The sequence below is a fragment of the Calonectris borealis genome, chromosome 1 (genome assembly GCF_964195595.1).
Source record: "Calonectris borealis chromosome 1, bCalBor7.hap1.2, whole genome shotgun sequence".
In the NCBI taxonomy this organism is placed as follows: Eukaryota; Metazoa; Chordata; class Aves; order Procellariiformes; family Procellariidae; genus Calonectris; species Calonectris borealis.
In genome coordinates, this window is record NC_134312.1 from 1,845,706 (window position 1) to 2,106,191 (window position 260,486).

Consider the following 260,486-nt stretch of genomic DNA (forward strand, 5'->3'; position numbering starts at 1 on the left):
CTTTTCCTGGAGTGGTGGGAGGAAATGACACATTATATTTAAGTTGGAAAACAGGGGACTACATCATCTGAATTTCAGGCTGGCTTTGCTCTATCAGACTAAGTCACTGAAGGATTAACAAAAGGGAAAAGCTTCATAAAAACAAGAATGGGAGAAAAACCTGCAGCTGGAAAGAGCAGAGGCCTCCAATGCCACACCTTAAACTCATCTGATATTTCTGACACGAAGGAAGAGATCTGTTTCATGAGCCTGTCTACACTGCTCTCACTCCCTGTCTTCAGCAGGGTGGTGATGGCGAGGGTAGCGATACTGCGGTTGGAGTCAGTGATGAGGTTTTCCAGGTCCAGGTTGCAGGCAGTGACTGCAGATGGATGTTTCATGGCCACCTGTAAAGAATGAAATTCCAAATGATATAGGAGCAATAACATCCTACAATTCAAAGCATTCGATGGGGCAAGGATTAAAGCCCATATTTTTTTCAAGCACTGCTCTGTTCCACACGGATTGCAACTAAACCTACATCATATCACTGCTGGCAGGATGCAATCAAAGCTCAGATTCTTTTGTTTCAGTGTTTCAAATGAACTCCTCTAACTCTAAGTTATAGCTCATGGCTTTGACAGTCACAAACTGCTTCTGTTACGGTGTGCAGCTTTGAAATCAGAATGTTACTTCCTTCACACACATTCTATTCACACTTTTTGCGGTATTAAATATCTGGGACTCTGCTTCCGTACAGCTGAAAGCTCACAAGCTATCCAACTACAGCTTGTTATACCCCTGCGGTCCAGAAATGAGCAAACATAGCTTGAGTGCAGAAAAGATTTCTGTCACACCAGGAGATTTGGCCAATGGAAAAGCCAATTCTCCAACACGGAGCATTTCCAAATACAGTAATCACAAGAGCAGGTGCTCTACTTTAGGTAACACACCATTAGGCACTGAAGTCTGGTTTCCTCTGATGCTCAGAGATTTATGCTTGTTTAGAAGTTTTGGAAGTACTCACTTTATTAAGGGTCCGTACCGCTGCATATCTCAAGACAGGTTTGGGAGAACTACAGAAGAGCTGCAGCACTGGAAAAAAAAAATCAAGAGAAGTAACTCACAATAAAATGTTACAGCGTAGAGAGTATTTAACAAAAAACAGCTCCCAGTACTGCAACTCTAGGCCCAATAATGCCTGAGGAGCAGAAAGCGAAAGCCCTCATGACCACACCAGACGAGGAAAGGGAAATTGCCTTGTGCCAGCACTTTGATATTGAGAGATGCAAATAGTTTAGTCAGAATTGATCACAGCAGAAAATCAGATATAGTCTCTTTCAAAGAAAGAGAGAGGAAAGTCTATATATATACACTATATAATCTATATATATACACACACACATATATATACACATACAAGAAGGACATTGAGGTGCTGGAGAGTGTCCAGAGAAGGGCAACGAAGCTGGTGAAGGGCCTGGAGCACAAGTCTGATGGGGAGCGGCTGAGGGAACTGGGGGTGTTTAGTCTGGAGAAGAGAAGGCTGAGGGGAGACCTCATCGCGCTCTACAACTACCTGAAAGGAGATTGTAGTGAGGTGGGGGTTGGTCTCTTCTCCCAAGTAACAAGCGACAGGACGAGAGGAAATGGCCTCAAGTTGCGCCAAGGGAGGTTTAGATTGGATATTAGGGAAAATTTCTTTACTGAAGGAGTGGTCAGGCCTTGGAACAGGCTGCCCAGAGAAGTGGTTGAGTCCCCATTCCTGGAAGTATTTAAAAGACGTGTAGATGAGGCGCTTAGGGACATGGTGTAGTGGGCATGGTGTGTTGGGTTGACGGTTGGACTCGATGATCTTAGAGGTCTTTTCCAACCTTAATGATTCTACAGTTCTAACGTATCTGCATTCAGCTACATGCTGCTAAATGTTCATGCAGCTCTATTCCTAATTTATCACTAGCTTCAGAAGGAAGTTAAAAATAACCTCCTGTTTTTCATATCAATAATAGGTGGTTTGTGTAGTCGTCTGTGGCACATCTGTGCCATCAAGTTCTCCTCTACCTTCCCTCCCACCCCAACTTCCTGCAGCTGGAAAAAGGCAAGCATCGCACTGTGCCACCTCTAGTGCCCATTCTCTAAAGCTTTGGATGAAATGGGAAAAAGGGATCAGCCTGTTTCTCATCCAAAAGCCCTCTAACTTGGGGACAATCAGAAAATTCAGGTTTTAAGCCCAGTATTTTAGTTATGCTGTACTGTCTCTGACATGCTTTACCACTCTTTCTTTCAGCTGCATCAGTGGTACGAAGGACTCTATGACCAACCTGAAACAGCAGGTGCCAGCTCCCTGGCTGTGCAGTTTGGGAGATGGATGATTGCAGAAGCAGCTTCGTAAATAACCATTTCATGCTTATTCCGCAGGCAGCTCTCAATGAAGTCAAACAGCGGACTTTCATGGCTACAAACAAGAAGACGTTTCATAGCGTGATGCTGAATTACGTACAAACCACTAATACCACATTTCTGGGTACCTGACAGAAAGCACAGCTAATGCACTGGCTTTCATGTTGCTTACACCGCCATATTGCTCAACTCATACTTGAGCTCTAAACTTTCTGTTTACTGTTATTCTATTCATCCTTACATTATCTTCTTCAAGCTAGAAATGCTGCACTCCAGAAATACATACTTTATTATTAATCACGTATCACATACCACTAATAAAAACTTCCACTGATAAAAGAATTTCATCAGGAGGTGAATTTCTCAGGTAACTCCTCCTCTGCTAGTGGGAGATCAGAATAAGAGAGATCCTTTTATCTATATCCCCACAACATAGTCAGATCCTTATTGCATTTGAAACGCATCTAACTAGACAAAGTACAAAACCTCTCCAAAGATTATTCTGCAGTTTTAATCCTACTCTCAGCTAAGTTTTGGTGGTACGATGCCAAAACAAAAATCCAAACCCCACCACACAATTGCCACACATACCACCTCTCAATTCAGTCTAGCATTCTGCGTCTACCTGCATTCTATCTTTAACACTACAGTTCTCGCTGTCTGTGTGTAGATTTCCACAAACTTTAAAAAATGCAAACTTCCTAGCTACTGTTTACATCAAACTATAATTAGTTTTGTAATTCACACGCTGCCTCTTACTCACCCCTCTTCAGATTCCTTCAAGAGTTTGCTTGCAATTCGGATCAGCATGCAGTATGCAAACTGGGATTTCAGCCCAGATTTAGTGAACTTATTCAACATCTTGGAAACCGCAAGACGATCATTTTTTCTAAGGTGATAGAGCAGCCCCAAAGCATGGTACTAGGAAATCAGAAACAGAGATGTGCAAGTATTGAATACATGCTGCGGTTGGAAAAGCCAGACTGTAAGACATAAAAGAGGGCTAATAATTGCTGTTTCCTAGCAGAAATAGCCTCAAATGATCCAAGTTTCCTGACAAGTTGCAAAGATCTGCAGTATTTCCTTCCCCTTCCTGTCCACCATAAGACACATACTTCTGAAGATCACAAGAGCCATGAAGCTAGTTTACTCCCTTTTCTCCCCATTAAACGTCAGAACTTCAAAGGCTTCAGCTTACTAAATTATGCTACACAATAACACTTGCATTTCTAGTACACTCAACATCCAAGATATCCCAAGGCCTTTAAATGACAGCTGACCTTACAAAAATCCTTGAGGCATTTATGGTGAAAGTACAAAGGAACATGTCTAGTTGCTTTTCAAGTTGTTTTGGGTTTTTTTGCCATAAGATTGATTCACAGTAAGGCTTAAGGAAGCTGCTAACTGGGCAAGAACAGAGCTGATTTTACAGATTTGTTTCTGATCATTAATCCGTAACACTGACTGAACATACAGAATACTTTCGTTTCCACAGCTGTCTGGAATATTTGTGCAAAGATTTTGCTCATATGGATATCTTACTGATATTCGGGCTAATCTCTGTGGTCTTGTAGCAACTGGCAAATTTTCTGAAGGCCGAGAGAAGAGATGTTGGTGTTCTGGGAGGTAATGAGATAATTTCTTGAGCTTTTTGAAAACTCAGATTCAAAGCCCTTCTGCAACAACTACTGTGAAACAGTCAGTGGCATCCCAGCTATCAGAAGGTTAGCAGGGAAAGGGCAGAGGACTGCACTAAAGAGCCAACTCTTAATTAAGAATCTTGCACTGGGATCATGGAGAAACTCATGATTTTTTGAAGCAATCAAGTCACAATTCTTGTTTTTAAAAGAATAAGAAAAAAAGGAAAACCAGTTACTTTTTCTAAGGTTATCTTAAGAACTCACCGAATACCATTAAAACCCTGTAGTGTATTTAGAGCTTCCTGGGGCAACCACCCTCAAACATACCTGCACCATGACGTTGTCACTAGAAGCTGCTTCTTGAGCTTCGTTGATCCACCGTTTGACTACATCGTAACTGATCTTCATCATATGCTGGAAGAAGCCACAAATTGAGACTGCAGACAAACTAACATTAGAAGCACAGTGAAGTACCATGAGCCTTGTTTTCAGTTTTTAAGTTTAAAGACTTCGAGACAATTTAGGGCTTTTTTGCGTACTATAGGTAACAAAGAGTAACTCCCAAATACATAGATTGTATGGATACACTTGTTTCAATAAAGAGAAAAGTAACTTGGAGAGTTTTTGTTTATGTTCAAACAGGACAGAAGACAATATTAGGACAATTCACCTGCCTACGGTTAGTCCAGCAGGAAGACTTCAGTTGTCAGTATTAATACAGCTTTGTTTGCACCCTCAGGGTCCTAACACAGGCTCTACTCCACCTCATCAGCTGGACCTCTTACCTCCTGCTCTGCCTTCTTGATTTACCAGTGCAGCCAGTCTCTTTATCCTATGCACCTATAAACCATTGTTTTTCTTACATCTCAGACTCAGACTACCATGCTTTCACTTGTATTCTCCTCTTTAATAAAAATATTAACCTAGCGAGATCTTTTCCAGCCTTTTCTCCTAAACAAGGGAGAGAAAAACAGAGTGAACTTCTACATCCAGCCCTCCTACTACATATTAGCAAAAATAATCCTGATTTGCAGTCTTATCAGGGCAGCAATTTCATGGATTTGGTTTTTGCAGAGCACAAAGCAGGCTGCTTTTAGTTCCTGTTACAGAACTCATAAGCTCTTTCAGAGTCATCAGCGTTAGCTCTTCCATGGCACAGAACAGGTTGTTTCTACTCACTCTCACCAAACTGATAAGGTCATCAGCATGCTTGACTTTTCAACACAGACAAGGCCCCTCCCCAAAGAAATTAATGTTCTACACTAACTGCACAGAGAGATGACTGAGCAATTTGCACTTAAAGTTATTACAATTGAGGTACTCTAAAGCAACAGAACATTAAGGAAGGAGTTTGAGAAGACAGAGTCTGCTTGAGACAAAGGAAACTCCATTGCTACTGTTTTTTGTTTCTTTTCCAGTGAGGAAATGAAGAAGAGTCATCTCAAAGGAAAAGGAGATGAAGAAAGAACGAAACAAAGGCCAGGCAGAGCTACGCATGCAGCAGACTAGCCTTCCCAGACACAACGCAATGCACAGATTTACAATAATCCACTGCTTTACTTACTAAGGAAGACACCAGTGCAGAACTAGACACACTGGGGACTTTGTCCACAATGGCTTGCTTCATGTATCTCTCAATGGCTTGTAACATCGTACCCTAAGAAAGGGAAAAAGAAAAGTGTTGATACTTTGGATGCAGAGTATAAAAGCAGTATAAGGCAAAAATACGTGCACACCATAAAAGCTCCTGCCTTCTAACTCCACCTTTACAGTGCTACAGCTCCACAGAGTTCCTCACATCTGCAGAGGGCTTCGGAGCAGTCCTCCCTAAAGCAGCAGTTCCATTACTACTATAAGAATACACCCTGTGAGAGAGTAGTTTTTCTATTTTAAATACACTCATCATCTCCCGCACAACAGTGATGTGATTTGTACTTACATCAGTGATCCTGCAGAGCGCTCTGATGGCCGGCCCTCGGTAAACATCTTCCTTTCCTGTCATGTCTTTGGTCAAACTAAAATAATCAAAGACACCCCGTTAACATTTCCTCAATATCTCCATGTCTTGGTCCTTTTGTGACATTCACCTCATCTCATTTAGCTGTTCTTCCAGCTGTTACCACATAACTGCTAAGCTCTAGTATTGGCTAGAAACAATTTCTTAATAATTAGCTATTTGAAAATTATTAACATCAGATTCTGTGGAAATACAGAACGTTAAAAAATGCATAGTCCGTAACATTTCTTTGCCATAGGCCTGGTTTATTTAGCTCAGCCATTCTCCTTCTTGGTGGTGTTCTTCGTTCTACCACATGAAATTTTGGTTTAGATAATAGCAAAGTTTAGTTTGCTGAACAGTTTTAAAAAGATATAAAATAAAACAATCGCTTAGCACATGCCACAGATCCAATTTTTTGTCTTGCAACAACTGTAATGTCTATTCTGTAGTCAAAAAAATTGACAGTTGAGCTGGCGGACTGAACTGAGCTTTGCTCTGCCTTTCCCTAACTGCTCTGACAGTGAAGCGAAACAGAAGTAACAGCCTAGGTTTTGACAAAACCATCAAGCACCAACAATTAAAAAAAAAAACCCAACAAGAAAACAAAGTAGCAACCGATCGATAAACTGTAGGCAAGCCTCTTGCTTTTTTAGAAAAGCCTAATAACACAGTAGGAAGAAGTTAACATTTCATATGGTGACACATACTCTGTATCATGGAACACCTTGTTTTCCCTTGCTGTATCCTTTATAAAGAGTAATTACATAAAACCATAGCAGCTAAAACAAACATATTAAGACGCAGCTGCTGGTTTCAGAACTCTCATACTGGTTTTCTGTAGGTTCTACTACCTGCTTGTGACAATGATGACGTCCTCAGAAATATTGGCCATCTCTTTGATAGTAAGGTAACACATTCTTCTAAGGGTTTGCTGTGAAAGTGTAGTGCAGAAAACCATTAAACTCAATGGGAATTATGAATAAACACTTCCTAGAAGTTTTAAAAGTTAAATAAACTTAAATATTTAATTTTAAAAGTTAAATAAACTTATAAATAGAACACCCTCTTCCCTGCTTCTATACAAAGTTATAAGCACACAAGTAAAATTATGTTTGATAACTGGATAACAGCCTTACTCCCTGTTATCAAACAAACCAGGAGAAGCATAAGAGATATATATCTTGTAAAATTGTAAGACTGAAATAAAAAATCCACATGTTAATTATGAAGGAAGCGATACATTACATCTGTATGCAGAAGCCTCACAATTATCAGTTAAAATCTTTAAAAACAACTTCCTCTGATCTATTTGTTATTGTAAAAGAAAAATAGAAATATGCAAAGAGCACTGACACTTTAATTCTTTGGAAGCAAATGACATGTTTACATTTTAAAAAACCCTACTTTCTAAAATGTGGATATGAGAAAGGTCTCAAACACTCTGTACGTCCAAAATTTTCATTCCATCTTTAAACAGCTACACGTGCAACCTTCCCCAGCCAAATCTCTAAAAAACCTGAAGTGCCAGTTCATTTTAAACAAAAATTAATGAGACCCATCACATGAAGCATACTGCTCCGAGTTCTTACACTCTCTGCAACAGAGATCAGAGAGGAATTTACATTGGGCGAAGTTCAAAGTTTAATCCAGCATTTCTAGGATGTTCTCATCCCTTGACTCCATGCTGACTCACGAATAGAGCAAGTTGCTCTAGGGAATAGCAGTATTTGATCTGCAGGCAACTTTTAAATTCTATTTTGAGTTAAGCAGATGGGAATTATTTGCAAGTGTAAGAAAGAGTCATAAAATTACACTGATTTGTATATTAAGGCTTTCTGTCATTATTCTTCACAACACTGATTCAACTCAGAAAAAAACCCCACACCAAAACCAACCTGCAGAAGTAACTGTATGTTATTATTCAGTCATTTGTTTCCAAACCATGAATTGCCTTCAGCAAGTACTTTGCGGGCAGAGCTTGTTCTCTGAAGTACTTGCCTCACCCTCCTCCCACATCCCAATATGCCAGTGTTTTGCAATTACTGCAAATCCAGACAAAACCAGGAAGACAGCAAGCAGTAAACACTAGGTACTTACATCATTAGATTGAAATAACCTGGTCATTGCAAAAAAAGCTTCTGTGGCTTCAGTGGTTCCAAAGTGTTCACCCTTAAAATAGCATACAAGAAGCGAGAGAAAAAACACTGTCATTATTCATCTGCCTCCACCTTTTAGCCCCCACTTATAATACCTACCCACACACCAAGAATCTTTTCTTTGAGAAGATCTTTTCTTACTTAAAGATGACTCGTGCCAATTAAGACTGAACAGCAAAGGTCCCTCCTAACTGATTGTAACTGTATGTTAAATACTGCCTGACATGCAGGAAACCTGATCTATGCGGATACCTAATGAAAATCTCCTTCCTCATCACGCTTCCAATTTCTCCCCAAACAAAAAGACACCTTCCACTTCATCACTTCCTGGCCTACGTTCTTACCTCACCTCAGTTATTCCTACTTTAGCTGGGCAAACACAAGTGGCTTTTTAATCGCACAGTGCTGCGATGATCACAGACCAACGAGCAGCTCTCACTTGGCACTCAGAAAAAGTCTTAAAAGCTTCAGTGACACATATCTCACTCACCTTAGTCACAAAGTCAGAGGGAAGAACATAATACTACAGCATAAACACTCCATTTCTTATCTCCTTAAAAGCTACCTCCCTAATCTGACAGGAAGAGGTATAAAACTTCTTTCACAATGAAAGTTATCAGAAATTAGCCTCAGAAATATTCATCCTGTCTGGGAAGAAATTATAACAGTTACCTGGTTCAGCAAGTAAAGGATCTTGGTAAGGATATGCAGGCATCTTCGTGGATTTATAGGGGTCTCATTAAAGATACGTGCCTACAAACAGAGCATAAATACTGTATTACAGTGTAACCCAATAATAATTTCTCTTTCACCATAAAAAGTAAAGCAGTTTGTTTTCAACCAAGTAGCTTATAACTTTCTACATTCTAAAAATGTGTCCCAGCAAGCATATTCCTGTCACTCAGCTAATACATGTTTAGTTTGCTGGATGGGCAGCACTCTGAACAAAGCTCAACAACTTGCTTTACCATCTGGGACTAGCAAAAATACTTTAAAATAAAAGCAATAACAACCCGATTCCTTCCACAGCATGAAATTATTAAGTTCTGACTTAGAGCTCTTTGTACCCTTCAAAATTCCCCATTGTTTAACCACACGTTCACCTCACCACTTGCAATTGTACTTGGAGTATACAAAGAGAAGCAGGAAGACTCGTTACACAGTACATTGAACGAGCACAGGAAAACGGGCAGATCACCTTTTCAGAAAGAGCACGCTGACATCCTGCATGTCCGCATGGAAGGCAGAAGCCACATGTAATCTAATTACCATACATAAACCCCTCATAGAGTAACTTCATGTGCACTTAATTTACATACCCTGTGATTTTAAATTAACTATGAATTTAGCCATTCACATTTCCCACGAGTTGCACTGTAAAACTTCCTTAAGCTGCTAACACTTCCTGAAGGAAAAAACAAACAAACAAAAAAGAGTTAAACAGTATTATACTATGATTATTCATACCTCCTGAAGCACAGCACTCTTCTCCAAATGCTGGAAAGGATTAGAGCCACTGCCTGAGGAACAAAAGAGACCTCTCAGTTAAGGAAATGCATTCTTCACAAGAAACAACAGAACTGAACATGCAGGAACAGCCCCTAAACTTTACAAAAACACCTCAGTGCTACAGTGACATTCCTCTTGGAATAACTGATGTTCTCCATCAACAGCTTTGAATCCACTTTCTTAAATTGTATATTCAGAGTTACAGAAAAAAAAAGGGGGGGGCACTTTCAACAGAGCTGGAAGGTGAGAAAGAACAAAGGTGTTTACTAGTAAATTTGCCTTAATACTCCCTTGATGGTTGGACTCGATGATCTTAGAGGTCTTTTCCAACCTTAATGATTCTATGATTCTATTCTATGATTTTACATAAAACTATTTACTCTTTTTTTTTTTTCCTAGTCCCCCTATTTTTGTTCCTTCAGGCACAAAAAGCACCGAAGGCATCAGGACAGAGCTGCTGATCAGGACCTGAAATAGAAATATATCGATCAATGCACCACTAAAATGGGCTACTCAGCAAACTCCAAAAACAGTCTGGCTGCTGCACATCACAAAATCCTTAACACTAGGCTATCTCCATCTCAGCCTTTTAACAGCCCAGATCCAGCTGTTGAGAGTAATTAATTTCTTGGAGATGACACTTCTCTGTCAGCAGCATACAGAGACCAGCCTTCCAATCCACACTGACAGTGAAACCAGCTCTCGGAGCCACTGTTACAAACATGTAAATCCCTCCAAATCCTCGCTACTGCTTCTGATCCTTTTCCTCCAGCAGTAATTTTTCACTTTCAGTTCATTCCTTCTTCAGTTCTCACATCCCAAGCAGAAGAAAACTGAGAATGAAATGAAACTCAACCCAGCTGGGCACATCTTGCGGCTCAGAAGACCTCTGAGCAGCAGCAACAGAAAATTCAAGACGGCATCAGTTACTATAGGCAACCTAAACTTAATTTCCAGACGATTTTGTGGAGCGAAAACGTGCAGGTGATGGCTTGACTCACCACATCTATGCCTAATGTGATGGTTTTTTTCCCGCCCGCCGGGTACCTGAACATAGCCGCTCCTAACACGGTCCAAACCACAAGATCTGCGTGTGGGGACCAGGCTGAGACGCAGACCCGGATCAAGCCCTGCAAGCACCCTCCTCCTCACCACGGTAAGGGTGGGAAGAGACCGCCGGCTGCAGCTCGCAGGGTTGCAGGGAAACCGGTCCCCTCCGAGCGCGGCCTCAGGGGCCCGGGGCGGGCCCTGCAGCCCGCGGACCATCCTCAAGGGCCGGGGGAGGCTCCGAGGGAAGCCGGGGTACCGGAAAGCAGGCGGAGCCTCCTTCCTCAGCGGCCGTTACCCCCCCTCACCTCAGCGGCCGTTACTCCCTCCCTCACCTCAGCGGCCGTTACAGGCCGCGGCGCGCGCGCTGGGCGCCTAACGATCGCTCCCCTGAGGGCCGTGCCGCTATGCCCGCCCCTGAGCCCGCCCCCAAGCTCCCACCCCGCCGCCGCCAGCCCCGTACCGGACTCCTCGTCCTTCTTGTCAAACTTCTTAATCATGTCGCCGCCGGTCGCCCCCCTCACTTCGAGCTGCAGCGCCCGGGGAGCTCCCGCCGGAAGGCCCGCCTCCCCGCTTCACACTCTGCCATCTGATTAGGCCGCGGCGCTGTCACTCAACTGCCTAAGCTCCCAGGGCCGCTAGGCGCTTTCCGTCTCTCCAAGCCACGCCCACTCTCCCTCTGCTGAGGGGGCGGGGCTGAGCCAGGCGGGGTGAGGGCGTGTCTTAAAGGAGCCGCGCCGCCATTTTGTGAGGGGGTGCTTAGCCTGGGCTGACAGACCGACCGACCGACCGACCGACCAACCATCTGAGCCCCTTGGCAAAAAAATAAACGCACATTTCAGCCACCAGCTCCCCTCAGAAGGGGGAGGTGAGGCGCCTTTGCCCAACCACTGAGGTATTTCGGCAGCAATGGCACCACCTCCCTGCTGCACCCTGAGGACACCACTGCTTCCCTTCTCCCTGCCCCTTCTAAAAATAATAAAGCTAAAAAGGAGCTGTCATAAGTTATTAAAACCTCAACTAGGTCTTTCTGAAAGATGGGGCACAAACAGCCTCCTTCAGGGTGAAAAACCCCAGAGATGATATGGATCCCCCATTGCGGCACCATTCCCCACAGCAATGGCTGACCCGTGAGGCACCAGAGGGGTTATTGGGTGGCGGGTGCCGCCGAGCCACTCAGCAGCCGCCGTCCGTGCTGCAAGCCGTCGCTGCCGGGCACGGGGATGACGCGGTAGGTCTGGAGAAGGACGGAGGGGGACAAGGTCACCATTTCACCTCATGGCTGGGCTGGCACCGGGTCTGTAAGGAAGCACAAGTGGTTCCTCAGGGAGGTGGCCCCGGCATGGCCAATTTTCACATCAGGGCAGTCTTGGGCATGTTATTTGGGCACGTTTAGGGGCCAGCTGCAAAACCGGCTCCTGCCTACCTGAAGTGCCCACTGTGTGAAGTGGCTGAGGGCTCCCCTGGCTTTAGTCTGCCCCTTCTCACACTTACTGTGTTGCTTTGCAGGTGGAAGATTGGTGGGGTGAGAGATGGAGATACAGAGCACTCGGCAGGTCTTATTAGTGAGTATTATCACAGGTACTTTTCGGAGTATTTCAGACTCTGAAATCTGGAGGGGAGTGAGCAAACCTAGGTCCTTGCTGCCGTGCAGGTAATTGGAGGGGGGAATTTCAGGTGCATCTCAGATTAGCACCATCTGCAAGCCAAATGTTTTCCTCTCCCTCCAAAATCCTTGTGGCTGCAGCTGAAGCCTTGGAAGGACTGATCCTGGCAGCATGCTGCTGGCAGTATACGGCAGTGCCCAGCACCTGTTGCGTGTTTTGAGCGGCTGGCTTTTTCTGTGTCTTCTGCCAAGAGGAAAGGGCCATCCCTAGCGCCTGCTCGCTGCGCCTCTTCCCTCAGACTGGGAGGCAAAGAGATGCTTTCCTTTAGGAGGATCTCATCAATAAGGCTTTTCTTTTCTTTGTGCTCAGTCTGATACCCTGAGGACAGCCTCGTTAACTTTCTACATTCAGATGGAAGAAGCTGTCATGTCCCTTGATTATGCTTCTGAGTACTTAACAGCAGTAAATCATGCTAATAACAAAATGAGTTGCCCTTTTCATGGGTCAGGGAGAATAAGGCCAATGGGTATTGCATGACCTTGGGCCCAGCATGTCCTGTTCCTCAACGGGCCGGGGCTAAAGCAGACTTCCTGGTGTCTCTGGCAACTCCAACTGCTGAATTAGCTCCATGACTGTTGATTTAGGGTGAAGTAGAGCCCCTTAAGTGCCCTTCTCCAGCTGTTAAGTGCCCTAGTCCAGCTATTACCCTGCTGCTTCCAGAGAGGGAGATTTATTCTTGGGTTCAAGTACCTGTGCTGTGCGGGGGGTGACCCATGACAGCCCACCTGAGCATCATTTTAAAACCAGGAATAGCAGGCATGGTGGCCCAGGAGAATGGACAGCACGGGGGGGAGGAGAAGCCATAGAAATACAGGGGCTAAAACATCTGTGCAGGATTGTTCTTTCTTATCAATCAAAACTATTTGAGGATCTTAATCGCTACTGAAAAACACTCAAATAGCTTCCTTTTCTCCTTGCATTTAGAAGGGGCAAATCATAGCTTTGCTACCTGCTCCAGGTCCCTTTCTTAGTCTCAGATCAAAGTTACAGCTCAAGATTGATGTTAGTGCTCTGGCAAGGATTATGTAGGAAAGGAAAGGGTTTCAACGGCACCTGAACATAAAATGTTTCCCAGCCATTTCCCCAGGAAAACTTGTCCTTTGCTCTGTCAGCTCCTTCTGTTGTGTCTTCAGCAAGGAAAAGTGAATCTGACTCTTGGGAGCAATCCTCTGGAAGAGAATGGGTAATGAAACCAAATTAGATATATTGAGGCAGGTTGAAAACATCAACCTTAACACAAGAGGGAAGCTCCTGGCAGTTGTTCAAGATACTATAAAAAGGTTTTGTATCAGGAATGAGGAAGTGTGGTTGAGCAGGATGTTTCTGTGGGAAAGTAAAAGTAAATGGAGTAACTGCTAAAGGAGGGAAGCAAACGAGGCCGAAGAGGCTAAGCTGTAGGGCAGGCAATAACGCAGCCGTCCTAATGCATGCCAGTATGTTTTCCAAAACTGTCATAGAATCATAGAATCATTAAGGTTGGAAAAGACCTCTAAGATCATCGAGTCCAACCGTCAACCCAACACTACCGTGCCCACTAAACCATGTCCCTAAGCGCCTCATCTACACGTCTTTTAAATATTTCCAGGGATGGAGACTCAACCACTTCCCTGGGCAGCCTGTTCCAAGGCCTGACCACTCTTTCAGTAAAGAAATTTCTCCTCATGTCCAATCTAAACCTCCCTTGGCGCAACTTGAGGCCATTTCCTCTCGTCCTATCGCTGTTACTTGGGAGAAGAGACCAACCCCCACCTCGCTACAACCTCCTTTCAGGTAGTTGTGGAGCACGATGAGGTCTCCCCTCAGCCTCCTCTTCTCCAGACTAAACACCTCCAGTTCCCTCAGCCGCTCCCCATCAGATTTGTGCTCCAGGCCCTTCACCAGCTTCGTTGCCCTCCTCTGGAGACACGCTCCAGCACCTCCATGTCCTTCTTGTAGTGAGGGACCCAAAACTGAACCCAGGATTCGAGGTGCGGCCTCACCAGTGCCCAGTACAGGGGCACGATCACCTCCCTGCTCCTGCTGGCCACACCAGTTCTGATACAGGCCAGGATGCCGTTGGCCTTCTTGGCCACCTGGGCACACTGCTGGCTCATGTTCAGCCGGCTGTCATGTGAAGCCAGCTGAGATGTGTAAGTAAATAACACATTTTTAGTTGTTCTTTGTTGTTTTCTGATTTGCTGTGCGAGTTCTGTAGTTTCTATTTGCTGGCACAGAGACCAAAACTCAGTTTTAAAGAAAAACTAAGGTGTTTGTGTAATTCCACAACACTGAGGCTGGAATTCATCTCACCTAAGTTCATCTGTCTAAAACTTAGGCATCTAGTCTGAGCTGGTCATCCAGATTTCTTCTGTATTGAGTAGAAGGTGAGAGAGGGAGATGTTGCACACGGACAGAGCGTTTGGAGATGAGGACACAGCCACAGGATGCCTCTTCCCAGACCTCTAAGCTTCCTCCATAGTCTAGTTTAAAATGAAAGCCTTAAGTCTGAGGTGGCCATAGTTACACTAGATGACTCCTTCACTTAGACATGAGAGACTGAAGACAGCTTTTGCCAAACCCTGCCCGTGTTTCACTGTAGCCCCTGGTGCTCTTCTGATACGGCCTTCACTCACAGGGCTGATTCTCTCCCCCCAGACCATGCAGTCCCCCTGAAATGTGTTTGCAAGCCCCAGCTAGCCACGGCATGCTGTCCCCTTCCATTGGCCACGTCACATGCTTTTGTCACTCTCCCTGCCCGAGAGACTTTATGCAAACAAGCAGACCCAGAAGACACAAGTGAAACCCCAGGCTCAGCACTGCTCCGAGCAGTGACGCCCAGGTCCGTTTAGACTCTTGTTATCTCCATTTTGCAGTCAAGAAATGGAAGAACATGATAGCATGATGTGCTGCCAGTCCTGCAGGAGATGGAGGCATAGGCTCTGTTGTGACCATAACCCCTTAAGTAACAGGACGAGTTTTGTTGTTTTATTTTTTTACCCTGGATGTGTTTTTTCCACGTTATCTGCATATGGCTGGTAACAGGCAGCTGAGCTTCCCAGCCAAGGCGATGATGCAAAAGTGAAGGCAAACAGCAAAAATGGGGCAAGAATGGCTTGTCCTGGCAGCACCACTGAAGTCTCTCAGACTTTGACCCTACAGCCAGCCAGAACTTAACCCACAGTCCGTGGTTATGATTTCTTGTTATGTTTAATACAGTTTCAGTGTGGAACGCCCTGAAACCCATGTCCTCTTCCCACTCCTAACTACATGCTTTAGTTGACTCCAGGGCTAAAGGATCGGCTCATTGATCGTGGGAAGTGGGCCCAGTGGATATGATTTGATTTCCGTTAAATTGTTGACATGGTCTGCTGCACTGAAAACCACACGGTCATTGACCCGAAGTTCAAAATCAACATCCCCGGGCAATGAACGTTACTGCCTTCCTTAGAGCTGTGACTCTCCAGCCTTCAACAGACCTTCTTGATAGCTTAAAAATTAAGTTCGTTCCTTGTGATTAGCTGTGGAGTATTTTAGCATTCCAGGTTGCTTTTTGGTGTAAAATGCCATGTGGTTACAATTCAGCTCATGGAAAGATTGTTTGTTATGATCAGTGTTGTCTTACCTTGATTGAACAGTGAATATCTGACCATAACAGCCGTGCATCTTCTGCAGCTATTGAGATGTTTCTGAAACGCACCCCTCTTGAACGGTGTAAAGTCTCTCTCCTGTACTGGGACAACTGGGAGGGCTGAATTAGAAGAACCAGCTCCATATATCCATTTTACAATTACAGAAGTAGGAGAACTGCCCTCCTGCACCAACCTTGAGTTGCCTGGGCCCACTTTTTGCCGAGGGGATAACCTGGAGAGAGCCCTGTCTCCAGCAGAAGCACACAGAATATAAGAAGAATCACCCTCACTCCAGCACTCCAGTGGTCACCAGGTTTAGTGATTTCCACAGCTGGACGACTCTTGTGTTTATAGGTATTAATGTCTCTCTTGTGGAGTTGTCTAGATCATGTTTGAACCAGCTTATATTCATCTGTGACCGCAGTTCTTCAGAGGATGCCACATAAGGGCGTAGGTATTGTGTCTGCTCCAACCTGCCTGCTGGAGTAAGTAATATTTTATCTTGAAGGAGCATGCATTGGACCCTCCATTATGCTGGTGAAACGACCTCCCGCGGGTGGCAGATCAGTGAGGTTTGATCCTAGGACTTCCAGACATCAGTATAGGTGTCACCTGAGCCAGAGAAAAAATGCCCCAAGGACTGCTCTGCCAGTCCATTTGTGTTTGAAGGATCTAATCCCAGGGCATTTTTTTAAGTTTTTAGTGGTATTTTTCTTCTTCTGCAGACTTGATGGCAACAGTAACTTTAATGGGAAGGAGTAACGTGAAAATATAACCCACCCCTCGCTCGGTCACACTGGGGAAGGACCATGCCCTGAAACAGGCAGTCTTTCGTCCACATAAAAGATCTGTAAAATGAAAGTTCAGTGCTTGGTATGTGTCAGCCCTGTAGCTGCCTGGGACTGGACAAATTGCCCCTGCACTGAGTGCTGTGTCCTAAAAAGTGACAAATTAGTATCAACAGTGACATTTAAGATGCTGCTGCTTCCAAGCGAAACAGCAGTAATAGCTTCGCAGAGCTGGTGTGTTAATCCACCGGTGTGGATGTTTGCTAGCAGAGGAGACAGTGCTGCCTTCACTTACCAGGTTGGGAATGTTGGCATGCTCTTTCTCATGCCGTAAGGGAGATCTTTTCATGCTTGCCACTTGGGATAAAATGAAAACAAGGCAATTCATTAGCAAACATGGAAATCAAAGCCTGTATCCTGCTAAATACAGCAGCACTGATCTCTGCAGCCACTTTAGGTGATAGAGGAGGCTGAGATGGTACAACATTAGGTCATGATTCCATTTATAAGAAACTTTCTTTTCAAAGTTGGACTTTTCTTAGTATTTTAGTAAGGCAGTCCTGAAAGAGATCTTAATTTCATCACAGTTTCCCGACTTCTCCTGCTTATAGTGCTGTCTCCTTACCTTTACACGGGATTTTTCACAATCAAGGACATTATAAAGACTCTTGTATGGTAATGTGCAAGTATTTATACTTAACCATGGTTCTTTCATGGGCCACTGAAGTTGAGCCAGGAGGTTTAATGGTACAGACAGTAATTTTGGGCAGGACACAAAGAGCAGAATGGCCATTTCTGGAATGTCCTACTCAACTGCTCAAATGGGAACAGGGCCAACTTCTGACGTTATTACTTGTTCCTGAAGAGTTCTCAGATAATAAGTTAAGATAAAGATAGTTGCTTTCCAATTAAAAAAGACAAATAGACTGGAGTGATGGATGAATTAATTCAGTGTCTTTTTCTCTAGAATTGTGAAATGCATGAGAAGAAAACAATCTAAAAAAATGTCATGAATGTCACAGAGTTACTTCAAGTATCTGTTTTTCCTTTCCCATACTTTGTCTTTAGTATTTTTGTCTGTCCTAGACCTCTCCAGTCCAGAGAACTGTCTCACGTTACATTTGTAAATTGTGAAAAATGATTGACAGTGCTGTGGAGTAAACAGTACGGCTAAGAATCTCAAACGCCATTTTATATAACTGCTTGAGTGATTTAGAAACTTCTTTCCCACCGAGAGCTGCAGTACACTTTACGCTTTACACTTGTTTTGCCAAATGGGAGATGTTTGCTGCGTTCAAAAACTCTGTGGTTTTTAAGGATTTAAACCCCTTAGGCTGTTTAGCAGTTTATGAAACCTCACTAAACAGCAAGCATCTTCAAACATTGGACTTGTACAAGGAATGTGGAGCTGGCGTTTCACTAAGCTCTTTTTCTTCCACATTGCAGGTGTTCTCCAGGTCGGCACAAGTTCAAGGCAAGATCCAGCTGAGAAAGCCGGGGATGCGTTACCTTTCTGGGAAAATCACGGCTGCGGGTAAGCCGTGCCGGAGGCACCACTACCATGGTCGTGAGGCCGCCAGCATTCCCTTCCTCACCTGTCTCTGTGACATCCGCACATTCAGTGCCAGGACGTCCACTCACAACATTAATTAAAATTAGCAAAGGCCGAGTGTTATTACTAACGTGATACTGTTTGAAGTGTATGTAAGTGCAGGCAGAGGTCAAAAGATGTGGATGGCTGCTAATTGTACTCTGTTTGGCAGCAGGGAAGAATTAATCTTCCCGAATGCTGGATGTCTCAGAGTTAGGCATCCTGTTTGGGCTTCATTTTCAATGGGAAGAAGAATGTCGTGTCAGAGGCTAATTTAGCTGAGACAATTGTTTTGGGACAGGTTCGCTCAGAAAATCCCAGGTTGTTTGCTGACTGGGTCTGAGATGTCTGCAAAGGGCTTAAAGGCTGCTGTGCACCCCCTGCTCTGAAAAATTCAGGTAACAAAGTACCCCGTGACAGAAAGTAAAAAATTATCTGTAACAGGACCAGGGGAAACAAGCATTTATGTATGCATGCTAAATGAAGGATTGTAAGTGTTGTGCAGAACCTTGAATTGAATTAGATGCAGCTGCAGCAAAAGAAGAAATCAGTCTGAGGAATAGTCCTATTTAATAGCTTTTATTTAAAATAAATTCACAGTATTTCAAATCCTAGCCAAAATATTCTCAATATTTTATTTTTTTTATTTTCCTTACGCTGTGATTCAGCAATTAGTAACACTGGAGCCGTTCACTGCTCCATTATCAGCAACACAAACATAATTTGAATTAAGTCTAAACTAGTATTTCTTTAGCTAACACTAGTGTTATGCTCTTATTCCCTTTGCTGGCTGGGAAGAGCAAACAATATTTGATCTGGCATAGGGCCAGCTGATACATGAGGAATCCATCATCATTTTTTGAACCAACTTCAATCAACAGACGGAATTTATATTGGGTCAGTGCTTTGCGACATATAGTTGTAGTAGGGTTTCATTCAGTTCAGAAGTTTGGAAGCTAGATTTTCTTATCATTAAACCGTGGTCTTAGAAACTGCATGTTTCTTTGTCTGTGAAAGGGTATTAGAGCTGCTCAGAACAAATTATTGAAGGTTAGGATACAGGTGACCCTGCAAAGTGATTCTGGGTAGTATTTTCTGTGTTGGCCTTAAAAAACATCTTCAGACAGTTCAGTGCTTTAGAAATCTGTCCCTAGAGACCTCATGTCCTGGGAATTTAGCATTTGTTGTTAATATGATCAACTATTACTCCTTGAATCATATTCTGATTGTTTCACGCAAAAATATGCCATCCAGCATCTTGCTTTCCCTCATCCTGGTTCCCAAATCCTCTCCCTGTCCCTTCATCATCACCACCAACAAACAATATTGTATCTGTCATGAGAAGGCCTCAGTCTCCACCCAACCTCACCCCACATTCTGCATTCAGATCTTGCTGCTTCTGACCTCTCTCTATAACTGACATTGCTCTTTTTCTTTCCAACCCCATGGCTAAATTCTGTTTTAGTCCCTTACCCTCTTCTGCTTAGACTGCTGTACCATCACAGCCTTCCAGGAGTACGCATTGAAAATACCACTAGAAAAGCCATCTCCCTTGTCTTCCAGTGTACTCAAGTCAAGGTCCCCTTCCACCACCTTCACTGTCTTCCTACATGCTCTTACATCAAAAATGCATTTCTCATCGCCACTGCATTTGTGTTTTGTAATGCTGCATATTATCCATCAGCCCCCTCAGCTTTATTTTCCCATTTATAAGTGTCTTACCAATCGCCCTGATGCCTTTTTCATGTGGTCCCTGTGTGCTGTAAGACACTTGCCAAACTCACCTGCTAGGCTGTCTGCTTAACATGAGTTTTCTTGATTTGTTCTTAAAAATAAATAAATGCAATTTTGCTAGTTCTCTTTTCCCAAGAATGGCTATCTAGAAACCATCTAGCAGGCAGCACTTACATTACCAGTAAAGCTAAGTTTACTATCAAAACCTTCCGGCACAGCAAAACACTCCTGATGAGCTTGATTTACACAATAAAACACACCCTTTCCCCTCAAATACTGATTTAAAAATGCAACTTAAGTTGTCAGTAGGCTTGCTGTTTGTGGCTTCCTGCTTTCTAGAGTGCTGCTCCTCGGTACAGAATAAAAAAGGGAGTTTCTGGACCCCTCCAGGAGGTTTCAGATGGAAGGCCAAGACGCATTCTTCTTGTGTCCTTTCCAGCAGAGCAGTAGAAAGTGTCCTTTCCAGGACAGCGCTATGAGGGTGTCACGGAAGTGGTGGCAAGAGGAGCCAGCTGGGAGGCAGCCAGAGGAGCCGAGCCTAATGCGCCACAGCTGCCCTGGCTTCGCTTACACAGCAGGACCAAAGAGCTTAATTTCGTAATCCAATGAACAAATTAGCAGAGTGGAGGAAGAACAACCATGAATCTGTTTGAAAGCCCCAGTGGTAGCTGGTTTGCCATCAGCCGGGCAACTAGGACTATCAGAGCTGCATCGTGGTGGCAGGTATCCCAGGAAATGTCAGATGGATCAGCCTCAAAGTGTCCCATCTGCTGTCAGGTCCCTGGTAGTGGCCATAAGGAAGAAGATGAGCCCTGTAAAAGGTCATTGTGGACAATCTGTTCCAAGAGCAACCCTCATTTTGGTCTCTGGAAAATTAGAGAGTGGTTTAAACCTTTAGAGTAGTTCTACTGTTTTGGATGAAATGTTTCTCTTTAATTCTATCCACAGGCAATACGATAAAGTGACCAGCTGCTTTTGTGGGTAGATTTTTTCTGTAAGGACTTCTGCTGTCTAACAGTGTGTTGTGTTATGTGGCTTTCCCTTTCTGAGCTTCTGGGTTTACTACTTTCTCCTTTCAGTTTGGCGTGCCACGAGACCTCTGTGAAATATACGCTTTCTCACAGTCCTCTCCAACATCTTCAGAGAGTTTTTCCATATCTCTGAGCATTCAAAATTGCTGTTCTCTGTGTTTCCTTGAGTTCACGTTGTCTGCAAAATGGGATGACCAGCACTGTCTGTTATTTCACAGGGAACAGGCTTGTTTTTCAATCCCGTAATTAATGCAGAGGGATTACACTTAATATTTCTGATTCTGCTTTTCCTTACGATCCAGCAAAGACAAATTCAGAACAAGCTGCATTCTTTCAGTTGAAAGTTTGAATTACTATTCAAGTATGATTAATTTGCCCAAATACCCTGATACCGTGCTTGTTTTCATGTAATTGTGTATAGTCTTCTGTAGGCAAAAATTCAAGTGATGTCTGCTTGGACCAGAGCGTTGCAAGAAAAGTTGTTTGTTTTACTCTTCTGAGCAGCATAAACACGAACAACAAACAGGGCTCCTTGGTCTCTGAAACAAGAGTGGGTAGAGGACATCTTTATTTCCATACTGTCATCGTGGGATGTGCTGCTGGCTGGAGCTAAGAGGTGGTGTTACCCCATAAATAGTATATTATGGGAGGGAGGGAAAGAAGAAAGTGCTTGCAGTCTACCTAGGTGTTTATAGTCTTAATATTTGAGAGAAAACAGATTCAGGATCTTCCACGAACCGAGAGCACATGACGTGATGTATATGCTCTCCCGTTTACAGGGAAACATCAAGTATATCGGGTCATAGTGTGTCTTGATTCTTGTTCTAAAATCCCACTCTTGCAAAGTGTGGTGATATTGGCTTTTTTCTGGAGGCCACTGTAGCTCCAGCAGCAAAATCCCTTTTTATTAGATTTTGCCAATGATGTTAATTCACTGAACGCTTAAATGTATCTCTTAAAACGTAAAATACTCAATTTTGTGAAGAGATGGGCAACCTTCCTTCTGCAAGATGGGAGGTTGTAGATACTTACCATTAGCGTCTGCAGTTCTCCCCATAATGAAAGAGAAATTGAGGACTCTTTTCCCTAACAATTACATCCAATGGCTTAAGAAAACAGTATTCGAAGGGGCAGTTGCAGGCCAGCCCAAGCTTTGTAGATCTAAATCTCAACATCAGCAGAATACCAGGCAGCTGGCAGGTCAGCGCAGAGGGCTTCTTGCAATATTTCAAAGCAAGTCTCTCTGAAATGGTAGCTGCAAATAGTTAAATACCCCTTCCTTTTTGTCTCCTTACAAAATATCCTGTTATCCACAAGAAGCGAGAGAGGTAGTTGGTATTTTTTGCAAAACTATGTCTTGTCTTTCTGCGCATGCTAAAGCTCTACTAGTTTAGACATATGAAATCCTTTGAAATCTTTGCAAATATTTTCTAGTCCTGACCAGGACCTCTAATGGAAACCAGCTAAATCATATCCAGAAAGTGCAGTTTTTTCCTGCAGACTTGAAGGGAGTTGAAGGCAACGGGGTTGAGTGGGATTATCTATATTACTGGTGTGTAAAGCTGGGTGAGATGTGTCCTCCTCTGCTAGTAGATTTTCAAAGTCATTGACTTCTTGAGCTATTAACAGGCACAGCACTGTGTTTGGCGAGTATTGGCACCTACTCAGACTTCTTCAGCAACCAATTCCTCACATGAGAGCCTGCGGGTAAGAGAGGAAATCTGTGTGTAAGACTGGTGTAGAGCAACTCTCTGAGCTGGAAGGATGTGGTTTTAACCCTCGGTTCAGGTAATGTAGGAAAAGAACTTGAAAATTATAGCTATCAACAAACAAAGACGAGGTGCTCCAAAATGTAATATTTTAGTTTATTTTTTGTGTCTAGTAAAATATGATATATATCACATCCATGATATATGTGCATGAGCATTCATCTTTTGAAAACAACCCCATGTCCTTGCATCTTATTGAAAGCTACAAAAAATTTAAGAATATGGATAGTTTGCAAGACTGAGTTCTTCACCATGACAAATGACTTGTTCCTACCATATAAACTGTTCCAATATCATTTTTCTAGAGTGATTACTCCACGGCTCAGATTTTAATCCATCTTGCCTACTTACACTATAATCACATCTGCATGGAATTAACCCAGAAGAAATGCCTACTCTTTTAAAAATTGTATTTATTTATAATGAATGTTAGCATTTTCATTTTTATCCATGCATTGTAAGTGGCCCTTAGCTTCAAAGAAGACATTCCAGAAAGTACAGATTCATGAAAAATAAGTCCAGTCTGGGGCTTTTCCCAGACTACTCTTCTTTTCTGCTACTGTTTTCAGAAATGCATGTCATTCCTTGTCCGAAACACAGTGCTCTGCACTAGCTCATAGCTTCATCTCTGAATTTAATTCATTAATGTGACTTTGATACTTCAAGCCAAGGTCCTAACTCTGAATACTTCATTATTGGGGGTGTGGAAGGTCTTAATGTCATCGTCTGTGGCTAACTCTAGTGGCAGCTGTCCTCAGCTGTCATGCAGATGTTAAAGCCCCACAGATGTGTTTGAGATGCTGTGCAAGCCCTTCCCTTGCTGTGTTCACTGTCTCCCCACCTCTCTCGAGCTCTCCTGCTCTTGGATCCTTTGGCCCATCCCAAAATCACAGTGGCAGCCACAAGGAGACTTTTCTCCTGAGGGAGGGACACACTTCTCAATTGCACGTTTTCCTTTATGCAAAGAAAGTGGGGTTTTTTGTACCTCGACAACACTAAAGGTATTAATAAGAAAAGGGGGAAGCTGTAAACAAGATATACAGAGACAGAAACCCAGCAGGCAAACATAATGGGGCTAAAGATGATAAACAAACCTTGTGAATTATGCTATTTGATGGGCTGTCAAGATACTGCAGGTGATCCGGGACTTTGTGACTGATGTGGATGCAAACCCTCAGGTCCTGGATATGGGGGGAGTTGGTGAAACTGCAAACCGGTGAAGGAGCGTGCAGGGGAAGAGGATCAGGGAGGAAAGAAGGAGGAATAGCCAGAAAATGGTATACAAGGGGCCAGTTGGGTGTAAAACAGGGCTGGTCACTGTGCTTGTGTGTCCCAGCCCTGCGCCTGGTCTCCACAGTCTGTCTGTCTTCTTATCAAACCCTTTCTTAACTAGCTCTCCATGTAATCTCACATCTCAGGGATGAAACGTGTCTAACCAGGAACAAGTTTGCTCTTTCTGAAGAAATTCCTTGCTTTAACCCCTCCAGCTTTATGCTTTCTTTTGCTGCTGACTCTGGTGGCAACTTTTTATCTCATACTTGCTTCTCCGGATCTATGCAGAAGTCCGTGACTCTGCCTGGCTGCTCAGGTTTAGATCCTGGAAACCCACTTCACCACTGCTTTATATCCTTGTTGCCATACATATACGTTATTGAAGTTGTTATGCGCTGAATGCAAGTCTGATGAGGTTGTGGTTACACCTCTGATGACCTTCAGGAGCAGCAGCATCTGCTTAATCCTCTTCTGAACCATGAGATGGAGAAAGGATAAGAATATATTGTACGAGAACTTTTAATAACCATCTGAGGTAACGAGTCAGCTCGTTGTCTACTCTATCCTCCTTACTTGCACACCACTATATCTCCAAAAACATGGTTTAGAGAACACCATCTAGAGAGAACCAAGCTTGGAGCCTTACCTGGTTTCTTCTCAGCATCTTTGCAACCCCCAGGAGGCCTTTGGAAAAGGCACTCCTTCAGGTAGGCAATGCACCCAGTCCATTAGCATAGGACTTCGTCGCAAGTATTTATTTTTCTCAGGATGAAGAGAGGAAAGCAACCATCCTCCCAGCAAGGACAAGCTGTGGGTGCTTCCCCAGGAGTGGCGGCCGCCTTCCTCCAGCCCCCAGCAAGAGCGGGGCGTTGCTGCCGTGCTCCCCACACTGGGCTTTTCCCCCAAACTCGACGTTAAGCCAAGCCAAAGTTTTCACAGTCTTGACAACCTGCAGACAGGAGAAGATTTGCAAATGAAAACCAACCGGCTCACAAACATGGTTTTTCCCCCAGCTTTTAGTCCACTATAACAAGTTATTTCCTTCAACTGCTTGTAAAGGTCAGTGGGAATTTCCCTAAATTCATTACAAGGGGGGAAATGTGGTTTCTTTCAAGCTTTTCCAGGGATACAGCACCATTTGCTCTGCCCAAGGCCTTTAAAGTCAAGATTTCCAACTTACCATAATTTACAGCTTTCGATAGCAAACAGAGGCAAGCTTAATTTTACAAATATCAGCTTTAAAGATGAATGTACAGAAAGGATTTTCCCCACAGTGTGACACAGCCTGCCTATAATTTGTTACACTGTCTAGCAGCAGACAAATGACATTATGCACATTTTTTTTTACCCTGGGGAAAGGAAAAAGGAAACAAGCCCCATGTGACAGACATTTAAGTGCTCCTAGAAAGTGACAGTAGAAAGAGCCATACAAATCTTTCACCCTCCTTTTCATTATCAGAGAATAAAAAAATGTGAGCAGAATTAATTTTGCTTTAAGAGACATCCTCTGGGGATGTTACTTGCAGGCAAAAGGGGTTGTGTCCAAGCCTCCAGCTGGAAATTTTACAGCCTTGTGTTTCGTCAGTGGCTGCGACTGGGGTTATTTGTTCCAGTATAAGTATCTCTTGCCTCCTAGGATCTGATTTAATAGCATAAAATAAAGGCTTGTGACAAAAATCTACAGTTCTCTTTGAGAAAAGGCTGCAATGTTTCTCACCAATGACCTTACAAACTGAGAACTGAAATTCCCAAAAGTCAAGAAACCCAGAAGTTAAGACTCAAAGCAACCCCAAGGCAGAAAACCCCTTTTGTGGTTTCATCAGTGCTTCCCCCTCCACCCCTATCACTCCAAATGGAAAAGGAGCTGAATTTCCCAAAAAATCCCAGCGGAGATCCCCTGTGAGCCCCTGAGCTGTGCACACCCCACCCTGCCCCTCGCCTGGCTCCAGCTGGATTCCTCAGCAGTGAAGTCACACTTCCAGAAACTCCAACATGGAGCAATTTCTTTCGTCAAGCTCAGGAGTAGCTTTTGGAAAGGCAGGATCGTCTCTCCAGTCAGATGCCGCAAACGCAACAGGGGCTCATACCCTTCATTGGGGTATTCCTCTGGGCAGCAAAACCACCCCGTTTCCACCAATTCTACCAACTTGCATGCAAAATATGAAGTTTTAAATGTGCATCAATGTGTAAAAGCTATAGCAAGTGTAAGTGCAGTGTATGTTAGCTTTTACCAGAAAATGGCCTTGCCTACAATGCGAAGCACTGGATATTCCTCTTCTTCTTCTTCTCCTCCTCTTCTTCTTCTTCTTCATCTTAATCTTCTTCGTGTTCGTCTTCTTCCTCTTTGTCTTCATCTTTGTCATCTTGTTTTCGTCTTCTTCATCATTGTCTTTGTCTTCTTTATCTTCATACTGCTATTATTACTATTACTATTACTATTACTATTACTATTACTATTACTATTACTATTATAATATTACTATTCAACGTGTTTAGCCTTTAAAATTAATCTGTAACACCCGTAGGATAGGGTCTTTTGTATTTATAGTCTCCTGGGTGGGAAGCAGTGTCGGGTCAACGTCATTTAGTCCCTGCAGGTGCAGGTCACGCTTACTTTTGCCTCTCAAAGCCCTGCCCCTGCGTTGAGCATTTGCACTGTACTCGCAGCAGGGATAATTATTATCACAGCACCAGAAAACCGGCTGCTCCTTTCATTAGAGAGACTCAATATTTCTGTAGCTCCCATGAGATAAAATGTTAGCACTGTAATTTCTTCCTGGATAAGGAAAAACCTCCATCTCTTTTTTTTTCAGGGCTGTATTTTGATTTTTCCAGGTGCCTTTAAGCACAGTGGGCAGCACCACTTTGGGATAGAGTCTGGGGCAGCGACTGCTTCTTGCCTGGACTGATTAATAGGAGGTAAGATAAAATTGGAGCAGGGATGCTAACTTGATGGGAAATCATTCCAGTTTGCAAACCTGAGCTTTACAAATGGTTTGTAGCAACCTTTTGTACTTAGCATATGCAATTAGCAGGGATGAACCATACTCCCATTTATTCCTGTGAGATAAGAACATTTTATGATGAACTCACATCCTGAGTGGGTTATATGTGCTCGGTGCAGGAACACATATGTCAGAGCTGATAAGAAATGAAATTGTTCCTGACTAAATCCCCAAAGAAAAACAAAAACAGATGCATTGTTGTGTCTTGTACTATTTTGCTGTATAAGGCATCGTTTCAGTTGCTCTTAGCTGGAAAGTGAGTCCAAAGGAACATTTTTGCCCAGGCAGGCGAGAGCTCCTCATCCCTGGTGCCAGCATCTTGAAAAAAGCAGTTTGTCTCTCTTCGAAGACACTGGACTGTTCTCTAGTTCTGGCCTAGAATCCAGCTTTTCTTACCCAAAAATCTGCAGTTAAAGGGTCATAGTCAATAACGCAACCCTTCCACACACTACATCCAAGAAGAAACAAGCAGAACTCCTCAGTCACTTCTGCCCAACCTTCCCAAAAGCAATACAAGGCAAGATGGTGGGGGATAGCTCAGCCCAAAAATTGTTTCTCAGATGTTCGAAGCAATTGAAAACAGACAACTCTTAAATTGTTAGCTTGGACGCAGGATGGCGAAGACCTTTGAAGATGCGTTCCATGTCCCGCCGTGAAGGATGCTTTAGGGTCTCATCCTTGTCTTGGTGCATGGGACAGGGACAAGGTGGGAAGGATCCTTTGATCCTGTGTGTTGGGGGACAGGGCACAAAGGAATCCGGAGACAGGGATCAGGCAGGGCTCAGTGAGGCAATGCTAGAAATCAGCAGCCACACTCATTCAATAGCTCTGATTTTTTGTAGAAAGGCTTCCTATTGAAAATGTTCTGTTCTCAGGCATTGCAGTTCTCCACGTAGTTTTACTTATCGCACATAGTTTTGCTTATCTTGAAAAGTAGTGGCTACAGAGCTTGTTTTCACAAGGATTGCAAAAATCCCCACCCAGAAACAGTTATGTCACAGTTGGGTTTTCTATGGCTTTTGAAGGAATGCTTGGAGAAGAAGGGAAAAGTCTTCGCAGACTGTATTTTCTTTACCAAATGCCAGTATTATTACCCTCAGCTATTTCCTGCATAAGCAATCAGCTTAGTGATCAGATTAGTGATTAGAATCAGTGAACTCTAACCTGCTGATTGCTTTTCATAACGCTCATCATGTGAAATCCCAACCTGTCCAGAGTACATAGGTCAAAGAGTGTGCTTAATCAACAGCAATTTAAACATCGAGCCCTGGGAATCTGGGTTATCACTTAACTGGTATATAACTGGTGCAGCATTTTCATCTGTGTGGCCTGGAGTGTTTCTAGTAATGATCCTCAGGCGTATACGCTTTGTTCTCAAGGTTTGCAGTCTCGTATATTGCTCTTTCTAAAATACACTTGGTGGGGTCGAGTGGTTTGTCAATTGGTTGGACCACCATCAGCAACTTTCTTCTGCATCCGGGGAGGTGAACGGCGGTTAATGCTCTCTCCTTGATGGGCAGAGGGAGAATTTACCCGCTTCTCATAAAGAATTGCTGATTGGCCATGAAATGTTATCCTCCAAATAGCCCTTTCCCTTCCCTTTCATAGTTATTGTGAAGCTATTTTCCGATACTCATTGCCAAGACAAAATGACTTGCAGTCAAGAGAAGAGGAAACGGTCAGAAAAAGCCAGGAGGCCACAAGCAAGGAGCCATAGGGCGGTTTTTGGAGGATTTGTTGTAAGCAGGACCTGTGGGAGCTGTGCCGTCCCAGCCGTGCTGCAGGGTGGAGTCCAACTGCAGGAGCTCTGCAGATCTTCCAGGGCCTTGAATCATAGCTTGAGTTCCAGTTTTGAGGTTTGCCTGAGGACCAGCAAGCTGCAGCTCCAGTAATGTGATATCTGCATCCCCCCATCCAGGGCATCGCACCCAGCCAGATCCCCCCAGGCACTGGAGGGGGGGAATTGCATCCCCCCAGGACACTGCTTTTCCCCTGGGTACTGCATCCCCCTGGGCAATGCATCCCCATGCCGAGTATTGCATCATCTCCTGCCGGGAATTGCATCCCTCCCCAAGATACTGCATCCTGCTGGTACCACATCTCCCGGGTACCACATCCTCGCAGGTATTGCACCCCCCCAACCGAGTACTGCAGCAACTCCCGGGTATTGCATCACCCCAGGTACTGCTTTCTCTAGGGGCATCGCATCCCCCCACCCTGGGCATCACATCCCCTCTCCCCCACCCCCTGGTATTGCATCCCCCTGGGTAATGCACCCCCCCGCTTCCAGATATTTCACCCCCCCTCGCAGGTACGTCACACCCCCTGGGTATTGTATCCCCTCTCTGAGTATTGCATCTCCCCCCACACCGGCTATCGCACCCTCCCTTGGGTACCAAATCCTCCCCCAGGCACTGTATCCCCCTGGGTATTGCATCCCCTCCCTGGGTATTGCCCCCCCCCCATGCTATTGCATCCCACAGGTGTTGGACACCCCCTGGCTAATGCACGCCCCCCCGACCCCCGGGGTATTGCATCCCCCCAAGTATTGCATCTCCCCCAGGTATCTCATCCCCCTCTGCGGCAATGAATCGCCCCTGCCCCTGGTATTGCATCCCCCCCGGTATTGCATCCCCCTGGGTAACTCACCCTGCCAGTATTGCATCCACCCCTGGTATTGCATCCCCCCCAGGTATCTCCCCCCTCATATTCCCCTGGTATTGCAACCCCCTCAGGTATTGCATCCCCCCCAGGTATGTCCCCCCTACATTCCCCTGGTATTGCAATCCCCCTCCAGGTATTGCATCCCCCCCAAGGTATCTTGTCCCCACCTCAGGCAATGAATCCCCCCCACCCCCCGGTATTGCATCCCCCCCCCCGGTATTGCATCCCCCCCAGGTATCTGTGGTGGTGCATTTCCCACCCCACCCCCTTTTTGATCTCAGAAATTCCCGAGAAACCTCGGCCTTGGTGCCCTGAGTTTGGTGGCTGACACTCCTTGACCGTATCAGAAACTGCACGGCTGAGCTGGGAAGGTACCCCTGCTGCCTGGCCCAGGCGTCCAGTGGAACAACATGGAAGCCTTGAGAATTTTTAGTAATTACTGCCTGGGACTGTGGCCAGGATGGAAATTTATGGATGACTGAAGCCAATCATCTTGCGAACCTATGAACGGTGGCCCTGAGTGAGACCCTTTGTGCTCTCCTGGACCGCAGCGGGCTGCGCCCAGCATCTCCCTCAGAGCGGGACGCTTCTCGGAGCTCGCAGCCTCTCGAGTGCGATATTCGGAGACGACGGGATATCCTGACGACGGGATCTGGGCTGAACCCCTTCGCTCCTCGAAGCTCAACCCTTCGCCTGTTGAGAAAGAAATGCCTAGACGTGAGTATTTCTTCACTGAAATCGAGGGGAATTTTTAACAGGTATACCTTCTGTACATATATATATGTGTGGACTAATAGTAAGCATAATCTGTAATTAAGTCGTGATTACAGTAGACTCTACTAACACTTATTTCATAAATATTAAATTAGTTAATGTTAAGTACTACTAAAGTTTGTTAGTTGGTGATTAAGTGTTGCTAAAACTGTAAATGAACCCTAGACTGCTGCTAAACACATATAATCCCTAAGATATAAACCCTTAGACATAACATGATTTTTCTTTATATGTTTCATCCATGTAGTAAGTAATAGAGCGGACCTTGCCGTCGAACTCTGTTAAGTCACATTTTTATAGCTCTCTATTAACATCACTTTTTGCCAATACCTTTGATGGTGATTCCTTAAGCGACCTCTAAACCACTCCTTCGCGACAGTATCTCACCCCCCCTTCCTCTGGTATTACATCCCCCCTCCAGGTATTGCACCCCCCCCTCAGGTATCTCCCCCCCCATTTCCCAGGTATTGCATCCCACCCCAGGTATCTCCCCCTCCATTTCCCAGGTATTGCATCCCTCCCCCCGGGCAACGAATCCAACCCCTTCCCCCGGTATTGCATCCCCCCCCAAGTATTGCACCCCCTCCAGGTATCTCCCCCCCCTCCCCCGGTATTGCAACCCCTCCAGGTATTGCACCCCCTCCAGGTATCTCCCCCCCCTCCCCCGGTATTGCAACCCCTCCAGGTATTGCACCCCCTCCAGGTATCTCCCCCCCCTCCCCCGGTATTGCAACCCCTCCAGGTATTGCACCCCCCCAGGTATCTCCCCCCTCTCCCCCGGTATTGCAACCCCTCCAGGTATTGCATCCCCCCCACGTATCTCATACCCCCGCGGGCAACGCATCTCCTCCCGCCCCGGTATTGCGCACCCCCCCACCCCCCCAGGTATTGCATCCCCCCCGGTATTGCACCCCCTCGGGTACCGAATCCCCCCCGGGCACTGCATCCCCGCCCCGGGCTCCCCATCCCGGCAGGGCGGTGCGTCCCTCCCGATCGCCCCGGGACGAAAGCGAAAGCGAAAGGGGAAGGCAGGTCGGGCCACGCCGGGCATGTGCGGCAGCGGCGGCGGGCGGCGGGGCATCGCCGCGGAGCCCCCGCGGGAGCCCTGAGGCCCCCAGCGCGGCCCGGCCCGGCCCGGCCCCGGTGCCGCCGTCCCATGGCGCGGCCGCTGCTCCCGTTTCTCTGCGGTACCGTCATCCTCCTGCTGCCCTGGGCCGCCGCCGACACCGGTAAGCGGGGCTCCCCCGGGCTCCCCGGCATACCCACGCCCTCCCCGGGGTGCCCGCGCCGTCCCCGGGATGCTCGCTCACCTTCCCGGGGTGCCTACGCTACCCCTCGGGGTGCCCGGTCTCCCCTTCCCGGGGTGCCCCTGCATGACCACACCTCTCTCTAGGTGCCCCGTGCACCCCCGTGGCGTACCCACGCTGCACCCCGGGGTGCCCACTCTCCCCCCCGGGGTGCCCACTCTCCCCCCCGGGGTGCCCAGGCTCCCCCCGGGGCATCCACGCTGCTCCCCTGCGTGCCCAGGCTGCACCCCCCGCGTTCCCCTTGCACCCCCCTGGGTGCCCACCTCCCTCCCCAGGTGCCCACGCCACCTCCCCACCAGTGTCCAGGGATGCTGGGGGTGATTTTTAGGTCACGTGAGATGATGTCCCGTGAGATGATGTCCCGTGAGATGGATCCACGGGAGCTGCATCACCGCAGGATTTCACCCTGGGTGGGGTCTGTGGGTTTTCCATGGGACGGTGACTTGTCCACGGCCGAGCATTGCTGCCGGACCGGGAACGCCACATCATGTCTCCTCTCTCCAAAAGCAACTTCGGGAAAAAACCACAGTCACGGCTCAGCATGGGCGGCGGAGGAGCCGGTGATGCTGACAGCGGGCGGTGGCAGCAAGACAATTAGGAAATACTTAATTAACTGAAAATGTGGAATTGTGAAGGATTTGCGTGGACGCGCAGGAAATAAGGCTGGAAAGGACTGCAAAGCTTTAGTGCTCTCCCTTCTCCAGGTTCCCGTCTGCCGATGAAGCTGCAATGCCCTAGAAAATGAATTTATTCCTATTTCTAAGCAGCCGGCGGGAGCAGCGAGGGCTGTAAAATGACTCCAGCGGCAAAAATAAGGCAGAAGAGCTGCGGGCGCGGCCAGATGCATCTCAGGAACAGACTAAAAATAGCTTTCCCTGAAGGCAATACCCGCCGACGGCTCTGTCCCGGACCTGCAGACAATGTTCCTGGCAGTGGTGTTGCAATCAGGACCGTCGTTTGGGGCAGAAAATGTGGTTATCTGGGGTGTCAGAGAACAGGAATAATATTTATTGCTTTTAATTCAGCTGCTGGATAATTTGGAAGGTGCCGCAGCCTCTCTGGCACTGGCCGTGCTGATGCATCCCGTGATGCTTGTGCTGAGCATCACATCCTCTCCTGCTTTCCATCCCTTTCCATCCAGCTGATCGATTGTAAATGTTTTTCAGTTAAAAACGTGAAAAAATTTTATTTATTTCTCTGATTTTGGCGTTTCTTGTGAATTCTCCGGTCTTGGGCACAGACTTCTGAAATTTCTCTGTTCTCACTTTTTTTGGCTTATGGTTTTTAAACCGTTAGCAGAAAATGAGCGCCGCTCTGGTCCTTTGGCTGATAATTTTCTAAGAAAAATAGTCAAGTTTTGCCAGTGTGGATTCTCTGGTGTCTAGTTGTGGTTGTGCATCCCCCTGCAGCCCTGAAAAGCCGGAGGGGGACATGTGGGACGACAGCACACGGCAACATCTCCATCCCTGGGACTCATCCCGGCTGTGTGCCCGGCACTTGCGTGGTTTGCTTCCCGACGTGCCGGGACGAGCTCACCCTCACCGGCATCATTTGAGATCGCTGGTGAAGAAAGCCTAAAAAGCAAAGCGAAAACATTAATTAATCATGCAAATACAAAAAAACCCGAATATTGTGCACGTGTTTCAACCTGGAAATGTAATAGCAGCGGGATGCAGGGAATTCGGATGGAAATAAGGCAGCCAGAGGTATTTTCCCAAGAAGGCTGGTACCTGGCATCGCGGCTCGTTTCGGAGGTCGGCTAACGATGTGATGAGTCTTTGGGCACTTGGGCTGACGCATCGGTGGATCCAACCTGCAAAGCTCAGAGGGAGCGGAGACCAGCGGAGGGATGCTTTTGGCCATGCCAGGAGAGTCTTGTGAGCTTTTCCTTGAATTAAACAGGAAAATAGAACAGATGTTGGTTTTTTTCTGTGTGCAAGTCCCTGGCGGTGCCCAGATCCAGGGAATTTTATCAATCTGCTTCAATAAAAGAGCAAATTAGAGAGGCAGAGGCTTGTAGTTACTGCAGATCTTGCTTGGAAGCAAGAGCTTTATCATGGTCACGGCTTTCCCCATCCACCTGCGTTTTACACCATTTTCAATTCACTCCTGAGGTACAAAAGAAAGCCTAAATCTTGGCCACGCATCTCCAGGGCTGTAGCATCGCTGGAAACCTGAATCCCTGAAGATTTCCTCCCCTTTTCCCCCTTGGCATGTGTTTCATTTCATCAAATGAACTGAAATCTGTGCAGCGATGGCGTGAGAGGCTGGGGTCGTGATCCTGGAGAGCAGAAATGCTGGGGTCTTGCTATCGAAGGACTTGGGCATTTTGTAGAAGAGGAGATTATTTTACAGTCAAATCAACCAGGAAAAAAGTGCTTCGGTGGGATTAGGATGTCGAGATCAGGTTTAAAAGCTGAAAGGCATAAGCAAGACATGCAGGTCCCTTTTTTTCCTGGATGTTTCTGATGCTTCTGGCTGGATTTCGCGCTGCGCTCCCTTCGCAGACGTGGCTGCGGGTTGTCTTGGCACTGGAAGGGCTTTTCATTCATGTTATAGCACGGCTTCAGGTCTGGTGACATGCAAGGGCGTTGCGAAACAGCCCATGGCGTTTCCTCGAAACGCTCCCAGAAATTTCGCTGCCGCTTTGAGAAGAGGCTGAAAACCGACGTGCTCAGCACATGCGTCGCTGCCGCATCCCTCATGCCCTCCGGGCACGGCGGCTGCAGCTCTCCCCCCCCCGATGCCAGGGGACATGGCACGGACCCACGTGAGCACCAAAATGGAGCAGACCCCCCCTGGAACGTTCTGGGGATACGTAACAAATCGGGACAGGAGATTTTTAAGATTAAGGAGATGTTTATCTCAGGGTGTTTTGGATGCCTGGGGGAGCACGTCGTGCTCCTGTCCCCATCCCTGTTGTGCTCCCACCTCCACTGCCATCACACTCCTGTCCCCGTCGGGCTCCTGTCCCCATCACCGGCGCATTCCCATCCCTATTGTGCTCCCGTCCCCGCCATCACCATCCCACTCCCGATCCCGGCCCAATCATGCATCCTTCCATACCAAATGCGCATCATCCCGGCTGGGCATCGCTCCATCCCGACGGGGCGTTGCTTCGTCCCAGCTGGGCATTGCTTCACCCGTGTCGGGCATCCATTCATCCTTGCTGTGCATCACATCCCGGCTGTGCATCGCTCCATCCCGGCCATGCATTACTCCATCCACGCCATGCATTGCTGCATCCTGGCCATGCATCACATCCCGTCTGTGCGTTGCTTCATCCTGACCATATATCTCTCCATCCTGGCCGTGCATGACATCTCGTCCATGCATTGCTCCATCCCATCTGTACATCACATCCCGGCCGTGCGTGGCTGCATCCCATCCGTACATCCCATCCAGGCCATGCATTGCTCCATCCCATCCATACATCCCATCCAGGCCGTGCATCGCTCCATCCCATCCGTACATCCCATCCAGGCCATGTATCGCTCCATCCCATCCATACATCCCATCCAGGCCGTGCATCGCTCCATCCCATCCGTACATCCCATCCAGGCCGTGCATCGCTCCATCCCATCCGTACATCACATCCCGGCCATGCATCGCTCCATCCCATCCGTACATCACATCCCGGCCATGCATCGCTCCATCCCATCCGTACATCACATCCCGGCCATGCATCGCTCCATCCCATCCGTACATCACATCCCGGCCATGCATCGCTCCATCCCATCCGTACATCACATCCCGGCCATGCATCGCTCCATCTCATCCGTACATCACATCCCGGCCATGCATCGCTCCATCCCATCCGTACATCACATCCCGGCCATGCATCCCTCCATCCCACCCGTGCATCACATCCCGGCTGTGCGTTGCTCCATCCCAGCTGTGGACCGCTCCGGCCTGGCTGTATATTGCTTTATCCCTGCTCTGCGTCGCTCCATCCCGGCGCTGGAGCATCACCCCTCCGCAACGGCTTGCATGGCGGGACAGGAGCTGGCGGCGGGGGTCACGGGTGAGCCGTTCCCACGCTGCAGCAGGGGTCTAGGGGCTTGGTCTCGGGGCAACCAAGAAACTTTCTCCATTGCACCAGAAAAAGAAGTGAAATTGTAACACCCTCTTGTGAAACCAACCTCAAATCAGGGCCAAAGGGGAAGCACGAGCCCTTCTGGGGATAAGAAAAGCCGTAACTCATAGCTCATCACCGCCCGGCCACGTGATGCTCAGATTTCAGCTGCCTCTGGGGCCATGAGCTGCAGAGAAAAAATCCTGGGAAGTGGCTGGAGGACTCACGCAGCGCTTGGAATTTTTCATCTCCAGCTCCAGAGAAAAAAGGGGGTGGCGAGCGCAGCCGAAATGCAGCAGCTGGTGGCAGCCGGGGCTGTCGGCCCAGGACGGTCACTGCAGGGGGACGAAATTCTGCAAAAAGGCTTCGTCGACCGGAGGAGCTGCTACAAGTGAACACAAACGTGCGAGAAACGGAGCTTTCCCCTCCATCCCCCGTGCACAGGCACAGCCACCTCACCGCCGTATTTTTGCAGGCTGGATGAGGCTCTCCCAGGCCCGGGGCAGCACCGATACCCCGTTCCCACCCCTTGGCAGGATTTGACCCCCTTGGGTGCAGTTCAGCACAGCGAGCCGGGGCCAGAGGGTGCCTAATCTCCCTGTTGTGATCTTTATCTCTCTTTTTTTTTTGCTCCCCCGCCCAGCGCCAGCACGATGCAACCGCCCCAAGGACGTGGCCAACGCGCACATCGATGTGGGCAACAACACGCTGCTCAACACCCGCCTGCGCTACACCTGCAACCCGGGCTACAAGCGCAAAGCCGGTACCTCCAGCCTCATCCAGTGCATCCTCCACAACGGCTCCACCGAGCCCGACTGGACCCACACCACGCTGCAATGCATCCGTAAGCCCTCGCCCGGCAGCCGGGACACGATGGGGACCGGGGAGGGGGGACACCTCCATCACCGGGGTGGCGGAGGAGGATGCAGGGTGACGTGGGCGCTGCTGTTGATGGTGTTTCCGCGTTGTGTCTTTCCGAAGGGGATCCGGCTCTACCTCCACTAACCCCCAGCCCTGAGCTCCCAACCGCGCCGTGCACCGAGAGGACGACCCAGAGGGGTGAGGAAGGGGCAAACGCAGCCCACGGGGGTTGGTTTGGGGCCACCATGGCCGTGGTCACGGCAAAATCACAACCACCGTGGTGTGGGAAGCAAAATATTTCAATTGTGTGATCGAATTAATTCAATTGCCTGAAATTACGTCATTTTGTAGCCACCGGATGGGCTGTATGGTCCCCGCCGTGACCTGCCCGAAGCGGGCATGAGGCCGAGCACTGAAATAACGGTGCTACCTGGAGCGTGCCTTTTAATTTTTAAAATTAAAAGGTTTTACACCATTTTCCCCAGCAGGAACCACCAACGCCAGCCCAACCTCCAGCCCCTCTCCAGCAGCAATGCCCGGGCTGCCAGGAGCTGCCGGCTGGTCACCTGTGCTCCGGCCATCACCGGAGACATCCACGCCGCCGGAGATGCCCCCACCACTGGAGACATCCACGCTGGGAGGGGGAACGGCCCCAGGGACATCTCTGGGGACAACCCCGCTGCCCACCGCCTCCATGGACCATGCCGCAGGTCAGGCCACCTCTCCGGGGGAGATAACAACGGGGCTGCGTTTCAACCAGCAAAGGCTCTTTTACTTTTTCAATGCATTTTTCCTTTCTCGCCAACCCCCTTTTTAGTGAGGGTCCCCCCAGCGTCCCCCCCCTTTCCTGGATTTGCAGCTAAAAAATCTCCATTTCTCTCCTCTTTTCCAGTTTCCATCCAGACCCTGGCCTCTTCCATTGGTAAGCCGGGCAAAAAGCTTATTTTGACAAGCAGGGGCTTATTTTCTTTTATTTTTTAGCTTAAAAGCCCTCTTTGGGGCTGTGGGAGGTTTATGCTGTGGTCGAGGGCAATGCCTCCGAGGGGAGAAGGATGCAGCACCCAAATTTCTTCCTGGGGTGGGGAGGGCACCTCATGAACATGCACAAAGTGTTTGTCGGCTCTTTGCGGAGCTGTTTTGTTTGAGCCGGGCTGCACCCTCGGCCGCGCGTTGGAAGATGCTCATCGGCCGCCGCGTCTCTCCCGCAGGGCTCCCGGTGCTGGTGGTCGCCGGCGTCGTGGCCTGCTGCTGCTGGAGGATGAAAATGTAAGTGCCGAGCCCCGCAAGGTCTTTCCACCCCAGTGATGAGTTGTCCTCGGCCTCTGCGCTTTCCTGAAAGCTGGGGCAAGGCCTTGGGGTGCCAGTGACGCTCCTCTCCCCTCCGCAGGCGTGCGGGGCAGGACTACGCGGTGGCGGCGACAGCCATCCCCATGGTGGCTCCTGCTGCTGAGAACGAGGAGATGTTGCCGCCCGGCGTCTTCCCCATGGGCTGAGCACCCATTGCCGGGCACCCGCCCGCCCGGAGGATGCTCGGGGCTCAGATGGAAAGCCGGACGCTTCCCCGAGTGGCGGCGGCGCGTGGCAGAGTGCATCCTGGTCCCTAGCCGCTCTCCGCACGGAGCATCCTCGCCCCAGGGACACGCGGCCGCTCTTCCCAGCCCGAACAAGTGACTCTCGTGGACGAGACCGCTTCAGCACCCAAAGGTGCGCGGGTGTCCCATCGTGCAGCTGGATGGGAGGGGGTGAGCCCCGCGAGCACCCTGGGGTGGCGTGGAGGCGGTGGGCGTCCTGAGTCGGGAGCCAAAATTTGGAGGAGGTGGCCCTGCGGGTGCTGGTGGTCGGCAGGGAGCGGGCTGGGGGCTGCCTGCCCCAGCGGAGGGAGTTTGGGGTGCAGGGGATGGAGTTTGGTTGCTGGGGGTGAAGCTGGGCTGCCCTGCACCAAGTAGCACCCATCCCCTGGCCAGGAGCAAGGCGAGTTGGGGCAGTTGGACACCAGCCCCTTCCCTAGAGCCGCTTTGCCCCAAAATTGCCCCAAAAACCAGAAAGCAGCGCTGCTCGCGGCAGACGAAGAGAGAGGGACCCGGCTGAGCATCCTTCCGCCGCGTCCTCACCCCCTTCCTGCTCTCTTTCAGCCATTTGCTGGTGAACCCGCAACCGCGGCGAAGGGTGCCGGCGCTGTCCCGCTGCGGTCGCAGGGGTCGGCCCTAGTACGCAGCTCAGGGATCCTTCAGAGGCACTTTCGGCGCCGACCCCAGGTGCCCGCCGGCTCCGGCCGCTCGCAGGGGACCACAAGCAGGAGCGATTTCACTATAGACACTACCAAAGACTGAAGGCAGTTACACGACCTAGGAAATATTTTCCTTTGCATGTTTTCCCTTCATCCATCATTTGTTATCCACTCGTTTCCCCCTTGCTACAGAACAGGCAGCTTTGTATTGATGCTGTTTTATATATAAATGTGTATATATATTGTATATAAAATAATGCACACAGAGCAGTTGATTTCTTTGTCTGGTCGGGCACCTCGGCAGCTGCGATGGTGGGGAGGCCAGCGGGGACAGACGGGAGCTGGGCTGGGGTGAAGTCCATCTCCGCAGCAGCCAGGGCTCGCCGGCCACCGGCAGTGCCATCCTCTAGAGGCAAAGGGTGACGGCAAGGTGGCAGCTGCCATTGCTCATTTGGCTCAGCTGGATGGCAAAAGGGTTTTCAGCAGTCAGCTGAAAACCAGTAGGTATCTAACAACTTAATTTCCACGTCCTTTCCTCGCTGCTGTCCTTTATCCTCCTGTTTGTGCCACTGCTCTGGACCGTCGGACCTGGAGGAAGCGGCGCTTTGGATGTGTGACGGACCAAACCCTCCTGCAGCGGCACTGCCTCTCCCCAACGTACCACGGGGCGGTCGGAAAACGGGTGAGGCTGGAAGGGATCGCTGGAGGCGCCTGGTCCAACGTCCGCGCCGAGCTTTGCGGTTACATCCAACGTCCAAGTCTTGGGTGAACTTCTGCCCTCGCTTAGGTGAGCAAAGCTTTTCTGGAGTCGGTGCTTCGAAAGCGAAAGGAAAGCCAGCGAAGCAGCTCCCATTCAATGAAGAACCATGGAAATGAACAGGATGCACGAGCTTCCTCCCGCAGGCATGGCTCACAGCTCTGGGCCTATGTCCAAGAGCAGATCTCTTCTGAAATCAGTTTCGGTTTCGGTCTCTGCATGACACGGGCTTTGGTCCAATGAGCCACGGTGTCTTCAAACGGAGAAGACGCTGTCTGATTTAAAGACTGATTTATAACCATGCTGCTTGCACCATTGCTACTGTGATGGCTGGTAAATAAATGCAACTCAGGGTGACTTCTTAAGTCGAAGAGAAAAAGGAAAGCATTAAGGCTTCTTTTTTTTAATAACAAATTTAATTTCATCATTAAAAACGCTCTCCAGTTTGCCTCTGAGTTAGACTGAAACCAAACCAAAGCAGTTCTTCAGACGCTGCCTCTCTTCTTCCCTTATGGTTTGCTGCAGGGAGAAGGGACACAATCTGGGAAACCAGTAAGGAAAATTAATTCAGCTGGGAGAGATTAACAACTTCCTCTGAGAGCTGATAGTGGAATTTTCCCCATTAAAACAGGCTCCAGGAAAAAGTCCATTTTCTAGGAATAAAGCGTTTCTTTGGATACTTTTCAGCACCATGTTTCCTCTTCTTCTGGTGGATCAGAGAGATTTCACCGAGACATGACGGAATAGGCAAGGAAATCCTGGCAGTTTGGTCACTGGAGGTGTTTTCCTGGTGACAGAGGTAACGGAGGAGTAATGCTCAAAATAAAAAAAGTGTCCAGCCCCATACAGTTTATACAGTGCATATTCTTCTGTGCAGCGATGCAGGCCGTGCCGACCAGCTCCTGGAGGGCAAGGCAGGGCTTGAGAACAGGTCTCACACCTCCTTGCAGAGAGCCTGGAGAGTTCCTCTCAGAGCTGGTCTGAAATCCTGCTCCAATATTCATCTGATTTTGGAGCTGGGATGTGACAACAGGCTTTGTCCTGCACCCAGGATGGTTCTGGGGCGCAGCCAGGGCTCTGGGGAGCTGGAGGGCTTTGTTAGAGCTGGACGGGCCGTTCCTGAAGCGCTGGGAAAAAGGTGAGCGGTGTCAGAGAGCCAAAGCGCTGCTGCGTGCAAGCGTGGCAAAGGTAGCCGCCTGCATCCCTGCTGCCATTGCTCTGCGGGAGAAAAAGAGGAGATGTGAGAGAAGAGAAAGGCTGGAGGAAGGCTTCCAACCTTGGAGGCAACCCTCTCACATCCAGGGAAGAGAGCAACGATGCACCCAAAGCATCTCCCGCCACCTCCCTTGCAAGGAAATCCCTTACGGGACAGCTTGTTTAATAGCTGCAACAACCCAAATGTCCCTGTGCAGGTCTTCGCTGGTGAAGGACGAGGCTTTGCCCGTCTCAGTGCTCGTGTCCCCTGCTGACGGCTCAGAGCCATCTGCTATCTCTTGTTGTGGACATGGAGCTCCACCAGATTTACCGCGTGCTTGCAGATCCCAGTGCTAGGGCAACTTGGCCTTCACCGCACCATCTGGGCAAGGATCAACCCCCAAGCCAGAAGGTGGGACCAAAGCCAAAACTGGACCTGAAAGTCAGATTGTCATTTCCAGGTGGCTGGCAAGAGCGAGGGGTGCTCTGCCAACCCCAGATGGATGTTTGATGGCCTCGGCAGAGGCTCTAAGGGTCAAAAATGAGATCTGACACAACAAAACCCCAAAACCAGCCCCGCCTGAGACCACAATTAGTCTCAGAAGAGAGGTGAAGGCTTGAGTGGATCTGCACCACCACCCTGAATCACGCGTTCGGGAAGTCACCCCCTGTTATGAGCCGGGGTCGCGAGCAGAAGCAAAGGGCTGGGGAGCTGTGGGCGTGAGATCCAGCTATGGGATGTTCCCTGCTCACTTCCACTGAAGCTTAGCACTGAGGTTGTCCCTCCCCGGTGCGATAGCTCGGAACAGTCACAGAGCACAGCCACGCCCCAAGTGACGAGCGGCTCGTGAAGGCTCCCGATGCAGAAACGCGATCTCAGAGGCCCAGGGAGGGGACATACGTAAGTCAAAGGGAGCTTCTTCACCACCAGCCAGGAGCCGGATCGCAGTGTTTCCGTACAGTGTGGCACAGAACAAGCGACGGTGGCCCCGTTCTTCGCAGCCTCGCTCATCAGCTCCACCCGAAGGAAACGCTCCTAAGAAACAAGAAAAAAAGGAACAACAACACTCAGAGGGAGCTGAGATACTGGAACAGGTTGTTTCGTATTTTTTTTAACCCCCTGGGAAGTGACTTGCAACATGATGTTTTTTTAAAAAAATAACAAAAAAAACCCCAAATCCCTGGTGACAACAAAAATTAAGCAGAAGCCAGCAGCAGCTCGCAAGGAAGGAAGTAAAGTAAGAGCTGGTAACCACTGCAGACAAAGAAAAGGGAACCTACACACTCCCACTGAGATAAAAGTCAGGATCTGTGGAAGACAACACCCAAATGCAAGGACTGTGGAAAAAATCCGCTGCAACCTTGTGTCTTGCTACCGAAATTACGGTGCAGAGCAGTGTGAACTGAGGAAAAAATGTGACCTCAGCTATTCTGGTCTAGGCCAGCACAAGCCAGGGCATAATCCAGGCTCAGCATGAATCTTACGACAATCTTCTTTTATGCTTTTCTACCACACAGACCCCCTCCAAACATAATAATCAGAGATGAGTAGATTTTACAAGTAGTGGGTGCTGCCCCTCTCGGTGCCTTTTTAAATTGGCCGCTGCCCATCCTGCCCGAGATGTCATCGCTTGCAGAGCTGCCTCGAGACTCCAAATCCTAACGAGACAGCAGGGTGTCTGGGAGTTTGCCCTCCCCGGCTGTCTGCTCTGCCTCTGGAGCGCTCACACATCAGCTGAGGAACTGCTGCAGCTCACAGGCAGGGCTGCTCAGCCAGATCGCACGTGACGATGCCTTGCTTTGGTGCAGCGTGCTACGAAGTGCAGGTATCAGGGCCCTAAATTGCCTCGCTTGAGGATTTGCTTGGAAAGATTTCACTTACCCCAGCCAATGCTAAAAGGTCTTTCACGGACTGCGACATTAGCAAATGCTTCTTCGCGCGCGTCACTGCTACGTAGAGCAGGTTCCATTCATCCTCAGGATACCTGCCTAGGTTGGAGGAAAGATCATCAATAGCTTTAGAAAAGAAGAATGAACAGCTCTGCCATTCTTCTAATGCTTCAGCTAGTACTTCTGGAAGGACACTCGGTGCTTCTCTGAGAGAGCATGAACTTGCAGAGCAGCACGGCACAGCTGTGCAGCACTCTCCTGCAGTTCTGACTCCACCGATAACTCCTGCCTTGTTCCACATTCTCCCTTCCAGGCAAAGGCAGCACTCTACATGCCCAGAGAAGCAGCTCACTGCTATGTGTTTTCCCACCTCACGGGCACAGACTTGGCACTGGAGGAGTTTCTCAGTCTCTAGATTCTCTCTGCAGGTTCCTCTCTGCTCACTGGGAAGAGACCAGCTCTTCCAAAGCATGAACTGTGGCACCTAAGGAAAGCAGTGTCTTTCCCAAGTGTGGAGTTGGTCTTTCTCTGTTGCTAGATGGCCACAACCTCGACTGCAGGAATAGTCCGCTGCCCCTATCTCGCTGTGAAGGAAACTATGACAAGATCAATGATCGCTAGGACAGCCGGTGGCACTTGACGCCACCAAGAAGCACGGGCTTGCAGGACAAGCGGCGGCAGCACGCTTTGCTTTCCCACTTCGGATCAGGATGGATACCACACACAGCTGTTCCCTTACCGATATTGAAGTTAGTTCTCTGCTCATTGCCACTGAGAGATGTTACTTCCACAAAGTCATCTGCAACTAGCACCGTGTCAAACTCCAGGCCTTTGGCTTGGTGGACAGTACCTATCAGGTAATCTGTAACCAGTGCACATGGGGAACAAGAAGGAAAAAGGATCAGTCATCGCAGCAATAATGGTATTTTTAATTTCACAAGGCACCGAGTCAAATGAAATTATTTCATTCTGCATTCGCTTCACTTCTCCCGAAATATAAATCAGAAGCAAAGCACCTCTATCGGGAATCTAGACCGCTGAAGACAACTTCCCTGCCAAGGAAAATGCCCGGTTGTCAGCAGCCCGAGCCCCGGCCCCAACTCCCGAACAGGAATGCTCTTTATTTGGTGAATTTTTGACTTGATTGCTTTGCCCCCTCCCCAAATTCTAGTCAGCAAGTTGCAAGGGCAACTACAACAGGAATCCCAAAAAGCAAGATAAAGTCCTAGGGCTTTCCAGCTGCAGGAAATATTGTGTCCAAAGCCGTATTTGCCTCTAGCAAAGTCACATTGAGCAATCCTTTGGTGGCACTGAACTCCACCTGGAGTCCCAGATGTACCCCAAAAGCTGCTGTTCAACTTCCTTTCTCCCTAAAAGACCGTCTTGATCCAAATGTAGCTTTTTTGCAGAACGAGGTGGATTCAGCACTGAAGCTGGATTGAAAAAAGACCTGAATTTCATCCTCTATCAAAGACACAGTTTGGCTTTACCTGCCATGGCTTCTTGCAACACGTGGCTGCTCTCAATCTTCTGCACCAGCTCAGGGATCCGCTCTTTGTATTTCTCCACTATCGTAATCCTCATTTCCAGGTCTTTGTCATCGATGCGGTCTGCATATTCCTTTAAACCGAGGAAGCCCTGAGTTTCTTCCCATTTTTTGATAAAGGAGTCATTTATAACAAGGTTTGCTGAAAAGAAAGTAGCAGATGACATGAGTTTATTTGACAGACACATATAATGGCATTTTTTAATTCTAATCCAATTTCAGAGGAAGTATTAGGGAGGCAGGTGTGGGGCAGCGGACGGACCGCTGCTGTGGGATGCAAGGGATGTACTCCTTGCTTTGTGATGGGTGGTTTTTGCTCAGGATTTTCTGTTTACTGAGGCAAAACACCGTCAAAGCTCGATGCTCTCATCAGAGCAGGTAGTTTCACAAAACAGCATCACTTTGCGATCCAGAGCTGGTGTACTATGAAGGGTACGGAAGTTTACAGAGCTCAGGAGAGAGCAGCTGGCAAACATTCACTGAACTCACTCATTTCTACACCGTGTGTCCCCGAAAGTCTGCACGACCTTTGTCCCCAGAGATATTTGGGAATTGAAGGGAAAAGACTCCGAGCAGTCTGAAAAGACTCTAACGTGACTTCAGAGCGGCTGGAGCAGGGGCTCAGGGCAGAAACAGCCCCAGGGCCCTTCCAACCTGCATTATTCCCTCTTTTTACCCAGATGGCAAGGAGTTTTCCTGGTGGCTCACCTTCCAAAGAACCAGGAACAACAGCCATATAATCAATCACTCGTGGCAGTTCTTTGTTTGTCTCTGGGCTTCATATATAACAATACTTGCCTACTGTTGCCAAGGCAGGGGATGATTTGAAATGAATGATTTATTTCCTAAATGATACCCACCAGTGAAAAGAAAGCATGTGATAGAAGATGCCACGGAACAGGTTTAAAAATAAACCAAAACAAAACAGGAAAAGCCTAAGACAAATGAAAAATGAAGTTAAATCAGAAAACATAGGGAAAATATCCCAATCTGTGAGTTTACTGGGCTCTTGCACTCAAGACAAGGCATTGCAGAGGAAAGCTGGGGAGGGCTGCATGACACAGACCCCACAATTTCGGCATTTCTGGTATTAACACCAGCCACTGAAGCGGCTGAAATAGCACAGCCCATGACACTACCATTGAGAAGCCAGTTTTCAACAGGTAACTGCATGAGGAAATATAAAATAAAACACCAAGATGCGTGTTGCTTTCCATCATCGTAGCAAAAACGAAAACATGTCTGCCGCTGTAGGGAGGATCACACACAGAGAGAAGGGTGAGGATGTACTCACCTTTTTTCCGTTCATCTGCGGGTTGACTGAGTTTCCAAATATCATAAATTCTGCTCAGGCCAAAACGGGCAAGCCCCTAAAATAAACAACAATTTATCTTAATATGCAGGTGTAAAGGTGCTGTCTAGAGTTTCTAGATAAACCAGCAGGGCCCAGTGGTTATTGTTGTTAAGAAGGAGGGAAAAAGGGAAATGTGCTGAAGATGCAGAAGGAAGCTGGTTTCCCGAAATCCCCGGGGCTATAGTACAATCAAAGGCCGCTGAAAAAGCAATGATCCAGCCCGCTCTGTGGACGGACAGACAGAGAGCAAGAAGAGAACAGGACACTGTCTAATTGCCATCATAACAGAGCTACGGCAGAATTTTATATTCAAAGTCTTTTCAAAGACAAAAAAATATTTCTATAATGTTTTCCCACTCACTAACAAGGAAAGTTTGGGGTTTTGGTCATTTTAGCTTCCAATAGCTGCATATGCTTTATGAAAACGAACTTTAAAAGTCTGTTGTGCCATAAATGCTGCTGGCCTACTGACTCCATGCTGTTTCGCGGGAAAGCCAGCTCCGGGCATGACTGCATCCTCTTTCCTAAAGCGATGGGCCACCACAATGAAGATAAACTTGCTAAACTGACTATAAATGTTTCAATTTCAATGTAAACTAAAACAAAAGGCTTTGCTTTGACAAGTTTTACTTTCAGAAAGTATTTTCCCCCACCCCTTGTTTCCAAATTCAGTTTGTTTTATTCCATCAAAAGAAGCGTCAGTCTGAATTTAGACTTATTCCAAACTGAAAAGGCAGATGAGGATTTTGGTACTGGGTAGGCAGTTCAAACATTCATTCCTTTGTAATATGCAGTTTCCCAGTGCAAAAAAGAAATTAAAATATCAGCCTAAAATTCAAAAGACGAGGCTCTTCCTCAAACACATTCAGCACTAGAATAACTGTGCTTCTACGTTTCTGGGTGCAGAATGAGATCTCAAATTAAATCATAGGTATTGATGATTCAGAGTTTGAAGACTAATGATTCCTGTGAGGCTTTTGGAATGTGGAGCCTTATTAAAACGCGAATTTCTGCAGATGTGCACACACACACACACACCTCTCCTTCTTCAGATACATGGGTGCTTTTTGCAGATGAAAATTCAGTGCAAACCTCAGAACTGTTGCTCCTTCAAGGAGTTAACATTCAGCATTGCTGAAAATCCCAATTTCCCTCACCAACAATGCTGGTGAACCAACTTTCCCTGGCTTTCCTGGGTGGATTGAGATGGGGAACAGACCATCACAGGACTGGAAATTAGGAATGAGCACAGCACAGCCCTCTGTGGCATCTACAAACCCAAAGGTCACCTTCAGGTTCAACCATTGTCTTCGTCTCTCAAGAGAGCTTGAAAAATGTTTATTCTCTCAGGGCACAGCCAACTGTGCTTCATTGCTTTTACACTCAGCCTGCAATTACAGCTGATTTTTATTTCCCTAAGGGAGGAACGCTGTGCCACTGCCAGCGGCCAAAGGCAGCCAGCAGCGCTCCGTCTAATGCAAATACTTGCAGCGACTTGTTACAGCCGTATATCACTCTGCCCCTGCCCCAGCCCCATCCAGCAGACTGGAGCTGCTGCCGTCTCATCTGAGCCTGATGAAAAAAGGCACAGATGAGCCTAAAAAGGGAGCCTCGCCTGCACAGATCTGAGGAACAGCTGCTCCAGATAACCCTTCCCCAGCCACAACAGATTGCTGCTTTCTCCTTGAATATTAAGTTTTAAACCTGGGTGCTACAGACGACAGCAGATCAGCCACGCCTATTTCAGGACACTCGTAGGTGTCGCTGCTACAAGTGCCAACAGGCTTGGGGACTTGAGGTTGGGACGTGAAAGACACATTGGCAATTTCCCCTTACCCCAATCACGTGTATTTTAATCGGTCTCCCTCTTCCAGTAAGTTTCACAGCGTCCTCAAACACGTTAAAATTGCTTCGTGATAAGATTGTTATCTTCCCTTCCACGCTACCTCTCACATCACCTGCATGAAGAAATTCCCAGTTAGACAGGGCAGTTAGAAAGCAGGTATCTAAAAACCAAAGATATTGATAAATCAGGATTAATCCTGAGACACTTTGTTTATTATGCAGTAGCTCTGTGACCCCAGTCACTGAACAGAGCAGACCGAGCCGAGTGGTGCACCGACACGACTTACCCTTTTGGTTTCCACCCACTAACGTCTTATTCCTGATCTTCTTGCAGACATCCAGAATGGTTGCTCCAACGTAAGCTATTTCAGGACCAAATCTGAAACTCTACATGGAAAAATGAAGCAAACAGCAGGAAAAGAAGAGGAACTTGTTAGAACCTACAAAAGTATTACTATATATGGAACTACACAATTCCCACCAACCTTCTGGACAACGTTTCTCTTAGAAAAAGCACCCAAATCGCCGCAAACTATTCCTAGAAACCCCGGTCACTCTTACACCCAAGGCAAGAGGAACTGTGCTGTGAGATGGGACTATCAAACAGGGCAAAACGTGGTTTCCAGCTTCTCCACTCCAACAGCTGCCACTGCCAAGACTCTTCCCCAGTAAGTTAATGCGACATGGCACATCTGTCCTGCAGCAGGGCAGGGGCCAGAAGTGGTGGGAAAGCAGCCAGGTCCCTCTCCTGGCTGGGCTGCTGGAGCCCAGGGCAGCAGAACAGGGCTGGGGGTTGCTCCTTACCGTTTCCTAACCTGTAGATTTGGGGCCAACAGTCAAAGCATCGCGAGGTCAAAGCCCTAATCAAGTTTCACTAACACCACGATGAAAAAACACCAGTGCCTGGCTGAGCACAACACCTCCACCAGCAAAGAGAAGTGGAAAACCTTGTTACCCAAAAAACTCCAAGAGCGAGGTGATGCAAGGCTGGTCCCAAGGCTGTCACAAGATGTGCCACTGCAAATAAATGCAGTCCCCGTTCCTATGTGCCTGTCCCTGGCTCCTGCCCCTTGGCAAGGCTGCCATGGTGCGAGGTGAAAAGGCAGCTCAGGTAGATGGGTGTTTTGGTGGCTGTTCTGGCTTAGGAGCTGGTTGCCTTGCAGCTTGTATTGCTGGTTTAAGCTGATTCATTCTGCAAGGATTCCCAAAGGGATAGTTCCTCCCTTATATTAGCTGTGAGCATTGTGTAGCCACGTGGCTAATCAGGCCAAAAAACTAATCAGGGTGAGCTTTCAGTTGGCATAATAGCAGGTTAAGTAATGCAGCCTGGAGACACAAGCATCACTTATGCTGAAAGAAGGTGGGAGCCCTCTTCCAGGGCAAACTCAGATCAGCTGAAGCTGCTCATGAAAACTAGGCCCTTGGCAGACAAACAGGGCAGGAGATATCACGGACAAAGGGGCACTGGTGAGGCAGAGGTGGCAATGCCAGAGTTTGTACAGAACCAGAAAAAAAGATTGTGTGTACAGCCAGCAAATATGTCCTCCTTAATCAATGTGGTTTTATTTCAAGGAAGTCAATGCCAGAAGAAAATTCATCTCCTTGCTCCTAAATCCTTCATCTCTGTGCGTGAGACCCACTGTTGTAACTGACTGGCAATACGAGGAAGGAGGATATCTGCCCCTGCCCACGCAGCTGGAGCTGAGAACTAACCCAGAAAAGAGGGGTTCTCCTTGAAATAAGCCATATACTAAGGTCTCTACCCCAGTACCCATTGTTCAAGCCACATGGCTTTCCTAGTGATGGGATCACTCCACTAAGAGGCACAAAGGAGCTCTGCAGAGCGTGAACAGCAAAACATGTCACTAATCCAGGCAATGCAAACACTCCATGGTGACAAACTCAAGAAGTTTGGCAGTTAGATGCCTTCTGAAGAAGGATGTGAAACATCTTCCACTGCATTAGGTATCTCTCCAGGGAAGGACAGCAGCAGACCCTCGTCTTACCTGGGTGAGGTAGTAGACATGGGTGTGAGGCACTGAATAGAGAGTATTGACAGCGCCTCGGAAGGTATAGATCTGCTGGTGAGGGTCTCCTACGAGGATTATGCCGCATGTCTGTGATAGCACAATATCTACGATGGCTGCAAGAAAACATCGGAGCATTAAGGAGCCTGCTTATAAACCAAGAGTGAGCTGTACAATATCTCTTGCCTGTACAGAGGCAAGATCTCTTGCCTGATGACTCACAGCATTTAAGAAGGGGTTAACACAGCTGCAGGAGACAAGTTGGGGAGAAGCAAAGGGAAGCACGCAGCTGACTAGGAGCTCTACAAACATCCTCCCACTATTTTAGTCTGATGTTATTTTTTCCTGGACTGCAGCTGCTCAGCATCGTAATCCCACACATGAGCCCAGCACAAATCCACCACCCACCCCCAGTGACCCGGACGCGCTGTACGTGTGCACGCTGGCTCAGAAAGCCCTTCGGTCCACTTTGACCAAGCCTGCCCAAGGCTCAGTCGTGCTGGCAGAGCAACCGCTTGCATCCCACGCAGCTGCGAAAGCACAGCCAAACCCCTGCCAGACCAGGTCTCCAGTGAGTACAGGTGGGAGACGGTCTGATGAAGCCTTTGAGCTGATTTAGTATCTGCTGAAAAGACAGGCCTTCTTCCGCACCCCTTTTTTTGCTCCTCAGCACACAGTTCGGTCCACTTAGGTCCCTTTGCAGAACCAATTCATCTTGCTTTGCAACAGAGAGCTACTTCCCATATTCCCGGCAAAGAAAGCCAGCAGCTTTCCGCTACACGACTCAGAAATCCCTGGGATGGTGCAAGGAACGGGCAAGACTTGCACCCAGTGCCGGAGTGGGACGCAGCATCTTTGCTCTTCTGATAACTGAACCATTTAATGTCTCACCACTCTTGTAATAAACTATGTCCTCGGCTATGCTGGTATTCTATTTTTCCCTGTCAGCAGCAAAGCAATAGCAAAAGGGTCTGGACGGCACGTCTGGATGCCCAAAGCAACTGAAAGCAACCCCTCAAGCTGATGCACATGTACTCTTGCAGCCTGCTTACAAGCTGCATTACTGAATTTGCAAGGATCTGGGACCAAGCAATGGGTCAGTTATAATGTTACAGTTGAGGGGCAGAATTTTTTTTAATTGTGCTACTTCTCACACACGCCCAAGCACGCAAACATCCTCTCTGTAAAGTGCTTAGGAAGGCTGCAGATCTGTCTCCTGTCACCGCTCACCTGGAGTGCAGTCCTGTGCTTCATCGACAAAAATGGCATCGTATCCTGAGAGCTGAGGCTTGCTGAGCTGCCAAAGTTTCAAATACCCTGAGAGAAAGAACAAGGCATGTCAGTGAGAAGGTAATTTTCTCATCATAAAACACCATGATCTTTAAAACAAGTCCACTGAAAAAAAAAAAAAAGTTTCTGGCCCTACTTCTTGCTTGGAATTTGCACGACATTTGGAGGGGTTGCAAAAAGCTCTATTGCTCCCAGATGTTGCTCTGTCTCCCTTGGCTGAATGAAGGATGAAAAAAACCCAAAACAACTTGACTGCACTGGAGGAAGGCAGCTACACTGATGACTCCAAAGCTCTTAATGCACAAAGAAAATGACAAGGAAGAAGGTTTTCCCCAGTACGAACCACCTCTGGCACTATCTGCACACATGCTAAGAAGCAATAGGAAAGGACATGCCGGCAGCAGCAAGGAACAAACATCAGCACTCGTCCGCCCACTGTCTCACCCATTATTTCTATGATTTTGCTGCCAATCACACACAGCTCAATAGTTCCACCATCTTCTGAGGCCAAACAGCAAAAATGAATAACCTTCCAGCCTTTGGGCCTGTTTTGAGCTCCTGGTGAGCTAGTGGCAGGAGAACAGGAATTTTTTATTTTTTGATGCTCATTCCTGGTGCACAGCCAGAAGTAAGAAGTATGAATCCGTTCAGTTTTCTACTACAGCTTTTTATCTGAAGGCTATTTCACATCTGTACTGTCTTACCATCACAAGTTATCTTGTATTTCTTCTCTACATCTCCATCCAGCTTCTTCATGTTGTGCCATATCTCTTTCGCCTCTTCCACGTTGATCTAGAAGGAGAAAACAGAAGGGTCTGGATAGATCGCTTTGAGCAGAAAAACAAAGGCTTCTCTGAAGCCTTTCTCCTCCTACTTCTCTTCTGTGTCACCACCAGTTAATTACTTCTCCTCAACATAGTCTTTTCCAAATGCAGCCCCCTGAAAAGGACATTTCTTTGGCCCAGCTATTACGACAGTATAATACAAGACCTTCTAACTTCTGCACATTAACACGTTGTGTTTATTTTGGCTTCTCTGAACAGCTCGCAAGGTGCTTAAAGCTATTTAATATTTTGAGGCTGTCAGTTCATTCCCTGCCATAAATAACGACTGCAAATTGGATTTCTGCTAGCTGGGCTGGATCTGATCGGATGTGGTCACTGCGGAGCAGAAAGGCTAATTTTTCTCCACAACTCCAGCTCATGTTGTTTGCAATGTCAGTGCTACCCTTTAAGTGTTGCTAAGATGTCTGTACTCTAAATGAGAATTTTTGGGTTTGGCTCTGCGTATCAAAACGACTACAAAAATGTTTATTGTCTTTACATGTAATATCACAACGCTGTTCAGGCACTGATGTAAATACATGCAATCTCTTCTCTCTTTTCCTTGCAGGGAAGAAACATCTGCACTGAGCAGAGACAGTGATAATCTCCTCTCTAGAAATCAGCTGTGCAAACAGGGAGAACAAACAGGCCCCAGCTCCTTTGGATTTGTCACCAGAGGAAAAAAAATATTTTGTCAGTTCTTTCAGCTGAAGCACAAATACCTGTGAACTATGAGAAATGTGGGACAACTACAGCCCCTTCCAAACCTTGCAGCCCAAGTCTTGCTTCATCTCAGATACTCACTTCCTTTTCTGCTCGACTGACAAGTTTTCTCTCGCCACGAGTATTTTTGAACCAAATAGGAGTATGCTCTTCACAGATCTCTTTATCTGAAGAGGCAAAAAAGTTTTCAAGGGTCTGCGAGACTGTCTTCCCTCTTATGAACAGAGATTGTCCCTCGCGGTTCCGGATAAGGGAACTCACGGAGTAAACTGACATCTTGGAGAAGTTCAGCTTGCCCTTTTCTTTATAGCTGTGCCACAGATAAAAAAAAATGAGAGAGACATGTTGAAACACACATGAAAAGACCACTGGAAAAGCAAGCTCACTCTTGCTTCTGTTACACACTGACACTTGCAGAAGCTCTGTTTTACACACCCACTTTGACCTAGTAATGGAGTATCTTTAAAATCTGCACATATTTATCCTCACTATATTCCTGGTGGAAGCACAAACTTGTTCATTTTACAGATTTTATAGATGAAAAGTCGAGCCAGAGAGATATTCCCACTATTCCCATCATTCACCCCTGCAATTAGAGATTTTCAGAGCCAGGTAAGAGGATTCCCCTCTTCTTTCATGTTGTATCTCATTTTTCCTTCTGTCTGCAGTTTAGATGTGCCAACATAATTGGTGAATAGAATAGAATACGATAGACTATTTCAGCTGGAAGGGACCTACAACGATCATCTAGTCCAATTGCCTGACCAATTCAGGGCTGACCAAAAGTTAAAGCATGTTATTAAGGGCATTGTCCAAATGCCTCTTAAACACTGACAGGCTTGGGGCATCGATCACCTCTCTGGGAAGCCTGTTCCAGTGTTTGACCACCCTCTCGGTAAAGAAATACTTCCTAATGTCCAGTCTAAACCTCCCCCGGCACAGCTTTGATCCATTCCCATGCGTCCTATCACTGGATCCCAGGGAGAAGAGACCAGCACCTCCCTCTCCGCTTCCCCTCCTCAGGAAGCTGGAGAGAGCCATGAGGCCGCCCCTCAGCCTCCTTTTCTCCAAACCAGACAAACCCAGTGTCCTCAGCCGCTCCTCATGGGACATTCCTTCCAGCCCCTCCACCAGCTTTGTTGCCTTCCTCTGGACGCATTCAAGGACTTTCACATCCTTCTTAAATTAAACAATGGGGCCCAGAACTGCACGCAGTACTCAGGGTGAGGCCGCACCAGCGCCGAATACAGCGGGATAATCTCCTCTTCTGACCAGATGCTTGTGCTGTGTTTGAGGCACCCCCGATGCGGTTTGCCCTCTTGGCTGCCAGGGCACGCTGCCGGCTCCTACTGAGCCTGCTGCCGCCCAGCACCCCCAGATCCCTTTCTGCAGGGCTGCTCTTCAGCCACTCATCTCCCAATTTATACCTGTGCCTGGCATTACTCCGTCCTAGGTGCAGGATCTGGCATTTGAACTTGTTAAATTTCATGCCATTAATCATTGCCCAATGTTCCAATCTATCTAGATCCCTCAAGAGAGTCAACAGCACTCTGGTGGTGATGCCAGAAACTGTATCATTAGAACAACTCAGATTAAGAAAACTTCTCCTCTGCTAAAGAAAAGCAGCATTTAGAGTGGTTGTACCACTGAAATGTAAATGTGAAATGGGAAAAAGCCATTCTCAGTGGCTTTCTATCTCCCTGTGAAGCGCTCCTCGGCTACAAACACAGGCAGGATGAACAGCCCCCAAAACTGCAAAGGGGCTTATGTCAGCACAGTCTATGCCAGAGCAGGACAATGAGTCTGCTTCCCCAGGCTCACACGGATGCTAAAATCACTGGCCCATCCAACCTGAAAGAATTTGGAAATTGTAAATCTGGCTTGAAGCAAGTGAAAGAAATAATTTCTCTCATTATTTTTGCTTCCTCAAGTCCTGGAGGCTTACTTCAAAACCAGACCTTCCTTTCCTGACATATCTTTTTCCTGCTCCACTGGCCTTCAATGAAGGAATCTAAAAACCCCACTCACTGTTTGCCGACACTTCCAAATGCTAACGAATGGAAAGTCTTGCATGTAACGTTTCTGGGGAAGACGCTTTTTCCCTTCTCTGCAACAGCTTTGTTAAATGTCACGTAAAGGAAATTCATATCAGCAAACTTCTCTGCATACTTGACCAAGGTTGAGGTCTTTCCTGTACCTGAAGAACAGAAGAAAGTAAACAAAAAGCATCCAGAGTCAGGTATGAATGAATCCGCACACCTCTCATCAGCTTCACCTTCCCCCTCCTGCTGTCCTAACTGCACAGCAGGACTATTTGTAGCTAATGGGAATTTATTCACTGATTCAACTGAAATCAGCAGAAGCTGTGGAGCAAAGTAGCTTTGAAAAATCAGTCTGCAGCCAAAAAGCCTTTAAAAAAATATCTTTTTATCACCCAATATTCTCGAAGTCTGAGCATAGTGAAGGTACCAGTTCTCTTGAAAGACGGCTTGGTAAATAAAATGTTAAAATTGCTCTTTTGAATGATTCATGAGCTCATTTCCTTGTAAGATCTCCCACTAATGCCACTCTCCTTTACTCCAGTTTGCTACAGGACAGCACTATCCACATCTCACGGCAAAGTTGCTTCACTCACGGAATACCAATCACAACAGAAACGTGAGACAAGAAGGGCTCTGCACATTTCCTTCTTTGCCCCTTTTCATATCCTCAATGATGACACAGCGTCAGCGAACTTTGTCACCTTGCTGCTCACACTCCTCCCAGATGACTCGTGAATGTTGGGCAAAGCAGGTCCCAGCACAGGTCTCTGCAGGACTCCAGTGGTTACCACCCTCCGTGCGGAAAACTGACCATCTGCTCCTACTTTTGCTTCCTAGCTTTTAACCAGTTATTCATCCACGAGGACCATCTTTTACCATTTTGTCTGGTACAGATATCGGTCTTGCTGGTAGATTGCCCCCACGTCTCCCTGTGTAACTCCACCGCCACGGCAGCTTTCACACTCAGCTACCGGTTCCGTCACTTCACCCTTGAGTTCCTTTACATCTTCTGTGTGATGCAGTCCAGATCACGAAACGAACGGTACCAATGCATATTTCATCTGCAACCCTTCCCATGTGAATGTGAGACTGACCCTCTGGTGGACCCCCTACAGAGAACGATCCTGAGGCTGGTCCTTTCCAAGACCTTCTACATGGAACACAGATGCAGAAACACGTTTGTGTTTCTGTGGCAGCTTTTCTGCCACTGCATCGTTCACCCTAAGCACCCTTTACACTGCAGTTAGCTAACAGATGCTTTGGCAAGCATCCTCATCCACATGTTTGAAGAAGGATTACGAGTCTTTTAAGCTTTTTGCCAGTGGTTCCTCAAGCTCTTTTCCTGCCCTGCCTTGTTGGAGTTACACGTAACCTGTCAAGAGTTCATGAACGTTCCTGTTTTTGCCACTTGGACACAGTGACTTTGTACAGACATAACAAACCACCATTCTGTACCGTGGTGATTCGCTGTACCTGTCCTTTTGCAAGCCTTTTGGGCAGAGAGCATGCATTAGCTCTGAGCCCCCAGTGCGGTGTCTTTAAAGGAAACTCTCTGCAGGTGGAGGGAGATGATTTACTTTTCCTTTTCTTTTTAAATAGGCTCCCTCAATTTTATGCAATTCCCCTTTTCAAAATAGTGGACAAGTGCAGAAGATTTCTTGGCTTGTGTTGCTCTTACAGAGATGCTAAATCTAAACAAGTACGAGCGACTCCGTCTAGTGGCCTGTGGACAATAACACTGTGAAACAGGCTCAGCACGTGACTAAGCAACACACGGAGAGTTGCTTCTCCTCTCCTGGGTTCCCTGACAAGCTGCTCTGGGCAGTCATCGACAGTGCCCACTTGGTTTCAGTATCGTGTCCAAATATGACATTTACCCAGTTTGCATGGGAGTAACCACCACCACGCTTCCCATTTCTATTTCTCTGCAAAAGCTTGCTCTGATTTTTTGTATTGATTAAATGTAAGGTTGATCCCCCTGGCATCCACACAGCTCCTTGGACAGAAGCAGGGAGGGAAGGAGCAGAATTAGAAGTTATGCATTTATTCTTACAACATAATTTTTGGCTCTTACCTGCAAATGCCATAATTTTCACTCTTTGACCACGCTCAATTTTGTGATTCAAAATCCTTTGCTGTTCATGGGTCAGCTTTACTTCAGGCCAGCTACTAAAACCAGAAAAAAACAGAGCAAAAGGAATTAAGAAAATAAATCCTCCCGCATAAAACAAACAAATCGACTAACAGCAGAAGGAAACCAATGAAGGATTTATCCCATCCCACAATCAGGAAGGTGGCACTGGAGCAACTTGGTTATTATGCAAATGAGAAAAGCAGGGAATAAGAAAAGATTGGAGGTAGCAAAAATAAAAATTAAACCTTGGGGAAGGTTACATAGGAAAAGATCTTCTCAAGGGCCCTAAGCCATACTTTAAAAATGAATTTGGCACACCGGTTCCTTAGGCTTATTGAAAACAAACAGTGACTTAGGTTTGGGGTGTTTTGTTGCTTTTGAGAGCACGTACCTTAAATTGCTCTCCGATTTCTCAGCATGTAGGACATATCAATTATCCCTGCCTCTCAGGGGAGCTGGGAGTTTTGATTAACATTAAGAAAGGCATTCAGGGCTTCCGGCTGGAGTGCAATTGTTTTATTCATAAAGGTCTGAAACCTGTAATCAGCCAACAGTGGGAGCCATCTCTTTGCACAGGGTCCTCCCCGATAGCGTGCGTAAGGGCGGAAAGCCTTATTTAAGTATCCTTGACATTTCACAGCTGGCAGTTAGATGGCTGCCCCCAGGACGCATCTTTTACTGAACAAGCAAAATCTGCTCAGAAAAAGACTTCAAATGGAGGGGTAGAATGAAAGGGCTGGGAAACCAAGAAGCAGCGAACCCAACATCTGTTCTTTGATTTATTTTTTTTTGTTACGACCTCTCTCACTGTTGTACCTTGGATCATAAAATGGTGATTTTATTGGATTTATATTTGCTAAACCTCTGTGACGGATGAAAGCACAACTGTTCCCCTTCTGTAGGTAAGGACAAGAAAGCTAAATGACTCAACCCAGGATAACTGCAGCAAAAGGGGAACCAAGCCTGGATCTCCACAGGCCAGGAAAGCGTTTTACTCCTTACTGTCCCTCCTTTCTAGGCAGCAAGCTACCAACCAGTACTAATTTATAACAGTTATATATGCATAAAACAGTTAGTATGTAACAGTTATCCAACATCCAGAAAAGAGGAGCCAAATCAATATCCTGCAGCTGGTATCTCGTTCCTCCCGTGCACAGAAAACAGTGTTTATAAATGAACGGCCACATTATCTGCGCTACAGTAACATCACCAGCAAGCCAGCCCCCATTCTGGCTGACTGCAGCTTGCAGTGTTCTAGAGGAACGCACTGTTAAAATTAAAGCAGGCACTCTCCCCTCCTTCCAGAGCTTCTTATCCATAGGGAGATTGGTGATTTGGAAAGGTATTTTGGGGTGATTTGGGTTCTGCGAAATTTCAGTGGCCGTCACAGTGGAGCACACCGAACTGTGTTGCACTGATACATAGACCCATCGGTGAATAATGACTTTTAAATTCAGTCAGTGCTTGGTAATTCAATTTTTACAGGTTTAAGGCCTGATTCTGGTTTTCCGCTGAGAATTCAGGGAGAAGATGGCAAAGAGTAGAATAAGGTTTTTGTACTAATCTTTATGAATCTCAGAGTCTTGTCAATGAGCCCCTGCCATGAAACATTTGCTCCAAGGTTCAGCACTCCACCAGGGCCCTGCGTACTTAGGTGCATTGCTTGGATCACCTAAAATAGCATTACCTGGACCATAAGTCTTGTCTGCAGCGTGAAGCCAGTGTTTCCTCTTCTATTGTCTGCATAGTTACAGAAGAATTTTCCATCAGATACAAGCAGTAGAAAATATTGTAATGGATCCTGGTAGAAAGGACAAAAGAGAATCTATCATTGAGAAATCATCAATAACAAATTAAACATCTGCAGCCACCTCACAGACCGCCAACATCTTGAATACTTCCAAGAGAACAATGCATAAAGCCCCAAGCACTCAGGGAGTTGCAGGAGACAATATTAATATTTTAAAGCGCAGTTAGTTACACCTTGAAAAGTAACTGCAAAGGCACCACGGGGACAGCTCTGTTTCTGGCCTCTCCCCCACTCCTGCTAGGTTTGTGTTTCAGGGTCTGCCATGCAAACATGACCTGGGATCAGAATCCACAGGATCCTTTTGCTTTTCTGAACCGCTACCAGCAAGAGTCTGGGGGAGCCCAAGAGAGAATTTGGGCTAGCTTAGGCCTCTAAAATGAACCAGTTTCATCAACTGTCTTATTTTATACAAGCGTGTTAGCCCCGACAATACTTCATGGTGCTTTATTACTGCAAAGAGAGGAGCACAGCGACTCTGCGACTCTAATTACGCCGGCAACAGCTGGTTTAAAATTAACCTCCGTCGTACATCAGGGTTGACACCACTGGTGGTTTTACCTCTTTTAGTGCAGCTTTGTTCCTGTGACCAAACAGCTGCCACCTCAGGCCACGTTCCAGGACAGACTTAGTGTCTCAGATTAGGTGACCTGCACGCTCAGACTCACTAGTTGCTCTATGAGCTGCAAATAGGTACCAGACAGTTCCTTGAGGACACGTTTCCTCCTTACACCCTAAAATCACAAACCTCGTGTGGTTTGAAGAGATAATGGCAGAAGAGACACGGTCATTCCTATTTCTTCTAGTCTAGATTGTTCGAGGAGATGGAGATGGGACGTGGGTGATTTTGACCATGAGCTCTCATTGCTTGTGAGCAACACTCTCTCCTTCCACATCTTCAGCAGGCGTTTACTCAAGTTGATGACCTCAGCCAGCAATTATCAATCACTAACAGGCCAAACAAGCATCCTGATTTCCCTGGTTGGTAGCCTGAGCACACGGCCCATGGTTGAGTAAGCAGAGAATAAACACTTCTCTTGTGTCTAACACAGGCTGAACTACAACTTGCAGAGGGCAGCCTTCAGAACCGTGTTCTTTCTGGCTACAGATTCCTTTTCCAGTGCAGTTCCTTTCCAGTCTTCTCAGAAGAAGAATTTACACGTGTCCTTAATCCTCATCTCATTCTCATTGCAATTCTGAAGCAACCTGTGGGCTCTTACCTGCATTACCAGGCACCTCTGTGAACAAAAGGCACAGGACGGATCGCTACGCACATGCAGTGGGTGCCCATGGGACTTGTAGTGTGATTTAAGAGGAGCGAAGTGAGTAACTGGTCTCAGGAAGGTAATAACTGCATTAAATTGTTGCAGCTGATGTGTATCTATTTCTAATCAGAAAGTTTCCACAGTTGCTTTAAAACCTGCTTTTGTTTCTGAAAAAAATTATTTTTCTTGAACATTACTACCCAAAAAACAAGCAGACTATGAAACAGTCTAGGAATTAAAGCAAATCTAAAGGCAACATTCCTGAATGTTCCTGCAAAAAGCTAGGGATATGCACACTGTTCCTGACAAACTGCATGCACCGAGGTACTCAAGAACCGTAACCAAGAGGAACGTAATTGCTCATGAGCATATAACCACTGTATATAGAATCATAGAAACATTTAGGTTGGAAAAGACCTCTAAGATCATCGAGTCCAACCACTAATCTAGCACTGCCAAGTCCAGCCTAAACCATGTCCTTAGCGCCACATCTACATGTCTTCTAAATACCTCCAGGGATGGGGACTCAACCGCTTCCCTGGGCAGCCTGTTCCAATGCTTGACAACCCTTTCGGTGAAGAAATTTTTCCTAATATCCAATCTAAACCTCCCGTGGCACAACTTGAGCCCATTTCCTCTCATCCTGTCGCTTGTTACTTGGGAGAAGAGACTGACCCCCACCTCGCTACAATCTCCTTTCAGGTAGTTGTAGAGCGATGAGGTCTCCCCTCAGCCTCCTCTTCTCCAGACTAAACAACCCCAGTTCCCTCAGCCGCTCCTCATCAGACTTGTGCTCCAGGCCCTTCACCAGCTTCGTTGCCCTCCTCTGGACACGCTCCAGCACCTCCATGTCCTTCTTGTCGTGAGGGGCCTAAAATATATGTTACATATTGCCATGCCTAGAAAGAGGCAGGCAGGCAGGAAGCATCTCCTCACTCCTTACCTGTTGGTGATGGCCATGTTCCTGTCTCTCATCGCGTACAGCAGTGTGGCTATGCAGTAAAGCGTCTCGGTCACTTCCACAACAGAGAGGGTAGAGGAGGGTCTCCACAGACATGCCATCAGCTTTTGGATGTCACTGACGCCATCGGAGAAAAGCACCATGACTGCAATTATGGCCCACATGTTCTCAGGCTGGTATAGGCAACAAGAAGAAAGAGTGAGCAAAAAGCTTTGAGCCTTTAGGAGCAGGGAAACCCTGCTTCAACACTGAAAAAACACTTATGCCACGATGAATAGTTAAATCCTCTTCAGTCATCCTGAATAGTACCAAATAACACTCCAAAGGGAAACACTTTAGAAGCAGGAGGGCAGATATGACCTTAAAGCACCAGCAGTTGTTAAACCTTTTAAATAAACCCATTAATAACTGTTAAACCTACCCCCGTCCTGCTCTGCAAATGTGGTAGTTTGTTGGCGACGCAGACTTCAGCCTTTGAGAAGAGGTGATGACTCTTCAAACACCGGAGAACCGCACTGGGATCTACGCTCCGTCTGGTGTGTATGGCAGACACGCACCTGCGCAGAACGGGAACGGCAGCATTTGCAAAGAAGCCTTATCAAGTGAGTTTGTTCTAAAAGTACATAAAGCCTTCTCCAAAGTACCATCAGTCAGGCTGCAGTTAAGCGTAACTCCACCTTGCTGTGTGCCCCACAGATTTGACTAGATGCATTCAACGGTGAGGCTGCAAGGTGCTGAATTTGGATTTCCAACCCTAGTTCTTGTGCCTAGAGCCATTTAGACAAGTAATTCCCAGTTCTATTACACAGATGTGCTTAAATACTTTGCTGCATCAAGCCCTTAGTCTGCAAGTTCACCCTGGCTGTCTCGAAGTCTCCTTCCAGAAGACGGATCTACCTTGCTCTTAACCCAATTTGACTCTTCTATTTGCACCATTTAACTGCCATATAGAATTGCCCTCTAGACTACAGAGATCTGAACAGAGCGCTTGCTTTTATCAGGGACCCATCTTGGGCTTGGGCTCGCTGCTGCGCTGTGACTGATAAGTCAGTGCGGGTCCAAGAAAGCAGCCTTTCAGGAAAGGAAAAGAAGAAAATACATTGGAGATAAGAGGGACCGGGAAGAAGAGCTCACACCCTCTACAAGAAATTTGTGTTTTAGCTAAATCCAGGAGATGCTGAGTCACTCCTGGCTGATCCGGAGATGGAAAAGCAGTGCTGACATGACTGATCCTGAAACGTAAAGCGATGCTAAAAGGGACGCTTAAACTGAGTCTCACTCTCTCCAGCATAGTCACCCTGCAGGAAGCAACCATATAACATCTTCTCCCAAACTTGTTGTCGGGTGCCAGAAGGCAGCAAGCAACAGGACAACCCAGCCTTTTTTGATTTTGTCATCTGACGCTTGTCTTGGAGTTCCTGGCAGCTTCTCTCAATTGCTGTATCCAACCTCGCTGTGCTGTGACAAACAAAACTTCCCTTTGAGCCTCCAAATCCAGCCTGTGGAAAGCTTGCAGCTACTTGCTGACACCCTCTTGCTCAGGCTCTCCTCACCTCTTTCCTCCTTCAGTGCAACAACCATCTCCCCGCCCTCCAAGAGGCAACACCATCCAAGCCAAAAAGGCCACCACCAAGACTGTTCTTCTGCCCCCTCTTCCCAGTCCACGTTCAGCTTCTCCATCTCCTCAAACGTTAGCACAAGGCTATCCCTGCCCCAGGCTTTGCAGCCTCTCCCTCACTTATCCATCACTTCTCACTTGCTATCAAGATCAGGGAAACTGCAGAAGAGACTTTGGAAGCTATGTGCTTAAAGCAGGGATGACTTCAAAGTTTGGTCGTTTGCCCAGTTGAGGTCTGAGCATCTCCAAGGATGGAGATTCCCCACCTCTCTGGGCCAGCATTTGGCCACTCTCCTAATATCTAACTGGATTTCCTATGCTGTAACTTGTGGCCATTGCCTCTTGTCTTCTCACGGTGCACCTGCAAAAAGAGTTTGGCATCATGCCCTCTACAGCCCCTCATTAGGCAGGGGAAGACAGAAATTAGATCCCTTTCCACCTTCTCTTCTCCAGATTTCATCCTCTACTTGTACACCATGTGCTCCTGACACGACAAAGAAGAGGAAAGGGAAGGGTTTTTTACCTATTTCTAGAACCCTATTAGTGATTTCTACTGTTCCTTCCTCATCTTCCTGTACGTATCCCACCTGTTTAGAAGGCAAACCCACTTCTCTCCTGGCAATTCACAGGATAAAATGGAAGAAGACCCAAAGCAAGGAAGGTCTGAGGATCTAGAGGTACAAAGTCAAGTGCTGAAGTGGACTCACCTGATCAGCCCCAACACACATTCTTCCTGCTCCTTTGTTATGGCGAAATTCTGCAAGACCTGTTCAACTCTGTGCAGGGCCGTGTCCTCCTTCATCAGGTACCGATAGTACAGCTTTTTCCAAGGAATGAACTAGAATGTGAAGCACATACACCATCTTTGATCTCACAGCACTGGAAAATAGGTTTCTTCTGGCAATAAGCTAATCAATGTGACTTGCAAAGAGGACCTGGAGTTCAAAAAGTCCCTGTAGCTTGATGGAAACAGGTACCTAGCATGACATGGGGAAGGAAAGAGGAAACAGAGGAAAGAGAGAGAGACTTGTTCCTCATAGCCTGCAAACATCTATAAAAGGCTGTCTTTTCTAGAATGATGGGAACAAGGTGATGCTGGTTCAGTTTCAAACGTCAAAGCATTAAAGGAATGGGGATATTTTCAGCACTATTGCACAGATCTGCTCTGAGCGGGATCTGAGTGCTAAAAATCCCTGTGTCCATGAAGCCCTACCCTCCCACAGCCTGCTGTTTGGACTTCTTCGGTAAAAACAGACAGGGCGCTGCCTTTTAGGCTGTGTTACGGAGTAAAGAACAGACTTGGGAGAGGACTTGAGCACACTGAGCATTCAATGCATGCATTTTCTATGCATCTCCCTAGCTCTTCAGGCTCAAAGCATGCACACTGTGCTGATAAAGCACTGAGCGCAGGACACCTCCTACATTGTGTCCAGCCTTACCCATTCAAATTTATCAGAAGAGCATGAACAAGAACTTGGACCTCCACAAAAATTTGGGCTGTGATCAGTCCCCCACCACTCTGAGACAGCCTCTTTGTACAAGCTGAGGATTTCCAGCGTGAGTGGTGAGCAAGTCTAGTGCCAGCTATCTCCAAGCCACCTTTAACTGACACGCAGAGATCCTCTCTGCGGCCAAAACAACTGCCAGTGTGTTCACGACTGTTTGTGCTGTGAGGGCCTTGACTGCAGATGAACCAAGCTCCATAAAAACAGAGTTAAAGGCCTTTCCTCTAAACCTGTTTGACTACAAGAGACACCACACATACACAGGCTAGGGGACAGTGACGTACGCCGGCCACGAGAGGACACTGCCCAGTCTGGTAGCCAGAATTTCCTGCATGATCCCTGTCAGAAAAAAAGGCAAGGAAAACAGTGAAGGGGGATTTTGTGGAGTCTTACAGGATGCTCTCTTTCCATGTACGGGCAGAATGCAGCAAGGGAAGTTACCCCAGTATTGATCTTCTAATACAGGTTGGCATCTGAAGATGCCATTGTAGGCTTGAAGACCAAAAAAATGACAAAAGACCTCATAAGAAAGGATGTGGGCATTAGGGAACAATAAAGGGATTTAAAGGAACAAAGAGAGGCAGACACAGCGTGGATGCTCCTACAGCAACACATGCAACCACAAGACTAAGACAGAACCGAGCAGTAGGAGAAGGGACAGGCTCAAATCAGTACCACAGCAGTCCTTACCAGTGGATCACTGACTATCTCCCTCCAGCAGCGACACACCAGGCTCAGGTTCTGATACAGATCAGTCACTGGTAGGAAAGCGAAGATGTGCCTCAGGACTTCAACAGGCAGCTTGTCAATAGTTCCCTGGGGCACTTCCCAGTTCCGAGTCCCCAAGAGTCCATAGTGTGCATCAGGGACTGGTTCGATTTCCATATCATCAAGTTCCTGCTTGATCTGGCTGTGTTCTGGATGAACCACCATCGGCTTCTTCTCAAGCTCACCCCACAAATCATGCTCTGGCTTGTGAACGCCTGCAGCTGCAGTGGTCAGAGGCCGTTTTCTGGAGCTTTCCCTGGGAGCTGGTACAAGGTCCTCATCCTCCAGAAAAGAATAGGAATCACCGCTGATCCCCATCACAGTGGAGACATTGCTGAAGGAATCACCAGGTTCAGTGAAGATGGGATCCAGTAGCTCTTCTTTGATTCTACTGTTCTTCGTCCCACTGGCACCTACTTGTTGTGTCTGAGAGATCCTGAAGTAATCGGTGATGTTCTTCTGCCGACCTTGGCCTGCAGAAAGAGGAAGAGCATGAGTGAAGTCAACAGAAACAAGCGCAAAGCGCACTGCTCCTAACTGAGCTAACAAGGAGACCAGAGGCTGTGTGAGGTGGTAGTTAGTTCCACAGGGTTCCTCACAGACATGTGAGCTTACTACAGGTGGACTGTCCTGCTTCATGTTGCTTCTCTGGCAACCTACGGAAGTCAACAGAACAACATTCATCTCTTTGCACTGTCCACATAATCTGGGCACTCTCAAGGTATATCTGACACTTCCACTAGCTTCTAGAAAAAAATATGGTCTGCATAACAATCTCTCAGATCAACAATCCTTAGCTACATAACACAGCAGACGTGTGTTAAACAGAAACACAGCTGCAGAATGAATTTCATGGGAGATATTTCCACTAGCCAAAGAAACAGAAATAGGAAGGAAACAAAATGCAAGACTTGAGTTGTTGTTGTGTGCCTCAGACTGAGGTTGCGCTCCCAGTGGTTATTTATTGTTCTTAACCTGGTGAACGAGAAGTTCACTAAGATTTTAGAAAAGCTTCAGGGTTTAACTACTGCTCTGCACCATGAGAATGTCACAGTACCAAGCCTCCAGCAGGCTGCTCCTACCACAGTATAAGAGAGACCAACGCCTTTAAGAGGATAAACAGCCATTTCTTGCCAGATATTTCCTGGCTGCAATGTCATAAAGCACTGGAGACCATAAAGGAAACCGAAACTTGGCAAGAGATTGCTCTCAGCAGCGTCTTCTTTCTCTGACAGCCGCACAGTCCATGTAGCACACAGACTAAACTTACCAGCACTGATAGTATTCATTCTGTCCAGCTCCTAGTCTGCAACATATCCTGATGCTTAGCTAAGAGGCAACTCGAGAGGAACAAAATCACAAGCAGCTAATTGCTGATTTTAACGCATTTTATTTCTGGATGCTCATGAAGGCATAGCTTAAAAAGGTCTGATTTGCAAGACACTTGCTGCTTAAAAAGAACAGCTCCCCTGCTAATGTCCGAGTCCAATACTGTAAAACCTGGAGCATCTAAGATTACTGGATTTTTAAAAGTGAGCTAGCCAAAGATACCACCGATATGAAAATGGAAAAGAAAAGTACGTCTACGAGCACAGAGTCTAGGACTCTGGTGTCTTGTCCTGGCTCAACAGCAGACGTTCTCTGTGAAGTGAGTCAGCTCACACCAAGGTACAGAGAAATTCCCAAGACTCCCAGGGAAACACTGAAATGCTCCTAAGCCTAACCTTCCACTCAGGAGCTCAGGAATAACTCAGGATGTTTTTTCTTTGTTTTCTACCTGTCTCCTCGCCCACACATGTGTGTAGCGTCTCTTGTCGTTACACAGGTTTTGAGGCTGGGCCTTTAACCCTGCACCACGAGCTATCTGAAAACAGCTCTTTCACTTTCAGTTCAAACTCTGAGCCCTGTCATGTGCAGATTAGCTCGAAGTCTTATCAATCCTCAAAAGCCTTCTAAGGCTTTGGCACTTTTGAGACCCGTGTCTACGAGTTGTGTATCACAATGTTTCCCAGTCCCAGGAAAGTCAAAGATCATTAATATCTGTTAAGTGCTCAACAACACTTTTGCAGTCCTATATAACTAGACAGCTCATTATTATTTAATAAGTATCCTAAAAAGCACCTAGAAGCAGGAGTCGCATCATTAATAGCGCTTAATTGCAGAGGCTGTAGTGTTCGTCAGGGAGAGCTGCTCTTCTCTCCACGTAGTCTCCGACAGCTCAATGATAGAGACATGGAGGCATTTCTGGTGTGAGGAGAGACTAAACACACGTGCGAAGGCAAGCTCGCTCCCCCATAGAGGGAAATATTCACAGGTATCTCTTTTTCTTGCCACTTGACTTTGCAGAGGCAGAGATTAAGCCCAATTTTACCACACGCCACTCAAACCCGACCGATTTCTTCCATTTGCACTCACCTCGCCTGGCATTACTATTCTATCTGCACAAGTTCGACGATGGATACACAACACCTTTTTGTTCCACACCATATTAGCATTTTTCTCTCCCAAATCCCTCAGCCTTCAAAGTATTCGCAATCAGTGTACCTCCTTGATGTCTCCTTGTCTGGTGGGTGGGATGGAGGCCCCTGTTTACATCTCCTCTACCTTGTCTTTGACTCAACGGCTGCCTCAGGGAGGATGAACCTTCTGCGCTCCGTGCGAGAGCTTCGCAGTCATCAGCCGTGAGGTGCGTTTTTTTGAATCGCTTCACTGCGTTGCCAACATGCGAAAAAACAGACCCCAAAACCAAACTGTTAGCAAACAACAATATACAGTCCGTGCCTTTAACAGAGGCATAAGTACACAGTTTCTTTTCAGAAATTTTATAGGACAGTCCCAGTATTTCAGCCAGGAGTTTCTTTGAATAAATCATAGCAGAAGCTTGTACAATGCTCTGGCGAGCTGCTAAGGAGGGCAAAGCATCGTGTCAATGCAGTCACTGCAACAGCGACTTCAGCCCAGGTCCCCACTCCTGCGTTGTACGAGGCTTTGGAACAAAAGAGAATGACGTAAAATCAGAATCCATGCAAGCCTTGCGGCTTTCTCTATAATAACGTAACACGGAGGAAACAGATTTGTGTAAATGCAAAGTATCATTAGGAGGATGACGAGGATGACGGGGAAGCCTGCGGAGGCTGAACTGCACAACCCCCCCGCGAGAGATAAAGTGACTCACCTGGGGAAGGTCAGAGCCTCTCGCAAACAGACCCGAGCTGGGATCCTCCATTAAGGAGGAAACAAAACCCACTCGCAGCACAGCTCTTCCCCACGAGAAGGACGGTTAAGAAGCAGCACAAAACTATCTGAAGTTATTTTAAGAAAACCTTACTTGAAATCTGCACGAGCTCCTCTCTTCCGTAGGCAGGACGGCCAGCAGAAAAAGTACAAACAACACAATTTGCTTCTACCGAAAATGCTCACGAGAAACCCGAAATCACAGCACAGGATGGGCTTCCTTCCAGAATTATCAGCAAAACACTGCTCGTGCGGTTTCACTTACTCCGCACTGTGCTGCAGAGGACAAACTCCTCTAATATGTTTACGGCAGCCACGAAAGTAACCAGCTGATCTCGTACAGTAGGATCCAAGGGTCAGTTTTTTTCATTACGCTGCTTCCTCCTTTTCATCCACGTCAGCTCAACAGAGCGGCATTAAAAGCACCCGCTGAGCTCCCTGGGGAGGCTGTTTTCTAACATCCCACGTTCCTCAAAACACGGCAAACAAGGCAAGCAGAAGAAAAAAAGCAATGCAAGACAGTCCCGTGGCACTTAGGGACATGGTTTAGTGGTGGACTTGGCAGTGTTAGGTTTATGGTTGGACTCAATCTTAAGGGTCTTTTCCAACCTAAATGATTCTATGATTCTATTCTAGGATTCTGCTTAAAAAAGGTATTTCTCACTTGAAATTGAAAAGTTTTTCGGATTAAACAGCACGAATGATTGAAGCACCCCAGTTCTCTTAAGCACACAGTCCCAGCAAATGTCAGAGCCAAGGTACCGGCTCTATGCCCATTCCCGGAGCTGTCGGACACTGAAAGGTCTCATGTGAGATTGGATGTAGGATTGGGGGCAAAACCTCTGCTCTCCAAGACTGCAAAACCCCCAATGCGCCAGGACCACGGCACAGGGTTCAAGTCCAAAAACCCAACAGAAGAAGATGACCCGCTCAGGCTTCACCTGCATTCATCTTTTCTCCCTTTTCCCAAGATTTTCCATTGGCGACAGCAGCAGAGACACAAGTGCTGAGCAAAGGTTGTGTCGCGCGTCACGGTTTATGGCTTCGATCACATAAGGAACGTGATGGGGAGCGGAGCTCATCAGTCACAAGACACTCCAGCTGTGAAGCGAAAGGATCAGCCATGAGCAGCAGCCGCAGAGAATCCGTGGGGACAATAAATATTTGGGAGAAGAAGGTTGGAGCTGCTCCTGTCCCCCCCCGGCATGTTGTTTCCAAACCCCTTCCCCACACGGATGCACTGGCCTTGAGCCCCCCAGCATGGTGCCCACCTGGAGAGACCCCCGGCAGCCCAGGCCTCCCCCGGGGCAGCCCCACACTGGCCTAGAAGAGCCCCCCCATTGCCAGCCCCTGCCCCAGGCCTGCCGCCTCGATATCCAAGGGCTCTCCTCCTTTGCGGCCCCCATTGCCAAAGCCCCCCATTGCCAAGCACCACCCCTATGCCAAGCCCTCCCTAGTGCCAAGGAGTCCACCCGTTACCAAGGCCCCCCCATTGCCAAGGAGTCCACCTATTACCAAGGCCCCCCCCATTGCCAAGGATCCCCCCCTTAATGCCAAGGGTCTCCCCCCACTTGCCAAAGACCCCTCCCATTGCCAAGTCCCCCTCATTGCCAAGAGCGCCCCCCCCATTGCCAAGGAGCCCGCCCATTACCGAGCCCCTCCCCATTGGCAAGGGTCCCCCCCTCAATGCCAAGGGTCTCCCCCCAATTGCCAAAGACCCCCCTCATTGCCAAGGGTCCCCCCCCATTGCCAAGGAGCCCGCCCATTACCAAGCCCCCCCCATTACCAAGGATCCCCCCCTTAATGCCAAGGGTCTCCTCTCCATTGCCAAAGCCCCCCCCCATCGCCAAGCGTCCCCCCCCATTGCCAAGGAGCCCGCCCATTACCAAGCCCCCCCCCCATTGCAAAGGGCCCCCCCCAATGCCAAGGAGCTCACCCATTACCAAGGCCCCCCCATTGCCAAGGATTCCCCCCCTTAATGCCAACGGTCTCCTCCCAATTGCCAAAGCCCCCCCCATTGCCAAGGGCCCCCCCATTGCCAAGGGCTCCCCCCCAATGCCAAGGCCCCCCCCATTGCCAACGGCCCCCCCCCAATGCCAACGAGCCCCCCCCCAATGCCAACGAGCCCGCGCATTACCAAGCCTCCCCCCATTGCCAAGGATTCCCCCCTCAATGCCAAGGGTCTCCCCCCAGTTGCCAAAGACTCCCCCCATTGCCACGGCCCCCCCCCATTGCCAAGGCTCCCCCCCATTGCCAAGGCCCCCCCATTGCCAAGGGTCCCCCCATTGCCAAGGGCCCCCCCCCAATGCCAAGGAGCTCACCCATTACCAAGGAACCCCCCCCCTCAATGCCAAGGGTCTCCCCCCAATTGCCAAAGACTCCCCCCATTGCCACGGCCCCCCCCGTTGCCAAGGCTCCCCCCATTGCCAAGGAGCTCACCCATTACCAAGGGCCCCCCCCAATGCCAAGGAGCTCACCCATTGCCAAGGCCCCTCTCATTGCCAAGGAACCCCCCCCCTCAATGCCAAGGATCTCCCCCCAATTGCCAAAGGCCCCTCCCATTGCCAAGGGCCCCCCCCAATGCCAAGGAGCTCACCCATTACCAAGCCCCCCCCATTGCCAAGGATCCCTCCCTCAATGCCAAGGGTCCCCCCCCCATTGCCAAGGAGCCCGCCCATTACCAAGCCCCCCCCCATTGCCAAGGGTTCCCCCCTTAATGCCAAGGGTCTCCCCCCAATTGCCAAAGGCCCCTCCCTTTGCCAAGGCCCTCCCCATTGCCAAGGAGCCCGCCCATTACCAAGGCCCCCCCCATTACCAAGGCCCCCCAATGCAAAGGGGGTCCCTTCTCTAACCCCTTCTCAGCCAAGGGCCCCCCTGCTCGCTCCCCCCCGTTGCCAAGGGACCCCCGTTGCTATGGCCCGCCCCCCCCCCGCGGTGCTCACTCCGCTCCTGACGCGCTCGGACCCGCCTCTACGCTCCGCGCCCGATTCCCCCAGTCCCGCCTCACCCCGCCGACCAATCAGAGAACGCTTAGAGACCCGGCGCTGCCCAATGGCGAAGCTCTTCCGGGTTCGGACGAGCCCGAGGGGGTGGGGATAACGCTGTTGGGGCCGAGAGAAATGTTCCCGGAGTTTGTTTACCGTCACCCCCTCTACCCCGGGAGTGACATCACGCCGCCGCGTATTGCCGCGCGTGACGTCACGCAACCCCAGCAGAGCGCGGGTGGGTTCTGACCGCCGGGGAATGCCCTGCGCGGGGACCCGGCGCGACGTGGGCTGAGGGGAGGGAAATGTGGCGGGTCCCCAGCCTGAGGGAAGGGCTGGTTCCTGGTATTCCTGAGGGAAAAGGAAACTTCCCATTTTCTGGAGGGAAGAGGAAATTACTGGTTTTCTTGAGGGAGAGGCTGGTTTCTGGTTTTCCTGAGGGAAATGGAAATTTCAGGTTTTCCAGAGAGAAAAGGAAATGTCAGGTTTTCTGGAGAAATTTCTGGATTTCCTGAGGGAACGGCTGCTTTCTGGTTTTCCGAAGAGGAAAAGGCAATTTGTGTTTTTCCTGAGGGAGAGGCTGGTTTCTAGTTTTCCTGAGGGAAAATGAAATTTCTGTTTTTCGTGAGGGAAAGACCGATTCCTGGTTTTCCAAACAGAGAAGGAAAATTCTGTTTTTCCTGAAGGAGCGGCCAGTTTCTGGTTTTCCTGAGGGGAAAGGAAATTTCTGATTTTCCTGAAGGAGGGCCTGGTTTCTCACAATTCCTGAGGGGAAAAGGAAATTGCTGGTTTTCTGGAGGAAGAGGCAGGTTCCTGGTTTTCCTGAGTGAAAACGGATTGTGTATTTTTCCTGAGGGAAAAGGGAATTTCTGGTTTTCCTGAGCAAAAAGGGAGTTTCTGGTTTTCTAGAGGGAGAGTTGGGTTTCTGGTTTTCCTGACAGAAAAGGAAATTTATGGTTTTCCTGAGGGAGAGGCCCCTTCCTGGTTTTCTTAAGGGAGAAGAACTTTCTTTTCCCTCGGAAATGTCAGGTTTTCCAGAGGGAGAGGCTGATTTCTATTTTTCCCATGGGAAAAGGAAATTTCTTTTTTTGTGGCGGGAAAAGAATTTTCCGTTCTGTGGGAAAAGAAATTTCTGTTTTTCCTAAGGGAAAAGGAAGTTTTTGGTTTTCCTGAGGGGAAAGAGATTTTCTCTTTTTCCTGAGGGAGCGGCCAGTTTCTGGTATTCCTGAGGGTAAAGGAAATTTCCGGTTTTACTGAAGGAGAAATAATTTTCTGCATTTCCTAAGGGAAAAGGAAATTTCTGTGAGAGGCTAATTTCTAGTTTTCCTGAGTGAAAAGAAAATTTCTGGTTTTCCAGAGGGGAAGGAGAATTTCTGTTTTTCTGGAAGCAGAAGCCCGTTCCTGGGTTTCCTGAGGGAAAAGGAAATTTCTGGTTTTTCTAAGGAATAAGGGAGTTTCTATTTTTCCTAAAGGATAGACCAGTTTCTGGTTTTCCTGAGGGAGAGGCTGGTTTCTGGTTTTCCTGAGGGAAAAGGAAATTTCTGGTTTTCCGGAGGGAGCGTCTGGTTCCTGGATTTCCCAAGGGAAAAGGAGATTTCTTGTTTTCCTAAGGGGAAAGCGAATTTCCTGTTTTCTGGAGGGAGAGACCAGTTCCTAATTTTCCCAAGGGAAAAGGAAATTTCTGGTTTTACTGAGGGAGAGGCTGGTTCCTGGCTTTCCTGAGGGAAAAGGAAATTTATTTTTCCTGAGAAGAGGCTGGTTCCTGGCTTTCCTAAGGGGAGAGGAAATTTCTGTTTTTTTCTGAAGGGGAGGCCAATTTCTGGTTTTCTGGAGGGAGAAGGAAATCTCTGGTTATCCTGAGGGAGAGGCCGGTTTGTGGATTTGCTGAGGGAAAAGGAAATGTCTGTTTTTCTGGAGGGAGGGGCCGGGTCCTGATTTTTCTGAGGGAAAAGGTAATTTCTGTTTATCCCGACCCAGGAAGCAGCCATTGTATTCACGCAGTTTGAAACCATAATCCTGATTTTTGCCTCTTCCTTCCAGATTTAACCATGGCGGAAGGGGAGAGGCCGAGGCCGCTCCTCCGGCTGGTGCAGGAGGGACGACTGGACCTCCTTCGGGACGAGCTGCGGCCGGGTGACGCGCTGGGCCCAGCAGTGCGGAGCCAGCGCTACGGGCGCTTGGGGGACACGCTGCTGCACCACGCTGCCCGCTACGGGCACCGGGACGTCCTCGCCTACCTGGTAGAAGCACTGGGGATGGATGTTGAGGTGTTCAATAGTGACTACAAAAGACCCCTCCACGAAGCGGCCTCCATGGGCCACAGGGAATGTGTTTCCTACCTCCTGGAGAGAGGCGCAAGTGTAGACTGCTTGAAAAAGGCAGACTGGTAGGTCACTGGTTTGCTTTGTCACGGGTCAGAGCGATATCTGAAAGAGGTTTGGATGCAGAAGGTGGGAATGCGACTGCAGGAGCCGTCATTTAGAATCACAGAATGGTTTGGGTGAGAAGGGACCTTTAAAGGCCATCTAGTCCAACCCCCTGCCGTGGGCAGGGACATCTTCCACTAGATCAGGTTGCTCAGAGCCCCGTCCAATCTGACCTGGAATGTTCCCAGGGATGGGGCATCTACCACCTCTCTGGGCAACCTGTGCCAGGGTTTCACCACCCTCATTGTAAAAAATTTCTTCCTTATACCTAGTCTGAATCTCTCCTCTTTTAGTTTCAAACCATTCCCCCTTGTCCTGTCGCAACAGGCCCTGCTAAAAAGTCTGTCCGCATCTTTCTTACAAGCCCCTTTAAGTACTGAAAGGCTGCAATAAGGTCTCCCTGAAGCCTTCTCCTCTCCAGACTGAACAACCCCAACTTTCAGCCTTTCCTCACAGCAGAGCTGTTCCATGCCCCTGATCATCTTCGTGGCCTCCTCTGGACCCACTCCCACAGGTCCATGTCTGTCCTGTGCTGAGGACCCCCGAGCTGGACGCAGCGCTGCAGGGGGGTCTCACCAGAGCAGAGCAGAGGGGCAGAATCCTCTCCCTGGACCTGCTGGCCATGCTGCTGGTGATGCAGCCCAGGATACCGTTGGCTTTCTAAGCTAAATTCCATCCCTATCACTGATTTCCCCCTGTTTATCGTAGAAGCTGTAAATTACTGCTTCATTAGCACATCCAATTTAAAAACTTTCATCCGCACCTATTCATTCTTCCCCATTCCCCCGTTTGATGGGAATCAGTGATATTGATTCACATTTTTGTGTCCTGGTCCTCAGAAACTGAAATAAGAAGATAAAAAGTAAGTTTTACTCCTGTTTCCCCCTAGCAAACGGAGCCTCTCAGGTCAGGTTTGCTACTGATGTAATAGCAACAGCTTCAGCAATCCCAGAAACAACTGGTTTCTTCAGGGCTTTTGTTTGCCTGCCACGTGGGTAACGTGTAAGCAAATGATGAGGGAATGAGAATTGGGAATAAAAAATAAAGCCTAATCCACAGACAAGTAGTAGGCCTGATTAATGTCAAATTCTCCTCTTGGGAAGGGAGATTTCTGTATACCACCTTGTAAAAGAAAGCAAAGAGTCTCCCCAGCCCACAAATTAAAGCCCGGGGAGGTTGTTTTGAAGCTGAACTAACACAAATACAAAGGCAGCATCCCAGTCCTCATAATTCTAGGCTGTGCCAGCGTCATGCTGACATCAGGGGGAGCAGAGGGAGGCAGAGATCTCATGAGCTGCGTGCAGACGCGTGTGCGAGCCTGGTTTTCTTTGATAGGCCCGCAGTACCCTTCTATCCATGGATTAAAAACGGGGAGCTATGTGCTTGCTAGCGCATGTCCCAGTCTTCGGACAAAATCTCATTTACATTGAAAATATACACTGATCTGAGGCCCTGTATAGAAATGGAGCTGCAGGAAACACGGAGCTCCAGGCTCAGCTCTACCCTGTCATTCCCAGCAGACGCGTGTCTAATCTCTTCTTAAAAATCTCCATTGCTGGAGATTTTATCTCCTTTCTCAGCACTCTCTTCCTGTCCTTATCTGTCCTGACAACTGGAGCATTTGTCCTAATGTCTAAGCCAAATCTCTATCCCTGCAGTTTAGACCCAGGAGTCCTTATTCCTTGTGCAGTGGGAAGTTTTTGTGCAGCTTTTCCTGAATGAGGAATGGAGGGTTTTTTTGTCTCCCAGCTGACGTATGAGATGAAGAGGAGATAAGCCCTCTTCGTGCTGAAGAAATGTTCATCTTTTCCGGGAAAGCTCAGAGGTTTCTGTCCGATATGTGCGCGCACCCAGTGTTCGATGATCGAGTGAAGTTTATAAACAGATAAAATGGAGAATGCAGCTCCCACTTGCAGCAGTTAAGCTATTATTGTTATATAATGTGGTAATTAAGGAAAATAGAGGTTGGTGCTGGTGAGGTAGTGAAATTAGTCACTTAAGTAAAGCCAAATACGGGAGATGCCTGTGGGTTCACCACCTCGAGCTACCCATGCTTTGCCTTGCGAGTAAACCCTCAGCTAACGCCCACCTCCTGATGGCTCCGGGCTTGCTCCTCCAAAGGAAGCTGCAGATCCAGCAACCATACTGGTCCTCGGTGGGGAAGGGTGGGCAAGGAGGTAACGAGTCACCAGGGAGGAGAAACGCAGTGGTGAACGTGCTCTGCTGCCAAGCAGGAGCTGGGGTGGTTGTTAATCTGCAGCGCATGGGTTATAGGTGTGAAAACGTGGTCATTGCTGGATACGGGGTTGAAAGCAGGGCGAGATGGGCTGTTTGCTCTATTTATTTGTCAGATGTATCCACTGGCTTTCCAGGAGCACACACAATCTGTGCAAGGCACAGCTCGGAAATTGTGGGATGGAGAAGATGCTGTTCCCCTGGGAAGCTTGTAAAAAATGTTTTTAAATATCAAAGGTTGTTCCCAGGCATGTGAAACAGGACAAAACTCTGAAAACCTTCACTCTCAGGCCAGCTGCTCTCCATCAGAAATGTTTCCAGAGTGGCATTTGCTGGTACACTCGTGCCCTGCTGCCAGGAGATATGGAGTTGTCTGTGGTTTGCTGCCTGCAGCCACAGCTGCCTGTCTGGGTGACTGGCTGCGGTAAGAAACACTGATGTTAACAGCCCTGTCTCAACAGTCCTCAAAAGTCCAGACCCCGTATTACCTGCATGAAAAAGCAGTGCTGTAAAATCTCACGGGTCCGTATGCAGCGCGTGGTGAGCCTCAGTCAAAGCATCCGAACGCAGTTGAGACGATAAATTTAGCCTCGGGCTTGGAGAAGGTCTTTGCCTTTAGCCAGCAAAGTTTCCTACTACCTCAGAGTGGTTTTAGCGCATCAATTTTCCCTCTGGCTAGCTCACCACAGCTGGCACTGAGCTACTGTGTTTTGTTAGACAGGGTAGTTGGTGCTACAGACAACTTTAAATCATGCTTCAAGCTCAGACGTTAGAACAAAAGCCCTCGGGCTCGTATAGCACTGTCTCTCTGGTTATTATGTTTGCCTCATCTTCCTTTTAGGACTCCCCTAATGATGGCTTGCACCAGGCAAAACCTGGAGGTGATCAAAGCTCTCGTGGAGCATGGAGCCAACCCATTGCTGAAGAATAAGGATGGCTGGAATTGCTTCCACATCGCAAGCCGGGAGGGCCATCCCCAGGTCCTCCGGTACCTGCTGGACGTGTCCCCGGGCAGCTGGGACACGGAGAGCACGATAAAGAGAACGCCTCTGCACACAGCAGGTAAAAGAGGGTCCCGTTGCCACCAGATGTGTTGGAAGAGAAGAGCGAGCTGTGGCGGCAGCAGAAAACAGAAAGGGGCCGTTGTTTCAGTTCACGTTTAGTTTGGAGAAGCAAAATGTGATCTGTCTTGGTACAAAACCACAGGGAAACAGTTAAATATTAAGTTATTGAAATTAAATGAAAAGAGGCTAGTGGTGGGCACTAGTGGGAGCTCACCTTTCTTAACTTGGGTCTGCTAACAGTTTGCAGGGTTTCACCTCAGGACAGGCACTTATTTTAGTTGCTTTCAGATAAACCAAGAGCAAGAATTAGGCTTAATATTTCTTAATGAAGTGCCAAAGACTGAGCTTGTGAGGTTGGAGGGCCCTCAGTTCCCATTTCACTGGATTTTGCTGTGCTCAAAGCATGTTTTTGTGGTGCATAACAGTTACGTTCTCTTGGGAGTGGTGGATCCATCCCAGGATCCCACTTGCAATCACCCACTGACTTTGGCCTCCTTGGACCAGGGTGTTCGTTTCCATCTCTGCCTCCCTGTGACAGATATGTCCAGGCTCCCACACCTCAGAACACATTGCAATACACTTTTCCTTGCTGGCGTATAAAGCTGCGAATTGTGCTTGGAAAATCTGCAAGGCTCCAAGCATATCCTGGCATTTTAAGAGTCCTAAAAGCGACAGAGCTGCTGAGAGGCACCTTTTGGGATCTGCCTGTTGATGGACATTTTTACCAGTTTGGTTTATAGTCTCCTCGTCAGTTTTTGTAAGAGGAGTATCTCTCGAAATGATCCATTTTTGTCCGAATGCTTGGTGGGTTAGGTCATTACGGCAAATCTGAAGAGCTGTGGGGTCTCTAGGCATAACCTCCAGAAGAAGCATCACAGATTTTGGTATTCTCACATTGCTCTTAAGAAGGTAGTATCTGGTGGTGAGAAATCCGGAGTGCCTTTCTGCAAAGGGGATGCATCGTCTCTACTGCGAATACGAAGAGGCTGTTGTTAGGGTTGGAGCCCACAGTGTCTGATTCCCCTTCTCTGCCCCTTCCATTGGTTTAAAAGGACATATATAAAGGGAACGAACTGGTTTGGAGAACCACAGGCATCATCAGGTGTGGTGGGGAGCAGAAGGGCACAGTTAGCTGAACAGTGACCCAGAGGCAGTTTGGATTTGGTTTCTGGCTTTCTGACTCTTTCATCCTTGAGATGGAGTGATTCATCTTAATTTATGAATGATGCAGAAGGTGTGCCGCAATTAAGTTCTGAGTCTTAATATGTTGAATGGCCCAAAAACGTGTTAATGCAGAATTAAGTTTGTCCCGCTGTGTTTCATTGCAGAGTATCAGGTCTGGTTACCCACAGACCCGTGCTAGCTAGGCAGTGCAGATAAAGCATGTGTCTTCCCAGAGCTTAAATCCCCTTAATTCTGCCCTCCAGAGATGCAGTGGGAGTGGATGATGAAGGGAGCGAGTGAGTGAACTGCGAAACCAAGTTGGGGTGATGTTGTGGGGCAGGCTCGGTGCTGGAGCGTGGTGGCTGACCTGAATCTGAAACATGCCCCATCCCTGAGCAGGGATTAGGCTGTGTGTCCCAGACCTCGGCAGTGTCTCTGCCGGAGAGGTGAGCATGGGGAGCCACCGCTCAAAGCTGTGGCTACCTAAACTCATTTCCCAAAGAATTTGATAGGGATCGACTCTCTGGAAAGACCCGAGGTATCGTGAGGAGACCCCTGCTGTGCTGTAATTAATTGGTTGGGTATGTTGCTCCTTGGCTGTCGTTCCCATTACTTCTCCGGCCCTCAGTAGCCGCCCGTCCACCGCACTGTGCTCATCAGCAGTGACAGTCCCAGCCCAGGGGCATCGGCTGCGCCTTAGTCCTTGTGCTTGACCTGGGAATGAAAAATAGCTGATGAGTTGTTTGATGTTTCAGGCGGGGCGGCGAGGAGCAGGTTGCCTGAATGAGAAATGGCTAATCCTCATTTATTTGCACGTTCTCCTGTCCCTGCTTAATCCCAGGTCTTGTGTTTCTGTGTCTGGGCTGGCAGGCTGGGCTCGCAGCCCCCTCTCAGCCCTCTCCCTGCAGAGAGGTGGACGTTGGGTTGGGATCTGGGGGTTGAGGATCTGGGAACAGGGTCAGGAGCCGGGTGAGGACTGTCCTGAGGAAAAGGGTGCTTTTGAGTTTGAGCTTAAAGTCTCCTCCCTGCCTCGTAGCGCTTGGGATATGGGGGTACAGACAGGGACAGTGGGATCCAATCCCCAGTTCTCACTGCTTCCTAGAGGTGTCTCCACCTCTGTGTTGCCTCCTGTGTTTGACTTTCACTGTGGCAAAGCCATCAACCCATGATTTGGGTTGATTTCTGGTCATTTTACTGATCCAGGTTAGACCCTGGACCACATTGGCGGAGCAGCAGCCGGTGCGGGAGCAACTGTGCAGCGCAAGGGCTGGAGCTGCTTAAACCACCTTTGCCCCCAGCATAATTTTAACCCAGGATGATGCTGGGGGCTGCTGCTCGGGGGGTGCTGGTGCCAGCATCCCCACTCACACCACTACGAACCCCAGTTAGACAGACACAGCTCCTGAGGTGGGTGCACGGGCAAGGGGCTGGAGATGATACTGGAGCTGCCGGGGGAAATCATGTCAAGATGAACCGCTGTCTCAATGAGTTTACATCCCAAGGGTGTGGATATGAACACATTAACCCGTGACCAGTCCAGCTGGCTTCCTGGCACAGTTATCCCTGGATAGATGATGGCTAATTTTCTCCCCCGTCCAATTTTTTTTCGGGTTGATGCCTCAAGCTTTGCTGCTTCATATATCCGTAGCCTGAGGCAAGAAAGCAGGGGAGATGTAATTAGAGGAAGTGGAGTGCAACAGTGGATGGGAGCGCTGCAGCTTTCTTGTGTTTCTGTTGCTGTTAAAGGATGTAATCGTGTTGCTTGGGGTGTTTTTTCTTCACATAGCTTGGATTTTTTGAAGCCTCCATTTCGAAAATCCTTTTCACAGTGTGGCTCGGCCTGTATTTACATCAGCTCAGGTGAAGGGGTGATAAACGGGCTGGGAACAGGAGCAAGTGGCCAAGATCTGGGAGAATGGGAACCCCTCGTTGGGCTTTCAAAGAGCATCTATTGTGCAGCTGTGTCTGAAGGTTATTGCTGGTAACCCATTTTTGCCAGGGGCCCTTCTTCCATCGCAGGGAGTAAATAGCCTGATGTAGCAGCTCCGGGCTTGGTTTGATTTTCTTTTTTCTTTAATGATTTAATTTGTTTTGCAAAATGACCTGCAGAAAAAAAGCCAGGTCAAGGCTGTCCTTGCATTGCTGTAATATAATGTGTTTTTAAAAAAAAAAAAAAGAGAGAGAGAATAATTCAGTGCATGATGTTCAAATCCTCCCCCATTGTTGTTGTTTTTCCTCTGAGATGCTGTCTGGGTGAGGATGCTTCATTAGGGTGATGAGATGGGAGTGATGAGTAGTCTGTGTGGCTGAGAAGGGGTGGAAATGCCATCCAGCTATTCACCAACTCCCTGCTTTGTGTTCGTTTTGCTTCTCACAGATTTCATTTCATGGATTAACAAATACTTGCAAGAAAAGATCTTTGTGTCAGCTTAATAGCATGTACTCATGCATGCACTTTGCAGGTAGAGGCAAATGGTGCCTATATGCATGCCTTTTCCCTGTTTTATCTGGTGTTTTCCTATAGGATCAGGGGAAGGGAAGGCTTGAGATCTGGAGACAATGTTTTAATTACAAAAAAAAAAAAAAAGCTTTGAATTTAAAGGCTCGTGGAACCCCTTCCTGCATTACGAGTAAGCCAAAAGAGTCAGAAACCTGATTATGTTTCACGTAGGCAGACGGTGGCATGAAAACATAAATTAACCCTGCACTTCTCTCACTCTCTCTCACAGCAATGCATGGCTGTTTTGACGTTGTGGAGCTGCTCCTGGAGCGGTAAGCAGGCTTCCTCCCGGCACTGCCTCTGCCTCCTCGCTCTCCCCCGCCTCCCATCCACCGCCAGGCTCGCTCCAGCCGCCCGGACACAAAGGGCGTTTATGCCGTTCGGGAAGCCCGGTTGCACAGCTGCCCTGCATGCGATCCCGAGACTGCCTCCGTTTCCTCCGGGTTTTTCACAGCTGGTTAGGGGCCTTTGAGACAAGGATGCGCTCCGGATGGGCTCCCGTGGACTCTGACTTCTCTATGACATAGACTCCGGTTATATAACTCGGCTCTTTTTCTGTGCTGATTCATTCCCGTTGCCTCCGATGTGTCTGAGGCCATACGATAACAACACAACAGTTTTTTGGAAGCTTGGTTCTGGGTGCAGTTCCTCCAGGCTGGACTCAGCCTCTAGGCTTTATTTTCAGGCTCCGGTTCCCAGGAGACTGCTGTGAAGTGGCTTTAAATCAGCTGGTGCCCAGTCATCCTGACCCTGTTACCTTCCTAACCAGCACTGCCCGCTGCCAGAGCTGGAGCAGCTTTCCCCAAGCATCACAGCTGCTGTTAGCTCCTGTTAGTTGACTCATCCCAGCCTTGTTAATTCCTGTCCACGCTTGGCCCGGTGTAAACATAGCCCTGTGATTCGAGCCAGACTTTCAATTTTAATTCAGTCTTCTCTCGTTTCAATGGAGCTTTAACCTGAGCGAGACCCGTGGGCTTTGATTTTGTATGTGGTGGTGTTACATGAGGGTATGGTTTTCCCCTCTTCCAGTTCACACCTTACCCCTGCTAGAGATCCTCTTCAGGGGGCAAGGGAAATATGAATGACCTGTAGAGCCCTGGCTTTCCTGCAGCCCAGGCAAGCCGCATGGGCTGAGTACCAGATCTCTGACCCAAAAAACCCCAGCAGACCGTACCCCAGGCCATAAAGCATTGAGACAGGTTTATGCACGATCTATGGGCAGGCTTTATATCTGCCATTTCTGATCCCATCTGCTGATAGTCTCCTGCCCCACCAATGCAAAGCAACTGGTGCAGTAAGGATTTTAGAGCCGCCAACAACTCTGTCCTGGCTTTTGTCTTCTCTCCCAGGTGCCAGTACAAACCTGACAGCAGAGACAAATGTGGAGTCACTGCCTTTATGGATGCTATCCAGAACGGGCATGTCAACATTGCCCGGCTGCTCCTGGAAAAACACCAGGTAGGTGCCAAAAACCTCACCTCCCTCCTCCAGGACCTGACCTAGAACTGCCTGGGACAGGCAATCCACGCGTTCACCGTAACCATGTTGTAAAGAAGCAAATTCCCAAATTGTAAAGAAGTGAATTTCAAAAGAAGGCAAATTCCCCCTGGAGATGAACAAGATTTTGCCAAGTAAGGCCACCAGGACTCAGCTCATGGTGAAGATCTCGCCTTGGGGCAGGGATATGTCCCCGTAGCTGGTGAAGGAGGATGGAGAGACAAGGCAGGAGGGGACAGGACTTGCCCAGCGCTGCAGGGGCAGCTGTGTCTAAGCCAAGACCAGCACTCGGGAGCGCCAGGGCTCAGCGTGGAGGCTCTTGTGGCAGCGCTGAGGGTGGATAATACGGAGGCGTCTGGCTGCGCCGGCAGCAGCTCATCTCTGGCCTCCCTCTCTCGTGGCAGCTGCTGCTCCTGTATTGTCTCCCAGTAATCTCCGACTTCCTCCAACATACAAGGCGTAACAGGGATGTTATTAGAGCCAATTGTGCGTAGCAGGAACCAGACCACTGCATTATTTATTGATTGCTGAGCTGATGTGAGATGGTTGGAGCCCACTTAATGGCTGATTCTCACGGAGGGGGGGTTGTGCCTCCCTTCTCACCTACTTTGCCCTCACTTTGCCTCTCCCCTGCACCAGCTTTGGTGTTCATCGGACACCGTACCGAACCAGTGCACCTCACTGGCCTGGCAGAAAGCTAGCATGGCAAAACCAGTGAATCGGTTTGTGCCACACTGGCAGGTTGAATTGGCCAGCTGAGCCCCCAGCATGGCATGGAGTGGGCCAGGGAGGGTGGTGCCACACTTTTCAAGATCACAGGCTTTGGACTTACTCAGCTGTAACACGTAGCCTCACCCAGCAGAGATGGTTTGATGCCCAAGTTGCGTTCGAGTGTGTAGATACTTGTTGACTTCAGGAGACGTTCATGTGCTTGTCTTCGCTCATCTGGCCCTTATAGGATAAAACATTTGTGAAGTTTGCTTTTGTTTTTAGTCTCACATTTCAGGCAATGAAGATGGAATAGTTGGTTTAATTTCCTCGTTGCGGTGCCCTGGCTTACTGCCACGAAGCAGCACTGGAAACGCTAATGGCAGTGTTGCTACCTTCTAGGTTTTACAAAACCATGAGTCAGGCCCACTAGACTTCAAGAGGCTGGATTATAATCCTTTAAGATGAGTGCACTGTATATTACTTCGGTTACCCATCTTGATTTTATGTCTTCGCGGTTCACGTTCAGAGACTCACAGAAGAGACCTCATGAGGTCATCCACCCATCTCCTTCCCTCTACCTGTGTCCATGTTCTTCTCCACCAGCAGAAAGGTTGGACATGGGTTGCTTCTTGCTGCTTTAAAGAGTTGAAACCCATCATATACGTTCCAACTAGAGAGAGAGGGGGCTTGGTGGTTCTTTTTTGGCACTGGTTTTGCTTATCACTTAACAAGCTCAGCAGAGAGCTGGCTCTGGTCTGCAAATCATGGTGCTACCAACTGCACCCGTCCTGCTGTGACATCCCACGTGTTCATTGCCATCACCATGGCCGTGGCAGGCAGACATGATTCTGCTTGGGCTGGTGATTGTCCTTGAAGGTTTGGCCAGGCTGTTCATTGCTTTCCCTTTCCTTCCTCCCCCATTCCAGGCCTGTCCTACAGCCGTGGACGCCCTAGGCGCTCAGCCTCTGCACCGGGCAGCCGTCACGGCCCAGGATGAAGCCATCCAGTTCCTCGTCTCCGAACTGGGTGTCGATGTCAACGAAAGAGCGACGGCCCTCCAACTCACAGCACTGCACTACGCAGCCAAGGTTTGTTCCTGTTCCCAGGCTTCCTCTACAAAGTCTTTGCCAGTTGATGTGCTACAGGCAGGCATCTAAAACAGGCTGGTTTAGATGTTCGCCACTGATGGAGGATTTACATTGCTAGCACATCCACTGTCACTATCTATCTGCTCCTGACCAGTCTGATACCCTGTTTAATGGTTTTTAGATCCTCATTAAGTATGTCCAGCTGTCTGCAGAGTGGCGGTGGGTATCTGAGTTGCTCTGTTCACCGCTTTCCTGCCCACGCTGCTGACTGCGCTGTGGCTTAGTAAACCCTCCTGCCTGGCGTGTGGCTGAGTGGAATCGTGCAGGAGCAGAGGCGGGTGGCGATAGGGCACAGCTCCTTTGCCATCCAGTTGGCCATGCTGTGGATAGGGCTTGACCCACACCTCTGGTGAGCGTTACTCTTCCAGTCTGCTGCCTTTGGACCAAAGTGCAATACCTGAAAAGAGTCCACCCTGCTAGTTATTGGGAGCTGTAGGTATCAACAGTTCATGAGCTGTGACAGTTCTTGACCAGCGTCTTCTCACTCGCTTGGCAGAGGAGATGTGGATGAAGTGCTGCTCAGATTTCTTTCTCTGTTTGTCTTCAGCCCTGGCAGTTTGGGTCACGGCGGGTCAGTGCCCCAGCTTGCTGGACAGAAGATGGCTGATGCGCTGTGAAACAGCAACTGTTTGTCCCAGTAGGCCGAATTCTGGCCTGCCCATGGTCAGACGTGAGAAAGGAGAGGTGGAAAGGCAGAGGGAGCTCCCAGGTGCTTATCTGTGTCCTTCGCACGGGACCTGTTTTGAATTCCAGGCAGTGAGAGCCGTTTGAGCTTTCTTCTCCTCCCATCTCACGCCTGTGCGGGAAGTGGGGCTGGGTGAGCTGTGGGTCCTGCAACGCTCCCTGGGAGCACGGAGCAGGTCCCAAAAGCCTCACCGCTGACCAGGATCCCTCCTGGGACCCTGCTGCTTCCCTTCTGCTTGGTGCTGTCCTACCACAGCGTGCAGCATGCTGGCAGCTGGCAGCAAGGGAAGGTCCTTGCTCAGATCCCTGCGTGTTAAACCTTATGAGCTTTAACATGCAGCACTCAGCGCCTGGTCTAGACTTGTAGTGGGAACGAAGCAGCATCCCAGCGTCCCATTCCTACAAAAGCATCAATGACACTTACTGGGAGTGCTGGCAACAGTATTCTCCTCCAGCAGGACCCAGCCGTGGCATTTGCTGGCTCCCACAAAGGAGGCCTTTCTCCCAGCTTCCCTTCCTCATGCTCTGAGAAACCATGTTGAAAGCCCTTTTGGTTGCCAAGGGTACGTTTAACAGCAAGGCTATTGGGGAATATAATGTGCCTTGGAGAAGATCCCAGCTCTGTCTTGGCGAGTGGCTGATTGGGGAGCAATTTGATGGGTTTCTCTTCCTTCCCGAGGCTCAGTGTCACTTTATATTTACAGCATCATTTGTTTGGCTGGTGGGTTTTTTCCTTCTTTTCGTATTACTTTGCATTTATAAAGACATGAAAATCAAATTACGCTTTCAACTTAATTTGCTGCCAAGGCTGTGGCAGCTAAAGCGGTTTCTGACTTGCCATCTTTGCCACTGGGAAGGGGTGTGCATGCAGAGGGGAAGATGCTACTGAGTCGTACGATAACAGGGGAAGAGAAAGGGTGGTGGGGATAAAAAAGGGCCTTCCATTCTCATGCCGCACAACAAAGACTAATTCATTGCATTGAAGAAGTATTACAAAATCAGGCGTGTTATTTAGGGACAGAGGATTTATTTACAGAGAAGCATGTGCAGAGGGGAGGGGTGTCGGGGCTGTATTGCATTTTCCCCTGCAGCCTTTAAAATTGGCTACTGGCGGAGGAAAGATAGAGGACACTGTGGGTCGTGATAGCGTGTAAGCGTGGCGTTGGGTGTCTTCTCACAGGGCATTACAAATACTGGAGTAATCCTTTAGGAAATGCCAGTGCCCGAGGGTACCGCAGGCAGATGCACAACAGTCCACATCAGCAACGGGTTCTGCTCTCTGAGCTGAAATACAACTCTAGAACCCTGTGGTACTTGAAGTGGATTTACAGTGTAGGAAAACACACAGCTGACGTTTAGTCCTTTTAACAGCCAGCTGCCAATTATGAAAGGTAAGTCAGGGATCCTACAGCTCTGTGGCCATTTGAAGTTAAAAGCAATTTAATTGAGTTACTTGATTGGAGGCAAGGACTGGAGAGGCAAAGGCAAGATCGGTTGACAAATTAGTGCACTAATTTGCTATTAAGAAACATCTTTAGGTTGTGTCACCCAGTTGTCAGAGGTTGTTTGTGCATTAACTCCTCCACAGCCGCCGGCAAAGGCAAAGCCACACTGGCAGACAATCCTCCAAATTCCTCACACCTCAAGGTCCTGGCTATGCAAGGTGGATCTATTGACCACGATCAGGAAGAACATATGGGATCTATAGTTGTCTAAAAGCAGATCCACCTGCCTGGATCTGGACTTGGTTGTGTGTCTATCACACCTGCCCTGCCAAGGCACTGCTCTCAGTCTTAGGCTGTACCACCACCACCAGAGACAGCTCCGCACTGTAGCGTGATTTTAAGCCCTATTGATCTTAATTGATCACTTCTGATTTTAAAAAACTGTATTAAATATTCGCAGAGAGAATTATGCTCCTGGGATGCTTCTTGCTGCTGCTTTTTCAGTCTCTGGGTCAAAATTGCTGCCAGGGGCACGCGAGGCATACAGACACGCTGACTGAGGGCCAAGCTCTCGCTCCTCTCACAGGCTGCCAGCGGCAGGGCTGGAGAAGGTGCCTGGTGGCATCTCTGTGACCAATTCCTGTAGGGTAACAGCAGCGTATCTGCTGTGCCTGGGCAATCCCTGGCTCATGGACCTGATCTGCACTGCCACAGGCAGCTGACCCTGATTTCCAGCCGCTGTAAGGTCCTCTGGAGCAGTTCCTGGTAGCCCCGGATTTGACCGTGACAGAGTGGATCTGCGTCTGTGCCCTTCCAGGTGCCGTTTGTGGTTAGGGACAGATCACTTGCAACCTCCTTTCTTTTCAGGCCTGTGTTATTTCTGCTAAATGCAAAGGTGAGAAATTGTGGAGAGCTGGTTCTGAATAAATAATCCACGTGCCTGTGCTCACCACTGCAGGAAGGACACGCGCACACCATCCAGACGCTGCTGTCCCTTGGTGCTGATGTCCACGCAAAGGATGGGAAGAGCCGTTCTGGTAAGGCTACCGAGCTATTTGTTCACCTCTGTATGACAGCAAGAGTGCGCTTTAGTAACAGGAGCCCAGCCTCCAAAGCAGCCCGTGCTGCGTCTGCTCGGTGGAGCGTGCAAGGGGATGCCAGATGCACGTATGCAAATGGCTCTTGGAGCAGCGCAACGTGTGGGGTTTTTTTTTGCAGCTTTCATTCACTGGCTCTCTTCCTGCTGGACTTTCTGATGTCTAATGGTGTGGTTGAGCCTGCACTGGGGCCTTTCCCTTGGGCCAGTTAGCATTAGAGATGCTAATTAGTGTTTCTCTTTACCCAGCTGCTTATTTTGCATGAAACTTTTGGGAACTTAGTATCTTTGATACCGCTACCTCGCCATAAATTTGGTTGAAATTAGCCAATTCAAAACGGTTAGGGTGAGCAGAGAAATACAAGAATCGCACAAGCTCTTAAGCCTCAATTCCTTAGCAAACTCCCTAGGAATGGCTTATGAGCAAATAACAGAGAGCTTGAACGTAAATATAGTTGCTATAGTAATGCCAGTGAGTTGGCATTCCCAGCGTGAGAGTATGAGACATCTTTTGCATCAGCATCTCTCTCTCAAAAAAAGTATACATAAATGGTTTCAGCCATTGCCAAAATTGGCAACTTACCCAGTCTTCAGGTTTGCTTAATAACACGCTTCAGCGGTGAGCATGAACAGTCTTGTATCTCTCAATCTCTCCCTCCACCCCCTCAGTGAGTAAATTCAAGCTCTGCTGAACTCACTCAACCCAGGGACGTTTGTGGTAGCTCCTCATGCCCGTCGACTGCCCCGTTCCCCGGCACCTTTGCTGTGTTACTCTCACTGCGTCCTGGGGAGCTTCTCACCCAGACTCCGCTCCTCGAAACTGTCCTGCATGGATTATCTGTGGGGATCACGATGCCTTATGGTCAACATCAGCCTGCAGCAGGAGCTAATGACCCTCAGCGTAAAAGATACTCACTCCTGTGCAGGATTAAGCCAGGAGAAGGCGGCTGGCTCACCCTGCTGCACAAGCCAAGTGCAACAGGACTGCCTAAGTGTGCTGGAGCCACGCTGGATCAGCGTACCGGCTGTCGGAGGGGTCTGCGGGATGAGCTGGGGCTTGGGCTGAGGTATTTCATCCCTCCTGTGGGATGCTCTTTGCTGCAGGCAGTGCATGGAAACCTTTCTGATTTATTCCCTGACCCTGGAGTGAGCTGGCAGGGAGCCTCAGCCCACAGAGGACCCCGGTCACTTCCAGAGTAGTTTCAAGCCCCTCTCTTGCACGTCACTATTAAATCCACCCCGAACACAGAGCAATAAGAAAACCAGAGGCCTTCTGCTCTGTCCCACAGCCTCCCCCTCCTGCCGTGGGCACCCTCTGCCCATGACGCGGTCAAAATGAACCAAGTTGGCTTAAATACTCCTGATATGTTTGCAAACCTGGTTAGCTTTGACTCAGCCAGGTTAGTACTGCTCGATGGATTGGAGAGACTAGTAACCTGTGAGGGAAAGACCAGGGTAATAGCTAGGGTAAGCCGGGCTGATCGTTCTTCTACCCAGCATGGCTGGGTGTGGAAGAGGACGTGTCCCCTGCTTGGGCAGGTTTAGTCATCCCATCGCTGCTGTAGATACGCACAGCCGCAGCAGCTGAGCCCTGCTGCACCATCACACAGCTGCTCAGCTGGGTGTTGCAACTGGGAAAAGTAATTTTTCACCATTGATGCGTTCCCTCTGCTGACTCCGTTTCCTTCCCTGGGAATCCGATGTTTGCATCTGAAGCGGGCTGAGGCCGAAATCACCAGGCAATCTCAGCTCTTGTCTTGACATCTTGTCTCCTCCACAGCCCTGCACGCAGCGTGCGCTGGGCAGCAGGCAGCCGCCGCACGGATCCTGCTCTGCGCTGGGCTGCAGGACACCCCGGATGGCACGGGCACGCTGGCACGGCAGCTCGCGAGGAAGCCGGATGTCATCCAGGTTTTCCAGGAAACAAATGTCAGCGCATGAGACGTAATGGGAAAAAGAGAAACACATTTAATTTCAGCGTGGTATGTTAGTTATCACTAATAACTATTCAGATTTAGGCAAACACCTGTTTAAAATGATGGAATTTTTGCCCAAGGATTTAGCAGAGAAACCAAGCTTGACACTTGGGAAATATGTTTAGAAGAAAACATATTTTAAATAGGATTATCTCAAAAAGATAATGGACATAATGGGTCTGGGCTGTCACATTCCTGTACTGATCCCATCCTTGTAAATACATGGCTGCTCTTCTTCCACTTCCAAATTTCAGGGCTGAACTTCACCTCTTGTGCAGCACCCAGCACATCCAGACAGCTGAGGCTGCGGCTCCCTGAAGTATAACTATCCAAGGAAGATGCCCCATGGGCCGCTGCTAGATGACCTCTGGGGACCTGCATGGCTTGAACCCCCTGGAGCCTGCCTAGCTCTTGCTGGAATGTTTCCATGCAGTGTTCATCCTGAAGGAGGAGATACACCTGGATTGTTGATTTTTATAGCCTTCAATGGACCTGCTCTCCACTAACCTCTTAAGTTGCTTTAAGTGGCCACCTCTTTCGATAGCCCCTGAGAGAGGCCGAGTGCGGTGCAGAGTAAGCGAGCCCTTGGTGACCTTTCCTTCATCAGATTTGAGCTGCAGAGGACAAGTGCAGGGAGTCTTCAAGCTGCATCAACCTCTTCCGTCCTTTTTGTGGCCCAAGGTGGTCCCAAAGCCTGCTGAAATCGGTAGAAAGACCTCAACCTTGCGATGACATCAAGGGTCTTTTGGATCAGACTAAGAACGAGGTGTTTGTTATTCCAGACAGTCTTGCTTGGCACTTCTCGCCACTTTAAAAAAAAAAAAATCTGCTCTTTGAAGTGTATAGGGAAATGGCTTAATATTTAATGTAGCCAGTAAGTCTCTAACAGCCTGGAATACACATAAAGGTAAGAGCTACTGTAGCTGTTCAGTTTATTTGTATCCATCTGGAATTATAAATTTGGTTTTGCATAAAAACATGTCATGGCCCTGTCTATATGTAACGTCAAGACGTAAAAAACAATGGGATTCTGTGGTTTTGGTGATGGCAGATGCTAAAAATCAGACAGGACTCTGATATATATAACTGAGCAAGCGAGGTAGGTTTTGCTCTGCCCAAGCCATGGTGCTCACGTCATGGCTTGATGCGCGACCCACGTGCTCCCGGGTGGGTTTAAGACGATGCCGAGCTCTGTTTGAGTGAGAAATTCCCACCCTGCGGTCCCTGGAGCAGAATTTGCTGTGACGATCCTAAGCCAGAGCGACAACAGCTCCTCTCGAGTTAAGCATTCTTTACAGCAGGGTTAGGGCCTCCTCCCCTCCGCCGGCTCACGTTGCAGGAGAGGCGACACGCTCACAAAAATAATTTGTGGGGGCTACGAGAGGGGGCTGATAGCTTGCAAGACAGGGAGAAGCAGGGCTTGGTAGCATCTTAAGACTCTTCCAAACATGCCTGCAAAGACCTGCTTTTTGCCAGTCTTCCCTTGTTTTGTTTCTCCATCTGTGAAGGAGATTCTTCTTTGCCAGGGAGGAAAAACAAATTAATGCTGGAAGGTGCTAAGGGTGCAGAGTGATGGGAGCTGTATCAGCCCGTGGGCAGGCGAGGAAGTGGGTTTATTCCTCTAAAGATCCTGAATGCTTCTATAAGTCTGGCCCTGGCCTCCATACAGCAATACTGGTAAATGCAAGGGGCTGCTTCATTCCCACTTTTCATGATTTTAGCAAACCATGAAATAGGTAATATCCCTGCTGACGAGCTCAGGTTGCTTGTGAGTCTAAGCTTTTACGAGAAAGCAAGTGAGAATGTTTTCAAATGTCTGTCTCTAGCTTTCCTGGCCATGGCAAACATCTTGAAAACACAAAAGGGAATTTGTATTATTTTCATAGAATCATAGAATCATAGAATCATACAGGTTGGAAAAGACCTCTAAGATCATTGTGTCCAACCGTCAACCCAACACACCATGTCCACTAAACCATGTCCCTAAGGGCCTCATCTACACGTCTTTTAAATACTTCCAGGGATGGTGACTCCACCACTTCCCTGGGCAGCCTATTCCAAGGCCTGACCACTCTTTCAGTAAAGAAATTTCTCCTAATGTCCAGTCTAAACCTCCCTTGGCGCAACTTGAGGCCATTTCCTCTCGTCCTATCGCTGTTTCTTGGGAGAAGAGACCAACCCCCACCTCGCTACAACCTCCTTTCAGGTAGTTGTAGAGCGCGATGAGGTCTCCCCTCAGCCTCCTCTTCTCCAGGCTAAACAACCCCAGTTCCCTCAGCCGCTCCTCATATAAGGCTTGTGCTCCAGGCCCTTCACCAGCTTCGTTGCCCTCCTCTGGACACGCTCCAGCACCTCCATGTCCTTCTTGTGGTGAGGGGCCCAAAACTGAACACAGGATTCGAGGTGCGGCCTCACCAGTGCCCAGTACAGGGGCACCATCACCTCCCTGCTCCTGCTGGCCACACCAGTTCTGATACAGGCCAGGATGCCGTTGGCTGCCTTGGCCACCTGGGCACACGGCCGGCTCATGTTCAGCCGGCTGTCGACCAGCACCCCCAGGTCCTTTTCCTCTGGGCAGCTTTCCAGCCACTCTTCCCCAAGCCTGTGGCGTTGCCTGGGGTTGTTGTGGCCGAAGTGCAGGACCCGGCACTTGGCCTTGTTGAACCTCATACATTGGCCTTGGCCCATCGATCCAGCCTGTCCAGGTCCCTCTGCAGAGCCTTCCTACCCTCCAGCAGATCAACACTCCCACCCAGCTTGGTGTCGTCTGCAAACTGACTGAGGGAGCACTCGATCTCCTCGTCCAGATCGTTGATAAAGATATTGAACAGGACCGGCCCCAGTACTGAGCCCTGGGGAACACCGCTCGTGACCGGCCGCCAACTGGATTTAACTCTGTTCACCACAACTCTCTGGGCCCGGCCGTCCACCAGTTTTTTACCCAGCGAAGAGTGTACCTGTCTAGGCCGTGAGCCGCCAGCTTCTCTAGGAGAATGCTGTGGGAGACAGTGTCAAAGGCTTTACTGAAGTCCAGGTAGACCACATCCACAGCCTTTCCCTCATCCACTAGGTGGGTCACCTGGTCATAGAAGGAGATCAGGTTGGTCAAGCAGGACCTGCCTTCCATGAACCCGTGCTGGCTGGGCCTGATCCCCTGGTTGTCCCAGACATGGCTCGTGAGCACCCTCAAAACCAACTGCTCCATGATCTTCCCTGGCACCGAGGTCAGGCTGACCGGCCTGTAGTTCCCCGGATCCTCCTTCCGGCCCTTCTTATAGATCGGCGTCACATTGGCGAGCCTCCAGTCGTCCGGGACCTCCCCAGTTAACCAGGACTGCTGATAAATGATGGAGAGCGGCTTGGCAAGCTCCTCCGCCAGCTCCCTCAGTACCCTCGGGTGGATCCCATCCGGCCCCATAGACTTGTGAGCGTCCAGGTGGCGTAGCAGGTCATTAACTTCTTCCTCTTGAATTATGGGGGGTTTATCCTGCTCGTCGTCCTTGTCTTCCAGCGCAGGGGGCTGAGTACCCTGAGGATAACCACTCTGACTACTAAAGACTGAGGCAAAGAAGGCGTTGAGTACCTCAGCCTTCTCCTCATCCTTGGTGGCAACGTACCCCCCCGCATCCAATAGAGGATGGAGATTCTCCTTGACTCTCCTTTTGTCATTAACATACTTATAAAAGCATTTTTTGTTGTCTCTCACGACAGTGGCCAGGTTGAGTTCTAGCCGGGCTTTTGCCTTTCTAATTTCCTCTCTGCACGACCTAACAAGATCCCTGTACTCTTCCTGAGTTGCCTGCCCCTTCTTCCACAAGTGATAAACTCTCCTTTTTTCCCTGAGTCCCAGCCAGAGCTCCCCGTTCAGCCCGGCCGGTCGCCTTCCCCGCCCGTTCTTCTTGCGGCACATGGGGACAGCCCGCTCCTGCGCCTTTAAGACTTCCTTCTTGAAGAACGTCCAGCCTTCCTGGACCCCTTTGCCCTTCAGGACTGCCTCCCAAGGGACCCTCTCAACCAGTGTCCTGAGCAGGCCAAAGTCCGCCCTCTGGAAGTCCATGGTAGCGGTTTTGCTGGCCCCCCTCCTTACTTCACCAAGTATCGAGAATTCTACCATTTCATGGTCGCTAAGCCCAAGCCGGCCTCCGACCACCACATCTCCCACCAGCCCTTCTCTGTTCGTGAACAGCAGGTCAAGCGAGGCATCTCCCCTGGTGGGCTCACTTACCAGCTGCGTCAGGAAGTTATCCTCCACACACTCCAGGAACCTCCTCGACTGTTTCCTCTCTGCCGTGTGGTATTTCCAGCAGACGTCCGGAAAGTTGAAGTCCCCCACGAGAACAAGGGCTAGCGACTGGGAGACTTCTGCCAGCCTCTTGTAGAATATTTCGTCTGCCTCCTCATCCTGGTTAGGTGGTCTATAACAGACCCCCAGCAGGATATCTGCCTTGTTGGCCTTCCCCCTCATCCTCACCCACAAGCACTCGACCTTGTCATCACTACCATCGAGCTCTAGACAGTCGAAGCACTCCCTAACATACAGGGCTACTCCACTGCCTCTCCTTCCTCGCCTGTCCCTTCTGAAGAGCTTATAGCCATCCATTGCAGCACTCCAATCGTGAATTTTGAAGGTGCTTTATGATTTCTGAAGGCTTCTGGACAGCAGCAGAGGACCTGTCCGCCTGGCACAGGGAGCTCAGGCGCTGTGCTCCAGTACAAAAGTGAGACGTAATGGCACATCTCCAGCACTGTCTTTTATTTACCCTTCTTTTAAATCTGCCCTTCAGGCAATAAAAAGATGTACGGAAACAAACTGGCTGTTGTTGTCACAGATGATCCGGTACAAAAGGACTTTAGAAAAGGAATGTGGATTCAGCTTTACGACTGCAAAATTAGCCCGGGGAAGAGCCCTTGCTGTCTGTCTTGCTGTTTTTGCTGTTCCTTACTTGCTGCAAGGTGGGAGCAAGGGGTCAGGACACCTTTGTGTCCACAGGAGCGTGCTGCAAAATGCTGAGGAGAGCTCAGCAGCGCTAGACTGTGTGTGTGTGCGAACCCCCGTCGCGTTCCCGGCAGACGTCTCACATGGAGAGATGGTGAGGGCGCCTGGTCCCCGGGGAGGAAGCCCAGGAGCCGGGCTCCGTGCCACGCCGGTGCTGAAGGCAGCTTGGAGCAGAGCCCGGCAGCCGGCACACGGCTTCAGCGCTATCCTGTTACGCCACTTCTTCCACCCTTGGCACCAGCGCTTGCCGGGGGCCCTGCAAACATTCCTGGTCCTGCAGCCACGGAGGAGAAGACCTAGTGCCTTCGTCTTGTAGGATGTGGCTGAGATACAGTCAGGGTAAGTAGAAGCATTTGGATGGGTAGGAAATCAAGCCTCAAGTTGCGCCAGGGGAGGTTTAGATTGGACATTAGGAAAAATGTCTTCACTGAAAGGGTTGTCAAGCACTGCAAGAGGCTGCCCAGGGAAGTGGTAGAGTCACCATCCCTGGAGGTATTTAAAAGACGTGTAGACGTAGTGCTTAGGGACACGGGTTAGTGGTGGACTTGGCAGTGTTAGTTTAGCGGTTGGACTTGATGATCTTAAAGGTCTTCTGCAACCTAAATGGAGTCTATGAAATAGACTGTCAGAGACCTTACCGAAAGGGAAGGCATTTTGATTTTAAATAAAATTGACGTTGCTCTGGTGGTTGCACCATCACACACCCCCCAAACTCACAAGCACCAAGATACGCATGCCTGGCTGGTCTAGCTGGGTTTCCTTGCAATGACGATGAGGACGAGGGACTGCAGCTATTGCATCCTCATCATGTCTCCTGGGCTTTTCTTAGGTTGGTGACCATGTATCAGTTTTGGATGTGCCCTTTTGTCCCTCTTAGGAGCTGGCGGTGTTTCTCACTCTATCCTGTCCCCCTTCTCTGTGACTTCACTCTCTGGCTGTTATCCCTCAACCCTGGTGTCCCAATTAGCTGATAGTAGACAACGAGCCAAGAGCTTGAGGACCTGCTGACCATGGTGCATCACCACCAACTGTTTTGCCGTCTCTTCTCCTGCCTTCTGCTGCTTCCACAGCCAGACCTTCCTGCTCATCCTCCATCTCGGCCAGTCTCAACATTTCACTGCAGGTACAGACATTGCTCGAGTCCTCCAAGCCAACCTGCAGCTGCCAACAAACCCATCTATCCCATCCCAAGCTGCTTGTGTGTTGCTGACTTGTCCGACGGGGATTCGTGGTGGTGGCTAATGCAGATCGATGGTTGTCCGATGGTCATGGATGTAGAAAACTTGCGCCTGCTGCTTGAGCACCAGAAAGAGGCATCCCTGAAGGACCCAACGCTGCCACCCACTCGTGGGTGTTTCTATGCATCGCTTGGCACAGAAGGAGGTTTGTCCCGGTTCCTGGACAGATAATGTCACCGCCTCGCTGCCTGTCTCGCTGCCGGCGTTGCTTCCTCCTTGTGTGCTCTCCCACTGAGCGCTCCGCACCACCGAGCCTTCACCAACACCCTGGAAAGATTTTACTTTTTTTCTTACCTGGGTGTGACCGAGCTTGGTGCAAGAGGCAGAGCCCAGCCCGTACGGAGCAGGGAATATACGGTCCGTCCATGAGCAGCTTCACCTGTGGCGCCTCGAGGCTGACAGGTCCGATCGCCCCCGGGGCCGCGCAGCCACCTTCATTTCTCTGTGCTTTGCTCCTCCAAATATTAAAACCGTTTAAAAGGAGCCACTCTGCTCCCCATCCGAGCCACCACGGCGAGGTTTCAGCTGCGTGGTGGAGCTTCACCCCGTTCTCCATCGGCGCCGGCGCGCTGCCCTCCGCGTTGTGCATCCTGGTAGACATGGGGGATGCAGCCGTATGATCAAATTAAGATGTCTTAAGCCTTGCAGGTGTCTAATCCACGCCGGCGCCCACGGGTTGCACCGCAGCCTGGCCCCGAGGCGCGTAAGCAGCTTTGCTGTGGCTGCTGCGTACGTGCTCCCTCCCCGGCTCGTTCCTTTTCCGCGGGATGCAGATCTGCGGGGCGTTAAAACCAGCGCACAGCCGGGAAATTCCTGCCTCGCTTCAAGGAAGCAGTGGGCGGTGGAGACTGGGTAGCGGCGAGGATTTAAAAAAATTTCTTAAATGCAAAAAAACCCCCAAATCTTCTTGAAAACGCGCTGTCTCCTTTGCGTCGGTGCTGTGCCGTGGACGGGGACGGATTTGCCGCACCAAGCGTGATCCTGAATGAGAGCAAAAACTCCTTTTCACGTGTTTTGGGGTGAAAACGGGGAAATGTGAGAGGTGACGTGTGCGAGAAGTGAAACCTGTGTTTGGGAAGTAGAAATACGCCGTAATTATCATCATTCGTTGCGATAATTAGCGGCTGCCATTAAAAGTGCTTTCCTGTGGTCCCTGGAATGCGGTGGAAAAGCACCGGCTCCGTCGGGTGGGTACCAAGCAGGGCACCCATGGGTGCTCTGCCCTGCACCCGCTGATGCCCGGGGTGCCCTGGGGGTGCTGACGGTGTCCGAGCCACCCTGGCCACGTGAGGAGCAGCCAGCAGGGCCACGCGCCAGCATGTGCGTGCCCCTTGCACACGCGTGCACACTCCCCTCGCGCACGTGCACAGGTAGCGCACGCATGTGCCCATTGCACGCATGCAGATAGATGTTGCACAGGCGTGGACATATATGTTGCACGCAAGCACGTGCTTGTTGCATGCACACACCCATTGCATGGCTACGTACATGCCTGTTGCACCGACACATGTGTGCACCCATTGCATATGCAGGCACCCGTTGCACACCCATGGCTGTGCGCGTGTCCTGGTCGCATGTGCGTGCATGTCCCTGTTGCACACGCGTGCTGACCCACCCATTGCACACTTGCACGTGCTCGTTGCACAACCCTTGCACACACGCGTGCACACACCCATCGGGCGCCCACGCGCCCTTTGCACGCGCAGCACGTGCACACGTGTGCTCCCCCCCCCCCCCCCCGAGGACACCCCAGCGGTGCTCGGCGCTGCACAAACCCGGAGGGGCGGGGGGGGAAGGAGGGAGGGAGCCCTGCGCAGCGCCGCGCATGCGCGCCGCGCCCCCACCACGGTGGCAGCGCCGTCGGCACGGCGCAGCGCCCGCCCCCTAGCGACGGCGCGGCGAGCCAATGGCGAGCGGTGCGGGGCGGTGAGTGGCAGGCGCGCGGGCGGGGCGGGGGCGGTGCGGCTCCGCCCCCTCCCGGCGCGGTCTCTTCACGGCGGCGGCGGCGGCTCCATTTTCTCCCGCTCCCGCGGCCCCGCAGCGCCCGGCTCGCCTCAGCCCCGGCCGGCGGAGAGAGACCCGAGAGACGCCCCCCCGCATCCCGTTCTTCCCTCCCCCGCACCACCATGAATGAGGAGTACGACGTGATCGTGCTGGGCACCGGCCTCACGGTGAGGAGGAGCCGCCGCCCGCCCGCCCGCCTGGGCCTCGGGCCTGCCGCGGGCGGCCGCCGCCCTGCCGGGCCCCGCCACCCCCCCCCCTCCCCACCCCGGCGCTTGGGTCCTGCCTGCCTCCGGCCCCCTTCCCCATCGCTCACACGGGTGCTGATCCCCGCTCCCCCCGGTGTCGTTTTGCCCATCTATCACCTGATTATCCCCCCGTCCTAGCCCCGGGCTGGGGCGCCTGGGGTCTGCGGCCCCCCCTCCCCCGCCTCAGGTACCCGAGTGCTGGTTCCCGCCTGGTCCCCTGGATGCCGGGGTCCCTTCCCCAATCTCTCACCTGATATCATCCCCCCACATCCCGCTCGGACCTTGTGGTCCTACATCTGTCACCTTACCACCGTAGCCACCCCCAGCCCCGGCTGGGGTGCTTGGGTTCCTGCTTTCCCCCCCTAAATATTACTCTGGGGTGCCTGGTTCTGGTTGTCGCCCCCCCCCGGGACACCTGGCTCCTTTCCCCCATCTCTCATCTAATTATCAGAGCACCCCCATCACTAACCCCCACCCCGGCTTGAATCCCTTCCCCACCGCCCGCTCGGCCACCTGGGTCCTTTTCCCCCATTCCTAACTAGACCCCCCCCGGGCTGGGTTTTGTTATTTATATGATTATAAGAGACCCCCACCCATGTTTGGATGTCCTCATCCCCGGCAGCGTGGCTTCCCCCCACCGCCCCGTGGGGCCGGGCCCAGGCTCCCGGGAGGCCCCCGGTCCGCGTCGCTGCCTGCGGGAGGCCCCAGGAAATGCAGTTGTTTAGCGGAGGGAGGGCGGGGGACGACGGACAATAAAACGCTAACGGGGATTTATTGCCTGATTTTAATTTTTTTTTTTAATTATTATTTTATTTTTCCCTTCACACCCCCCCCAAACCGAGGTGGCTGCAGGTCCATCGAGCCATGCCCTCCCTAGAGCCGAGCCCGGCTTAGGGTGGAGGCAGACCTGGTTATCCCCCCCTCCCTTTCTCTTTCCCCGCTCCGCCTTTGCAGCCTTCGGCTCTCCATCCAGCCCTGACTGCAGCAGGAGGGGGATGGGGAGGCGGGCGAGCCCTGCACGCCTGTCAAATTTGTCTGATTTTCCCCCCCCTTCAAAAAAAAAAAAAAAAAAATCCTCTTCTGCATTGTCGCTTCCTCTCGGTCATCCCTGAGGAAAGCTGACAGCTGATGGCACTTGGGGGTGCGGCGGGAGGGAGGGGAATGAGCCATGGTGGGGCTTTGTCCTATTGTGGAGGATGCAGCCCGTGCTGCAGGCTGCCTGCTGAGGGGGAAAAAAAAAAAAAAAAAAAAGAAAAAATGGCAATGCCGCTGCCCGTGAGGTTTGCTGGTGGGGATTTCTTTCTTCAAACCGGGGAGATGCCTGGGGCCACCACCACTGGCTGATCCGCTGCGGGTTTAGTACGGGCTGAAGGGTGCATTGCAGGTTACAAATAAAAGGCATTGTTTGAAGAAGGGGGGAAGAAAATCCAATATGGTGGAGAGGAGGTTTTCCTTGCTGTTAAATAGCCTTTCCTGCTTTTGTTTCCCCCTGTTAACGGGGAGAGGTGGCTAGACAAAGAGATATCTTTGGGGTTGACCGTGAGGGATTTCCCCCACTTCCCCTGTTGATGGTAATTGTAAATAGAAATACATGCGCTTCCTACTGTGGCTTTGGTGCTGTGATTGACAGGGGCTGCCACAGCGGCGAAGGCATCGCGTCTGCTGACACAGGACCGGGGCATGGCCGCTTAAAGCAGATCTGGTTTCTCATCCCCCTGTTTCGAGTATGGGAATAATGGTAACAAAACCAGGATGTGGCACAAAGAAAATGTGCAAAGTGTGGGAGCGTCTTCCCAGCTGCTGCCGTAGGGTAAACCCAACTTTCCTGGTTGCTTTCATTCCTTTCTCTAAAGGCTCTTCCTTTGAGGTAGCAGGAATGACTTATGAGGCAAAAGCTTTGATAGGGAAAGCTGCAGTCTGTCCTAAAACCTGTCTCTGGCTCACGAAAGCAGAGAAATAGACTTTTGGGGGGGTTGAAATATAATGAGCTTCTAGTGAAGGGGCCTTCAATAGATCTGAGCTCCATTAAAATGTTAATTTATGCTTTAGAGTGAGCTGTGGTATCAAGTTGGTAAGCGCCGTGCTTAATCTCAAACTGACAAATGCCAATGTAAATTTGACAAAAGGCCTCTTGTGAAATCACTTTTAAGACAAGCTAATGCTAATGATCAGCAGTTGAGTTAAAAGGAATAAATTACGGCCGTATTTTAAGGTGTGCGGACCAAACTCCAGAGCCTGAGAGCGTGCAGGAACACTTATTTTGCTTCTGATGTGCAGGCTTTACCTCTGAAATACCAATTAGAACAGGATGGACTTCATCTCAACTTGAGCAGCTCATGCGGAAAAGCAGGTGAATGGAAACCAGAGGTCCTGGTGCAGCCAGGATGTTCCCGATCCTAAAATGCACCGTGTTGGCTCAACCACTTTGGCCGGCAAGTAATGTCGGAGCAGAGCCTGGTGCAGGCTGGGCTACAGGACTTCCAGCAGTCAGATGAGGCATCAAACTGGAAGCATGAAGGTTGCTCCTCCGACTTTGGTCTGGTACCAGTGCTGGCAGAGTCAGGCTTCCTGAGGAAAAGGAACTGGAAAATGCTCTGCATAAACACGTTCTGTTGTTTCTTTCCTTTTCCAAGAGCCTTGAACTGTCATGAAACTTCAGCTGATGTTTTCAACCACCCTTTCCTTAAAGCTGGCCCTTGCAGAACTCTTGTAGCTGAGTGAGTTTGTGTCTCCTCTGCTGAAAAGCCTGACTTGCACCTCAAGTACCAATCTTGATGCTGCCTGAAGAAAAGGAGGTTAACTGGGGGTCCTGTTTGCTAGATACCTGAGCGCTGCACCCCTCTGCCAGGCTATCTGTTGGGCTCTGCCCATCTTACGTCTTGTCCCGTGAGAGTTACCGGTTGACTTGTACAAGTCCTAGTGATGGACACTGGGACAAGGGCCGTAAAATAGCTGTAATCCAGACCATCTGGGAGAGGCAGCGAGCGGCTGCTGATCTGGAGGGTTTTTTCTTTCTCTTTTCAAAGTCAAAGTTCGTTGTTGGTTTAAAGAGAAAAAATAAATTGTCAGAGCCAATTTGTAAAAGAGCCAGAAATACGTCCGTCGCAGTGGTCATTCTGGTTGGGTCTGCAGGGCCACCGCTATGTCAGCACACAAGAGCACTTGTACAGATACCACTTTTGATTGAGCTGAAAGCGGAACGTGAATATTTCAGGTGCTAATCTCTTCTTCAGCCAGTAATGAGGAGCTCAGGCAGCTTTAGGACTGTGATTACTGGCACTAAAATATTTTAACTTTTCCCCTTATGTATGCAAATGGGAGACCCTATTGCAGTGCCAAGCTTGTAAAGATATGTCTTAGCAGTATGGGGAAAAATAATTCCAGAGCATCTTTAATCCTGAATTACTGCTGATATGACAGCCTCAAACTTACACGAGATATAATTAACTTCACGGTGCTCAGACGAGAGCGCTGCGGTTCCTCCCGATCCCTCCGTGCATTGAGCGGTGGTGAAGTGTCAGGCCCTGTGTGCTAACTACAGGGCAGGTGTTGGCAAAGCGCTAATGGGTCTGGCTGCCCTAGCATGAGAGCTGGTAGGTCTTCCGGCTGCTGCATCCTGGAGGTGCTGGTGGGAATGGCTTCTCCAAGTTGCTCAAGTCTTAACAGCTTTAAGGTCCTTGGCTTAGGCTTGCTAGGTGCGTCGTGCATTGCAGATTAGGCAGCATCTTTCTCCAGACCTACTGCACAAACCCGTTTTTAATCTGGTGCGGTAATCGGCAGGCTGGAGAACACCTAGTGTTTTTATTTTCAGACTTGTCTTTTCAGTTCACCTTCATTTACACCTCTGTGGTCTCGGTACTCGCTCACTGGGACGTTCGGGAGTGGGATGTTGTGCCTTCTGACACGCGTTCGTTATCTGCTTTCTGTGCTCCAGACGACTTGGGTTATTTGACGTGAATGTTGGGCGTAATTAAACTATCCTGTTTAGCCCCAGTGGATGAACACCATGTTCCTGCTGGGTTTCCACTCGTTGCAGGTACCAGTGTGTTGAACTAAGCTTCTTACCTGCCAACTGCCTCACCGCGTTAAAGCTATACAAATCCATCGCAAAGATAGATTCACTTTCTGTAGGAGCAGAGTAGCCCAACTTTTTGGTTCAAGATATATTTAATCATACAGGCCCAGGCCTCATTGCTTAAAGAGCCTAAATAAAGAACATGAAAGTGACCGCGAGGACCAAGTGGAGTGTCACTGTCCCTTGCATCATCCCCTGGTAGCTGAGGGGATTGCTCAAGTGCAGTGAGTAATTGCTTTTGCAGTTTGTATGGTTAAGCAGAGCTTTGAGTCTTGCTTGCTGGAGTCCGGCACGGTAGACGTAGCCAGCGTATGTTAGAGGTGGAATAGCCTGGGCGATGGTAACGAGCTGTGTGTAATTTCTTGCTCACCACGGCACAGCCCTGTCTTTCTAAGAAAGAGCTCTTGCTGTGCCAGAACCCGTTCTCCAAGGTGAAGGGATTTTGCTAAATGTTTTGCGCAGAATCCTCCCCTCGGCGCTGTTAGATGGACCAATCCTGGCTCAAGTTTCCATCGGTCTGTCTAAGCCTTCCATAGGTCTGCCGCCCTACTTGGAGAAAATCCATGTAAACCTACTTGCTTCCCTTGATTCCTGAAGGCTTCTGCGTGCGGAAGGTCTATTCGTGACCAGTTTGTGCAAGTGAGGCAAGAGCTGATGGTCTTAAGCAAGCATGGAGACACCAGTGCCTCCGAGTTACCCCTTAGTCCTGTTTTTTTTCATGGATTTGTATTGAATGTGCTGTCTCTATGTTTCTGATGCACATTGCTCTCTGGTTCTGTGCTCTCCTGCCATTTGAAGCGGCCCAGCGGTGCTGCAGACATCGATCGCTGTAAGACTTGCTCCGTCATTCATTCGGCAACGCAATGCGAGCTCTCGGGAGCCGGGAGTCCATTGTAACCTGAACTGGCTGAAGCAGCGGATTATAGTAGCACAGCGTGACTGTAATTTGCCCGAAGATTTTGTTCGACCCCGGCTGGATATCTGGAGCTTTCCCTGCTGTGTCTTGGTGCCCTTTCTGCTGTCAGCTCAGTTTTACCTGTTTGCACAGGGCTGACGTTTATAATACGGCCAGAAAGCCACAGATTTGAACTCTGATGCTTCCCCTTTTTTATTTGCAGTCTAAACTGTTTCTAGCCCTTCCCTTATCGGTACAGGCTGTTTGTTTTCCTCGCTCCCTGACCCAAACAACACAGTGACATATCAAGCGGTTCCTAGACGCAGACTAGCGCACCCGTGGATGGGTATAGCCAGCGGTCAGCCAGCGCAGCCGTCGAAAGGAATTGCTGAGCTGGGAGGATAAATCTATTGTGCGTCTCGTGTGTTTTATGACCGTGCCATTGCCTCATCGGCTGCGAAGGGAAGCGACGGTGAAAGGCCTGTGCGGGATTTCAATGCTTCAGGGCTCTGCAGGAGCCTGAGTGATATAACAAACCTGTTAAATGAGCCTTAGATAAAATAGTATCGTAATACCTCCACCTCTATCCCCATATCGGTGTTTAATGGCTATGAAATAAGATTGAGAAGGCACTTAAGACCTCTTATATCTTCCGCTGGCACCCAAATTCACTCTAGGGGGATGCTGGCAATTTGGGCAGGCAACCTGTTGAAAGGATACAAGCTCCCTGGGAAGTGATGGGTGAGCTATTCTGAGAAGATAGACCAAGAAATGCTTTGACGTTTTCTTAAATGGAGGAAGGAAATCAGCTGAAATCTGGACTGAAGAATATAGCTTCTGCAGTTCTTACTGTAACTTCATTCCTCCAGTTGATACTTATTTTGTTTTGAAATCCTGGTTGGCTTCCTTGTGGCTCAGCTCCAGCGTGGACGTTGGCAGTCCTGTACCACCATCTGGTAGAGCTGGTGAGCCAGGGTTTTGGAAGATGTTACGGGGGGTATAAAACCACAGAGCAAAGAGTCAAACAAGAGCCCTCACGCAGAGCTCTGTGAAATTTGGTTTAACTGAGGAGATCGTGCTGGCTAGTGGTGATGCACTTGGTGTGATAGTCCCACGTTGCCTGTGGTAAATCATTAACATTTGAACTGACACTATAAAAGCCACCTGTACCTTCACTCGTGCAGTTCCTCACCCTTGTAGGGCTCATGCTGCTCTTGAGTAGTGTCTTAACACAGGGTTTGGTGTAGCCATGTCTGCTGTAAGGGTGTCTGCTTCCTTCAGCCTGTCTGGAAAAAAAGGAGGGACCTTGTAGGACATGAGGGATCTGGAGTCTGTGGAGGATGGTATGGTGCTGGAAGGAGCAGCCGATGGATCATGGAGAGGTTTTGTGGGAAGTACTGCGGCTAACTCTGTCCAGGATCTTGTGTGGTGACCATGAAGCCTTGTGGGCACCGTGTTTGGAATCACCCACAACTTCAGGGATTAAACTCGAGTGGCCCATTCTTGCCGTGCAGCAGGCAGGTAGCTCTAGCTTTGCTCTTCGGGGCCTTGGCTGAATTATCGTGTCATGCTGGTGGGTAACGGGCTGGCTAGCAGTGCCGTGCTCTCCCGGCAGAGAAGACTTGCCCGATGCCACCTGGAAGCACAACAACAGCAAGTCCTCACGCCAGCGATCCCTGCCAACCATCCATGCACCTATAGATGTTGAGACGCTTCAGAACAAAATAACCCCTCCTGAACGCTGCCTTTACCGTGAGTTGGTCTTTGGCTGGTGAAATTGAAGACGATTTTAAAAGCTTCCTTTACACCGAGGATTTACCGGAGTTAGGATTTGCAAGTCATGTAAACAATATACGGTGGCAGACCTTTTGCATTATAACTGTGGTGCGCTAACCGGTACTGGCATTGGCCAGCATTGCCATAACATAGTTTGAAATAAGCCTCCTGCATGCCGCAGCAGGGGTGAAGTGACACATGAGGAGAGTCCTGAGCACTCCACGGGGCGAGATGCGTGTGGAGTAAACACAAAGGATCTCATGGAGACGCGGATCTCTGCCAGGAGGGCCAAACTGCTGGTTCTCTTGAATGAACAGCTCCTCTGCTCCTGAGTGTGCAGATGTGCACCGGTGGCATCTCTCAGCAGCTGGATGTGGGGTTTTACAGGCCGAATGAAAGATAACGTGAGATGTGGCCAGTACCTACAAATCAGATAATGTTGACGGTGAACAAGAACTCAATTGCAGATGTAATTCTGCCTTTGGAGAGAGTTGAGGCAGAGCGGGAAAGATCAGTAAAACCTCCACGATGAGCAGTCCTAAGCATGCAAGTTTTTGTTAAGCTCTTTGGCTTGTGAATGCCAGAGCCGGTGACCGGGGTTAGCTGCAAAGTTGTGTCTTAATGGGGATTTAGCTGTGCAAGTCCTTAGCTTGCTCTGCAGGCTATAACTTGTGTCCCTCTGCGATTAGTCTCAGCCTCTTGGTTTTGCGTTCAGACATAGCAGCTGATCTGCTGCTCAAAGTAATCTCGGTGTTTTTAATCTCAGTGGGTACATAGCAAGGATAGCAAAGTGTCTACTGAGATGATAAAGCTCCCAAATGGCTTAATTTATTCTTTATGCTACCTCTATCCTCTAAGAGTAGCTGCTGACTCTCTTGTGTGTCCCAGTGTGGCAGATACCGGAGACTGAGGTTTTGAGGAGACTACCTGGAGTCCTTTAAGGCAAGGTTTTATGTTCCCGGTGTCACCCGTAAATGAGGGTGCTGCCTCTCTGTGAATATCCTTAATTTGATAGCTGGTGGTTTAGGAGTATAGATTTTCCTAATCTAGCCCAAATGCATGAACTTCCCAGAAATATCCCCAGGTGAGCCCTGGTAGGTGGTGGTTGTGTAGTTAAAACATCTTGGTTGGCTTGTCCTGAGCAGACAGCAAACCTAGTAAGGGGTTAATCTGTCTCAAATAGAAGTCTTTCACATGCATGTCTTAATTCTGGAGTGAGGCAACTGCTGTGTTTGTTTTCAAAGGACTGTGCAGGTACCTTCAAATCTAGGCATGCAACAGGCTGTCTGAACATGCTCTTTTGAGAGAGCATCGTTAGGAAAAATGGAAGGAGACTCAAATGCAGCTAACATGTCCCTTGCATCCTTTGTTTCCTCTCTCCGTAGGAATGCATCCTCTCCGGGATCATGTCAGTGAATGGAAAGAAAGTCCTTCACATGGATCGTAACTCTTACTATGGAGGGGAAAGCGCATCCATTACACCCCTGGAGGATGTAAGTAGGAGGCTGACACCCGCCTATTGTGTCCTCCCCAGGCACATAAAGGGGGCTTTATTTCGAGCTATTCTAGGGGTGGATTCGAAGTAATTACTCTTAAGGGTTTCCTTTGAATACGAATGTTTTATGGCACTTCCACACCAAATACTACTGGGGGAGAAACCAGTGTGTATGTTTATACTTGGCAGATAGCACTTGTTTTCTGTAGTTCCCAGCCGAGATGCAAGCACGCAGCACTTGAGCGAGGTATAATGCCCGACAGCTAGATGTTAAAACTCTTCGGCTAAATTGTTACTGCTGCGCTTGCCGGCAGATGTTGGCCTAACACATGCTGTGTGCGCTCTGTGCCTTGACGTTACACTTGGTGCTTGGTCTGCGAGCACTTCCAGCTAGATAGGCGCCATCTCATTTGGTAACTGCTTGCACCCTGTGATTGTGTACCCCTAAAGCTGTTGGTGTGGCTGATTAATCAGATGTCAGGAAATCACTGCTCTCCTTGCTGCTTAATTGGGTTAAATATTTATTTTGAAGAATCTGATCTAAGTACATGGAGGAGCCTGCCCTCTCCTGAAGTAGGCATTTTGATCAGATTACCTTTAGCTATGTTAAACAGTATTTCGGTTCAGCAGGTCATAAATTCCCAAGCTTTAAGCCTTGGAGGAAGGAAGACTGGATGAGCAGAATAATGCTGCCTGATTCTTATTGTAAGAACTTACTGGATGTGCTTTGTGTATTGCATCAAAAGTCAAATTCGAGCTCAAATGCTGGCCAGAAGCTTGCTGTGAAGAGCTTATGTTCAGCTGGGGAGATGTGGGCGTGGAAAGTGTGTAGATGTGTGGGAGAAATTATACCCGTAGATACTTCCTCTGCTATAATAAGTTCTGTTTTCTCCCCGAAGCTCTACAAAAGGTTTAATCTACCAGGAACTCCACCAGAATCTATGGGGCGAGGAAGAGACTGGAACGTGGACCTAATTCCAAAATTCCTTATGGCTAACGGTAAGCAATACCGAGCTCCCAAATCTGCCTTGTAAGCTTAGCCTGGGTTAGTGTTCAGTGCTGTAATCGAATAAATAGCCCTTCAGCTAGCTCTTCGTGAACTTGTTGAAGCATTAATCAAAGAGCTGCAGAAAGCTCACTTGAGCTGATCTGCAGGCGCTTGTGCCAGAAGCACCACAGCTTCTGCTCTGTGACTCGTTTTGGCTGTGGACCTCTCAAAGTCGGAAGATGTCTCCAGCTTGGAGCGTGCAGCAATGGCATGTCTGGAAAGTTTGAAGGTCCAATTTCCAAGATCCTATCTTAAAGTGTTTGCATTTCTAGCCAGAGTTAATGCCATGAATTTGTGCATTGTTATTCTTCCATGGCTTAGGAAGGAACGGTTGATTCCATGGTGACTGTTAATCCCCTTTGTTCCTATTTTATGGCTTGCAGACTCTGTCATCCCTTATTGATGCTACAAATCCTCATTCTTTAATCTATGTGTTCCAGTACTGGGACAGGTCTTCTGGACCAAATCCACTATCGGTGAAGTGGTTATCAATGCAAACAAGTTTGGGGCAACTAATTTTGCCAAATACCAACCACTTGCTACTGGAATCTCTTGTCCCTGAAGCACGAGGGGATAGATGCATTGTGTAGTGCCAGTCTTGCTCAAGGTTAGTGCAGTGGAAGACTTGATAGATTCCAGTCAAGGTTTGGTTACTCTAGTCTCAGCTTACTTTCAGCTTGCATAGGCATTGTGGTGCATTTCTAAGGGACAGCATCCCTCTGGGGATGTGACAGCGGGGACAGGTAAGGGGGAAACATGCTGCAGGATGGCCTTTACTCAGAGGACTGATGGAAGCCGCAGGAGTGACGAGGAAGCTGTTAATTGCCTGTAAGAAAGCCTTAAAACTGCCTAATAATTGCACTAGTGAGTATCTGCCACACCCTGTCTGTTACACAAAGGCATAAGAGCTGTGTGGGTTGAAGGTGGTGCTGCTGTCGAAGGGTTTGCTGTGTTGGAAGAACTGCCTGCCTTGTGAGAAGCACTGTCTTCCTCTTGGCTTCTGGCTACAGACCAGCTGGTTGACTTGTGCCAAACCTCCTTTCCAGGTCAGTTGGTAAAGATGCTGCTCTACACAGAAGTCACTCGCTACTTAGACTTCAAGGTGATCGAGGGAAGCTTCGTCTACAAGGGAGGAAAGATCTACAAAGTTCCTTCCACTGAGGCAGAAGCTTTGGCATCCAGTGAGTAGTTGCACCTTGCTTTGTTTCCTCCTGAGGCTAAACAAAAGCAAGGCAGGTCTCTGCCACCCACATCTCGGGATATTCTGTGCTCGTGTAGAAAAGAAATCTTGATGCGCCTCACGTCGTGCTGTGTGTAGACTCCATCTCAGTAACAAGCTGTGCTTAGCATAGGAGTCTTCTGCATCTCACTTGACTTCAAACACCTCAGGGAGTCTTGGGCTTCCTGAGCCTTGTGTTACCATTTTTTTGGAGCTTTCAGATGGAGCCGGTCAAGCTGCCTGTTCTGTGGCTCATCTGGTGAGAATTTGGCAGTATTTTACTTCCTCAAGAGGTTACATTTGGGGCTTATGCTCCCAGCTCTGCCATAAATATTTAATATTGTTGGATGGAATCGTGTGTGTGAAAAATGTTGTTGCATTTGTCATCAGGCAAATTGGAATGACTAATTCCAACATGTGGCACCTGGCTCAATCTTAATTGTTGTCTACTTAAATTTCAGATAAAACTACTGATCATTCATAATAGCGTAGTGAAATACATTAGGAGCTGGCAGAGGGCAGTCCATTAGCTTCAGATGCGGGATGTATTTAGTAGCATCTCCGAAAAGTCTCATGATAAAGTGACTCCTGCAAATAAGGCTCCTGATATGTGGCTTGTCTGTGCGTTGGAGCCTTCCTTATGGCAGATGTTCCTGTTTGCTGTGAAGTAATTGGTCATTCCTTCCATTTGGCCACATTGCTGTCTCGTATTAAGAGACTCATACTGGCAGAAGGAGGAGATGCTGTCTCTGCCTTCGTGTTTCAGCAAGTCCAGTCTTGCTCCTCCAATTTGTAGAAAATTAAAGCGCATAAATGGTGCCTTGTCCAATCTCGTGTTAGAAATGTTGACCCCGGCAGCACTTGCTAGTTCCTTGGCGAGGCTGCAGGAGAACCCAGCACTGCTTGCTCTGATGGAGCTTTGATCACCACACTTTGATGATGCTGAGTCTGGTAGATACCAAACACAGGTCTCTGCTTAGGGAAGCTCAGGTCGGGCTTTACACTGGGCCAAGTGGAAACTGCTCTCCAAGCTTTTCCCCCAGCTGGAAGTAGTGTGGAAGCTCTGCCTCCAGCCAAGCCTTGAGAAAAGTTGGCTGTACCCTCTCTTGGGGTCTGGTACACCAGGACAGTTGCTGGTGAGGACCAGCTTGGCAGACGTTTGTCTCTCCTGCTCGAATGGAGAGCCTTGGTTAGCACTCAAGGCCAAACTCCACATTACTGAGTGATGTTTGAAACACTTGTCAGTTCTTACCCGCTTATGATACTCTGTGGTAATGGAAAAGCCATTTAGTAGCTGTAAGTTCTGACAAAATATCTTGGTTTTAGGCTTAATGGGCTTGTTTGAGAAACGCCGGTTCAGGAAATTCCTAGTGTACGTTGCCAACTTTGATGAGAACGACCCCCGAACTTTCGAAGGCGTTGATCCCAAGAAGACCACCATGCGCGACGTGTATAAGAAGTTTGACCTGGGGCAAGACGTTATAGACTTCACGGGCCACGCCCTCGCGCTCTACAGGACTGACGAGTAAGTGTGGGTTCAGTTGCTCCCCCAAATCGGCTGGGGTGCTGGGCGCTTACAGCACAGGCCTTGCAAAGTGTTTCTGTCCCTGAGTGCTGCATGAATCTTAAAATACTGGGTCCTCTGCTGATGGGGTATTGAAAGTTTGTGGGTTCCTGGGGTTAATGAAGTACCTCCTTCCTGAATAACACCCCCTGTGACACTAAGTGCCTCTAAAAGGGAACTTCCAAGGAAATACCTTCCAGGAGCAGCCGGAAGGTGGGGAAGGAAACTTCCCGTGACGTTAATGTTTTGCTCTCTGAGTGTATTCTGCTGTAATCTTGGTTTGTGAAACGTTGCAAATCATGTAACTGCCCTCTCCAGCTATCTAGATCAACCCTGCCAAGAAACAATCAACAGGATTAAGCTCTACAGTGAGTCGCTGGCTAGATACGGTAAAAGCCCGTACCTTTATCCCCTCTATGGCCTTGGAGAGCTGCCCCAGGGATTTGCAAGGTGAGAACTTGGTTTTGGATTCCAGTGTTTTCTCAACCCCGCTGTGGTACCTGGTGGGGGATCAGATGTGTGGAGTCAGCGCTCAGGCTTCCAGAACGTGACGCCGCATAAAAATACTGCGGTCATTAATGGTTCTCTCGCTGTCTTCACCAAGCAGCGATTCCTTCATGTGAGATTGCTTCTTTCTGTGCTTGTTTACCACGGTTCCTGTTAAGGGTGGTAGTTCTGGGTTTGCTCAGAGATACTGTACGCAGCATTAGTCTGTCCAAGAAGTCGGATTTGCCTACGTGGTGTAGCCTGCAGCTCTTACGCTGTAGGACTCTCTGGGTTGCACCAAGCAGATTCTTTCTAGCTGGATGTAATTGCACCTATAATTTGCTCCAAATACCAGCTGATGCCTTGCAGAAAGAACAGCACGCAGCATCTGCTGCCTAGATGTTTAAGCAGTGTATTTTAAAGAGGTTTAAGTCTAATGTGTGGTTTGTCCAAGTGGAATAGAAACAAGGGGCTGGAAGGGCTGTTAAAAACCAAACGCACGCTTGTGGAACGTGCTGAAGTGGCTTTACTCTTGCAGGCTAAGTGCTATATATGGAGGCACCTACATGCTGAACAAGCCCATCGAAGAGATTGTGATAGAAAATGGCAAAGTGATTGGTGTGAAGTCTGAAGGGGAGGTACGGTACCTTCCAATTCTTTCCTTACTCCCCGCCCCACATCTTCCCTCTCAATTTTGAGGCTGTTGGTCATCCATCTGAACAAATGCAGTAGAAAAATCCTCATCAAAGCCCTAGGACCAAAACTGCTTGGCCGATGCTGTTTTGTCCTGTGCCAACTCGCTTAAGACATGTTCATGTTTTCATGGTGAGGAGTACAGTACAGCAGTCCTGCTCCAGGATTTGGAATGAAATCTCCGTGGGCTGGCAAGGTTCTCTTCCGAATAAATCGGGCTGACTAAACTAGAAAGGAGCTGCTTGCTCGTGTCTAACCTGGGTATGGAACCAGCTCTGCCCTTGACATTAAGTATTAGCTGCTCAGACAGTTGGCACGCAGCCTTTCTGCAGCTTCTTCTTAACCTGGCAATATAAAACTAGCCCCAGTGCTGCGAGCTGCGTGGAAGCTATAAATGTGCTCCCAACCGGAGCAGGAGCTTCGCAGGACAGTTCAGCACTTGCTGGTAGGGTAACGCGTCCCTTCTGGGTAGGGCATGACGTGTCCTGGCTAGCAGCGGAGGTGATAATCCATGCTATAGACTGATGTGCCCAAGTGCAGGCTGCCTGGAGACTTCAGATTGGTCAAATACTAAATTATTACTGTAAAAATAAATTCTAATGCGAACTGGTCAATTCTTATCTGTTTGGTTCAGCCTTGACCGCAGCGAGTTATGGCCCTAGACTGGAAGGACTGGACTCTGTAGTGGTTAGAGCTCAACTGCGTACTGAATGAAGGGGAAGATGTGATTGATCACGCAGCTCTCTGTGGTCTTTTAAGAGTAATGCACTGAGATTTAGATTGTCCAAGCTGAAGCGTGCTGCTGGCAGTGAAATAAGAACCTGATGTAGGAACAGCTGCCTCAAACCGCTCTTGGTTTTCCTCAAAATCAGCCGGTTCCTCGCCCCTGGCTGTCTGTGTACACACCTCCGCGCGGTGGTCACTCAAGGTCCGTCTGTTTCTGTAGGTTGCTCGCTGCAAACAGCTCATCTGCGACCCCAGCTACGTCTCGGACCGCGTAACGAAGGTCGGCCAAGTGATTCGGGTAATCTGCATCTTGAGCCACCCGATCAAGAATACAAACGATGCCAACTCGTGCCAGATCATTATTCCACAGAATCAGGTCAACCGAAAATCAGGTGCGTGGAGAGCGGGGACTGCCAGGGCGTGCGCAGGTCTCGTCGCGCTTGGGTTGAGGCAGAGCGGTCATTAAACGGCCTCGCGCCAAACACGTGCTCCGATGGTCCGGTGAGATGCGAATCAAAGAGGAAAATGTGCTTACTGCCGCTCCTGTGGCAGACTTCATGTCCTTGTCCAGAAATCCTTCAGGCCCCCGCGAGGCTGTGCTTTAGTTTAGAGCCGCGGTGGGAGAAGCCGGGGTGCCTGTGGTCAGAAAGCCGTGTGAGGAACCCGCCGAAGGAAGTGGCCCGACCTGGGAGAAGTGGGTGAGGAGCACGGGGGTGCTCTGGGAGGAGGGCGAGGGCTGAGCACAAGGGTTCTCGCCCTTGAACAGAGGGGTGGGCTGGCTGCTGGGGACCCCGCTGGCTTTCAGGAGCTGTCGTAGCCACAGGAAACTGAATTTTGGAGATCTCGCAGGGCTTCTCAGGCCCCTCAGCCAAGAGTCTGAGAGCACGTAGGACTGCAGGGCAAGGACAGAACTCATTCGAGCATGGTCTTAAACAAGACAGGAGGTACGAAGTGTCAGGGGAGCAGGAAGAGGTGCACGAGCGTGCAAGTTAGAGGAGGCTTTTGGGATGAGGCGGGCCTGACCCGGGCTGCTGGCTTGCCTGGCGCATACCGACCTGCCGCTGTGATGTGCTTCCCCAGATATCTACGTCTGCATGATCTCCTCTGCGCACAACGTGGCGGCGCAGGGGAAGTACATCGCCATTGCCAGCACTACTGTGGAAACCGCGGACCCAGAGAAGGAAATCAAGCCGGCCTTGGACCTCTTGGAGCCCATTGAGCAGAAGTAAGCCCTCCACGAGCCCCCTCTCCCCCTTCTCGCCTCGCTGCTCTCTGCTGCGAGCGCTCAGGCCTGAGGCCTGAAGGCAGAGGGGACCTGAAGGCCATTTGGCTGTGAAGAGGCATTGAAACTCTGAATTTCCTTTGCACCTTGACTGCTTACGTGCTGGGCAGAGCAATGCTCTTTAATTCAGCCGTTCTTGCACCCGTACTGATGCTCAGCGATGCTTTAAAACCATTCTGAACCTCTTTTTCTCCTCCTTCCAGGTTCGTTAGCATCAGTGACCTGTTCGCACCGACCGACTTGGGAACCGAAAGCCAGGTTAGTAAGCGCCAAGCTCGTGTTTGAGGGGGTGAGGAGAGAGGCTCGATGCTAAACTGCTGCTTCTCTTTCCAGATCTTCATTTCTCGCACTTATGACGCCACCACTCACTTTGAGACGACGTGCGATGACATCAAAGATATTTATAAGAGGATGATGGGATCAGAGTTTGACTTCGAAGAGATGAAACGCAAGAAAAATGATATCTATGGGGAGGAGGAGCAGCAGTAATGAGAATCTCTAATTAGGAGAAATTTAAATCGGCTAATATGAATATATAAGGAACTTAATGAACACTGTATGAAATTCAATATTGTAAGGCCTGCTTTTGTAATCCCATCTCTGAGAGATTGAAGAGTACTGCACTGGTAATGTTCCCCTTTTGGATATCATGTGTTAATTATTTCATTCTAGTAGGGCTGCTGTCCAGAATCTGGCAAATTACTGACTGATTTAATGACTAACCTCGTAAGCAAAAGGCAGACTGAACTTTATTTTTTTTTTTTTTGCAGACGTAGTCGTTGGTGCAGATTTGAAATAACTCATTGACAGCTGTGTCTTACCTTGTATTTTTAATCATTTGTAAACATCCTTCACAATTATGTGCTTCTGGTGAGCTAGTAGATGTGACGGTTGTCACTCAAACCTGATATCAAGGAAAATAGAAACTGAGCACTCCATTATTGTGGACAGCATCCCTAGAGTCTCTTCCCATCAATCTAACTCTGTGGCAAGTTGTATTATGGACAAAGCCCACATCTATTGTAGCAGCAAATGTTGGCTTAGTTCTGGGCACAGAACTTAACCTCCACTTAAGCTTCTAAAACTGTTTACATCGGTTGGGACACAGCTGTGCCTAAGGCTCCTTTGTGTTTTAATCTTAATAAAATTGAGAGAACAAATTACAGAGCAGGCAAGATGTGGAAGTATTTTCTGTACCCTGGTGGCTTCTCGGATGGACCAAACGGCACTGCGGTATCGATATGACAGAGCCTGTGCTTCTCGTGTCTCCTGAAGGCTCCAAATGATTTCTGTACTGCGAAGTAAAGCCAAATTCTGGAAACCAGTCCTGTGCTCTGGTCTGATTCACTTCAGTTGTACGAGCAGCATCTCCTTTCCGAGATCCCTTGGATCTCTGCCCGCCAGGGTTGAAGCGTGAGTGGCGCAGCGCATCTCCTACTGTAAAACAGGCTCAGACTCCCTTGGTTGGCCTTCCCAGCCCCTGCTGCTCCAGCTGCTCTCGGGGCTGCTTCTGGCAGGGGAGAAGATGCCGCAGCACAAGGCCTCTCGCTGTGTCTAAAGCTGTGGGTAGGCGCAAGCCTGCTCGCTCCCTGCAGCCACCCCCTGGCGCCTACATCCAGAAATAGCACCTGCTTGAAGCAGTAGTAAATAATTCTTGCTCTTGTGGCTCCTCTACAGGGCATTGATCTCTCTGAATAAGAGATGCTCCTCTTCGGAGTGAGCCTTAACCATCCCCTGGCTCGGATCTTGCAGCCTGAAGCAATCCTGCTGTTGGGTGGCAGGTGTATGGTGAGGAGCAGGGCTCGTGTTTTACACAGCGATGCCAAAGACTAGGAAAAATGAGAAAATGCCTTGGAACGGCTTTCTCCTGCTCTCGGCTGCCGTGCTTGCCCAGGTAGTGTCGCTGGTAAAGGCTTCAACCTTCCCTTCAGCCGCAGCTGCGCCTCATGCTGCTGCTGAAGAGGAACTGGGTCTTTGACCACATCTCGTTCACAAAGCGATGCTGCGCTAAACCTGGCTGCAGCTGCCCCTTTCCCTCCTCCCTCCCTGGGCTTAGGGGCTTTCGGCACTTCCCCTTCCCGGCCGCCGGTTCCAGGAACCACCTTTCCATTTTAAGCTACCGGGGCCTGCTGGCAGCCTGGTGCCCGTATTGCGGGAGCGAGGCGCGTAGCGGTGGGTGGGGACGTTCTTCCTTGCCTTGTGCTTCCTCTCTTCAGCTGCTTCAGTGCTCAACATCACCAAGCTGAGCCTTTTCAAAGGCAAGACAGACCCAATGCGTGTGGAAAGTGAGCGCCTTCCCCTAAATGCTTCTGTTACCCCTCTCTGCTGTCACCCGGCTACTCCTCTGCCTCGGTACAGCTCATCCTGCAGCCCTGAGTCTCCGTGAGCCCACCACTGCTTCAGCCAAGCAGTCTTGCTCCCTCTTTCCTTCCTGCGTGGGCTTCAAAGTTGGGGGTAATGCGGAACAAAGCTGATTTCTGATCTAGGTGTGAGCTGGGAAAGCTGCTGTCTCCTGCCTCTGCTGATGGAGAGGCTGGGTGCTGAGCGGGAAACCCCTCGCCAGAGAGCAGTGGTGTGTGAAACTTAAGTTTTTAGGTTTTATTAATCAAACTCTATACAAGGTCATCCTGTACATAATGTCTGGCTTCCTTTTATTAAAATAAAAAAAGAGGACAACCCTGTCCTTCACATCCGTAGGTAGGGTATCTTACAAAGATCTTTAATGCGGCATTTTCTTCCCGGCGCGTGTTTGAGCTACCATAAATAAAAGCTTTTTGTTCCTGTATCCTGCCTGGCTATTTACAAGACTTCCACGTGCTGGAATGCGCTCCAGTCCCAGCGGTGAAATGGTACTGAGAGGCAACACGGGCAACTTGCAACGTAGTGTAGAGCGGACTGCCGCAGGTTCACCGACACTCGGGCGATGGTGGCTAACACCCATTTAAAATGTACACCCACCCCAGCGGCTAACGCATGCGTCTTGTGTACAGTATGTACAGCAACAGCCGTGTGGAAAATGCATTTATTACTGTGGACTCGTACCGTTCCTAACGTTCAAGTAAACGGCTTTTTTTTTAAATTTATTTTCCTATGTCTTCCAATGTCAGCTGCACTAATCACTTGAAAACACTCCAATAACTTAAAACTGTGTAATGTTAAAAGAGCCTCTGTCCTATAGGCAACTCGATGGCAGGGAGTAAATCCCTGGGAGGATTTGCATTAGTCATCTTTAAATAATTTCTATATACAGAACCAGAGCCAACCTTCCACCGCCACCTCTCCGTGGGCAGCACCCGAAACCCACTGGGATGTCACGGCCACCCCGCAGAGGACCAGGATGCCCAAACCGGCGCCGCAGGGCCTGGGAAGGAGCCGTGCTGCGGCTTCGCTTTGTCACCTGCAACACAGAGACGTGGCACAGGTTATTGCTCTGCTCCTCTCCTCGCTCCGGGCAGCGCCGACCTCTTGCGGAGCTTCCCCAAGGGAAGCGCCGCCGTGTTTCCCCACTGCCGGCGGTGCCGAGCACGGCTCTGCCAAGCATAGGCCCTCCCGGCTTCGGCGTCAGCCGTTCAGCGTTGGCAGAGCCGCAGCAGATCCTGCAGCCAGCCCCTGGGAAAGGTCCCTGCTCGGCTGTGGGAGCAGCTGGACCCCAGCTCCCTGCCGGCCACCCCGCAGACAACCCGGGAGCTGCCCCTGGACTTTTGGGGGAGAAGGGGACAATCCTGACCTCCCCCCCTTACCAGTAGGTTCTTCTAAACGGGGCAGCCACTTTCTGCACCGTCCTGAGGAAGGTGTTGACGTCGGCCACGAGGATTCCTTTGCTTTCAAGGACCTCCCTGCTGACGCTGGGCTTTTCTGCAAAGGAAGGAGGGGCACCGTAATTCAAACACGCAAACGAGGTTGTTCTGAAACCTACAGAAAATATCCCCCAATCCCACTGCAGTTATTCTGTTTTGCAAATGTGAGCAGATTAACAGCGCTGCTTTGCAAACAAACAGCCTCAGCCCAGCAAGGCCAGAATTAGAGTGTGACGTAAAGCCATCCGCAGGCTCGAAAAATTGCCAGAATTTACCAGAGCTCCAAAAATCTGTTCATTTTTGCAAGTCAGTGCACTAAAAGGCAATGAATCAACTCACACCTTACCCGTGATTCTAGCAGAAATGGGAGCAAATGGGGTGTTTCTTGTCCCTCCTCCACCGCCTCCCAGGCCAATTTAAGTCATTGCTCATGGGGGTTGAGGGCACCAGCACAAGGCAGCATCCGGAGCCCGTCCTCACCTGTGAGATACACGGCGAACCTGGCGCTGACGTGCTGAACCTGCAGGTTCAACAAGCACTTGACGTATTCGGATCTAGGGGACGACTGGGAGTCGCAGGCGTGGTAGTGCAGCACCTCGATGAGATCGGCTCCTTGGCACGATTTGAGGATCAAATGCTTCTTGCGGGCGTTGGCGTCCCCCCTGCCGGGAGAGGGGCAAGGTGAAGCGGCGAGGGGCTTCGCCCCTCTCTCCCCTCCCAGGGAATGAGCAGGTATGATGGGACCTGCCTTTCCCCCCTGTGTGTTTCTTCCACGGGTGCTTTTACGCTTCCTACCCTACACTAAATGGAGATGGCAGGAGCAAGCGTCACCGTACGGATCATGCGTGCAGCAGGAAAACAAAATGACCTCTTGCTCGAGGCAGCTCCAACAGACCGCGGCTCATTATCCCACCACAATGGAGTCGAGAGACGCTACGTGAGTGCCGTTGATGGAGCGCAAAGAAAACACTTGCTCCACAGCGGCACCCGCTCTGCACAGGTTGAGTCCTCATCTCGCAGACCGCGATGAAATACCCGACCCCGAGCTTCTGCGACATCTCACCGCTGAAAGACTGAAAACCAGGTGCTATCACCGTAAAGGCTGAGGGTGGAGATGATCTGAGATTTCTCCCCATTTGTTGCAGCATTTTCTGCTCAGACAGAACAGACCAGTTTGCTCTTTGTTTGCGGGTTGTTACTAGAAAGCCGTCCTTTCTGGCCTGTGGTCTGGCACTAACAAAGGCAGCCTGCCCGATAAAAACATCCCCCTCTGACTTCAAACATGATACAAGCAGGACATTTCAATGGAAAATTGTGCTGGTTTTGACTGGGATAGAGTTAATTTTCTTCACAGCAGTTAGTATGGGGCTGTGTTTTGGATTTGTGCTGAAATCAGTGTTGATAACACAGGGATGTTTTCGTTCCCGCTGAGCAGGGCTTACACAGAGCCAAGGCCTTTTCTGCTCCTCACCCCACCCCACCAGCGAGGAGGCTGAGGGTGCACAAGGTTTTGGGAGGGGACACAGCCAGGACAGCTGACCCCAACTGACCAATGGGGTATCCCATACCATAAGACATCATGCTCAGCATATAGAGCTGGGGGAAGAAGAAGGAAGGGGGGACATTCGGAGTGATGGCGTTTGTCCTCCCAAGTCACCGTTACGTGTGATGGAGCCCTGCTTTCCTGGGGATGGCTGAGCACCTGCCTGCCGATGGGAAGCAGTGAATGGATTCCTTGTTTTGCTTTGCTTGCGCGTGCGGCTTTTGCTTTATCTGTTAAACATTTTTCATCTCAACTCACAAGTTTTCTCACTTTTACTCTTCTGATTCTCTCCCCCATCCCACTCTGGGGGAGTGAGCAGGCGGCTGGGTGGTGCTTAGTTGCACGCTGGGGTTAAACCACGACAAAAATATTTACCGTCTTACTTCTCTTTTTCAAACTGCATCGTTTAAATACACACTGTTGCCAATAACCTAAAATAAGTAGCAAATACAAACAGGAGAAGTTCTGCTTTTCCCAGCAGGGTTTGATTTTACGAACTCCCCAAGACACCCCAGTTCCTCTCCACATTACGAAGTCAGAGCTCCTCATCGCTCACCCAAATCACACAAGTGATGGGACAGAAAAAGAAACCGCAAAGAGACGGCGGGACAGAGAGAGGCCCAAGAAGGTACCCCGAGCTCCCGGTGTGTGTGTGTGCAGGAGCTGGGTGGGAACGGAGCTCAGTTTGCAGAGGCAGCTTTCGGAGCGTGCAGCTCCCCGAACAGAATTTGTGCCCTTCCTCAAGCCCCTTGCAGGCTGTAACGCTCGCAGAGGGCGTCTCTGCCAAAGAGAGGGGGGAACTGCCTTATGGAGGTACAGCGGGGTGCAAGAAGCAGCTGCCAGAGCTCTGCCTCATCCGGGATCACGTGCAAGACACAACATTTCAGGCCATCTGATTCTCTCCAGATCCGATATCCTGCTGCTCCATCTCATACAGGTATAAAAAAACCTATTGCGCTTTACTTGCTAGTGTGCAAACGCTGACCTCCAGCAATTCCAGACTTGAGGCACATGGTCTCTCACTGATAAGAAAAGTTCTTATTTAAACAAAAATCTTCAAATTCATCTTGTAAGAGGCCAAAACCAACCAGAGGCACCTAACTCGCCCTGAGTCCCTGCACTGAGTACACTGAATAGGACACCACACTCCACCATGGTGGGTACGTCCTTGCTGCGGTGACGAGGACAGCAGGGATGAGGGAGCTGCCACCGCAGAGCCGTTACCTGATGTCTTCTCTGAGCTTCTTGCTCTCCTTGTAGTGAAGGAACCACTTCCACCTCCCGCTTCTGTTCAGCTTCTCCAGCACCTTCACCACCTCTTTCAGTTGGCCTGGGGAGACAGCAAGAGCCAGAGGGTAACTGAGGGTGGGAAGGCTGCCTGGGGGTCTCTGGCCCAACCCCTGCTCAAATTGGACCACCTGAGGTTGCTCAGAGCTTTGTCTAGGTGAGGTCTGAATATCCCCAAGGATGGAGATTCACAACCCTGGTCGTGAAACTGGGATTCCGTCCTGGTGTTTGAACACACTTGCTGTGAATTTTTTCCCCCCTAATTTCTAAAAGGATAAGAACAACTTGTCCCTGTCACCTCTTGTCCCATCACTGCGCACCTCCAGGAGGAGTGCGGCTCCATTTTCTCTGACCCTTCCCGTTAGGGAGCTAAGACAGCAACAAGGTCTCCCCTTTGCACTCCCTTCTCCAGGCTGAACGTCCTTGTACAACCCCTGCTCCAGCCCCTGACCACCTTGGTGGCCCTCGCTGTATTTAGATGGTTTTGGGAGCTCTGACCTGGACCTACTATCCAGATGTGGTTTACAGATGTCAAATAGAGGGAAGGAATTGCCCCCACTAAAGCAGGAGCAGAGACGCCCATGGCAAGGTTTTGGAAGGCGCTGGCAAACCAGCAGACAAGGCAACACTGTGTGTTTGCATCCAAGCGAGAGGCCGCAGCGAGACTCACCCAGCGTTACCGTTTCCAACACCTCGTTGTCCGACACCACGAAGCCACCGGTGTGAAACAGCTCCTGGTACGTGTGACCTGTTATATCTTCGGGGCTGTCCACTCCGGCAAACACCACGTTCGGATAGTACTTTAGCTTCAGCAAGCACGGGACCTGCTCAAGGCAGACATGCTTTTGCACACACAGAGCTCTGTTTCAACAGCGTTTGCAGCTCTCCGCAGCTCACACCCGCTCCTGGGAGACCCGGGGAGCCCACCCCGTCCTCTCTCTGCATCACCCCGACGCTCGTGTCTCCATAGCCTGACCCCAAAGCTGCGGACGGCGATACGGGGAGCTACTGGGGCTTAGTCTGCTGCAAAATTCACTGGAGCCCACGAGCCAAAGCCTGGCTCCATTACACAAGATAAGACCAGCCTGACTCCTTTGAGCTGGGCTACTCCAAGTGATGTTATTTAGCGATCAAAAAAGGAGACAGAAGAAAAGCAGAGCTGACAGGCTTCATGTTTTTGAGATACTTGTTTTTAACAGCTCTTCATGAAGCACTGTTGTTTCAGTGGAGAGAACAGTGTATCCGCAGAGACTGACAATTACATCTACAACTATATATAGTGTAAAATTTAAAAACCTTTAAAATGGATCCCGATATTCAAAAATTGTGCTGGTAGAAAAAAAGGACGAACTAAGGCCTTACGTTGTGGATGTGCGAGGAAATGTCCTCGTTCCTGATGACAACGAGCAGCCTGTCAGCGTCCGCGTGTTTCGCTTCGCAGAAGCTCAGAGGCTTGATCTCCACGTGGCCGTCTTTCTTTAGCAAGGTCTGAAACAGAAATCATGTAAGGAGGTTTGTACGGAGAATATCTTCACAACAGCGGTGCCATGCTCCCAACACGTGTCTGGGGATAAGGAGAGGAATGAGACAGCAACCCCAACCAGGCACCCTGGTGTCAAGGGCACCCTACAGTGTCCTTCTGTCAAAGGCACTGCACACTCCAGGCTGGAGCTCCAGCCAGAGGGGGAAGAAGCAACCACTTACCTTTGTCAGCAAAAACCTTTTAGAAAACTACCTCGAGCAACTCACCGTACCATGCACCGGGCCTCCTTGCTATTTTGGAGCAGCAAATCTTCCCATGCAATCACCCTCCCCGAGTTTCCAACCCTTCAATGAGAGCTCAAGCAAAAGCCACCTTGGAGGGGTTGAGTTTGGGCTGCTCCTGCGTGAACTCCAAGCTGTTTTGGTCTGGGGGATGTTCAAGTGATAGGACAAGAAGAAACAGCCTCAAGTTGTGCCAAGGGAGGTTTAGATTGGATATTAGGAAAAATTTCTTGACCGAAAAGGTTGTCAAGCACTGGAACAGGCTGCCCAGGGAAGTGGTTGAGTCACCATCCCTGGAGGTATTTAAAAGACGTGTAGATGTGGTGCTTAGGGACATGGGTTAGTGGTGGACTTGGCAGTGTCAGGTTAGCGGTTGGACTCGATGATCTTAAGGGTCTTTTCCAATCTAAATGATTCTATGATACTAATTTCTGGTGGTGGGAGCCGAGATGAAATAGCAGAGGCAGGTCCTGGCTTAAGGGAACCAAATGCCATCCATGTCGGGTTGAGCAAGCTTGCCTTGTCCCTGCTCCTGCTGCCCTCGGCTCTCACCCCAGGGCCACCCATCCCCATCCAGGCCGGCAGGACCAGCCGTTACCTTCACTCTTGCAAAGAAAGGGTCCTTGCCCGTCTCCACCAGGTAGAACATGCCGGCGCGGCCGCAGGCCTCCTGGGCCACGCTGTGCAGGCGGAAATGCAGCGTGCTGCACAGGTCCGCGATCATCTCCTCGAAGGCGGCCATCCTCCCGGGGAGGGACGCGCGTGTCCGCTTGCTCGCAGCCTCCCCGTGGGCCGGGACCGGCCCTCCGCCCTCGCTCCCTGCGTCAGCCCTGCTCAGCATCACCCTGTTGAACTCAGCGTACTCGTCGAGGATGACAGCGATGTCCCCCCGCGAGTCCTTTAGCTTATTATCGTATTTGAGCTTGCTGAGGTGGAAGGGAGCCACGCGGCCCTGGCTCTGCGTTTGGGATCTGGCCCCCCAGAGGGTGTCCTGCCATGGGGTACCCGGGTCCCCATGCCAGCCACTTCGCTGGTGCCAGCCGAGCCCGCTCGGCCACGTGTTGGAGGGCAGGATCGTCACCTGCAAAGGGCTCCTGCTCCGCGGGGAGAGCGGGACGGGAGCTTCTCGCACAGACAATGTCTCAGACATCACCTGGGGAGAAAAGTCTTTTGGAAAGATGCTTTTGGAGGTAGAAAAGTGTGGTTTCCCACTCCTTAGGATTTGTTTTAGCTTATAATGGAAACGGAGACGCTCCATGTCCAAAGTGTGCTGGGTGATTTCCTCAAAACCCCTCCAAGTCCCCATCAGTGACCTTAACAAATGAGACTGCCCCGCACAGTGGCTGCACCTCTTCGAAGGCTGCAAATTTCCCATCCTCTTCTGGCACTTTTTGGTGACCAGGAAGTTCCGGTAGTCCTTGGCGATCCCCTGCCTGTCCCTAATGTTGACATACGGTGGAACTTGCCCGCTGCTGGTTTCTCCCGGGCCGATCGGCCAGCTGCGCTCAGCCCACGAGCAGCCCCGCTCCACGCCCAGCGAGCCCCAGTCCTCGCTGCGTCCCTCCTTGCGCACCGAGCTCGCGGAGGAGGAGTCACAGTTAGTCCTTGTGCCTGCAGCATCCACAGGTCTCTTGCTGTAGGAACCCCCGGCTGTACGCAGGGACCGTGAAGTCCTCCCAAAATACTCCTGGTCTGAGTCGCCGGATAAAGTCTCAAACAGATCTTCAAAGGTCAAGCCCATGCGTCTGTCTTTGCTGGGGAGCTGCTTTGCCCTCAGGAGCACGTCTGAAATATCCTCAGTGTCACTAAGCTCCGGCTCTCCAGAGATTCCCCCATGTGCACGTAACGGCAACATTGGGAAGGGGAGAGTGGGGATTTCTCCCTCTCCCACCTCCATGCCGGCATGGTGCAGATCAGCAAATGCGTCGGATCCCTCGGCCTCGTGCTCGCCCTGGTTGCACACAGACTGGGACTCGCACAGTGGCATGAGCAACTCCCCTGCCGAAAAAGATGCAGGACTGGCAAGAGGAACGCTGCTTCCTCCTTCTGAATCCTCAGGCAGGATGGGTTCCTCCTCGTGGCTCCCTATCCCATCCACTGCTTGGCCCCCAGCGCTGGCACACCTGGGGCAGGTGCCCACGCAGGAGGACCATGGGGCACCGTCTGGAGCCGGACTCGTGCCAGGAGAGAGTGTCTTGGGGTGCACACCGAGGACTGAGTCCGGCTCAGCGCTGCGCAGACCTGCTTTGTGACCATGCGGAGGAGAAGGAGGCATCGATCCCAGGTCACCTGGCGCAAGCACATCCGCGGGGGAGCTCTCTGCCGGCTCTGCATAGCACAGCCCCAAGTCTTTTTTCACCTCTTCTGCACATCTGGGCTTTAAGGAGCCATCCGGGCTCTCGGCAGCCACGCTCACCTCTGCAGCACCTACTTGCCCACAGGACTCCCCGTGCTGGCACAGGACTGGGCCCTGCTCGCTTTGCTCTGACAAGTGGTGGGGGGGGTCTGCGTCTCCACCACAGGGGACAGGATCCTGCTGGGGGGGAGAAGCAGGAGCTGAGCCTGCACGGGCAGGTGGGGAGAGGCTGTCTGGGGAGCTCTGCTGCTGCCTGGGGTGCTCCTTCACGGCAGACATCCCCCCTCTCACCAAGGAGGAGGGCTCTGATTCCAGCAGATCATGAGGAGAGGTCTCTGGCTCCTGTGGGGTGTTAGTCACCATCCCTGTGTTCGTTTCATCTTTCCCGGGGGACTTCTCTGCACGAAGGCACACATCATCGCTCTCCCCAGCTTCAGAGTCACCTGCTAAGGCTGTACAGTCGAAGGCGAAGCCCTGGCCATCACCTGCTCCCGAGGACTCATCCAGCAGAGCTGTCTGGTTGGCAGGAGGGCTGCTGTACTGTTCTTCCACGAAAAACTTGTTCCCTTCTTGGTTTGATTCACCAGCGCTCAGCAAAGTGAGGTCAGCATAAACGTCACCTCCGCACCTTTGGGAAAGGCAGCTGCTCCCTCCCAGGCCGCTCTGCGGTGGAGACTGAATGCTTGCCATGGCCTCCTGGTCCTCTTGTGCAGCCCCCGGATCTGTTGCTCCATCAAGACACGTGAGGCAGACGGAGCTGGAGTCAGGGGACAAGGTTAGTGACAGTCCCCGGCCGTACGGTGACTCAAGGCCAGCTGTGCCGGCAGCTTTGCTCCCAGCAGGCGCCCACGTCTCTGCAGAGGGCGCACGATCCTTGTCTTTCTGCTCCCAGCCGTCCCCGAGCGTCTCTCCGGCAGGTCCCACGTTGCCTGTAATGCTGTCTGGCTGTGCCCCACAGACAAGGCTCGGATCAGATGGTAACGGCAGCATCAACCCGCTGTCACGAGGCGACCCCACGTCGGCTGGACTGGCTGTGTGTGCCAAACCAACACCGTTTGCCTCTGCATCTGGGGTGGCCAGAGCCTCCCAGGGCTCTTGCAGCGTGTCCAGGCGTGATGCCATCTCACCAGGAAGCTCTTGAGGGCCAGTCTCAGTCCCGGTCCCATCTGACAGCACTGGCATTGATCTGCCTGGGCAGGGGGACGCTAAGGCTGCAGGGCTGGGCATAGGGCCCTCTCCAGGAACGCCAAAGTCCTTCAGACGTGCCAAATTCACTGGCTTCTGCTCGCCGTGTTCATGCTCCGTGTTGGCATCATTGCTTTCAGAAAATGCTAAATCAACAGGTTCCAGGGCTGTGCTTTCATATTCAGAGTCCTCTCTCTCTTTTTTTCCCTCCTCCACCTCTTCCTCCTCTTTCCCTGGATGTCCAAAGGGGTCTTGTGATTCCCTCCCTTCCCCACCGGCTCCATCAGGCTTTGCACTTTTGGGATGTGCTTCTAAGGGCATCGAATCACAGGCGTGTTGCGGTCCATCGCTGGTGGCCCAGCTGCCGTCCTCAACCTTCGTACAGTGCCCAGCATCTCCCACGCTCTCCCTGTCCTCGGGAGGGCCGGGGCCACCCCCTGACCCTGCTGCCCACCCGCTCTCCTGCTGCTCTCCATGTCCACGCAGAGCACTGGGTGCATCACTCCAGGGAGCTGTACTGGAATTCGGGGCTTGGATGCATGGGTTTTCCTTGCCCAGCGCAGCTGGGGACTTGCCGCCATCGGCAAGCTTATCGGAAGGGCTGGGGGCGATCGTAGCGTCCGGCAGTCCCTCCTTGGGCGGCTCCTCCTGAAACAACACAATTCAGAAGTTAATCTTCAAGGGAGGCAAATGCAGGAGGACATGGATATTTCAAATGCTCAAACTTTGTGAGTACAACCATCCCAACAGCAACTGGGGAGATTAGTTTGAGTTTGTATCTAAAATAAGTCCAGGTTCAATCCTTACCCCATGTGAGCCACTACCATCCTCTCTGCAGCCGGCAAGCAGAGTCCCACAGACAGCCAGGGAAAGCTTTTGAAACTTTCTAACTTGTCCTGGTAATGGCTGGGATAGAGTTAAATTTCTTCCTAGTGCTGTGTTTTGGATTTAGTATGAGAAGAATGTTGATAACACGCTGATGTTTTTAGTTGTTGCTAAGTACCCTGCTAGTCAAGGACATTCAGCTTCCATGCTCTGGAAGAGGCTGGGAGGGAGCATAGCCGGGACAGCTGGCCCAGCTGGCCAACGGGATATTCCATACCATGTGACGTCATGCTCAGTATATGAATGGTAGGTGTGTTCCAGGAAGTCGCGATCGCTACTTAGTTATTGGTCAGTGGGTGGTGAGCAACTGCGTTGTACATCATTCACTTTGTATATTCTATTATTATTATTATTATTATTATTATTATTATTATTATTATTATTATTATTTCTTTTTCTGTTCTATTAAACTGTCTTTATCTCAATCCACGAATTTTACTTCCCCACCCCCCATCCAACTGCGGGGGAGGGGGAGTGAGCGAGCGGCTGTGTGGTGTTTAGCTGCCTGCCGGGTTAAACCACAACAACCTTCTTTACACCACGAAATGGCTTAAAAATAGGCCTAACTGTGCAGGGGCTATCAGCCGGTGCCCAGAGGTAATGTATGTAGCAGCATCCTCTTATCTCTACTAAGTTTATCTATCCAAGCAAGCTATACGGACACTATGGCCAGTGATCCCGCATTTCCTCCCAAAACATTTCTGCCTGCTCCACAGAACTAAACCCAGGTGGTAAAAAACACTGGAATATTTTTTCCTTCGTGCAAAACAGTTGCAGGCCTATGGCAGCTGCCCGTTTGTTCAGAGCAGATGTTTTAAAGGAATTATTTTAACTCAGGCTTGAAAAATGTCATCAGACACCCATGTTTTAATTTTACCCAAGTACCTCCACTCCTGACCACCTGTAAACTGTAGAAACTATAAAAAATAATTAGAAAAACCCTACCCAGAATGGAATATCAACTAACTTCGCCAGAGGGGTGAGGGGAATGTTGCAAAGCACTGCACTGCTATCTGTGTGAGGGAAACCTCTCCAAGCCAGCAAACCTCAGCTCTCCCAAACCAGGGGAGGAAAGGCTGTGCCGTGTCCTGTGACACGTCTGGGCTGCTGTGACCACGGGCAGACAAATGCAGTTGCCCACAGGAGACAGGCAGGCTTTTGAGTGTCGGTCTGGGGCGTTTGTGGTTCCTCTCCTCCCTCAACTAAGTGAAGGTCTGAGACCTCGGCCAGGCTTGCACAGCTCGCAGCCAAAACCTGGGACAGATGCCGAGCTCGACACTTTCATTGCTCTAATTCTTTGGGATTCCTTCCCCATTGGAGAGCATCCATGTCGAGGTCCTGCTCCCCTGGACAGGGATAGATACAGCTCGTGCCAGAGCCCAGGGATGCCAGCTCAGTCCAAGAGGACATCCAAACCCGGACTGAGGCCTGAAAGCTTCTATTTTCTGGTGACTCTGAGCATGTCTGCGTGGCAAACACTTGGGGCAGCTAAATGCTGGGGGACATTTCTCTGTCCTGCTTTGGGGATCCTCACTACCTGGCTCTAAGAGAGCCCATAAGGATGTCTGCTCCACTCCTCTCAGAAGATTCTACTCCTGTAAGCGCAAAATGCATTGTGTGCCCTGTAGACTCTTATCACCCAAACCCCAAGCTCTTACCGCAGTGATGGTGGAGACGTCATGCACATGCTCCTCAGGAACGACGGCCGGCTGCCTGTCTTCCACAGTCAGGCTCTCATCAGCATGTTCAGCGAGGGAAAGGCTCTCAGGACAGCTTGTGGAGGAAGGCTCCTCCTCCCCACAGGGCAGCTCCCCTGAAGAAGACGATACCGTACTATCGACAACACCAGGAATCCCATCAGCATCAGTCTGAGAGTCTGCAGGGCTCTCCTCTGGGTGGAAAGGTCCCTGGCAACGTGTGCTGCCATCCAGAGAGCTGCTGGGAGTCTGGTCAGGGTCTGACCGAGAGTCTGCAGGATACGTCTCCAACCCAAAACAGTCCTCACCATCATCACTCAGCTCAAGAAAGTCCCCGGTGCTGTTTATTGAGACGTACTTCTCGGGGTTGCTGTGCTCCACCACCTTCCTTGTGCTGCTCAGGAGTTTGCTGGGTTTGCTGTAGAAGAGAGCCACCCACATATGAAGTATCAGCTTCATCTCTTCCACGTCGTCGGGCAGATCAGGGTCCCAGGGCCTGGAAGGGAAAGCAAACATAGCCTGAAATGTCTTCATCCTCCCGCCAGCTGACTAGTGCAAGGTAATTCATCTCCTGGTTCCCCATGGCGCTAAGCCCCAATGCAGGGGGGCTGCAAATGCCCAGCTGCAGACACAGATGCGGTTTCCAGCTTGTTGAAAAAAAGAGAAACTCACAGCTGCAAAGGAGGACTTCTGTTCATGGCTCTAAGTTCCGGTTCCAGCTGCAGAGCCACAGAGAATCATAGAATGGTTTGGGTTAGGAGGGACCTTTAAAGATCGTCTAGTCCAATCCCACCCTGCCATGGGGGAAGATGCTGGGGACATCTTCCACTAGGATCTAGAGGTTGTTCAAAGCCCCCTCCAACCTGACCTTGATCGCTTCCAATGATGGGGCACCCACAACTTCTCTGGCCAACCTGTTCCTGTGTCTCACCGCCCTTGGCATAAAACATTTCTTCCTTATGCCCAATCCAAACCTACCCTCTCTCAGTTTAAAACCATTCCCCCCCGTCCTGTCACTACACACCTTGGTAAAGAGTCTTTCTCTGTCTTTCCTATAAGACCCCTTTAAGTACTGAAAGGCCACAATAAGATCTCCCCAGAGCCTTCTCTTCTCCAGGCTGAACAACCCCAACTCTCTCAGCCTTTCTTCATAGGAGAGGTGTTCCACCCCTCTGATCATCTTCGTGGCCTCCTCTGGACCTGCTCCAACAGGTCCATGTCTGTCCTGTGCTGAGGACCCCCGAGCTGGACGCAGCACTGCAGGGGGGTCTCACTAGAGCAGAGCAGAGGGGCAGAATCCCCTCCCTCGACCTGCTGGCCACGCTGCTGGTGATGCAGCCCAGGGTACGGTTGGCCTTCTGGGCTGCGAGCGCACACTGCTGGCTCATGTCCAATTTGTCACCCACCAGTACCCCCAAGTCCTTCTCCGCAGGGAAGACACACCAGCTTTAACACAGCAAAACAGGGCATCTGAACATGGGGAAAAAGGCAATTATCATGCAAAGCAAAGCAAAAAAGAGCAAAGAAGGCCCTTTCCAAAAGCGTTCCAGACGTCCTGCAAGAGACGTCCCCTGCAGATGGCCTTCCAAACTGACTTACCCATGCAGGGCGCGGATGACGGTTTTCTCCAGGGCATCATTGGTGTATCTGCTGTCCAAATTGAAGAGGTACTCTGCCTCCCAATGGCACGTCACCTTCATGGACTCGCCGCAGATGTTCACTGTGTGGGACTTGGCGAAGTCTTCCTTCAGCCGCGGGGACAGCAGGCTGCTCCTGCGCCTCATCGTCACAGCCTCGAAGGGCTGCTGGTGGTGGGTGCTGTTCTGCTGGTGGCGGAAAGGCAGGACTTTCCCAACCAGGGGTCCTGCTCGGACATTCCTGGTCCCGTTTCTGGAGGGTGCTGGGCCAGGGTAGGGGGCACCTCTGGGATACATGTGTTTCTTTGAGTGCTCAGGCATCTGTGAGGCGTACGAGTGCTCGGCGGAGATGAAGGAGTGCTTGTTCACCTCGGCAGCTTCTTGAGTCTCTCTTGGAGGCAACACATGGGGTTTTGCAGGGCTGGGGCTCGCACTGTTCTTCTTGCTGAAAACCCCAGGGCTTTTCTCCCTGGGAATAGAGTCATTTAAGTCTATTTTTTCAGCAGGAGGAAGCTTCTGGTTCGGTGATGCTTTGCTAGGAGAGGTGGCTCCCTTTGCAAGCTTGTCTACCCTGTGGTATTCGTGGTCGGAAGCAACGCGCAAGGATTTGTGCTTGTAATGACTCTGCTGCTCCTTTGCACAGTCGCTGGAAGGGCTGCAGGACCCAGCGATCATCCCGCTGTCCCGGGGGATAAACGAAGGAATACAAGAACCCAGAGCCAGATCAGCCAGCAAGTTCAAGGCGTGGGACTCGTAGTCGTTCCCCTTCAGATCAAAACTGAGATCAGCAACCCCGCCTGGGTAAATCTCACTCGTTTGGCTATCTGCTCCGTGGCATTGGGAAGAAACTTCGCTCGGGAGGACAGAGAATGGCTGCTTCCACTCTGCGTGAGAAAAACAAAGTCAGAGAATAAACGAAGGCCACAGAGCTCTGCCTCGAGAAGGGGTTCAAAGCAGGCTTTCAGTTTGGCAGGAAAAAAGTGTCTCTCCAACATGGAATTTGCACACTAAAAGAAAAAAAACCACCTCCGTGATCATGCTACAAAACCACCTCCATGGCTGCTACAAAAGGATCCAGCGTTGGGATCTAACCAACTTCAGGGAAGGGGTTTATTCTCAGAAATAAAAAGCAGGGGATCCAGAGTGAACAAAATTTCCCCTGGCCTCTGTGTGTAGGGTAGTTTGGCCACTTAAATACAACCGGAGGTGTTTTAAGTGTTTCCTTAATCCTTTTTTTCCCCCTTAAATTTTCTTCTAGTTCGAGTATTTGCAATTTTCTCAGATAAACCCTGTGCTATGCTTTCAATAATCCACAGTTACAAAAAAAACCCTCTAAAACACAGAGAAAACCCACCCTGCTCTCATGCTTCCCACTGCACACCCTCTCAAAAGCATAACCTGCGCCGAGCTGTACTTCAGAGCACACGCAGAAACCTGGGGGCTCCCAAAGGCAGTCAGAGCACAGCACATTAGGTGTTCATTTAGTTTTCAGCATTAAAAATGCTCCTCACCGTGGCTCAAGGCCCATGTTTGTAAAACCAGTATGAAGTCATTAAACAAGGTTAATGCCTTCTACTAAAACCCAGCACAAAAATCTCTCTTCAAGTAAAACCTTATTAAATTACATCTCTGCTAAAGTCCTAAGCGTTACATTTCATTTCCTTGGGAACGGCATAGTAAGACATACAAATTGAGTATTTCTTACTTCTAAACACTCTTATTTTGCATTTTTGGCAGATCCTGGCATTCAGCAGGACCCATCTGACACCCTGCCTGTGTGAGAGCACTGGCCAGATCCGCGCCAGGAACCCCCACGTGACAGGGGCAACGAGGGGCGGTGTTTGATACACATGCTAATGAAAAGTGCCACATTTCAGGAACACGTGGCAATAAAAGACCAAGAAGAATGGATAAACTGAGCCGAAGTGGCTAAACCAGTCTCCAAAGCCTCCACCTTTCCCAGGAAGGGGAAAAAGAAAGACCAGAGACAGATCTGAAAAGCACGAGTGTGAGAAAACACGACAAATTAACAGAAAATGACTCTCCTGTTCCATCATTTATTTTGGCACCGTAATACTGGTTCTCAGTTTAACAGCAGACTCCCAGCCAGCACCTGCAGACGCTATGCTCAGGGGCTGTCCACGCCGCCTCTTAAATCCGCTGCAGTCTGTCTGTGAAGGCTGTGACAATTTGACTCTTTTTAAAACAACCGGATTTACAGTGTAACGGACTAAAAACCTAGGCAGACGCTGGCTACGAGCAGAGGTTATAATGCTCTGTCCATGAGCTGCCTCAACACAGTTTCAGAGCTCAGCAGTTAAAAATCAGGCTTTTTAAACTATCCCAGCAGTTTGCCAAGGATGCAAACTGAGGGCTTAGGAAAGGACTCAGAAGAGACCCCGTGTGGTTTGGACATCCTGTAACAGTGATGTTCACAGTCGCCTTCGCATTTTACACTATGAGTGCATAACTAGGAGCCTGCAGGCTGTGGGGAAACAGTACCCAGACCCCAAACAAGACCCTCAGCACTAAATGTCGTAAGGCCCTTCGGCTGCTGCCAAACGTGCTCTTACTACCATCTGGTCATGACCTGACCGTGATGTTTGATGGCTCAGCTTTTAAAGGAAAGATTTCCACAGGGAACAGCGCTCTTACCACTTTCTGCTTGCATTTTGGCTTGAGGGTTCAATGGGCTGGTAGCCACACTTTTTAGCAACTTACTTTTCACAGGCTTCGTGACAGTCTCAGCAATAGGAACTTTTTTCATGTCTGGGTTCTTCAGTGTCTTTGGTTTCTTTGTTTCCAAGCCAGGATCGTCGGGAGCTGAGGTTTCCTTCCAAACAGGTTCAGACTGTGTTTTGTGTACAAATTCTGCAGACAGGACTTCCGCACCTGGACAAGGAAAAGGGAGGGCATTTCTTTTGGTTTGAGATATATTCAGATTAAAAAGGAGTAATTGCAAAATATCCAGTTAAGGAAAGTGGAAGGACTGCTCTAGAAGCGACTGGCAGCAGCAGACTAGTCTTCAATGACTTGATTTATGCATCTGATCTTACAAATGGGCTTGTTACTGATGCGAGCGATCAGTAAGTAGATATTAAAAATTAAGCATCACTTCTTAAGCTCATTAACAGCCTGTTTTCCTGACCTAGAATAGGTGTTCTCCAGGGATAAGTCACTCTAATTCCTGCCTGGCACACTTGCACCCTAAGGGTACTTTATTTACCTCTCCAAGAAGCACAGAAGAACCTCTCCCAGATCCATCAGCAACGTCACCCAGGCCCGAAGTAACATGCCCCAGGACAGAGCTAGATGGATTGTGAATCAGAGCTGACTTCAGCCCACAGCAGGCAGCCGCCGTGCTACCCCCTGTGCTACACAACAACCCGTTTCCACAGTGAAATGTGGAAATGTGATGTATGTAAATGCCAGGAGAGGTTCCTTTGGATGTTTTTGGCCATGTTTCATCACCAAGGCTGAGATGCATCTCAACCCACTTTGAGTGTCTCTACATGTCAGGTGGAGGCTCAGGCGCGCTCAAAAGGACAGGCTTAGCCTATCCTCGGCAGTGAGACAGGAGCCTTCAGAGGACAATTTATGCCATTGAGACACCTCGCATGAGCAGCTCAGGCCAGATACCAGCTTACAGCAGAGTAAGTTGGGTCTGATCAACCTCACGCTTCTCGTTTCCTCAAGGCCACAGCAAGAAAGTTGACGCTCAGGGAGTCACAACCTGACCGGGCAGAATCAGGTTATCTAGGCAGCCTGTAATGACTGTGGCTTTGGCAACTGCTCCTTGCCTGAGCCATCGACAGCCCGTGGACAAGGGATGCAATAACCATGACCTGGCTGATGTCCCTGTGCACAGTCACTCGTAACCAAAGGAAGGCAACGGCATGGACCACTGCACCGGGTTTCAGGCACCTTCACTGAAATCCCCTGTCATAGCCCTGGGCTCCTTCCCAGGCTGAACGAGAGACCGTGGAGACATCACCACAGACCTATTTGGATGCTCTCAGGATGTGTCTGCTTGCTCTGGGCACCCAGGAAGACGGCAAGGGGACATGCTCCTAGTGAACCCTCAGTATCCAGGCTGGATGCCCCGGAGAAGCAGGAGGAAGTTAGTCCCATTTATATAGCACTTACCTCTTTTCCTTCTGTGCGGAAACTGCAAATTGGCTAATTTAACCATGGGCTCGTTGGAACTGGCCGTGAGCCCTGGCTTTTTAGGAAAAGAGAAAGCGAGGCTGATTTTCTTCTTGGTTGCTTTCCTGTTCCTGCCGCTGTCCCCCATAGGATGCATTTGCATCTTGAGGGGTGACCATTTCTTCCTGGTGCTGGTCACAATGGCTTTGCTGGATTTCCTCCTACTCTGCTGCACCCATAGCTTGCTGGACGAGTTGACGTCTTTTGTGGGTCCTTCATCACTCTGGTCCAGCCCCACTGTGGGCTTTGGGTTTTCACTTTTGACTTTTATTTCCTCTGCCCTGTTGGAAGGAATAGGGTCCGGCGGCACAGCTGAAGAGAAGTCCACTTTACAGTCAGCCTCTGAATCACAGCGAAGAGACTGAACAGCACCAGTCAAACATCCTAAGGCAGCTGACATTTCCAGAGTATAGCCGCTGGGATCGGAGAGATAACACTGCAGCTGGGAGAAGGACTGCTCTGAGCATTTTTTGAAGGGATTAGTACATTCATCCTCGGTTGGTGAGAAGAGAGAAGAAAGGGGAACTTCGCTGGTTTGGCCAGAGGTGGGCTGTGGATTTTGATCAAGCTTTGCATATTCGTGGAAGTGCTGTTTGATACGTACGCTGGTACTGACTGTGTCTCCCCATGAAGAATTGGTGGCTTTTTGTAAGGCATAGCAAAGTCCGGGCAAAACCGAGGCTATTTTTAATGAGATGTCACTATCTTCCCTTTCATCTTTTGGATCGTGTTTTTCAACTGCAAAAGGAAAAGAATTTTACTCGTATTAAAAAAGGATTAAATTCCCCAAATCACCTCACTGTTACATGCTAAGAGAACATGAAAGCTATGAAAAAGCCCCAGAAGCCAACCTACAAAAAGCTAGCCCCAGGAGCGATGTCCTGGTTTGATGGATGCTTGTAACTGCTGAAGGTAAAAAAGAATTGCACGTGGGAGTCAAAAGTGGATTAAACTAAGATGAAAGACTGCTGTTGTATCAGCTAGCCCCGTTCTGCAGGAAAATACAGGGTGAGATCGCGCACATAGTGGTCTAAGTCCCTTCATTCCAGCGATTTTCACTAAATCCAACATTTAGGACAGTCAGAGCGCTGAAATACATGGGTTTTATTGTTTTTTTTTTTTTAAACCTGTTTAAATTTAGGGTCGCCCATGCAGGGTGTTTAGATTAGCACCATTTTCAGATCACTTGTGTTGTTTATATCCCTGTTCAGATACAACTTCCAGCAGCTCCATCTCTACCTGCTGTCAGTGTAGGTGGACGCATTCACACAAAGACACCACGTTAGTGCTCTGGAGTGGGATGGGGAACACAGACTTCCCCAACCAGACCTAGGGACCATATAAATAAAAAACATGAACTCCTGGGTGATTTTCTAAAGCTGGAGGACTGATCCTACTGAAAACAGCTGGTGTTTCTCATTTCAGCAGGACTAACGCCCTACCACATACAGCGCACATAAATATCATAAAATTTTAGCTCCCAATAGGGATCAACATGAATGAGTCCCAAAACTTGAGGGTGCCTGCCCTCGCAGATGTCACCGTGGAAGTAGGCTCTGCTTGGCACAGCAGCGTCCTCTCGGTGTCTGGAAATGCCTGGAGAGCCGGTGTGATAGGCAGAGCCTGTCGCTGGAGCTCCCTTTCTGCACAAGCCAGAGTTATCCAGCTTCATCCGCTGCAACCCAGCAGTCTGATGTCGGCGCTTTGCACCCGCAGGCTTGGCCCATCTGCGTGTTATGATCTGACTCCAAGGTTTCTTTTGGCTGCAGAGCCAGGCTGACAGCCCCAGCGCCCTTCCCCGTCACATCTCTTCCCAGCAAGGCAAAGGCATTTCTTTTCCCCTCCCAGATGCGTGGTTTTCTTCACCTATTGGCCCTGCTGCTGCCTTGCACTGGCAATGCTGGTCCTTGTTACCGGCAAGCCCAGGCATCCCCGCAAGCCAGATCCCAGCTGCCTGCCTCCGCTGCTGGCTCAGGAACGCTGCAGCACGTCTGCACACCGTAACGTCTTGTTACGCCTGCCCTACATTCCTCCCGTCGGCTGTCTGGACAGGAAGGGAACAGCTTCAGAGGCTGCTTGTTTCAAAACGGGAAACATTATTCATGCTTTGAGTCTGAGCTGAGCGACTTCAAATGCGCTCGTCCTTCACCCTCCTTTTCTCTTTGCACCTCCCCTGCACTGCTGCCATCTTTGGTGACCGTCCCTTTTCAACCCCAAACCACTGCACAGCTTTGCTTATCTTCATAGAAAGGAGAAGCTCTAAAGCAAAAACGGTTTATAATCCCAGTGGGAAGAGGTCTCGGACCCAGGGGACAGTCAGGGCTGGCTGGCGTAATGCCACTTGTGTAGGCAGAGTGGGACAGCACGTGCAAGAGTCCTGCTGGCACCAGAGGGAAAACATCTGGAAGCCATCAACATTCAGATCACAATACATAACAACGCGGAGCGTTTGCTCAACGTTATCCTCTCCCCCTACCTCTTCGCTTTGCCACCAGCTGCTCTCTGGCTGCCCAGTCTTTGCCTCCTCTTCAGCATCAACACCAGCCGCAGACAATGCCTGCTACAGCCCCAAACGTTCCTACAAACTGGCTGCTTCCACCATCTTCGCTCCAGGATGCTCCTTACAACTGGTGCCCTCTCCTGTCTCCACCATCTTCTTCTACAATAACCCTCTTCAAGATAAATACCTCCTTGCCCTGTTCTCCTCTCCTCCAGCATACAGTGCTCGCAGTCAGCCTTTCAGGAATAGATCCCTCTGCTCTGGAGGGTATTTTCTGACCGTTGCGGGGCTGGTCAGCAAGATCTCAGTATCTGGGTGGCCAGTTCCCACCTCTGCTCTGATCTCCGAGCGTTTTCTCCCTTCACCTCACCCAACTTCAGGCCCCTGCTTCAGCAACAATGTACTGTTCCCAGGTTTGACCTGGCACTTTGGATCTTCAAGTCTGCTTCTGGAAGAGCCTCCCTCCTACACCTAGAAAAGAAACTTGAAAAGTTGCCATGCTAACACAGCCACCAGCAGCACGTCCTTAAAGTTAGGCCGACTGAATTCAGGCATCAAAGACATTTGCACCCCGCACTGCCAAGTTACCATCACATCTTCATCCGACTTAGAAGCCCATTTCGTATGCGGATCCTGAAGGAGAAAGTTTATAGTTGGAAGTTAAACACTGAAAAAGACAACGCAATTCATGTGCCGGTGGATCCTGTCGGCTCTTCTGCTGATTTTATCTTCCGGGGCGGGGAGATGGGTATGTCCTGTGCAGCTCTGACGGCAATACCAGCCATCACTCACACTGAGGCGGACTGAAATACCACTGTGTGCTGGCATAAACAGTCTCTTGGCTTGTCCCTGGGATGACTCAACAAAAAGCAAGCCAAAAGTTACGCAGAGCAAAAGGCCTCTGTTTATATGTTGCTGGGGACCTGCACGGCTAGAAGTATTACTGGTGGAGTGGAGGCAGCGAGAGGTGCGTGGATGAAGCTGTCCAGGGGAGGCAGAACAGTAACTTTCTTTACGTCCACAATAAGAAATTGTAGTGTGAATATTTCCACGTAAACAGTGCAGTATAAAGCCAACAGATACGGAGAAAATTTGAGGCAAATGCAAGAGGTTGAAGCTCATTCTTATTTCAAGATCTGCAGATTCAAACTGTGCAATCTTTATTTTCTCTTATTTAGTGCCTCTGTGTTTGTTCTGCACAAATAGAAGCACGTTTTGGAGCTGCAAACAGCCTGGATTCACCTCCCCGGTCCCAGCGCCTTGACTCATCTTGATGGCAGCAAAGCACCGTGGCTCTGCCCAACACCATCTCCCTGCCTCCCTCCCTCACCCGTCACACACCCTGACCGGTCGTCACGGCTCCACTACCAGCATTTACAGATCCCACAGCAGAGAAGTCACACAATATGCCTGAGCCTCCAAACCCTCGCTGCTCTTTAGGGAGCAATGCCCCTTCCCCACGTCTCCTCCCTCTGCCCACACCAGCAGCGACCTTTCACGGAGCTCATTTCACTTGTTATCTCAGCAGAAAACAATTCACTTATTTTTTAGGGCAGGCTGTTTTCCTGCTGCTTTAGCAAATCACATCAGCTCCGTGCAGGTTCCAGTAAGTGCCATGTGTCGTTCCACCCCCCTGAGCACGGCTCCAGCACACCTTTAGGGATGCAGGCCAGGCTCTGCAGAAGTCAGACTCCCATGTGCGCCCATAAGACAGTTCAGGGAGTGGACGCTGCTGAAAACTGGCTGAGAGGCAGAAAAGTAATTATTTGTCACTCCCACCAACTTCTTGCAAAGGGGCAATGATGTGCCGTGAATGGGCAAGGCAGGGAACCTGGTTTAGATCAGCTTAAAATGCAGCACAGCTGGAGCTGGGACTTCTCTCTCCTCTTTTAACACCCTTTGCGCTAAAGCTGTAGGTGGCTCTGAGCAGAGAAATCAGATCTTCAAGAGGAATGTGTCTGTGAGAACCCCCTGGTGAGGATCCCGCACCCAAAATACGGTCTCTGAAGCCAGCAAAGGGAACTTCCTTACCTCTCGGGCACACCGACCGGGATGAGGTGAACAGAAACAGGGCCAGGAGGCTGACGGGCTCCTTGGGGTCAAACCCTATGAAAGAAAGCAACAGGTTTTGTTCAGACCGAGGGTGCCCACCCTCCGCCTCTAAGATAGAGCAGGATGTTTAAGCACAGATATTGGTTTCTACGTAGCCATGTCCTACCATCATCTTGTGCCAAGGCAGAGGACGTGAGAAGGATAAGGACTCCTTGATCTTGTAAATATTTGATGATTGCCTATAACAAACACATATAAAGTTAGAGCAACCACTCCCTTTCCTCCTTAACACACTTTATATCACTCAGCATGACTGTCAACAAGCCCTGATTGATGGTGAACGTGTGCCAACACCACCAGCTCATTCCCTGCTGAGGACACTGTTTGGTCCATACCACTTGGGTCAACTGGGACCTGTAAGCAAAAGCGTTCCATTTATGTTGTTATTCAGTTCTCAAATTCCTTCCATCTGTTCCTTAAAAAATAAATATGCTTAGCCAAACTAGCTGTAATTGATTAACAAGGTTAATAATTTTAGTCCCTTCAGTTCAAAACCTCCTGGGCAACTCAGCCAGGAATTGCTTTCTGCAGCCCAACAGGAAGGTTTTCCCAGCAGGGAAAGTAAAGCTGGACACCAGCATCCGACAAAACACAACCAACTGTTCCAGCCACAAGCCTGACTGAAGTTCAGGCCATGCAGCTGGCTTATTAGTAGCATCAGTATCAATGAATATGTGAAAAAAAATTTGCTGAGTCTAAGAGACTCCTGCGTCTCTGTCTCAGAACTGGATGACCGCATGTCTAAAAAGATACGCGCACTTATCGAGGCTTTTCTTGTGTTTGGGTGTTGCTTGATGCCTCATCACAGAGCTTGGCTTGGACTGCCTTTCCCTCTGTGGGGACACCCATTTGGATCTCTTTCTTCCATGCAGACACCTTTGCAGGAAACTTACAGGAACTGAATTAACCCTACGGCTTCTAATGCCCTGTGAAACTTTGCTGATCCCATTCAATATGTTCAGACATAACAGAGGATTGGACTGATGCCCACAGCCTCATTTCTCCAGGACAACAGAACAGCTTTGGAAATGCTGAACAATTTCAGTGTAATATTCACTATTCAGAACAGTAGCTCCTTACTTAAGTTGTCTGAAGCCAGCAGAGCAGAAGGGATAAGAGCCAGCATCTCTGCTGCATAAATCTAGCTCAATGAAATAGCTGTGGTTTCTCACTGACAGGATGATTTTCATCAACCCCACCTAGCCCCAGCCACCCTTTCATTTTCATCTGGGCCCTACGCAGGTGGGTGCCTGGCCCACGCACCACTGAAAGGGAAAGGAGATGGAGGACATTTTTCATTTGCACTTTTGGGAGCTGCCGCCGAAGCGGATTCACCCATGGGCCATTCAACAGCATGCTAAGGGGAGGAAAGAAGCAGACCCAAAATGGGTTGTGACTGTTTCCTCATTGAAGTAGGGGAGATATTTTAATCCAGTTTGACAGATATATGAAGGTGGGGAAGCTCTAGGGAAATGATGCTTCTGATGGCTTTCAATACCACACTGCTCACAGCCACCACCAACTATCTCATCTTCCCTGACTCCTCTAGAGAGCCCAGCTCTGCTGGGCTTGGCAGAATGTATGTTACAACCCTCAGCGGCTGCAGACATGGTGTAATGCACCGGAACAAGTGGTTGTCACGGTTCCCAGTAAGAAAGACACTTGGACTCTGTAAAGTATTGATTAAAATATCTTTTATTGGTGAGAACAGGAGAAGGAAAAAGGGATAGCTTAGACAAGCTTATGTCCCTTCAGATGCTGGGAACCTCAAGATGAGCTGCAGCACGGACAGATCTGTGCCCCAACCAAAGGTCCAAGGGATGCTGCACACTTCAGGATTACCTGCACGTGAAGGGACATTAAGATTGTCTTTGCTATCCCCTTTTTTTTCTTCTCATGTTGTTACCAATACAAGATAGTTTAATACTTTAAGGAGTCAGAGTGTTTTTCTAAAGGGATCCCCAGCAAACGCTTCCTCCGGTACATTACACGTGGGAAGCTGCACGTCGGTGGGCAGCTCTTCAGCAGTGCCGCACAGCAAGAGCACTTCCAGGCAGTTCATGGGCTGCTGCCAACTTCTAGTGACGGGAGGACATGCCCAGCCAGCTGCGAGTTTGTGGCCATGAATTTACAACCCTGAATCTACATGAAGCATCAGATGTGAAAGAGCAACCACCAGCAGCAAAGCCAAAGCCAAACCAACCACAAATCCCAGCAGAGACGCAGGTGCTGCGCTCCACAGGGGTGAAGTTCAGCCCTTGGAGTCACAAGGAGATGCGACGATCGCACCAGGAACAAAAAGACCCCAGTGTGCTGTAAAAAAGCCTTATCAGATAATATATCGCAAGGGAAATTCCCCATTAAAAAACAGATAAATCTCAACATCTTCAACATTCCCGGAAGCCCGTGACATTTCGGCAGCGTAACTGCGAGTATCTAGCTGAGTGGGGGCTATTTTTCAGCCACAAGGGAGAAATGCAGGCACGTGACAGCTTATGTCTTTTGCTTAGTAATTACCTTTCTAACATTGGGGGACTTTGCTTCTGCTTTCTTAATATATAAAATCCCCTTGCAGTCCTTGTCCACTATGCTGTTTGCAATGCAGGGGGAAAATCATTAACAAAGACAATAAAATAATCTCATCTGGCATAAACATAGCCAAAGCAGAGGTTTGCCTCGTATAACGCCTTCTGCTCAGCAGGGCATGCTCGCCCTGAAATCAGTTCCCAGCTCATAGTGAGTAATCTTCAGTTAACAGTTTATACACAGAAAGACTAAACTATGTTTGAGAATAACCAAGCAGGAAAATAATAATTAAAGCAGGCAAATTAATTCCATTTTGCATTAGTTCAGAATCTGTGAATAATGTTACCAAAAGTGTCAAGAGATCATTTAAAAGGCCACTTTCCTCCCAGAATGACAATGTTTTAGAATACTTACCAAGTCCTTTTCCTTTAGATTTTCGACTAACTGATCCATTTTATATTGATCCTTATTTGATATTTCTACTTCATACAGACTGAAGTAAACACCCTGAAAGCAGACTGCAGACAAAAGACAGAGAATTTGATGTTGAAATAGTGCCTCTTGCATGAACTCTGAACAAACAAGTGCTCTGTACCAGGAAGATGGGTGTGCAATTGGCGGAAGCACTGGGTTTTAAAAAAAAACTTATCAAGATTTCCTAAGCTGGTATATGCATTCATATCGCCGTGAGTTTCCTCTTCAACCCATGGTTCAAAGGAGATGTTTCCCATCTTATCTCTGCAGCTAACAAAAGCAATTTAACCAATGCTGTGTGCTTCGACAGAGACAGAGAACCTTTCAGAGGGAAACACCTCATTCTAACAGGCCATACTCTCCCCTGCTATGGAGTATTCTTATTCTGCACTCTGAGCCCCAAGGGAGTTTAACAAAGGCAAGATCTTGGTCCCACCTTCCCCCCTGGAATTTTACAGCAAAATTCTGTTCATGTATTTCCTCTCTTTCATCAGCCAACCAAAAGACTGTGGTTCCACGGCACCTTCATCAAGTGTTGCTGTGGCCTCCCCCACTTCTCCTGCCTCCTTCCCTGCCCCTGGCGCTACCCCGTGTCCATCTGCACTGTGAGCTGAATGCTAACCCCCAAAACAGGCTGGCTGTCAGCCGGTCCGATCAGTGCCCCGACCTGCCTCCGCAGAGCTGATACACAGATGGGAGGCAACACTGCAGCAGCCCACACCTATTTTGGTGCAAGATGACAGGGAAACGCACTTGGAGCTTCTGCAAATCACATCCAGAGCTCTCCATGTGCAACCTGCAGTACCCCTGTCAGTAACTGCGTGTCCGCTGCAATGCGCAGCCACTCACAGCCATCGGGAGCTCAACGCCTTGGGGCTGAGAGCTGCCAGGCTCGTCAAAACCCAGAAATCAATCAGCAGTATGATCCCCAAAGTGTAATTAGACACAGGTCCCCTCCTCCCCACCCTGCACCGACCAGGACAGAGAGTGGTTGACTATAGGCAAGTAGGGTCTATAGCACCACTAAGGGGACAGTAGAGCCCTTCTCTCCCTTCCCCAAATCTCTGTTTTTATTTGCTGATTGCTGAGCATTCCCTGCCTCTCCCCAAGGTTTCTGGAGTCCTCTCCCCTCTCACGCTGCCATTCACTGTCACTGTCAGTCCCCTTGAAGTGACAAGTAGGTTACCCATGACCCAAAGCTACTGCAGGCAGCCATATCTTTTGGCTTTGGCTGGCAGCTACCCCCATCCACCCAGATGCAGGAGACACTGGGTCAGACCCCAAGAGGTGGAGTGTCCTTCACCTCACAGGGAGATCACGTAAGAAAGGGAAAGTTTGTCTCCCTGCATTTGCTCTCAGTTGCACCATGTTTGGCACCTTGCAGGATGGGAGCCCAGGTCTCAAAACAGGGTCTCCCACCCTGTCCTGTCCCAGGAACATCCCAATTAAAGGGCTGCTTTGGGAGGAGGATTATATCATATCAGGAGACCATATGAAGTATGGACAGGAAAACATCCCTCTGCTGCCTTGGCATTTTTCCTTGTTTATCTGCAACCAGCCACCCTTCAAGATAGGACCTAGGGCTATGTGGACCTGAGCTCTGACCCCCCGCGCAACTCCTATGGCGCAGCACAAGCAGATGCTACTCATCACGCCGGCAGGTTTTGCACTCACCCTCATTCTCAATGTAATTTCTTTTCCCAAATGCAGCTTCTGGTAGCTTTTTCTTCAAGTCAGACAAACCCATGACATGGTTAATGTCCAGGTTGGGAGGCCTGTGGGGATAAAGCAGCAGACGGTGAGATCACAAGCATAAAAGGCTCTCGGGATTAAGCATAGCAAAGAGTCCTGGTTGCCCTGTCACAGTGAAACCAGAGAAAGCAGCTCTGGAGAAGGCTGCAGAAGGTGCAGCTTGCTTAGCACGTTGCTGATTTGAGGATCCTGTTTGTAGACACCTCCGAACACTGATATTGGTGGCTGTGTTACTGGCTGCCACTGGCTGTTTCAAATTGCTGCCTGCTGGTTGGCTTCTGACTTCTGAAGATTTTAAATATCTCATTTTTTTGAACGCTAGTTACCCCAATATTTTATTTGCCGTCGTGCTGATCTCTAAACACAACTGGCTGATCGTACGTGCACCATCAGGAAGCCCACTTCTCACAAGGAGAAAAATCCCAAGCAGGAATAATTGATTTGGAGTAAACATCCCGAAGTAGTTAACAAAAAGAGATAACAAAATACAGCTGTTTCCAGCTGCAGTTCAGCACCTGATCTCATGTCCTCATCCAGCTGTTGCTGTGACACTGCACCGCTGGCTGCCCAACACCACTTTCCTGACACTGATGATTGCCCTGACAGTGCAGGTGGTAAGTTGGTACAGCTGCAAGAAGATGCTGATCAATGAAGGGATGGGGCAGGAGAGACAAAACCGGCTTTTGCTGGTACACAGACACCCGAAGGTGTAATGCTTCACACTCCACAAATTGCACAGAAAGAAGAGAAAGGGGCAACTTACAGCTGCGCTGGAATCGTGGAGCTGTATGGGGTCCTCAGGGCGATGTTGCACAAAAGCTGGCCCCGGATGGAGAGCTGCCCCCTCCATGGACAGTACAATGCTACAGGTAAAAGGGAGAACGGCTCAGAGAAAGCAGGAGAGGAGAGGAGGGCAAACAGAGAAAGGCACATTTATAAAACAAAACCAACCACCAGATGCTCCTACCTTTGTGGTTAAGCTCAGGTCTAGAGAAAAAGGAGAAAAAGAGGAACATTTAGCAACGGGAAAAGGAAAACAGCCCACAAAAGCGACTGGGTATTTTGGAACGACAAGAAGTTGCTTACAGGCTCTCTATAGCTAAGACAGGCATTTCCTTCGGCTCCCGGTACTGGCAGGCGATGACTATGTATGGGCAGATCTGCCTGGGCCGCTCTGCAGTGCTGCCATCGGACACTTCATACACGTAATACTGGGGTGAGAAGGGAAACACTGATGAAAAAAACACGTCGAGGAACAAGCGAGGCACCTGGGCCAGCGCTGTGCTCCCCTGCGGCCCGCAAGTGAGCCGTCTGCACAGTCCTGTTGCAAACCTATACCTGGCTCTGCTCGAAGGCCTGGCAGTGGCTGGTCTTTGACGGTATGTTATTTCTGCTCACCGCGACGTGGCAGTCATAGCCGGGAGATGGGCAGGTATAGCTGGTTGTGTAATTCTCAGATACCGCCTTGACCTTCCCCTGTGCCAGAAAATTTATCAAAAAAAATGGTTTGCATAATTGTTTGCAGAAACTTATTTTAAAAGACGCCTGAATCCTCCTTTTCCCCAAAGACAGTGTTGCTGGCAGCCCCGCATTCCCCCACTGTGAGGGGGCTGTGTGCATTTGCATCCTTCCAAACAGGAGGGCCTGACTTGGCCGAGCTCGGCACAGCAGACAAACCAGCGCTGCTCAGGAGAGCCAAGGGGAGCAGTGTGTTTTCCATGCCAGCTACAGAGAGCAGGAGCCCGTGGGGAGGGGAGAAAGGTACCACACACCAGCCCCATGGAGGAAGGGAATGAGGCTGTGATCTCAGCCACCTTAAGGTCACCCCCTCAAGCCCCACAAATGCACAAAAGTCCAGGGAAAAAGGTGACCCTGTGGGGAATTTCTGACCTCAGCGATGGAATTTGGAAGGTCCGCTGCATCCTCTGCCTCCCTGCAGGCCACCAGCCAAGCCCAGTCTGACCTCTTGCTTTCTAGTCTGACACATCCCATAGCCAAAAATCCCGATGACCTCTCAGAGCTGATTTTACATCCCACCCCACCACAGTTATGGGCACCAATGTCTCTTTAAAAACTGCTTGCACTGTATAGTGGCTTCTGAAAACCATTCCACATAACAAGACTTGCATTTTACCTTAATTAGCTTACAAATGACAATATAGCCTGATTTTCCATGATACCAGGGTCTTGGATGAAGACAGTCTGCATACTTGGAAATATAAACCCCTGTGAAAACAAAGCAATGCAAGATAACGTGAATTGTCTGTCGAGTAAAGCTGATTGCCAAAAAACCCCTGTAAAGAGGACCCTCCTTGTGGGAATGGGAGTCTCTGCAGAGCCAGTGCTGCAAACCACAGTAGCACCTGCTGCCATAAAAAGGGTGAAACTCTTTCTGACTCGTTTCCTTTTTTTGACTGTTGGTATGGAACAGCATTATAATTTTCAGGGTCAGCTCTAGGAAAGGAGTTAACTTGGGTTTCCTGGGAGAAGTAGCCCAGCTAACGTCAGTTTTGCCCACACTACATGAAAACATACCGAGCAAAGGCTCTTCTTACAGGAAGATCTGGTGAAGGGCTTCCAGATCAGACTGCAAGTGGGGCAGGTACTTTGCTCAATTTGGAGTCACACAAAGGCAACGTGGATGTTTATACGTGGGGAACACACACTGTAAGGGCACGAGAGCAGGCCCACGGCATGGCATAGACCCTCCCAGGGCCCTTCTTTGGCCCTTTATGGCCCTTCAGTGTCCCAGATGCCAACGTGAACCTCCTGTGACAAAGCCTATTCTGACACGGCTTAGTCCCATCCCTTCTCCACACTCAGGGCATACCATATGTGGATTTATCGGGGGGCGTGTTGGCCCTTCACTCCTGCTTTATATTTGTAGACAAGATGGGTAGAGAAGTACATGAGGGGGGAACAAGGACTGGGCAGGGGAAGGGCTACAAAGAGACACACCATAATATTCATCTCAGTCCATCAGGACTAAGATATACATCCAGATAAAAAACCAGTTCTTCCTTGTTTTTGCATTCACTGCCATTGACTGTTCGATAATTAGGTGTCTTGGCCTGCAAAGACTTGCGGGATGAGCACTGGGAGACATTCTACTTCTGGCAGAAGAATTTCTTTGAGTAACGCGTCCTGCACTGCACGTCTTGAGGCCTCAGACCTTCAGGCAGGGAACAAGCACATACTGAAAAGGGCTTTGACACGTCACGATCTGCTCTGGTTATTAACAGGACTGTTGGCAAAAGCTCAGCAAATGGACTCTGAAGAGCAAACCGGTGGGGAGAGCTGCCAAAAAGCCACTCTGGTGACAAAGGTTGTTATTAACAAGGGAGAAAAAGCCTGAAACGGAGCGGTGAAGAGACGATAACATTCCCTGGGGAAGATCCCATCCTCATCTGGTTGAGGGGGCAGAAGGAAAACACTGCTGCTTGCTTGATCCAAACAAATGCAGTTTCCCATGTAAGAAACAAGGGAGTTTCTGTGGATCTTTGCAGTAAATAACAAGGCAGAACCAGGAGTTTGTCTGGGCTTTTGCTTTTGTTTTTAAAGGAGGTGAGACCCCCAGAACAGCGAACAGGTCTCTTGGTCCTCTGAATGGAAATCTTACCTTTTGCTGGGTCACCAAGTGTGGAAACAGAACTGCTGTTTACACGGAGGCCTGTCTGACACACCTCTTTTGCCTACAAAAGATGAGACAGCTTCTTTTACCATCTATTTTCAAAGATAAAGGACACAGCTACTGAAATCTGTAGCACGACAGTTGGCAAAATACTTGCAACAGGCAAACACGTGCTGCAAGTCAATTACAGGTCATCAATTACAGTCCCAAAACACCTGCAGTATAAAGAAAATTAAAAACAATGTCCACAGGAAGAACCAACAGGAAGAAAATTTGTGGTTTCAGATACTAAATATTTGTATTTATCCAGTGTTGTTACAAAAACCTCCATGGAAGCAAAAGCTTAGAAAATCTGGAAAAAATCCAGCATCTCCAGAAACCGTTGCAAGCGCAAGCCTGGACTTTGCACTTTCTTTATCTGCATGGGCAATTTGTGGAAAAATAAATGCAACAGGGCTGGCATGAAGGCAAAAGACATTTGCTACTCCGTGCTCACTCTTCCATAGGCACAATTACTGCCTTGGGAGCATCTCACCAGCTTTGATCCATGTCTAAAGAAGATTCATCAAGGTGCGCAAAGATCAAACATATATTGACCAAAGAGTGACAACTCATTAGGGGTAAGAAATAAAAGTAAACCAATCAAAATGTACTCAGTCCCTTTATAAGCAACACGGGGCACTCATCTCACCTAACTTCTGCCTCCTAAAAGGTAAGTGTCTAGCTTAGACTAGCCTCCTCTGAACAATGGAGAGAGAGGCACCTCCAGAGAGCAATTTAGACCGAGGATTTTAGATGCCTGCATTAAATGAGGTCCAACTGTCCTCTGGAGAGCTCCCTCTTTCCTAGGGTCTGTACAAGGAGCTCAGTCACTTGGCACAGACTACGCTAAATTTCAAACCGCTAAAATGAAGCGGGACAATTACTGCTCCCAAACTGAGACTGAAAGTGGTTTATTTTGCTGTAGCTCAGTCCAAAATGAACAGAAGTAAACTGCATTCAGGCCACTCTCATCTTGAACAAAACCATCCCTACAGTGATTTAGCATGGCATCATTAAATCATGTTGAAAGTGAATTCCCACTAGATTCCCTGAGCATCCTTGCGTAGACAAACTCTTTTCACAAAATCAAAAGCATCCTCGTGAAAAATGGGTAGGAGTAACTTTCCCAATAGCTGTGTCAGGCTCTCTCTCCACCTAGCTGGCAAAAGCAAGGGAATTTGCCCAAAACCACCTGACAAACTCCTGTCTTCGGTCACAAAGGTGTTTTTCTCTTCTAAGCGTACATGAAAGGTTTCACCTGTACTTGACCATAAATCCACTGGGACAAAGGGAGACTCTTTCTATCTCCCTGCAAAGGGCAAAGGAGGCAGCCAACTCTCAAACAGTAATCAACTGGACAAAATAAGATCCATCACTAAAACCTCCCAGGAGTTGCTTTCAGAACTTGCTCTGGACTATTTATACAGTAGTAATTGCACTGGTAACTGGGGTATAGAGAGCCAGGACTCTTCAGACAACAGATCTGCTGGGCTTTGGTGGGACGGAGCACATGGGCAGGCACACTTGGCATCAAACTTGTTAAGCTGAATAAACATTTCAGGTTACCTCTTCTTCATTATCAAACAGGAGAAATGCAAAGGTCTCCTCCAGCTCCTCCTGGCTGTACCCGGCGGCTTCCTTTGCTTGGGCAAAAGCTTTGAGCTGCAGAAGACACAACACCACTTTGTTCTAGTCCGTTTGTGCCAGAGCCAAGTGACTGAGTGGTACAGGGAACACATGGCATGAGGACAGCGTGTCCCACGTACTTCCAGTCGTGGTCAGTATGGGATAGCTGGCAGCAGCCAGGTGATGCTGGACCAGCTCATCTGCCCACACATCATTCCCTCCCCCAGGCACGTGTACACCCAGTCTCCCACCACAGGGACCCCGATCCATGCATCTGCCTGTCTCTGCCTTTGTCCCCAGCAGAACATGTTCAATGTCCTCCAAGGGACAGCAGGCACGTCCAGCCCCACAGTGCCACGCTGTGCTCATCACAGGGAAGTCCAGCCTTATTGCACCTTGCCCCTCTGGCCACACCTCGTCGGCGACCGGGGAGCTTGTTTCACCGAGCAGCATGTGGGCTGGTGGAGCATCACATTACGTAGCCAGCTATGGTCATCAGAAGACAAATCATCTCAGCCATGGTGAAGATGCCTACAGATGGGGAGACGCTTGGAGGCACCTCTTTTTCTCTCTCCACTGACCAGGGAAGCCTAGACTATTTGACTAGAGGGCAGGTGCTATCATGCGACTACACCTCAGAGGGTTTGGCTACAGCCAAATAACACATTACTCCAATTTCTTTTGTCTGATAATTAAAGCAGAGCATGTTCTCAGTGCACACAGGGAGAACGTCATGGGAGCAGACAGAGCTGGGTCTGAGCCCATGATGTTTTGGGGCTTTAATAAAAGAAGTTGTAGAAGGATGGGATTTTTTCAACAGGGTTAGAAGATAAGAAAACAACAATCTCATCCGCTGATTTTGCTTATTTTGGCTTTAGAACTCACAGGCAAATCAAGAAATGACTTGATACCTGCTTTCCCAGGTTTTTTATCCAGCTCCACAGTGGCTATCCCAGATTTAGGCAGCCAAAATGTCTAAGCTCTATTTAATTCATGACAATAAGCAGACTCGTCACCTCCAGTCCCCAGAGGAGACAGCCTGTGTTCCATGACAGTGACAGTGGGACTGTAGGGATCAAGACATTTTAAAAGTGGTTCTGTACATACCCCAGGGACCTGGAGATAGGGAAATGGGGTTAAAACTGGTGCCTGCACAGAAGTGAGGGCAGACAAAAGAAATACCACATGGAAATCTGCCTTGCTGTGAATCAACAGAAGTGCAATGACATTAAAGCTCTTCCGCTAGGTATCAAACCAGCATTTCAACCTGCCCCGAAGGCCTGCTCCAGGAACTGCCGCTGAATGTTTGGCAACCTGGTTTGAATGGACCTTTTGTTCCTGATCAGATTGGGAAGAAGTGCAAGAAAGGAAAGAAAATGTTCCCTTCGGTCAGGAATTGCAAATGGGGCTCTACAAGGCAGGCTGATTAGCCACGTGCTGCAAAGCAAAGACATGCTAATAAACCAGCATTTACAGACATTTGCAGTTCCCAAAGAAATGCCACCCTTTCCCAAGCTGCCAGCAACACCTTGCTCCCCCACCGACCTTACCTCACTTAGAAAAACATCGTTTTCCACCAGAATTGCTTGGCTGTACTGAAAACCGTCCTGAGATGTAGAGTCCAAGTAGGAGCTCTGCAGCACTGAAACTGCTGTCTGCAAAAGGGAACTCGACTCTTCCGACTCTGGATGAAAACCTGGAGGAAGAAAGCAAAAAGCAGGTGCAAATATTAACTCTGGGCATCCCCAGATCAGTATGGGGCCTCAGGAGAGGCAGGCGGCAGTTGAGTGTGACTCACGGCACACCGGCCTCATTTAACAAGCCCAGATCTCCAAGGAGCAGATCAGCTCTGTGGCTCCCACTGGGAGCAGTAGCTCCCCTCCAGCCATGCAACCCCCCAAGTCTTTGCAAGTTAAATTGCCCTTCTGCAGGAGGAATGTGAACTCTCTGTTTGCCAGTGAGCCCTTAAAGTTTTTCTTTTGCAACAGACAAAAAAAAAAAAAACAAGAAATCGTTAGCAACCGCTAGAAGCAAAGCCTGGTGGTAAATTAACTTTGCGCAGAGCAGGTCAGAGTTTGTGCTAAAAAGTTACTTAGATTAATTGCACGGTCTTTTAGAGTGAGAGTTGATTGCTGCACACAAGGAAAATCTTGGTGCGTGCTCAGTTTCCTGGGGTTATCTGTTTTACTATAAAGATCTTCAGATCTTGAGAGAATGTAGTTTTCAATACCATGAAAGCAAGCCTTCCTTCAAAGCCTCAACGGGCAGAGCTATCTCAAAGCCCAAATTCTCTTGACATCTCCGAATGAAAACATCCCAGTTAAACACTTCCCAGCAGCATCCCACCAAGAAGAGGTCCCAAAGCAGTTGACAAATTAAATACCGACAGAGAAACAAAGGAAAGCCCTGCAGTATTTGTGCTCTTGCAGCTGTTAAAATCCAAATATTAAATAAAGCAGCCACTTAGAAACACAGGAAATCCTGGGCTCAGTCTCTGTTGCACATTTAAAAACCTTTATTACTGGTGGTGATTCATGAGCTACGAGATTTCAAATCCCAAGCTGAGTTTGCAACATAGACACATTGAAAAGTTTTATTTCTTCTGACCCATAAACTTTAGAAAATAAAGCAGTCATCTATAAGGAAAGAAATGCAGAACCGCCAAACCCCACCCGAGGAGCAGGCTTTGCACGCTGGTCGCTCTTTAAGAAAAACATCACCCAAATTTTTGAGAATGAATAGATAAATTCTCGGTTTAACCCCTAAAGCAGAAAGGGCCCCATTCCTCTGGTGATGAGCAAGACAGCATAGGTTGTCGCCCTGCAACCTACTTGGTGTTTTGACTCCTATTTTTTAAAGGGTGAGTTTTAATTGTTTTTTTCTTTTCCTCCCCTCAATTAAAAAGAAGAAGAAAAGAAAAGACAGAATCATTCCCTATGTCACAAATCTTGTTATTCCTCTCAAATTACTCAAGGCCAAAAAAGGACCTAATATAAGGAACAGGAAAAATAACAGTTTGAATTGTCTGTATTAAACTCATTTAGCTACACTGCTCTAAGCCAGTTCAGCCAGTCCGCACTACGGGGCTTAACAGGGGAAGAGCGACAGCGTCTGCAGTGTGCCAAGCAAAAGAAAAGCCAGACAAGGCAAAAAGTAGGGGGAAACAGTATAAAAACGGCTCTAAAAACGGTTTCTAAGAAAAGCATGGTGGGAATGGAAATTGCGAGCACAGAGAGTCTTTAAAAGTACTTTTGCCTCTCTTAATGTTGTTCTGGGGTCCTCTGTGCTCTCTGGTATTCACTTTCTAAACCTCCCACTTTCAGGTGATGCCTCTGTAATCGTTAGAAGCAGTAAAAAAGCAGGTGAACACAACTTGGCTCTCAAGCATAGAAAAATGAAAAATAAAGAGGTCTTCCAGCTCTCTCTCAGTATTATTGTTTTCTCTCTTCGAACCTAATGAGGATAGGAAGGGATGTTAAGTTTGCTCACTTTTTTCCTCACTTGTCTTTCATTTTGCTTTGTGTCTCTTGCATCCTGTGGATCTCAAAGAAGCAGCCAGGGAGTTCAGACTCCTCCATGGAAATCAGATCAGGGAATTACATCCCAGCTCACAGCTCTGCTCAAAGGCTTGGACCGAACATAACCTCCCTTTTTGCTTCTTGCTGGAGCACCACAACGCTTGTGTCCAGAGTCATCCTCCGAGACAGCCCTGTCCTCAGCATCTTCTCCACCAGCCTAAACAAGCCCAGCTCCCTCGACTGCTCCTTATATCCCAAAAGCACAGGACTTCAGCAGATGCTATTTAATTTCACAGCTACTGGTCCAAACCATCTCACTTTTCAGGGTGCGATATTCTGCTCCTCCTACCCATAGCGTCTTGCAACTCTGCATCATCAACAAGTTTGGGGTCTTGGAGCATGAGATAGGCCATGTCTAAACGTGTGAGCTGGGAGCCAGTCGTGTGTTTCCACACTGAGTATGTGAGACACCGAGTTGACAAAGAGATTATGGGGTTAAAAATCCCTCCGGGTGCAGAACACATATTGAGGGTGTGGGGTGTTAAAACAGCAAAAGCATTGGATATTCAGTATCTTTCAGGGGTAAAAGCTGAAGGCTTTAAAAAAAAAAAAAAGGCTGGGAAGCTCTTAGAAATGCAACATAAACAGCAATTTTGCAGGTGATAACTCAAACATTTGTTCCTCCCTGCAAGTTCAGCTGCAGTGTAAAAATGAAAGTCCAAATGGGGAAAAAAAAAAAAAGTTGCCATAGAATACATAAATACATGAGATGAAACAATCATAGAGCATGGCACCGAGCCCAGCAGCTTGCTGTGACCCTCATCTCCCCTTTCAGATTTAAGAGGCTCCTTCAAATCTGTACCCACCCTAAGGAAGAGTCTGCACTCACACAAATACATGCAAAGCCCTGACACATCCAGGTTTCATTTGCAGGAGCAGAAGGCCCTTGACAGTCTCTGCGCAGGCTGTGAGGAGGTGAAAGTGAAAGTGCCTAAACCAGAAGTAAAAGTGAAAGTGTCTGTTCCCCTCTGAGCAGCTTGGACATGCCACTACCACCACGCAGCATCCTCAGGGAACGGGACCGACTTCTCGCACGGGGTCGGTCAGACAGCAGAGATGCATCACAGGACCAACGACTGGAGGAGAGCTGGAGAAACCCAGCACAGCTCTGCACCAGCACGGCCCAGCTGAATCCACAGTGGCTGTTATCCATGCCCTGAAATCCTTGGGGAGGGGATTCACAGCCTGTCCTGGTGACTTCCTAACCTGATAGCAAGGGAGAAAAAAGAGTCACCTTTGCAGCTATTAACATCAGTTGCCAACACTGCAAGTAAGGCTGATCTTTCCCTTGTGCTGTGGCTGTACAGAAGTCATCCTCTAAGAGCCTTGCATTCCTTGGAAGGCTGCTAACCTACTCCTTCCTCCTCCCCTTCCAGATTTAAAGCCAGCTCCTTGCCTCCCTGATCGTGCCTGCAAATGTCTCAACATGCCCTGTTCTATCCTCTGCAGAGCGTTGGCTAAAGCCAGCCTGAGTGGACATGCCCCACCAGCAGACATGCAGGGCCTGTACGCCTCCTGGGAGCTGCACACCTTTGCTCCCCTTTCCAATTCAGGGCTCCTGCAGGTGCTGGATGCCCATCAGGAGAGCCAGCCGAGGCCAAGAGACACATACTTCCAAAAAACAGGATCCTCTTTTGGCTCATCCATTTTCATGTGACCTCTGGATGTCCTCACCACACAGAGACTTCCAAAGTCAGCCCAGAAGGAAAAACCCACGGCTTTTGAACTGCTTACTTATACAGAAGAAAAGGTTCGCTTTTCTTCACGGTCCTTTTTTTTTTTTTTTTTACCTTAAAATTTTAGTAGCACTTGCTGCAGACACTTGAATGCTGTCAAATCTCCAAAAGTCTGCAAACCAGCGTGGTCAACACACGCTGAGCACAGCCACACTGCTCACCTCCGGGGCTTTCAACCTGTCCTCAGCACAGCTGCTCCTGCACGGTCCCTTCCCACAGCCCTTCTCCATCTTGCCTCTCTTTAACCAGGATTTCCTCCATTTTCCTGGCTTGGTCCCATCGTTAGTGTGAGCTGTAACAGCAGGCATCACCGGCAGCGTCAGTGCTGGCACCACCACATGCCACTCTGTGCCGTCAACAGTTCATGTACTGCCAGCTGAGACTCCTTAAGATAATCCTCCCAACTTCTTTGGCTCTGCTGAAGTCCACTTTCTCTCTTCTTTTTGTAATCTCCTATCCCGATTTTGCTGCTCTCACTCTTTGGTTTTACTTTCTAGTAATTTCTAGCACGCAGTAATTATTATGACAATTATATGAACTGTCCCTTCTAACTCAGCATTATAAAACCCACAGTGCTTGACCAGCTATTTACCTGCAAACTTCTTTTAGCTACAGCCTGCTGACGGAGCAACCACAAAGGTGACCTGGTAAACATACTGACAAAGGAGTCCTGAGACATCCTTGATAAGCTCAGCCAAAATCTCCTTTATGGGAAACAGTTGGCAGGACAAAGAAATTGAGATAACAAACTGATCTTCCAGGAAAACAGAAGTCAGCAACAACTATTCTGGGAACTGATGTCCTACGCCCACTTGCGTCTCTACACCAAAAAGGTATAAAAAGTAACTTGCTACCTACCCAAAATGAGCTTCTCTGCAAGAACTTCCCTGGATGAGATCTCCCAGACAGATCAGACCCTCGCCAGGGATGCCTGGCTGACTCTGGACTCAGCTACACCTGCGCAGCCTAACTTTTATAATGAGTCCTGGCTCACTATCACTGAAGCACAGAAGTCACTTTCCTCTTTCAGTTTAAGACAAAAACTGAGCCAAATTAAGCCAAACGAAGCCAAAAATCACCATCTCCCACAAATGTCTAGGAGCAGGAAGGTGTCATGCCTGCAAAATAACAAGACGTTGACTACGGCAGATGCTTCTGATCCTTGTAAAGTATTTTCAGCTAATGACGGGATGTAAACTAAGCTTACATTTACTCTCCAGGAGTAATCGGGCAAGGAGATGTAGCACAGACCACTCACATGGCTAGCTGATATTAGGTGTATCTGCAAGCTGATCACGCGAGGCAGACCCCGGAGACCGCTCCGTGCAGCGCGGCAGAGCTATCCCCACCATGGAGCAGGTGTCCTATGCCCACGGGGACCGGTCCAGAGCACAGCTAGCATGGCACCAAAGCAGAAAATGATTTGCCTTGGCATATTCAAGCCTCTCAGGGGTTCTCTTGTGTTTTAGTGTGGGTTCTTCAAAGCCTCTCAATCGCAAAATACACTCTTCTACACCAGGCAAGTACCTTGTTCCTGCCGCTCCTGCCATTATCAGCAACTTTTACAGCTTTGCTGCTTCCCAGCATCTTTTTCTTTTGCTTTCTCACCTTTTTCCTTCTCATTTTTTCCGCTCCGAAACACAGACAACTGTTCTAACCTTGTATTTGTCAGGCTGCTAATAAGTAGAGCTGGCTGAACCTCTCATGCGGTAACAGATCTGATTTAAACCATGTACAACAGAGCCAACGCAGCCAGGATATTATACGTACCAGAGGCACATGTTGGGCATGGGATGGGTTACCAGGGCAGGCTTGTGCTCATAGTCCAGCCAGAACAAAAACTCTGGCTTAAACTGGGCTGATGGAGGCACCCATTTGCAGAGATGAGGAGCAGGTCTGTTGGCAAATGAAAGGGGAAAAGGTTTCCCACCGGGGATGGAGAAGGCAGCGCAGGTTGAATCATGGGCTGTCCGGCAGAGTCGGGAAGGGCTCTAATAACAAGTAGCGTTTTCTGAAGGTCTCACCATGGGTTGCTGCAGATGGGTTCCACGTTTTTTAGGAAAATACTCTATTAAATACAAAGATTTCAGCTCTTCCTTGGGAAGTCCCTGAGCCACAAACCTGCGCAGTTGGCATGGGTTTTCAGAGAAAGAGCGCTGTACCTTTGTCCTGTTCATGTGCTTTTCCCTAAGCGGCCACTCCTGGAGTCAGGATACCAGCCAAGATGGATATTTGGTCTCAGCTGGGACAGTCCATTAAAGCAGCACGAGGTTTTATCCCTACTCCAACGTGCATGGAGCCAGGCTGACACCATATGATGGATATGCAGTGCCACATTAGCGCAATCATGGTAGGAAGCCTCTCTTACTCTATGCGGTGCTTTCCTGGGCAAGACCAGGAACTTATTGAGTCAATTATCCTGCAACTGCTACAGGCCTCCTGCAAGTAAATCATCGTGACAGATCATTACAAACCACTTCTCTGCAGCGGATGTTTCCTTGTATTCTCAGAAAGAGAGCGGTTGGCTCGGATGAAAGTTCAAGAGCTCTCATAACCGTGGAGCTATTTTCCCCCAGAAGAACGAAGCATTCAAATTGCCGGGCAGGGGCGAATTTTTGGATGGCACAGCTTTCTAACCTTTGCAGTTAGCTGAAAAAAATAAGGAGGCTGATGCAGCTCCACTCTCCTAAATTAACATCCTTGGCTTTAAATCCGGGAGTTATGTCCCTGTTTGGGGTGAGATGGTATCTTTTGCAACCTCCTGGTTTGGTGTATTTAAAACACTCTTCCGAAGTGAGACAAGGGGATTGCTGCTAAGCTGGAAAACCCAGGTGCTGGATTGTATCTGAATTACCTCTGGGATCAGGTAGCCCGGGAATGCAGATATCTAGGCTGCAGGAAGTTTTGTAATGTTTTTCATCTCAATATCAGAGACTGACAGTATTTATTTAGATCACTTTTAGGAGTCAGGCGATGCAGGGAACCCCTGGCATCCTCTCAGGAGAGCTACCGCTCTGCCCAGAGGACAGGCAACCTTTACACAAACAGCTCCACTTGAGCTCTGCCAACACAGATTTAATCTTACAGCGATATCTGAATGCATCTAGTTGGTTGGAGAGAAAACATTTCGTTTCCTCACTGGTACAGAAGGTTATGTTCCTACACTATGTAAAAAAACCTTGTGTCAGAAGAAATTTCAGCAAACCTGGTTGTTTCAAACAGTGCCTCAAATTCCTACCCAGAGAAGGAAGCCCCAACAAGACCATACATAATTACAAAGAGAGCAAGGGAGATGGGCTTGTTTAGTCTGGGGGAGAAAAGCTGGGGAGATCCAACTGCAGCCCCAACTCTCTGATGGAGAGTCACAGAGATGATGGAGCCTCTCTCCTGGCACCGGCAGACAGAAAAAATAAGAGGAAACACCTCAAGTTGCACCTTGGGAGGTTCGGACTGGATGAGAGGATGAAATTTTTCACCTGGAGGATGATGCAGCCTTAGGACAGGTCGTAGAGAGGTGGGGGTCCCCGTGCTTGGCTGGGCCTCACTCTGATGTGGTGAAAAATCTACTCAGAGTAAGAGTTCTACACCAAAGAAACCTTCCAGGTAACATTTCTTTGATTTTATAACCTCCCTCCTGTTACTTTCAGCTGCTCATGTAATTGAGGATGTGGTTATTACAGGTTTTCCCTTGTTAATTCTTTGCACAGGCAGTTGTTGCTGCCTTTCATCTCAGCAGATGCTCCTCAAAGCCCCATCCTGCACAGCTCCCCTCTTCTATCATCTTATACAGGGTTGCCACCTGTTGTGGATTTACTCAGCTGCAGGTGTCTGCATTGACTCTTCCCAAATGTAGCACCAGCACACCTATTTTAGCACTTAGACCACTAAAGATAACCCTTTCTTTTCAAAACCAGCCAGCCAAGTGATTCTCCATGCTAGTGCAGTAGCCCGATGGCCTAAGATAGCCAGACTCGATGTGCTTTGACCTTGTGGGAGAGCTATAGACTAGTGCACAGCAAACTAAAAACCCACTGATGACAGGCTTGCCTTCGCTAGGTTACGTTCCGAGGATCCCTTGCGCGCAGCCCACAGACGCTACATAGAAACACGTGTTGAAACCCAGCCAACCACACAGCACCCGCAGTGCAACATCCAGCCCTCGCAAGAAACATCAGCCTGCCGCCACGTAAGCTGGAGTTCATCTGCTGCCTCCCGGGACCCCGAAAAATCGACGCTGGGGACGCCCTGGATCTAAAGCCCACGTGCCATCAAGGAGACTTGCACGCGCTGCAGTGATGTCCAAGGTCCCCGACACACAGGCAGCCTTGCAAGAGCAACACCAATGGTTTACGTGTGTCCTGGTTCTGGCTGGGACAGAGTTAACTTTCTTCCCAGTAGCTTGGGGGGTGTGCTGTGTTGTGGGTTTGGTATGAGAGGAGCGTTGATGGCCCATTGATGCTTTGGTTGTTGCTGGGTGGTGCTTGCACCTGGGGACAACGTGTTAAAAACAACCTCCCCAAGGCAGAGCTCCCCCATTTGGGAAAAGAAAAAAAAACAACAACTTTGTGGCTGGAGAAAGTGGGCATACAGTTCCTCTGCCTGAAATCCTGCAGCTGCATTCCTCCAGACTGCTGGTTACTTACTCCTTTTGCCTTTGAGCAAGCCTGAAAGCCTCCCAGACAGGGATACATCCTTCCTTAGGCGTGGTTTGTTGCATTACTTTTGCTCTCGCTACATATGCTCCCAGAGTTGACTTTCTTTCCCTTGGTCTCTTGTTCTGTTTGATACAGCAATAGAGCTCTAACCACACGCTCTCTATGGACCCTTTGGCTGCAGAAATTACCAAGACACACTTAAGAGTTTCAAATAAAAACAGAACCAAAGGCAAGTACCAAAACCCCCACGCACACTGACTGCAAACACCCCATCAAAACTAGTGGGTAGTTATCTCACCAGCAAAAAAAAAAAAACCACCCCAAAAAGCCAAACTGTGTGAAAATAGCATTTACCAAAAATAATAAACATTTCACTTTCTTGTCTCAAAGCGATTGTAACCAAGAATAATCAGTTGGTCACTTTGGCAGGTGCCAGCATGACCAACATTTATATTTCATGTAATAAAACCAGCCCATTCCACCAAAGCTGTAATCCCACACACGTTTCAGTGGGTGGCTACTGTAACCTATGCAAGCCCTTGCCCCGATGCTCCTTCTCTTTCCCTCCTGGCACAGCTGGGGCTGTGTAATGAAGAAATTCAGCAAAAAGCAGCAGAAAATAAAGTAAAAGAGTCTATTTTTAATCCAGATAGGTTCAGCAATCTGGATTGCTGCTCGGCTCCACAAAGAGTTGTTACCACCACAGCTCGAAGTCGGGCGGGATGCGGACGTTAGGGGGTATCGGGGGTGACCATCTGGGAATGGGGAACACTTAAGCTAGCTCTGCTACTGCCAAAAATGCCAGGTTTAAGAGGAATGCTAAAAATAGACCGTAAGTAACTAGTACGTAAAACCAGTTTCAGAGCCGGGTAATACAGTCTCTCGTCCTAGGTGAGTACTCACGCTGCTTCTTATCAGCGCAGATAGGGAATTCTCTGACAAAATGATTTTTCAATTGGAAAACAGCAATTTCTGTGAAAGCAGACATTTCCTTGACAACACACTATATCTAACAAATTCATTCAAGTGCAGACCAGTAATTTCCAGACTCAACCATAGGACAGCTAGTGCCAGTAGAGCCCCGTGTTTGTCTCCCTGTTCATTACCAGTCTCTTACAAGCACTGTAATGAGATCTATCGAGCAGCACTAAGAAACATCCAAGAAACATGGTAAAACCATGAGGTTAATGTTCTGACTTGAATCCCCCGCAGAGCAGAGCTTCACCCAGCATCTCCCGCATCCATGATAAGCATCAAACCACCAGGCTACTGATTATTCTGGGCCACGGAGGCTTTTTTGCATATTTAAAAAAAAAATACATTTGTTGCAGTAAGGAACATGTTTTACAACTATTTTTGTTTTATCCGCCCTCCTGCGTGTTTCGTCTATCCCAGATTATCCCCTTTTAGGGAGCGCAGACCTACAGTTTGGGCAGCCCTGCTCCTGTCCAAGCCTCTGTGGGACAATTTGTTTCAGGACAATCTGGGAGCAGAACTATGCAGGACCAGAGCAGAAACATATTTTTTCCCCCCTCTTCTAGGGCCAACTTCCAACCCTGCAGGGCAGCGCAGTTGCTCCAAGGGAGGAGCAAAGAGGCCTTCCAACCTTCCATGCCAGTCCCAGGAAGGAGCAGCATGCAACCGATCTGTTTGTATTTCCATATCCCGCTCCTGAAGGGCACCTGCATTGACCAGCACGGCTCCCCAAGGGCAGATCGAAGGTGTGTGCAGCCACAAAACCAAAAAGGACCACGTCTCTCCCAGCTGCATAGGCCTTGGGATCAGCTACCAGCACAAGTGGGAGCTTGGAAAAGCCAACGTGTCCCCAGTGAGCCAGTCAAAATTAAATTAAAAAGCTGCTTTCTAGGTGGCGAAGGCCTCCAGGCACCCAGGGGCTCGGGGCAGGTGCCTCCAGCCCTGGCCGGGGGGCTGCTCCCCCTCACTGCCGAGGAGCAGGCACCCGCCTCACGCTCGTCCCCACGGGGCGGGGCAGCCCCAGCTTTGGGGAAACAGAGGGGCAAAGCCGGCTTGGCCTCTCCTCCCTAGACGAAGGGTGGGATGGAGCCGGCCCCCCTCCCCGTGGCTCGGTCCCCGCCCGCCCCGCTCGACCCCGCTCACCTGTGCCCGGCCCGCCGGTCTCCTCGTCCCGCCGCTCACCCATGGCCGAGGCTCCCTCCTCGCCGTTCCCCGCCGCGCCGGCCCTCACGCCTCCCGCATGCCGCCCCGCCCGACCCTCGGCGCGGCTCCGCTCCCGGCGGGGCCCCGGGAGGGCGCGGCGCTACCGGGCCGGGCGGGCCGGCGGGCTCAGGCGACACGGGGCGGCATGCGGGGCGGGAGCGCTGCGGACCGCCGCCATCCGCCGGCCCCAGGAAGTAGAAGGGCGCCGCGGAGGGACGGCGCGGGCGGGCGGGGAGGCAGGGCCGGGGCCGGGGGCGGGCGGCGGTAGCGGGGAAAAAAACAGAAAGTGAAAACTGAACCGGAAAGAGAGCGCGGCGGCGGCTTTCCTCTTCCCGCGGGTCACCGCCGCCCCGGCACCGGCTTTCAGCGGCCCTTCCCGCCGTCCCCTCAGCGCCCTCTCCCTCATCGGTCCCCTCCTGTCCCGGGCGCCGTCCCTCGCCTCAGTCTTTCCCCCGGCCCCGTGGTTTGGACCTTCCCTCAACCCCTGCCCTGCTCACCTCAGCCCCTCGGCGCCTGCCTTCAGCTTTTCCCTCTTCAGCCCCTTCCCTCGTCCGCTCAGTCTTCACCTCCTGCCCTGGACCCCAGCCCTCACCTCAGTCCTTCCCCTGGCCCCTCAGCGCCTTGTTTTGGACCTTCCCTCATCCCCTCACATCATGCCCTGGGTCCCTTCCCTCACCTCGGTCCTTCCCCCTCAGTGCCTTCCCCCAGTCCCCCCTCAGCCCCTTCCCTGACCCCCTCAGCCCCTTCCCTGACCCCCTCAGCCCCTTTGGCTCTTCCCTCAGGGCCTTCCCCCATCTTTCTTTAGCCCTTCTTGCCCCTTCCCCCATCTCCCCATCCCCTTCCTATGGCCCTTACCTCAGCGCCTCCCTTCATCCCTCGGCCCCGTCCCCACTGCCCCCCTTGCCCCTCCTGGGCAGCAGCCCCCATGCAGCGGGGTTGTTCGGTCACCCCTTTTAAACAGGATTTTCCCTGGGGTGTTAAAAAGTGCCCTGTCCCACCCAGATACTCTGGGGTTTGTTCCTCTGTTGAAAACAGGGAAGTGCGTGGCCCGGGGGTGGATTTACTTCAGGATTGAAGGGGGATAAATGAACGTGTAAGCAGAAAAAGTAGATAAATAATCCAGTTTCCTTCCACCACCTGGGATCTGTCTAGATCACCCCGGCAGGGAGATGGTTTTCACTTGAGTAGCTGCCTGCAAACCGCTGGATCAGGTTGCTCAAAGCCCCGTCCGACCTGACCTTGAACACTTCCAGTGGTGGGGCATCCACAGCTTCAATGTCTCACCACACCGAGCACAAAACGTGTTCTCCTTATGTCCAGCCTAAACCTACCCTCTTTCAGTTTGAAACCGTTGCCCCGTCCTGTCCCTACAGGCCCTGGTAAAAAGTCTTTCTTATAAGCTCCCATTATATATTGAATATATATATATATAGATTAGATTGTAGCTTTCTAGCTGCACAATGGCTTCCAGCTCCTCCTTGTTACCCATGTGTGCATTGGTATAGAGGTGCTTCAGGTGGGCTATCGACTATGACTCCTTTTTAGAGGAACATGTCCTAATTCCTCTGAGGCGTTTCACTGGTGTTGCCTTGTTGATTCCTAATGCATCAGCAGTCCCTGGCTGTTCTTTGTTGCTCAAAACTCCATCCCTCTTCCCCACTAAGTCTAGTTTAAAGCTCTCCATACAAATCTGGCCAGCTTGTTGGTGAAAACTCTCTTGCCCCACTTGGTCAGGTGAATCTTATAAATTGTCTCCTCCTTCCTAAACCACTTCCACTGATTGGGAGGATAGAGGAGACCACCACCTGTGCTCCAGATCCTTTTAATGTTGCTCAAAGGGACATGCAGTCTCTTTTGATGGTTCTGAGTTGCCTTGTTGCAATATCGTTGGACCCAACGTGGAATAGTAGGAGTGGATGATTTTTAGGGTTCACCAGGCTCAGCAGCCTCTCAGGGGTGCCGTGAATGCAGCAAATAGTCAATGTTGCAATAGACGTTGGAGCAAGGGAACAGGACGATCTGGGCTTGCCCAACCTCTTACGCAAGGGGTTGCCATGAACGCAGCGTACCAAATTATGGGTCAACGGTTGTGTTGCATGAATGCCCGTTTGGCCATGCCGGGCAATGAGTCTGGTGGGTGCTTGGAGTGGAGCCCAGGATTTCAGATACTTTTGGCAATGAGCTGTGGCTGACGGTTTGGCCGGAGATTCGTGGTGCTATGTCCGCAGAGCAATGTGCATCGTGGACGCGCTGTGCTGTCACCCAGCTGAGCTAATAAATTTATGGAGAGGCTGATTCTCGATCATTGCTGGTGTTTGCAGAGCCCATTTGGGTGTCTCTGTATTCAGCTCCCCAGTGCCCAGGCTCTGGTTTAGCTCTGCTGACCTCATCGGGTGTATTTTCGCATGCTGGGGTAGTCAGCCTTAGGAGGAAAGATAGACAAAGGAAAAAAGGAGAAAGAACAATGAGACGATGATGTGACAGCTCACTTAAAAGTCACTTATTACTCAAAGCAATGCTGCAGGTCAGTAACATGCCGTTACAGATATTTCACCCATCCTAAGAATTTGCTACCACAGCAGGAGAGAGGGCAAAGTGCTACTACCCAGTGAAAAAACAAAGGCATGGGGAAGAGTAAGTGATTTTTCTGGTGTCCTACAGTCAGAAAGGGCAGCGTTGATAGTCTTGTGCTCTGACCGCGTAGCAGCGTATCTCCGATTTGCCAGATCCACTGATTTTTCTAGCTCCTGCTGACGTATCAAAGACTGGAATTCTTCCTGGTGTTGCTGGTCCTAAACACAGCTAGCCTAGGAGTAAGAAAAAAAGGCTTTCCGTGTTCCCATGCCACAGTACTCGGGTGAGGTGAGACGGAAATACCTTTGCGGGGTCAGTGTCCCCAGTTGCCCTGTGAGGGTGTAACATGAACAGCCCCGCGTAACCGCGTGCCTCATCCTAGGAGACAGGAGAAGGGCTCTGAGCTTCTGCAGCAGCTATAAGGAAGAGCAGATCTGCAGTCAGAACACCTGGATTTCCACCTCGAGTGTGACCGTTCAGCTGCTGCCGCAATGAAACACTAGTATTTTAGTATTAGGAATTATTTCTGATGAGGAAACGTAGGATTTCTGGTGAGAGCTCCTTTCTCAATGATCTATTCCCGTTTCATCTATTAGAAAAACAAGGAATTTGAGGGAATTTTGTCATCATTTTGCTGGGGAGAGTAACTGGAGCCTCTGGAGGTCAGACCATTTCTATCTGGAGTTTCTATGTTGCTGTTGCTTTTTGCTGTGGCAAAAAGGTTTGCCACCTTTTTCGGTGGTGGCACATGCGGTCTGTGCAAGAGGAGAGCCCATGATCTAACTGTGGTGGGGACTTGTTCCTGGCAGTACTCTATTTCTGCTTCTTTGAAAGAATGACTCATAAAGTTCTGGCATACTGGCAAGTCTAAAATAAAGAAGTAGTCATTTGAAGATCTAGTTCCTCTTTTATTCAGAAAAAAATGAATGATGACTGCAGATGCTGTCAGTCACACTGAAAGAAAATAGTTGCAATGGAATGAGTCAACTGGGAGGTGGAAGCAGCAGTTCTTGAAAACGACAGTGTCCTGCTGAAAGACAACACACAGCAATAAAGCAAATAATTAGGTTTGAAATCATTATTGACTGTGTGGGGCAGCATCAGGAGACCCAGCTGCTGCGTGAAGTGTACAAACACAGCCTGCAAAAGCCGGATGGCATAGGACCTGCAGGCTCCCTCCCCTTTTCCTGCCATGTGTGAATCATGGGACAGCAGATGACACAGAAATACGTGGAAACACTGAGTTTCTCTTCGGATTACTTCTATTTCCTTACAATATGTGGCATGAGAGATTGGTTTGATTTTCGCTTGGTTTCCTAAGGAAACAAAGCTTGTGATCATACTATTTCTGTCTGTCTGTCTCTTCCATGAACTTTTGAAGCCATTAGCCAGTTTCAGCCCAATTTTACAGCAAGCTAGTGGTTTCACAGACTGGTTTCTTCAATTTTCTAGAAAATCAGTGGTCTGCTGGAGGACCCTCTTCCTCTCCTGTTCGTGAGAACATCCAAAGGCTGAACCATCCTCTTAGCTGCTGCGGAGGGAGTCCAAATGGGAGTAGGTCGCTAGTGGCTCAAGGTAATTCTGAATAAATATTGGCATTTGCGTAGACCTCAAAGCCAAATCATGAACCCCATGGCTGGCTGATGCCCAGCGTGATTGTTCTTTCATTGGCATGGCTGTCAGGACAGATTAAAACAGGTCTAAAACATAAAATGCAAGCACATAGAAGTATCATGGATGGCTTTTGGGAGGGTGCTAAAAACACCAGTGTTCCCCTGCTGCGGAGACTTTGGACAGATGTGTCCAGAGGTGAGAGGGGCAACTGCAGAAACCGAGAGGAACCGCAGGCAAGTGGCTACAGCAGGGAGAAGAGGCGAGATGGGCTTCTGTCGGAGCGGGACCCTAGCCTGGTTTTATTTCAAGACGAAGTTTCCCTTCCCAGGCAGTGCTTTCAGAAACGAAGCAGGGCAGGACTGTTCCTGTACAAGTCTACGCCAAGAAATTGCCTGATTTTGAACAGAAATGAACCTGAACCAGAAGCCTCCCTAGATGCAGCATCACCAGGCCAATCTGGAGGATCAGATACGCCCTAGCATCTCTTGTTTGAGGAACTTCTGAAGTGCTGTGGTAAAATATCACTTTCAGAGCCTTTTGGCTTGGGAAGTGTTGGCTCAGAACCTAAACTGAAAGTGGGGAAAGAGAACTTGTGGGCTTGTTTGACCTCTTTGATAGCCCGTTATGTTTGGTCATTCCTGTTGACATACCCAGAAAAACTGCAGAGCTCTTTTTAAAGGTGTTATGTTCAGACCATGAAAAATTTATGCAAAGACTTCTGGGCACCTGCGAAGGGGTGGGAGCAGGCAGCTAGCTCAGAAATGGCTGCTGCACGCCACCACAAAGTTTGAGTCCTTCTGGTTTAATCCAGGTGGACAGAAAGAGGTTTGTTCCCACTCATTTCTGCTCTACTCTGTTTTCTGTAAAGGAGTGTCAAACCAAACTGCAAGGAAAAGCATGAAATGCAAGATCAGGAACTTCTTGACCCAAAGGTTCTACAAGACTGTATGTCATCCTCCATAAAGCTGTCTTGCTTTGTTCTTCACTTGACTCAAGCAAAACTCCCACTTTGGGATCTTGCAGCAAGAGAACAAAATTTTGTCATGTCTTTTAATAATAGGGGAAAGTCTTCAAAAATACCACAGCAAATACCATCTTCAGCTCTATACAGATGTAGAAATCCCCCAGCACGACGGTACATGTATGTGGTTTCTCTGAGAATGACTGTAACATTTACCATGTGCTTTCCAAGTCTGTGGTGACAGACATATTGAGATTAAATGCAGAGGATTATTCCTCCCAGAGAAATAGCGGATTGAGTCCTCTCCCTCAAAATCTTCCTTCCCAGCATATGCTTATCTAGATAGGCCCGCGCATTTTCTGAGCCCACCGATCTGTCAAGAGTCTTACATCTCTTTGAGGAAATCCCAAGTAACTCTCCACTTCACGATGTGTCCATTAGTGACATGCTGCTTCTTGTGTTTGTTGGAAAATGTGTTGTATTTTCATTGCCATTGAACTCTGGTATTTGCTCACGGTGTATTCATGCAGCGTACATCTCCTACAGTAAAGCACAGTTAAGATTTTCAGTTTCTGGTTTGATTTATTCTTGTGTTTGGTTTTTTTGGCTATTTTGGCAACTTGCAACTTCCTAAGAAACCAACTTTTTGTTTGAGTTGTGATGACAAACACTTAAATAGTTTTAGTGGCATTGGGAAATCAGAACCAAAGTTGTTCAACCAACCAACCAACCAACCAACCCCCTAAAAAGTCTCTAACAAAACCCAGCTTGTTTGATGGTGTTTTCACAACGGTGTAAAACCACACACTGCAGAGGCAGCTACAAGGTCCACTCAGGAAATAAGTCAAAGATGACAACAATGTGACAAAGTGCAGATGAGCATTTTTAGTGGTGAGCAAGTGATTTCTTTTTTCAAGTCCCTTTGCCATTTTTTCTCCCTTTTTTTTTAATCGAGGTAGTTATTAAAAATTAATAGCTGTGCTGCTTAGCCTATATTTTTGCAATGTAAACCTGACAATCTCTGAAGATAGTGTTTTATGTAGTATTTTCTAAACATTAATTATTACTCCTTACCAGGCACAAGACTGGAGCCAGGAGATACAAGCTCTTTCTGTAACCGAAATAATTGATCATGGCAAAACACGGGAGTGCGAGTTCGAGACTGTCCAGATCTAAACAGAGTATCTTTTTCTTCTCTTGGAGTAATCAGAACTGTAGTAATTAAACAGAGGGAGCATTTGCAATTGAGCTCATATTGGCCTGTGTGAGGCTGGAGTTGGTCGTACCACTCTTATTTCAGACTACCTGCAGATGCAGGCAAGTGATCCTGTTCAGCTAAGTGATATTTACAGTGGATTATTTCCTCATAGATGGAAATTTAGATTGTATCCATGATCCTCCTCCACAACCACTTCTTTCCCACTTTGACTGTGCTATTTCCAACCTCTAATCTATCTCCTTCCATGTAATCCTGCATTCTCCCTACAGAAGAGCCAGGTGAGGCTGAAGAGGTGCTGGCTGGTCTGAGAGAATAAAGTTTCTCCTGCCACGAGCCACATCAGCCCATTCAGTGATGCTTAAACTCCTCCATCAGGCAGATGTTATAAATCAGTAATATCCATATTTTACAGAGAAGAAAACTGAGGCAGCGAGTGCTTTGCTGGAGGCCAGATAAGGAATTTGAGGTTAAAATGCCATCATTCTAAGCATTCTGCTTTCAGGTGTTGTGTGTATAGATATGTTTTGAAATAGGAACACTTACTCCTGATCTTACCAAACTGAGGCAGACATCGCATTTATCTCTTCATATTATTGCCTATATCATAATTTCGTTATCCATAGCTGATTAACCCCAAGCAGTGTCTGAACTGCAGCTGACATTATATGCAGGTCCGCAGAGTATTTCCATCTCTACCTGGCACTACCTGCTGTTCTCCTGCACTAAGACCATGAGTTTATCCACTTCTTAAATTCACCCCTGCACCCACCGTGGGACAAGAGGTGAGAGAATTTACATGGTTTTCCGAGATCACTTCCAGCCCTGTTGTCTGTGGTTTTGTTACGGTGCTGGCATGCCAGCTCTTTGCATCCTTAAATAGGGAATGGAAACTCTGCAAAATGTAAAAACAATTACACAGCTACCTCGTCCTGCCTTTGAGGCTGGCACGAATGGCTGCAACATACGGACATAAAAGATAACACCTCATGTTTTGAGAGGTCCCATCCTGGCTAATCCTCGTACTGTTGCAGTTGACAGGGTGTAGCAATTTTAGTTTTTATGCAGTTAGTGCAATCACACTTAATCTTTCTTAGTACATGAAAGTGGCACCACTGTGCTGACCAGATGTTTCCCACTGGAGTTATTTAATTTCATCCTCCTGCAATGGAAAATTGGTTTTCTTCAAAATGAATATCTTCAGGAGAAAAATGTTCACGGCTGGAAAACATTGATTTTTTCCCTCAAAGCAGGGAACAAGCATAGGGCAGATTTCTATTTTAGAAGTGTAGTCACTGCAGAATAGTAAGAAGCAATAGAATTTTACTTTTTTTTCTAAAAATGTAATTTAATTTTTTTTAAAAAATATGGTTTCATCCTTTATGCTGCTGTGGATGGAAGGGGGAAGCAGGTGTTCTTCAGCTGGCTGTGTACCCTACAGCACAGCTCCCAGCCACCCGAGAAATGCACGTACAAATGCAAAGCAGGTGGGCAAAATAAAAAACATGAACAGAATTGCAAATGTATGGCAGGACCGTGAACTGAAGGAATCCTGCAGAATCTCTCCTCGGAGGAGCAGGTCTCCTTGCAGATCTACTCCTGCAGAGATTGTTTGGGGTGAAGGGGATTTTTTTTGGTCTCCGTTTTTAATCCATTTCTTATCTCTCCTTGCTTACTTACTCCAGCAATTTGGGAAGGACGTCAGGCGAAGACTGCAAGACTGGGAGTGTAATAAAAGTAGAACACACAAGAAAGCTGATACACGCCTCCTCTTTCAAGACCTGGATGTAAATGAGAAAAGGTTATAACACTATCGCATGGCAGTTGCCCAAGCTGCCGGCAGCTGTTGACAAAGCTTGGCTCCGCTAGCGAATTCAAGGCGTCAGTGTTTTGAGCGCGTGGCACCTTTTTGAGAGTTCAGGAAGCGCAGAGTCAAGTTGCAGTTCTCAAACCAGCCCCCAGATTTAACTCCTTGCCCACACAGACGCCAACCCACAGGTCTGGTTTCTCTTTGAGTAAATTGCTTTGCCAAGGCAAAACAAACATACTGGCACCAAGGCCTTTTACGAAGTCCTCATAAATATCAGCTACCTAAATAATCTGTTGGGAATCAGGACAGCAAATGCTTTGTATTTCTGGATGTGACTACATGAGTGTGGGGCAGGAGGGGGAACCTGGCACGCAGGGGAAGAAAATCCAGGGATGAATGGCAGATAATTGCACAGCCTGGGTTCTTTTTCCTACATTTCTAATGAAAAGAACAATAATTTAGAGACAGAGGAGGAGGGGAAGGTGGAAGATGAAGTCTGTGTATTACCTGGCTCTTCGATTTCAATCCGAGGTGATAAGATGGGAGAAACAGAGGAGAACGTGGAAGGTTTTAGGGCAGTCGCTGCCATTCATGTTCATATTCTGAGTGTGATGTGCTCATGTTTGGCTCCTGTCTCCTGCAGTTTGGTTGCTGTGGCTTCTCTCCCACTCCGTGACCCTGGGTGACTGATCAGCAAGTTGTTGATGAGCTGCAGTTGCTCCGTAGGGCTCCTAAGCTGAGGAAAGGGAGGGACGCGGAGCCACGTCCCTGCGGCAGGTGAGCTGACATTGCACTTGTCTCCCGTGATGGGGTCCAGATACCCGAGACGCCAGCAGCGCTGTCGATGGTTTCATCAGCACGATCAAGCCAGGGACGTGGCTGTTTCCTGCAGGTTCTGCTGCTGCCTCTGTGTGCGCGTGGTTATTTTGGAAGCTTTAAAATAAAGATTTTAAGGAATGCCCCTTACCCCAGCTTCTACCCTGAGAGAGCAGAGATCTGGGGTAGACAGCAGAGAAGCGGTAGAGAGGGGTCGCACTCTCCTGGCTGAATCAAGTGGGAATCAAGCGATTCAGGCTGTAATTTCAGCTTTGCAATGATTTCTTTTCGTAATCTTTGGCAAATCACTTCACCTTTCTATCTTTCTGTTTCCTCTGCCTTAACTACTTGTAAATTTTGCATCGCCAGGACGACCCAGCAAACCGGAGAGCTCAATGCGTAATACAAATAACTAAGAAACGCCTTACGGAGAGGCCCGGCTCCCCGCTCCGCATTGCACGTGTGACGTGCTGTTTCCAGGAGGTAATGTCATCAATGAGGTAACGACCAAGGAACTCGCTCTGGTCCTGGTGATTCTGGAAGAGCAGCTCGCTCAGCCCTGGGACCTGACTGGACTCTGCTGCCGGCTTGGACCCAGGGAAAATAGTCCCACCACGTTTTTGGTACGCATGTTGCCCCAGTTCTACCCCCTACACCAGCTTCACGGGCTTCTCCAGCCTCCCCTACCCCCTGTCAGCACCCCAGTCTCTTCTCACCAGCGCCGCCACTACCCCCTCCCTACACACACACCAGTGCCCCCAGTACCCCCTCCCACAAACACCAGCTCTCAGTCTCTCTTCATCTTCCTTCTCACATGCACGTACCCCAGTGACCCCAGTAACCCCCTCCCACACCCCAGTTCCCCCAAATACCCCCTGCCCACACACAGCAGTGCCCCCAGTACCACCTCTGCACAAACCAGTGCTCCCAATATCCCCCTCCCCACACACCAGTGCCCCAAATATCACCTGCCCACACACCCCAGTGCCCCAGTACCCCCTAACCAATGCCCCCAGTATCCCACCTCCCCCTGTGCTGCCATTACCCCTCCTGCACATACCAGTGCTCCCAATATCCCCCTCCCCACATACACCAGTGCCCCCAGTACCTTCCCCACATACACCAGTACATCCACTGCCCCTCCCCCCCCACACCATTACTCCCAGTACCCCCTCCCCACATATACCAGTACATCTACTGCCCTTCCCCCCCCACCAGTATCCCCAGAACCCCCATTCCATATACACCAGTGCCCCCAGTACAGCTCACACACCATTATCCCCAGTACTGCCTCCCCACATACACTAATGCCCCCAGCACCCCCTGTCTACACACACCAGTACCTCCACTACCGCCCCCCGGTGCCCCCAGTAACCCCTCCCCACATATACCAGTACTTCCAGTACCCCCTCGCCCCACATCAGTACTCCCAGTACCCCCTCCCCCCCCCACCGGTACCCCCAGTACCCCCTCCACCCACACCCCAGTACCCCCCCCTCCCACACCAGTGCCCCCAGCACACGTTCCTCCCCTACACGTGTGCCCCCGGTACCCGTTCCCCCCCCACCCCAGTGCCCCCAGCACCCGTTCCCCCCATACACCGGTGCCACCAGCACCCGTTCCCCCCGTACACCGGTGCCCCCGGTACCCGTTCCCCCCATACACCAGTGCCCCCAGTACCCCCCCCCGCACCAGTGCCCGCAGTACCCCCGCCTCACCCGCGCCGCCCGGGCACTACAACTCCCGGCGGCCGCCGCGGCCGGAGCCGGGGGCCGGGGCCGGCAGCCCGGAGGCGGAGCGGAGCGGAGAAGGCCCGAGCCGGCGGCGGCCCCAACGCTGCCGGAGCCGGTGGGCCCGGGCCATGGAGAGCCCCGTGAGCAGCGGCTCCCTGCGGGGCGAGATCAGTGCGTGGGGGGCGGCGCGGCCGTGGGGTGGTGGGGTTTATGTGCACGGAGGGGTAGGGTTGGTCTGCTCCGGGAAGAGAGGAGGGCTGGTGTTAGCGTTTTGGGGGTGGGCAGGATGGTTTGGGGGTGGGCAGGATGGTTTTGGGGTGGGCAGGATGGTTTGGGGGTGGGCAGGATGGTTTGGGGTTGGGCAGGATGGTTTTGGGGTGGGCAGGATGGTTTGGGGGTGGGCAGGATGGTTTGGGGGGCGAGTGGCGTCTCCAGAGGAGAGGGAGAAGAGGAAGGTGAGGATGCTCTCGGGAGACCCCCTGCTTCTGGGCATGGGGAATTAGCGTTGTTCCTCCATGAACTAACGTGCGTGTGTGATCCGAAGAGGCGGCGTTGGGGAGCTGGAGGAGAGGGGCTGGCTCCCTCCTTGGAGGGAAATGGCGGGTGGGAGCCATTCAACACCCCAGAGGGCCCAAACCCTGCCTCCCACCAGCAGCTGCCTGCTGGGTCACCTCCTCAGGGCTGGAGGTGACAAAGCTGCTTGCAGAGCTGCCGAGAAATCGCACCCCTGGGATGGGGCACAACAGGCCAAGCCCGGCAGCCCGCCCTGCGGATGGACCGTAGCGGGCGCAAGGCTGTGCTGCGTGGCCGGTTCCCCTGGTAGGGATGCTCTCTAGCTGCATCAGGAACCGGCCGTGTTCCCCTGCGTTGTGCTTCGGTTGGCGAGGCAGAGGCGTAAGTCTTGAATGTGCAGATTTAGGAGGTCTGGCCCCAGCTGCAGTCTGCCTCCTGATCCATAACCCGGGTGCAGCTGGCTGGATGTGGACGCGGGAGCCCCATCGGTCCCCATGGGGACTGATGATGTGATCTCTCGCCACGTGAGCCTGCCACGTAAGGAATTGTGCGGTAGGAGAGAAGAAGTTTGAGGAGCCTGCAGTTTGCAGGTTTGGTTTTTTTGGGATATATGATAGGCCTTTAATGAAACGCTGCTGGGGCTTGTTCTTCTTCCCGGTCCTGTTGGTGACAAAGTGATGCTGCTCGGTGGCTGGCAATTCCAGGGCTCCATCCTCATTTGGACTTCTTGCTTCTCCTGACCTATACCGTGAGAAGCTCCATCCCCTGCCCAGGGATATTGGCAAAGGGAATGAGGATCTAACAAGCAAATAAAAAAGCCTGCGTGTACTGTGTGCTGTGAAAATGCTGGTACTCGTGGTTCCCTTTCAGGAGGTGGTATCAGTCCGCCATACACCTCAGCATTGTGTTGTTCTTTGGGTCTGCTCCATCTTTCGTAACCACTGGCTTGTGTTGGCATTTACTGCTTTATGCTGTTAAATAAAACGCTGCCTTTAGAGGTGGAGAGAAGGACGGTCAGTCCGACTGGAATACATGATAAGGTGTTTATTTTTTTAAAAATAAGGTACATCACCCCTTTTCTCCTGCTCCGTCAGTGCTTGCCTTGAAATGGGGATCTTACAGAGATGTATTCAAAGGGGAGGAACTGTAGCTGCAAGGTCTGGTTTGCCAATGGTTTGTAGTATCAACCTTTATGTGAACAGCACCATACTGCTCCTATAAGCCCTGCTTTTGCAGGATGCCAAGGCACTTATTTTTACAGAGAGGATGCATTTATCTTGCTGAAGGTCACATGAAAATGCACAGGGCTGTTCTTTACTCGTTGCTACCTTGAAAGCAAAACACACCTGAAAGGAGATGATATTGTCAACTAGCGCTGGGAAGCTAAGCCCAGACTTGCCCCATGTAAGTGTAGATGCTCAGCAAAGGCGTCGAAGCTAGAAACTTAGTTGTCGAAGCTCTATTGACTTTTTGGGAAGATAGTTTTTAGGTGGGCTGCGTTGCGCTCTGGAGATGTCCCATTTCCAGTGATTTCAGATGGAGCCGGGAGGGACAGTGCTCCTAATGCTAAATAGTTAAGAGCTCGCTGGGCTGAGTCTGGACCTAATGAATCCTGTGCTTTAGTAAAATTTCGAGCAAGTACAGCAAAGTATTTCAGAAACTGTAAGGGAATCCAGCATTACAAACAGTCCTTGAGAGGGCAGCGGTCAACGGGGAACTCACAAACAAGCTATGAAGCACCCGATTTAAAATCACGTGCTGAGTGGGGGCATGGTGCGGACTAAGCTCCTCGTTGCCAGCTCTCCTAGCTGCTGGCCCATGTTCCCCGTCTGTTTTTCTCCAGCACGGAGACCCGTTTGCTCTGAGTGTATGGTTTTATTTGTTTACTTATTTATTTACTCTTTCTTCTCTAGGCTTCTGGGCCGATCGAACACCAGTTCATGAAGCAGCCAGGCGGGGAGAAATCCTGCAGCTGCAGCAGCTGATAGAGAGCGGAGCCTGCGTCAACGCGGTCACCTATGACTCTATCACCCCGTTGCACGAGGCGAGCCTGCGAGGGCAAACGCAGTGTGTCAAGCTCCTGCTGGCTGCAGGGGCCCAGGTGTGTGTTCGGCTCTGATCCGGCTGGGAACATCATCCTGATGTCTGAAGTTATTTTTGGGATCTGGATTCTCCCCATCTAGTTCTAGGCTCTTCTTCATCACCCTGGGCTTTCTTGAGAGCCAGTAAAGGATGGCAGGCCTCTTCAGAGGGTGTTTGAGCTTGATGAGGACTTAAAAAACTGCCTGGAAGTATTTCTCTCTCTGTCTCTCCACCTCTCTCCTCACTGACTATCAACAGAGCCCGGGGTGACTAGAAATCTAATTGAGATGACTCGGGTATCTAAAGCTAGCTGGGTTGAATCAAGGGGTCAGAAGGGGACCAGGGGACATGTAGCTTCCAGACGGGATTTATATTTATTCTTTTGTTTCTCCTCCTATTTCTTTAATTTTATTATGGAAACAAAAATCAGTTAAACAGAGTCTTTGGATATAGCTGGCGATGACTGTCTTCAATGGCTTGTGACTTCTGACTCGCTGAAGACAGCTGTCCTCGGAGCAAAGCCGATGAAGTGGAGCATGTGTGCGCTCCGTGGTCCTTCTCAGTGCAAAGTCAGCCAGCTTGGCTGAGTCCGCTGGTGAAGCTGAGCTTTGCACTAAAGCAGACGAGGAATTGCGTTGTGTTACTCAGCCGCAACGCTTGTAACCTTCAGCAGGAAAGCAGTAGAAAAATATAACGATAGAAATAACAGCCTAAACTTGTGACATTAATGTACGTCTGTGCCCTGAGTGATGGGAACAGTGCAAGCCAGGTTGCTGGCTGTAGCAACCAACTCTTTCCTGAGTCCAGACTATTTCTGGAGTTAAAAGAAGTGAAAACATAGGCAAGAGGGTACTGTCACACAGCAGCCTGTGGGTACCTAACATTTTTTTTCTACCTCGAAGGTGGATGCCAGGAATATCGACGGCAGCACTCCGCTCTGCGATGCCTGTGCCTCGGGTAGCATAGAGTGTGTGAAAGTGCTGCTGTCCCACGGCGCCAAGGTGAACCCTCCCCTTTACACAGCGTCTCCTCTCCATGAAGCCTGTATGAATGGTAAGCCCACGTGGTCTTATCTTTGCACGGTTATTTGCAGCTTGGGAAAAAACCCAAGAAAAGCAGCTGCCAAGTATCTTAAATTGACCGTAAGCTGTTGTTGCTCATCAGACCATTACAGCTTGCAAATATATCAGCCTTACATGGGCACAGCTCCCTTTGAACGCAGAATGCAAAGCACTGTAGTGTCAGATGAATAAAGCCATCCCTTGTGTTGGCTGCTTTTATCCCACGTGACGGACATGGGATAAGATGTTAGGCAGATAAAGCACCAGCTTCTTGATGCTCTATTGGAAAACCTTGAGCCAAACCAGTAGCTTTGCTCTTGCGAGCAGAGGGGAGTTTGCATCCTTTCCCTCTGATCCAGGTTGAGATGGGATAAATTTTTCTGATTAAGACACGAGACCATCTTAATCAGGTGGTCCTGTCCCAGACCCCTCCTGGGGGGGGTTGTTCAGAGCTGACGGATGAAGCTGTCAGGTGGGAAGAAAGTGGCAGGGACTGTTGGGCAGCGTTGCTGCCTGTACTGCTCCTCGTCCCTCTCTCAGCCTTTTCCAGCTGAAGGGTCTGTCCAGGGGATAAGAGAAAACTACAGGGGCCGAAATAATGTTCCAGCTGGCACATGCCAGCTGCTCTCTGCTCCCCGCATCCTCTACTCAAGCCTCTCCTGGCTGTTTGGATCTGGGTTACGGAGCGAGAGCAAGTATCAGGGGTGGCTGTGACAGCAGCAGAGGCGGGGAGAGCGGCAGAGGGGTATTTGAGTGTAATTCCAACCCTGAACTTACACTTGCACGAAGGCAATAGCAGGAAAGCCAGGATGTGAGGGCAGCAATGTTCCCGTTAGATGATCGTGACCGAATCTCTTAATCATTTTGTGCCTCAGTTTCCTCTTTGTAAGATATAATACCTCCTCTCTCCTCCCCTTCGCTGTTTTTGTTATATGCTGTCCTGGACAGAGTTTCCCTTCAACTATGAAGGCTGTGGGAGACAGCATTTTTGATAAACAGGTAGTTACTTAAATACGTAGCTGTGAGCTCTTGCTTAGCTTTTCCTCGTTAAGCCTTTTTCCTAAGGCTTGTCGATGATGATGGCCTGCTTTCTGTTAAGTTGTATTATTAGCATTGGAAAAAGTAAAGCTGGAGTGGTCTTGAAGGTGATCTAATCCACCCAGGGCAGGATCAGCAATACAACCAGCTCCATGAACAACAGGTGATTTAGTGCAAACCCTTAAATTCAGGTTTGTTTGACCTGACTCCCTGCGAGACCTGTTAGCTCTAGCTCGGTGCTGTGCAGATGTGACTCTATTTCTTGTGCCCTGGTCTCAGTCTTGATCCTACAGCGTATTGTGTTCGTTCACAAGCATTTTTATTTTGCGTCCGTCACCCCAAATATTGAACAGGCTGTTTGTGGGTCAAGCTGATCTCAGCATGACGTATGCTCCCGTTTGAGCTGGATTCTTTCTTTTGACTCAGATCCTCCCTTTCTAAAGGTAGCTCAGAGTGCGTGCAACTCCTCATTGAGGTCGGTGCAAACTTGGAGGCTCACGACTGCCATTTCGGGACGCCCCTACACGTGGCCTGTGCCAGGGAGCATCTGGACTGCGCGAAGTTGCTGCTCAAGGCAGGTATGGCAGCCACAGGCTTTGCTTCTGGGTGGGCAGGAGATGGTGGTGTCTCTGCACAGCGTTTCCCTCAGTGTTCCGCAGCGGGGTTCTTGTCGAAGAGCTTATTCATTCACAGCATAATATAGATGACAAAGGTGAAAGGTTTTCCTTGACCTGAGCAAAACTTAATGCTTAAGCATTTTTTCAGCATATGCCTGTCAATATCCAGTTTGTGATGTTCCCAGTGACGTTCCCATTCTCTTATTTTAATAAAATTCAGAACTCTTCAGCCCCCTAGAGCAAAGTTTCAACTTCTTCCCAAAAGTGGTATCAACTGGTGGGCATGCGTTCTGCTTTGGTAGCACAGTCGGTTTTGGATAGGCGTTAGGGAGAGATGTTAGGGTTTGGTGCTGTACAGAAAACTAGTGATGAAGTCACTTCATACATCAGAGAGATCTGGTTAGTGTTATGCCCAGATGAGTTTGCTACATGTTCAAGTCAACATTCTGTGCTTGGTTTCACATCCCAGTTTTCCTGCTGCTAACTTTGGGGGAATTTGGAGTTGGACTTCTTGTCTTTGCCTGTGCTTACCAGGAGGAGATTTGGCCCCGGGGTGGGGATTTGTTTCATTGAACATTACTTGTCTAAAAATTACACATCTAAACTAGTTTGTTTCCAGCTGCTCCGGTTCCCTGTCTTGGGGACTTGATTCCCCAGAAATGCCTGTTTCTCCCTGTTAATTATAAGGGCGGTTCAGTGTGGCGACACATATCTAAAAGTCAGTTGTTTGAATTCAGTCAGGTTCATCTCACCTCTGCTGAGCAAGTCAGTTGATAAAATGCAGGCAGTTGTGGGGGAATTGGAAGGACCTTTTGCTGTCAGCTTATAAAAGCCAAACTTTCTTAGCAAAAATATTTGTTACTAAAACTTGATCCTGCAGTAGTGTCTGACGGTGAGCTGCCACATCTCGTGGGTCTGGGGTATTTCTGTTAGCAAAGATGTCACTGTTTGTCTTGAGTGGGAGCACTCCATTGAGATGACTGGGAAGCAATTCTGAATGTCACACTCAGCTCATTTGCCCAGTAACATGGATTAAAATCCTTTGTCTGCAAGGAAAACATAAAGCCAGAGAAGAAAACTCATGCGTTGCCAGCACCGAGAACTTGTTCAGCAGTTTGGTTTCCTGTTTGTGCTGTTTTGTTTGGATCTTGTTCTAGCTACTCATGCATGTTTTAACAGCATTTTTTTCTCCAGTCAAACCACTCCTTATGTTTGGGTCAAGTGAGGCTTTCATGAACACGTTTGTTTTTCTTTCTGGCCTCAGGGGCAAATGTGAATGCTGCTAAACTTCACGAGACAGCCCTCCATCACGCAGCAAAAGTGAAAAACGTAGATCTGGTGGAAATGCTGATTGAATTTGGAGGAAACATTTACGCAAGGGATAACCGAGGAAAGAAGCCATCGGATTACACCTGGAGCAGCAGTCCCACAGCAAAGTGCTTTGAGTACTATGAAAGTAAGTGAGATATGATCCCCCGCCCCAGGAATTCAGTGACTGCCAACTCCATTGCACCACATCGTGATTCTCAGTCCACTTTAATTTGTAGATCCCTGATCATCTTCCTGTGAAGGTGTAGAGTTCTTGGTGGCAAATGTACGCCAGCTGGCTGTAGGCTAGCTCTGCTTAATTGTGGTTGAATGACAAGGGTAAGATGGTTCAAATTATGTCCTCGCTGAATTCAGGTCCCTCTCATGTGTCAGCATCAGCATTTATGCTTTGGTTCATTAAATCAGGACAAGGAAATTGCCCAGTTGAAAATTAATTTTATTTGAGGCAGGGAACGCGTTAAACTTTAGCTGCACTGGCTATCTGGTTTTGGAGGAGACATTTGACTGAGGTTTGAGGATGGCTTTAAGTCAATCTTTGTCTTGGTTACCCTTGGAGGAGTAATTCACAGACCTTTCCAAGCATTTGCAGGCTGCTTCTGCACTAGATGATCCTAAACATCATAGAATCACAGAATGGTTTGGGTTGGAAGGGACCTTTAAAGACCATCTAGTCCAACCCCCCACCATGGGCAGGGACATCTTTCACCAGACCAGGTTGCTCAAAGCCCCGTCCAACCTGACCTTGAGCACTTCCAGTGATGGGGCATCCACAACTTTTCTGGGCAACCTGTTCCAGTGCCTCAGCACGCTGATCATAAAAAAATTCTTCTGTATAGAAAGAAAAAATTCTTCCTTATAGAAGAATAAAGTATTTTCTGGCTTTGCAATCCTTTGTATGGTGAGCGCCTTATAGCCCTTTCTCCCTCTGACTTCTCTTCTCCCTGTAGCAGTCTCTCCTCCAAGTTATTCGTTGCTCTCTTTTCTTAGAGAGCAGTGAAGTGTGCTGGTCTGCTGCAGCTGAGCTGGCTGAAGAGATTGAATCCTACACGCCCATAAATACTCCTTATATCTCGCCAGAGTTTACTGCCCACTAAAGCCAGCTGTCAGAACTGTACGTGTGGTTACTTTTCAACACGGACTGTTGTAACAGTACTGTGCTAGCTTTAATAGTTGTTTTTTTTTTTCCTTTTGATTTGTATCATTAAATTCGGGACTAGATCCAGAACGGATGCAGATCTTGGAGGCTGGTGATTGCAGAGGCTGTGGGGGTAGGGATAGCAGCTTCTTAGGACTGACTACTTCAAAAGCAATGTGCCCAATTGTAACTCTGCATCCATGCACGAGCATCAACACCCGACGTCGAGGCTGCGGGCTGCAGATTGGGGGCTGTCTGGAAGGGGCTTGGGGAATTTTATTGGAGCTCTCAGCAGAGTGCTGAGAAAAAAGGATTAACCCAATCCTTAGATGGAGAAACGGAGCGGTAGAGAAGTGTTGGAAGTAGGTTTTGTTCCTATATACAGTGTTGCTGAGTTTTAATACAGCATCACTAGGGGAAATCTGAAAGTCTTGGGTAGCCTCAGTGGATCAGAGCAGGTGATGCAGTGGGCACCGTTGGCCTTTGGGGGATGCAGGCGGGGAAGGGAGCTGGGACAAGCACGCTGCAGCTGTGCTCACTGTTTGTGGTGGGATTTGCATCGGGATGAGCCTTGAGAGAGCACGCCCGTGGTTCTGCAGTGCCTTCCTTGGGCCTCGGTGCTGGGGGAGGTCGAGCCAGGCTTGTGATCACAGCGGGACGATGCCAGGCATCACCCTCCTGGGAGGTCTGTGCTCTGCGGGAAGATCGGCCGTCCGCTGAGCTGCAGCCCTAACTTTGGATCCTCTTTTCTCGTTTTAGAAACACCTCTGAGTTTGTCGCAGCTTTGCAGAGTTACAGTGAGGAAAGCCGCCGGGCAGCGAGCACTGGAGAAGATTGCCAAGCTAAATATTCCTCCGCGATTAATCCAGTACCTGTCCTACAACTGACAGGGGCGAAGGTGGCCGGGAAGGACGATATCTTTAGTTCCCGCAATATGAAGTATCTGTCTTTTTCTCTTCTACCTCCCCCCAAGAAACTAATTTTAGTTTAAGCAAACTGATGTAAATAGTATTTATGAGGCAGCACTTCCTCTTCTCTGTGAGCAAAGACGGGCTCAGGCAACGTGTAGCACTGGCTTGAAGTCGTAACCTCTCCTGGGTGATCTGTTAGACTGTCACTGTGTTCGAGGCTGTAGCGCTCGCTCTTTGAGCGGGATTAATCTTGCCTAATTTTACCTGTCTCTAGCCTAAAGGCATCTCCATTTGATCTAGCCAGGCTCCCTTTGCAGTCAGTGAAGAGAAATAGATACTTCTGGAGCATGATTCATCTGTCCTGTTTTAGATGCTCGTGCTGGGATGATGCAGTATGCCTCGGGAGCGCCTGTCTCTGCTGACTGCAAAGGGATTTAGCGGTGATACCCTCGGATACGGACGTCTGTGTTTCTGCAGTGGGAGCGCTGGATCCCACCTCTGTGTTAATAACTCAAGTGACAACTGTAATGCCAAGGGACAAGGCTCGAGAGACCTGCGTGCTCTAACTGGAGGCAAATTAAGTCCCCAGCAAGCTCAAGTCTAATTAGAGGCACTGCAACCGGTTACTGACTTTCCATGAACTTCAGTGGGCTTTGGCTCAACAAACTGCTGCCAGATCAGGGTTGACTTTGCCCGTGCTCCTTCCTCGCTGAAGGTGAGCCAGCTCTTACTGTAGTGTTCCTCTAGGGTATCACCATGTCTGATTTTCAAGCCCAAGCAGGAAGCAGGTCTCTCTGCACTTCCAAGGATGCTTCCCTCCAGATGGCTGGTCCCAAAGAAGATTTCTCCACTTGCTCTGAGCTACTGTGGCCGCTCTGTTGGTTTTATGTGCAATAAGTGGCAGAGCTGCTGCCCGGTGGTGCCTGAAAGTATGGCGAGGGCATGTCCCTTGGGTAGTGGTGCAGCAGATCCCTGTGGTCTATACCCACACGTGAAAGGCAATAGGAGGGCTGGGCTCTGCCTTAGTTTTTGAGATTTTTATTTTTATTTTTCCCCCTCTGAGTTTCTCTCTCAAGGCTGGAGCCTCTCCAGAGGTTGGCAGCAGGAGCCAGCCCTGAGCCGTGGGCTGCTGCGTGTTGTGCTCGAATCCTTTGGCTTCAGCAGGCGCAACTGCAGCTTTGTCCTTCGGTGATTTAAACCTTCAAGGTGACGTTTGTATGAGCGGAGCCAAAATTGTCGTCTACCTTCCAGATGAGACGTTACGTGTTGTCTGAAGTAACCTACAGGATACGTGGTGCTAAGGGAGTGGAGCTCCCCGATGCCCCCATGGCAAGTCTTAGCACTGTGATGAGAACAAATTCCTCCTCTGAATGACAGCAAATGTTACGAAATCCCCTGTCTAACGTGGCATCGAGCTAACTCGGGGCTCTCAACATCCTTCGTGCTGTGAACTAACACTTGAGAGCAAACGGTCGCTTGCCTGCTGCCTGCAAGGTCTCGTGCTCCCCCAGCCAACACGATGGGGCTCAGCCTCGGCGGGAAGGGGAAAACAGCATAAGCGCAGGGTTAAAGAGTGAATGCACTTTAATGGTGACCAGCAAATCACTTTTTTTTTTAATTTTTGGTTAGGTTCATTTCCCCCGCACCCCTTTGTTTGTGTTTTTTTTTTTTTTTTGCTCTGCGTATGATATAGAACAGGAAAGAAAAAAATTCAAGATCCTGCTCTTTGGGGAGTTGTCTGTTTATAATTCTGATTTTTGTGTTTGAAGTATCAGAAATGTGAAATTGCCAAGAAGCTCAGGGAAGCCCTAGAGACGTTTGTTGTGGGATTCATCCCTGTGATAGATAGGATAAAGGTTTTGTATTCTATCTTTCAAGAAAAGCTTCCTCTGCCCAACATGCATGTCCTTACAGATAAATATGTATTAGGAAAGTGCACCCTTTGGTAACATGGGGTGAAAACCTTCCCTCTTGGTTCAAATTCAAATCCCTTGTTAGGTTGCTTTTTTAACATTGCCTAAGCTGGTGAAATAATGAAATGGTAAAGTCCAAGTTTCCAATGTAAAAACAAAAGACTCCTCGAACAACCGAGAATAAAATTACAAGTTCCTATTTATGTCATCTTTATTGTTTTCCTCTCTTTTAAGTCATCTCTCTGGTAGGTTCTAAAGTTTGGTTATTTTTTTTTAATCTCTTTTAAGAGGTCCTGCTGATCGACGCATGCCTCCAGGAAGGACTTGCCGAGAGAGCTAAGCACCTCTTATTTGGTGGCAATAGCCAGACTCGTTCAGTAGCAGTTTTCTTAAGACATCTGCTTCTTGTGGCCATGTCTGGAGGGAGAGGTGTTCCAGGAAAGTCCTCTGAGAGCCAACGAGCTAGAAAACAACACCCGAGTCGTTCCCCGGTGTGCGGTGGTACTGAGGCAGGTGGCCGGATCATGCCGTGGCTGTTTATGACCTGATGGGTGTTTACTTGTGCGTTTCTGGGTTTCTAAACTGCAAGTGAAAATTGTGTTTGAGATTCTTTTTAATCTTTTATCCAACCTGCCTAGCCCTCAGTTCTTTTAATCCTGCAGGCATTTCTCTGCTGGCTGTGAAGCATCTTCTAGGCTATTATGTTTTACAGCTCAGAGTAAAGGTGAAGTAGATGCCAAATTAAACCGATGCGATGTTTTGGCTTCCCTTAACATCTCGGACTGAAATTTTTGTGGCAGTTAGCAGTTACTGCATGAGTAGTGGCATCATCCTTGCTGCAGGTATAGTCTGGATAGCTGGGAATCACTGCAGCCGGCCCGAATTAAGACAAAAATTAGAAGCTTTGGAGATAACATTGCCCTAACAGGGGTTGGGCGCTACGCTGGGGGTCAAATTTGGATTATGATCTCTCCTTTCCTGGTGAATTGCTGAGGGGACCTCCACTTCCTAATACAAGAGGCCGTGGCAGGTCGTCAGAGAGCCATCCCCAGCACCCCACTTCTGCAAACCCATCGCACTGTGTCGCCCTGCTTGACATGAGCTGCAGAAGTGGATGGCTCAGGATCACCCGCAAGACATCCCAGAGGCCGTGGACGCGCTGTTCTGTATCCCATTGAACCGTACCCGCCTGTCATTGCACCGTCGCGTCGCAGGTATGGATTGGGAAAGGCAGTTGTGGCTGCCCCCTGAGATTCCTCCTCCGGTTATTTTTGCACTGGTTGTGTTTTGTTTCTTACTTGTATAAGAAAGGAGGTCTCAAGAGGACCTTATCTGCTGGAAGTTTTATGCGTCTCACCTGGGTGATGCACCCTCTGGCCACGTAGGGTTGAATTCTCTCAGTTATGGCTTAAAAAACTTGGAGATCCCAAACACCCAGTTCACGCTTAGTTTATAGGGACGCTGTTTCAGTGGCAGCCGAAGGACCCATGGGTTTGCAAAGAGTTTGGGAATTGTTGGGAATGAAAGAGACTGTCTAAATCCAGGTATTGAGTGAAACTCCTCAGCTGACTCTGCTTGGGTTACACCCTTTGCTTTATTTTTATGTCAGGTTCTGGCTATTATTTGACTTCCTTCACCCTTTAATCCAAATGTCAAATCAGGGCATGAATCCAAAGCAAACAAACCCAAACCCACCAGGCCAGTCCTGCTTTTATCCGTCCCTTTCCCGGGCTCCCCAAACTGCAAACCCAGTTGAGCATTTCGGGCCCCCTCCCCTTTCCTGTGGGTTTCTCCACCAGCTTTGCTATGGGTCCAGCAGCACGGGGACTGGTCTGAAATAACCCCGCTGCTTCGGGGAAGCCCAGGTGAGAACAGGGCTTTGCTTTCATCCGTGAAAATCATCTTTTGGACAGTCAGCCTTGCTCCTGGGCGCTGCCGGTTGCTGCTGGCCAGGCTTCTTAAGGTCGTTTTGCAAGCGGGGAGCTTGATCGTAGCAGCTTTTCTCCGACTATGTGAAGTTTGTCCAGCGAAAACAAGGTGTGACTGAAGCCGATGCCTTGGAAGAAAGCCTCGCGGCACTGAAGAATTAACTCCTTGTAATGCCAGCAGCCGTTGCTTTCCCCGGACGAGGCGGAGAGGAGCCACCCTTCCCCTCCGTGCACGAAGGAAGGATTTGTGCCGTTGGTTGCAGCTCCCCAAGTCTCAGCGTAAAGAAACGATGGCAAGGGAAGACATCAAAGACAAACAGGGTTGGTGGTTTTATTTTTTAATATCTTCAGGGGACTTTGTACAAGAGAGCAAATCTCAAGAGCTGCCCTAGCCTTAGCAGCAGCAAACAAAGACCTCAGTGTCCTCTGGAAGGTGGCACCTGAAGATGAGTAATGCAGTGGTTGCATCACGTTTAGAGCAAGCATGAGCATGAAGTATCTGTTCTACCTCTTGGTTTAAAAAAAAAAAAACAAACCATCAAACACTGAAGACCTTGAGTATTTTCCTGAGCTTTCACACACCCTGCTCATCGCTTCCCTCCTTTCTTCAGGGGAACAAGCGATCTTGCAGGCACTTGCAAGAAGATGGTGCCTGTCCCGCACGCTTGAGCGGGAGCCAGTGTAAACCGAGTTGGGGAGGTCTCTGCTGACTTGCGCTTGCTTGAGGTCCAGCCTTGGGCAGCTCAGAGGCTGGTGAACATCCTGTTCCCTGGCCTGGGGGCGGCTGGAGCACCGGTTGTTTTGAAATCAGGGCTTTTAAGGCCAAGGTTGTTATTTTCAAACGTAAAGCCAGCACCTATATCCATAGCAAGGTAGCGAAGCGTAAGGGAGGAAAAAAACCCCTACTGATTTCTTAGGATCTCTGGAAACCTTGACTACTTCTACGTGGCACCTTTTAGTGCTGTTAATTAACCCCAGGCTCTCCTCCCTGCATGCCACCGGCGACAAAAACCTCATGTGTCCTGCAAAAAAAGCCCAAACCAACTCACTTTTTCACCCAACAGCGTAGACGCAGCTTGTGCTTTGGTAGGTGCCCTATAACTGTGATACCCTGATGCTTCTCTGGGTTTAGGCGCCGAGACACCGGGCTCAGAAGGTGTTGATCTCCGTTTGGAAAGAGTACAGCACGCTACAAAGATGCTATTTGTATTTATACCGAATTGTCTGATTTTTAATGGTTCCTAGCATGCCGTGGTGGTAAGATTTGGGCAGGTGCGAAGACGCTGGAGTGTTATTCGTGATTAAAACTCGCTCTGAAAGGTTTCATCTGTGCCCGACTGTGTTTCTTCCGTAGACGGTTGTGGTCGGGGTGTGGGGTCCACGCGGGAGCCCTGCCAGCTCTTGCTTTGTCAGCCTCATCCCTAATTGCAACGAGGCTGTGGGCAGGCAACGCGTCAGCTCAGGGCTTTACGGACCTGTGCAACCAGCTGAAATTATCCTCCTTAGGACGAACCAGCCCAGGTCTGGGCTGGCTGGATGGCCACATCCAAAGAGTTATAGACAATGCCTCAATGTCCAAGTGGAAACTAGTAACAAGATGTGTCCCTCAAGGGTTTGTACTGGGACCGATACTCTTTAATATCTTCATCAATGGCATAGTGGGATTGACTTTGCAGATGACACCGGGCTGAGTGGTGCGGTTGATTTGCTAGAGATGCCATCCAGAGGGACCTTGACAGGTGTAAGGAGCGGGCCCATGCAAACCTCATGAAGTTCAACAAGGCCAAGTGCAAGGTCCTGCACCTGGGCCAATCCCCAGTATCAACAGAGATGATTGAGAGGAGCCCTGTGGAGAAGGGCTTGGGGATACTGGTGGGTGACAAATTGGACATGAGCCAGAAATGTGCGCTCGCAGCCCAGAAGGCCAACAATATCCTGGGCTGCATCACCAGCAACGTGGCCAGCAGGTCCAGGGAGGGGATTCTGCCCCTCTGCTCTGCTCTGGTGAGACCCCCCTGCAGTGCTGCGTCCAGCTCGGGGGTCCTCAGCACAGGACAGACGTGGACCTGTGGGAGCGGGTCCAGAGGAGGCCACGAAAATGGTCAGAGGGCTGGAGCACCTCTCCTGTGAGGAAAGGCTGAGAGAGTTGGGGTTGTTCAGCCTGGAGAGGAGAAGGCTCCGGGGAGACCTTATTGCGGCCTTTCAGTGCTTAAAGGGGCTTGTAAGAAAGATGGGGACAGACTTTTTAGCAGGGCCTGTTGTGACAGGACAAGGAGCAACAGTTTTAAACTGAGAGAGGGAAGGTTTGGATTGGACATAAGGAAGAAATTCTTCACTCTGAGGGTGGTGAAGCACTGGAACAGGTTGGCCAGAGAAGATGTGGATGCCCATCACTGGAAGTGCTCAAGGTCAGGTTGGACGGGGCTTTGAGCAACCTGGTCTGGTGGAAGATGTCCCTGCCCATGGTGGGGGGGTTGGACTAGATGGTCTTTAAAGGTCCCTTCCAACCCAAACCATTCTGTGATTCCATGATTCTATAAAAATAGGCTTGTTTTTATAGCGGTCACAGGCTTTTAGGAGCACGCTGGCTGAGATTTTTAGAGGACACTGAAATGATGAAAAACAAGCCCCACCACGCCCCCCAAAAGTTTTAGTCCTTGTTTCCCAGGGATGCTTCCCACCTCTCGCTGAAACCTGAGGAGAAGGGCTGGGACTGGGGAAGCCTCTTCCCCCCGGGCAGCAAAGGGGTTGGGGGAAATCCTGAGTCCTGGAAAAAAAAACAGAGGCTGGAAACAACATCCCGAAGAAACTGGGAGGAAGGTGATGTTTGGGGACAAAGGGACAGTCCCTCTCTCCCCTAAGAGATGCTCTCCGGCCAGCCCGCTCACCGGGTCCTTCTCGTGGACTGGAGGAGCTGGTTGGGGGGAGGAAAAAGTGCTAGTGGGTTTTTGGGGAGGTAGTTTTTGGGGAATTGGCACCGATTCGTGATAGGAGTGTGAAAAGCTTCAAAATCAGCAGGTTTTTGTTGCAGCTGGGGTTGCGGGGAGCCTCTTCCCCCCGCGGTGCCGCTTGGCGGTGCTGCTCCCCCCAGTAAGAGCAGCAAAACCTCCCCGGGGAGTGGGAAATATTTAACCGGCTGGGTTTGCACCAGCCACATTTTCGTTGGAGAAAGACAAATCCTGGAAAAGCTTTGAAAATCTGCTCCCAGAAACAAGCCCGGGCGGCTTTCCGTGGGCGGGCGGCAAAGGCGTCGCGGGTCCCCCCCGAGCCAAGATGCTCTTTTATTCCAGCAAAGCTCTTAAGTCTGCAAACGCGGGCCCCATTTCACCTGTATTTGGGTTGTTTGGTTTTTTTTTCTCCCTTATCCTGGGTAAAAAGCAACAACAAATCACCTCCGGGCGATTCAATTCCTACCTCCGGGCTTCAGCTTCTCTGCGTGGCAAAAAGTTTTTTCGCCTTCCCCAGATCTGTCAGTTATAGAATTCCCGCTGATCTCGGCTTGGGGGGGAGGGGGGATGTGTTTTTAAGGAGGAAAACGGGAATTGAGGGAATGTTGTGCAAAGCGAGGCCGGCTGGGGGGAGATGGGGAGTGTGGGGCGGGTTGTGCCTCCCTGGATGGGATGAAAATAAGGCAAAAAAACGGGGATGGAGGGAGTGCAAAGCAGTTATTTCTTCTTTTTGGCTTTGCCTGGGCTCACTTTTTTTTGGGCATCTCTTCTTGCAAGGGCTGATTTGGGGCCAGTATGGACCAAAGGGGGAAATTAAGGTGGGTTTTTTTTTTTTTAAGCTATAAAGAAGGGAAGGCGCTGGGCTCTAAAGCTGCGGAGATGGGGATGGGATTTTTTTATTTTTTATCTCTGGGGGTGATTTATAGAGCTACAGCACCGTCCTCCTGCCTATCCCAGGGCAGGAAAGAGGGGAAAAGGCACCAAAATCTCCTCGGGCTGGGATACGGGGGGCTGCGGTTACGTGGGGCTGCCGGCACGCCGACGAGCGGGGCCGCGTGCGTGGTGGCTGAGGTCATGGCGCTATTAATTTCCCGTTAAAAGCCCCGACGGCTCCGGCGCTGCAGGGATGGAAAATAAAGCAGCTCCAATCACGGCCGCTGCAGTTAACCCCTGCAGGGATGTCTGACTTTTTGGGTTCAGAGAACCAAATCAGTGCCAACGATAGACTACATCCCTTGAAGGTTGATGGTCACCACCTTGGCCACCCTATGGCTGCTGCAGATCCTCGTCCAGCTCCTGGGGGGCTCAGGGTCCCTTGAGACGTCCGGGAAACCCTCCCGGCGCCTGCAAAGACCTTGTCCGATTTAATCCCCCACCAGCCGGCCGGGCTGGAGCCACATCTGCCCACCCTGCGACGCTGGAAACCCGGCCATCGCTGAGCACCCGGGGGCCGGCGGCTGGTTGCATTTCACACTCAAAAAACCCTCGGGGCTGAGGCTGGGGACTTATTTTGGTAACTTGAACTTGGGAAACCCCTCAGCTGTAGAAGGTGGGGAGAGGAGCCTTGTGAAATCTGGTGGCAGCTGAGGGGGTCCCGGCGTCCCCACGAGGAGCCCCGAGCGTCTTCGCAAAAATCCTTTGGGGCTTTACGCTGAGCCTTGGGAACACGGGGGAAATGGGGGGGGGGGGGCTGGGGAGGTGTCCCCCCTCCTTGCAGTAGGTCGCAGGGCATTAGAGCAGCCCTGGGGCTGCTCTTGGCTCATCTTGAGCCCCAACAAACTACCCGGCTTTGGAAGAGCGTGGGGGTCCCTGTCCTGGTCCCCTAGCTTGGTCACACTTGTCCCCATCTCCTGGTTCTGGTCCCCTCTTCTTGTCCCACTTGTCTCCTGCTCCCACTTATCCCAGCCCAAAGTCTTGTCCTTGTCTCCTGGTCCCACTTGTCCTTGTCCCCTGGTCCTACCGGTCCCTTCTCCTGGTCCAACGTGTCTCCATCTCCTGATCCCACTTGTCCCCTGGTCCCACTGGTTCCCTCTCCTGGTCCTACTGGTCCCCTCTCCTGGTCCAACTTGTCTCCATCTCTTGGTCCCACTTGTCCTTGTCCCCTGGTCCCACTGGTCCCTTCTGGTCCAATTTGTCTCCACCTCCTGGTTCCACTTGTCCCTGTCTCCTGATCCCACTTGTTCCAACTTTTGGTTGCATTTTTCCCCTCTCCTGGTTCTTCTTGTCCCCAACTCCTGGTCCCACTGGTCCCCTCTCTCGATCACGCTTGTCCCCAACTCCTGGTCTCATTTGTTTCCCTCTCCTGGTCCTGTTGGTCTCCTGGTACCATTTGTCTCCTCTCCTTCTCCTACTCATCTTCATCTCCTTGTCCTGCTTGTCCCCTCTCCTTGTCCCACTTGTCCCCTCCCCAGCCCTGCTCTCAGGGGCAGCAGAGGCAGTTTTGGTGCAGACCTGGTGGGATTCAGCACAGACTTTTGGGGCCGGAGCCTTTCTCCAACGGGGGAAGCCCAACGCAGCCCCCCAAGTCCCATCACTGGATGCCCTGGCAAGCGCAGCTGGGAGGGTAACATGATTTTGGCCCGTCTGTGAGCTGAGTCCAAGGAAACTCATGTCATGCAAAGCAGCTCGGTGCCTTGGGTGCTGTTGGGCATCTGCGTCGTGGTGGTACCCAGAGTCCCACATGGGACAGAGGGGTTAATGCCAAAAAAAAAAGGGGGTAAAACCAACCGCTCCGGTCCCAAAATCAGGCACTTTGCCCCAAAGCAATGTCCCATCTGGTGGAACCTCGGGCTCAGCGCTGGATCTGGCACCAAATTGCTCCATTCGGCATCATCTTGGCCTTCCCCGGGCACCGTTGCCCGTAGTGCCCCATGCCCCGTGTCCGGTCACGGGGCGATTTGTCGTTGTTTTTTTTTTTAATTTCTCCCACAGACAGTAATTCCTTCTTTCACAAATAACCCGAAAGTGGAAAATCAGCAAGAAAAAACCTTTTAAAACAGGTTAAAAAACACCCCTGAGGAATGAAACAGTTTTCCTCCAAGCTAAATATTGGAAAAGACGTATTTGCAAAGGTTTTTTTGGGTTTTGTTTAGTTATTTATTCCCCTGTGCAGAACCTGGCTTGCTGCCACCCAACCGAGCTCTCCTCCGTGCCATCCCCTAACCCCTCACCCCACCGACCCAGATCAACCCCACTTCAAAAATCCTTTTTTCCCCACTTTTTTTATGGCAGCCGGGTGTCGAGGGGCCTCCCCTTCCTGCAGGCAGCAACATTTCCCGGGCAATACGTCATGTTTGCTTAAGAGCAGAGTTATTGCCGGGGAGGAGGCAGGGAGCTGCGGCCCCCGGGGGCTGCGAGAGGGGGGAAAAAATGGAGAAAATGGGGAAAAAAATCCTGCCCTTCTTTTCAATGTCCTTTGGGAGGGCTCAGAAAAGCTCCTTGGTCCCCCTTGGGGGGGGTCTCAGTATTGTTTCCTCAAGGTTTAATTAATGTGGTTTTAAAGCCCGGTTGTTGAAATGTTATTAAAATGGCTCGTTTTGCTAAAATAAAAGGGAATGGGGAGAATTTGTGACTGATTCAGCAGCACTGGAGCAGAAGCATCTTCGGTCCCCCACGGTGGGTGATGCTGGGGGGTGTTCATGAGCTGTTTTTCTCCTAAAAAGTATTATTTTAGAGAAGAACTGTGTCCAGGTGAAGCAGAACTGTGAGCAGGGAAAGGGGGCGATGGGGGGGGTATGACTGGGCCCCTGTTTTTGGGTGGTGCTGGATCCCTCGGTGACTTTTTTGTTGGAAAGGCTGGAGGAAAACATATGGAAAAGCGGTAGAAGATTGTTTGCTGGTGGTGGACATGTGATCAGCTGCTACAGTCTGGATCCAGGAGATCCCCCCAAGTCCCATCCCAAGGAATCCCCCAAGCCCCATCCTGCAGGATCCTCCATGCCCCGTTCTAGGTGATCCCCATGTCCCACCCTAGATGAAACTCCACGTCCCACCCCAGGTCCATTCTAATGATCCCTCATCTGCCACCTCATGTGGTCCCCCCTTAGGTCCCATCCTAGATGATCCCCCAGGTCCCATCCTGGGGGATCCCCCCAGCTCCAATCACTTGGAGGATCCTCCAAGCCCCATCCTAGATGGTCCTCTATATCGCATCCCATCTGACCCTCCTCCAGGTCCCCTCTTAGCTGATCCCCCAGGTCTTATCCCAAGGGATCCCCCAGGTCCTAGCCTAGATGATCCCATCCCGGCTGACCTCTAACCCAGGTCCCACACTAGATGATCCCCCAGGACCCATCCCAGGTGACCCCTAACCAGGTCCCACACTAGATGATCCCCCAGGACCCATCCCAGGTGACCCCTAACCAGGTTCCACACTAGATGATCCCCCAGGACCCATCCCAGGTGACCCCTAACCAGGTCCCACACTAGATGATCCCCCAGGACCCATCCCAGGTGACCCCTAACCCAGGTCCCACACTAGATGATCCCCCAGGACCCATCCCAGGTGACCCCTAACCAGGTCCCACACTAGATGATCCCCCAGGACCCATCCCAGGTGACCCCTACCCCAGGTCCCATCCTGCAATCTCCATGACCAGGTTTTGGGGTGGAAATGGCCATCTCTCCATTTTCCCCCCACCTCCCAGGCACCGAGTGCATCACCTCTACCCGCTCAATTAATTTAATCATTAACCAACGCCCGATCCAAACCGCCCCGTGAGTCATGGATCTGCCCCTGGGATGGATCCTGCACACCCCGTCAGCTCCTTCCCCTCTGACGGGGCGATCTGGGCCTCAAAAGCTGGATTTGGGACGCAAAAACCACCCTCCCATCCATCCGTTTGTCCATCTTGAATGATGCCAGCGGAAACATTCCCTCTGTGCTCCCGAGCATCAAATCGAGGAAGAAATGGGCAAACGCACAAATAAACTTTCTTCTCCGGGCCGGTGCTGCTGATGGGGCCGCGGGGCCCGAGTTTCTGGCTGGGGTCCAGCCTCCCGTTAAAGAGCGTTGTTAAGAAAAAGCAGCTCAGGATAAGTGGTGGGAAAAAATTATTCCGGTAATTAAACAACCCCAGAATAGAAGGAGAAAAGATCAAGCCTAAAAATACGAGGTATGGTTTTGCCGCTGAAACATAGCGTTAAGAAATAATCACGTTTTCTGGAAGGTCTAATTTTAGCGGCTCGGGTACAATAGCCTGGTGTGACCCCTTCGCTCGTCTTGATTTTGCTGGATTTGGGGCTTTTTTTCTTTTTTTTTTTTTTTTGCTCTTGTCCCCTGCAGAGCTGCAGGCAGGATGGGTGCGCGAGCAAGAGGGCAGCACGTGGTGAAGGCGCTGGGTGCCGGGGCTGGGGGCCCTGCCTGGGGTGGAGCGAGCGTGGGCGTGCTCAGCTCCGCCGGCCGGCGTGCAGGCACCTGCCCCTTTTTCCCAGTGTTGGGAAAACAGCTGGGATTGCCAAAGATCCCGGCCCCAGGGATAGGCTGGAGGTGAGGGGCGAGGTCTTCGCGGCAGCTTAAACATCCCCAGAGCCGCGATATCCCCCATGAAACAGCTATGCCCTGCTCACACGGCCTCCCCGTTTGCTCGTTAGTGCCTGAGCATTAATAATTAATTCTCTTCAAACCCCTCCGTGTAGGGAATCACGTCATCCTGGGGCGGGATGGCTGCTGCAATTGGGTTTCACCTTCTTTGTGGGGAAACTGAGTCACGGGGAGCATGACGGGGTGGATTACGGCCAGGAAAGGTGAATCCTGCTCTACTTAACTTTGGGATTAGGGCTAAATCCAGCTGCCAACTCTCCTCTTAGCTTGGGGGGGGGGGGAGAAAAGAGCCCCCACCGCCCTGACAACAGGGACAGCAGACCCCAAAAATGATGGGGATTTGGGGGGGGGATGGCCACAACGCAGGAGGCTGCAGCTGGAGGGTGCTCAGCACCCATGAGGAGCATCTTTCCAGCTTGTAGGGAAAAAGGATGGAGGGGGGGAGAGGATGGGGGTGATGGGGGGCTTGATCCTGGCTGGGATGCACCGATGTTGGTGATTTGGGGGGGGTGTGGTTTTTTAGCAGGGACCCCAAAGAGAAGCCAAAGGAAGCGCTGGCAGCCACCAGGACATGGGGGGACATTTCTTTATTGGACTCGTCACGGTGCCGAGGGACACACGGTGGCCACCGGCACCTCTACGGACACGAGGGGTGCATCTTGTGGGGGGCAGTGGGGAGAGACCCCCCTGTGTCCATCTGCAGCCCGAGCCCCATCCTGCCAGGTGGGACGCCCACATCCGACGCAGACGCTGGCTGGTGACGCTCCGGCTGGGATAAATGAGAATTTTCCAGCCCAGGATAGTGGAGAGAAGGCGGTAGGGGATGGAGGGGCTGGGGGACCACCAAGACCTCTGTTCCCTACAAAGAAATTAAGGAAAAATTTAAAAAAGCACCATGAACATCGATTTTTCCAATCACCAGCAAGAGTTGCAGGGCAGGAGGTGGTCGGGATGGGCGACAGGCAAGATTTGGGGTGGCCGTTGCCATGGGTGGGGTGGACCCCCTGGTCTGGGGCTTTCAATGGATATGGGGTTGGGTGAAGACGCATCCCAGCGAGTTACCTGCGGGCTGGGGTTGGAGGTGGGTGGTGGGGGGCTCATTTTTCCGTCATCATCCTCACGAACTCCTCGTAGTTGACCTGGCCATCGTTGTTGCAGTCGGCCTCCTTGATCATCTCGTCCACCTCCTCATCCGTCAGCTTCTCGCCCAGGTTGGTCATGACGTGCCGCAACTCCGCCGCGCTGATGTAGCCGTTGCCGTCCTTATCAAAGACGCGGAAAGCCTCGCGGATCTCCTCCTCGCTGTCTGTGTCCCTCATCTTCCTCGCCATCAGCGAGAGGAACTCGGGAAAGTCGATGGTGCCGCTGCCGTCGGCATCCACCTCCCCCACCATGTCCTGCAGCTCCGCTTCGGTGGGGTTTTGCCCCAAGGAGCGCATGACGGTGCCCAACTCCTTCGTGGTGATGCAACCGTCTCCATCCCGGTCGAAAAGGGAAAAAGCCTCTTTGAATTCGGCGATCTGCTCCTCCGACAGCCGCTCGGCCATGGCGCTCCCCGCTCGCACGCGGCTCTGCCCCGGCACGCCGCAGCGCCGGTGGGGAGGCGCGGATGGGGCCTCCTCCCTCCAACCTGCCTCTCCCCGGATGAGGAGGAGGAGGCAGGAGCTGGGGCACGCGGGAGAGGCCGAGCCACGGGGTCAGCAGGAACGGTTCAGCTGGACCCCGGCGGAGCGGAGCGGGGAGTTTCGGCGTGCCGGAGAGGAAGGGTGATTGCCAGCCCCCTTGGGCCAGCCTGGCTGCCGTCCCGCTTGCTCCGCTGGTGGCATATCGCCGGGCCGGCTCCTAACGAACCCCCTAATTAAGGGATTTGCCCTGTGGCTTGCAGCAAAGCGGTGGTTTCGGGGAGAGGCAGGGCGCTGGCGGAAGGGAGGTGACACACACTATTTTTGGCTGTTTTAAGGCAATTTTGGTGGGGTCTGGAGTTGAGAAAGGCCTCCAGCCCCACATGGGGGGGGATTGAGAGGGGTCCCCCCAGTCTCCCCAGCCCCAGGGCCACCGCGGGGATGCTGGCAGCGTGTCAAACCTGCCGAGGGAGGGTTCCCTTGTGCAGGTCCAGGCAGAGCCTGGCTGCCCGGAGCTGATGCGCTCCGCGCTGACGGAGACCTGAATCAGCCGTGACGCCTCCTCCGGGCTCCCTGAGAGCGGCCCCGCCGCCCCCGGGGCAGCTGACGTGGGGGTGCATCAGGTGAGCGGTGTCATAAGTCTTGCCCCGCTTCGTCAGGGGTTAACCCCGCGGCTGAGTGAGGGTTAACCGCGTGGTAATGGCCTGCTTTCATTTTTACTCATCTCTCACAGCAGGGTTCAGAGGCAAATGACAATGAGGGTTATTTCTCTGTCCATCTGCCCATCCATCCTACTGTCCTTCCAACCATCCATCCATCCAACCATCCATCCCACCGACCAACCAGCCAGCCAGCCACCCATCTGAATGTCCACCTATCCACCTAACGTTATCATCCATCCATCCATCCATCCATCCCACCAACCAACCAGCCAGCCACCCACCCATCCATCCATATGTGCATCCACCTACCCAACCACATTACCATCCATCCATTTGTCTGTCCATCCACCCATACATCCACTTGCCCAAACATCCATCCAGTCAACTATCCATCCATCCGTCCATGCGTCTGTCCATCCATCCATGCATTCCCATTACCATCCATCTACCTGTCCCTCCAACCATCCATCTCTCTCTCCTATGTGCCCCTAACAGCCGAGTGACCTTCACCAGCTGGGCCAAGGAGCTAATGGACCAGATGATCAGGCAAAAGCAGAAGATAGTTTGACTTTCTCAGCCACAAGAAAATGGCACCAGTTTACCCCAGTTTAACCCAGTGAGGAATCAGAGCTGTGGGATTTGGAGGGAAGGCCACAAAACAGAAACCAACCCATGGGACAACTGAGGAACACACGGGAAATGGGCTTTCCAGGTGGGACAAAGTCTGGGAGGGGATCACCACCTCGAGGAAAACCTCATCTGGAAAAAACTCTGGGCACGTTAAATGCTGCAGTTGCAGGGAGGAATCGGCTGAGCCGTGCCGGGAACCTGTCTGGTGAGAGGTACGGCACTACTCGCCCTGCGAGCGCGTTTCGGGGAGGGGAGGTCCTGGCAGCTCCTCTTGTGCAACGAGCTGCTCCCTAATTGTCTGTCTAATTGCCTGCGCTTGCTGTTCTGCCCCAGATTTAATAAGATTGAATCAAAATTGCTGTGAAAAAGCCCCGGGCAGCCAAGCAAGGAGCCAAGAGGAGGGGGAGCTGGCTCGAACCCAGCTGGGAGAAGCAAACACCATCAGATAACCGGGTGTTTTCAAAGCCCAGGAGGATTAAGGTGTTTGTTCAAGCTACAGGGGCAGTTGTTGGAGCTCCAAAATGAGGGTGGGCTGGGTGGGGGGACGCTGGGTCACTTCGCTAAGGACGAAGGGGTTGCTCCGTCCTGGGTATCCCTTGGTACTGAGCGAAGCTGGAAGCTGCTGGGGGGTTTTGCTTCCCATTACTTCTCCATTGCCAGCACCCGTCACCTCCCCATCATGAGCACCTATCACCTCCCCATCACCTCCCCGTGATCAGCACCCATCACCTCCCCATCACGAGCACCTAGCACCTCCCCATCACCTCCCCATCACCAGCACCCCTTGCCAGCACTCATCACCTCCCCATCACCTCCCCATGATCAGCACCCATCACCAGCGCCCATCATCTCCCCATCATGAGCACCTATCACCTCCCCGTGACCAGCACCCATGACCAGCACCCATGACCAGCACCCATCACCTCCCCATCGCCTCCCCAAGACCAGCACCCATCACCAGCACCCATGACCAGCACCCATCACCAGCACCCATCATCTCCCCATCGCCTCCCCAAGACCAGCACCCATCACCAGCACCCATGACCAGCACCCATCACCAGCACCCATCATCTCCCCATCACCTCCCCATGACCAGCACCCATTGCCTCCCACATTTGCAGCAGTCTTTGGGAGAAGGTCAAGCCAGCCTTGATTTTGACTGTGCTTAACTGCGCCCTCATTAGCATGCCAGAATAATTAACCTAATAAATCTTTCCACTGGCCCATAAAATCCCGCAGTTAATGGCTGAGTCCTGTTGACGGCATCTGAGATGGGCCGTAGGGTAGGACGGGAAAGCGGTGAGGCCACCACGGTGGGAGGCAGGAGCACGCAGCCGTCGGCTGACGGGTATTTTGGCAGCCGATTTTCCTGGGATGTCTCCAACCGGAGCTGGAGGGGTCGGTGCTTTGACAAAGGAGGGTGCGAGTGGCCAACCTTAAAGCCTCACTCGGTGTTTTCCAGGCGGCATCGCCCGGCTCAACCTCAGCGTCTAGCTTGGAGCGGTCTGATCCAGGTAACGGCTAAAAAAAAAACCCCAAACCAGATGGTTAAAAGCACCCAGTTGGATTACCCCGAGCCTGCGCGGCTCGTAACGCAAGCCCAGATGTGCGCAGATGTGTGCGGCGATGTCTGGGTTTGCATTTGCAGACGAGGCGGCGGGCGGGGGGAGGCTGACGAATTCGTGGAAAAAGAGAAAGTTGGAGGCGGAGAGGGAAACCGCTCCGACGGGGAAACCTCCGCGGGGCCCGGTGCCCCCGCGCGAGCCCAGACGCGCCGAGGCCGGCCGGTCCCACGAGCCTCCGTGGGGATGGGGAGGAACCTCCACAAAGCCTGGTGTGAATTGCATCAGGGTTTAACGTGCAAAATGGGATTTTGGAAAGGCTGAGCTTGGGCATGATCCCGCAATGGCTGCGGGGATTTCCAGGGGACGGCAGCTGCTGGGTGTAAAATTTGGGCTTTGGTGGCTTGCGTTTTATTTTAGGCATCGTTTTAAGGGAGGTTTGCAAAGCCGAGGTCGAACTGCAGGGTCTGCAGGGCGGCGCTCCTGAAGTCGGGCTTTTCTAGCCCAAGCGAAGGGACCGCAGTCCCACTTTTGGGTCTGCCAGACGTCACCGTGTGGAGGAGGGATGTGGGATCGGGGTGCTGGGGAGACGCTCGGGACAGGGACGTGCCCTGCTCTGACCCCAACTCTGGGAAGGTCTCACCTGTAAATTGGGGTGGTGTTGGCTCCTCTCCGCACGTAGCACCCGAGCTGGGTGGATCCCTAAAGGTAAATACGGGGCCGGGGAGCTGCTTACCGAAGGCGGAGGTGCCCACGTGTCCGCTGGGCACGGACACCTTCCCTTTCCCTGGCCACGGTGGGGATGTCACTACGGCCACGGTGGCCAAGGATGTAGGGGCTCAGCAGGACTCAGGGATGTGGTGCTGGCCCCAGTCCCCCCTCCCCTTGGGTGTTTCACCCCGCTGTGTCCCGGGGTCCCCCCGTATGTGGGATGGGGGGTCTTGGCTCAGTGGTTTAGCGGCACAGGCGAGGAGAGGGCTGGCCAAGACCTGATGGAGTTCAGCGCAGGAGGAACCCAGGGAAGCCCGGCTTGTTTAGTCTAGCAAAGGGAGGGCTGAGGAGGCGGATGGCTGCGGTCTGCACATTCCTCCCGGAGGGACAGAGCAGGGATAGGAACCCCCAGGAGTCGGGGAGGGGGGGGAGTTTACTTTTAAAGGGAAATTAAGTTTTTGGCTAATTGGCTGTCAGCTACAGGACGACGAGACGAAGGTTCAGCCCCAGCCTGACGTGCGGGAGGATAAGCAGGCTCTCCGCAGGATTTCCTCTCTGTTGAGGACGAGCCGTGTGTCCCAGCAGCTCACTAATCCCCGCCCCCCCCTTTTTTTTATTTTTTTTGGCAAAAGGAGCCTTTTTTCCAGCTTCTCCCTGCTTGGGAAGGGCCGAGTCCCCTCCAGATGAAAACTCAGCTTCACAGGTCAAAGCTCAGCTGTAAACCCTGTCCCTGCAAACTGAGCCGTGCCTTCCCTCCCGAGCAGGGCCCCGGGGGCGCAGCGGGGGACCCAGGGGAGCTGGCGTGGATCCGGGGCTGCTCTCCCTGGGAGCTGCAGCCGTGCCCAGACACCCCCCTACATGGTCAGGCCGCAGCTTTTCGGGAGGGTTGTGGAGACCCGATGGTTTCGTCATGCTGCTGATAACCGGGTGCTCCCCAGCGGCCTGGGGAAGCTGCCCCGGTGGAGGGGAGTCTGCCTAGCAGGGTCCCCCTTCCGCTCAGGGCTGCTTCTGAAGGTTCGTCTAGAAGAGAATTTTAAAATATTTGCTAAACGGGGAGCCTTTCAGTTCTGCGGGGTGGTTTCTTTTCTGTAGGAAGGAGGTTTTGGTGCCCCGGGAGGGCAAGGAGTATCGCCACGGCTCCCTGTTCCCCCAGAAAAAGAGGATGGTGATGCAAGCGCTGGAGTGAGTCACGCAGCTGTGCCCTGTTTTACAGCAACCGCCCATCGCACTTGAAGGGCGGTGGCTGCCAGGCCCCGCACCGCACACGGAGCTGTGACCCGCCGGCTCGCGTCCTGCCAGGCAGCAGTGGCACAAGGAGGAACCGTGACAGAAAAAGGGTTTTAAATAAAGCCACAGCTTCCTCATGTGAGCTACAGCCCTTCGCCCGGAGCGTGCGGTGGTAGGCCAGCTGCGTGTGCTTGGGGAAGTGCAGGTACGCGCTTATCTGCTGCCGTCTGGCAGCAGCCATGGCACGAGCACACCCCTCCCAGGCAGCGACTCAGACGAAGCAGGCAAGAGGCTGTCAGGAATTTAATTGTACTTGGCACTCGAAACTGTACAACACATTTACAGAGAACCACACGTTTGTGTCTATGTACACCCTCTTCCCATTTCCAACATTACTGGCCAAACACGTGACAGGCAATAACCCTTTACATGCGAGTTACGGCTCCTCGAGCACAGATTTCAGGTAACGCTCAAGGACGGGTATCGTGGGATCGCTGCCCTCGCCCCGTCATCACCAGTCAAATGACAGGAACAACCTGCTGGTTTTGCTCAAAGCTGTCACCGCTTTGTTTCCTACAACGCTTTGCAGCGCAGTGACCAAGTTGGCACCTCTCACACGAATCTTTGGACCGCTAGAACATGGCAGTGTCGCCGTTACAAGTATATACAACCACTATCTCCTCTGTCCTTACACCTCATCAGCTTCAAACGCTTTCTTTTCTCTACCTTTCTACCACATGCAATAACCCCTTGGTTGCCTCCAGTCCTGCCTCCCTGCGGAAGGCATTTCATTTCCAAAAGGCAACAGTAACAAGAAAATCTACCTTCACTCCCTGCTATTCCCCTCTAGCTGCTGCTCCTCTTCCCTCCCCAAACCCTTTGCAACGTGCCTAAAACCTTCCTAAACCCCGTTAGCAATGCAGTTCTCTTTCAGTAGTCCGGAGCGCACACAAGCCATTTACGTCGCTCATCGTAACGGGGTACGTTGAGCGTCTCCTCCCAGGCACCGACTCGTAACGCTGTGGCTTGCCTGCGCTCCGCAGAACTGTGGAGTGACGTGAGAAACAGTATGTACACGCACACCTCAGAGCACGAAGGATCAAGTACTTGAAAGGAAATGCCAAGTCTGAACAACAACAACATCAACAAAATACAAAAGTAAAAAAAAAAAAAAAAAGAAAAACAAGGAAAACCAAAAAACCCCCAAACAAACTTGAAACAAAACAACTAATAAAAAAATTAAATATCTGGCAGATTACAAGAGTGAAAATGAGGAATGTACAAAGGACACACTAAGATGAAAGATTCCAGTAGGTAAATTGAGAACCTGTTGAACCTGGGGTCTGTTTTTTCTCTCCTTTTTTAACATGGAAAGTTGCATGGATTATGATAACCATACACTGCAAAACATGCACTGTACAAGACAAGAAGAAAACGTGAATTCGGGTTTCCAGTCCACTTTAAAGGGACTCTCGCAGTGTTGATCCAAACCCCCTGCAACGGGAGGTGCTGCCAGGCTCAAACGGTGACGGCCCAAACTCCCGCTTTAGCTTTGCTGTTTTCCCGCCTCAAACACCGCGCCTGGAAATCTCTCAGAAACCAAAGCGTGCTCTTCAAATCTGCCATGAGCAGACAAAAGCACGAGGGCTTCCGAATCACTCGCAGCATTAAAACCAGGTTCAAAGTGGCCATGTTTGTAAAAACAGACTCCAGTTCAACAGTGTTAACTGCATACCAGTAGCTGCCATTACAACATAAAAACCAAAAAAATATTCTGTTCAGTAGAGTGAATCCAATCATGCTCACATTACAAGAAAAATGTACACGTTATTTATAAATAAACAGTCTTCCACCAGGATGTCGCTGGGCTCCTCTTTACACTAGCGTTTCTTTCTGCTTGCCACTCAGCTGCTTCTCCCTCGTTTTTCTGTGTCCAGACGGTGTTCTGTGTGTTTTCACGCCCTTGGCTTCCTCCGAGTCCAGGATGGAGCCACACTCGGCCGTGCTTTCGTCTAGCTCCATCTCGGTTATGCCAGACATGGCAGACTGCCTCTTCTGGGCTTTGATGTTGGACGCGGCGGGGTTGTTCTCCTCCGACTCTTCGCTCAGCTCTGGCAGCTCCTTCAGCTCTGCTGCGGCAGCAGTCCGCTGGAAGGGAGCGATGGCGGTTCGGATGCAATTAACCCATTGCTGCTTGTGGAAGACGTCATTGGCCTGCAGCGTGTGAGACTGGCCCGGGGAGGGATCTTGGAAACGAACTCGGAAGATATTTTTAGCTGAAGATAAACATAGGAAAAAGCAGATCAGTTCCTAGCTCAATATTTAGAGATTCCATTGCTAGACAAGTGATCTGGACTGCCCTGCTCTGCTTCAGGGAAAACGTTCAAAACCCCACCAAAAAAAAAAGAAAACCAACCCAAACCCCACAAGCCAGCAGAGACATGTTGAAATAGATGTTTTCTAATCTGAGCACCAGCTGCAAAGTGCCACATATTAAGTTTATGGCCACCAAATATAAAACTGCAAAGCCCGCAGTGACAGTCTAAAGGAGGACGTTAACACATGTCACATGTCTGCTGTCCTAAAGGAACCTCAGTCCACGGGGATCTATGCCCGGGTGTAATCTCTCCTCACCAACAGATTCCCACGCAGATGAACTGGTTTGGTCCGTACCTTTATCGGAATTGCCAAAAGCTCCTCGGAAGGATCCTCCCATTTTCACATCACCATCCTGCAGGTCTTCGAGGAGCAGCTCCTGGACAGGGATCGGCTGCCTGTACACCTGATAGGCCTGACGCTCGTTGCGAGTCACCGGCCGGGTCAAAACCAGGATGTCTTGGAAGAGGAAGACGTAGAGTTTCTAAAAGGGAAAACGCATTCGAGTATGAGCGAAGCGTTGTACTCCGTATCCAAATAGGTCACACACCCTCTGGGATTCAAGGCCACGTTATCTGAGTTTCATCCACGTTAACTTTCTGAGAGTTTCCTGTTACAGCAACGTAGGGCCCTGGCAGTGGTGGCACAGACCAGACTTACATCAACAGGTTTATTATTTTAACGACCCTTAAAAAGTGAATTATGATTTACAGATGCCAAGAATAGGATGACTAGAAGCAGTATCTTTTCTGACAATACAAAACACTTCATGTGTACAGAAGTGTAATAGCTTCAACATTACAAAAAAACCCCCAACCAACAAAAAAATAAAGAAAACAGAAAAAGATTGGATGTTTAAAACGAGGTCACTCCTGCAAGCCAGAACAAAAGGCAGCAAACCCTCGAGTACAGCAGGGTCTTTCAGCGCTGCTGCAGTGGGAGATAAACTTCTGGCAATTCATCTCAAAGCCAAACAGGCATTTGCAGGAACACTTTTGTTTGGAAGAGCTGTGCGCCAGCGCTCATAATGGGGAATGTCAGAGCACCTGAAAGTAAACAGCCGGCAGGAAATCCCTTTTGATGGAGTGCTTGGGCACAGAGCACGCTTTCTATGGTAATTTTGTGCTAATTATTTTCCAGCTTCTGAAGGCCAATTGTAAAGCTGTCAGCAGGAAACTTTCCCTTACACCCTGAAATGCAGACTGCCATCAGGTGCTTTCTCTTCTGCTTTTTAAATTTAGCTAATTGTCTAAACTAACCCTAAGGATGGAAGGGCTCCTGGTCCTGCTATAACGGACAAACAGTTTTAACTACCTCTGAGGGAAGGTTTTCAAACTTGACAATTAATTACCATGAACATGAGGGACTTACATGTCCATTTTTATTCTTCAGCTCCCCATGGCACAGTAAAGCTTTGCTGCCTTCGATCCTCGGGTCCTTCTGCTTCTCATCCAGGTACTCCAGCTTGTCAATGTAATACTGGCACTCTGACTCCCCCTTCTTCAGGTTGATGTCAGAGAGGACTCCTTGGATTATAGATATCTATAAACCAAAACATTTACAAATGATTAAGTAGTGACCTCTGCTTGTATCTCTTCCCTTTAAGTGCTATTTAAGAACTCCAGATGACAGAGTCCATGTGGACTGATCTCTCATTTGCTTTCCTGAGGGATTACAGTCACAGATTTGTGTCCACTGAGAAAACCACCCCATGAAATTGCTGAGGGTTTAAGAAAGCTTTCTGAAGCTCCAGAATGACGTGCTTATGTCAGAACAACGATCACGAAATCACTATTACTTACGGCTTCTTCCAGAATCTGGATATCAGGGTGGTCTTTGGGAGTGTGCCTCAGGATCTCTTTTAGGAGCAGTGGGTATTTGACCAGCCGACTTCGAGGAATGTCCAAGAAGCTCCAAAGGTCTAGCTTGCGGCTGAAAGGAGACTCAAGGCAGCGCTGAAGGAAGTCCTGCACTCTCCGGTCCTGCTTCTTCTGATCCAGAAGTGCTTTGGCTGCCAGCTGATTGCTACAGTAACCTTTGTAGGCATGGAGTCGTGGTAACTGCAGGAAAGAGAACAATATTCAGGAGTCAAATTCCATGCGGGAAAAGCAAATCACATTAACATGTCAAACTCGGGGAGTTCTATTTTCCTTACTATGATACTTTGCCCGATAAAAAAAAGCTAACAGACTATCTTGTATACGTAGCTAGTCTTTTGTGAGAAGAACAAGGGCATCCTGCATGCAATGCCTTTGAAGTTCAGATGTTTGAGATTAACAGCGATAACACTATTGAAATTGCATCAGTGACAAACAGTCCAGAAGATATAGACATTTCAAACATAAATCAGCAAGTAATTGCAGTCACACTAGCGTAAGTCTCCAGGGTGACATCGTGGCCCATTACGGCTGACAGACTCCCATTGTTTTCAGTGTAGCCAGGATTTCCGTTTCAATCTTTCGCTCAAGGCCACAAAAGCCCACAGCTTTTCGGCTTCTAGCTTTAAACGTTCTTTAAGCGCATTTTTAGCCTGCTGTCTCTAAGTTGTGTACTCACCCACTTCACAAGAATGGGCCCAATCTGCTCCACTGTTCCATCTGGTTTTGTTGCTTCTCCTAAACTTGCCAACAAGTCTGGAATTGAAACACGAGAATAGAAATTGCATCAATGCCCTTGTAAGCTGTTCTAATGTGAGAAAGCATAGAGTTTAACTCTTAGTCAGCACATTATATGAAAATGATCCAGTTGCTCTTACCTTCATGCAGAGGAATATAAGAATCCAAGTCCCCAAATATGTGGGTGAGTTCCTCCTCGGACATGATAGAGAGTTTCAGCATGGGATCATGATAGGCCTGTCAAAGAACGTCAGTATTAAAATACATCAAAATCTCCCAAACCCAAAAGCTGACAATTTAAATATGAGGGGATATATCATGTGCAGGAGAGATATGAAGTGAAGCCAACAGAAACAGTAACACTGACTTTGACTGCTAAAAGATTCACCTCTGTATGAAGGTATCAAGGCCTTCAAATGAAAAGGACTTTCCTGTCTGAACTGTTCTCATCTGGGAGAGGGATTCCCCAATTAGCTCCGCAGGACTGAAAAGCGCAATCCTTTTTTGGCTGGGTTTGTTGCAATCAAACCAGTACCGTACGACTGTTCACAACAACTTTCCAGGCCAGCTTTCAAACTGTGGATTCTGGGCCTGATAAAGCTGATATGTAATGTTTGCAGATGCAAAGAAACTTCATTATTGTCTGTAATATGAGTACTGACTGCAGAAAAAAAAAAAACACCCACCTTTCTGGCAAGCTTCAGGTCTTCGATTAGGTCCTGCTCTCCCCTGGACATTTCGTATATTGCCTGTGAGGAAAGGGATAAAGCATTGAGAGTCATTTTTAATCCCAGTCTTCCTCTCAAAGAGCCTTTCAGCTCACATAATGTACATCCTGTCTCTGCAGCCTGAATAGGCGGTTTTGCCATCTGAATCACTGTATGCCACCTGGGCATGGCAACCTCAAGTAAATCTGCCGGCTTTCCCAGCTCCGAGAAAGCAACATTACTTACAACTGTGTGAAAGCTCTGACGCTCATGCACAAGCCAAATTAAATATTAGCGCCTTTTAAATCACTAGTTTTACACAGGCAAGTACGAAAAAAAACAAAACCCAGAAAACCGCAGAGGTCAAATCCCAGGCGTCTTTAGTCAGCTTCTGTGTTGTCACTAGAAGATTTGTCTAAGAACTACAGGAAAAAGGCAAGCCAAGGCCTTGCTATTTGGCTTTCAACCAATTGTCAAGAGCTTTAAGGGAAAGACAGCTGGCTTTACAGGGAACCCGACTTTGGGTCTGCTGCAAAGCAACCAGCGTGGCTGGGTCTCGAATTTCAGAAATGCTGAGCACCCCCATGGAAAGAGTTTGGCATCTCTGAAGAGTCAAACTGGGGAGACGAACTCCCTAGTGACTCAAGAGAGAGAAGCCTACCTTTTCCCATGCCTAATGCAGAAATAAATCTAGCGGTTTAGAAGTGAAGGTGCACAGAAAGATACAGTCACCGACAGATGCTCATTACTCTTTTACTTGCCAAGGAAACAGCCCAAGCCAAGGCCTCGGCCGCCTTTCTCAGTCCTGCTGTTTAACGGACAGCCTACCTCCTGGCGCTTAATTTCTTTGGTGCTCAGGGACTCTTTCATGTTGACATCTAACATCTCAGACCAAAGTACGCTGTTTCTTCTTTTAGGAGGAGTAGGAGCAGCAGATCTGCTACATGACTTCTGGGGACAGCCAGGAGACTTGCTGTCACTGCGAAGGGCAAATGACTGTAGGGATTTAAAAAAAAAAAAGTAAAAAAAAAAAATATGTAGAGCCACCATTTCAGAAGTACAGAAGTATTACAGTATTATCCATACCCCTCCCAATCCTTCATCCTCCTCTGTTGTACAGGGCAGGAAAACACACCCAGACACTTTTCCTCAGATAAAGGAACACTTTAATCAAGCTGCTGAGAAAGCCCTGAAAGCCCAGAGATTGGCAAGCTTTTCCATGCGCCTCTCCCTGCACTGATCCAGCAGCAGTGCTTGGGAGGAGGATGGGCAGGTAAAACTCACGTCTATTTCCAAAGTATGAGGAAGTAAATAAACGAGGATCATAATTCTACCTATAACGAGGCTAATCAGGAGCCACTTAAACTTTGCTCTCGTGATTTGCAATGTTACTAAAACCCAGACACAGAAGCGCTCTTATCTGCATGTGTGGGGTATAGCGTTTCTTAGACAACACTTCTCTAACATTGAAAGATCGCTGAACAGCAGGTTCACATTTAAGCACGTGCTCCAATACACATATCTCAAGTACTGGAACAGTTTATCAACTAATTCTCCCTATCTGAATCAGTTCATGTTTTTTACTGCTTAAACCCTCGATAAGCTGGTTATCTAGCAAGCTATCCCTGAACTCCTGAACTCTTGTTCATCCCCATGTCCCAAGCAAGCTCTCTGTCCTTGCATGAATCATACAGGAGATTTTCAAGAGATGCCTTGAAATCCCAGTACCTGTTTTACCCCAACACAGCCAGTATCTTCCCCATGTCTCTAGACTTCTAGGACTAGAAGGCTCTGCTTTTTACCTGTATTGTCTGCCCAAAGCGCCGAACCGCACCATTTCTTACAGGAGAGATCAAGTTCGCCAGGGATGTGACCCGTGCTAAAGGCCGAACCCGCTTATTGCTTGGCTCCTGTAAATAAAGCAGAGAACAAATTGCACTGGCTGTGACTCCCACTTCATTGCTCAAGCTGCCCAGGCAGGTTTAAAAAGCATGAACCCACTTAAGGAGTGGGAAACACAGCAAAGAGTGTGTTTTGAAGTAGCCATTCATCTTGAAAGGAAAGCAGAGGCTGTAAATATTTGTCTGAACTTTAAGGCTGCAATTAAACTGCAGAGACTTTGCCCAGTGTAAAAGAGGCAAGATAACATACACATCAGTCAGAATGCAAATTAGGGCTCGAACAGGGACTGTTATGGTTTGAACATAAATAGACTGAAGCATTCTCCTCCGCAAGGCAAGTGACTCTCATCTAAAGATGGAGCTGTGATCTGCTTCTCCATTTTATCATGTTTTCCTTTGTAGAAAGAATGTGTTTTTCCATTTTAATTTTATTTTGGAGAGAAAAGTAGCAGTTGGAGCCCAGGACAGCCTCAGCAGCTATTCTAACAGCAAATGACCACATGCTGAACATTCCTGCGAGGGACATGCACACACGAAGTGGATAAAGTTTAAAACCTTTAGTTTACACAGCTTCCTCCCCTTTCTGCTCTCCACTACCCCCCGCAAGTCATCATAATTTTTCTTACACGTTGTTTAGATTTGAAAGATAGAGCTTCTGCTTTTCTACACCACTAATCCCTGCCGGGAGCCCACAGCATTTTCAATTCTGTCCTGAGCGAAATGCTGCCAAGAAAGAGGAAACGCCCCATGGAAACCTCCTGCTGTTTAAACTCAGATCAGTTTTTAAAATCGTGCTGGCAACCCTACATATTTTACATCAAAAATATTGTGTTGTAAGGACTGTACAGGAAAGGTGTGCACAATGGGATGCCAGGAAGAGATGGACTCAGAGCTTAAGGCTAGGAGAAAGCCTAGATGAGGTGCCCTGGTGCTCTTAAACATCTGGCAGATGGTTGGACATGACTCATCATCACAAGGAACTGTCTTAGCATGAAGTTCAGATGAGTCGATGGAAGCAGCCTCTTTTTTGAGTCCCTCTCAGTTGAATTTTACCAAAGCTTTATTAGGCTTTTTGGTTAGGTTAATTACAGTTGAGTCCCTCCTCTTACGTTTCAAAAGGCTAACAGGCAAAGATGGAGAAGACTGCTTAGGACAAGCTTTCCGCTGTCTCTATTTCCAGTTTGAGATTGCAAGATAAGGTGCCCAAACTCTTTGCTTCTGTGTAGCAACAGAAGTGACAAATGGTGAAAACAAAAAAAGGGAATAGGAACACACAGAGCTGGATTCCAGTCATGGGGCTGAGGAAGCATAAAAGCTACGTATGTAAGATCTGATTTCAGCAACATGACCCGAGGAGTGGCCCGTCTGCCTGCCTACACGCAGTGTTAAGCAACAGAGGAGGTTAGCTCACACTGAATTAAGCCTTCAAAGTTGCAGGGGGGAAACATGAAAAGAAACAATTTATGAGTGATGCAGAACAGAAAGACCTCTTGGCACAGCAAAGAGCATGTTCAAAGCTGTGCTTGAAACATTTGGATAATCTCAGAACTATGATGGTACTACAGAAATGGGGAAAAGCTATAAGAGAGCACCCTCAACCCTGGGACCCTGGACCCTCAGCTGGGTTTAGGCGCAGCACCGGGAACACTGCAGTCAGTTCTTCCCTTTGCCAACCATGAGCCACTGCACTCAAGACAGAGTCAGTCAGGAAAAGGATTATGTAGAAGGCTGGAAAGTTAGGCTGGGCTCAAAAGAAGACAAGGAAACTTTAATCAGTTACAGACATTTCTGAGTGGAGGAAAAGGACAGGTAATTTACTTGTAGAAAACCATGTATCAGTGTACTAGAATAAAGGGACGCAAGCCAAGAGAAGCCAAGACACTGCAGGAATGTAAGCAGAAAATATACAGACATAAGCCACACACAGCTCTGTCAAGGCCAGCGATATAAATAGCATGGAAAAGAAAAACGTGACACTGAAAATTAATAGCAAGAAACCTCAGTGCTTTAGGACGCTTGTACAGTCTTTCGCAGCTCACTGTTAAAGGGTCAACTCTGCAGCCTTTCCCGATACGAGATACAACGACACACTATCTGCGCTAAGGGACATGTGTGAATGCCTTCCCAGCGCATCTGTGCTAGGCTGAAGCGACACATGCATATGCACAAGGTCTGGCAGAAGGCATTCCTGCCTCTCCGTTTGGGACAGGCGGTACAAAGAGGCTCCCTGGGATTATAAATCACCGCTTTTCTGAACAGTTGATACGTACTGAGACATGCAAAGATAGGCTTGAAGTGAAAAGCACTGCTCTCTTGAACGAGAGGGAGCACAGCTCCCAAGGAGCCCTCCTCTGCTCTGAGGAAGGAGGAATTTCACACAGATTGGCACGACCAGAGCGTTTTCTGTACGTGTGATGTGCTGTGCTCCCCTGGGGTGTTCGGCCAACAGAAAAACTTCTGTATGCTATAAATTCAGCTTAGCAAAAGGCCATTTCCCCTCTCTTAAAGAGAAACAAATCCCACTTTCTGTCCTGTGAGTGCTCTCAGACTTGAATGGCTCAACTGCCAAAAAAACGCATCTGTTTCTTCTTCTTCTCCTTCCTGCGATATCGTTTGATCCAAGGTAGGGAGGGGGAAAAAAATCCCTCTCCTTAGAAACCTCACCTTCTCTGAGATCTGCATTTCAGCTTGGGGCCATGTACTCCACTTACAGTCAAACTCAGACGTGGTGTAAGCTGAGACTCAGCGCAGTTCATACTATGGATAACTTTGGCTCACTATTTTTTTTTTTAGTTCTGTACTTGCAAACAATGATTAGCCTGTCTCCACGCTGTATTACTTACAGAAGCCCAGATTAGAATGAAGTCTGTAAAGTTTCTGTAACAAGCTAGTAGTGTTAAGCATTACAGCACCAGCAGATAATTAAAACCCCAGCGAGTTCAACAGCACCTCTGCTTCCATTCAGAATTTTTTTTTCCAGGGGCCTCCTCATTAAAAGTGAATATAAATATATCATAAACATACACACAAAACCTAAATTTGTGCCTCAATGCCTCAGCTGGCAGACAAGACTTCACACTAGTGGAATTTCTTCAAGTGCTTCTAAGTGCAGGTTGACTCGTCACATTGTGAAAAGATTGCACCTTGCTGCTCGAAAGAAAACCAGGCTCTACTTTTGAGCAACAAACATTTTCCTTTAGCAGCACGCATACCTACAACCTTTCCCCCACGCTAGGTAATAATTAGTGGTTTTTACAAGGATCGCTTACTAGAGTGCAATGTCCTACGTGCTGGTCCCATACCGATGCGTACAAACACGGTGACAAATCTAAAAACCACGCACAGCAAAACTTTTCCTATTAAGCCAAATAAGCAAAAAGGGATTTTAGTCACCAGCTTGAATAATTCATACCAGAAATCATCGCCACCTGACTATCTTATTTTAAGATTCACGTGTAAGGAGCTCGCTGAATCTCACACTCTGTTCTGAAGACGGCTGTCTGCACTCAAACCGAACAACCAGCCTCTGGCTTGACACGTCGGTACGGAGATTACAACCCTCGCCTTTCTCAAATTCAACAGGCTGTTCACGACCAAGGCAGAAATCTGGCCTCATGCTCCACTGATAACTTCAGTGGCTCTTGATAGCAACTCAGTACCTGGCACTGATAGGAGTGTTGGCTTAGGAGTCATTGCTCAAGCCCAGACCCAAAGTTTAACTTCAGATTCCCAGTGTGCTAGTTATACCCTACAGAAAATACACGTTTTAAGAATTAGAGTCGATTTACTCTCCTTTAAGAGATCTGGTTTATGTTATTTCTCTCCCAGCATCTGGTTTCCCTTTTGCACAATGAGATTGCCCAAGTTTGGCTGTTTTAAAGCCAGGATTTTAAGAGGCTGGCGACTCAGACCGGAGCCCTCAAGCCCCAGAGCTGTCTGGAGCCGCCTGTTTTTTCTTTTCCACCTCATCTCACCGCTAATCTCGGCAATAAAACCCTGCCCAGGGCCACCGGTCCCTACCTGGCTGCTGAACTTTTGCCTTCTGTCGCAGCAGGAGGCATGCGAGCATCTACCAGGAATGCAATTATTCTAATCTACATAACAACAGATGACAAAAATAACAATACTTAAAAAACACAACACCCTCAAAACCCCAACCAATCCCCATGATCGGGTTTTTTTTGGTTTTTTTGTGTGGTTTTTTTTTGTTTATGCAGCAAACAAACACCCTAATTAGGAAAAATCCTGTCAGTGGAAAGAGCACACAGAGCAAAAGGCGTTTTTTTAACGAAAATCCGGCTGGGAGGAGCGGGGTCAGGTGAGGCGCCGAGGTCCCCGGTCCCACTCCTCCGGGACAACCCCCCTCCAGGAGCTGTGAAGCTGTTGTTTCTTTTTAAAGACCTTTTTTTTTTTTTTTTAAATCGCTGCCTGCACCTCACTCCGGCGCCGGCTCTCAGCGTGCAGCGCACCCGGCTCGTCGCCTTTCCTCAGGCGCGGAGAGCGGGAAGGTTGGGGGGGGCTCCCAAACCCCCCACTTTCCCCTCAACCCCCCCCCTTTTTCCCCTCTCTCAACCCCGCTCCTCCTCACCTCCTGCTCCCTGAAGGACTGGTTCTGCGCGTCGATCACCCGGATAGTCCTTTTGATGGGCAGCAGCCCTCCGAGCTCGTCGTGAGCCACCATGGCCGCCGTCCGCGGCGTCCCCCTGCCGCCGCCGCCTCAGCCCGCGCTCATGCCCGCTCTGCGCCCGCCGCCGCGCCGCGCCCCAACCTCACCGGCGGGGGCGGGGCTACCGTCACGACCACGCCCCCCGCCAAAGCCACGCCCATTGGCTACTAGCCCCGCCCTCTGCCCCAGAGGCAGAGTGCCGGGGGCGAGCCCTTTCCCAGCCCTTATTTCCTCCTAAACTCCCCAAAACTGGAACCTCTGAGAGGTTCTACTTTAAGGCAGTGCGATGCAGGCACCCACTGGGGGTTGAGAGGACTGTTCCATCACAGCCCACGATGGAAGGCGGTTTGAAAAGCGCAGGGCTTTCGCTCTTTGTGCTGAAAAAAGACAAAGCCAAACGTATGTTTTGGTTTTTGGAGTTTTTCCTCTCTTTTTCTTGGCTGGCACTCACTGCCTACAGCTGTCTCGCAAGCGTGGCGGTGGGATGTGCTCCTCCTGACGGTGGCTCTCGTTGCCGCCACTGGAGCATAAATCATTTGCTGCTGCGAGTTGTTTTTTTTCTACCAGCCTCAGCCCTCCTTGCTCAAAAAAAAAGAATTCTTGTCTAGACCTGTGCTTTTAAGTCTGCTCTCAGCTTTAAAGGTTGTGCTGGCACAGGTCTGTTAGCCAGGGGCTGGGCTGAGCCTCTCCCCCTCTTCTAACAGGGGAGCCTGTCCCAGCAGGCCTGGCCGTAGATGCAAAGGGTTTGTATTTTTTGTTTGTTTGTTCAAGTCATATTATTCCTGGCACCGCTGCAAATCTCCAAAATAAAAGGTCTCTTGTGCTGGTAAAAATAAACCCGGTTTATTTGGCAATAGGAGGGCAGCTGCGTTGCTGCCTACCTATGCTAACCAACCTTCTTCTCGGAGGAGATAAATTTGGGGTGGCTGGGAGTATTGCAGGGTCCCCGCCGAGCTGGTCCCCGGCTGCCACGTGGCCGCTGCGGGACGGGCAGAGGGTTTGCAATGGCATTTTTCAGAGTAATGGGCAGGAGGAAAGTCCTGCTGTCCCCTCCCCTGACTTTTTTTTTTTTTTTAGCTTTGTTTGCTTCTCTCCTGTGGAGAGCTGCTCTCAGCAAATCTGCGCCCATTTAACCTCTGCGATGCGAGACTGGGACATTTAGGATCGTCCACCGCAGGATTCTCAGAAACTCAGGATACAGCAAGTTTCCATACCCTTGTTGAAAGTACAGACTGTGGCTCTTTCACATATGGGTAATCCTTTTTTGGATTACTGAAGTCAACCATTTTTAAGACAACAAAAGACCAAAGGGACGATGACTCTGGGGAGGAGCAGGCAAACCCTCCATTGAGTTTGATCATTTTTTTTTGGGAGTATCAAACATGCCCATTTCTCCTACAGTCTAAGGTCAAAGGTTTGTTAAACTTGGCCTAAAGATTCAAGAACGCTTCTCGACGCCGAGAACGCATCTCTTTTCAGTGAGATGTAGACAGGCCATGCAGAGTCAACTAAAAATAGGGGATGAGCAACCAGGAGCTGAGAGGGAAGGCGTGAAGCAGAGTCATGCACACCAAGGTAGCACTTAAAACGCTTCTTGCTAGGACCAGAATGTGATGTCCTGCGTCCTGAAGCACTTCATGCCATATGAAGTGCTTTCTGTGACGTAAGTATTAAATAGTCCTTCTCCTTCCCAAGCCCTCGGGGAAGAGACCTGCTGCCGTGCACCGGGGAAGCACGTGATTCACTGGGGAGATCCCTGACTTTCTGCGTGACACCTTGTGAGGCTAACTAATTCGTGGTGATGCAAGCCCCAGCTGATGCAGCCTGCTGATGTCATGTTGTGGAAAGGTAAAGCTCTGGCCTGATGCAACAGGGCTCACTGTATGCCTCCTGGCGTGGCACATGCAAGGGTTACGTGCCCTGGACAACTGCCCTTTGTTCAAAGCAAGGGGTGGGTAAGGCCTTAAAGCAACAAAAAAAACCCCGAAGACAAGCGGTTCCCAGCTGCCTCTATAGCAGATGGGATGATTTCTGTACGCCTGTTATATCTGTATAGATCATCAAGTGCCATTTCGAGGCAAAATCCACCCTGAGCAGTGGAGACACGCGCTCTGCAATGGGTGCTTGCTGACCAACATGCAACGCAGGGAAGGCAATAAATCTGGAGAAGCCTGAAGGCAGCAAGGGTGGAAGGTGATCTTGCAGAGGTAAAATAACCATTCCCCAGGGCCACGGCATCCCCTCTACAGCAATATAATCAGCACGGCCTTAGAACAGCTCAGAGCACGCTACGATACCTGCACATTACTTACCTGCCTCTGCTCTACTTACAACACATGCAAGAGGCAGTGGGAATATGACCTTTAAGTTAGTAAAGTTCATTGTAGTGCAAACGCCACTCCAGTGGGCCAACCATCCCAAACAAGGCTGTGGTACTTGGCAACCCTCTGGTGAACCCAAAACAAATGGAAAAAGAGAGTTGTTCCTCATGCTGCAGAAGCAACGAAGCCAGACTGATGGGTTTGTATCCTATACACCCCGCACCGTAATTCCAACTTCCCTCTAACTCTGGGCATATTCTTCTACCCAACACCAAATCCCTCTGTCTTCCCAGTGCCCCCTTACCCTTCTGCCCTGGCCCCAACCTCCTTTGTGCCTTTCCCTGCCCCTCCAGCCCACTGGGCAGGGATCAGCCCATGCCTTGGCGGCTCTGAAGCCATGAGAAGGCAGCCCGGCCGGTCGCTGCGCTGAGCGATGCGTAACAGACCAGTTCTTCCTGCTCTCCTGCCAGTGGGTATTAATAGCATTCCTCCCCTATACTCCAGTGGGGATTTTCACTTCTAGGAGCAAAATACCTTGGTGACTCCTATCCTACTATCAAATTAGGGAGCCGGGAAAAGTTCAAGTGACAGAGGAGTCAACCAGCCCTCATTGTTTTATTTTTAACTTGGGTTTTCATTTCCACGGAAAAGGGAGGACTGCTGTTACACAGAGCTGTTTGCCTGAAGTCCTGGGCGGCCTCATACCTGCGACATTCCTTGCTCCTGCAAGTTATTCTGGGTAGAGCTGCTGCTAAATAAAAATGCTCTCTAGGGTATTGACATGCCATTTTGTTATTTCAGCCCCAAAGCATCATCAAATAAATTTTAGATTAACAAATGATGAATTCCTAAGAAAACATGCATCCAAATTCCAGTGTACAATTCCAGACTGATGTAAGTTTTCACAGTTAAAAATACTCAGTTGTTTAAGCGACATATGGCATCTGGCTAGTGCCAGGGGTTGCCAAGTGTGGCATGCAGGAATGCTGCCACAACAGCTGAATATGTCCTCCAGCACCTGTGTCCAGGGTGGCCGGCACGCACGACCTGATCCTGTCTCTTCTCTTGGCAAATCATATGTGAGAGTGGCAGGCAGACACAGTTAATGTAAAACCCTAGCAGGTTTGGAATGTGATTTTCAGCCTACCTTCAGTGGAAGAGAGTCATTACAGCACCCTCAATACCCTCATAGTTCAGGTCTGGCCAGGTTACACAGACCCGACCATCAGGCAGGACACTTCAGGGTTGCTTTGTGTTATACCTAACCCTGCAAGAAGGATGTTTGCTGCTGCTGACAAGAGCCAACGACAAAAGATCTTTGTTCCGCCACTGGTTGGAGAGGAGAAGCCTTGAGCTGGTGCATTAACAGAGCCCGGAGGCAGGGGGGTATTCCTCAGTGGGCAGTTTTCCCAGTTTTCACAGGTCCTGGATGCCTCTAATGTGCCTGACATCTGGATTCAATTTCTTCAAAGAAGGAACCTGTGACATTTTAATCCCTTTGGCGGCTTGAAGTCTCGGGGAAAACGAAAGCATCCATTACACTTATAGCATATTCATTTTCATTGTTGTGTGTGTATGTTTTGAAATCCTATTTACTAGGAACTGAAATCCACCTAAAAACTCACTCTGCAGCTATTCTTAATGCACTATATATAGCATAACATGCAGAACACTCGAGGACTGGAATAAGTAAGATCTCCACAGGCAATAATCTTCTCCCATACGTGTTCGTGCACCCAGGGCAGTCAGACCCCCTCTGCCATGCATAAAGTTGTTTACTGTCCATGAGCTCTGTTTAACATTCCACTCCCAGATATTTATATTCAGAGCCAAATTCAGAGCAGTATTCTGGAAAGTGAGCAAAAGTAGTCTATGACCCATCAAGAGACTATTGGGTCATCTGAAAAGTTTACTAGCTGGTCTGGAATCCAGCATTTATTTTGGATGGTGGGAGGTCACTATAATTAGCTGCCATTCAACTCCATTATACAGTTACAAATAAAAAAAAAAACAAAACAAAACCCCAAAACCCAAGCCATAGTGCAGATGCATTTTTACTGAAATACAACCTATGACATTCTGCAGACCTCTGTAGAAAACGAGTTACATCAACCATTCCTGAAGTGAACATTTGTGCGCTCAGGCCAGAAAAGCAATTTCCATCTTATGAATATGAATGCAACACCAGAAAACATGGACCGTCCAATCTCGTGATATTATTAAACACAACATCTAATCACTGAGTAATGGAGCAAGAAGCTACAGTTGACTTCAGCTCCCAACCTGCTCACGTGCCAAATGTTGTTTTTCAGAGTTGCGTGGTTTAGCCAATGCCAGAGATGTTCGTTTTGATCAAAGTCTGTTTCCAAATACAAATTTGTAACTTATGCATGGGCACGTTCTTGCATGAATCAGACACGCCAATAAAATTCCCATAAAAGTCCTCTAGAGCAGTTGTATCTTTGGGAGGGGGAAGGGAAGAGGAAGGACTGTTATTGTTGTTTCTTTAAAACTTGTGTGTATATATTCTAAAGGAAGGAGTTACCGCTGCAGTTTCTTGCATTATTTAGTGGTGACCTTGAGGCTGTGTTATCCCTGCCTGAAGCCAAGCTGCTTGTGGGGGCTCTGACCATAGAAAGACACTCAGTGATGGTTTCAAGTGATCTGGACCAGCAAGAATGCAGGCACACTAGGATTCTCTCTCCCCCTCCTCTTCTTTTCCAAGTAATTTTTTACATTAAAAAAAAATAAATCAGTGTTTATCTGGCTTCCCTGGAGAGATTGTCACTGTCAGCTTTGTCGTCACAGTCTCTCTGCTGCCAACACTAGTACAATTCTAGGGCTTGCTTGGGCTGAACTCCTATCCAGGCTGAGTAATACTCACAGAATGGGTCCCAAAAAGGTGAGTAAGGCTTCCAGAAGGACACAACATGGTGGTTCATAAAAAGGGTCCTCACTAAGACTTCACTTCCTCTCTGAAATCCCTCTTCCTAAAGCCTTACAAGGACATCCCATAACCAACAGAAAACACCATCCAGACGAGACGTGATTCTTACCCATTACTCAGCCTGGCTTCATTTTGCCTCTGGTAAAATACACCATCACATCCGTCTATTCCCTGTCATATATTGAAAAGTATTTATCTAGTTGCTAACAAACATCAAGATACACACACCTTCAGAAAACACAGTACTGCTTCCTCCCATGAATCATTCAACACCTTACATAACTGCGGGGGTAATATGGAACCGTTTCACATGTGATCACTTAACAAAAAGTTGGTCATAAACCTACCTGAAATGCAAAAAGAACTCTTAGTTTTAAAGCATAAAGATCTGCTTTAAAAAAGAAATTCCTGTCCTCAATCTCTTGTTTCTGTCCCTGCACTGCAATTCACTCTCCCTTCTGTCTTATCCAGACAATTATCAACAGCCCGCGTTGTAGACATGATCTGGGGAGAAAATACCTTCTTTCTCCCAAAAGGAGAGTGTTTTGGCACAAGAGAAGGGGTAGCTCAGTGCTGAAGGAAGTGGATGCTGTCACTATGGTCTCAGGTTGTAACTTCCCGCTCATATTTTGGTAATGTTTGGAGAGTCAAATTAGAAGTTTAACAGACCTAGATCTGGTTCACTTTTGAGTAGGACTCTGGGCAGCAAGGAGGAGGTTCACAAGCCAAAATAAGCAAGAATAGCCAGGGCATTGCAGTCAGTCCGTCTGGGCTGGCGTGATCTCCCCTGCCATTTTGCATACCATCATCCTGGTATGCGGAACAATGATCTAGAATATGTGAGGGTTAAACATCATTAAAGGACTGCTCAACCTTTTCAAAGAGACAGGTACACATCCAAATTAAATAATCCCTTCCCCATACCTTTATTTTAAAAATATACATTGGGTAGGGTGCCAAGTCTGGGATACTAGGATGCAAGTCCCTGCTCCAAAGCAGCCCTTCATGGGATCACCATCTACATGGCACTTTTGTCAGCACAATTATGTCTAGTAGGAGTGTGAATGCAGTATGCTGGCTAACCTCCTCCACTATTACAAGTATGGTGACAAAACAGCAGCTTGTCAGCTGAGCTATATTTGCTGGGGGAGATAGTGGAGCTGAAATAACAGTTACGCTGTGGAATTACACTTTATAAAGACAAACTCTAAAAAATCAGTTCCCATCCGTAAGATGGGGATAAACAATATATGCTCTGACCTACACGTAACATTCTTAAATTATCTTGATCTTCTTTTCTGACCTTATTTCATCAATGAAATAGATATATCTGTGTCTGATGTGGCCAAATTTTAGACTATTGGTTCACCCTCATCAAATCTGGACAGAGCAAAGTATAATCTGTACTACAGCATAAGCGCTCAATGAGACTCAGAAGTCCTGGTGTGTTTTAAAATTTGACTATAAATAGTTGACTGTGGTGCTTTTGAAACTTTTAATAACCTTGAGAGTCGGTATCAAAAAGCCTGAAAATTACAGTCCAATCAGTACCGTTAATGTATTTTAACAAGAATACTGAAGTGTATTTGGTGGGTGTGCCTCAAACTCTCAAATGGCCGGGAAAGTCTGACCCTTTCAAAAGAACAAGTTAAAAAATCAGGTTAAGCAAAAGCTGCAGTCTGAACTTTGACTGTATTAGCCTAGGGATTTCCCTTTTTCCTTGGAAGATTTCTGTTAAAACTCTTAAAAGGCGAATACACAAATTGCTGTTGGTATTTTAGTTTCACCTTGAAGTGATTGCTTTGTGGGAGAAACCCTAATTCATGCAATTTTGTCCAACGCATAAAAAGGTAGTCCAATTAAAAAGAAAAAAAAAGAAAAGAAAAAGAAAATCCTCTTCCCTGAGGGCAGATTTCCTAGCCATAACACTCCCATCTGCATCAGAAAACCAGAAAGACCTCAGAAATGAAACAAGCCCAAAACAGTTCAGAGGCATCAGCACTGCTATGTCACAGACCTCTGCAGATAATCTTTTTTGCTCTTTTCCCTCCCCTACTGGGGAATTACAGGGATGGTCTTATCTGGAACAGGATATCTAGTCTAGAGAGGTCAAAGCCCAGAGTTAGCCTGTTGGACAGGACAGTCGGTTGTGGAAAGCATCCAGCAGTAGCCAGGTTAAGTGAGTCTAATAAATAATGCACAAATGCAAAGTAAGTGACAACAACAGAGGATGCACTAGTCATTAGGTCAAACAGGAAATTCCCCACTAACAAATTACTTTTTATCCCACTCCAATAAACCGTAAAACCCACTTAGTTAACTCTCAACTCAATAGCCACCTTCCTAGGAAAAACCCTATTTCTTTTCCTTCCCTTCTTCAGAGAAGATCTTCAGGGCAGATGGACAGCGAGAAGTAGTTTCTCTTTCAGAAAACCAGGCTTGGATAGTCCTTGGAAATAGATGAAACTTGCACCTCCCCACCCTCATTTTTTTAAGTCAATTTAATCCATAGCTTTAAGAACAATTTACCACCCAGCCAGTCCAGCTTGTTTGCAATACAACGAAGCGCACTAACTAAAGTCAAACAAAAGCAACGTTTGAAGGGGCTTTGCACAGTTTTGCTTCCCAGCACTTGAAAATGCTTATGTTCTTGTTAAGTACTGGTTACACACATTTATTTCACACTACATTAAAACTGTGACAGATTTAGGATTCAAATGATTAAAACAGGAGATAACAAAGAGTGTTACGGATATCGCTAGCAGGACTCGGCCCACCCCAGAGGTGTATGCAAGAGCAAACACAGCTGTACACGTCTCTAAACTGTTGATGGTGAAATGCAAACACAGAAAGTATGGCATTCCCCAGTAGAAGCCACTGTAGTCGACAAAGCAGATGATTGCACAATATTGTAGAGGAACATCCTTTGATTACCTTAAAGTCAAGGCTGCAAAGACTGACTACATCATCGTCTTTCTCTCGGCGCTTCCTCTTCTGTAAGAAATGAAACAAGAGTTATAGCTGTACACTCAATTTGCGTTCAGAGAGAAGGTTCTGTTTTTTATAAAGCAGACTAGAGACATTTTCTTTCTTTACACCCCCAACTACCTGTAATAACTCAAAAAACTAAAGGTTGAAAACAAATGCAAAGCATGTTTATGCTGTTTCATGAGTTTTGTCACCTGATCGATACCTATAAATTATATGCCTATAAGCTTGTTTCTCTGTACTCCCATAATTGTGGTTGTGAGTAAAGTCTTAAGTAGGAAATCTCAGTAGCAGGACAGAATGCAGCGGTTACCACTCTTAAATGATTTGAGATTCATTTAGTTAAATGAAACATTTTTTGTGGTTTCTGAGGTCAGCAATCCAGCAATGAAGTTGGGCTTTTTGATAGAGTTAGGTACCAAGAGAGTCAGACTTGGTGATCATTAGGATCTGAGGTCTCTGGAGGACACCAGAAATACCATGCCTAACTCTCATAACGTTTGCTCACCAGCAGGGCTGGGCTTGGGCAGGGGTCTGCGAGCGAGAGGATCCACAGATTTCACCCTGGGGACAGTGCCAGCATAAAGCAGTTTTGCGCTAGGTTGGTTGTTCCTGCTCCTCAGCCACCCTCTAATACCCAAATATATTTTATTCAGGGGATTCTTACTGTGTATCAGGGATTTGGTTTTAGTGCGGTTCCCTAAACAGCTGAATGTGTGTATGTGAGAGCATTTTGATCGCCTATTTAATTCATTACTTTGGACATGGCCAGTAGACAGCTGTGGCTGAAGCATCCCTGCTAGGAATGCAACGGGCTAAAAGAATAAGCATTTTTGTGGAAGAAAGAGGAGGCTTTTGGCCAGGGAGCTCTCAGCTATTTTCCTTTCCGAAGAAGAGCACAAGCCAGTGGAACAATGATCAAAGACATCTGCACTGAGCTTCCTAATACCTCCCACTATTTCTGTGCTATCTGGGCTTCTACATTATTTTTTTCATTACCCAGATAACGGAAAACTAATTGTGGACTCATCCTGTTAGACTGTGCCAGCCTGCAAATCACCTGGTCTGGAAAAAACATGGGTCATGAGCATAAATTGTTTGGTCACCCATGAAACAAGTAGTTGATTTTCATCCTGTGTTTGACCCTTGTCCTTCAACATTTCAGAATGAGTCAAGTTCATCCTCTTCCACTTCATTAAGCACAAAGAAAAAAGAAAAGAAACTATTTTGTATTTCTATATTGGCCTACATGTTGTTTATCCGTTTAACAGACTAGACATTGAACTAGGTGAAATGGGGAAAACTCCCTCTCTGCAGCTGCAGAGGGAACTACGACCACAAGTCCACTCTGAACTTCAGCAAATTTCAGTTTTGCGCTCTACCAGTCCAGCGGCTTGACCTTCTGTCAGGAGCAAATATGTAACTCCTTTTTTCTTATAATTCAATAATCTATTCAAATAACTTTAAAGTTTCAGCTTTAATAGATGGTTGTCGTCATTGTAAGTCTATTTAAAATGTTTGAATACAAGTATTCGTTCAAATTATTTTTAAATGCTGACCAGCCTAGTTTCCATGGTTCCTTTGAAAATCTGATGCTGTTGAGGGAATGTCCAGCTTCCCTGAAGGGTTCTCAGAAACCTGTTCTCTTGTTTGCTAGTCCTTTCGTATGATGTTTTTTTAGGCTCCAATGTGTCTTCTCACCTGTCCACGCTATGCTGACTCTACCATTTAACTATTAAATACATACATGTAATGGTGAGATATTACAGAAGTGCACTCACTAGTTTCTTATATTTTGGGTTTTGGTGCTGTGTTTTTTTTTCTCAGCTATCCCAACTAACTACAGAAGTGGATTCAAGTACAAAGTTCCCCAATGACTTCAGTTTTTCTGTTTTTTTCTGTATTTGCAAAGACAAGATACTGACTCTGTCACGTGAGTGAGTCCCTTCACTGACAGACTTGCTAACTACAGAGGAAAAAATTCTCACATTAGACATTATGTCTTACGATATTTGTAGCATTGACACTGAATTAATGTCCCAGCACACCATACTTTTTGAACAGACCTTTGGCAGGCTTGAGAACACATGCGAATGCAGACATTTGGTTTTTTTTAGGTTTAGTAAAATATTCAGGGTTGGTTATTTATCAAACCCTGCAATAAGACTGCTATAACCACACCTTTTCGGTCTGCAGATTATTTTTCCCATATGTAAGTCAAAGATATTAGCATCTATTTAACAGAAGAAAACTTGCAATAAAGACAAAGACACCACGCCTTTTCGGTCTGAATATTATTCGTTCCTTATGTAGTCAAGTATATTAACATCTTTAACATACGGCTCCAGACCAAAGCCCAGACACGAAAGGAAGGCCAAAGTTTTGTTTTTAAACTGGCTAGACTTATGCAATAAGTATTGCATTGGCTGGACCCCATTTCCTTTGCCCAATATAGTTTCATACAAAAACTTAGACATTTCACTACAGAGCCAGCTGTATCATTCCTGTGTGGTGCCAGAACAGAAACAGATTCCAAGAAAACGGCCTCTTCAGACTGCTCAAATCTGGGCGTTTAAAGCCACATGATAGAAAAGCAACTGCTACGGTACTGTTTTCTCACATTTTTGAGACTGTCACGATCAGAGATCTGATACATTAACCTTCTCACGAAACTCAAGTCATGTGGAAAAAGTTACTTCTACGAAAGTTATTAAACTGTAAAAACCGTGAGACCCGATTTAGGCTCTCAAAGAGGCATTGTAAAGGAGAAGCATAAAAAATGCTAATCAGGAGGGGAAATCTAAATATGTTGTGACTTTATTTTAGAAAGACCTAAACAACGCCATGAGCATGAATGTTAATTACATTTCAAGGATTCCGATTAAAGATCCAGGAACACTTTTTAAGAAAGTACTGCTTTTCAATTTAAAAACAATTCTAGTCATCTAGTTTTCCTCTCTCCTACTAAGGGCTTTTGCCTTAAACCAGGATATTTTGTTCTTTAGGGATCAGTCTGGTTTTTGCTGCTTATTGCCCACCTGAAGTCATAAAACACCAAAAAGGCTTCAGGTGAGGAATGTGCATCAGGACCCTTAAGTCAACAAAGATCAAGTGCCTGTTTCTTATAAACGAATCCTCCTTAATGAAAAGGAAGAAAAGAAAACAGAGCATGAGTAACCTTGCTTCCAGTCAGAAGCCATCCAGAGGATGCTTTAACCCAAACTGCATTAGTCTTTTCTTAGAATTGTACAGAACATGCACTAGTCCTTCTCTTTAAACCCACCCCACCTCTGCAGGCATGAAAAGGACACTTGGCTGAGTTACCCACTTCCCCTGAGACTCAGGCCAAGTTCGTTTTACAGACTTTTGGCCAAATAGCTGCACAAACTATGGCATGAAGAGATGCTATTTGTGACCAGCATATGAGTACTTGGTGATCAAGGGGGAAAAAACCTTGTGACACACTCCAGCACATGAGAGACATGACACAAGAAAAGTATAGTTCTTGCTTGCCTACAGGCTGCTGCCCGTATACAAAATACAGCGCTCTGGTCAATGCATGCCAGTGTAAATACATTGTCAGAGACTAAGCAGAGACCTGGTCCCCGGCCATGCAGTAAGAGTATGTCTGCTGGGTAACCAAACTGCACAGCTATGTGCTCTCCTTCTTTATTCTTTCTCGCCTGTGTTTAATTCTCTTCCAGTGTTAGGTGTATTAATCCAAGACTAATCTCTAGCTAGTCACAGGAAAGCTTGGATCTCCAGAAAAGGGCTGGAGTTCAGGGCTATCCGCTATCTGTAGCAGGAAATGAAGCTACTTGGGCTTGAAGGGAGAAGTGTTGGTGGACCAGGTTGATGAGGGACATGATGGAGGAATGCAGATAAGCAATTAAGCCCTTCAAAAACATTTTCTTTGGTTTTTGCAGTCTGTGGCATGACATACAATACACTTTAACTGTAACTGACAGTTGAACTGAATATGCCTATAGCTGAATAAAAACAGATTAAAAAAACATGCACAGAACAAGAATAACTTGAAACTCAATCAAAATGCTTTTAATTTGTGATGTAGGAGCACAATATTTTTAAATTTGAAAGAATATAATTTCTAGGGCTTTGTAATATTCAAGTGTATATGTTTAATGTAGCTGTAGTCACCAGATGAAAGTTTCTAAAATGAAGCAAAAGAAAAAACTACAAGAGCTTATGGTTTTGTTTAATCCACTCCCACACTGGACTGGTGTTTGTGCAGCCTCAAAATTGCACATGGCTGCCCTTCGAGGCACAGCCAGCAAAGTGCCTGTCTAAATGCATGCTTTCACAGAAGCTCCATCTGATTTTAGATGAGATCTCCTTCATAAAAGGTAGTCCTGTCCTTTTCCCCACCTCCAGACATGTTCTCACGCCCTTCCTCGTGCCGATACAGGCATTCATACAGCTTGTGCAGTCAGCTGCATCAGCTCATCCAAAACTCTTTGTTTTCTTTTTGGTAAGGCAAGTATTTCAGCCAGATCAGTTTGCTGGCCGAGGATGGGATCACCACTTCCATCCAGTGGGGGGTCAAATCAGCTTAGGCAGCTCATGAAAATGAGCTTTAAGGTGGGACAAGATCTATATACACGACACGAAGCGCTATGCACCTACTTCACCTGACTAATTGCCTTGCAATCCTCAGTGCATGAAGAGTGACAGACTTCATGAAGCAGCAATTCAGAACAGAAACACCGTGTAGGTCCTCTGAATCACCCTCCAGAGTGGTCTACCTTTCTCTACCAGCTCTGGAGGCTGCATATGAACCATTTCTGTAGTAAGGGATGTATGTTATAGGATGGAGAGAAGAGAGTACAAGGCAATAAGGCCATGCACTTGCTCTAGATGGTTTCTCTATACCACATAAAATACAGATTTTTGTATTTAAGAAAAAAGAAAGGTTTATTTCTGCACTATGTTTTATATCTTGCCTATTGCATTGCCAGTTTAGCTAGCAGGACTGCTGAAACACATCAGAAAGTAAGTTTATAAAGAAACCACAGTGTCCAGGATATCCTGCCTTCTCTTAATCCCTGTGTGGAAAAAGCACCCTCCAGCTAAAGCTCAGAAGCCCCAGTGGCTCAGAAAGTGTCTAGCCAGGTAGAGAGGAATGTGTTGATTTTCTTTGTCCTCCAGGCAGAGGGACCTTAACCTTCACCATTCATGCTTTTGTTTGCATGCTTTTGCAATATGCACCCACCAGCTGTTTTACTCACCAGGGTGAAGTCCCAGTGCGGTCCCGGAGTCAGAAACGTGAAAGAGCTGCCTCGTCTCAGAGGGTACCTGTGAGTGGAAAAAAGGAATAAAGTAAATAATTTATAGGTTGCTGTAGTAATTGATAAACTACATCTCTTTTCCACAGCTTTGACGGTATCGTACATTTTCAGCTCCTAGCACAAAAGTTGCAAAGACAATGATGTAGCACAGTCTTTGGGAAAGAGAGACCAAAAGGATTGCCAGTATTCCCCACCACGATTGCAGGTGTTAGATTAAAAATCCTGGTTTACTACAATAAATGGCTCTGTGCAACAGAGGCAGGCAGAAACCTCCCACTGGGCCCTGCGGGCTGGTCTGGAGGAAAAATCTCTCTTTGACCACAAACCTGCCAATCTGACCAAGAGGAAGGATAAAACAATAATAATAATAAAAAATAATAATATTGTGGCCTCATTTTCCAAGGTTAATGAAGCTGAAATGAAAGGAGGCAACAAACTGCACCTTTGACAATGCAGCCTTGTAGTTTCCCATAAAATTACAACCAGGAATTGAGTTGTGGTCTTTCATTAAGTCATTCTCGATCCAAGAAAGTTAAACCACCAGAAAGCACTACACACAATAGACCGTTTGTATAATCCTTGCTCTTTGAACAATGGTAAACGAATTGCCTTATGCAAGTCATTTATTGTACTAGCACCGAGTTAAGCAAACAAGTTACGTTCCAACTTTCACTGTCTGGTGGACTTAAGGTATGTTTCCAGCAACAATTTTTTAAAGCTTATTCTGGCCGTAGTATGGAGAAACATTTTTGTCTGTCATTGGGTTTCTGCATGTAGAATTTTAGTCCCAAATGGGCCACACACTTTTTTTCAAAGGCAGCCAGCTGTATCGCCTAATGGGGAGAAGATTTCCCCCTTGCTGTCACAAACTCAGACAGAAAAGGCATCTCTTCGCCAGCTGCACCTTTCTTCTTCGTACTAAGATCCCACAGGATTATAAAAAACCTGGAAATAATATAGGAATGCAAATCCTTCCGACTTTCAGGGGACTTGCACTCCAGCATTGCTCAGGCATTGCTGAAAATTCATCTCACAGAGTATTAGTAGTATTTAATGTCAGCAGCTCTCCGTATCGGAAGAGAAAAAGCATTTGTCTGTAAAAGGTTTGTGCAGGGTGGGGTGTTCTGGATTGGTATTTGGAAAATATAAGTCAACCACCCAGAAAATACTTTTGCACTTCTACCAGCCAATGCAGAGCAACAAGATAAATGTTTTATGAAGTGTACCTTATTGGAAGCAAGATGTGAAGGAATACAAGATGCTTTCGGTGATGAGACAAACATTTTATGCAGCAGATGTAGACTACACAGGTGAGCTTATTAGCACTTTTCCTCCAGAAATATATTTCTGTGCTGACCCTTTGCTTAGCATAGGTCTGTTAATACAAGCGACACCTTATTTTACTTCAAAGTCAAATCTGAGGACAAATCTAATCAACTGCTAAATGCCGGAGCTGGTTCTGTGGTCCCCATTCCAGGAAGGACCAGTGTTCGGGCTGTGGATTTTGTTTCTTGGGATGACCCAAGGAGATGACCCAAAACCGTTATCTGGCACCCGGTACCAAAAAGACAAGACCACTATGCGCAACAAGGGCATCTGCTCTTCACTCCCCACACGTGGTGAAGGGATATGTCTGCCACACATAAAAGGCTGAAGCAGCCTTTAGCAGAAAATGATATATTTTGATTCGGACAGGGAGCGAGAGCTGTTCGGCCACCTCATTAGGTCACAGAATAGGAGCAACACTTCCCTGCAGTTTCTGGGGTGGCTGAAGTCCTCTCGGGACCTGTTTAGGGAGCATTTCACCTGCTCCAAGGGTTTGAGCGAGGCAGCTGCCATATAAGCAGTGCAAATGCTAAGTGAGAAGCATCTGCAGTGGAAAACCAGGAAGCAGGAACATCGTCATGGGCTTCAAAGTGATTAGAATAGTAAATATGCCATCTATATTATATATACACACATAGATTTAGATACCTAAATATATAGATAACTAAAATAAATACCTAAAGTTTATAAAATATAAAAATATAAAAAATAAGCTTATTCAAAGTACCATATGCACGAATTAAGACTTATGTAAAACCAGAGGAAACTTTGGCTCAGAACACACGACCTTCAGGTACCTTAGGATCAGCCAAAACCTTTTAATACAATCACTGTGTCTGTGACGCTGCTCCAGAAAGGAAAGTGGCATTTCCAAGAGCTGCATACCAGTACACTGATTGCTAGATGGAGAAGAAACTTCTGGAAGGGAACATTCTTTGGGATTTATAAGAGTACATACCGCTCGGGAAGAAAATCTGGGAATGAGCATCGGATTTCTCTGAAATTTAAAATAGAGCCATTTTTTCTCATGAGAAAGAAAAATCCTCACTGTTTCATCCCAACATCTAACCTGCTAGGCTGCCCAGACCAAAATTTACGAGTTTGATTAAACCTTCCTTGACTACAGATAAAAAAGCAAAGAGATAATTAATGGTCTGCAAACTGTACCCTGCACAGCTATAAAGAGCTACCAGAATGGACTAAGCCTCAGTTTCTAAGGCAGGCATGAACTTTTATGCTGGGAAGCAGGAACATAAGTTTATTCCATGAATCTTGATCTCCAACACCAGAGGCAGCCAAATTGTGACCTGGAAGCCACACGAGGCTTGCAAACTGTTGAGAGTAACTCCCAGTCATCCCAGTATGGATGTGGGCTGCTTGTAGCTGCCCCAGCTGCATTGTCTAGGGTCCTCAGTGCTCCCCGAGTTGTGCCCCCCTGCCCGCGGGGAGCAATGGGACCACGGGTACAAAGCTGCCATTGAGAACAAGCAGGAGTTTGGCCCATTTGTACTAGTGCACTCAGCTTCCAACCAAATGGAGATTTTACGGGGTATGATCAAAGTAAGTTTGGCTACAGCAGCCTTTCAAAAAGCTCAAATTTAAAGGTGTTGTACAACTATCATCATGTCCTCATACGGTTAAAGCAACCACCACAGATTTCCATTTACTGCCCAACGCGCTTCATTCCTATTGTACAGGCATTATAATAAGGTTTTAGTCCAAAGCAGTGCTTTATTTTGACGTGCTCATTGTAAGGCATGTACCTCATGGGACTGCCTGTGCAGCATTTCAGACACCCCTCTGCTCAGGCCGGGGTGGGACTCATACAGCTGAATGCACAAGATGCCTCCCACTCTGGCCTCCCCACTGTCCTTGAAAAAGGCTTTTCTCGGTGTCTCCTGGGAACCTGCCTGATGGTGTCTTTCAAAAGACAACCTGCAGAGATGATCACACAGGTATTAACCTCTCTACTGCTACTGCTCAGTATCAAGACTACATAGCCACTATTATTTCATGAAAAGGAGAAATGATCACGTATGAGAGGCATTAACCTTGGAAACCTCAGCATTTTAAAACGAGTTGTAGGGGTGGGGAGTACAATAAGATTGAGGTTCAAAAAAAATCTACAGGCAGCTTTGTTTCCAGTTGTCTACAAGAGTTGGAGAGAAATTTCTCTAGCTCAGACTCCATCATTTAAACTTTCTCCCTTGGTCACTCAGCTGTGGGGAGAAATGCAGCTAACACCTCCCACAAAAGGCATGTAATATAGAAATATTTGCCCCAGTTAAAAAGTTCCCTTCAGTCCTCCGAACACCCAACGCAGATCTTCTGCAACAACAGAGCCCGTTATAGACCAGCTGCTCTTTCCTCCTCTTCAATGGTCTGGTAAGAGGACTCAATCAAGATAAGAGAGTAAAGTAGAAATCAGAAACTGTTCCTTCTCACATGCCACCAACATCGACAGTGTTCTGGGAGTACGAATTCTCTTATTTGTTCTAGATCTTGGTATCACAGACATTTCCTGACCATCTTTTGTAATAGGAATGAGCTTTTTGTGGTGTGAAGAGATCTTACTGATCCTCCTTCCTTTTTCAAGTCTTTGGCCAAGTGTGGGGAGCTGAGATCTGCCAGGAACTGTCAGGAGTGACAAATGGACAGACATAGAGGGAAGCAGACCCTTGTGCTAGGTGGAAAAAAGACCTTTAGGAAAGTGGCCTCTGTCATCTTGAAGCTTCACCACATCTCCCAGCGTCCCCTTTCCAGTCACTACTTGCTAACTGGGCCTTGATAAGGTACCATTTAAGCAAAGATCATTGGGATGATTGCCTGCAGAATTGCTTGATTTTTTGCTCTGCCTGTAGCTCTGCTAGAGCCTGCAAAGCTCTTCAAAACTACAGAGCCAAATTTCAAGTCACCTGCATGACTACCATGCATATTATGTGCAAATGGATGACTCATGATTGCAGTGCTCAGACGGGCATCCCTTGCAAGGTCTGTCAAGAACCTGAAGACAGCACTGGTGAATTAAAAGTCAGCGGTGACCGTAAGAGCAATCCTGGAAGTTTTAACTAACGCATCTCACAACACAACATGAGAAAAAGCAGAGCTGCATGATGAAGCACTGTGCTGTTGGTCATTGCTCAAAACACTGTATGATTAATTGAAGCAAGTGCAGAGTGGCCTGGATGTAATGTTTTAGTACTTGAAGAGAGCAGAATAAAGTATTGTGCTGGTGCCAGCAGTTGGATATAGTTAATTGCTGTGTTTACCGCAAAGCTGTTCCAAGAGCCCAGCCCTATTGCAGGGACATCCATAGATATCCCTGCTGTGTCACCCAAATGAAAGGACTAAAGTAGTATTCAGTCACTTCCTTGAAAAAGATTCTTCTTGATAGGCTGTCTCCGGCATAATTTCCTAGTTTAAGACAGGATGAGCAGATACAGACTCTTTCCTTATCTTACCAGGCTCAAGACAAGCAGAAAGTGTTAATTGTAGCTGGCTGATTCATGTAACTTTGAAACCTCTTTCAAAGTGATTAAGAACTTCAGGGTTATGAAGATGATTACGTGAACACACAAAAATAATTTTCGAGATGTAAAATGTTGCGGCAACACGCTGGCAAAGCAAATCTCTCCAAACTAAGAGCAGGGGAAGGGCAATCTTGTTGAGACTGTACAGAAAGAACAAACACTTCTGTTTTGGTACCCACTGTTTGCTTCAAGAAATGAATGTTCCAGGCTGCTTACCAGCAAATGATGATACTGCCAGTCTTGCCAAGAGTAAATCTTTCCAGAGCCTGTTAAAATAGAGATTGCCACGCTGATGGTCCATACAGAGATTAGCTATGAAATATTTTTTAACCTTAAAAGAGCACGTGTCATTTGTATTTTCAAGTTGGCCTGCAAACAGGTTTAGAAAACCAGCTACCAACATTGAGAGAGGCAGGGGAAGTCCTGAACTCAAAACCTGTTCGGCAACATAGCAGGGGAAGAGATGAGGCCCCAATAATCTTAATAGAGGAAGTCTGGGCAATTTAGTAGATAACATATTGATAAAGGCAAGTAGGCAGGCTCAATCGTTTCACATTGAAGCCAGACTAAGGAAACAGTCATTGTTCACCAGCTTCCTTGAATAAACATCAGGATCCTCTCAGCAGCACAGGACAGTATGGATGAAGCGATGGCAGTGAGCACTTGGCCAAATTTGTCCTCACAATTTAATTTCGAGGTTGATGATTCCCTTCAGAGCTGGACATATTTTGAAGTTCAGAAGGGAGGGGTAAGCAGCTGTGAAAAAATACCTAATCTTAAATCAATTTATCAAAAAGCAACTGTTTCTGTCAAGTACTGTGTTGCTTCTTAAGCACCTTTTTATGCTTGTCTTCCCCAGAGACAGGGCTTTTTTGTGTTGACTTTTGCTAATTTTTTTGTGGGGGGGAAGGGGGAAAGCCATGAAAGAGATTTTTTGGGTCAAACAGAAATCCAAAAGACATCCACAAAGGGCGTGCTAGAATAGATTCCCATTAGTCAGACTAGAAGATAAAGCACAGAAGAGCATCACTCATCAGGTTGGAGCAACTTCCCATTAATGTTATTTGAAACATTTTTCTCCCTTTTTACTGTAAATCCGCACCGCCTAGTCAGCATCATTCGACAGTCTGCACTCTTTTTTTACTTATTTTTGATGACTTATCCAGGAAACTGCAGAAATGCTTTGATCTGGCAGTTCTCTTAACTTTTTAAAGTTCCAAAATACATTCTTCAGACTGGGCAGCAATTCTGTGTTTCCTTCCCCTCTGACTTCCAACCCCCTTTTTTTTGTTTTCAGTGCAATCTGTTCTTAAATATAAACCACTTGCACCAGTTAAGTACTAAGATGGTGAATATTACAGCAACATGAACAGATTTCTTTTCTCTTTCCCCAAATGAACAAGCCACACTGGTGAATCCTGTTTTGAATGACAAGAACAGAAATGCTCCACCAAGTCTCTTGAATTTTAATTTAAAGCTTTTCTGCAGGGGAAAAAAAAGAGAGCCTCTGGATTTCCAACCTACTATAGTTAATATTTCCAGTTCAACAATATCCAGAGGCCTTGGCCAGTATAAGAGGCCTCCCAAGCACTGTGCAAACAAACTCTGACTAAGGGCACTTACGGCAGTGCTTGTCACAGTTCCTTATCTTGAAAAGCTCCAGGGTAAAAGCCTTACTTGAAAAACCTATTGACAGACATTTTAAATATCTAAAAGCAAGACAGAAGAACTCAGTACTTCAATGGCTGAGAGGAAAATGGTGCCGGTGAACTCCGCATGGAGTTCAAGTTTGCAGATTGCTTCTCCGTCATTAATGCTACCTCATTAATGCTATCGCTGCCAGTAGCACACAAAGGAAGCGGGATACTTATAGCCGTAATTATATAGAGAGCAAAAGAATGACGGGTTGCTCTCTGGAAATATGGTTTAGAAAGCTGCAATAACTTTCTGGCAGCAGCAGGGTTTGCAACACTGGTGCAATTAGTAATTCTAGCAGTCTCAGCTTTCAAATAGCAAAGCCATGAAAATGCATGGCCAGCAGTGGAGTTAAACAGCAATCAAAAACACTTCAATCCATCTACCACTTGGACAGGACCGAGCAGTGCTACTGCTGAGCTGAGAACTTCTTGTACTTTTCAGACACTCTGGAATAGCTATTATTTTGTTCTTTTATGTTGGAACAACCTCTGCTTCTAAAAGGAAGCGCCTTCAGACACTCTGGGCAGGTTCAAATTATACAAAGAACATTAAATTTTTGTTTAAATAGTTTTATGAAGTTCAGCACAGACTGAACGGGAAGAGTGATTTTCCATTTTAGAAGTGTTTGCTCCTCACAGGTATTGGTGGAATATTATAGCTATTTGTCTGAAGAAGCAATCAACAGCAGCACTGAACACAAGCAGATGAGCCCCAAGGAGATTAAACATGCACTGATATCCTTAAATAATCGCACGCCTGACCTCTCCAGAGCTGCACATTAACAGTCTCTCCACAGCCAACACAGCAACATCTAGTTTTATCTGAGGATTGAAGTGATATCTTTTCACCACAGACTTCCCTTATGACCCAAGCATCTTCCTTCCAGTTTGCCTTCACACTTCCCTCCCCAGCCGGGTATCTGCTCCAAGTCACATGCAGCAAACGCTAAGCGCCCTAGCACTGTTGCTAAGGCTGGCAGCCAGAGCTTTCTGCAGGAGAAAGGCTTTTCAGTAGCACATGGTCAAGTCTCCTCTCTTCCCCACCCCAATCCCTGTCCAACTGTTCAAGTTACTTCAAGGTTTATGCTTAGCACACAGTAGCATTTTTCAAAGGCTTCTGGTCGAATGACGCACTGCAGCACACCATCAACCGAGCACTGAAATGAAACAGATACAAATAATCTTCACAGAAGGCTATTGTTAAGAGTACCATTTCAGTGATTCAGTTTAGAATCTGACTGTGCAAACGTTTGCGCTGGCCAAACCAAGAGGTGGCAAACATAAGCCTGGGTAGGAAAACCTTTGTTCCGCTTTGCTCGTGAGCTGGCCTGCTGAGACAACTCTGCAGCTGCACAGAACATCTTCAACTGCCATCGTGGCCTGAGGTTGTCCCTAAACGCACCTGCAAACATGGCGAGGAGGTGATGGGAACACTGCAAACATCCCAGAGAACCTATACTGCCAAGAAAACAAAGAAAACCTGGGTGCCTCAAGGAGTCCATGACTCCAGGCTATGCCCAAGCTGAGAGGACAGAAGCACCACTAGGCACGAGCCGAAACTGTGGTGCTCCAGAAGTACGGTTCCTCTTCCCGGGCACAGGAGGGAGCTGGTGTCCCTACAGACTCATCAGCATTAACGTCTTCATGCCAGTGGCAGCCCAGAGCATCACCCAGCTGTTCCATCACCTGGGCGTTTGCCCTTGCCTCCATCCATGCTTCGCTTTGGAAGACAGCAAGAGCAGACTCTCCTCCACACAGCCTTATGGCACACAGGGCCAGAGCTGTGCAAAGAGAGCTCCTGTCCTGCAGGCAGGTATTCTTGCCTGCAAGAGAGGGTTATGGCAATAATCCATCACTAGAAAGAAAAACTTTATTTGTCTTTATTAAGAGGAAGTGAAAGCTACTGACAGAAGTAACATCTCCTGATACAGGATCAGGATTTCCAACCTTAATGATTCTAATGATTCTATGATTAAGCACATGCTGCGTGTAGTAATTCTGCCCACTTCACAGAGCTATTTGTACTCTCATTTCCAGAGATATGATGTAAACGCTGAAGCGGAGGAGGGGGGAGGACTGTAGGGAGAAGCAGTGCAGCTGCTGACAAAATATTTTGCTTGTCAGCAGCTGTGCAAGCGCTCTCACTGCTGCAGGATCATCTCTGGCAGAAGAGCACAGCTCCCTGCGGCAGAGCTAATGCACCCCCAGCTCTTGAGCCGCCGAGTTTCGTGCATCAGTCCCTTGTCAATCAGGCCTGTCGGCCGTGCATGACTTCTCACATGAATGATGGACTGGTAGATAATCCTAACAATTAAAAACCAGGAACAGAAATAAAACCACACCAACACTACATGCCAAACCTCGGCTCCCCTTTTCCTGCTGAGTGTGTAGCCAGGCCAGGCCTCATCTCATCTGTCAGCCCCCCGACGGGGAGGCAGTTGTCCAGGCTCCCCTGTCACTCCTGGAGAGAGGCTGACACCTCCAGCCAGGCATTTTAAGCTGGCTTGGCTATGCCCTCGAGGCGCCTCTTTTTCTGCATCAGCTATAAAGAAACCTTGTGTGCGGCTCAGATTTAAGCAATCAGCTTTTAGGTGACCAAAGTTAGGTGAAATGAATCTTCCGTGCAATGCTTAGGAAATGCCAGCTGACAAAGTTTCTAGTTAGAGCTCAGATGCAATATTCATAAATACATTTTTGACTCACTTGATCATGTCATCCTAGCTGTACAGTTGATAGCAGGTACCTCTAAAGGCTTAGAGAAATCTTTAGTCAGGCTTTATTCTAAATAGTTCATATCCTCTTCAGCAATTTTGGTCCCAAGGTCAGAAATGAGCTGTGTTCCAGAGAAATCACCGTCGTTAAAAAATTAAAGCTGACTTCTCAATAGAGAGATGTTAAACTTAATGACCAGGTGATAAAGCACAATGCTACGAATAAACGTTTAGGTATCTGGACCACATTCAAGGAGGAAAGAGAAAGGAAGCAAATGTTGTAAACAATAGCCATGCTTACAGGAAAGCACTGTCTCATAGAGACTAGACTTGAAGATAAGGCCATCTTCACAGTGTTTTTATGTACCAAAGTGAAGGCCACTGTCTCTGGGTGCTTTAATGAACCACTGACCCCTTTGGATTAACTTTACCTGACTTTTTTTAATTCTCACAAAGCCAGGCTCTGAGGGCTGCAAGTGAACTTTAAACTTCTTGAACATTTCCAGGCAGGGAGCAAAAGGCTCCAAGTTCAGCTGAAGCTAGTTGTACTTTAGACATAATTGTTTCCACTTAGAGTCACCCCTGCGAGCCCCTTCCCCTGCGATACCTATTTTGAACGCTCTCGGGGGAGAGTGGTTGGGACGGAGGAATTCCAGAAGCCATGGGAGCGAGCTCTGCTGCCTGGCAGCCATGCCAGCCGAGGAAGACTGCGTCGGTTCAAATCCAGACAACTATTCTGAGTTCTTGTGGGAACCAAGCTTGATCCAATAAATATTAGAAGTTATCACAAGAGAACAGTCAGGAAAACACACATTTTAGTGCTGACAGGCACAAACTTTTCTCTTTTTTAACTCTAAGCAGCTATGCAAACAGTCACTTCAGCTGTATGTTTTTCTTTTTTTATGCAAACTGTCCCTGCAGCCCCTGGTATGAATGCAGTTATGCTGGTTGTAGGGCTCAAGGGCTGGAACAGCAACTTAACGTGGTGTAACAAGTTACCACTGACCAGCTGAAGTACTGTAAGGGTCCACCAGCATCCTTGCAACCGGCAGCAAATGCGAGGTCGTTCGAGCAAGAGTTCAGTTAGGCTTGTGCTCAGTGAAAGACAATCATCTTCTGCTGAGGCTGAACATGTGCATGTAAAAGGTTATTAAAGAACAGCTGAAATGTGGTTGCTTGCTTGCACCAGCATAGCTTTTTTCTATTATACAGGATTATACCGCAGCTCAAGGGTCTCTTAAAACTGGAGGAGGTGGGAGATTTGTAACAGCAGTGGTACTGCCACGTGTGTATTTACAGGAAGCCATCTTGCCCTTTGCTATAGCACCAATGTGGGGACTCAACAGCACTAGAATAATGTGTTTGTAATTACTTATGATTCACAACAAAACCAAAACAAGCCACAGGATGGCTTTGGCTTGAAATAATCTAAACCAGCATTTTTCCTAATGCTCAGGACAGTTCTGCAGAAGCCATAAAATACAGAGTCACTGGGGTGGGGGCAGGTCGCATCCCTTTTCCTGCCCATTTCAGTGGATGGGAGGTTTTCCTGGCCACGGCCCTGCCAGGAACACCCTGGGTAGACAACTGATCTGCAGGACTCCTTGCCAAAAGCCACCCTGGATGCAAGGTCCACATGGGATCAAGACGAGACTAGGCAAAGCCTTGGAAAAGATTTACTGGGGGCTACTAAGCACACAACTTGAAAACCGGTGGAGACTGAGATGGTGCAAGAAAAAGGAGCATCATAAGTGTCACTCTTGTTCTTACTTGGCACCCAAATCATTGTTGGAAACAGCACATTGGGTCAGAGGGACCCTTGTTCTGAACCAGCTCTTATGTTCTTAGGAAAGTTCACCCCCTTCTCATCTTTGCCAGGGCTATAAAAAGATGCCGTGCATTGCTTTGCAGGCTGAAGGAGATTAGCACTTATCCCACGCAGGAAAAAAGAAACAGGGGCAGGGTTAGATTTGGGCAGAGCAGAGTAAGCCAGCAGAAGCAGTCTAGGAACCATGGATACAAAAAAAATGGAGCCATAGGAAAAGCAAAAAAGGAGACAAGAGAAAAAAAATAATCAGAAAACACCAAGGACTAAGGAGCTGGGCAGGAAATGGCTGCAGGGTGGAGCTGTATAATGTAATGTCTATACAATTTAAGGGTAAGATCGGAAGAGAAACAGGCCTTAGTAGGTGGGTGGTAAGGCAGCACTGAGTGACTTCATATTTTAAATATTTAAACATTACAAGGACTTGAAGGTGTACTTTGCTCTTTCAGAAGAGATTGTTTAATGCTTTTGCTTTTTGAAAGCACAGTCCCTTTCTTTCTTTTCTTACAAAATGTAAAAATAGGTAAACACATTTAGAGCTGATATCCCAGGCAGCTCTGCAAGCCAGTGACAAATAGACCTGTGCTAAGTTGACATAGGCCAGTAACCACCCCAGGAGAACTCATTTTCTCAAACAGGGTTTGCACTGTTTTATTAAATTCATTTAAAGCACGTTAACTAGTGCGCCTTCTGTGCTCAGGCAAGATAACTGTTTCCTTTCACTATTCCTTTCTTCACGCTATTTTAACCTTGAACTACCTCCTTTCACCTGTGAGTTGGAGGCTTCAGATTCCTCGATGGGTTCCCTTTTCAGGCAGCGTTTCAGCCTCGCCCTTTCCATGAGAGCTTCAGTAGTGGGTCCCAAGTGAAGCTGGTCCAAGTGGTTAGTACCTGTGTCTGGCCTAAGCTTGCAGTCACAGAGCTCCAACATAAAACCACATCAATGTTTCTCAGTCCTCCCTGCCTCCATGCCCATCTGTATGCGTTTAGGACATATCTCATGATGCTTGCTGCTGAGACCCTCCACTCTCTCCTGCTGGTGGGAAAGCATTAGAGGAGTATCAGCTCTCAGACGATTTGGTTCAAGTCCTAGATAACAATTTCCAGTTTGAGACACCTTCCATTCTCCTAATCTGGACAATTTAGCTCAGTTTGCACACGGGTGGTGGTAGACATCAAGTTAGACCTCAGGCTAGAAGCCAAATTCTCTTTATGGGGATGACAGTCTCAGATGTTATTTGGCTATCTGACCATAGAGGTTTTAGAGGCAGTAGCAGATAAGGAACAGAGCAAAGAAAGGCCTGCAAGGAGAGGAAGAGCTTGAAACTCAGACAAAACAATACAGATGAAGGATTAAGAAATCAGGGAAAATGTAGTTACTGCAGTAGACAAGGAACTGCTGCCTCCAGGGATAATTTTATGGAGGCTGGCAGGGAAAGGTAACTGCTCGGGGGCCAAGGAAGACATATGAGCTAGCATGATGGGAAAGGGAGGAGAGTTCAGACACAAGTCTCTAATCTCTTTCCATGAGAGAAGTATAAATACACCTGAAGTCTGTTTTCAAGTTTTAAACAGAGTAATAATAAAGTTTTAATAAAAGCATTATAGCCATTTCCAGTTATTACAACAAACAAACAAACCACCCACACACAAAATAAATCTCACAGTGCAAGGGAAAAATAGCACCTCTCTAGAAAGAATGTACAGTCTTCAGAGAAGAGAGTCTGCTAGACATGTCCACAGGAAACCCGTTATTAAAACTCACTCAGCTCAACCAGTGGTTATTCATGTTCAAGAGAACATTCTTGGACAGTTAGCACAAAGATTACTCTGTCTCTTCTAAAGATTATCCCAAAGCAATTCTTTACACAAAGAAAATCGATTTAGGTTACAGAACAATCTCAAATCTGCCCCCTTATGTGTATGAATTAGTACTGCAACAGCCCCACTACATGCGACTACAAAGCGCAGTAGGTTCGACGCAGAAAGATAATCACTAACAAATCAAAATGAATGTTAAAAAACAAGTGGGAGATACATTAGTCAGCTGAAATAACAAACAGCAACACAAAACATTACATATGTAAACCTGGTTCAGAAAACATGGCTTGATACAACGATAAGGGCTATTGCATTGACAACATTGCGTATCTCAACACTTCACCTATCACGGAGAGCACCTTCTTTCCCAACTGTTGATACAGCACAAGTTAAAACACCAACTCATTTTACTGATATAAACCACCTTAGGGAAGGGGACGTGACACCAACTGCAGCTGGCAGCCTTCTAGGCAGGCGAGCCAGAGGCCAGGCTCTGTTGTGGTTAATAGACATTTTGCTGAAAGTCAGCACTTCTGCATCGGCCTCGGTCTGTCCTTAACTGCTGAGTTTCGAAGCTGACCCCTTTGTAAAACAGTTATAACAAAATCAGCTGCTCAGGCCTGCTGCTTTGAAAGATTGCTGTACTAAGTGCAAAGTCCCATGAAACGAATGGCAATGTCTTTTGTGAAGGACAGGGCCGCTAATTAGTTAATGCTTTGTAGCGCTCTGGGTGATATTTTCCAGCCAATTTAAGGGACTCATGAACACAACTGCCATTAAAAAAAAAGTCACCTACAGGAATTAAATCTCTTCATCTCGCTGGAAAACCTTGCATCTAGAAGTTTAAACTAAGCCAAGCACTGTAACTGACTCTTCTCACTAAGCAAGATATGGACGCAGTTACAAACAAAATCTTAAGACCTTTACGTGTGCGGGGGAGGGAAATCAGCTTAATTGTAACTTTTTGCAATAGGCTTTTGTGGTCTCTCTGATGCCAAAGATTAACATATTCTGGGTTCTCAGAAATGAACCTGGAACCACCCAGACAACTTTGCAGAAGAGCTTTTAAAGTGAAGACTTTAAAGGTGATGAACGCTCCCAGCCGTGCTGCGTTCCTTCTCCAGCCCACCCACGTGCCCAGAGCCCAGGGCGCCCAGGACGTGTTCACATGCTTTTGTTCCTTGCTTGCTTTTCTCCCCCCAAGTCACCTTGGAGCTGACCGAGTTTAAATGGTTTAGGAAAAGGACATGGTCAGCAGATAGTATGTCACGGAGGACTATTAATTCAGTGCGGGAAAGGAAAAAAAAGTCAGCCTGTAGTATTCAAGAAATTATTTTCTTTCATCCTAGGTGGGGAAGCACTAACCATTTGACTCAGTAAAATGGAATTAATCCTAAATGTAGCTTAACCAGTCAATTTATTGTAAATAAGCTCAAAGCTGGAGTGAAAGAAGGAAAAGATCTGTTTCCCAATCCAGCGGTGACACCTAGAGGGAGAGGATTTCATTGCGTGCTTGGCAGGGACTAAAGGGACCGAACAAGAAATTAGAAAGCTCTGCCAGAGACAGCAGGGCTCTGGAGTCCCTTATTTCATACTCTGGAGCTCCCTGCGTGTGCTCCAGCACAGGAGGACACAGCGATAAGAAAGCTCCTGGCAGTAGCAGCGCTCCAGAAAGACACGAGAAAAAGATGGAGGAGAAAAGGGAGAAGCCTGAGCCTCTTCCAAATGGCACTAGAAGGTTTCTGCCTTCCCAAGAGCTCCCCTGCGGCAGCTCCTGCTGCCCAGTCACCCCACAGACTGTAAGAAGAGCAAAGTATTTTGCACAGCAGCATCAGTGGGATGCAAATCATGCTCAGCCACCTCCGGGATCGCAGCCCAGGCCCCCAACAGTGGGTAAGCCCGTTTATGCCTTTCCTAACAGATCTTACCGCCATTCCCCAGAATCAAGGACTCAATCTCCACATGCTTTTTTTTTTTTAAACCTTTCTCTCTCAACTTTGCACATGATGAATGAACTGTTACACCTCAACCATGGAGGTGGGGAAAAAAAAAGAAAAGACGACATCAGAGAATCCAAGCGCAAGCCAGCTCCATAGGAAACCAGGCTGCATTATTGTCTGTCCTTGGGACTGCTTGCTAAAACATGCAGGAAACTTTAGCCAAGGTTGTTACTACTCCTCCACATAAGGTGTGGCCCACCTGAATTTGCAATTCTAACTACATTATTGGCTTTATGCCTTTTTTGTTGTTGAAGTCTGCATTTTCTTTGGCTTCACCAAAATAATATCAAGAATAAAGGTGAACAGTCAACCATCCACATGCAGCAGGGATAATGCTTGCAGCACAGAGCCTGTAGGACCGTGGCTGCAGATACACTTTGCATCCCTCTTCAGGGATCTAAATGCTTCTTTTGGAGAACTTGTTGACAAGCATGGGGTCCTGCTCAAGGAACAAAGAAATTGCCTTGTCCACCCGGGACTCATCCAAATGTCTGACAGTCAGGTCTGAAATAAACTGTGCTTTTTTCCTTTCTGTTAAGACTACTGGGAGGGCCTCTGTCCTTGCTTTAATTTCTGGGAAGACTTCAAAGTAACCCTAAATAAAATTGCCTGAGGAAGGCAAGGCACCGGGAAGTCAAGGCCTGTGATCAAGCCTGCCTTCCTGTCCATTTGCAGGTAAAGTTGAAGGCTTGGTCAGATAATTGCTTACAATTATGTCAGCACATTTAATAAGGTACTTCCCCTCTCACCAGGATGTGGTAACTGTGGGACCACCAAGTCTATGGCACTGCAGAGTTAAACAGATTTGCTGGCAACCTGTAATTTTGGGTGCGGAGAAACTGAAGAATTATTTACATTTCTCATAGCAAAGGGAAGAGGTATCCCAGCTGAAACAATGAAGCTGCAAATTTTAAACAGTTAAAAGAACAAGGTATGTATTTAGGTATGTGAATACTACATGAAACTGCAGCTGCTTTCCAGGGACTGCTGAAATTTGCCCTGGAGAGTATAAAAGCTAGGAAGCGAGGAAGATGTACAGCTAGGAGGACAAACTTAATGACCATTTAAAATCCTATTTGGAAGCAAGTCACAAATCTTCACCTGCCATTTTCTCCAGCTCATTGGGTATGTTAATAGTGTGACATGGTTTAGTTTTGAAGATGAATCTAAGCTCATGCCTGCAGCCTTTGTGTTCAGGGCTTGTCAGGAGGTGACAAAGTCATGCTTGAACGGGACACAGCTCATGCGTGGCTGTGAAGACATGCACAAAGTAAAGCAGTGGTTGTCCGCTGAGGACACAATCCTACCACATTCACCAAAGGCCCAGTTCTCCATGGCTTTCCACTGCATGAAGTATTTTTCCCCATAACATGCAAAGCAGAAATCCCTCAGCAACAGCCATCCTAGTCGCTGTGACAAGCTCTGTGGAAGGTGGCACATCGGCCAACTCACCATAGGACCTGCTCTTGCAAGACAAAACTCTTTTCAGGAAGAGCTTAGGTGTTACCACTTGTTTCCAAGCCAAATTCAAACTGAATGATCTACCTAGAGTCTTTTTTCAGAATCTGGATGCATTTTCCTAATCTGGAGTATTTTATATTTATATTGTTTTGATTAGCAGATGAAGTAATTCCTGCAGTCACTTCCATTGCAGGTTTTTAGAAGGCCCTTCAATTATAGTAAAAGGCATCAGGTACCAGGACACCCACACTAAATAAAACCCCACACTAAATAAAACCCCACACTAAATAAAACCCCACACTAAATAAAACCCCACACTAAATAAAACCCCACACTAAATAAAACCCCACACTAAATAAAACCCCACACTAAATAAAACCCCACACTAAATAAAACCCCACACTAAATAAGAGACACTGTCTTCAAGAACATCTCTGATGCAAACACGAATACTCATTACCTGTGAGCAGAATTTTGAAATTTAAATAAAAATTCAGTGTATTCTGAATTTTTACATCTTTTAACTCTCAAAAAGCAGCCAAACATTGCTAGTATAAAAGGAATACAAATAGTCAAAGTCCATCAGCTTCCCTGGGAATTGTCCATATAAAGCTTAAGTACTGTCTAATCTTCATTCAAGTGATTTACACTGGGGGAAAAGGCTTTTCCATCCTTATTAACTGCTTTACCTTAGCAGCATCAGGATCATCACCAGCTGTTTTCTCACTTATAAGTTATTTTTTAGGGAAACTTTCATATAATCATTCAGTTTCTCTCACCCGATTGCTTCTTAGTGTTTGTTCATCTCTCACTATCATGTTCCTTTCTGGGAAGAGTTCTTCCTTCCACATATTATTGTCAGGGCTGCCTTATCACTGCTTTCCTTTCTCAGGCATTTCAAAACTTTCCTTTAAGTTTCATTGCTGCAGTGGCTTGACACTCACCAGAAACCCCATGTTTCCTGCTGTTTCTTCAGAGCAACACCACAGATGACAGCAGATTTAAAGCTGATGCAGAAATGAAAGTATAAAATATACTGGCAGATCTGACAGGAAAGGAAGAGAAGGGGGGAAAGGGAAAAAATAAAGAAAGAAGGCAACAACTGATAGCAGAGCTAGAAAACAAGCGTTAACGGTAGGGAAGAAATTTTTCCAGTATCCAGAGAGGAAGTCCTTGCAAGTCAGACGAAATTCAAAGTTTCCGTGGCTGTCAAATTGACAAGCACTTGAAATGAATCCATTGTACAAAGCGGACTAGAGTAAAATCCTGGAATACTATGGTAAAATCAGTGCATTTACTGGCAATTTCACTACCAGTTTCAGTGAGGTCATATTTTCATCTACGCATTGCTTTTAAATCTTAGCAATGTTTTAAAAGAAAAGCATTGCTGAAAAACCTGACAAGAAAGGATTTGCAAATCAGGAAATCCAACAGTAATGACAACTTCTCAGTTCAACTAATGTCCGTAAGAAATTGGGTGGTTCTAGGTCCATCCAAGATTTATAATTGTAAGATCTAAACTCTGTCTTTCACTAGCATGCCTCCCTCATTCATGTACTTTCAATCATAGGCTCCGAAACTGTGCTTGCTTACTACCACAAACAGCAACATCCACTACAACTGCCAAAAGATACCACTTCCATAGTTATCACCTCACACAATATATAAATAAATATATTTTAAAACTACTTACCCCCAACTGTCTTTCTCCAAGCCTCCAGCAAAGATGAGCCCCTATTTAGGAATCCTTCACTTATAAAATTATGTTAATAAGTTTTTAAGTTAGTGCTTGTTCATTATCTTCCTACAGAAAGATTCATGGGTTAATCTGCAGCCACTAGATATGCACACTAAGATGTTCTGAACCATTTCTCCATACTTTTAGTATATGTGAATTTAGACAACTGCTTATCATATTCCCATGTCCTAGATCAGGCAAAGACTGAGTAAATCTTTCTTTTCAGGCAATAAAAGTTTACCTACAGCTTATCCTGAGTATTTTTAAAAAAGATATTGGTAAAGCAAACCCCTATTATTTTAATAAGCTAAATTCAAGAAAAACGTATTCACCCTCCTGAATACATGAGGAAGGCCAAGAAGTACTTTGTATTTCTCTTGCGCTACTGTATTAGAAGAAACTGCTTCTGTGAAGTGGAAGAGGAAGACAGCTTGGCAGATTTATTACTTCATAAGAGCTGAAGGGGGCTTTAGTAAGTGCAGGACATCTACTTTGACACTTCTGAAAAATGGTCTAAGGCATTTGCTCACATCCTTCCACATGTAAACGGTTCCCAAAAATCGAGCCCAGAGGAAGAAGAAACATTTTCAAAATCCTAATGGGTCGGGTTTTACTTGGCATAATTTTGGCAAGACAAATAGCTGCCCAGAAAATTGAAACAAAAAAAAATTAAGCAAAAGCTTCCTAATACAACAGAAACTGAAAGCCTTGACACCTGGTATGATGTCAAATTTAGGTCAGTAGGAATAGGAACAATGCAAATATTTAAAGTACACAGCTCTGACATTTGAAAAACTTGACCCAACAGTGGAAGCTGAAGATGTCCCACAAGCTCTCTGTTGGTGAAAGAGCAGCACAGTCTCATTCTTCTCCCATCAGACATGTGAACGCCTCTTCTTCAGCTTGTACGAGCTTCTCCCCCTCCCCCTTTATTTCCTCCATAGTCTTCCCTTTCAAAGATACCTGGGTCTAGCCCTGCAGAGAGCTGCCACAGTGCTACAGCACTCTGCTTTCTCAAACCTACGCACATTTCCAGCCCTTCTTTGCAGAATATCACACATTAAAGCCTATCCATGTGACAGGCAATTCTGCAGGTTAACAACAATTTTGCCCCTACTTGACATGCCCAGCGCTCTATTAAATTCACTCAAATACCATCTCCTTGGAGAAGCAGAAGAGCTTTGAGGCTGTCAGTTTTCCTCACCCTCTTCAGTAATTTGCTTAGCTATGTTTACCAGAGGTAATGCTCCCTCCTTACATATTGATCACTGAGTGACCTTACAGAGTTCTTTGAGATGTCTCGAGCAGGCACACTAAGAACATGAAGTTTGCTGGCTATCATCTGGAAATGTGCATGTCAGCATGTGAGAATGAATGACAGGTGATTTGATAATCAGAAGCCTTATGGGTCCACCTGGGCAGGAAAAGACTTTTGGAAGCAGTCTTTACATTTTTCATCTCTTCTTCAATTTAGACAAGAAAAAAAACATGTCAAAAAACTGATTTTCCAATTCTTTGCAATCGGAGCTCTTGAAAACACTCTAGAAGCCAAACTGGAGTTTAAACCCTTTCAAAGGGTTAAGGGCAAGCAATGGGAGCTGATGGAATATTTCAAGTTCAACAGTTTCAAGGCTTTTGTGTGAAGCTAGGGCAGTCAGGGGAGCAGTCGCACCTTGAGTCTGTGCTGTTTTTACATCCACTCGGCATGACGGAGAGCACCAGGATGCTGGTCTGAAGCATCATCTCCACATTCCCAGACAGTTAGAGCTCAAGTTTTTACAACTCCTTTTTATCCAGTAGGAATGTCTGTTATGTTCCTGGAGTTGAGGATTATGTAAATAAAACCAGGTCCTTTCTCCTTCACTACTTAAACTTTTCTTTAACCCATAGGCTGTTCTCATCTAAGATCGTTAGATTTGAGGTCTAATGTGTTGGCAGCATACATGGTACATCAAGGCTGCCTCTCTGGCAGTGGAATACAAGTCAAGAGACAAGATAACTTTGGTATGACTTGACCTCACACTTAAGCATATGTCAAAATCTTGTTCTGGCAAAAATAAGTATTTGTTGGGAATAAGTGCAGCCTTTCCCAACAGCTAAACTCTGCTCCCTGTTTGGATATATTACTGATGTAACACTTTCCCTGACTTTAGCAAGTATATAGGACAACACTGCACACTTCTTTGGCAAACCACTACAAAAATAATTTCTAGTCCTCCACATTAACGACATCATTCCTCTCTGCACCCTCCATCCTCCCTTCGGAGGATCCATCTTTTTCTATAGAACCACATGTATTTGACTTCATTTTCAGGCCCCTCACAAGACACCCACTGCTATCCTCAATGAAACCTGTGCCCACCACTGTTACTTAGAAGGAAGACTGGTAACTTCCTGCTGTTCTTGATTAGCTGAACTTTGGTATTTCCCAATGTAGTCTCAGGTTACCTACCCTCTAACATAGTCATTCTTCCATCCCTTTCAAATTCTCCTGTTCTTGTACTCCCTTGCCTGCCTTTACCTGTTGTTTCTTGCATTACAGATGCAAGATTCAGTCTGTTGTGAAAGGCCATCTTTGTTGTTTCAGTTTCCTCTGATCACACAGGATACAGGCAAGACATGCAGTCTTCTCCTAAAATTAAGATAACTGAGGTAGGTGCCTGGATAGTCTCTCACTTGCATGATTTCAGTAAAATAATTCTCCTCCTTTGGAGTCAGTCTGTTCTCTCCTGGCCAGATCAGCAGGACTGTAAGGACTAGTTGCTTTTTCTTGGCCTTTCCCTGCAAAAGCAGCAAGGCCCATTTCATAAAGCTCTTCTTCACATGTTAATCTTCCTATGAGACCAACAGTGCCATTGATTTTTATCTCTTCTCTTCCCACAGCAGATTCCAGGAGATCAGCAATCATAACCAGCAGCTGTTAAACTTGCTCAAGGGATCTGGAAATGTGCGTAGTCTGCAGTGAGAGAGAACGAAGCAGACATTTTGTAGGCTCTATTGCACTGTTGCTTGCAATTGTGGGAAACTCCACCTCTGTGCTCTATTCCTATCCAAGTAGGAAATGTAGGTGTTAACATAATTTGTTATTTTGGAAAGAATATGTTAACAAGCTGCCTCTTAGTTACCAGGAGAGCAATACCAATCTCTGCTGCAAGTGCATTTGATTAAGTGCTTTGGTTTTCTTTCTTAAGAACTACTGTAGCTACTCATAAGTAAAAAATGGGGAAGAGTGAGGTCTTCTCCTCATCACACTGAACCATGTCATTGCTGTGGGCTCATACCAACCTTTGCCTGATACCTTGGTCAGAAGCAGCACCAGTCAGAAGAGACTGCTAGAGTTAAGAACATCCCTTATTATAGAAACGATACCTTCAGCACACGCAAAGATTACTTCATTGGGTGCAAAAGCACTGAAGGGCTCATGTTTACAGGAGAGATGCTATCCTTATCTTTTGACTCGCAGGACTGAAGTTGGCTAGGCTTGGCTGTAATATCTTATCTTCATCCACTGTGAGATACTTATCTGAGGGGAGCATTCTGCAAGGCATCTATGATGAGCTTGCCCTGAAAATATTAATTGAAGCAGTAATAGCTAAGCTTAAGCAACTGGATGTTGAGGATAATGATTTGTGAGTGAAGATAATTGTTTGGTAAGTGTAGCATGACTTCTGTTTTACAAGACAATAACAAGCAGGCTATCATCAGCATATACTAATTAAGAGACTGGTGTTACCCACAATCAACATTCACATAGAGGGATGTTGAGAGTGCTGAAATGTTTTAATAGGTTTTAATAACTGGCTGGTGGCACTTGTCATGTAGGTTGGGAAAGCAGCAGTTTAGAAAAAGCAAGTTCTGAATGATTTTACAGGTCTTTCCTTCTTCCCAACCCTCATCTCATCTTCCCTATGAGAAATTTCATTCATTTCCAGCATCTCCAAGCACTGAGAAACACCAAGCTGCACTGGGAGCACACTGGGGGTGGAAGAGCGTTCCCACAGGCACTTGGTAGTATTTCCTGGAGATACTTGTTCAGGGGCCACCGAAAGTATATGAAGTGTATACTTCAGCTTGTTTTATTAATTCTGCCTGTGTTTTAACACATTTCACACATCCTAACAAAAAAAAACCCCAGAAACCATTTCCAGAGCTGTGCAGCTGACTAGCCAGGTATGCTCACACCTTCTTTGTCCCTTGCAGAAAAACACCAGGTACAAGACAGTTCCCCCGCACCAATAGTTGTTAATAGGTGCTCAGTAAGTTAACGGGTATCCAGTAAGGTCAGGATTTCATTCCAGTTCGCTGCAAGAACAACATACTGGATTTTAATAAACCCTCTGTAGTGGTAGGGAAAAGTGTAGGGAAAGAGAAATATGACCTTAAAATGGTACTAGCAGTTTCACTGAAAAACAGTCTCTAAAGGAAGAAAATACAATGTCACAAGATAACTGCTATCACTGTAAATCCTCTCAGTTTTAGGGATACTTTGATCCTGGCCCTCTCCCAGTTGCTGAAACATTGTGGAGTTCTTGTGCAAAGGACAGCTGAGGAGAAGCACAAGTAACAAAGTACGCAAGTGGAGTTTTAACCCTTGAAAAACCCAAACCCTTATTTGATTTTTATGAACGATTGCCAAAGTATCAGCATTCTCTTACAGTAACTTCAGGTTGAGGTATGGACACACGATTTAGGATACTACAGCTACTGCAGCATTACCTGTCTCCTATGAGCCGTGTGTTTGAGGCCTGTGGAAGGACAACTGACTGAAGTGGTTGCACATAAACCTACCGTGCCTTGAACACATCCAGACCCAGACACTCACAGCCTGCTTTTGGAATAAAAAACAGTGGCAATACGAGAGCCTCTAGACATTTTCTGAAAGCTACACTGTAGCTTCCAATTATGTTCAAGTGATGCATTTTAATAGCTACCTTCTTCAGTGGAGTAAAAGTTTCCATTTGTGCTAACTTTGATGTGATAATAGGAAGGAAAAGTGTATGTTTGCACTCTTCATTACTATTTTACCAGCCCAAGAAAGTCTGATGGAATATAGGCTTTAATCACAACAGAGATCAAGAGCAAACAAACATTCATTTCAGAAAAGCCATAATTAGGGAGAAGAAAGGAAAGAGAGAGCCATCACCATCAAAAACACTTGGCTTTCACAACAGTGTTAGGTCACTGGCCAACAAACAACTGACTTTAAATAGTATAAATGTGTATAGTGAATAAATAAAAGCCATTTGAAGAGTTTACTGCAGATTGTGCAGAACAAGTGGGTGATCAGGGAAGATTTTAAAAAGCTTTTCTTTTTTTAGTATGTAAACATATAACTCGGGAAGGACTCTCTCTCTTCAGTTGCCTCCTTAAAACCCATTCTTCTCCCGTGTGGACAACCAACTTCTTTGTTCCTGTTTCTGCTACAGAAACAAATGTCTTCTTGACAAATTGCCTGCACAGGCTGCAGTGAAGGGTCTCTCTTTGCATTACACCTCTCCAGTGCGACTGCCAAAAAAGGCCACCTTTTTCCCTTCCTTCCAGCCAGATCCCTGCAAGCCTAATTCAGCAATCCTGTGGCCATAGGGAAAGGTGGTTCAGCTGCTGATTTAATGTAAAACTTCACTTTTTGGGGTGCGGGTTCAACAAAAAACCAACTACCCAGTTCACCCTACAGCCACACAGTGACTGGGACTGCGGCAAGGAAAGCAGCAGGAACAGAGCTGGATTGGGGAACCCAGACCCCACCTTTGGCAGCAGTTCACAGTTGCACCATCTGTGAGAAAACAGAAAACCAGACTCTCACCTCTTCTCCCACACCTGCTACTCTACCAAGCTCCTTTGTCAGCCTCATCCGTTGATCACACCAGACAAAAGCTGTTTGTCCTTGCTTTCTCAAGTCAACACCGGGCAGCCTGCTTCAGACCACCTTTTGCTCAGGGGCTTACCGCGACACTACCCTTGCTTGCACAACTTGACCATTGAGCATCTTTTCCACCTTCCACCCTAATGTGACCTACATAAAAACACTAGTTTCTTTTAATCCTTCCATACAAAGTCAGGCAGTTAATTGGGATTAATCCCATTTGAATAACTACTAAGAAATGACGGTTACAATTAAACTATTTAAAAGTACATGAATATGTATAATCAGCTGTGACTCTCTTCCCTTCCCACTGCAGATAGCTTGTCTCAAAGTGACACATCGCTGTCTCTTGTTCAGAACTGCACTGTCTTCACAGGCCTAGGACCCCAGAGGCTGAGCAAGTACCAACAGATCACAAAACAAGCACAACACTGCATGCGAGTCATAGGATCAGCGGTTGCAAAGAGCTGTGGCTCTGTACTACCAAAGATGCAGACATTCAGGAAGGGGAGCGTGAGGTAGAGCTTTAATTAGATGTGCGACTTGACAGCCCAGCAGTGCTCCAACCCTGCACGATCGCCTCCGGGTGCTTCTGCAATATGAAAGCTACAGAATGTTTCTCGATATTGGAGAGAACAGTTGGCTCTGGACAAAGATAAAAAAAGTTTGCAAGCCCTGGGCTTGCCTGGGGCTGGAGGGTTCCTGTCTCCTCCCAGCAGGGTGCTGGGCCATCCCAGTTGGAGGGAGCTCCTCCAGAGCCAGCCTCCACACCAGCTCATGCAGCCTGGCAAAAGATGTATATAAGAGGCAAGCCGGGGTTAGATAGCATGTCTGGGGCAGGAGAGAGGACTCACTGTTTTATTTACGTGTGTTACCTCAGAAGAGATAACATGCCCCTGAGCTGTCACCTTCACCTGGATTCATCTTGAGACTAGATAAACTACGAAGTTGGGAACAAGATTACAGAGCAAACAAACCCCCAAACAAAGTTTCTTTTATCCCAGAAGCCTACCTGTAATTTTTTTGCCATCTTCTATCTTCCAGGGCTGGGGACATCAAGTTCAGAGAAACAGTCACCCAACAACTAGTAATGTGGTCTGATTCTGGGTCAGAAACCAGCTGGCAACAGAGTGAATGTCTTCTCAGTAAACCCATTTCTTGCTCCCCCTCAGGACTGCTCTGGACACACTCTCTAGCTTCTTCTCCCTCTGTTCAACAGATTAATTACCTCTGTTCATACCTTAAACCTGATTCACATTGCCGCGCAAGAGTAATATTGCTGATGGGGGAAAGGGATGAACAGAAAATTATAAGATGTTAAAGCAGTCCTCAGATCAGAGCTATCAGAAGAAATATTCACTGTTCATAACTGTGAAGTCACTGTCTCTAGTATGCCATCAACTGTCTCCTCCCTTTTTAGACACAACTGTGGGATTACACAGACAAGAGGCTGACTACAAATACTCTGTCCAAACCACATCCCTTCACACCTCCCTGGCCACAGACCCCTCTTTTGGAAGTGTCAGGAATTCTCTAGCATCACAGAAGTGAAACTTGATGCTTCCTATGAAAGTCAAACTAATACTTAAAAAAAACCCACTGAAACAGCAGATTTGAGACTACTCAGGAATGTTGTAGCCACGAGAGTCTAAGGGTACAAAAGCAAGGCAGGGTCTGCAAGAGGACATGTCTAATAAAGGATATTACCTCGCCCTCAAACATTGCTGAATGTATTTAGTGCATTCACAGGGTGTCTCAATCAGAGGCCTCGGGCCTGCAACTGGAGCTCTGTTTCTGTCGGCACAGATATTTGACTAAAATCAGACTGGTGGGCAGAGGACTCCTCCTCCAGGGTCAGATTACAGGGCTGGAGACAAAAGCTTTTTCATGCATGTGTGCGCACACACTCACAAGGTTAAGGCAAATTAACGGGGGAGTGAGGTAATTTATCATGCATATGTTTAAATATATTTATGTTCTAGTGCAAAAGTGCTTGCTTAGGGAGTAGGGACCTTTGCTTAAGTGCTCCACGTCGCTCTCCTGAAGGCCCAACTGAATTCAACCCCCCCAGCTCGTGGATTTTCTGTTAAGAGCAGCCCTGTGCAGCAGGCTGGCTGTTCAGACCATAACCACAGTGCAAACAGTTGGAGCTCTTGCCTGTCCTAGCCCAGAGACTCAAGTACTGATCCTGCCCACAACAGGTGGATAAATGCAGTCACCATTAACAAGGGGAAAATCACACACTAACCTATACCAGCCCATGCAAGGTTAGACTGGCTTAAAGCTCAGGAATTGAGCCCGGCAGCCAGACCACTCGAACATAAGACACAGATTTTGTACATTTGGCTAAAGTGGTTAAAAAAAAAAAACAACTGCTTCCAGGTTGTTTTTTTTTTTTTTAAAAAAAAAACCAAACTTGTCCCTCTGTCCTAGTTTGCCACTTCCCCAACAGCTGAAGGGATTAACAATTTAAATTCTGTTATTAGTGGTTTGCAGCAAGATGGTTGGCTCTGCATTACTAGGGTGGCAAAAACACAGCAATCAGGTCAAGCGATGCCAGTCAGCATTTGTGAGACCCCATCTGGATACTGGGTCCAGCTTTGGGCCTCCCGGTACAAGAAACATCAACAACTGGAGCATGTCCAGCCGAGGGCAACCAAGATGGTGTCGGGGCTGGAACACAGGATGAATGAGGAGAGACTGACAGCAGGTTCACTCAGACCGGGGAAGAGAAGGCACAAGGGGATCTAACTGCTGTCTACAACTATCTAAAAAGGAGGTGGAGAGAAAAGAGAGACCCTTGTTGGGTCTGCAGAATGGAAAGAGGCAACATGCGCAAGCTGCAGGAAGGAAAATTCCCATTAGATAGAAGGAAAAATATTTCCCCCCACAATGAGTGTGGTCAAACTCTGGAATGGGGACCCAGAGAGATAAGAAAATCTCTGTCCTTGAAGGTTTCTGTAGCATACCTGGCCAATGCTCTAAGCAACCTGACCTAAATTTGAAGCTCGCCTTGCTTTGAGCAGGTGTCGACTGGAGACCTCCCAGAAGTCCCTTCCAGTCAAAGTTTTCCATTATTCTGTGAAAAAAACTCAAGATAGTGACTTCTTGAATTGCTCTACCTACATCACAAGACCACATCTAGGTGCCAAGCTGGCATCATCTTGCTTGTGAGTCTCCAGATGAAGGTTTAATACATACGTGTCTTATCTGCATAAACTCCTTTCACAGTTTTATCACAATTTCCCTGGGCCTCTCCACACAGACAAGCCTCACAAAGGAATGCACGACTATCCCAGAAACTGAGCCAGTATGTTTCATCACCTCACCGAATCACTGAAGCCTTCAATTATGCCACGCTTTTCAAGTGCGGTAATTAGGGAGCTACAATTTCATCTTCAAGATGATACTGCAGCATGTTTCTATGAAAACATTTATTTTTAAAAGTTCATTAAAATGTGCTACCATCCAGAACACACAATGGTTACTAAAACCAGCCATTACGAAAACCAAGCTCACCGACGTTTACCTTGCTTTGATTTAAGTCACCTAATAAAGAACATCCACTCCAGCCTGTGGGGAATTTCTCCAGGTTTCAAAACAAGGGACTGCCCCGGTCACCTTCCTCTCACTCATTCCCATGGCACAAATGAGGCTGGAGGAAAAGCAGGAGCATCTCTCACCACTCCAACCCAAGCAGCTGCCAGGCTGGGATGCAAAGGGCTGCAATCCCCCATCAGAACAAATCCCCCATCTCTCCCCTGCAAAGAACGAGGACAGCAAGGAAAAGACCCTGATCACATCTGGGGGTGAACCTCTGCCCAAATAGAGCACCTGGAGGTAGAAACTGGGCTGATGTAACTAGAGCCACATTTGTCAGAAATAGGTGGTTTCTGCATCACCTGCTTGGAGAAGTAATGTCCTAACTTTGAGGGCAACAGAAAACACAAGCCTCTGCTGATCAGTCTGGGTTTGTCTAGATACCAGTCAGCAGGAGATGGGTCACTCGAGGGTCAGCTGCTGATAGTGCAGGAGCTGCTTATAAACACATCCAGGTATCATTACCGGGGTCACAGATAAGCTGATCTTCAGATTAACTTAAGAAGTAACAGTTTCTTTCACAGGGTGGTCTTAGGAAAGTCTCCCAAGTTCAACATACCAAAGTAACACTAATGGATGGCACACAGGGATTTAAAACTCAGAAAAAAAGCCAGGGCTGACACTGGAGCTGAGGCGGGTCTCCCCATGCCCAGGAGAGGGAATTGATCCAGTGTTATAGCCTGCGGAGATCCTGGAGGCTCAGCCAATCTCTCTAGGGGATGTAAAAGACACCCCATCTCCAAATTACTCCCACCCCGAGGAGCAACAAGGATCCTATCCTCCTTCTCCCAAACTGATGCAGGCTGTAGGCAGCCCGCCAGACACCCCCACAAGAGATGAGGGAAGAGGAAAGTCTTTGCACGAAAGCCTAGGGGTAGTTTGGCACGCAGGGGTGGAGACAGGAGCACCTTCTCCCCCTTATGGAACAGGAACAGGCAGGGAAACCGGTTATGACCAGAAGAACACCCCTCACCCACTCTTACCGCATAAGATGGGGCGTTGGTGGACCCCTTACCTAATTACAGGATACTCAGGTATCCCCTAAACTCGCAGACATGTTCACCTTGTAAGACAGGAGGGAAAGCCTGCCAAGGGTGGGTGGGTGGGGGGTGTCCTCCGTTATAGGACACTGAGGGAGGCGTCCCCTACAACCTGGGGGGGAAGGAGAGAAGTGTCCATCTCGTAAGATAGGAGGACAAGGAGTTCCCTACAGCCTGCAGGAAAGGAATTCCCCTTATGAGATAGGAGGGGGCGTCCCGTACAACCAGAGGAAGGGAATTTCCCTTATAAGACAGGAGGGTGAGAGGTCCCCCACAGCCTGCCGGGGGTTTCTCTTTACAAGACAGGAGGGCATAGAGTCCTCTGCAGGCTGAGGGGAGATCCCCCTTATAAGACAGGAGAACAGTGGGGCCCCCGTTTGCGGGGCGCGCACAACCCAAGGGGAACCGCGGGCCACTGTCAGGGGAGGGATCGCGGCTCCTACCGGCTGCAGGAGGCGGCCGAGGAGGCCACACCGGGGGTGCTGTCCGCCGGAGGCGAGCGGTTGGCGCGGGCCCCGGCACTGGCCCTGCCCCGTCTCCGCCGAGGGGGCTTCTGGCCCACGGGCTCTGCCTCCATGGTGACACGTCGCGCCGGGGAAGGCGGGGACCGGACCAAGCCGCACCGCTTCCGCTCGGCGGATAATGGCGGCGGCAGTGGCGGCGGCGGCGAACCGGCGGTTTGAAAATGGCGGCGGTAACGGCCGTGGCCAATCAGCGCGGCGGGCGGGGCGGGTTGCTAGGAGACGCGGGGGCGGGGCAAGCGAGGGGCGCGGCTCTGAGGGAAGCGGGGCGGTGGGGGGGAGGGCTGTCGCACCCAAATAGCGCAGCGCCCCCTAGCGTCTCGCGAGGTGGGAGGACCCCGGCTGGGGGGAAACTGAGGCACGGAGCCGTTGTGCCCGGCCGTCGCCCGCCCTTTCCGTCCCGGCCAACGCTGTGCTCCCTCTCCTTCCGTCCTCCGTCCTTCCCTTCAGGCTTTTCTCCTCAGCGAACGCAAGGCCGACACCCCACGGCCCTGGGGAGGGCAGCAATGCCCTGTCCCCGTCAGAGAGAGGCAGAAATCAAGAAACAAGCCGTTGGAGAAACAACTCCCCCCTCAAAAGAAAACCCCATACTTCAGAAATCAGCTCAAATCTCAAAAATTTACCTCAGACACCTGCCTCAAAACACACACAAGGGATTTAAATGGGGGGTGAGCTTGGGGGTGTGCCCTGGGTGTGGGCACGGGGTTGAGGCAGCGGCTTCCTTCACACCGCCGCCCGCCTGCACCCCCCAGCCCCTTTTCCCTCTTGCTTTTACAGGGTTTTCCCTCTCTCCGGACGACACGGGATGTGCCCGGACCAAACCGGGGCAGCATCGCAAAACCACGCGAAGGAAGAAGGTGGGATTTTCGTCTCTCGCTCGCTGGCAGAGGGAGGGTGGTACCTCGCTGGCTGTGGTCCGCCATCCCTGAGCCACGTGTGTGAAACCATGGTGTAAAGCGTTTGCAGACGCCTTGGCTAGTCAGACGTTTGGTGAGCAAACCCCAGAAACTCTGCCTTGGAAAGCGATCAGGAGCCCTCGCGGTTCCTCCTGTCCTGCTTCGGGTTAAGTGGTGCTTTGAGCAAGACACTGGGTGGAAGCTTAGACATGCTCAGGTGAGGGTATCAGTTGGAAACGTGTCCCACTTGGCTGAGATTTTTCTTTTCCTCCATTTCAGGCCTTTCCCTTTGTGGAAAGTGGCTGTCATGGAGGGGATGGGGTCTCTCCCCTCATGGGGTGGCAGCTCCAACCTTTCTGTACGAGAGGGTGGGTTATGGTTTATCATTGCTTATAAATTGTCTCCTCTGGAGTGCAAATCTGCCTTTAGACCAGACAGTTTTGGCAGAAAGGTCTCCCTTTAACAATGCTGGCAGCCCAGGCAGCTATGCTGGAATGGCCTTTTACAGTTTATCATGTTCATTTCAGTCGCAGGTTAATCTCAACTTCTGTGTAGCAGTTGGATGAAATGCTTTGAAACCCATTAAAAACCCCACAGATGCACAAGGCATTTCACTGACTTGTCTGTATTTTAGTAATGAATCAGAAATGGATTCTTCAGAGATACTAAAAAGCAAGTGTAGCTTTTGAAGTGGAACCTGCAGCTCGATTCAGAAGAGTAGATGCCCCCTCTTTAAGCTGAATACAGCAGCCTGCCAAAAGGTTTAACATAACCATATGCGAGACAAAGATTTGAAGGTTTTAGAAAGAAGTTGTGCTTCTATTTTGAAATGTACCATTGGGATGGGAGAAAGAGTAAGCATACCCGATACACCAGGCTTGCTCTCAGCAGAGTATGCCAGAGTCGTCAGACTCAGCACTGATATTATGCCAAAGCTAAAGGAATTAATTTTGCTTATTTTATTCCAGTGCAGACTTAACATGACAAAACTGTGAAGTTTCTATTTTTGTTCAAACCTAAACAATTTAGCAAGTTGTATTGCCTCACTTGGTATTTCATTTATGTTGGCTTATAGTTACTGATAGACATTCATACATTTCATTTCCACCAGCCAAATTCTTTCACTTCTTTCCAGTCCTTCTCCACAGCTGTATCCTACCCCAGAGACCTCCCCTGCTCAGCTGGACCCTGGTTTCTGCAGCAGCTGTCCACAGGCTGGTGTATCCTCCTGGTTTTGAAAAGCTTCCAGTCTTTCAAGACCTCCTGTTTTTTGCATTCCGCAGTGGCTGCAGCTGCATCCCTGAGCACTGTATCTCCCCCCAGTACAGCAGGCAGTGAGCCATGGACTTATCAAATGACTTTTCCATCTAATTGGAGAACTCAGCACAGACATTGGTGATCTGAGAGGTGCTTGTGGCCGGCCTTCTTTGCTGAAACTATAGGTATGTAGGTCATGAGGGCAAAGCATATCCAAGGATGCGGTCACCAGGCTTGTCTCTCTTGGTAAAGTCAATACTGAAGGCTCTGTTAAACCAGGGGTTTGATGGGAGAGGACACCACCCCATCAACAGGTTCAAGTGGGATGCTGGGTATCCAGGTTGTGGTTGGTGATGTCATAGATCTATGACATGGCCTTCTTGTCTCCTGATTGCTCCAGGGTGGGGTGGGAGGTCAGCACAGAGCTGCCTGTGAAAGCTCCCTATCTTCAAGTCGATTTGCAGAGCTACAGCTTGCATCTGAATGACCAGGAACCCATGCAGGATCCACCGATCAGCAGGCAGTAGAAGGGGGTTCTGAGAGACTGCTACAGATGAGTATTTAATCCAAATGTAGATTTTTGAAGGCCACACTTAATTCAGAGTCAATCACAATTGGATTGAGCTGTAGCCAGACTGGGGAGGGAAACATACCCTGAAATCCGAACTTGAGCAGAGTCAGGTCTGCCTTGTTATTGACCTCTGTCACTCCCACCTGTCTTTGCCTTTCAGTTACATGTTCAAGTCAAAGAAAGTCTCCATCCGTCTTCAAGCAGCAGAAGCGTGACAGAACTCAGACTGCCTCCGCTCTGCACCCATCGTACTTTATCTGCCATTTTGGAAGTCTCATCAACCAGTGCCCAAATCTGGCATTACCTTCCCAGGGGTGCAGCAGTCCCAGACTGTTGGCAGCATCTCTGTTCCCACTGACAGGCGGCTCACTGTGAAAGAAGAACAGTGGACACCAATCTGAATTTCAACCATAGTGAAACATGTTCGCTGGAGACCGTAGTAAAAGGGAGGTCAGGCGGCAGTTGCAAGAGAGGAACAGAGCAGGGAGAAGTAGACTGAAAATCAGAGTCACTGTTACCTTTCTGCAGAAGAGTCTTAAGTCTTTATATACATGAATTTAAATTACAGAGACTCATCTACAACTCTTCTCGAACTCACATCCATCACTCACAGTAGTCACAGGATGTGCTGGACAGTGGGAGGCAAAGGGGAACCTCAAAGCATGAGCCACAGCTCAGAAGAGGAAAGAACCTCTCATTGTGGGCTACAGGATTCCTAGTGCAAACATGTTAGGAAAGCTGAGAAGCCAGTCCAGCTCAGGTACCTTTTTCACGTCTCTTGTAATCCTCTTCATTAGATTTCCACCGATTTTTGGTATCTCTCCAGTGACTGTGGGCTCAGGAGCTGGATGGATGCTCTGGACAGCTGCTCCCCTGGTCTCTCTCTCACAGAGGAGCTCGTTCATTTGCTTGGTTATGGGAACAGGGTCTTGTGGTTGGACCCCATGTTCGAGGCAGTACTGCACTGTCCATCTGCACACCACCCTGCCCGGCAGAGACGGAAATGTGGAACCCCTGAGTAGGACCAGGGAAGAGGCAAACCGAGATGTTCTGTAAAAGAAACCTTTCCAGAGTTTCCATTCCCTGCTGAGAGGCAGTAGCAACAGCAACGATTTCATCAGAGGAGCCAGAGGCTGCACAAGAAAATCCTTCCTGACGCTAAGGAGATTGCCTCTCACACATTCCTCTGACGCTCCGCCATACGACAGTGCCTATCAGACTGGAGACATCGTGCCCAAGGGGATCCCTAGCTTCTCATCACAGGCAGCCATGAGGGCAAGCGCTGGGCAGGAAGGGTACGTGACCCTGCTAATCAGCACATGAGCAAGAGTCTAGAGCTAGACACACCAGCCTCACCCTGTGTCTTCTTCCCCTCACTTATGCATGAGACTTACCAGCCGCGTAGCCCTGATAACTGCTATTTGTGCAGTTTATACGCTCACCAGAGCTTGGAATTTTAATAAGCATAAGTGGATTTAGGATGCTATATAAAGATATTATCTCAAAGTCAGGCATTTAGCTCAACACTGGTTGGTACAACCAGCCTCTTTTGTGATGGTCGGGACAGAAGCTCTGCCTTGCTTCAGGCGGCATCCTGACTTTGTGACCGAGTCCCTGGTGGTGTCTGAGGCTGTTTACACCACTGAAGATGGACTCGGGCCCATCAAAGACAATGGTTGAAGATTATGCCCACATAGTATCCATGGGATCTCATGAGTGGTACACAACTACAATTACTGACAGAGCACAGCCTCAGAGGGGTTTGCTAAGAGGGTGGTGAGTGTTCCACTGATGCTACAGCACCTACCTGGTCACAAGTGCTGTCAGGGGTTGCAAAACAGTTTCACTGCATTTTCAGAAGGTCACAATGCTCCAGGAGAAATTTTAAGTTTGAGCTTTGTTCCATGCTTCATCTTCTAGGCCAGAAAAGATTTTGCTCAAAGGAGGGCTTTTGCCTGCTAAACTTTCTCCTCCCCGCTCTCAGCAAGGAGTAGTAGAGACTCTATTGACCTAAATGTCTGTCTTGTTAGGACTATTCCCTTTCGGAAAGATTTTTTGGATTAGGCAGGGGATTAGTAACACATGCATTAAGGACTTGTGGTTCTCAAACAAGCAGACTTAATTAGGCAAAGATTAAAGCACGCTTCATTGACACCAATCTCTTTCAGGATTCAAAGCGTCAAGTTATTTTGTAGAATTTTATATACTTGGCAACGTTGCTCATTTAGGCACTTACACTACTTCGAAAGTAGTCATCTGGAGGATTCAAGGCAGCTTAGACATTTATAGTGCCATAAAACCTTAGGCCATAAATTGCACATGATTAGGGTGTGTGTCACCAACAGTATTTAGAGCCATTTAAAAAAAAACCCAACCTGTCTTGTATTTTCATCTAGAAAAAAAACCCTAGAAAATAAGTGCCATAAAACTACATGAAAATTATCCTTGCATTCTAGGTAGTCAGCAAGCATCAGGCTAGATAATGCATGTGGTTCACAGCCACGACAGGAACTCTGCCAAGTGCCACAATCAACTCATGAGAGGTTTCAGAGCTCTTCCATGAGGCTTAGGAGATACCCAAGCTGGCCAAACTGCCGCTGTAAGCCTCAAGTGATGCATTTCCCAACTGTTGCACATCATGCAGAATTGATTCCTTTTAGAAAAAAAAAAACCAAGCAAATTAGTTTGGATAATCCAAGACTGAGAACTTTTCCGTTCTCAGTCCTTGCACCTTCTACAAACATTATAGTTGGGCCTCGCTTATGTTTTGTCTTAGCCAGAGAGCTGACCAATCTAAAAAAGCCAGTTTTAATAATAGCACAGCCCCGTGTGTATTTTTACAATGCATTCCAACTTTCAGAAGATGAAGGAAAAAGTGTTTTGCTTTTACATCTTCAAAATGGTTGTTTATGTAGGCTTAATGACAGCATTTATCACTGTCAGAGATTTAGGACCATTAGAAAAGCCCGGTGAACTGCAAGTAATCAGAATCGTCAGTCATCTATTAGCTTTGTCTGTGGCAATGGGAAGGGCTCTTGCTCAAAACTTCTCCTTTGCACAGCTCAGCACAGCAGGGGAACAGGTCTCTAGCTACAACATTACGATGCCCCTTTGACACTGCTATGGATTTGAGTTCAGCAGCTCCAAAACAATCATTTTCCATAAGGGAGCAGGGATATGTGCAGGAATGAGAAGATCCCATGCAGCCAAGAACAGCCTGGACAATCAAATGTGTCTACCTTTTCCAGCCACGCAACAGATCTCTGTACACCACACATTCAAATTAATCCCAATAATTCAAATTAAGCCTCTGTGCTGAAATCTAATTCTTCTAAAACACTCGATGCAAAGCCTCAGTTTTCAACCCCACTAAAGGCAGTGTTGGTAGCTCTGACATTAAACATGAAAGGAAGCACTAAGGCTGAGTTCTTAAACTGGTCATGAATTTGGCAAGAGCTTTTCTAATCCTGTCTTTGCTCTAGATGTTTCCCACATACAGGCAGGTGGGAAGGAAAAGTCTCACTGAGAAGGGCCCTTCGTAGAGGGTCGATAATGAATTGAATCGATGCTGAAATGCACCAGGCAGTTCCATGGTGAGGACTAACAGCAACGCCCTAGTGAACAATGGGAATTCTGGCTCAGTCTCTTTGATTAAAAAAAATACTTGCAAGACTGGTAGTAGAGTCAGCTACTAAGAGAGCAGAGAGCTTCTAGGATCCTCTGCAGAACCAGATAAAATCACTTTATTGGCAGAGAGAAAGACACAACTCAGTTTCTTCAAGAAACGTGTGCACACACACATGCTCTTGACTGATGAGGTGGTTTCAGCTTTGTAGGCAGGGAAATGCAGGAGAGAGATCAAGAAGAAAAAAAACGAGTATCGGAAAGATGAAAACAAGTCATGCAGCAGGAAATTAGTTACTTGAAGTCCTGCTGAACAAATTGAAACTAAAAGTGTCCGTGAGCTGACGCTAACGTTGGACAATATTCAAGGTCACGAGACAAACTGATGGCAGGGAAATGCATAGAGGGTTATTGAGTATGTAGAAACCACATGCAGTTCGAAAAGTACCTGAGCTGAATAAAAATCAGAGGAGAGACTTCAAGGGATATGTTATATACATTTTCCCGGCCCTTTACACTTCTCCAAGCAGCTGCTTGTGGCCACGGTGGGAGCAGGGCACCGGGAGGCAGACCTTACAGCCACCCTGAAACTCATTAAAAAATACAAGTCCATCTCTCTTTAAGTTACTTCAGAAGAAAGCTTTTCCTTAAAGCATTTACCTCATTACTCCTAAGGCAATTAAAGGAAGAAGAGTAAAAATAACCCTTTACAACTGGAGAATAAATAAAAATATATCCTTGTGCACTCGCTATTGCTACAGCCTAACCCCACCGCAAAGAAGCCCGTACCCCACAGCTGGTTCCTATCTGCTTTAGGGAGCGCAGAGGGGAAGCACAGCTGTGCAGACACAAATAAAGAGATGGTGCTTTCTCCGCCCTCGGTTACGGGAATAGCTTTGAGGCAGAGCTGGTTGGGGGAATTCTGCTGGAACTGCGTTCTGCTGAAATATGCAGTTCCACTCCAATCGAGCCGTCTAGCAGAACAGGATGGGTCTGCCAGGGTTTTATTTGGAAAGAAAAATGAGGGGAGTGGGGGAGAAGTTGGATGGTCAAAACATCCCATCCCGATAGCCTTGAAATGAAGGTTTTCAGTTTTAATCATTTTTTGCTGTAATTTTTTGCATTACAATAGAGAACGTCAAAAGTTCCTACTGATGCCGAATGCTTCTTTTGACAGTACTGTATTAGTAATTTACTTTTGTGGCAAGTTTAATTCTTTTTTTGTGAGTATATCTGAAGGGATCCCCCTGCATCCAAATTGCTCCACTGTCTCACATTGCAAGGATGTGTTTGCAGA

The 260,486-nt window shown here is 48.5% G+C and overlaps 9 protein-coding genes and 1 long non-coding RNA gene across 43 annotated transcripts in view; 4 read left to right on the forward strand and 6 right to left on the reverse strand.

The window, feature by feature from the left end:
• Positions 1–11,314, reverse strand: part of COPG2 (coat protein complex I subunit gamma 2) — a 21,841-nt gene extending 10,527 nt beyond the window's left edge. For all 3 annotated transcript variants that reach the window (XM_075141982.1, XM_075141974.1, XM_075141991.1), the window contains exons 1-12: positions 11,194–11,314; positions 9,642–9,694; positions 8,847–8,927; positions 8,116–8,187; positions 6,870–6,949; positions 5,959–6,034; positions 5,584–5,676; positions 4,347–4,433; positions 3,143–3,300; positions 2,301–2,434; positions 1,007–1,074; positions 198–386 (exon numbers count right to left, since the gene is read on the reverse strand). In XM_075141982.1, coding sequence (XP_074998083.1) covers positions 198–386; positions 1,007–1,074; positions 2,301–2,434; positions 3,143–3,300; positions 4,347–4,433; positions 5,584–5,676; positions 5,959–6,034; positions 6,870–6,949; positions 8,116–8,187; positions 8,847–8,927; positions 9,642–9,694; positions 11,194–11,230 — 1,128 coding nt within the window. In that variant the 5' untranslated portion in view covers positions 11,231–11,314. The remainder of the gene's footprint in view (positions 1–197; positions 387–1,006; positions 1,075–2,300; positions 2,435–3,142; positions 3,301–4,346; positions 4,434–5,583; positions 5,677–5,958; positions 6,035–6,869; positions 6,950–8,115; positions 8,188–8,846; positions 8,928–9,641; positions 9,695–11,193) is intronic.
• Positions 11,315–31,576: 20,262 nt separating this feature from the next.
• LOC142078939 (uncharacterized) lies at positions 31,577–39,169 on the forward strand. 5 transcript variants are annotated; one of them, XR_012672416.1, is made up of 8 exons: positions 31,589–31,862; positions 36,659–36,859; positions 36,997–37,074; positions 37,362–37,586; positions 37,769–37,798; positions 38,085–38,142; positions 38,264–38,580; positions 39,009–39,169. XR_012672416.1 is itself a non-coding variant. In XM_075142296.1 (8 exons), the coding sequence occupies exons 1-8, from the start codon at positions 31,790–31,792 to the stop codon at positions 38,367–38,369; spliced, it is 741 nt and encodes a 246-aa protein (XP_074998397.1). In that variant the 5' UTR covers positions 31,589–31,789; the 3' UTR covers positions 38,370–39,016. The 5 variants fall into 5 exon arrangements, 3 of the variants coding, with proteins under 3 accessions (XP_074998397.1, XP_074998373.1, XP_074998388.1); XM_075142296.1 differs by having other exon boundaries at positions 37,362–37,438; positions 37,469–37,586; positions 38,264–39,016; XM_075142272.1 differs by having other exon boundaries at positions 38,264–39,016.
• Positions 39,170–39,305: 136 nt separating this feature from the next.
• FBH1 (F-box DNA helicase 1) lies at positions 39,306–159,802 on the reverse strand. 5 transcript variants are annotated; one of them, XM_075142156.1, is made up of 22 exons: positions 159,793–159,802; positions 68,829–68,988; positions 67,198–67,362; positions 64,576–65,126; positions 63,088–63,218; positions 61,184–61,319; positions 60,745–60,935; positions 58,417–58,530; positions 56,670–56,764; positions 54,582–54,750; positions 52,635–52,863; positions 51,711–51,798; positions 50,947–51,033; positions 49,696–49,832; positions 47,977–48,076; positions 47,681–47,802; positions 45,785–45,860; positions 44,435–44,632; positions 43,684–43,806; positions 42,937–43,043; positions 41,956–42,090; positions 39,306–41,078 (listed from the first exon to the last, which is right to left on the reverse strand). In XM_075142156.1, the coding sequence occupies exons 2-22, from the start codon at positions 68,836–68,838 to the stop codon at positions 40,959–40,961; spliced, it is 3,084 nt and encodes a 1,027-aa protein (XP_074998257.1). In that variant the 5' UTR covers positions 68,839–68,988; positions 159,793–159,802; the 3' UTR covers positions 39,306–40,958. The 5 variants fall into 5 exon arrangements, with proteins under 5 accessions (XP_074998257.1, XP_074998265.1, XP_074998247.1 ...); XM_075142164.1 differs by lacking the exon at positions 159,793–159,802 and adding an exon at positions 70,830–70,974 and having other exon boundaries at positions 56,670–56,761; XM_075142146.1 differs by lacking the exon at positions 159,793–159,802 and adding an exon at positions 70,830–70,974.
• Positions 70,987–95,966, forward strand: ANKRD16 (ankyrin repeat domain 16). 8 transcript variants are annotated; one of them, XR_012672406.1, is made up of 10 exons: positions 70,987–71,109; positions 72,912–73,257; positions 76,374–76,594; positions 80,490–80,532; positions 81,610–81,718; positions 83,395–83,556; positions 86,704–86,782; positions 88,622–88,823; positions 93,446–94,152; positions 94,691–95,966. XR_012672406.1 is itself a non-coding variant. In XM_075142211.1 (9 exons), the coding sequence occupies exons 1-8, from the start codon at positions 71,007–71,009 to the stop codon at positions 88,780–88,782; spliced, it is 1,224 nt and encodes a 407-aa protein (XP_074998312.1). In that variant the 5' UTR covers positions 70,987–71,006; the 3' UTR covers positions 88,783–88,823; positions 89,072–90,692. The 8 variants fall into 8 exon arrangements, 7 of the variants coding, with proteins under 7 accessions (XP_074998312.1, XP_074998304.1, XP_074998353.1 ...); XM_075142211.1 differs by lacking the exons at positions 93,446–94,152; positions 94,691–95,966 and adding an exon at positions 89,072–90,692; XM_075142226.1 differs by lacking the exons at positions 93,446–94,152; positions 94,691–95,966 and adding an exon at positions 71,558–72,823 and having other exon boundaries at positions 71,028–71,109; positions 88,622–90,692.
• GDI2 (GDP dissociation inhibitor 2) lies at positions 96,993–113,883 on the forward strand. Its single transcript, XM_075142189.1, has 11 exons — positions 96,993–97,222; positions 105,432–105,539; positions 106,441–106,540; positions 107,636–107,770; positions 109,135–109,333; positions 109,691–109,822; positions 110,397–110,496; positions 111,498–111,669; positions 112,358–112,502; positions 112,763–112,817; positions 112,893–113,883. The coding sequence occupies exons 1-11, from the start codon at positions 97,178–97,180 to the stop codon at positions 113,046–113,048; spliced, it is 1,347 nt and encodes a 448-aa protein (XP_074998290.1). The 5' UTR covers positions 96,993–97,177; the 3' UTR covers positions 113,049–113,883.
• Positions 115,185–159,915, reverse strand: TASOR2 (transcription activation suppressor family member 2). 6 transcript variants are annotated; one of them, XM_075142088.1, is made up of 24 exons: positions 159,667–159,915; positions 149,130–149,275; positions 147,520–147,615; positions 145,900–145,972; positions 144,415–144,506; positions 143,619–143,756; positions 143,367–143,491; positions 143,248–143,267; positions 143,044–143,143; positions 142,203–142,303; positions 140,469–140,572; positions 137,635–137,707; positions 137,448–137,522; positions 132,857–133,654; positions 131,432–131,602; positions 128,673–129,594; positions 127,035–127,569; positions 121,549–125,139; positions 120,549–120,674; positions 119,857–120,010; positions 119,124–119,229; positions 116,837–117,018; positions 116,300–116,414; positions 115,185–115,956 (listed from the first exon to the last, which is right to left on the reverse strand). In XM_075142088.1, exons 1-24 carry the CDS (start codon positions 159,707–159,709, stop codon positions 115,953–115,955), a joined length of 7,890 nt encoding a protein of 2,629 aa, XP_074998189.1. In that variant the 5' UTR covers positions 159,710–159,915; the 3' UTR covers positions 115,185–115,952. The 6 variants fall into 6 exon arrangements, with proteins under 6 accessions (XP_074998189.1, XP_074998208.1, XP_074998218.1 ...); XM_075142107.1 differs by lacking the exon at positions 159,667–159,915 and adding an exon at positions 151,987–152,091; XM_075142098.1 differs by lacking the exon at positions 115,185–115,956 and having other exon boundaries at positions 116,296–116,414.
• A 1,617-nt stretch (positions 159,916–161,532) lies between these two features.
• LOC142079064 (uncharacterized) lies at positions 161,533–170,505 on the reverse strand. 7 transcript variants are annotated; one of them, XR_012672468.1, is made up of 6 exons: positions 168,409–169,450; positions 167,772–167,872; positions 166,864–166,986; positions 165,950–166,087; positions 165,265–165,415; positions 161,533–162,148 (listed from the first exon to the last, which is right to left on the reverse strand). It is a non-coding gene; the product is annotated as an uncharacterized LOC142079064 (long non-coding RNA). The 7 variants fall into 7 exon arrangements; XR_012672466.1 differs by lacking the exon at positions 161,533–162,148 and adding an exon at positions 163,188–163,327; XR_012672461.1 differs by lacking the exon at positions 161,533–162,148 and adding an exon at positions 163,188–163,330.
• Positions 170,505–184,303, forward strand: ASB13 (ankyrin repeat and SOCS box containing 13). Of its 4 annotated transcripts, none has more exons than XR_012672453.1 (7): positions 170,505–170,621; positions 172,877–173,064; positions 173,948–174,098; positions 175,588–175,722; positions 177,026–177,217; positions 178,985–179,851; positions 181,338–184,303. XR_012672453.1 is itself a non-coding variant. In XM_075142558.1 (6 exons), exons 1-6 carry the CDS (start codon positions 170,579–170,581, stop codon positions 179,110–179,112), a joined length of 837 nt encoding a protein of 278 aa, XP_074998659.1. In that variant the 5' UTR covers positions 170,505–170,578; the 3' UTR covers positions 179,113–181,252. The 4 variants fall into 4 exon arrangements, 1 of the variants encoding a protein (XP_074998659.1); XR_012672455.1 differs by having other exon boundaries at positions 178,985–179,164; XR_012672454.1 differs by lacking the exon at positions 181,338–184,303 and having other exon boundaries at positions 178,985–179,164; positions 179,507–181,252.
• Positions 184,304–192,556: 8,253 nt separating this feature from the next.
• Positions 192,557–193,014, reverse strand: LOC142081112 (calmodulin, striated muscle). The gene has a single exon (XM_075147725.1). It carries the CDS (start codon positions 193,012–193,014, stop codon positions 192,565–192,567), a length of 450 nt encoding a protein of 149 aa, XP_075003826.1. The 3' UTR covers positions 192,557–192,564.
• A 5,152-nt stretch (positions 193,015–198,166) lies between these two features.
• On the reverse strand, positions 198,167–252,916 carry NET1 (neuroepithelial cell transforming 1). 3 transcript variants are annotated; one of them, XM_075142313.1, is made up of 12 exons: positions 252,764–252,916; positions 223,649–223,715; positions 218,349–218,408; positions 205,382–205,489; positions 204,408–204,575; positions 203,559–203,621; positions 203,013–203,109; positions 202,814–202,890; positions 202,060–202,317; positions 201,629–201,799; positions 200,555–200,741; positions 198,167–200,157 (listed from the first exon to the last, which is right to left on the reverse strand). In XM_075142313.1, exons 1-12 carry the CDS (start codon positions 252,895–252,897, stop codon positions 199,757–199,759), a joined length of 1,791 nt encoding a protein of 596 aa, XP_074998414.1. In that variant the 5' UTR covers positions 252,898–252,916; the 3' UTR covers positions 198,167–199,756. The 3 variants fall into 3 exon arrangements, with proteins under 3 accessions (XP_074998414.1, XP_074998422.1, XP_074998430.1); XM_075142321.1 differs by lacking the exons at positions 218,349–218,408; positions 223,649–223,715; positions 252,764–252,916 and adding an exon at positions 210,069–210,233; XM_075142329.1 differs by lacking the exons at positions 205,382–205,489; positions 218,349–218,408; positions 223,649–223,715; positions 252,764–252,916 and adding an exon at positions 210,069–210,233.
• Positions 252,917–260,486: the final 7,570 nt, after the last annotated feature.

Coding starts and splice junctions, on each gene's coding strand:
- TASOR2 (XM_075142088.1), bottom strand. CDS start 159,709: ATGGGTGAGCGGCGGGACGAGGAGACCGGCGGGCCGGGCACAG. Junction 140,573..142,202: donor AAATTACATTGAGAATGAGG/GTGAGTGCAAAA, acceptor TTTTGTCTGCAG/TCTGCTTTCAGGGTGTTTAC. Junction 116,415..116,836: donor GTTCGCCGTGTATCTCACAG/GTGAGGACGGGC, acceptor CTTCCTTTGCAG/AAAAGCCCAGCGTCAGCAGG.
- FBH1 (XM_075142156.1), bottom strand. Junction 63,219..64,575: donor AGATAGTCAGTGATCCACTG/GTAAGGACTGCT, acceptor TTCACATTCTAG/TTCATTCCTTGGAAAAAGCT. Junction 43,044..43,683: donor GAGAACTAACTTCAATATCG/GTAAGGGAACAG, acceptor CCTCCAACCTAG/GCAGGTATCCTGAGGATGAA.
- ASB13 (XM_075142558.1), top strand. CDS start 170,579: ATGGAGAGCCCCGTGAGCAGCGGCTCCCTGCGGGGCGAGATCA. Junction 170,622..172,876: donor CTCCCTGCGGGGCGAGATCA/GTGCGTGGGGGG, acceptor TTTCTTCTCTAG/GCTTCTGGGCCGATCGAACA. Junction 173,065..173,947: donor TGCTGGCTGCAGGGGCCCAG/GTGTGTGTTCGG, acceptor TCTACCTCGAAG/GTGGATGCCAGGAATATCGA.
- LOC142078939 (XM_075142272.1), top strand. CDS start 31,790: ATGGCGCGGCCGCTGCTCCCGTTTCTCTGCGGTACCGTCATCCTCCTG. Junction 36,860..36,996: donor CACCACGCTGCAATGCATCC/GTAAGCCCTCGC, acceptor GTCTTTCCGAAG/GGGATCCGGCTCTACCTCCA. Junction 37,799..38,084: donor GACCCTGGCCTCTTCCATTG/GTAAGCCGGGCA, acceptor TCTCTCCCGCAG/GGCTCCCGGTGCTGGTGGTC.
- NET1 (XM_075142313.1), bottom strand. CDS start 252,897: ATGGAGGCAGAGCCCGTGGGCCAGAAGCCCCCTCGGCGGAGACGGGGC. Junction 202,318..202,813: donor GGCCCATTCTTGTGAAGTGG/GTGAGTACACAA, acceptor TCTTTCCTGCAG/TTACCACGACTCCATGCCTA. Junction 200,742..201,628: donor TGAAGAATAAAAATGGACAT/GTAAGTCCCTCA, acceptor TTTCCCTTTTAG/AAACTCTACGTCTTCCTCTT.
- ANKRD16 (XM_075142203.1), top strand. CDS start 71,007: ATGTTCCCGGAGTTTGTTTACCGTCACCCCCTCTACCCCGGGAGTGAC. Junction 73,258..76,373: donor TGCTTGAAAAAGGCAGACTG/GTAGGTCACTGG, acceptor TCTTCCTTTTAG/GACTCCCCTAATGATGGCTT. Junction 80,533..81,609: donor GTGGAGCTGCTCCTGGAGCG/GTAAGCAGGCTT, acceptor CTTCTCTCCCAG/GTGCCAGTACAAACCTGACA.
- LOC142081112 (XM_075147725.1), bottom strand. CDS start 193,014: ATGGCCGAGCGGCTGTCGGAGGAGCAGATCGCCGAATTCAAAGAGGCT.
- GDI2 (XM_075142189.1), top strand. CDS start 97,178: ATGAATGAGGAGTACGACGTGATCGTGCTGGGCACCGGCCTCACG. Junction 97,223..105,431: donor TGCTGGGCACCGGCCTCACG/GTGAGGAGGAGC, acceptor CTCTCTCCGTAG/GAATGCATCCTCTCCGGGAT. Junction 109,334..109,690: donor GCGCTCTACAGGACTGACGA/GTAAGTGTGGGT, acceptor TGCCCTCTCCAG/CTATCTAGATCAACCCTGCC.